This window comes from Orcinus orca, chromosome 2 (assembly GCF_937001465.1).
Source record: "Orcinus orca chromosome 2, mOrcOrc1.1, whole genome shotgun sequence".
In the NCBI taxonomy this organism is placed as follows: domain Eukaryota; kingdom Metazoa; phylum Chordata; class Mammalia; order Artiodactyla; family Delphinidae; genus Orcinus; species Orcinus orca.
In genome coordinates, this window is record NC_064560.1 from 12,560,906 (window position 1) to 12,845,312 (window position 284,407).

Below are 284,407 nucleotides of genomic sequence, written 5' to 3' on the forward strand. Positions count from 1 at the left end.
GATTTTTCATCATTAGTATATAGGAATGCCAGAGATTTCTGTGCATTAATTTTGTATCCTGCCACTTTACCAAATTCATTGATTAGCTCTAGTAGTTTTCTGGTAGCATCTTTAGGGTTCTCTATGTATAGGATCATGTCATCTGCAAACAGGGACAGCTTTACTTCTTCTTTTCCGATTTGGATTCCTTTTATTTCCTTTTCTTCTCTGATTGCTGTGGCTAAAACTTCCAAAACTATGTTGAATAAGAGTGGTGAGAGTGGGCAACCTTGTCTTGTTCCTGATCTTAGTGGAAATGCTTTCAGTTTTTCACCATTGAGGATGATGTTTGCTGTGGGCTTGTCATATATGGCCTTTATTATGTTGAGGAAAGTTCCCTCTATGCCTACTTTCTGCAGGGTTTTTATCATAAATGGGTGTTGAATTTTGTCAAAAGCTTTCTCTGCATCTATTGAGATGATCGTATGGTTTTTCTCCTTCAGTTTGTTAATATGGTTTATCACATTGATAGATTTGCGTATATTGAAGAATCCTTGCATTCCTGGAATAAACCCCACTTGATCATGGTGTATGATCCTTTTAATGTGCTGTTGGATTCTGTTTGCTAGTATTTTGTTGAGGATTTTTGCATCTATGTTCATCAGTGATATTGGCCTGTAGTTTTCTTTCTTTGTGACATCCTTGTCTGGTTTTGGTATCAAGGTGATGGTGGCCTCGTAGAAGGAGTTTGGGAGTGTTCCTCCCTCTGCTATATTTTGGAAGAGTTTGAGAAGGATAGGTGTTAGCTCTTCTCTAAATGTTTGATAGAATTCGCCTGTGAAGCCATCTGGTCCTGGGCTTTTCTTTGTTGGAAGATTTTTAATCACAGTTTCAATTTCAGTGCTTGTGATTGGTCTGTTCATATTTTCTATTTCTTCCTGATTCAGTCTTGGCAGGTTGTGCATTTCTAAGAATTTGTCCATTTCTTCCAGATTGTCCATTTTATTGGCATAGAGTTGCTTGTAGTAATCTCTCATGATCTCTTTTATTTCTGCAGTGTCAGTTGTTACCTCTCCTTTTTCATTTCTAATTCTATTGATTTGAGTCTTCTCCCTTTTTTTCTTGATCAGTCTGGCTAGTGGTTTATCTATTTTGTTTATCTTCTCAAAGAACCAGCTTTTAGTTTTATTGATCTTTGCTATTGTTTCCTTCATTTCTTTTTCATTTATTTCTGATCTGATTTTTATGATTTCTTTCCTTCTGCTAGCTTTGGGGTTTTTTTGTTCTTCTTTCTCTAATTGCTTGAGGTGCAAGGTTAGGTTGTTTATTCGAGATGTTTCCTGCTTCTTAAGGTGGGCTTGTATTGCTATAAACTTCCCCCTTAGAACTGCTTTTGCTGCATCCCACAGGTTTTGGGTCGTTGTGTCTCCATTGTCATTTGTTTCTAGGTATTTTTTGATTTCCTCTTTGATTTCTTCAGTGATCACTTCATTATTAAGTAGTGTATTGTTTAGCCTCCATGTGTTTGTATTTTTTACAGATCTTTTCCTGTAATTGATATCTAGTCTCATGGCGTTGTGGTCAGAAAAGATACTTGATACAATTTCAATTTTCTTAAATTTGCCAAGGCTTGATTTGTGACCCAAGATATGATCTATCCTGGAGAATGTTCCATGAGCACTTGAGAAAAATGTGTATTCTGTTGTTTTTGGATGGAATGTCCTATAAATATCAATTAACTCCATCTCGTTTAATGTATCATTTAAAGCTTGTGTTTCCTTATTTATTTTCATTTTGGATGATCTGTCCATTGGTGAAAGTGGGGTGTTAAAGTCCCCTACTATGAATGTGTTACTGTCGATTTCCCCTTTTATGGTTGTCAGTATTTGCCTTATGTATTGAGGTGCACCTATGTTGGGTGCATAAATATTTACAATTGTTATATCTTCCTCTTGGATCGATCCCTTGATCATTATGTAGTGTCCTTCTTTGTCTCTTCTAATAGCCTTTGTTTTAAAGTCTATTTTGTCTGATATGAGAATTGCTACTCCAGCTTTCTTTTGGTTTCCATTTGCATGAAATACCTTTTTCCATCCCCTTACTTTCAGTCTGTATGTGTCTCTAGTTCTGAAGTGGGTCTCTTGTAGACAGCAAATATATGGGTCTTGTTTTTGTATCCATTCAGCCAATCTGTGTCTTTTGGTGGGAGCATTTAGTCCATTTACATTTAAGGTAATTATCGATATGTGTGTTCCTATTCCCATTTTCTTAATTGTTTTGGGTTCATTATTGTAGGTCCTTTCCTTCTTTTGTGTTTCTTGCCTAGAGAAGTTCCTTTAGCAGTTGTTGTAGAGCTGGTTTGGTGGTGCTGAACTCTCTCAGCTTTTGCTTGTCTGTAAAGGTTTTAATTTCTCCATCATATCTGAATGAGATCCTTGCTGGGTAGAGTAATCTTGGTTGCAGGTTTTTCTCCTTCAACACTTTCAATATGTCCTGCCAGTCCCTTCTGGCTTGCAGAGTTTCTGCTGAAAGATCAGCTGTTAACCTTATGGGGATTCCCTTGTGTGTTATTTGTTGTTTTTCCCTTGCTGCTTTTAATATGTTTTCTTTGTATTTAATTTTTGACAGTTTGATTAATATGTGTCTTGGCGTATTTCTCCTTGGATTTATCCTGTATGGGACTCTCTGTGCTTCCTGGACTTGATTAACTATTTCCTTTCCCATATTAGGGAAGTTTTCAACTATAATCTCTTCAAATATTTTCTCAGTCCCTTTCTTTTTCTCTTCTTCTTCTGGAACCCCTATAATTCGAATGTTGGTGCGTTTAATGTTGTCCCAGAGGTCTCTGAGACTGTCCTCAGTTCTTTTCATTCTTTTTTCTTTATTCTGCTCTGCAGTAGTTATTTCCACTATTTTATCTTCCAGGTCACTTATCCGTTCTTCTGCCTCAGTTATTCTGCTATTGATCCCATCTAGAGTACTTTTAATTTCATTTATTGTGCTGTTCATCGTTGCTTGTTTCATCTTTAGTTCTTCTAGGTCCTTGTTAACTGATTCTTGCAATTTGTCCATTCTATTGTCCATTCTATCTCCAAGATTTCGGATCAACCTTACTATCATTATTCTGAATTCTTTTTCAGGTAGACTGCCTATTTCCTCTTCATTTGTTAGGTCTGGTGGGTTTTTATCTTGCTCCTTCATCTGCTGTGTGTTTTTCTGTCTTTTCATTTTGCTTATCTTACTGTGTTTGGGGTCTCCTTTTTTGCAGGCTGAAGGTTCGTAGTTCCTGTTGTTTTTTGTGTCTGTCCCCAGTGGCTAAGGTTGGTTCAGTGGGTTGTGTAGGCTTCCTGGTGGAGAGTGCTAGTGCCTGTGTTCTGGTGGATGAGGCTGGATCTTGTCTTTCTGGTGGGCAGGTCCACGTCTGGTGGTGTGTTTTGGGGTGTCTGTAGACTTATTATGATTTTGGGCAGCCTCTCTGCTAATGGGTGGGGTTGTGTTCCTGTCTTGCTAGTTGTTTGGCATAGGATGTCCAGCACTGTAGCTTGCTGGTCGTTGAGTGAAGCTGGGTGCTGGCGTTGAGATGGAGATCTCTCGGAGATTTTTGCTGTTTGATATTATGTGCAGCTGGGGGGCCTCTTGTGGACCAGTGTCCTGAAGTTGGCTCTCCCACCTCAGAGGTACAGCACTGACTCCTGGCTGCAGCACCAAGAGCCTTTCATCCACAGGGCTCCTTAATTTGGGATGATTCGTTGTCTATTCAGGTATTCCACAGATGCAGGGTATATCAAGTTGATTGTGGAGCTTTAATCCGCTGCTTCTGAGGCTGCTGGGAGAGATTTCCCTTTCTCTTCTTTGTTCTCACAGTTCCCAGGGGCTCAGCTTTGGATTTGGCCCCGCCTGTGCGTGTAGGTCGCCGGAGGGCGTCTGTTCTTTGCTCAGACAGGACGGGGTTAAAGGAGCCGCTGATTCGGAGGCTCTGGCTCACCCAGGCCGGGGGGTAGGGAGGGTCACGGAGTGCGGGGCGGGCCTGCAGCGGCAGAGGCCGGCGTGACGTTGCAGCCTGAGGCGCGCCGTGCGTTCTCCCGGGGTAGCCGTCCCTGGATCCCGGGACCCTGGCAGTGGTGGGCTGCACAGGCTCCCCGGAAGGGCGTGTGGCTAGTGACCTGTGTTCGCACACAGGCCTCCTGGCGGCGGCAGCAGCGGCCTTAGCGTCTCATGCCCGTCTCTGGGCTCCGCACTTTTAGCCGCGGCTCGCGCCCGTCCCTGGAGCTCTCTCAAGCAGCGTTCTTAATACCCTCTCCTCGTGCACCAGGAAACAAAGAGGGACGCAAAAGTCTCTTGCCTCTTCGGCAGGTCCAGACCCCTCCCCGGACTCTCTCCCGGCCAGCCGCGGCGCACCAACGCCCTGCAGGCTGTGTTCACGCCGCCAACCTCAGTCCTCTCCCGGTGCTCCGACAAAAGCCGGAGCCTCAGCTCCCAGTCCCGCCCGCCCCAGCGGGCGAGCAGACAAGCCTCTCGGCTGGTGAGTGCCGGTCGGCCCGATCCTCTGCGCTGGAATCTGTCCGCTTTGCCCTCCGCACCCCTGTTGCTGTGCTCTCCTCCGCGGCTCCCAAGCTCCCCCACTCCGCCTCCCGAAGTCTCCACCCGCGAAGGGGCTTCCTAGTGTGTGGACACTTTTCCTCCTTCACAGCTCTCTCCCGCTGGTGCAGGACCCGTCCCTATCCTTTTGCCTCTGTTTAGTTTTTTCTTTTGCCCTAACCATGTACGTGGGGGGTTCCTTGCCTTTGGGAGGTCTGAGGTCTTCTGCCAGCGTTCAGTAGGTGCTCCGTAGGAGTTGTTCCACGCGTAGATGTACTTCTGGTGTATCTGTGGAGAGGAAGGTGATCTCCGCGTGTTACTCTTCCGCCATCTTCCCGGAAGTCCCACTTTGTTGTATTTTTTAGATTGCACATATAAGTGATACCATACAGTATTTGTCTTTCTCTGTCCGACTTATTTCACTTAGCATAATGCCCTCCACGTCCATCCATGTTGCTGCAAATGGCAACATTTCATTTTTTTTATGACTGAGTAGTATTCTATTGTGTGTATCTATCTTATCTATCTATCTATCTATCTATATATATCTCACATCTTTTTTTATCCATTCATGTGTTCTGTTGATGGACACTTAGGTTGCTTCCATACCTTGGCTACTGTAAATAATGCTGCTACAACACTGGGGTGCATGTATCTTTTCCAAATAGTGTTTTTGTTTTTTTCAGAAGTGGAATTGCTGAGTCATATCATAGTTCTAGTCTTAGGTTTTTGAGAAACCTCCATACTGTTTTCCACAGTAGTTGCACCAATTTACATTCCCACTAACAGTGTGCGAGGGTTCCCTTTTCTCCACCTCCTCACCAACACGTGTTATTTCTGTTCTTTTTGATGATAGCCATTCTGACAGGTGACAAACAACCAGATCTTGTCGGGCAAATTACTTCTTTCTTTTTTTTTTAAAAAAAATATTTATTTATTTATTTGGTTGCATCAGGTCTTAGTTGTGGCTTGCCAGCTCCTTAGTTGCGGCACATGGCCTCCTTAGTTGCAGCTTGCCAGCTCCTTAGTTATGGCATGCGAACTCTTAGTTGCAGCACGCATGTGGGGTCTAGATCCCGGACAAGGGATTGAACCCAGGCCCCCAGCATTGGGAACGCAGAGTCTTAACCACTGTGCCACCAGGGAAGTCCCTCTTTTTTTTAAGTTTAATAATACATTTTTTTCTTGCAAATTATTTATTTATTTATTTATTTATGGCTGTGTTCGGTCTTCATTGATGCGCACGGGCTTTCTCTAGTTGCGGCGAGCAGGGGCTACTCTTTGTTGCTGAATGCAGGCTTCTCATCGCGGTGGTTTCTCCTGTTGCGGAGCATGGGCTCTAGGCGCGTGGGCTTCAGTAGTTGTGGCACACGAGCTCAGTAGTTGTGGCTCACGGGCTCTAGAGTGCAGGCTCAGTAGTTGTGGCGCACGGACTTAGTTGCTCTGCAGCACGTGGGATCTTCCTGGACCAGGGCTCGAACCTGTGTCCTTTGCATTGGCTGGCGGATTCTTAACTGCTCTGCCACCAGGGAAGTCCCACAAATTATTTCTTGAACTGCAGTAAACTCGATACTGCAGATAGAAGTAGTTTAGCTCTTGAATCAACCAATCTCTGTCCTTTCTATATTTTTCTGACACAGTCTCCCTGGCTCTCGCTTTAAACATATGTCCATGCTGGCATTTTTGGTGGTTCCTATAACATTATGACAAGAACTTTGCATCAAAAAGATAAGTGCTGGCGTCAGCTACTTAACAGATCTTCCTGGGCCTTCACTTTAGGAAGAGTCAGAAGAGTGTTTATACCCAGCCTGACCAGAAAAGAGTCTTTCCCCCTTCATGAGCTTTCTTTTATTAGTGAGATGGGCAACTGCCAAGGAAAAGGTTGGCTCCAGGATATTCAGCCCCTGCCCACCTGCCCTTGGTCTCTCCCTGTGCTGGGGGCACAGCTGCCACCACCTGGCCCCAATGGCAGCCTCTTCATGTGGGAATTGCTGTTCTTTCTCAGGAAATGTCACCTTTCCTCTTAATTTCCCTATTGTCACTAAGAGACCAGGGACCTCAAATCAAATCAATTTGAAAAAGGTAGCAATTAGCACGCATCAAATAAGACCAAGGAGTAATTACTCCCTGCATGAACGGGTTAAAAAACAGTCACACTGGTCACATATTTATGTCCTGCCATTTGTCAGGGACTTTCAAGCCTCTACTAATGTTACTTTAAAAATGTCTAAATGGAGATACTATTCCCAGCCTACCCCGAACTTGAGCCTGTAGCTGAGAAAAGGTCTCCCCAGTCTCCCAGAACAAGCAGACAGTTATTAATGGAGATGCTCTCCCAGCTCATGTACGTACTAACATCTGTTAAAATTGCATTTGTACAGGGTTGCGTGAATGATTGATATAAGAACATACCACTTTGGCTAAACACAGCTCTTACGATTTCATGACGCTGTTTCCCAGAGTTCCAGATTATAACAACCTGACCTTGAAAGTTACAAGTGAAAGCAATCTGCTCTCATCCTGAGCTGAATGTACAGAAGAGGTTTTCCATTGGAACAATCTTCCATTTAAAGAGGGTGGGGTCTCTGACAGTGGAGGGGGTCAGACTCTCTGGCTGGGACTCCTTCGGGGCCTCCTGAGGCAGCTGTAGCCTGGAAAAGTGTGGCTTTTCAGAGACAGGGTGTTATACTCAGAGAAATTTTCTCTCCTAATCTGGGGTTCATAGCTTTACTGCCTGGGTAGGGCAACTGCAGAAAAGCAGACACTGACCGTCCTGCTTGTGAGTCTCCCCAAAGGGCATTCTTAATGCTCTTGAACTTCCATTCATTGGTCTTGAACTTACAGACACTTGAACTTACATTCAAATATAAACCAGCAGCTCAAAGTATCAGAGCTGGGTCAAGCCTCAGCTGTTGCTGAATCCACATCTTTCCTGCCTTTATTTTTTCTGGTCCCGTCTCTGCATCCCTGTTTACTCCATAGTCTGTTTTACTCTGTTTTTGTGTTATGGAATCTTACTAGGACTTCTAGACAAATTGAACATTGTTGTAGAGTGAGGTGTCCCTTGGCTTAACAACTTTCTTTCTCCTCTGTCTACCTTCTTAGAAGAATAATTTGGAGAGTGAGGGAGCAGAGAAGGTTTCTAGGGTTTTGTTGTATTATTAGAATAGAATCATTATTTTGTAACCTTCTTGCTCCTAACGAAAGGCATCCTCCCCTGTGGATAAAGAGGTTGCTGTGTCTGTGGGATTTGGTAAAAGGAAGGGCCCGCTAGGGGGCGCTGAGAGCCTCAGAATAGTTCACCTCTGTGCAAAGAGAAGGCGGGCTGCCGGCCCTGGTGCTGGGAGGCTTCTAACTCCAGAGGCTCTGGAACTGTTCTGGGAAGGCCTTCATCTGTCTATTAATGGATTTGACAGAGAAGAGGGCTGCCAGCTTCCAGGTGGGAGGGTGTGGAGGGGGGTCAGGGAGAAGGGAAGGGAGGAGGGGTGGGAAGGATGCTTTTTGTAGGACTGGGGAGCTCCAGAGACATTGGGATATGGTGTTTTTGTGGACCATATGGTGTGGCGGGGGAACAGGGAAAGAACCAGCTTTGGGCTGAATTAGGGGACCAGGATGTTCCAGGTACAGGAGGTCTCAGACATCCTGGGGGCCTGGCTGTCTGGGTTTCCCCAGGGTCCTTCCAAGCTCCTGTGTCAACCTGCAACCTCCATCATTTTTCTGTTGCTTTAGAGTCACAACCTGCCTTGCTCACGTCCTCCTTCTGGAAAATAACAATGACCCGTTTTGACTTCCGTACCTGCCCAACGGAGGTGAAGATGGAGAAGGTCACTCTTTTTATAGCTTCCAGCCCTTGAGAATCACACGTAGTTATGATGGACAATTTTGAGCCACAAGCTGAAGAAAAAAGAAGGAAATTTTTTCTATTTGAAAATGTTTGAGACTCATAATAATTGCTCTTACTCTGTGGTGGGAATAGTTGTTAGCATTTAAGAAGGATAATGCCATTTAATCCTCGCAGCAACCAGATGAAGGAGTATTATAGTCATTCCTATTTACAAAGGTAAAGTGACTCACTCAGAGTCACACTACCAGCAGGCAGTGGAGCCAAAATTATGACCCCAGACAGTCTGACTTTGGAGCCTACCCTTAAGTAACTTATTGAAAATCAAAGTCAGTTCAGTGATGGAACTGGAATTTGAATTTAGAACCTTCATCTTCAAATCCTGTTGTACTGTATCCATCACCATTCCTCAAATGTCTTGGCTTCAGAACCCCTTTACACTCTAATTACTGAAGATTTTAAAGAGTAATTGTTTCTGTAGGTTATATTAATCACCATTTACTGTACTAGAAATTACAACAGAAATTCAATTATTTATTGGTTCATTAAAAAATAACAGTAATAAACCCATTCATGTGTATAAATAACACATTTTTACCAAAAATAACTAGTTTCCAAAGTAATTTAAAAATTAGAAATAATTTTAAATAATAATAAAAAATTTGTAACTGTGAGGTGATGGATGTTAACTAAACTTATCGTGGTGACCATTTTGATATATATAGATATCTCAGGTCATTATGTTGTACACCTAAAACTAATATAAAGTTCCATGCCAGTTATATTTATATTAAAAAAATCGTGAGAAGAAAATTTCAATTTTCTACTCAATGTAAACGTAATATTATTTGATATAGAAAACTTAATACAGAAAAGCACAGAGAAAAGAAAAAACCAAAAATCCCTTGAAATCCCACCATCTAAAAGAGAACCACTCTGAATATTTTTTGTATGTTGTTCTAGCCTCCTGGAAAGACTATGAATTCCAGACATTGTGTCTTCCGGACACTAAAATAGTAAACTTAAATCACAACAGTTAAAGAATTTATACAAAATCAGAGTAGGATATCTCAAGGCTGAGCTAAGACCTAGAGGGGAAAGTGAGTGACTTTTGACCTCATATTTCTATATATACAGGTTGGAATCATAGCCCCACCATTGACTATCCAAGTGACCCTGGAATTGGGCAGGTTACCTAAATTTCCAGCCTCAGGTTTCATTTCTACAGGGGAGATAATAATAGTACCTTCAAAGAATTATAGTGATGATTAAATGAGGAATGTATACAAATGCCTAGAATAGTATCTGGAATGTAAGTATTCAAAATGTTAGTATTATCACCATGTTAAATGATTCCTGGCACCCTATATATTCCCTATTAAATCATATGCTCATTTTGGCTTTAATATTTGTTGTATGTTGGTATGTTTAATCTTAAATAATAAGGCAATTCTGGAGACAGAGATAATACGCATCCTGGTATAATATGTAATTCCAGAAGATCATGATGTCTATTCTAAGTATTATCATTTGCAGTTTTCTTTCCGTACCAGAGTCTCTGATAAAGACATAGATGTTGTGGATCCCCAGGTTAGGCAGAAAAAGATGTGTTTCTCCTGTAAGTAATCTGTTATATAGAGGTGAGGTTAGAATACATGATCTCTGTGTGAGGAAGGGGTGGGTACTTATTACTCCATGTCCATTAAATGGACAAGTTAATGGTGCACAGTCTAGCTTTACGAGCAGCCTCCTTCACAGTCTGGAGGCTGGAAATCCTCTAAGGGTAGGCAACAAGAGGCAGAGGCCAGGAGGACACCACTGTGGAGAAGCAGTCTTCTCTTTGTAATGGACAATGCTGGGGGAGTGGACCACTTTTCATAAACAATTGTACGCCTTGACGGGCTGGTGAAGATTCCCACTTGTAACCTGCCAGCAAGATGAGGAAAAAGCAAAAATGTTTCCCAAGGATAAATTAATCTACCTAGTAGGTCAAGTAACCATGTATTTTTGGCACCAGTGTACAGATGAATGTAATGGATCTAATAATTTTGAAAGAATTCCCAAATTATATTCCATTGTTAGCAAGCCAGTTTCTCCCCCTTACTGCACCGTGGTAGAGTCTATCATTGCCCCCAGAACTTTTCTCCTCTCTCTGTTCACTCCTTTTGCCCTGTGGCTTTGCAGTTTCTCCCACCAAAGGGGCAGAGTGTATTTCCCAAACCTATGACCTTGTGTTTAGCCACATGACTTGCCTTGGGCAAAAGAATAAGGTGCAAGTAAAAGGGTGCAAGTTCTGTACCTAGGTCTTAAGAAGACTTGGGTGTTTTCACTTGCTCTCTTGTGATTCGACCATTTCCATGAGAACATGGCTCAGGCAGGCCCTCTGGTCTGAGAAGGAGAGTGAGAGACACATAGATCAGCCAACATCCAGCATGCCCACAAACATGTGAGCTAAATAAATGCTCACAAGTTAGATGCCCCTAAGATACACAGTTGTTTGTTACGTAGCAATAGCTAACTGATACACTCACCCATCATGAGGCTGGAGTAAGGAAGCAGGCAGGTATGATAGTAAGAGAAAAGCCTGTTCCCTCCATTGGTTAAATGTGGGGAGTCAGGGAAGTAAGATGGGGAGGTCAATGTCAAGCTTCTTATTTTCTCCTTGTTCTTGAGTATCAGGGTTTGGAAAGGCAAGGAACATCCTGTGGGTTTTGGAAAACCTGAGAACATCAGGACTCAGTGGCCAATTTTCCTGGGTATAGCATGAGGGAGTCTGTCATACAGGACACCAGGGAGCCATCATCCAGCTTTGGCAGAGGGAGGTGTCTGGGCCAGTGGCCATGGCACGTGGTGCTCCTGGCTCTCCCAGTCTTCGTAAGTGTTTGACAGGAATCTGGAACTTAACTGCGTGCCCCAGCAAGGGGCTGAAGAGGTCAGTGGGCTGATGGAAGACAGGTTAGAACAGAGAAACCAGAGAACATGTGGAATTTGTGACCAGAGTCAAATAGCTGGGACCGTGGTGCTAGTATTCCCTCCCTCCTTAAAATAAAGCTAGATGCCAGCAGCTCCCCCTCCCCCGGTGGTCCCCTCAGAGGGTCCAGTGGCTCTGCAGACCTGTGACCACTCAGATGCCATCTTGGGGAGAAATGGGGTGGGAGGCAATGCAGGGGAGAAATTTGCCACCTTGAGCCTGAAAGATTCCAAAAGATGATCCTAAAGATGCTGGATCACCCTCAAAGGAATATCAAACCACAGTGGCAAAGCTTAAGTTTTCTCCTTGCTACTCTGGGTATTGTGGAGAGTGCTCTTAAGAACTTTAAGTCAGGAAATTCCCTGTCATCCAGTGGTTAGGGTCCGTGCTTTCACTGCTGAGGGCTCAAGTTCGATCCCTGGTCAGGGAACTGAGATTCCACAAGGCGTGAGGGCGGCCAAAAAAAAAAAAAAAAAGTTTAAGCCATACGTCAACTATATTTCAGTTTAAAAACGAAAAGAAAAAAAAAAAGTTTAAACCAATTCCTGAGCGTAGTTTATTCTTCCTTAGAACTCCCTTCTTTGTAATACTGTTTTCTCCAAATGGTAACGCATGGAGGGTTTTAGTTTGCAAAGCAAGCCTAAAATGCCATAACCCATCCAAGACTTCAGCATGCAAACATTTGCTCACCGCTACCAGTTAAAACGTCTTCCTTCAGCTGTTGGCTGTCAGCAACTCTTTGCAGGCTGGTTTAAGTTGGACAGGACCGATTGTAATGGAGGGCTGAGTGGTATCACCCATATGCTGTGTAACCAAAATTGCATTTTCACGGCAGAGAGAACAGGAAAGGGATTCCAAGTGGATTTCGAATCAGTTCCTGATTCTCAAGCCAATGTCCTATATCCGGTTTCCCCTCCCTCGTTTTACATTTCAACAAAAGGCAGCAGTGCCTTATGATCCCAGAGTTTATTTGGCCAGTGTCATCTGAGAATGCGGCCGGGTGATTTGTGGTGGGAGAGATGTGTTAACTGGGCCCAAAGTGCTATCCAATATCCCAGACGTAAACCGCTTCCTGCGGGGTTGAAAAAGGGGCTGAGGCTTTTGGAAAGTTTACCTTTCATTTTCTGAGGCTTTCCAATTTCTTGGTCGCAGCTGGATGAGCTCTCAGGGCAGAGGAGATAGCCTGGGAAAGAAAAGGGGTGGCCAGTCCAGCTGGGGGCAGTGGGAGTGGGAGCCTTCCCGGGATAGTGTGCCCCTGCCTGGCTCCCAGCTCTGGGGTAGGTCACGGGGCCCAGGTCTCAGCCCAAGACGGGGGAGGAATTCCTGGGCTGATTGGATTCTCCAGGAAGAGCCTTGCACAACAAAAGGACCTTTCAGCTCCTATATATTTTATCTCCCCAGCCAAGCACCCTTTCACGAGTGTTTATTAAGGACGCCCTTGTGTGGCAGACACCAAGCCACACAAGACACTCAGGAGCTGTTTGCATTATTTCCTTGGAATTTGTTTTCCAGGCAAAACCAGACGTTGGAGACAAGAGCAGTGATCCCTGCTTCCTTCCCCAGTGCTTCTTGACTTATTATCAGCTCTTGTTCGAAAATGCTTAGTTTTGGGTTTACGTGTGATGGATAGAGTTCTTGGGACTTGCTCCAAATCAAGTTGAGAGGGGAAGGGCTTTGTGAGAAATGCAGCTTCTGCTTTGGAGGCTCCCCCTAGGCAGCTGGGAAGGTGCTCTCATTGGCAGGCAGGACTCTCCCCGACTGGGAGGGGTGGGGCTGCAAGGGATTCTCCGGAGGCAGCACTGGGTGAATTGCAGGGAGGAGGTCCTGCACAGCCATTGCGCGCCTGCAGATTTTTCTCCCTGAACTGCAGCCTCCCCATCTGTTCTAGCCTCTAATTACAAGCGCAAGGAATAGCTAATTTGCAGTGGCATCATAAAAAGGGGAAATATAAGTGATTTAAGAGCTGCTGTATGCTATGTTGTTCATGTTTTACACACTCCAGGCAGAGAGAAATTGTGCTCTCCCTGGCTTAAGAGAGTTCCCTCACACCAGCCAGTTTCTGATTTGGCTGTACTGTGGGAGAATTTCTATGAAGGTACCAAGGAAGAGGAGCTGGGCCCCAGGACACGTCCCATGATATTCTGCTCAGTAGAGGAGGCCAGCCACTGTGGTTACTGCTCAAGGCCAGTCGTCTGCCATGATTTCCGGATTATTTGAACTCCTTGGGGAAATATATTATGTAGACATAGTGCCGTGAGTCTAACTAGGATCACTGTAAATTATTTTCTTTCAACTGTGCCAGTGATGAAATAAGGAGGGTTTCTCATAAATCATCTTAGTAAGGAGATGTAGAAAGTTACGTGCGCACACAAAGCCGTAGATTCGATCCCCTTTTCTTTCCTCGTCTTCCCCCTACCCCTCGTCCTCCTGTATCTTCTGTCTCTAGCACTAGAAGACCTTGGAAATCACCTGGAGTGGTATCCACGTGGGAGAAAGGAAAGAACAAATGGTTTGGAGTCAAGGGCTGTTGTGCTCCTGGCACCCAGTGGTTATGGAAAACAGGGCGGGCGACAAACTCGCTGAGCCCCGCTTCTCTTAGGTGGATGGGGATGAGCAGCATCTGCCCTGCCCCCCAGGTCTCTGTAAGCATCCCGTGAATCCCAAGGTGACAGGGCTTGGTAAACCAGAAAGCACTTGCAGGCGCGTGTGCCAGCCCTTTGATCACATCGGTGAGGCAGTCAGTCCCCTGCAGTGCTCAGACGAGAGCCTCACTCTTGCACTTGGTCCCAGGTCTCACCACCTCACTCAGGATGTAGCAGACACCCTCACGGCACCCAGAATGGTGCTGACTCCTGGGGGAGGGGGCTTCGTGTGTAGGGGAACAGGCTCTGGTCGAGGCCACCAAAAAGAAGACGCTGTTTATGATTACAGCGTTACTGAGACCTGTATTCAAAATCAACATTGCCAGGAACTTATTAAAAACTTAGGGCAAATCACTTTGCTTCCCTGGTCCTCAGTTATTCTCTGCTGTCAAATGAGAAGTTTGAACAAGGTGGTCTGTAGGAATTCTTCAAACTTTAAAACTCTATTGTTGTAATCTTATTGAACTTAATTAGGGCAACAGTCTTTGATTTAGTAACTGTAGATCTGAAACACACATTTGCTCTGGGACCCTTTGATTACTCTAAGCATATTATGGATGTCATTTCCATCTTTAATGGTGGTTTATGTGCAATGAGGAAGATAATACGTAAAAATTCTTTCTGAAAAAGTAAAAACACTGAAATATCAATGGATAATTCATAAAGATGTGCTCTAAGAGTATTTGGGAGGTGCTAGGAAAAAATTATTTTGACAGCTGTTAAAGGGGTAAGGAAGACTTTATTCAGGACTATTGCAATAGAGGAGAAAGATTGGGCTTAACTCCCAATACAGTAAAGACTGCTGGGGAGTTACAGTTACGTAGCAGATTGAGTGGGTCAATGGTTCACTTGAGAGGACATGAATCAAGGGTGGGGGGTTTTTGCTAAACTTACTTAGGACTTTTGCTACAACTAGACTAGGCTCAAGTTTGGACAAGGAAAGAATCTTTGTCAGTGGGAAGAAATAATCTAATTTCTAGGACAGCATTATCTTTTTTTAGGTGAATTTTTCATATAATTATCGAATAATAAGTTCTCCATAATTGTTTTACAAATAAATTAAATGATGGAGGAGGGGACGAGGGTTTAGTGGAAGGATAGGTTCCTCTTTGGTTAATGAGACACAATCCTCAGATCACCACTTTGATGAGCACTCATATTTGCAGGTGGCTTGGAATCTTGGATTACATGACTTGGGGTGAAACTACATCTGAATCAACCCCCTAGACCAGGCCAAACCCTACACTTCTATGAAAAGTAGCTGCCATTACATAATGTTTACTATGTAAAGACAACTGCCAGAATATTTATTGTTTTGCTCACGATTCCACCGTTTTGTAGGGGAAAAAAGTTTGAATAACCCTGTGAAATGTTGACTGGTGTTCAGAAAGTGCTAAGTGAATATCACAGTGTAGACACATATCACACTGTCTACACTGCATGCTTCTAAACCCTGCTCTCTTCATCACTGCTCCATCCCCGTGTATACTTAGGATCCTTGGTTTGGGGAGTTCAGTGATAACTGCCTATGAAACAGTTCAAAAAGGGGAACATGTTTTCTTGGACTTTAATCCACTCTTTTATTTTATTTTATTATTATTATTTTTTTTTGTGGTACGCGGGCCTCTCACTATTGTGGCCTCTCCCATTGCGGAGCATAGGCTCCGGACGCGCAGGTTCAGTGGCCATGACTCACGGGCCCAACTGCTCTGCGGCATGTGGGATCCTCCCAGACCGGGGCACGAACCTGCGTCCCCTGCACCGGCAGGCGGACTCTCAACCACTGCATCATCAGGGAAGCCCCACTACTTTAATTCAAGATTTGAAAATGCAGACAATTTCGTGAGAAAGATTTTGAGCTTAGGGGTCAGTAAAGCAGATATCTGTTATTTCCTGTGCCCTCCATCCAGGCCTCTGGCTCCAGGGGCTTGGGTCGGGCTGGTTTGGGATTCAGTAAGGATGAGAAGGCAGGCACACTGGCTCTGCCTTCCAGGAATTTCTGTTTAATATGGGAACACTGCTCTGAGAGGCACTGAATCATGGGGCTCACAAGTGGGTGAAAGAGCATTTAGAACAGAAGAAAGGTTGGCACAAATGGAAAGAAGTCAGAACACAAATCACCAATGGTCAAAGTCTAAGAAACATTATGAAAAATGTCCATTTCCCTTCGGCATTCTCAGGGTTGCAAAGCCTTCTGGAAGCAAAACAGAAAAATGGCAGAACAAAAGAAACAGCATCTTTCTGAAAAGGAAAAAATGTTGCCCAACACCTGCAAATATAGAGGATGAAGAAAAGAAGACCAGAGAGCCTTTTACTTCTTATTTATATGTGTGAGTAAAAGTAGGTCTCCCACCTTTTCCTTGTTTTCCTCGAAAGAAGGCAGTTTCCAAATTGTATTCACAGATTGACTTTGCTGCAGAGATGAGCTTCATTTTATTCCATCGAAAAATAATTCTTTTCAGTTATAACCCTATTTGAAAACAACATATTTTTAGCCATTGAACAGAGCTTTTGGAGCCGTGATCAAGTGGTTCTGTGGAGCGGTCTGCCAGTTTTGACAATTGTATTTTCTTGTATTCAGGCTCAGAGTGAAAGGGCCTCCTTAAGCTGTAAATGATGGGAGAAAAATAAGCTGATTGCTCTGATCCACAATCAGAGTAACTCCAAGAGAGGGTTCTCTGCTTAATGTGGACATGATTAATTCAGCTAATGTGGATTTTTTAAATGGCTAAAAATAAACTGTGTCCCAGTTGCTTCCACCTAAACCATCCTCAGTTCCTGTTCCTCTCCGTGGACGTGGATGGTAAAGTGGGGACTTCTAGAATTCTGACCTAGCATTTCTATAACACCTCAGTGAATTGGAGGAGATTTTTGGATAATTAGCATGCAAATGTGCATTTCCATGCAGGATTGGAGACAAGCTCTCACTCTCCTACTGAGGGACTGATTTTGTTAGAGGGCCCGAGAAGGTGTGTTTTTCATTAAGACATGCGTGACTATCAACGCAAGGGGTAAATTCCATCTCGGCTGTAATTGGGAGGGAACCTTATGAGAAATGAGCTCTTGCCCCACAGCAAGTCAAAATATCTGTGCTCTGTATTGGTCTAACATAGACTGGCTGGAAGATGTGGGCTTCTCAAGGAATGTTCGTCTGGGGCAATTCCTGCTTTTCATGTGTTTAAAATATTGTTGTAAAGGAATTTTAAAAAACCTTCAGTGATTATCTGCAAAATAACTGTACTAGGGGACTTTATTAAATCATACAATCTTACTTCATTTATTATTTCTAAATATGGTTCCCATGGGAGCGAGGGAATCAGGCCTTTGTTCTGTCTTCTTTTCGTACCTGGAAGGAGGTTCACTGGAGACAGGTCTGTCTAGGTTTTCTCTGGCAACATTCTCTTCTGTAAACAGTTCTGCTTGGAGCTTCTAAAATGTATATCTTTAAGACCAGATTTCCAAGCTGTTTGGTTTTTGTTTGTGGGAAGATATATTTCCTGTCGGGGGGATATTCTGTGGCTGGGATGACACATCCTGTCGTACCTGAATAAGACTGGATAGGGAGGATTTAGCCTCTTAGGCATCAAGGTAGAAGCTAGAAGCTTCTGGGCCCTCTTTTAGCAAGAAAGTGGCTGCCTGAAATTGAGCTCCCTGCCTTTGGAGCAAGGGAAAGCTGCATTGGCTCCAGGTCGGGGGAGAGGCTTTGTCCTTGAGTGGGTATCCTTGGTGAGGGTGGGGGGGAAGAGGATGAAAATGTACCACTTCTTAGCATCCAGGATGACAGGTACATCATTTTTTAAAAAGCCTATAAGGGGACAACCTGCTAAGAGTGATTAGTTACCTCTGGTTGTGGGACTGTGGCTGACAGTTGCTTCTTTATATATTTGTCCACATTTTAAAAGTTCTCTACAATGAGAAGCTATTACTCTCAGAATCCTAAAACAGTAATTATTTTTAAAGCTCCCCATCCTGGAGGAGGTCAGGAGGTATGATGGAGCTGGTAATTGCAGGAAGGCACCAAGGCAGGAGTGCAGCCCCGTTTGGGCTGGACCCTGCCATTGACTCCCCACACACTGACACTGCAGCATCCAGGGATGGGGCTGTCTGCTCCCCACCAAGCAAATCTCCCATCCTCTGCAAGGTGGTCAGAAGGCTACCTCTGCTCCCCAGCCTCACCTCACAGGGCTGCGGGGCCCTTCTTTTCTGAGAGCTGCCCTTGACTGGGGTACCAGCTTCTAGCACATTGATTTATAGAGCTATTTGGTGTCAGGTAATTGCCCATCAATATCCTATTTATCACCCAGCTTGTCACAGGTTGTGGCTGCTATTCCATAAAGCCAAGGCCTTTGAGAAGGGGCCAGTGACTCAAAGCACAGGAAGAGGACTTAGGAAATGTAACGCTTTCAAGTTCTTTTCTCCCCACTTTGCTTCTTCCTGCTCAGCGCTCCCTTGAACAGGGGGAGGGACAGTGGCTGCATCCAGGGCAGGGAGCTGCAGATCCTAGCGGGACTTCTGGATGCCACACTGCCGGCTGCTGGGAGGATCTCTCTTGTCCCCGCCCTGCTCCCCAATATCCTTCCTAAATAAGTGTGTTCTGTGTTGGGGGAGTAGGAACAAAATCTGCATAGACTGGAAAGAAAGATATCAAAGCACAAATACTCTGGTTGATTAAAAAAAATACTTTCTTCTTTGCAATAGTTTCCATACTGTCTAGAATGAGCGCATATCACTTAAAAAATTTATTTATTGATTTTTGGCTGTGTTGGGTCTTCCTTGCTGTGCGCGGGCTTTCTCTAGTTGCGGTGAGCAGGGTCTACTCTTCGTTGTGGTGTGCGGGCTTCTCATTGTGGTGGCTTCTCTTGTTGTAGAGCATGGGCTCTAGGTGAGTGGGCTTCAGTAGTTGTGGCGCGCAGGCTCAGTAGTTGTGGCTAGTCGGCTCTAGGGTGCAGGCTCAGTGGTTGTGGTACACGGGCTTAGTTGCCCCGCGGCATGTGGGATCTTCCTGGACCAGGCCTCAAACCCATGTACCCTGCATTGACAGGCAGATTCTTAACCACTGTGCCACCAGGGAAGCCCCGAGCGCATATCTCTTAAAAACAAAATGATACATTTTGTATGTATTCACCGATACTTGAAATTCCACAATTAAAGAGTCATTCATTTAGCTTCAAGTTTTTTATGCTTTTAAAATGCAGATTCTCTAGAAGACGTCTTTTACAGCCTGGCTGAGGAGTTCATTCTTCTAGAAAGAAGGCTTTGGAATTGATGGGCAAGCTCTGTTGAGGGGTGAGGGGTGGGGGGCTAGGAGAAAAGAGTGGAAGGAAACCAGCTTTGCCCACCACAGGGTTTGCCAGGGGTGCACCTGGGAATCTTAAGTACAAATGTGAGGACGCGCCCCCTTTTGCAGGGCTGAATTCCTGGGAAGCCCGGCTGTTGTCTGGAGCCCTAGAGATCAGGAAACACTGGACTTCCTGGCCAACCCCCCTTGCCCTCGAGCTTCAAGGGTTCTGTCAAGGTTCTCACCCTCTCCTGTCCTTACTCTGCAGGGGGGGAAAAAAGGAAGCCAGAGTCTCCAGGTGTTTGACAACAGAGAGTCCCAGCTCCTGACCCTGATTAAAAGTGATTTTTCTTTTAAGAAAAAAGACACCTTTTGTCATACTCTTGAGGCTGTCAGAAGCCATCTGAGCAGGCTTTGCTAGTCTCATTTTTAGATGCAAAAGCAAGAGGGCATACCTGTCCTCACCCCAACTCACCCTTACAAGCCTCCTTGAGGAGAGGAAGGAGGATTTCCGGTTGGTCTGGGAGGTGGTTTGATGGACTGTTCTCGTTATATCCAGGGCAGCCCTCACTGAATGAAAGGAGGCTGTGAATTGTTTCTGTCCACACATTCCCCTTTATGTTGTTTATGTCTGAAAATCTGGGTCCCAGGGCATGGCACAAATGAGCCGAGGAGGGTTAACGTTTATCAGGTGCTTCCTCTGTGCCAGGCACTCTTTTAACTGCTTTACATTTATTCATCCATTTAATTCTCTCTGCAACCCAGTGAGAAGGGAGGCATTGTCATTGCCATTTTCCAGGCAAAGAAACTGGGGGCCAGGAAGTCACTTGCCTGAGACCACTCAGTCAGTGGGTAGCAGGGCCAGGATAGAAACCTGGGTGTTCACTGATGGCCTTCAGTTATGACCACGACATACAATGTCTCCCACCATGGTGTCTGCAGGTGGTCATTTCAAATTTTGCTTACATCTGTGTGTAGAAGTCTTAAAAAATAATTATAATGGAATACCTTTCCAGGCACTATGCTAATTATAATGTGCTAACAATTTACATCTGTAATTAGGAGACTGGGGAGTGAGGGATTCTGTTGCTTGAGAAGGTAAGGTACAAATATGACTCCCTGTGGAAACTATATTCCCAAATTGCAAGAATAAAAATAGCATACCAATGAATACTGGTGCCCAATGGAAGCCCGTCATCTAAATATTTTCAACGTCTAAGGATTTTAGTGATTAAATATCCCAGTGGCATGAATCTATAAAGACAAGAAAGTGGGCAAACCCACTTAAGTCAGCCCAATTCAGCGCAAGGGAGGAAAAAGTGTTTTTCACTACCTTCCTAGGTTTTCTGGCTGGGACCCTATAAATTGGACTGACAAAATTCAGATTAACAAAGGAAAGACATACACATTTATTTATTTACTTATTTATTTTGTTTTTTATTTATTTATTTATTTTTGTGTTTCTTGGAATACTTTATTCTGACACCTCCAGTTACTGTGACAACTATGTAAATCTTAATTGATAATTACATTGAAATACTTGCTAATATTTTAATTCTAATACAATGAAATTATATTTTAGTACAAAAATAAGTATGGACAAATTTTTAAAATTTAAAACAAAAGCAGACTACTGATGCAGAATTGAGTGGAGATGGCAAAACTAATACTATGATCAGACTAGAAAAGAAGAGACTGGAAGAAAAATATTTTAAACTTTACTGTGAATGACAATTGCAATTTACCACAGAATAAAACAGAGAAGATTTCTGTTTTGTTAAAAAAAAAAAACACAAACATTAGAGACATTTATAGCAAATACGATGAATTTGATAAGAAGTTCCTTCTCAACAGTCAAAAAATAATCGACTAGGAGATTGGTTCCAGATGGCAGAGTAGAAGGACGTGCTCTCACTCCGTCTTGTGACAGCACTGGAATCACAACTAACTGCTGAACGATCATCAAAAGAAAGACACTGGAACACACCAAAAAAGCGTCCCCACATCCAAAGACAAAGGAGAAGCCACAATGAGATGGTAGGAGGGGTGCAATCACAATAAAATCAAATACCATAACTGCTGGGTGGGTGACTCACAAACTGGAGAACACTTATACCACAGAAGTCCACCCACTGGAGTGAAGGTTCTGAGCCCCACATCAGGCTTCCCAACCTGGGGGTCCAGCAACAGGAGGAGAAATTCCTAGAGAATCAGACTTTGAAGTCTAGCAGGATTTGATTGCAGGACTTCGACAGGACCGGGGGAAACAGAGACTCCACTCTTGGAGGGCGCACACAAAGTAGTGTGCGTATCGGTACCCAGGGGAAGGAGCAGTGACCCATAGGAGACTGAACCAGACCTACCTGCTAGTGTTGGAGGGTCTCCTGCAGAGGTGGAGGGTGGCTGTGTCTCACCATGACACTGGCAGCAGAAGTTCTGCGAAGTACTCCTTGGCGTGAGTCTTCCCAGAGTCCATCATTAGCCCCACCAAAGAGCATGGGTAGGCTCCAGTGTTGGGTCACCTCAGGCCAAACAACCAACAGGGAGGGAACCCAGCCCCACCCATCAGCAGACAAGCAGATTAAAGTTTTACTGAACTCTGCCCACCAGAGCAACAATCAGCTTTACCCATCACCAGTCCCTCCCATCAGGAAACTTGCACAAGCCTCTTAGATAGCCTCATCCACCAGAAGGCAGACAGCAGAAGCAAGAACTACAATCCTGCAGACTGTGGAACAAAAAACCACATTCACAGAAATATAGACAAGATGAAAAGGCAGAGGGCTATGTACCAGAAAAAGGAACAAGATAAAACCCCAGAAAAACAAGTAAATGAAGTGGAGATAGGCAGCCTTCCAGAAAAAGAACTCAGAATAATGATAGTGAAGATGATCCAGGCCCTCGGAAAAAGAATGGAGGCAAAGATCGAGAAGATGCAAGAAATGTTTAACAAAGACCTAGAAGAATTAAAGAACAAACAAACAGATGAACAATACAGTAACAGAAATGAAAACTACACTAGAAGGAATCAGTAGCAGAATAACTGAGGCAGAAGAATGGATAAGTGACCCGGAAGACAGAATGGTGGAATTCACTGCTGTGGAACAGAATAAAGAAAAAAGAATGAAAATAAATGAAGACAGCCTAAGAGACCTCTGGGACAACATTAAACACAACAACATTCACATTATAGGGGCCTCAGAAGGAGAAGAGAGACAAAAAGGAGCTGAGAAAATATTTGAAGAGATTATAGTCAAAAACTTCCCTAACATGGGAGAGGAAATAGCCACCCAAGTCCAGGAAGTGCAGAGAGTCCCATACAGTATGAAGCCAAGGAGAAACATGCCAAGACACATAGTAATCAAAATGGCAAAAATTAAAGACAAAGAAAAATTATTGAAAGCAGCAAGGGAAAAACGACAAATAACATACAAGGGAATTCCCATAGGGTAACAGCTGATTTCTCAGCAGAACCTCTACAAGCCAGAAGGGAGTGGCATGGTATATTTAAAGTGATGAAAGGGAAGAACCTACAACCAAGATTATTCTACCTGTCAAGGATCTCATTCAGATTCGACGGAGAAATCAAAAGCTTTACAGACAAGCAAAAGCTAAGAGAATTCAGCTCCACCAAACCAGCTCTACAACAATGCTAAGGGAACTACTCTAAGTGGTAAACACAAGAGAAGAAAAAGACCTACAAAAGCAAACCCGTAACAATTAAGAAAATGGTCATAGGAACATACATATCTATAATTACCTTAAACGTGAATGGATTGAATGCGCCAACCAAAAGACACAGGCTCGCTGAATGGATACACAAACAAGACCCGTATATATGCTGTCTACAAGAGACCCACTTCAGACCTAGGGACACATACAGACTGAAAGTGAGGGAATGGAAAAAGATATTCCATGCAAATGGAAATCAAAAGAAAGCTGGAGTAGCAATACTCATATCAGATAAAATAGACTTGAAAATAAAGAATGTTACAAGAGACAAGGAAGGACTACATAATGATCAAGGGATCAACCTAAGAAGAAGATATAACAATTATAAATATATATGCACCCAGCATAGGAGCACATAAGGCAACAGCTAACAGCTACAAAAGAGGAAATTGACAGTAACACAGTAATAGTGGGGGACTTTAACACCTCACACCAATGGACAGATCATCCAAATAATAAGAAAAGAGAAGCTTTAAATGACACAATAGTCCAGGTAGATTTAATTGGTATTTATAGGACATTCAATCCCAAAACAGCAGATTACACTTTCTTCTCAAGTGCGCATGGAACATTCTCCAGGATAGATCACGTTTTGGGTCACAAATCAAGCCTTAGTAAATTTAAGAAAATTGAAATCATATCAAGCATCTTTTCTGACCACAATGCTATGAGATTAGAAATCAGTTACAGGGAAAATAACGTAAAAAACACAAACACATGGAGGCTAAACAATACGTTACTATATAACTAAGAGATCACTGAAGAAATCAAAGAGGAAATCAAAAAATACCTAGAGACAAATGACAATGAAAACACGATGATCCAAAACCTATGGGATGCAGCAAAAGCAGTTCTAAGAGGGAAGTTTATAGCTATACAAGGCTACCTCAAGAAACAAGAAAAATCTCAAATAAACAATCTAACCTTACACCTAAAGGAACTTGAGAAGGAAGAACAAACAAAACCAAAGTTAGTCGAAGGAAAGAAATCATAAAGATCAGAGCAGAAATAAATAAAATAGAAACAAAGAAAACAATAGCAAAGATCAATAAAACTAAAAGCTGGTTCTTTGAGAAGATAAATGAAATTGATAAACCATTAGCCAGACTCATCAAGAAAATGAAGGAGAGGACTCAAATCAATAAAATTAGAAATGAAAAAGGAGAAGTTACAACAGACACCGCAGAAATACAAAGCATCCTAAGAGACTACTACAAGCAACTGTATTCCAATAAAATGGACAACCTGGAAGAAATGGACAAATTCTTAGAAAGGTATAACCTTCCATACTGAACCAGGAAGAAATAGAAAATATGAACAGACCAATCACAAATAATGAAACTGAAACTGCGATTAAAAATCTTCCAACAAACAAAAGTCCAGGACCAGATGGCTTCACAGGTGAATTCTATGAAACGTTTAGAGAAGAGCTACACCCATCCGTCTCAAACTCTTCCAAAAAATTGCAGAAGAAGGAATACTCCCAAACTCATTCTATGAGGCCACCATCACCCTGATACCAAAACCAGACAAAGATACTACAAAAAAAGAAAATTACACACCAATTTCACTGATGAATATAGATGCAAAAATCCTCAACTAAATCTAGCAAACGGAATCCAAAAACACATTAAAAACATCGTGCACCATGATCAAGTGGGATTTATCCCAGGGATGCAAGGATTTTTCAATATATGGAAATTAATCAATGTGATACACCATATTAACAAATTGAAGAATAAAAACCATATGATGATGTCAATAGATGCAGAAAAAGCTTTTGACAAAATTCAACACCCATTTATGATAAAAACTCTCCAGAAATTGGGCATAGGGGGAACCTACCTCAACATGATAAAGGCCATATATGACAAACCCACAGCAAACATCATTCTCAGTGGTGAAAACTGAAAGCATTTCCTCTAAGATCAGGAGCAAGACAAGGATGTAAACTCTCACCACTGTTATTCAACATAGTTTTGGAAGTCCTAGCCATGGCAATCAGAGAAGAAAAAGAAATAAAAGGAACCCAAATCGGAAAAGAAGAAGTAAAACTGTCAGTGTTTGCAGATGACATGATACTATACATAGAGAATCCTAAAAATGCCACCAGAAAACTACTAGAGCTAATCAATGAATTTGGTAAAGTTGCAGGATACAAAATTAATGCACAGAAATCTCTTGCATTCCTATACACTAATGATGAAAAATCTGAAAGCGAAATTAAGGAAACACTCCCATTCACCATTGCAACAAAAAGAATAAAATACCTAGGAATAAACCTACCTAGGGAGACAAAAGACCTGTATGCAGAAAATTATAAGACACTGATGAAAGAAGTTAAAGATGATACCAACAGATGGAGAGATATACCATGTTCTTGGATTGGAAGAATCAATATTGTGAAAATGACTCTACTACCCAAAGCAATCTACAGATTCAATGCAATACCTATGAAATTACCAAAGGCATTTTTTACAGAACTAGAACAAATCATCTTAAAATTTGTATGGAGACACAAAAGACTCCGAATAGCGAAAGTGGTCTTAAGGGAAAAAAATGGAGCTGGAGGAATCAGACTCCCTGACTTCAGACTATACTACAAAGCTACAATAATCAAGACAATATGGTACTGGCAGAAAAACAGAAACATAGATCAGTGGAACAGGATAGAAAGCCCAGAGGTAAACCCACGCCCCTATGGTCGACTAATCTATGGCAAACCCACGCACCCATGGTCGACTAATCTATGATGAAGGAGGCAAAGATATACAATGGAGAAAAGACAGTCTCTTCAATAAGTGGTGCTGGGAAAACTGGACAGCTACATATAAAAGAATGAAATTAGAACACTCCCTAACACCATACACAAAAATAAATTCAAAAAGGATTAGAGACCTAAATGTAAGACTGGACGTTATAAAACTCTTAGAGGAAAACATAGGCAGAACACTCTTTGACATAAATCACAGCAGGATCTTTTTTGATCCACCTCCTAGAGTAATGGAAATAAAAACAAACAAACAAAAAGGGACCTAATGAAACTTAAAAGCTTTTGCACAGCAAAGGAAACTACAAACAAGACGAAAAGACAACCCTCAGAATGGGAGAAAATATTTGCAATTGAATCAACGGACAAAGGATTAATCTCCAAAATATATAAACAGCTCATGCAGCTCAATATTAAAAAAACAACCCAATCCAAAAATGGGCAGAAGACCTAAATAGACATTTTTCCAAAGAAGACATACAGATGGCCAAGAAGCACATGAAAAGCTGCTCAACATTATTAGAGAAATTATTATTAGAGAAATGCAAATCAAAACTACAATGAGGTATCACCTCACACCAATTAGAATGGGCATCATCAGAAAATCTACAAACAACAAATGCTGGAGAGGTTATGGAGAAAAGTGAACCGTCTTGCACTGTTGGTGGGAATGTAAATTGATACAGCCACTATGGAGAACAGTACGGAGGTTCCTTAAAAAACTAAAAATAGAATTACCATATGACCCAGCAATCCCACTACTGGGCATGTACCCAGAGAAAACCATAATTCAAGAAGACACATGCACCCCAATGTTCATTGCAGCACTATTTACAGTAGCCAGAACGTGGAAGCAACCTAAATGCCCATCGACAGATGAATGGATAAAGAAGTGGTACATACATGCAATGGAATATTACTCAGCCATAAAGAGGAATGAAACTGGGTCATTTGTAGAGACGTGGATGGATCTAGAGACTGTCATACAGAGTGAAGTAAGTCAGAAAGCAAAAAACAAATATCGTATATTAACACATGTATGTGGAACCTAGAAAAATGGTACAGATGAACCAGTTTTCAGGGCAGAAATAGAGACGCAGATGTAGAGAACAAACGTATGGACACCAAGGGGAGAAAGTGGTGGGGAAGGTGGTGGTGTGATGAATTGGGAGATTGGGATTGACGTATATACACTAGTATGTATAAAATGGATAACTAATAAGAACCTGCTGTATAAAAATATAAATAAAATAAAATTCAAAAATTCAAAGAAATAATCGACTAAATAAGTCACCTGATATTGGAATTAAACATCGATCAATAACAATTTTAAAGATTTTTAACAGAATCTGAGCTTGTAATTTTGGCCAGCTATGAAATGACTTAGATTCTTACACACACATATACAGGACCATTTTTTGATAGATAATAAAATGAATTATTATTTTACTTATGAATGTTTTAAAAAAAGTATGAGGAAACTACTGTGATATTTTACCAAAAGTGGGAGATTTTCAATTAAGCCAGCAAACAATCGTCCATAGTCTACAAGACCTTTCTAACAACATGAAAGAGCAGTTAATACAAAATTGAAAAATTGTAAGGAATTTTTTTCAGCTTTTAACGCCTTGGGAAATCTAAGAGACACTCCCCAATTAATATTTGGGTTCCTGTTTTCTCAAATTTGAGATAAATGTTGTCAACCCCTGGCCTAAAGTATGGAACTTGTGGCATAGTTAGTTTTTAATCTTTCCTACACGTTTATTTAATATAAGATTTACATGACACAGGAGCCTTCGTAAGGAAATGAATATCCCACCAAGGCTGGTAAAACCTGAGGGTCTAGGTTTGATGAAGAGTGGCAAGTTGTGGGAAAAAACGTGATGGGGCAAAAGGATATGTGTTAATTGTAGTAAATTGAGGAAAAGTTAGCAAGGCCTGTTTGTTCAGATGCCCCTCAGAGCCCCTTGGTCTTCGGAGATAAGGACGTTCCTTTCCTCCTGGTATAAGGAGGTTGCCTCTCACATGGGGGTCTCTCAACCCGGTTCAGGGAGACCTGCCTGCACCTGCCGTTTCTCAAATTCCTTCAAAAAATATTCAGTTTTCCAAGTTGCCATATTTTGGAGTAGTGTGTTCTCAGCCCTGCCATCAGCAAACAATGAAGGTGAAATAAGAAAACTTTGTAAAGCTGAAGGCATTCGCAACCAAGACGTTCAATACAACATGGGTCTCAAATTTCCTAGACAGTTTATTTCATGTATTTTTTAATTGGCTTTTTATAGACATGAACACACATTAAAACAAAAGTTTGGTTCCAATTTTTTTTTTCTTTAATTTTGAAGAACAGTTATTTGCAAATCTCTGCTTGGATTAAGGTCTTAATAACCACACTTAACCATGAATGTGAAAATGTGAGCTGAAGGAACACTTTGGAGTACTCACCAAAGATTGACTCTGACCTTCTCTGTGGAAGTTTCTGGTTCATAGTTGAACTCTGTGTGCTTTTGCATCCTTCCTACACGGTGTCTTTGACAATGATGCCAACTGTACATGAAAAATGATAACAGGACATGTCCTTGGAGGAGCCACTTTTCAAGACCTCTGACTCCAAGGGCTCTGAAGTTCAGCCAGTGGCAGGCTGAAGCGAGATTTGGCTTCTCTCCTGGAGTGACTTACATGAAGGCTCTGGACTAGGTTCCCAGACAGACGCCATCCCCCTGCCCAGCCCAGGCCTTCGGGACTGTGCCAGTAACTCAATGGTGAGCCTGAAACTAAGCCTAAAAGGAAGCAGATGGTCTGTATTAAGAGATTTTCCATGACCTTCCTCATTTCATTTCCTTTCTGTGGGATTTCATATTTGTGAGCATATCCTCTGAATGTGACGGTGTAGCAGTGTTAGACTCAGCAATCCTGAGTCTCAGGGCACTCATTTCATGAAGAACATGCATCAGAAGGGAGCATTTGAGTTATCCTGTAAATGTTTTTAACTCACCAATAACGTTTATGCAACAATCATGGATCCTGGGCATGGAGATGGTTTTCCTGTTGTGAAATTTTGTGCCATTCCTTAAAGTAATAATATTATTACTTCTGAGTGGGGGACTAAAGTCCATTTCTAGCAATTCTTATCTTCCTTTTTATTTATTTTTTTATTCTCCTATTAGCTAGGGAAAATAAAAACTGCACAAGGAAAATCTCCCCATCTCATGCAGCAGTTCATTTTTTCCCTTTCATCCTAATTCTCAAAGAAGTAAATAATTGCATACAAAGGATACAAGCCAAGCTTTCTATTCTGTGAGTCTAAGGGACCAGCATATTTATCTTTCTTTCTGTTTTATCTTTCTTTCTGTCTGTACCTCTTTGATTTGTATTAATAAAAAGATATTAAAATTTTTTTTCTAGAAAGCCAAATAAATGAAATCACACAACTAGACAATTCTGTATGCAGGATAATGACTATCAATGATTTGGCAGATACATGACTTGATAATAGAGATACAAATACATTCATCTGTGTTTTCAAAGTTTTTCTAAAAGTAAAGACCATGGCAAGAAAAGAAAGGCACTAACTCAGACTTTTCAAAGAAAGGAACCTATAAATAAACTAATTGGGCTATCACTTGATTTGTATGTCAGATATGTAAGTACTGAGAGAACAATGTTTGTTTCAGCTGTTCTCATCAGTATGATTAATGACTACTTTAAAGGGCTTGATTCCATTTGTGTGCCAGCTGTTCTTGTGTAAAACAAACTGGGACTTTTCTCAAGATAATCAGAGTGGGACTGTCTGCAGGGTTTGAGAGCTGATACCTGCGAGTTAGAAAAGGAAATGGATGGCTCTTAGCTGATCCTGATGAGAGCAGACCCAGACTCCTGTGACTGAAATATATTCCTAAACGGATGCTTGTTACTGGGGGCTTGTAAATCAAGGGCCTGCCCCACGTGCAGGTTCTGCTTGGTGGAAAGGTCTGGGCCAATCGGGAGCCTTATTGCGTGGTTAGCAAGTTAAAAAGGACCTAAGTAGTCTTAACCATATGAACTGATAGTACCTTCAAAGGTAAATATACAAGATGAGTCTTTCAAAATCACAGACAAGCTGGATCAAGCAGCAATAAGAAATCATCAAACCATGGAAGTAATACTATGTCCTTTCCCAATGAAGCGACCACACACAGGTCACATCCTGGGTGTAGGCAAGGTGTTGGTGATGGGGGCATGACTTCACAATTAGAAAATTGTGTATGCAGGATCATGATTCAGCAGATAAATGACTTGATAGTACAGATATAAATGGATTCATCTGGGTTTTTCAAAGTTCTTCTCAAAGTAAAGACTATGGAATCAAAAGAAAAGAGAAGCAAAATGGGGAATGATTTCAACTATGAGCTTCAAAGACATTGAGCATTTCTGTGTTTTCACTTCCCATAGAGCAAGTTCAAAAGTAGCTGTGCCATCATTGTACCCTCTACACTGAAAGGCAAAAGGAAGTCAGAGATGGGAATGATTTTCTTTACCATACAACTACTTTCAAAAGGATCCACATGAAAATGAGAATCCCATTGTAGTCTTTAAGGTCAGTTCATTTATGGCACAAAGACAGTCAACAAATATTGTTCAGGCTTTCCCTGTGCTGGTCACTCTGCCGGTAAGGTGGATGCCAGACCTGAAATAGCTTTCCGTCTCACTGGGAGAGATCAGAGCATAATTGCCAACAGTTGTCAGATGCTTACTATTTTAGCACTGTACTGAGCGTGTACAACCACTATCTTATTTGTTCCTCAGAGCAGCCTTATGAGGTCATTATTATAGCTAAATGCCCATTTTAGAGACAAGGACACCAAGCTGTTTGCTCAACATCTCACCGTTAAGAATAGCAGAAGCAGGATTCTCACACCCAAGTCTCTCTGACCCCAAGGACCATGCATGGTCTGCACTACTACATGGTGTCCATGTTCATGAGGAAAGGGGCAGTGCCAGGCAGTAAGCACGTGGGAAAATGTTGAGATGAGTGTCCAAGGCAGTGTCATGGAAGGTCACCAGAAGAGCAAAACGCATACTGAGGAAGCTCAGGGAAGGTGAGGCTTAACCTGAATTTGGATTTGAACTTGTAGACCAAATATTAGTAGGATGATATTGAGGATAACTACCATACTTTATCACTAAAGGTCCTTTGGTGCTGCCAGAGAACGAAAATTGGTCTCATGAATCACTGAGTTGATCTACTGTCACCTTTCTTATATAATTATAGTTAATTATATATATATATATTTTTAACATTTTATAAATTTTGTATCAAAATATATCAATCATCTCTATTTAGATGAGAAATTCCATAAAGCCTCATATACTGTAAGAATTGATGAAGCTATTGGGAGATAATTCTCCATGGATCTCCCTCTTTTCTGCATGTTTTATAAACAAAGGCTTCCTGACTGCCCTTTGCTCTAGACTATCTCTTCAAGGATGTTAGTGAACAGCCCAGGAAGATATAGTGAAAAGGGCAGATGCTTCCTGCCTGTGTATTGTAAAAGCTAGGTTCTCTGAGCTCAGTGTTCCTCTCCTGGAGCACAACCCACCATGCTTGCAGGCATCCATCTGGGTCTGTCCACATTGCCCCCATGAGACTTGGGAGCAAGGGGACCTGACACAATACGCTGTCTCATGCTGCTTGCTGTGCAGTGAGGAGTAAAGTCCTTTGTCTCTGACCCAGGTATCTTGTGTCTTATGCCAGCAACCATGAAACAGTGGCAGTTAGCTTGCAACTGGGGTGAAATCTCAGACCCTTCACGCTTCAGAAGATAGGAAAATTTTCTTTTTTAGAGAGGTCAAATTTGTCCTCATCCTTACTGAAAAATAATGCATCTCCTTTGGCATCCATTGGATTAATATCAAGTAGATTGATCTTAGAACCCAGAGAAACCAAGGAAGACAGAATGCTCTTGTGAGAGTCTCCCTTCGACGCTTAGTCAGGGTGCCCAGGGACTAGGCTCAGCACAGCCTCTCCATGGCCATACCCTCAGAGTGATCCTCATCTAAAACAAGGATTGGCAAACTGGCCCGTGAGCCAAATCTGGCCCACACCTGTTTTATTAAAGTTTATTGTCTAGCAGCATCTACTGCTGCTTCTGTGCTGCAATAGCGGAGTTGAGTGGTCACAGTAGAGACTGTATGGCTTGCAAAGCCTAAACTATTTACTATCTGACTCTATTTTTAGAGTATTTAAAAAAAATATTTTTTTTATTTATTTATCTATTTATTTGGCTGCGCCAGGTCTTAGTTGCGGCATGTGGGCTCTCAGTTGTGGCATGCAGGATCTAGTTCCCTGACCAGGGATCGAACCCGGGCCCCTTGCATTAGGAGCGTGGAGTCTGGCCCACCAAGGAAGCCCCTACTATCTGACTCTTTAAGGAAAATATTTGCTAACCTCTGATCTAAAAGAAGAGACAGATACTTGAAGAATAAAGAATTCCCTCAAAACATGCTAGAGGCCAAGGTATGAACAGAACATTATCTGAGAAAAGAAAAGAAAGCTATAAACACACACATGTACTCACATATAGGCATGTACAACCCCGCCCCTCCATGTACACCCGCACCTGTCATTTACATGCATGGTCTTACTTCATCCTTGCAGCACCTTTATTAGGCATATAGATTAGGAGCATCACCTCTACAGAAAAACTAGGTTTAAATTTAAAGATTTGCCAATTACTAGCTGAGTGACTTTGGGGTAAGTTACTTAACTTCTCTGTGCCTCACTTGCTAAACATGGGTAATATCACCTATACATCATAGGGTTACTGGAAGGATTAAACGAAGGTGTAGAATATAGCCTCTGACACATAGTAAACAACATGTAACTATTTGTTATCATTTATCTCCATTTTCCAGGTGAGTAAATTGAGGGACAGAGAGGTTGAGTAATTTTCTCAAAATCACATAAGTAGAAAAAGGTAGATGCAGAACTTAATCTCAGCTCTGACTCACAAATCTGGGCTTTTTGCCACTATCATTGTATTGCTTGTCAATAATAAAGGCTTATTAAATTTATAAGGAAAATCACCATAATAAAATTTCTTTACCTTTTCCAACAATGCTTCCTATTTTTCAAATTGTGATTTGTGGCTTATTGGCATATCCTACAGGTCTTTTGTACTGTGTGAGTTCCACAAGGGTCTTACTTGAATTCACTATATTAATATATTCATGCCTGACACTCGGTAGTTGTCCTTTGAAGTCAAGTCTACTTTTATTATTAAAATAATGATGTTTCTGGCTTTAAAAGCATATGCCTAGGCAAAGGTTTTGCTAGTGATCTATATAATAATAAGGTAATTTTAAATTAAGAATAGTACTTTTAAATACTAAACTCTAGATAAGTGATTTGATACTATTGTATTGCTCTAAAAATATACCCAAACTGGTGATATGTTCTATATATTTTTCATATTGTCAGTTTATCTTACCCTTATTTTTCAACTGAGCTAAAAAATAAACAAACAAAAACAAAAAAACAAAACACCAGTAATTGGTTTATAGCCTTTCTGGGAATGGTTCTAAGGGAAAATGTACTCTCTCCTGAAACCCCCTATCTCTTATCTCCAGATTATTGCCTTAGGTGGAGGGATAGTATGGGGAAATCTTGCTGAGAAATGTGACTATTTAAAGAACTTCATGTCAATAAAAAGGAAAAGTCAATATCCATTTGATTTGACATAGTATTTTGAGCTTCTATTTTCCATGACTGACAATGCTGATTCTTTGAGAAGGAAATAATACATGTGCAATCTGATGTGTACTTGCTAAAAGTGGAGGGCAATTATTACCTAGAACCTAAGCGAGAGAGACACTATACAAAAAATCATCTCTAAGATGAAAAAAAAAAGTCTCTTTGGTCTGCACCAGACTAAAAAATGTGGTGTCTACCTGAACAACATCTTAGTGGCTCTGCATGGAACTTTTCCCTCATTCCATTTTGATGTTTTGGCCATTGGCCTGTGAAAACTATTTCCAGAACTTGCCAGGAGGTTGTTTCTCAAAGATGTTATTTTCTGTATTGCATTTGTCGTCTGTATGAAGCTCCCAAAGAAGAATTCCCCTGGTCTTTGTTCCTCTTGGGAAGCCGTTTTGTGCTTTTATCTAGTGGACCCTATTACCAATCATGTAACTGATAGCATTCCCCTCTGCACTGGCTGCTAGAAAGTTTTGAGTCAGATTTTCACTTACCTCTAACAAATACGCAGGATTTTCATGGAGTGCGTTTTGAATTCTAAGCTTGTTCCTGGCCTTGTCAAACTTTCTTTCCTAAACTTATGCCTGTTTTTCATTTATTTTTATCTTTTACATCTTATATATCTTTTTAATCCACTTTGAATGCTTTCTGGATCGAGAGAGACTTGGAAATGCTTAGACGGATATGTATCCTATAATCTGTGCTCTCTTCATGAAACTGGGTAATAAATATAATTACCACACCATTTGATGTAAGGAACTTTATATTGAAATAATTACACATTCTTTGAAATTACACATTGGTTCATACAGAATAATCTTCACCTTAATTTCTAAAATCAAACTCACTTTTGAAAACCTTCTAGCAAAATGATTAGATGGGTCAACTTTAGACTTAAAGCCTGGCTAAGAAAATGTATACTTCATAAGATTCATTTCCTCTTGCCATTTGAAATGGGTGCTTGCTCCCCATTTTGTGCTCAATACTGAAAACACAATTCCTCAGCAAAGATTTACTTTATACTTAGATTTCAGAATTTTCCAGAAAAGAACTTTTAAGTCATGTAAATTTGAAGTCACATTTTTGTGACCCAGCATTCAAATGTGCAAAGAGCAAATCAGAATTGTTTTTAAATGAAGGTATGTTTCCAAGTCAATATAGACAAGTGCAGTGTATGGAAATAGTTTGTAGAAATATTTTTAGTTCAGTGAAGTATACTAAACAGTGTTCTTAATGATAAATTTGGGAAAATATGAACAAAAAATTTTAGAAAGGAATTTGTGATACTAAAATAGATCTACAAATATTCAAAATATCAATAATCTTACTTTATGGGAGTGAGACAAGGCGACTGAAGACACAACAAACCATGGACTTGATTTAACCAAGTCTTCCTGGAGCATCCGGAACATGAAGAATGACAGTCATAGGGCACTGTGCTGGGAACAGTAGCTGGGTGCTTTTACACATGATTCCCAAAGGGCAGAGATGCTCCTTAGGAAACAGCGGGGTGGATTAATTTCGAGAATAATAAGCTTTACACAAGTGTAATCTGATCTCATCAGACTGAATGCTTGCCAAAAGCCTGAACTCAGAAGCACGACCAAGTCCAATCCTAGTGACCTCGTTTCTACACAAGGAGAGCATTTCTAATATTTTTATTTAAAGAAATACTGATAAAATCTACCAGTGAACTTCATAGAAAGGGTATATAATGGATTTCTTGTTTCAACACCTTTTGTGTTCATTTGGAAGTTTAGAGAAATCTGTAAAGATCTGCCTCTCGGCTTCTTAACTTTATCAGTGCCCCTGGATGGAACATGAGGTCAACTATGTAAGTTTCCGGGGGAGGGAGAGCCCCAATCACCCCCTTTCGGGATTCATTCATCAGCTTGACTTCATTCCAGGCTCTGCCGTACTCCCCGCGAACCAGAGAGCAGCCGATGCCAATTCTGTCAGCCAGAGCCTGTGGGGAGAAAACGCGAGATCAAACAGGAGGGAGGAGGGGGAGGGGCGGAGAAAAAGCCTTGGTTGAAAGACCCACCTTGGTCGAAGGTGAAATATACACTCTTGCAGAACAACAACAACAAAGTGCTCAGAAAGGAGGCTGGAAAAAAGGTGGAGTGTTGAGATAGGAGTTGGTAAAATGTGATAAGTTCCCCTGTTGCTCAAGATTCTGTGGACTCAAAATCTCTGTGTAGGTCCTGCTGGGAAGGGACATTTTTCAGGCAGTTGCGCTGCATTGTATCAGCACAAGATTGATAACGTAATTGGAGAAAAGCTGTTCCACAGGCTTTCAGCTCTAGTGCATCTATCAATCTTTCCATGCTCCTGGGCTGCTCCTTGGGTGTGATATGCAGTGGGATTGAATGGCAGGACTGGAATGGCAGGGACCTGTTTCTAGCCCATTTGTTCTGTGTGGTGTAGACAGGTGTTTTGGAGCCGGGGGGGCAGAACTGTGAGCGGTTGGTCCTTCTTGGGCTGCCTGATGCCCTGTCCTCAGGGGTTGCGTATGTTCCTCGGAAGCTGTCTCTTCAATTTGTCCACTTTTTAAATAATCTGGAAACTTCCTAGCCACATCATAGTGGATAAGAGAGCTGGCTTGTGGGATCTCAGTTCCCCGACCAGGGATTGAACCCAGGGCTCCAGCAGTGAGCACGCCAAGACCTAACCACTGGACCACCAGGGAGTTCCCAGAGTCTGAGTTCTTAACCTCAGCTGAGTTGAATCTGGAAGTATCTATTTTCTTTGTGAAGTGGGAAACAAGGTCATCTGCATATAGGAAGAGGTGAAGATGAAAAGGCTTAGGAAAGAAGGCAGATGTGGGGCACAGCTGCTGAGGAAAACAGGAAAAGCCTGTGGCCAGGAGCTGGAAAAGATGGCCAGGCAGCATGTACATCCACCACCTTGGATCCTGAATTGGCTGTGGCACATCCCACTGTCGCGTTCTGCAGCCCAAGTGTCATTGTGGGAAGGGCAGGCAGTCGGATTGGTCCAGTGTGGGCAGGCAAGGCGGAGGGGCAGAAGGATTGGGTCACGAAGACGAAGGAAATCAGTGAGCAGGTTACACGGTCTGTGGACGATTTATCTAGGCTTCCATGGAGGAAAGGAGCCGGACGAAAACGGGGAGATGAAGAGTATATGTAGGGGGAGTGAACGCTTTTGGGAGGAATAGAAGGATAACACGTTTTACCAGTGGGTGTTGGTGTTCAGGATTCAGTGGTAGGCAAGACCTGGGTGATTAACTCAGGTGAGGTGTGAGGGTAATGAATTCAGTCTGCTGTAACGTTATGAACTGAAATGTTTCCCCTTGAGATTCCTGTTTTCTTTCTGAAGGTGGGTCCCTTAAGAGGCAGTCATAAGGGTGAAGCCCCCACGATGGGAATTGTGCCCTTATAAGAGGAGGAAGGGCCCTCCCCCCACTCTGAAATATAAGGATACGGTACGAAAGCGGCAACTGCCGACCAAGAAGTGGGCTCTCAGCAGACACTGAATCTCCTGACACCTTGATCTTGGACTTCTCAGCCTCCAGAACAGTGAGAAATAACTGTTTATTGTTTAAGCCACCCCATCTGTGGTACTTGGTTATAGTGGCCTGAGAAGACTAATGCAGTTCCTACAAGACACACAAGGGCAGCTAGCTGCAGGGTAAACAGACAGACAGACCTGGAATCAGGAGCGGCTTGTGGGAGAGAGGAAATCATCTAGAAACCTGAGACATGTAAGTTGTATTTAAGGTGATGTAGGAGGATGACCTCACCAAACGAAGTATGTAAAGGGAGAAAAGAGAAGAGCCTGGGACAGAACCTTGAGTTCTGGGTCAGGACCCCAACATTTAAGACAAGGGTGGAGGAAAAGAGGTCTCCAAAGGAGACTGAGATGAAATGGCAAGAGAGGACAAAGTTACTAAAGAAAGTGGTGTTAAAGAAAGAGAAGGATCAGTGACAAATTCTTTGATGTATCAAGCAAGACAGAAAACAGATCACTGTGATCCTTCTTGGGAGGGAACAAGGGCCAGACTGCAGGGAGTTGAGGATGAAACTGAGGTCAAGGAGTGACTAGGAGTTGAAATGACTCAGAATTTTGGCCGGGAATGAGAATTATCTTCAGATAGAAGCAGTATGGTAGGTTTTGGCTCAGATAGGCATGGGTTCAAATTCCAGCTGTATCTCTGGTTGTCCTTGGGTAAATTCCTTCTCTAAGTATCAATTTTCTTATCTTTAAAACAAAGGTAGTAATTTCAACGTTTGGCATATCTGAGACTCTTCACAATTATATTTATTAAGTGCCTGGCACATAAGTTCAAAATGATGATGGTCATGGTGATAGGCGCTTATAGGAGTAGTTGTAGATATAATGAGAAAAGATTTATGTTTTCTCTTTAAATGTTTTGGACTTAAGTTTAGATTTTAAAGGTAAAACAGCTAGTAGAGAGAAAGAGATTTAAGATGGGAGAGAGGAATTGATAGAGCAAGAAATCCAAGGAAATAGGAAAGACTGGCATTTGGATTATAAACAGAATTGGCTTGGAACTGGAGGTAAGATGCAATGAGGTTTATAGGTATTCAGGAGAGGGTAGGACGTTTATACATTTAAGTCTACAGCTCTGAAACAATTTTCTCAGCTCCTATTATACTCCAGACACTGGACACAATGGAGGAAAAAAGAAGATCACCCCCTCCCTTAAACCTAATCCTGCCCCAGTGTCCACATCTTGTGAATGATGCCATCATTTCCAGTTACCCTGCCCAAATCCTGGAAATCATTTTCTTCTTCTCATGCAGTCTCTCACACCACCGCTAGGCAGTCAACAGCTCCTTTCAGTTTTATCTCCTACATCTCCTGCCAAACTCACCTCTCGTTCACAGCCTCCACCATGGCTTTAGTATCAGGCACCTGTACTTCTTGCTCCAGTGACCTTCCAGTTGGTCTTCCCATCTCCAGTCTTTCCCCCGTTCTAGTTCATTCCACATTCTGTTGCCTGAGTGGTCTTTCAAAATCACTTTCCCCTTAACTTTCAGTGGTTACTCACAGATTTTAAGATCAAGTACAAACTCACATGGTGCTTTACTGTCTGGTGCTTTAGCCTTATCCACCCCTCCCCGCTTTTCTGGATCCAGGCCAACTACTCTACATCCCTCAAATGGACCACTGACTCTCATACATGTTATTTTAAATAAAATATTTGTATTGTTTAGAACACCCTTGTCTTCCTTCTTTACCTGCTGAAATCCTATGTAGCCTCTAATTCTGAGGCCACATATCACTTCCTCCCTTGAAACTTTCCCTGACGTCACCTGAGAACCCGCAAGTCTGGCTTAGGTCCCCCTTGAATGCAGAGACTGTCACTTTATTTATTTATTAAAAATTATTTATTATTTTTGGCTGCCTTGGGTCTTCATAGTGGTGCGTGGGCTTCTCACTGCGGTGGCTTCTCTTGTTGCTGAGCAGGGGCTCTGGGTGCGTGGGCTTCAGTAGCTGTGGTGCGTGGGCTTCAATAGTTGTGGCACTTGGGCTCAGTAGTTGTGGCTCGTGGGCTCTAGAGCGCAGGCTCGGTAGTTGTGGCACACAGGCTTAGTTGCTCTGGGGCATGTGGGATCTTCCCGGACCAGGGCTCGAACTCGTGTCCCCTGCAGATTCTTAACCACTACACCACCAGGGAAGTCCCGAGACTGTCACTTTAGTATCTGTATATTCCCAGACCTTGGAAGAGGCCCTGGCCTAGAGTAGGTGTATGATAAATGTTGAATGAATATGTTTCCAATAGTCTGGTGAATATACGTGTGTGTATGTATATATACACATACATATACATGCCAAATATAAGTACATCTAAATGATAGGATTAATATCATCCAGTTAATTGTTAGCAACTGGCTTACTCCACAATGATACAGACAAAACATTTTTACCTAGTGGGAAATGAGCAAAACATCTTAAATACCTTGAAAAGCAAAGCTCGATGATAGAAGATTCCTTTTTTGATCAGTCCAATTGGTACAACATTGGATTTAAGTTGAAACTTTAGTTCACTTATATGAAGTTCCCAGCTGAAATCATGTAGTTTTTCTTTTGGAATTTTACCACCCATTTTTTCTGCCACGTACCTGTGTCAATTACAGTGAGATTTAATCAGTCAAGTTTAATATCTCACTTTGGATGCTTTGAGTATAAATATCTGTGTAATTATACTTGTAAAAGATACTTCCCATCTGATTTTTGTTTGCTTTACTTTAAAAAATGTATTTACTATAAGTTAACATTATGCTTACTATATTTAAACTATCTTACGTAAACTGAAATTCTAACATTTCATTCAGCAGGAAGAAGGAAATGAATGCTAATTTTCCCAATATGTATAGCAAGATACAAATCAATATCACACTACATTTGTATCAACACAGTTTTTAAATGTTATCTTAATCTTGGAAAGTATTTTCAAATGTTTGAATCTGAAATCCAAGGCATTGTCTCGACATGTGGTTCTTCTTTTAAGGAATTTAAACTCAGAGACAAAGACAAACATATAGGACCATTGTGAACCCTGAGGTTCACAAATCTTTTCAAGTTTTATCATCCTTTTCTTTTAAATTTTATCATCTTTTTTAAATTTAGAGAAAGACATGGCATTTATGTAACACTGAGGTTAGAGGAGACAAGAAGAGGCAAAAAGGGAAAAATTACTAACAGTTAGGCGAGGAGGTGAGGTGCAGGGGTGTACTTTGCCTGTGAGTTTCTCCTAAGATTAGGCTCTCACTGAAGATGTCAGTAAGCACACCTGCAAAAAATCCTCTGTCAGCTGAGGCTGCTACATCATGGACTAAAGGCAGGATTGCCCATTGTAAAGAAAGAATTTCCTCTTGCTGTACATGGAACCAAGTGAAGAAGAACAATGGTGAAAACCAAGAGAAAGGATTAGGCAGAAAACTGACCCTCAGTGCCAGCCAGATGTCCTGTAACAGCCTCTAGGAGCCAAAGGCATGGGGACACAACTCTGTATTGCTCTCTTGGTGTGGGTTCAGGTTAAGGAAACAATTATTTGGGAATGATGAAAACTGTTTCTGATAGGAACAAAGCATGAGGAAATTTGACAAGTGTTGAAATGAGCTAAGTCAGAGTTCTGCTTGAGTCATCATTTCTCAAGGACACCAAGGAAAACTTCGGTAGCCAAAAACGCTCTCTTCCAGAGTCGCCTGACAAGAAGTCAGTGATCTGGCGGCTGTGTTTCTTGCAGTTGTCACATCCAGGTTTGGTGCCTGCAATTCACTTCTATTTGGAGAAGGTACAAGCTCCCACGGAGATTGCAGCTGTTGCACAAGCCAGGAGCTCACGACTGGCTGGTGTCAGTCATGAAGGCAAGCCTCCATTTCTAGAGGTTTCCTGTCAGTCATAAAGTCAGGTTCTCAGCCTTCTCTTAGAGGAATCAGATTAAATGCTCTCGTTTAGGAGGCGACCTCACTTAGCTTATACAACATGCCGAACCATCTCTTAGAATACCCACAATCCCACTTTGGAGCAACATGAAACACAAAATATCAGACATATAGCATAAAAATAAGGGATGGCTATTTGTATTAGAAAACAACTTGTGAGTTTACAAATAATTCAAAATAGGATTCCTTCATTCACAACTTCTTTAGGATCACCCTGAAAGATGCTTTTCCTGGTTTAGCTGGAGAAAATGACCTAGGCATTTTTCTTTAAGTAATTTCCAGCTCCTAGCTCTGATTCTTGGCAGAAATATGATCTAAAATAGAAATGGAGGATTTATATCCAATTCATTGTGTTTCTGCATCAGAGTCAGAGGCAGGGTGCTATACAAGTTTGGTTTTATTATGGTGTAGTTGTTTGAAAATTGGCTAAAAAGTGCAAATCAGTAACATCAAAAACATTTTTCAGAAATTGAAAATGTGTATGTATATATAGACACTTACTTTGCAAGAACCTCAACCTGTTCCTTTATACTGGTGATGGGAAGTATGGATCTGGTCACTTCATACACATAAACACAGAAGTCAGGATCAGAGGGAGGGAGCCATTCTTTATCAGGACTTCCTTCTCCAGTCAGTTTTGGTGCTACTGCAACCTCTTCCTCCTCCTTCACTTTTTCTTCTTCTTTTTTTACTCTGCCTTTCCTTAGAGAGTAAACAATAGCAATCAATATCACAGAGTGAATAAGCACTAACTGTGCTCTGAGTTGATCTGAAGAGCATTGCAGAAATATAGTAGTTTATATATACCTCAACAACAATACCATACAGAGTTTTCAAATTTTCCACGACAAAGACAGAGCTTTATAGTCTCTATATTTTGCCGGAGAAATTATTTTTCAAGAGATTACTACACGACTGATATATATTATGAAAATCATTGCTTTTCTGTACCATTGCTTATCAAGATATTTGGTACATTGTAGGTATGTAATAAATATTTATGGAATTGGGAAAAAATAGGTTGCCTCCTCAGAGAGTCTATGCCAGTCTTACATCATCTCTTGCTTCAGTTGAGACCTTCTGCAAGAAGAGTTTGGATCCCACTTTTAAGAACAATTATCCAAAACATGGAAAAAGACAAAAACAAAATAAGGATGGTATGGAATTTTCATGTCATGCAGGGGCAAAGATTCATGCAAAGTTTATCTAGGGAAACGTATTTAGTTCTGTACTTAGGGAAAATAGAATGTACTTAGTAAACAGTAAAGATACTGTTTAATTAAAAGATACTCTTAATGAAAAGTTCCAGACTTAGAGAAGTTACTAGTTAACATACAGATTTTTGTTTAGTAGAGATGCAAATTATTTCTCTTCAATGGAAAAGATACTCCCAAAGGTTAAAATCTTTTTCTAACATTCCTTAATTAAATTGGATAGAAATGCATATATTCTCAAATGATCTTTGAACCAGTATTAATATCTTACTAATTCTCTCATGAGTGGAACAAAACAGTGACAGGGGTTCTCATTCCAGGTAACAGGGAGTAAGCACACTTCACCCTGTGTCTCCTACTGAATACAGTCATAAAACCTGGACAGGGTGCATGCAATAGCTATTTGAAAACTCTGAAAAATAATTCACAGCAGGAAGATCAGAGAAGACTGACATTTGAATGACCACGGAACTGACGGTGAGCTTATATTTTAATTTTCCTCCACTATTCTCCAAGCTGAACTAAACATAGTCCCAAGTCTGGAAGTGGGCATCAGCACAGAGAGAGTCCAGGGAGAAGCCCGATTGAGAAACAGGAAAGAGAGACAGTGGAGGAAAACCCTTTTTTTGATTTTTTTTTCTTATTTTTATCCATTATCTTGTACCCCATCTTCTAAGGAAGCTTGTGACGGTGGTGGCAGCGGTGACATTAAGGTCCCTAAGAGTCTAAAACTGCCTTATACTTGCTCAGTCCTCCTGCTGTCTGGCTGTGGACATGGATGCAGTCATGGCAAGAGCGTAGCAGCACAGGGTAAATAAAGGGTTTTTTGGCTTGAGGACCAAAAGGGAAGCTCCAAGGAACCAAAAAAGACAAGGGAGATCATGGAGAGGGAGGAGCTCAGGAAAGCAACCCTATAAAATTGTTTATATATTCCTAGGCTTACTTCCAAGCTGTGTGTGCATAGTTCTGATCCTAAACGGCACATACGTAGATTTTGAAGATGGAACTATGGTATAAACTACCGCCCAAGTCCCATACTGGACACTATTTGGTACACGTGCAGGGCTGATCCAAATAGCACCACAAAGCCTTTGAAAATGGGACTAATGGTGGAATGACAACCCACAAAACACTGGTTGAAATTTGAAGACTGAAAGCATCTGGGCCAATTGATTGCTAAAACACACACACAAAAGAAACATTCTTCTTAGCATAAGTGTAAGACCCATAAATAAGAACTGAAGGACTCATAACATAATATCACAATCTATATAATTACTCAACATATGAAGAACCAGGAAAATCTCACCTCGTAAGGGAAAAGACAATCAAAACACATCAGTGCTGAGATGACTCAGCTGTAAACTGTTCCAACAAGTAGGTCAAACACTCTTGAAATGACCAGGGAGTTAGAAAGTCTTAGAAAGAAATAGAAGATAAAAAAATAGAATTTGCAGCTGAAAAATACAATAACCAAAACTTAAAAAACACAATTCCCTGAATAGGTTTAATAGCAGAATGGAGATAACAGAAGAAACAGTCTATGAACTTGAAGATAAATCAATAAAAATGATCCAATCTGGACAACAAAAGATTGAAAAAGCAACTGACAGAGTCTCAGGGACTTGTGGCGCAATAAATAAGAGCTAATATTGGTGTCATCGTAGACTCAGAAGAAGAGGAGAAAGAATGAAGCACAGAAAAAAAAATTGAATAAATTAAGGCTGAAATGGTTTCCTCAATTTGGTTAAAGACATAAATCTACATAGTCTAGAATTTCAGGGACTTCCCTGGTGGCACAGTGGTTAAGAATCTGCCTGCAGGTTCGTTTCCCGGCCCATGCACCAAAAAAAATAAAAAGAATCTGCCTGCTAATGCAGGAGACACAGATTCGAGCCCTGGTCTGGGAAGATCCCACATGCCGCGGAGCAACTAAGCCCGTACACCACAACTACTGAGCCTGTGCTCTAGAGCCCTTGAGCCACAACTACTGAGCCCGTGTGCCACAACTACTGAAGCCTGCATGCCTAGAGCCCATGCTTCGCAACAACAGAAGCCACCGCAAGGAGAAGCCCACGCACTGCAACAAAGACTAGCCCCTGCTCACTGCAACTAGAGAAAGCCAACGTGCAGCAATGAAGACCCAACACAGCCAAAAATAAATAAATAAATATTTATTAAAAAAAAGAAAAAGAATTTCAGTGAATGTCAATAAGGTACACCCAAAGAAATCCACTCCAGACACGTTGAAATCAAATTATTGAAAACTAAAGACAAAGCAGATGACGTGATTGCCTATGTAGAAAATCCCAAGGAATCTACTGAAAAAACTCCCAGAACTAAGAATTGAGTTCATCAAGAGCTGAAGATATAAGAACAACATACAAAATCAATTATGTTTCTATATAGTTACAATGAACAGGTGGAACCAAAATTAAAAACCAAAAAAAAATTTGGAGCACTTACAATTATGCCAAGAAAATTAAATCCTTAGGTATAAACTTCTAAAAAACATGTGTAGGATTTGTGTGCTGAATATTAAAAAGTGCTGTCAAAAGCAATCAAAGAAGGCATAAATACATGATGAGACATCCTGTGTCCATAGATTTAAAGATGCAACATATTAAAGATGTAATTCTCCCCAAATGATCTCTAGGTTTAATGTAATTCCTGTCAAAATCCAAGCAAAGTTTTTTTGTAGAATAGAATATCTTATTCTAAGATTTATATGGAAAGGCACAGGTGCTAGAATAGCTAAATCAAACTTGACAAGGAAGGATAAAGTGGGAAGAATCACTTTGCTTGATATCAGATCTTACTGTGTAGCTACAGTAATCCAGATGGAATGATACTGGTGGAGGGACATACACACAGATTAATGTAACAGAAGACCCAGACCCACACAAATATGCTCAATTATTTTTAACAAAGGTGCAAAAGCAATTCAATGGGAGAAGTATAGACTTTTCAACAAATGGTGCTGAGCGGTTAGACATGAATGATCCTTGTGGTGGTAGAACTATTGATTATCTTAACATGAACCTACCCATGTGAGAAAATTATATAGAAGTTAATATACACACAGACACACACACGTAGGAGTAAAACTGGGGGAACCTGAATAAAATCATTGGATTGTATTCGTCATTATCCTGGTTGTGATATTGTACTATAGTTTTGAAAATGTTATCATTGGGGGAAACTGGGTTAGGGGTATATGGGCTCACTCTATGTTATTTCTTACAATAGCATGTGAATTTACAATTATATCATAATATTTTCAATTAAAAAATCCATTGACCATGCTTCTGTCATCTATTATTGGACTCTATTCTGTTCATTCATGTCCCGGTCTATCCCTTCATCAATACCAAACTATTTTGGTTACTGTAGCTTTACAGTAAGTCATAAAATCAGGTAGAATGATTCAATTTTATTCTTTTTCAAAATGATTTTTCACTATTATAATTTATTTACCTTTCCATAAAAGTTTTAGAATTAGCATATCTCTATCTACCAAAAATGCTGCTGGAATTTTGATAGAATTGTATCAAATCTAGATCGACTCAGGGAAAACTGACATTTTCACTATGTTGAGTTTTCCAACACATGAACATGGTATATCCCTTCACATATTTAGTGATTCTTTGATTTCCTTTGTGTTTTACAGTTCTCAGTATATAAGTTCTATACATGTTTTGTTTCATTTTCTCTTTCACTTTAATTTCATATTTCATTTTTCAGCCCTATTAAAATGGTATTAAAAGGTTTTGGTTTTCAATTTTTCATTGCTGGTATATAAAAATATAATTGATTTTTCTGTGTTGAACTTATATCCTGACATGTTGCTAAACTCACCTATTAGTTCTAAGAGTTTTGTTTGTTTTTAAGTGGATTCCTTAAGGATTTTCTATTTAGACAATCATGTTGTCTGCAAATAGGAACAGTTTTTCTCTCCTCACTTGTCTTGTTCATGATCTTTGCAGGAAAGCATCCAGTCTTTCACCATTAAGTATGGTAATTTTTGTGGATGCCTTTTATCAGGTTGAGGAAGTTCCCTTATATTCTTCCTATTTTGCTGACAGTTTTATTTTTTATCATGAATAGATGTTGAATTTTGTCAACTGATTTTCTGCATCAATTAATATGATTATGTGCTTTTTCTTCTTTATACTGTTAATATGGATTACATTGATTGATTTTCAAATATTGAACCAGCCTTGCATTCCTGGGATAAACTCCTCTGAGATGAATTATTTATTCTCTTTATATATTGCTTTGATGTGCTAATATTTCAGAAAGGTTTTTTTTCATCTATGTTCATGATGGATTTTTTTTTTTTCATGATGGATTTTGAGCTGTAATTTTCTTATAATGTCCTTTTCTGGTATTGACATTAGGATAATGCTGGTATCATAACATGAGTTGGGAAACATTCTCTTTTCTGTTTTCTTGAAAAGATTGTTTAGAGTTGGTGTTAATTCTAGAAATATTTGGCAGAATTCACTAATGAAATCATCTGGGTCAGGAGATTTCTCTTTTGGAAGGGTTTTATGAAATCAACTTCTTTAATAGTTAAATGATGATTTTGGCATCTGTTCCATCTTTGGTGAGTTTTGATAGTTTGCAGTTTTTGATGAATTGGTCCATTTCATTTAAGGTGCTGAATTAAAGTTCTCATAGTACTGTTGACACAGTTATTGACATTTTTAAAGAACCAGCTTTTGATTTCATTGACTTTCTCTGCTGTTTTTCTGTTTTAAATTTCATTGATTTCTGTTTTTATGATTTTCTCCCTTCTAATTTTATTAAGTTTATTTTTCTAGATTCTTGAGGTTAGATTATTGATTTATGACCTCTCTATCTAATACATTTTAGTAAAATAAATCTCCCTCTCAGCATTGCTTTGGCTGCATCCCACAAATTTTGAGAGTTGTATTTTCATTTTCATTCAGTTCTTTGTATATTTTAAGTCCTTTGAGGCTTCCTTTTGTCCCAGAGATTATTTAGAAGTGTATTATTCAATTTCCATATGCTTAAAGATTTTCTTCTTGTCTTTCTGTCATTAATTTCTAGTTTGATTCTATTATGGTCAGAGAATATAATCTGTATGATTTCAATTATTTTAAATTTGCTGAGCCTTGTTTTATGACCCAGGGTATTGTAAATGTTCCAAGTGCAGCTGAAAAAATGTGTATTCTGTTGCTGGTGATGGAATGTTCCATAATATGTCAATTAAATCCTATTTATTTCTGGTGTTGTTCAACTCGTTTATATCCTTGCTGATTTTAGGTCAAGTAGTTCTATCAGTTGCTCAGAGGGGCATGTCGAAGTCCCCAGCTATAATTTTGGATTTTTCTATTTCTCCTTTCTGCTCTATCAGTTTTTGCCTCATGTATTTTGAGGCTCTGTTGTTTGGTGCATATACATTGGATCATTATATCTTCTTCATGGATTGATTCATTTTATCATATGTAATGTCCCTCTTTGTCTCTAGAATTTTTCTTTGCTCTGAAGTCTACCTTAATACATATTTAAAAAACCATTCCTGTTTTTTAAAAAATTAATGTTTACATGGTATCTTCTTCCATCCTTTCATTTTCAACCCACCTATATCAATACATTTGAGTTTCTTTAAACAGCATATAGTTGAATCATAACTTTTTAATCCACTCTGCCAATCTCTGCCTTTTGATTGGCTCTTTTCCTTTTTCTTTTCTTGCCTTCCTGTGGGTTACTTGAACATTTTTTATTTATCCATCTTGATTTATTTACATTGTTTTTGAGTATAGTTCTTTGTATTGGTTTGTAGTGGTTACTGTAGGTATTATAATATACATATATTGCTTATCACAGTCTGCTGATATCCATGTTTTACCACTTTGAGGGAAATATGGAAACCTCACACCCATGGAGGTCTCTTTACTCTCTCCAGTTTTAAGTACCATCGTCTTGAGTATCAGATGTTTTTATAATTTTTGTTTCAATCATCAAATATGATGTATAAAGCTCATGAGGAAATAGTCTATTGTATATACCCATATTTCAGCTCTTCCTTCTTTCTTCCTGATCCTTCCAGATTCTTTCATTATTTTCTTTTCGTTGGAAGAACTTCCTTTAGCTAGCCAATCTGTAAGGGTAGACCAGCTAGCAGTAAATTGTTTTCCCTCATCTGGGAATGTCTTTATTTCTCCCTCTTTATTGCTGAAGGATAGATTCATCAGATAGAGAACACATGGTTGATTCTTTTAGCACTTGAAAAATGGTGTGCCATTTCCTTCTGGTCTGAGAGAAATCTACTATCATTCAAATTGGTATTTCCCTATAGGTAATTGGAATTTACACCTTTATGAAGTCTGGATCCCATGACTCAGGTGGGCTTTCTTGGGTGGAGCAATCTCTTATGAGAAGCATCCTATGCTATGCTAGCAGAGACAGAGGGAGGACTAGGAAGCCTGTGTGTGACTTCTTTCAGCCTTTTCTTATGTGTATCTTTTGCCTGCTGATCTTGCATTGTATCTTTTGCTATAATAAATCTTAGCTGCGATTATATATTTGAAAGCCCCAAAATGGGACTAGGCTGGTGTAGGCAGGTAAATCTCCTAAATTATGTATTTACAAGTATGGAGCATTCTGTTCCACTAGCAGTAAATTAGGGGTGGGAATTATCTTTAAGTATTATTTGAAGCATGGTGTGGGAGGAGGATCAACTAAAGTCCATTTGAGTTTTCCCTTTAATTTAGAGAAAAAAATACAAAAATAATCCAATCAGCTGCTATTGGAGAATTACACAAAACTCTATAATCATAACAAATACTAAAAAAAAAAGTTTTATATTTTCTAATCCAATATTCTATTTACTACAGCCAAGGAAAGAGTCTAATCATGCATTAAATGCACTAACGATATATTGTGATAAAATCTCCAAGCAAAAATGACTACTTTCCAGCTATATCATCTTAACCCTTTTCCTTTTTTGTAAGATAAATAAACTGAACACCTTACAGTGCAGAGTCAGATGTTAGTAAATTAGGAACTAATCCTGGGAAGGTCAATTAGAATGGCAAGAAAGCATAAATAGGTTTACCTGTTTTCTAAAATTACAGGGTAGCTTTGTAAGATTGGAGATCTCGACCCTGTGATTACTCAGAGCCACCTATGAAACAAAGCAGGTGTAGTTCTCCCTGAGCATGCTGCCTGAAGTGAGAAGAATCATTTGGTGTGAGAGGATGACGTCCAGTACCCTGGGCTAAGCGCATCAGAGAGGGAAACTGAGTGATTAAAAAGAGATAATTTATGGGAACCCCTGAATTGTAATTTCCTGCTGCTATAAATAGAAGTATTTCACTTGGACTTCTTTCCCATGAAGGCTGCCAAGTGGTGTAAATAAGGGCTTCCGTACTTAAATGAATTTCATTTCTAGATAAACCTGGAAACAAGAGCTTGGAAATTACAAAATTAACTCCTGTAAAATTAATCTCCAGAAAGAACATCAATTTATGATTAAAGATACAAGAAATTCTAGCTTTCTTGCAGAAACTTTAGCAAAACTACCTCAGAGAACAGAGATTTACTGTGAGAACCCAAAACAATAAGGATATTTTCTATGTTCACAGGTGGATGCGTAGGTAGATAGGCAAGTAGAGAGAGATAATTGGCTCAAAATTGTGTATTGACATTATCAAAGTTTAACGACTTGCTCCTTCTTGATCCCATCAACTATTTTTTAAAATAAATTTATTTATTTATTTATGGCTGCATTGGTTGTTTGTTGCTGTGCACGGGCTTTCTCAAGTTGTGGTGAGCGGGGGCTACTCTTCGTTGCAGTGCACGGGCTTCTCATTGTGGTGGCTTCTCTTTGTTGTGGAGCGTGGGCTCTAGACCCGTGGGCTTCAGTAGTTGTGGCTCACAGGCTCTGGAGTGCAGGCTCAGTAGTTGTGGCGCATGGGCTTAGTTGCTTCACGGCATGTGGGATCTTCCCGGACCAGGGCTCAAACCCATGTCTCCTGCATTGGCAGGCAGATTCTTAACCACTGCACCACCAGGGAAGTGCCAACTATTTGAATATATCAATTATAGGGCAGAGCTGGTGGGAGAGATGTAAGTCATGAATCCGGCCCACTTGTGGTTTCAATTTAGGTGAGAAGATTTTGGTATGTGAAAAATAATCACAATACCATGTAGCATTCAATAAATTCCACAAGGAATAAAAATTAGAAACTCAAGCAGTTCAACACTGAACAAAATCTATTCCAGTTAGGTATCCTGTTCTACCCAATCTATTCCAAAAGGATGAGAAGGGAGTATTGTACAAAGTGGAGATATGATTTATTCTGGTCTTAGGAAGGTACATCATGTGTGTGTGTGTGTGTGTGTGTGTGTGTGTGTGTGTGTCTGTAGTTTATTTTGTTTGTTCCACTAGGATGTAAGTTCTATTAGGGCAGAGGTATTTGTTCAGTGCTATACTTCCAATACTAGAATAATTCCTGGCATCTAAGTGCTCAGTAAATATTTGTTGAATGAATGAATAAATTCAAGAAAAGAAGGTCAGAAGGTATTTAAATGTTACCAAGAGACAATATGTGTTTTTGGAAGACTTTTGAAGTCAAGATTTAAGGGAAGGGGAAAAAAAAAAGGTAAGGTATGGGTAAAAAGAGGGTTTGAGAGAAATTCTTTTATTTTTTAAATTTTAGTTAAATTTTTAAATTGAGGTATAATTAACATGTAACATTATATTGGTTTCAGGTGTACAACACAATGATTCGATATTTCTATACATTGTGAAAGGACCGCCAGAGTAAGTCTAGTTACCATCCGTCACCATACAAAGTGAACTTTTAGGATTCACTCTCTTGGCAACATTTAAATATGCTCTATATTATTGACTGTAGTCACCATGCTGTACATTACATTCCCATGACTTTATTTTATAACTGGAAGTTTGACCTCTTGACCCCCTTCACCCATTTCGCTGACTCAACCCCCCTTCCCTCTGGCAACCACCATTCTATTCTCTTTATCTATGATTTTGTTTTGTTTGTTCATTTGTGTTTTTTTTAGATTCCACATATAAGTGAAATTGTACAATATTTGTCTTTCTCTGTCTGATACTTTGCTTAGCATAATTCCTTCAAGGTCCATCCATGTTGTCTCAGATGGCAAGATTTCATTCTTTTTTATGGCTGGTGGTATTCTATCGTATACATATACCACTTCTTCTTTATCCAGTCATCCATTGATGGACACTTAGGTTGTTTCCATATCTTGGCTGTGTTAAATAATGCTGCAATGAATGTGGGGTGTAGAAAATTTTCAAATTAGTGCTTTCATTTTCATCAGATAAATACCCAGGGGGGCAATTGCTGGATCATTTTAAGTTTTAATTTTTTGAGGAACCTCCATACTGTTTTCCATAAAGCCTGCACCAATTTACATTCCCATCGACAGTGCACAAGGGTTCTCTTTTCTCCACATGCTGGCCGAAACTTGCTATCTCTTGTCTTCCTGATAGCCAGTCTACCAGGTGTGAGGTGATATCTCATTGTGGTATTGATTTGCATTTCCCTGATGATTAGTGATGTTGAGCATCTTTTTTTGTGCCTGTTAGCCATCTGCATGTCTTTTTTTGAAAAAATGTCTATTCAGATCCTCTGCCCTTTAAAAATCAGATTGCTTTGTTTTGCTACTGAGTTTTATGAATTCTTATATTTTGGATATTAACCTTTTATTGGATATATGATTTGCAAATATTTTCTCCCATTCAGTAGGTTGTCTTTTCATTTTGTTGGTGGTTTCCTTTGCTGTGCAGAAGCTTTTTAGTTTGATGTAGTCCCAGTTATTTATTTTTTGCTTTTGTTGTCTTTGCTTTTGGAGTCAGATCCAAAAATCGATTGCCAAGACTGAAGTAAGCAGCTTATCATCTAAGTTTTCTTCTAGGAGTTTTATGGCTTCAGGTCTCACATTTTGAGTGAATTTTTGTTTATGGTATAAGATAGTGGTCTAGTTTCATTCTTACGCATGTGGCTGTCCAGTTTTCTGAGGAAAATCATTTTAAAAACAAAAATGTTTTAGGAAGTCATTGTGATGGGATCAAGATGACCTAAGTAGCAGAAATGTTGAAGTATATGTTGTAAAGATCTAAAAGTCTCCAAAGATGAACAGACTGGAAGGATATGTATTTCATATCCTCCTATTTGGGGACAGAAAAACACACTTTTCAGTGTGTGTAATAAACTCATGTGCAATCAACTTAAATATTTATGAAAACTAGTCTCAATAAAAAATATGGTATAGATAGAACTTGTAATTCCTTTCACAAATGGGTATAGTAAGTGTTTATTGTAAGGAGAATGGTCTTTACAAGGAAAAGCTTTAGAGAGCATTACACATGTTGGTTTCTGTGAAGCCTAGGGAAGTATCAAGAAGGTGTCTGGGTAAGCAAAATATAAATTAATCACCTCTCCTTTGAGTGCTATGCCATAAAAGAAAGTGCAATTAAAACCTTCGAAAACAGAAATAAGATGGTGGCTGGTCACCTAATGAGAGCCTGTTGCTCAATGATTTTAATTTACATGGTATATGGTAATAATATTCATCAGGAAAAAGAAGTCCGCACTTTCACCTTCCTTGTCTGGTACCTCACACACAGTTGACTGACTTGTCTCCCATCTCTCCTCTCCCTTTCAGAAATTCAGCTGCTTTGTGGTTCTAGATGTCTCATTATTCTTTGTCAGTATTGCTCAGTATCTTTTTGGTCAACATTAAACATTCTCCGTGACATTTTCAGATGAGTAGAATTAAAATATTTTACTCTATGTCCAGGGGTCTTTAACAGTCACAAGACAAGAAAGGTTGACCAAAAGATAAACAACAGGACAACGAGATTATGACCAATCTATCCCCCAGTGGACCAAGGGCTGAGAAGAGGAAAGAGCCTGGACACACTGATCACTTAAATAAGCCAGGTGGATTCTTCCCCAGGAAGCTGAGGAGTTCAGGAGACCACAGGGAGACACCTGCCTCGGAGCCAGCCTTGTCCTGTCAAGCATGTGAAGATAAGATGGTCTCCCCCACAAATACACACAAGAGACGCAGATTGTACTTGATTATTGTTGGGCTTTAGAACTGAAAGACTGCCTTGGAATTGGGCCCAGATTTGGTCCCATGGCAAGTCAAAGTCACATATAAGCTACAGTTATGGGTGAGGCGGCAACCAAAAGAAAGTCAAGGAAGGTAACAAAGCAATTGTAAACAGACACTGTGCAGGTGGAGAGAGAAAAAGAGAGAGGGAGAGAGACAAGAAGACTAACGGTTTACCTACTTTACTCCCAGCTCCTGTCGTGCGCTGGATTCTGGGGATTCTTCTGCATCCCTGCAAGGCTGGAGTGGGTTTGGGCTCCCTGCAACTGTTTCATCCAATAGTACTAACATTTGTTGAATGTTTACTCTGGGCCAGGCCCTGCTCTAAGCCCTTTTCATTCATTAACTTATTTAATCTTCTCAAGACACTGTGAGGAACAGACTACAGGTTTTTTGTTTTTTTGTGGTACGAGGGCCTCTCACTGTTGTGGCCTCTCCCGTTGCGGAGCACAGGCTCCGGACGCGCAGGCTCAGCGGCCATGGCTCACGGGCCCAGCCGCTCCGCGGCATGTGGGATCTTCCCGGACCGGGGCACGAACCCGTGTCCCCTACATCGGCAGGCGGACTCTCAACCACTGCGCCACCAGGGAAGCCCCAAACTACAGTTTTGTTTTGTTTTGCATTTTACGGATAAGTGAACTCAGCCAAAGAGAAGGTAACCTGTTTGCTCGAGAGACACAGTTTATAAGTGTGGATCTTGTTGAAAATAACCTTTTCCTGCAAAAAGTTGAGATTTCTGTTCTCTTGAATAAACACAAATGCCTTATGTATGCCAGCCAAGCGCCGTGCTAAGTGCTGGCGATGAAAAGAGAAATTATTCGAGTCCGAGCATGTTCTTGTCCTCAAGGCACTCTCAGTCCAGGGGAGGAGGAACAAGAGAAGCCAAGTGAGGAGGGGAAGGGAAGGGAAGAGGTGAGGAGGGGCAGGAGGGCAGAGAGGATGAGGGATGATCAGAAGCAGAGATCAGAACAGTGAGCAACAGAGACTGACAGGAGAAAATAAAGTCAGAAATAGAACATACACAGCTCCGAGGTCTGTGGAGGAGGGCAGACCACTCCTTAGGAGACCTTAGGAGACAGTCTCAGTTTAGAAGGTAGATGCTCAATTATATACATGTGTGCCAAATAGCCTCCAGCACCCCAGTGTTTTTCAAGGGCTTAAGTCAACAATAATTGACAGGTCATGGAGCGGGGCAGGAGGTCTGAGTGGTTTTTTGAAGAATCCAGGAAAACGCTGACAAGAGAAAGAATATGTTTAAAAATATGTAAACATGTAGACAGTGTTTTAAAATATGCCAGGCCTAAAAAGCGTGGAACCACATTATAATGGTTCCAGCCAAATTCAGAATGTGGTCCCGTTTCCCTTTCCTCTTCTCATTGCTTCCTGAAGGGTCAGGGGTTTCCATGGGCAAGACGGGGAGGGGATGTGGAAGCAAGAGGCAGGGACGAGGGAGGGTTACGGTGCAGCCAGTGCTGCTCATCAGCTGCCGAGGCAGCCACGGGGTGGGGGTGGGGGGCAGAAAAGTTCATTTTAAGTTGATTCCTACACATGGTTGGACTTTTAAAGGGCTGACTGGAGACTGCTGTTTCCGTTGTCTCTGCATTAAAGTGACTGTAGGACTTTACAGTGAGCAAAGTACCCTGAGTTCTCACCCAGAGGCAGGAGAAGAAATTCCCTCTGGGTAAGTTTTAAAGAGACAACAAGGGACACAAATAAAAGTAATTTTAATTATACTTCATGAGTCCTGTTTAGTGCTACATCTGATTCCATAAGAAGAGCTTCCTAGTTAAAAGCCACCCCTCCCTTTCACCAACTCTGTGGGTAATTAAAACTTGACAGGATTACAGTTAGGAGAAGAATACAGTAAGGAGGTTTCTACCTGGATCCTTTCTCTTTAGTGGCGCTTTTGCTAAGAGCAGTATTGCGTCCCGAAGTAGGTTCTGATTTCTCTTCGGTGGGAGATCCAAATCCAGCACTAAAATGATAACTGTTTTCTCTTGTCATTTGAAAAACACCGCAACCAATTTCAATCATACAGAAAATAGCAATGCACTACATTTGCAAGGCATTTTATAATTTATAAGGCATTTTCACTTCCATTATATGTTTTGATCCCAGTCACCGAGAAGAAGCAGGGCACCAGGCATTATTCCATCTACAAATAAGGACACTAAGCCTGATCATGGACACTGAGTCGGGGGCTCAAGATCTCACTCTGGGTTCACAGAAGACAGAATGTCAAACCAGGTTTCCTGGCTTTCATCCTGAAATTGTGTGACTGTGAGAAGACTAAAATTTAAGTTGCCAAAACCTAAAATCTGAATTTCTTCTTTACTCTCAAATTAAGGGAGAGAATTATTTGAGTGTAGACAAAACATCATTTTCTTACTTGGTCTTTTCTTTACTTGCTCTTCTTAAAGAAGATGAAGAAGAAATACTTCGTCCATAACCAACGTCTGATGACTTATCTTCCATAGATGGAGTTGGAGAACTAAAATTTTACATATTTGAAATTATGTACAAATTAAAATAATTTGTCAATATTGACTTTGTCCTACTTTTAACAGTGATACATTATTTTAAAAGCAAAAAGGAGAGTTTAAAATAAGATAAAATGAATACTATAAACCTTTTCATGAGCTAGAACTAGTTTTATAAAATGTGTCACATAAAATGTATTATATAGATATATAGGAATACAAGACCATTTTAATGGCTGTTGAAGCTTTCATTTTAGCTCTACTATTTTCTCCTTATTTTATTAAAAATATTGGGCAAAAAAAAAAAAAATATTGGGCAGCAGTGGTATTCCTGGATTTAGTTCTGGAGATTTGTAAACATAATTCATCTTGGTTTGCTCCTATCTGTTTATACTTCCTTCAGTTACTTCATGTTGCCAGAAGGGTAAGAAGCCCTGATTGCAGAAATACCCATGGAATTGACTGGTAACATGGAGTCAAAGGAAAAACCACAGTGGTGACTATTCTGTGTTCTTTACTATGTCAGGCTATGAGTTTATGGACCAGTGTTTACTTTCATGGTGCTGCTAGATACAGGAAGTAAGAAAAGATACCATACTGGGAACCTTTATGTATTCACATGATGATGGACAAACAAAAAAAATTATTTGCTTCCCTTCATTCCTCCTCCCCGCAAAGACTCACGCATCACATTTACTGTTAACTAAGAGTATAGCACGTCGGTCACTTGGTTCTTGTAAGCAGAGATCCTTCAAAGGCAAAAGTTTGGTGCCAGGATTTATCTGTAGATAATTTAAGAATTGAAAAGTAATATCTGCATGCATTATATATTTTTTTAATGAATACTGATAGAATAGGTTCTTAACTGTTTGAGGTATCTAATTTCACACACACACACATACACTTAAAAATAGGAAACTGAAGCTTGTGGATATCTTTGGGCAAGATACACCCTCCAATTCCCCCTCCCCCCACCCCAGTCTCTGTAACTTGATACTCAACTGTTTCATACCATAATTATCAGCTTGGCCCTGGAAGTATTTGAGTTTGAAAATCTATCCATATACATAAGGAAGAGCTTATCATCTGTAAGAGTAACTAATTACTAAACAGATCACTAAAAATGTTGTGAGGATAACTAACAACAAGCTAGACAAAGCCCTATACTAGCAATTTTGTCAGCCTGGTGAAGAGGGTTAGACCAGATCACCCTGTGAGCTCTTTTTCCAATCAAGTAATAGATCCTTCTCTCATCCAAGATACTTTTCATGGTTCTTTTAAAGTAAGACAGAGCGTGTCATTCTTCTGCCCAGAACCCTGACGTGTTTTCCCACTTCATTCAGAATAAAGGCCCAAATCCTTCCAGTGGTCTACAAGACTTCCATGAGCTGCTTGCTCTTACCTGCTCTGATTTGGTCTGTTATTCCACCCCTAGTTGACTCAGTTCTAGCTACACCGACTTTGCTGTTCCTTGAGTGTGCCAACCACTCACGGTTTCTGCACTAGCTCTTTCCTCCATCTAGAAAGCTCCTTCCCCACTATCCCCAAGGCTAAGAAGTCCTTCACCTCCTTCAAATTTTTTGTTCAGATATTACCCTTTTAGTGGGGCTACCTGACCACATCAACTCCAGTGTCCTAAGCCCCTTTATCCTCCTCCCCACCCACTGCAGCGCTTATCATTTCTATCACGTGATAGAATGTATTGGTGAGATTTATTGTTTATTGTCTGTTTCCTCTCACTGGTACCATGGGAGTAGAGATCTTTGTCTCTTTTGTTCACTGACACATTTAAAGCCTGAAATATTAGAAACTTAATATTTAGAGTAAATCAGCGAGTTCTCCTTCATAAGGACATTGTCTCATTACTTTTTTTTTAAAAAAAAACTCATGAACAAATATATTTTGTCACAGTTTTATCTGTTCCATGGCAACAGATAAGTGCTCTGGTAAGTGCTCTTTGGTGGTTTTTCTGCTCTTTTCCTCATTTTTCTTAAAGCATCTTTATGCTAATAATGTGGCACCTGTTCTTTTAAAATTACTCATCATTGAACGAGAGCAGTAATTTCTCGGTGGTTTGTGTGTATCTGTTATGGAGGGTATGGTGGTGGCAGTGGCTGGCAGAAGCAGAAGGAAGAGAAAAAGTTTTAGGCTAGCAGTTTTGGTTATTCAACATGTCTCTAATTCTGTTACCACGATACAGTGTTTCCTGCAAATACAGCTTAGCTGTGATTCTTTTATGGCCCTGTCTCCTCTGCTTCTTTGAACCAAATTTGTCCAAGCGGGTTTCTGCTACCAGCCCTGCTCACCCCGGTTCCTGAGGTCCTGCCCACCCACCCCCTTGCAAACCAAGCATATAGCTTTTGTATGTCTGAGTTCTCCATCCCCTCGGGAAGCATAGACTTTTGATGGTGCTTTCTGAGATCTGCTACCACTCTTGTCCCTCTCTGTGCTTTTTTTCCCCTTTTCATTCTTCCTCCTGTGTAACTTCTGCCTGATCCCAGGGACTTTTAAATATTTTTGAAGTCTGCAGATCATACCAATTTCCTACTTCTGCCTAAAATGGGATTTGTAGGTTTTTAAAAAATTTCCCTATTCTCCTTATTGCTTTTGGTTTCCAGAAGTAGAACATGCTGACTTAGACAGTAATGTCAAAAAGCCCTCAAGACTCTAACGTTTAGCTTCCCATTTCTCTTAACATTAACACGGAATTACACTGTATTGTTTTAAAATCGTAATCACAAACGCAGCTAAGTAAAATAATATTCTTCTACATTACATTTTAAAATTCAGTATTACAATTTGGTTAATTTCAATTAGATTATAATTAATAGAATAAAAACTTATACTTCTATTATTGACATTATCATTATCATTAACACTGAGCCCTAGAAGTAATATAAAAGCCGATTGCTTTATATCTTCTCTGAAACTTGAGACTAGCAGCAGCAAGCTAATATAAGTTCAGGTCATCAGATTCTAGTTAAAACTGTACACAAATGCAAAATCTTATAGCCAGACAAAGTTTAAGGATGAAGTTCTGATTCCCAAGTTTCTGCCTATAAAAATATAAATTATGTTAGGCAGTTATAAAATTGCAACGTAATGGCATCACGATGCAAGAAGAACTGATCACACATACTAAAATACAAATTAGTGCTGCCACTTACCCGACCATAATCATAGACTCCATCAGTAATTATGTTACTTGATGACAAATAGCCAGTCTGGCTGTATTTCAGAGACAGGTGGTGGTTGAGCAATTTGTTATGAGCTGCCTCACTGAATTTATTTTTTCGACTTACTGATAGATTAATTTCTTCAAGGATATCTAAAGCCCTGTCAATAAAAGCAAAAAAGACATTATTTGCCTTATATAAGCAATCCAACAGTAAGTTCCCATTCATACACCTCACTAAGATCCTGAATGAAGGATTGAGATGGAAAGGTTAAAACCATTCCACCCTTTTAGGTAAACTAATCCTGCCAGAATTGTGAAGACAAATCAGCCCTTTTTGAGAACATACATGCCATGTGGAAACTCATAATCAAACAGTTGAAAAGGACACTTTAGGAAGAAAAAGTTCTTCATTCAAAGCAAAATTAGTATCGGACTCCAATTTTTTCAGCTAACCAGGTGACATATACGAAGAACAAAAATGGCTCAAACAGGGTAAATCTGTGGAACCTTGAAACCCTCTTGGCTGAGTTGCTAAAGGCAGCTGACTCACAGGCTGTTGGTAAGGGAACCGACGTGGTGAGGTTGGTTAAAGGCGTCATTGTGGCGGAGCGGTTTGTGGGGGAGAAAACAAAGGTGGCACTCATGGCTTGCCCGTTTTAATTTAGCCTTGAAAGCTGAGCGACAAATAAGATTGTGTTTAGCAAAGCAGAGGAAGGTGAAAGAAGCGTTTATCAGAATGAAAAAGTGGAAAAGGAAACATTGAAGATGATTTTGTGGAGGTGGCGGGGGAGATCTCTCCCGCTTCTGCAGGCGGTCCCTTCAGAGGGACTGTGACCCGCAGAGCTTCTGAACGCCCTGCGGCCTGAGAGTGGGCGTGGAGACTCTGCTCGACCTTCCTCGGGCCTGAAGACTGTGTGTCCTTCATCTGAGCCAGACCCTCCAGACCGCTCCACTCACCCAAGCCTGCACAACTCAGCGGCCGTGGGCTCATCACTGGCACAGACCATTATGGCCCAGCTGGCGTGCCGTCGTACCTCATCGTTCTTGGAATGCAGGAGCTCTACCAGTGGCTCCAGCCCACCTGAATTTCTCAACTAGAAATGGAAGCCAAAATTTTACACATTAAGAGCACAGAACATAAACATTCATGCTTTAAAAAAAAATCTAATTTTTTGATTGTTGAAAGGGTTTTGACTATGTAAAAACATTTTAGGATGTGTCCATGTTTAGATTTATTAAATTCAGGGGAAAGAATCAATTGCAAAAACCTTACAGACAGGAGCGCGGTGTTCTGTTCAAAGTTAAGAAGAGGCTGCAGTAAGTTACTGAGGGAGGTCATTGTGAGTTTACATGGGGTGGGTGCAGGGCAAAGAGCCTGTCCTCTTCCCTCTACAAGCGGGATGTCCCATGTTCATTCACTCTGCTGTTCACCACTGCGTGTCCATCTGGCCTGTGGGGGACAGAATCACGGGCCCCTAGAGATGCCCTTGTCCCTGGGAGGGATTTGGTAGATGTGGTTAAGGATCTGGGGATGGGGAGATGGTCCTGGATTATCAGGTTGGCCCAACTTAATTACAGGGGTCCTTACAAGAGGGAGATAAGAGTGTGAGAAGCAGAGAAAGGAGACTTGTAGAAACAGAGATTGCAGTAATCTGCTTTGAAGACAGAGGAAGGGGCCACAGCCAAGGAATGCAGGTGGACGGTAAAAGCCCGGAAACAGATTTCCCCCTCAAGTCTCCAGAAGGATCACAGCTCTGTTGATATCCTGACTTTAACCCGTAAGACCCATTTTCAGACTTCTGACCTCCCAAACCATGAGATAATAGATTTTTATTGCTTTAAGCCACTAAGTTGTGGTTATTTGTTTCAACAGCAATAGGAAACGGACACAGTCTCCAAAGCTAGGCAGGAGTAACCAATGCAGGCTAGTGCCACCTGTGTCACTGGACACTGCCATGACGTCAGCAGTGTGGACGAAGCAATGCTGAAGCAGTTCACCAGAAGGAGATCCATTTTGTTATCACTCATATTGCTTCAAGGAGTGAAAAAGAGAAGAAAAAGAACAAGAAGAGAATCGGGGAGAACTACATTAATTACACTCTTAAAAGAAGTCACACATGTATAAAATTGTTCCAATCAGGGAAAAAAAAAAGAAGATTCAACAGAGCTCTTGTCTCACTGTTTGAAATGTAATACAGTATTATCTGAGCCCGGAGGACTAAAAAGAATATTCTACAGGTCTCTCTGTGTAGTATCTGAAGACAGGAGCCCTTGTGAGATACGATCCACTTCCAATCATGTTCTTCTCAAACACAGGGACTCTAACAGGGATTACACATTAGCACACGTAACCTGGGCAAGCTTTGAAAAGTTTACTTGAAGCATCTGATGCTTAGCAAGCCAAATTTCTGAACATCTTTATATCTGAGTATAAGATAGCAATCTGACTCCACGTGTTCTTTCGGCAAATATCTAATTCATTTATTAATTTCACCACTCATTCCTTCATTCATGCATTCACTCATTCATTCAACAACTGTTTATTAAGCATATACTGTGTGCCAGGTATAGATCAATGACATGGATGCAGGGAAGGAAAACCTCAGTTCCCTTCCCTAAAGCCTCAGGGAGCTTATGGTCTTTCATACAAAAACTAGTGCAAAACAGAGTTCAAGGGAAGCATGCATAGGGGGTGGTGTGAGCACAGAGCAGGACGTTGGAGTCCACGTTTGAAGACTAAAGAAAGCCGTCATGGAGGACAGGATGGCTGAGCTGGGTGTTGAAGGAGAAACAGGCACTTATCAGGTGAACAAAGGTGAGACTAGCTTTCCAAGCAGAGAAATCAAGGAGGTGTAAATAAGAGAATTTTAGAATTCAAATCGTATGGTATTTCTGGAGTGTAGAGTTACACCTGGGAAGCAAGTTCAGGCTTAGGCAGGTAGGGGTGGATCATTGCGAGCCCTTGCATAGCACACTAAGCAGCTTAGCTGTTCCCATGGGGCAGTGGCACACCCCTGGGGACTTGCAATGATGTGATGAGGGTCATAAATTTGAAAGATCAGTCTGGAGGCAGTTTGGGGAATAGGAGGTGGCAGGGGTAGGGAGGGCCGTAGAGTCAGTTGCAATATTCCAGGAAACGGATGGACTGCTCAGTGAGCCGCATGGAGGAATGACCAACTAACACAGTGGTGTTTATCACTGTGTTGCCGCTGCCTACTGCAGCGCCTGGCACATGGTAGCTGGTAAAAAAAATATTTGGTGAGTATCTTACTACCTTAATGGATGAATACAAATGAACTGAGTCAACGGGAACAAAGAAGGGGATAGAAAAAATATCTAAGAGACAGAAGAGATTTGTTAGTTGTCTGAGCAGACAGCACAGTGTGAGGACGGGGGCTCTGGACTCAGAAAGGTGTGTTCGCAGTCCCTGATTTCCCGACCCATCAACTCTGCTTTCAGCACATTATTTCTTTAAGCCTCATTTTCCTCCTCTATAAAATAGGGATTGCAAATGTACCTATTTCTTTTCTTTTTGTAAAATTGAAGTATAGTTGGTTTACATGCTACATAGATTACATATAGTTGGTTTATTATATTAGTTTCAGGTGTACAACATAGTGATTCAATATTTTTATAGATTATACTCCCTTTAAAGTTATTACAAAACAATGGCTATATTTCCCTGTGCTGTGCAGTATGTCCTTGTTGCTTGTTTGTTTTATGCCTAGTAGTTTATACCTCTTACTCCCCTGCCCCTGTCTTGCCCCTCCCTTCTTCCCTCTCCCTGGTAACCACTGGTTTGTTCTCTATATCTGTGAGTCTGTTTGCTTTGTTATATTCATTCGTTTGTTTTATTTTTAAAATTCCACATGTAAATGATAACAGAGTATTCGTCTTTCTGTGTCTGACTTATTTCACTAAGCATAATAACCTCTAGGTTCAACCACATTGTTGCAAATGGCAGAATTTCATTCTGTTTCTGGCTGAGTAATATTCCATTGTGTATAAACACCACATCTTCTTTATCCATTCATCCATCAATGGGCATTTAGGTTGCTTCCATGTCTTGGCTGTTGTGACTAATACTGCTATGTACATTGAGATGCATGTATCTTTTCAAAGTAGTGACAAACATACCTATTTCAAGTGAGGCTTAAATGCATGTTAAGTGCTTAGCACACTGGCTGTGCATAATAAGTGCTCCATATTGTTATTTTTACTGGGGCGAGAGGAACAGAGTCCTAGGCTGTTTGAATGAGTGCCACACGACACGCAAACAGGAAAAAAGCAAGAGAAAAAGGTACGTTTGTAGGTTTATATCAAGTCTTTATGAAATGGGCCAAATGCACTTTTATATGATGGACTTGTAAAAACTACAATTCCATGTTTTAAATTTTTGAAATACAAGAGAAACGGAAGAGTGTGAGTAACCCATATTTATAATTTCAAGCATCATAGTAAAAGGCACACCTGAGTGTCCCCCACTCAGCTTAAGAAATGGTGCATTTCAATGACCTTGAACCCCCGTGTGCTCCTCTTCAAACACATCCACCCCCTTGATCCCCCAAGAGGCAACCAATTTCTTAAATTTGGGGTCAATAATTCTCTCACTTTTCTTTATAGTTTTATATGTATGTGCTAAACAACATGTTGCTTTGCTTTGCATATTTTTGAACATTATATAAATAGAATTCACACATCTGTTTTCTTCTGAACTTGACTTTGCTCAGCATTATGCTGGTTGAGATTCTTCTCTGTTGATGTCTGTAGCTACAGTTCATCCATTTTCACTGATGCAAGATTCTGTTTTATGAATATACCACAAATTTATGTATCCATTCTCTTAACAACCGGACAGTTGGTTTGTTTCCAGCTGTTGAGATGTTATAAACAATGCTTCCTGGTGCACAGAGACAAGAGAGTGTCTTAGGTATATACCTAGTTTTATACCTAGAATTGTCACATTATAGGGTACGCTCACCTTCTTTGCTGGGTGATGCTAATTTGTTTTCCAATGTGTTGCACCAGTTTTGAGGGACTTAAATGATGGGTAGGTTCAAATACTTGAAAATGTTTCAAATTACTGCACCAGTAGGTACGGACCAGAAGAAAGAGAAAAGGAAAGTGATGCAAATGCTCACCTCTGTCCGGGCCTCGACATCACACGCAGTTGCAGCAACGGTGAGAGCGGCTTTGCTCTGCACAACAGTGTTGGCAGAGTGCAGCGGGCTGAGCAGGGCGTGCATGACGTCATGGCTCTGGATGCTCAGACGCAGAGACTCCTGCATGGCCATGTTCGTCAGCACCGTGGCGGCGTTGGCTATGGCTCCATCTCGTTTGCTGGACAGGGCGTTGATTAATGCATCGATACCATCACCTTCGGCAGCAGCGCTGGGTCAGTGAAGGAGAAATGAATGCCGTTCACCCCTGTTCAGTAAATGATGTTTGGAGCATACAACTAAGCTTATAAAACAAACGAGTGCCTAAAGACAATTTCAGAAAGAAATTAATTTATCTGGGCGATGAACCCGGAATTGAGGCTCTGGGGATTTAAATGGAGTCTGGGGGGTTATGAATGAATATAAATAATCCTTTTCCTATGTCTGCAGCTTTGGGTTATAGGAAAATGCATGACTGCTTCTTAGAAACCCTACTACAGCTATTCATCTTTTAACTCAGTGATACTTACAAGATCAGGAAATTCTATTCAAAGAAAGTCTATTAAAATATTCCTAACCAGTAAGAAAACAAAGGTTTAAATGGGAGGAATGAGTGAGCATGGGAATTAAAAATTTTTCAGCTCATCTTCCCTCTTTTTAAGTGAGGCTGTTAACTGTAGGCAGACGTTAACACGTTTGAAGGCAGCAAATCATTTTGGGGGTGGATGTTGCTTTTACAAATTAAATATCAAGATAAAAGTCATGATATTGACAAGAATAATTTTAGTAATGTAGGCATATTCAGTTGTTAAATTTCCTATTTCTAGTATAAAAACGTTTTCCCACAATTAGAAATCCTAAACCTCCTTTTAAAAACACTGTACTTTCTATAGTCCTTGCTTTGTAATCACTCAAAAAGCTCATAAAATAGTAAAAATTTTAAAAAAAGATCATTTTAAAGAGTGGAAGTTGATTTAATTATGTTCTTTAATGTTTGGAATTGCTTCAAATAAGAGATGTTTCAAGCAGTAAGATATATAGAGCATCCTGGTTTTAAAGGAAAACCCCAAATTATGTTAAAAATCCATCTAAATCATCATAGAAATAGAGTTAATCAAGACAATAAAAATACATTTGAGTCTTCAATAATACGAACATCTTTTTCTAGTTTATATTTGCCACTTTTAAAAAAATTTAGGATCACAGTAGTAACCAACACTGAAAAAAAGAAGTGAGGCTATGTAGTTTAGCCCATCACTCTGTATTCTGATGAGTTCAGTTTGGTTCTGTCACTTGAATTTGCTGGTTGTGAAGGAGAACTGACAGTGTCAAGAACAGAAGGTATCACAATTATTCATCAGAGAGCAGAATACACACACAACCTCAATAAGGAGACTGCTAGCTTTAGGTGAAAGGAAGCTGTGAATCAGGCACAAACCAGCTCTGAAGGAGACTGAACAGCAGCCACTGGGCAGGAACGGAATGACTAGAGGCAACATCTCTGGAGAACGAAGGGCTCCTTGGTGTTGACCTTGAACGCACCTCCTACCCCCGGTTTATATAAATCCATGCAGAAAACACACCCTACTGATTGATACCAAGTTAAAGTCAGCACTCAGTTCCGTGTTTCCCCTCCTGCAGTTCCTGGTGTCTGTTTAACCCTCTGTGGCATCTCCTAGTCTTTCTCTGGGATGGTGTCCCTTAAAACTAAAATTTGGTTAGATGACATATGACCAAAATTTGGGAGGAAGCCCAAGAAAAATATTGAGAGGAAGGAAGGCCCTGCATCTCACTCTGGCAGCCTGAGGAACAGCATTTAATTTCCTTTCCTAGAGGATAAAATAAACACTCTTAAGATAATCTCACATTTACGTCTCTCTCCTATTATTAACTGACACGGTGGTCATTTGATTTTATGAATAAGGGAAAATTTGAAGGCTCTAATATATTAGTTCACCAGGAACTTCTCATACTCAACACTGAATTAAAAAAAAATGCCAGGAAGAATTTTTAATTATGCATATATTCTAATTAATTAACATAAGCTTAAACCTTCTCAAAAAAAAATGTTTCCTTTGAATTATTTTTCATGCACTTGATGCAATCAGTTCCTTAAATCAAATACTCTATGTTTTTTTAATCATTATAAACACACCTTGGCTAAAATGCACGATTCCTTTGTCACTTAGTGGTTTTTATCTTTGACAATGTTCATTTTTTAACACATCTTGGAGAGTAAAGAAAAAGCACACAATGGAGGTATTTCAACGGCATCCATGATAGAAGCCAGAAATGCTTTAGGTAAATGCATACTAGTAAATTCTGAAAGGCTTTATCTTTTGTGTGTATCAGGGAGTTTAGGGAAAATTTAAGTAAGTATGCAGGATCATACTCCATAGTTTTAGTTTCTCTAGTTTATGTAAAAATGAACAAACAAACCTGGGTCATGGAGACACAGGGATTTTCATCAAGTGTGTCTCTGCTCTCAGCCTTTCTGCTTGGATTTTGCTTCTCCCTTTCTCCTGTACGAAGGCATGTCTGGCCCTGGTTCATTTATACTCTACCTTCTGCTTTTTCTTTGCTTTTTATGGAAGCAGTAAAGGGAAGTACATAAAAACCTAGCTGTTTAAAAAAACCAAAGATTCTAGTACACAGTGGAATATAGGTTTTACTAAATTGAACATAACTGCCAGCACCGAAAGACAAATCATACAGGCACAGCTGGGAGAGCAACGTATATTGTATGTGCATATCTGCCCATAATTTGCTACATGCAGCTCTAAGTGCAAAAAGCATAATTGAGATTAACTTATGATATGAAAAATCAAGCTATTAGTCTTACTTAAAAAAAAAAACTAATTTCAGTCATAGAAATAGAGTGCAGAATTTGTACTTTTTTAAAAAAAAAAGAATTGCATTAATTTTGTGCTTTCAAACCCAAGACATTCTGTCTTATTTTTCCCCAAGTCTAACATATACACAAGCTGAAGCCTATCCTATTTTTTTTTCCCTATCCTATTTTTAAGACACATTTTAGTCTCCTAGATGGTAGAGCATTATCCAAATGAATAGGAGGACAGAAGTCAAACTGCTTTGTTACAAAATCCAGAATTACAGGGCCATATATCATCACAGCAATCTGAAACTATTTTCTGATATTTACTATCATTAGTCTGCATCCGGCTGGAGTTGAATCAATTAGGAGTTTAATCAATTAAGAGTTTAAAATGTAAATTGAAACAGAAATTAACCAAACTACAAACCAAATATGGGAATGTATAAAAACATCTGTTTATGTCATTTGACATATGTAAATAGAAGTGAAGTTCGAATGTCATGTGTATCCAATCTGTTACCAAGTCCTGACTATTTCTCTCTTCCATATTTCTCAGAACGCTTCCTTTTCTCCATCTCCATCTCTCCCACTGAATCCAGTTCAACATCCTGTATCTTGTGGATTGATATAAGTACTCTCCTAACAGGTTTCCCCTCATCCCCTCCAATCCTTTCTCCATCTTACAGCTTAAGTGATTTCTTAGAAATAATTTTATTTCTCGCCTACTTAAAACTTCCACGGTTTGCCATTGTTCAGGATAAAGCCCCAAATTTCTCATGTGGCCTCTGAGGCCAAGCATGAGCTGACCCCACCTCCCTCGCCAGCCCGTGCACCCCGCCACCTCTTCCTGTTGTCGTGTCCTAGGCCTTTCTGGCAACCTGCCATACGCCAGGCTCCGTCTCACCTCGGCGTGTGCCCACACTCTGGTCTCACTCCCAGCCGTCCCTTCCCCCGGATAATTCCCATTCATCTTGCCAAGTTTGGCACAAATGTCTCTTCCTCAAGGAAGCATTTCTTGACCCCCAAAACTAGGTTAGGTCTCTTTTTCACATGTCCTCAGAGCATTCGTTTGCTAAACGTATACATTTCCTTTTGTTTTAAAAAATGAGGTTTGGGCACAAGTGTTCACAGAGAAGAGTCACAATCTCGAAATATTATTTTACGGCGCCTGTTACGGAAAGGAATTCAGCACATAGTTTTTCATATTAAGTCCCCAAGCCCCACAGTTACAGCATGGGCACTAAGAGCACTAAGGAAAAGCTCAATTGCACAAATAGCGACTATTATGCTTCCCGGAAAGTACAGTGCTATTTTATGTCTGTGTGCCTTTGCACTCGTGCTCCCTTTGCCCCCAGATCCCTCCCGAACCTCTGCCTGAGGACCCCTCAAGGCCAGCTCACTCACCGCTTCCTGGGTGAGGTTACCCACGTCCATCACTGCCCCTCCTTATTAATCACCTCCTCCTCTGCCATGTCTACGCCTGGTGCCTACTTCTTAGGCAGCATGTGAGTCTTTTTATATCCCCAGTGCCGAGAAGATCGATATATTTTAATTGACTTGAATCAACTCAAGGGGAGTGATGAACACCTCTGCTGGCGTCCAGAAGCGGAGAGGGAAAAGTACTTAGCTCAGTGTGAAGTTTGCAAGAAGGGGTGGGATCCAACAATATGGGGATCTCCGCTTGTATCACTTATAGCTGTTCTTAAAAGCAGTTTATTTCCTCCTCACGCCTAGGCTTCTCGGATTATATAGTGAAGTCATTTTCTTTTTAACTATTTTATTTATTTATTTATTTGGCTGCATTGGGTCTTCATTGCTGTGCGCGGGATTTCTCTAGTTGCAGCGAACAGGGGCTACTCTTCATTGCGGTGCGTGGGTTTCTCATTGTGGTGGCTTCTCTTGTTGCGGAGCACGGACTCTAGGTGCGCGGGCTTCAGTAGTTGTGGTGCACGGGCTCAGTTGCTCCGTGGCATGTGGGATCTTCCCAGACCAGGGCTGGAACCCGTGTCTCCTGCATTGGCAGGCGGATTCTTAACCACTGCACCACCAAGGAAGTCCCCCCATGAAGTCATTTTTATATGAAGTTTAATAGATGAAATCTTGCACTTTAGACAATGTTTTTGGGATCCGTCCCTCTCATGTATCAAGGGATGTGGATATTCTTTCTCTGCAAACACAGTTTGTTTGGGTTGTGTCATCAGAGGACATGATTTGGTACCTCTCAGATTTTGATCCTTGCTGCTGTTTGGAGACTCACATTTAACTCATCTGCAAAGGCTGGTTACATGAATCAAGGGTGACCTTGGGCCGCATAGAAAATCTGTTTAACAGAGCCCATATACAGGGGGATATGTGGAACCCGCTGGAACAGATGGTAATATTGGCAATCAGAACCTTGTTTGTTAACAGTGATTACAACCATTCCCACCAGCACGGCTTTTCATATGTCTCCGTGAGGTTTGTCACACCAAGGAAGACATATTGGTGGCAGACACGCTGCAAGTGGTGAAGAGAGGTGCATATGCAGCAGTGACTCAGTGTTGGCGAGTTTAATTGCAGGCTCCCGGCGAGTCTATACAGGTGCGAGGGGGGTGGGGTGCTGGCCGTTATGATAAGCAGATCTCCTGGTTATCACAGCCGGATCTGGAATGCTGTGAACAGGATTCCTGACTCTCATCCCAGCCAGTTTTTCAAAGGTAATGACCCGAGAAGTCGAGGGTGTTAAATTGATCAGTTTCTGAGTCCCAAAGAACCATCACCCCGCAGCAGCCCCACAGTTGAAGAAGACTAATATATGTGCCCCCCAACTCTGGCTGAACCCCAGGATTGACAAAAGTATCCAAGAGTATTGTCTCCTTTGAAAAAAGTATTATTTAAAGATGCTTATCCATAGTAAGGGAGAGAATCACAATTAGCTGCAGGCAAAAAGCTTAAAATGAAGAGTGTAAAGTAACACTATTATTAAAGTGAAACCCAGACATAGAAACAGATGTGGGAAGTTTTGCATCCTATAGCAAAATAAGAAAAAAATGCAAAAAAAATATTTAAAAGTATGTGAAACCAAATTGTTTCCATCATATCGATGTGTCCTAGCAGGTATGATTTGGGAACTTCCAGAACATGCTTTTATGCTACAGTTGCTGTGACATCATGATTTTTCAAGAGAAAACTGCTAATTGCAAAGAGATGAGCACACGCCAACCCAGCACCTCCACAGAGAGCATGCGGGCTTTTGTTACCAATTACGAGGCAGTCAGTCAAGGTGCAGGGAAATCAAATGTAATTTTCTTACAAGTGACGTGGAATCCTTACTGACCTATCTGTTCAGTCACGATACTTCACTTGCATACATGCCACCTTCTGTTTCAAAACGCTGGAATGCCTGCCAATAATTAACTAGCTGCCATCAGGAAAGAACAACTGTCGTCATTTTACATGGCTGACTTGTCTCCTGATAAAATAGGAATAATGGTCAAGGTGTTAGAACATTCATAATAAATGGCTTCTGCAGTTACCAAATGTTTCTGTTTAGCCTGGAAAGCAGTCTATTTACATAACTGGATATGACAAGGGCCACAATCCCAAAGTAATTAGAGATATCACGTTGTTGATTTTCTTAACTAAAAAAAATAAGGACGCTGAAATCTCTAGTGTGATGGCACATAAACCCCCCTGGCCCTTGCCAGGACTACCCTCATCTCATCAGCTCTAATGTCAGAGAGACAGTCATTGACGAGCTGTGTCATTCCTGTGACCTCTTTCACAACGCTGGTGTCATGCCTGCCCCTCTCTATGACTTCGTGCTGTTTTATTTCATCTATACTGTTATCACTTCTGAAATTACCTTAAAATTACTCGTGTGTTGTCTGTCCCCCTGTCCAAACTGTAGACTTCATGAAAGCAGTTTCATGGAACCATTGTCATGATCCCTACAGCCTAGAGCAGTACCTGGCACATAAAGAACACCCAAGTAACTGTGAAATAGTTACAAAAGAAACCAAAATTCACAGGTAATAACTTCCTTAGCCTCTGGGATAAAATTACAAAAGTGGTAAAGAGTGACCCCATCTAGTTCCTAGTGAAAGGTATGTTCCAGGCTCCCTGTGATCCTGGGTCAAGGGTAATCGCTTAGACACACAAAATATAATAGATAATCCAGATTCACTTTTTTTAGAGTTAAGAAAGATAATATTTAGTGAGAGTAAGACTTGCTCAAGAAGCAAGTCAGTCAACAGACACAGAATTAAAACCATGATGATCTGACTATCTTTTTTACAATTATCAGTCTCTTAAGCTTTAAAAAGTACTGTATTTTCTAGGAAAAAAAAGAACCAGAATCTATTTGGTTCACTTCATCATTCCTCAGGGAATGAGAAATAAGGGAGACCATTTTGATGTATAGCATAGTGGGAAATTCTTACTAACCATTGGATACATTTTTTCCTCTTTCACATTCTCTTATAAAGAGAATATAAGGAAGAGGAGGAAGAGAAGGGAAAACAGGGAGAGGAACCTGGAAGAAAGGAGGAAGGAGGAAGGAAGGAAAGGAGGGGATTGAAATTCAATTCTCCAAAGGTGCCTGCAGTCTGGAAGAATCCAAAAAGACCAGGAAGGCAAAGGGAAACATTTGGTTGGAAGATTTGGAGAAGCTCAAAGTCGCAGAGATAGTGAGCAAGAGGCAGAGAGAGAGAAAAGTCACGAGCTCCCTCTGGATGTACATAGCTGACTGCCTCGGTGTGAAGTGTCCATCCCACCTCTGTGAACTTGAGCAAAGACGGTACCTATATTTCCTCATCTGCAGAATGGATGTGATGATAATATTCCCTACCTCACAGGACTGCTTCAAGGATTTAGTGATACATTCCGTTTGGAGTACTTAGCCCAACGCCTGGCCACACAGGCCAGGTATCATCACCATCATCATCACTATCATCATCATTACCTTCACCATCACTATCAACATCATCACCGTCATCCACGCATACTCAGTGAGCCACAGGGGCAGAGATTTTCCTATATCCTCTCTCCATTTCTTGGATCATGGGAAAATAGGATCCTATATCCAAATTTGCATGTGTGTATGAAATTTTCATTTTTAGACAACTTTTCAGCTAGACGGTCAAATCTCCAACTCCTGCAGGGCTAGAGCAGAAGCAGTTTCCTCAAGCATCCCACCCAAGTCTCTTTGTTTAGGCAACAAATGAGTAATAAAGGCCATTTTCAGAGGGAAGAAAAATCAAGGAAAAGGATTAATATTGAAAAGTCAAAGACGAGTAAAAATGGAATTTATGTAGGTTTTAAGCACTGCTTCAAATTTTAAGAGAAAAATCACACAATATAAAGGTATCCAAACTGTTTGATAATTTCCTCTTAAAATCAGTAACAGTGGAAATTAAACCTGAAGGATGTAGCAGCAAATTTAAAATAAGTTTATGCAAATGTTAGTCTCTGCTCTCTAGGTAATAAAAGCAGCATAGATAAGTTTCTAAATGAACATTTCATGGGATTCACCTAGCCTCACAAAACTTGTAGCCGACAAAATTCATACTGTTTGTGAAGGTCGACTAGGCATCAACTGACACAAAATGGGGGTATGGAATCAACTTGTTTTTATTGCAAAATCCAGCTTTTCATTCTATATATTCCTTCAAATCAGAGGCATCCATCAACACACAGCAGAGAAAGAATCTAGGCACTTAAGCGGGGTAGAAATGGAAAGTATCCACTCAGTAAACCTGGATGGAAATAAGGCAAGAATAATACTTAAATTGACCATGAAGATGCTTCCCATCTATTTTATCTATTAACTCAGAAGGCTTTTAAAATAATGAAGAACACTTTAAATAAAGTTCTTTGAGGTATCATACTGAATACAAAAGTTTGAAACATCCTTACTGCAAAACTGAACTTTCTAAAAGGAAACTAACTCAAGTTTTCTTGCAGGATTCTCATTCTAATTCAAAGGAGGTAGCATCTGACAACAAAGTGATATGTCAGAATTTTAAAACAAAATAATCTTTTCTGTTATATAAAGTCAAGAGCAAAAATTCAACTCTAGAGTAAGTACCTAACAACAAGATTAATTTATGTCGGTTAAGTGTATTATATTTATCCTATATGGTTATATAGCACAGCCGATATTCAGTCATCAGGACAATTAATGTGTCAAAATATTCTGAAATGACTTCACCTTAAAAAGAGACGAAGACAAGCATCTATTAACACACAGTTAGCAGTAGAATACTATCTCTTTAAAAGCACCACAATGGAATGCTTTCCAGATCACAATCTTTCAGTAATGTTTTAAAATATTATTTTAGACACATTGAAGAGTATTTCAAATTAAATTAGTATGCCTTTTCACTAAAATACAGAACAAACCTTCTATTACCTTTTTTGCCCCTCCCCCAACTTCTTCCTAAACTGCCACTAGGGGTCAGTATGAAGACACAGTTCCTCCACTGTTAGAAGGAATATGGAACTCTGAAAACATTTTCCCTGTGAAAAACCCTAACAAAGACAATAACCGCAGAACTTTAGCATTATCAAGTCCAACCCATACACCACGTCTGTAACATGAGTTTTCATTTTTCCCGAGACTGCATTTTAATGTTGTAAATCACAGTGGATTATTTCTATGGTCAATGTTTCTTTGATAAAAATAAAGTACTGTGAGCGACAAGATCACTTATTCTAAGTGAATCTGTGCATATTGGCCAAGAAGTATGATCTAGAATGGATGTTAAAGTTTATTCTCAAATGGTGATGGTACACATCTCTAGCCATCTCTAGAGATGTATCCCATCTCTTCCTGTAGAGGAATGGAGATGCGGAAGTGAATCTTGTGATGTTTTGCCAGCTTTGAGAGGTGGTTTTTTCCCTCCTTCAAAATGACCATCATCATTCACTGCACTACAGCCTCAAGTACACAGGAAAATATAGGCAATTTTAAGGAACAGCACTAGTCTATACTTAAGTCTACAGAATAAAAGGAATTAAAATATTTGTAAAAATAAATATACATGTGTACTAACTTCCACTAACTCTATTTAATGGGGTGGGAATTTAAAAAAGCTTTGAAAAGTGCTTTGTATGCACACTAGAGAGATTTAACATTCCAAGAAGTCACTCAAGGTCAGGCCCTTTCCTAACAATACTGAATGGATAGGGAGTTGGGTCACTGTGAATAAATGAAGTGCTGTCTTTTCTTGAAGTTCTGTATGTGGAATATCTTTCAAAATTTTTCTCTACACATTACATGGCTTTCTTAGGCATAGTACCCCATGAATAATTCTACTAGGTATTAAAATTATTCAGTAAATGCTTTATTTCTATGTTAGTGAAGAGAAATATTAATACTGATAATACAAAATGACACGTCATCCATGTAGAATGAGGATGCTGAAAAGTTCCCAAAGCACTCAGAATGCACATCCATATAATTTAGGGGCATTCTGTCTCTTTCTGGAGTCCCCTTGGGGCATAATCCTTACTCATCTCTCTCATTTCCTTTATTGTGGTCCTGACTGTAGGTTACATGATGGCAGGATGGTCCCCAGGGAAGAGTTCTTTGTCTCTGGTATTGTGGAAGCAAGTGGTGGCCCAGCAATCAATCAAAAAAAATTTTTTTTAAGTAACCACTATATGTGCTGCCATTTAAAACTTCCTTGAGTCACTGCTGTTGTGGGAAGTCAAGAAGGGGTATTAAAAACAAAAAGTAAGGGCTTCCCTGGTGGCGCAGTGGTTGGGAGTCCGCCTGCCGATGCAGGGGACACGGGTTCGTGCCCCGGTCCGGGAGGATCCCACATGCCGCGGAGCAGCTGGGCCTGTGAGCCATGGCCGCTGAGCCTGCGCGTCCAGAGCCTGTGCTCTGCAGCGGGAGAGGCCGCAATAGTGAGAGGCCCGAGTACCGCAAAAAAAAAAAAAAAAAAAAAGTAAAAAAATAAGAAAGAGGAGATAACAAGGTCTCTCAGATTTAAGGAAATCGCCCAGTTCTTTATGGAGAGAACATGAAGTAAGTATGAAGAATCAGAGTTAGTTAGTATGATCCATGTGTAGACAACAGAGACCTGATTACTTTCTATATCAAAATCACAGTTTTGACTTACTTCTCTATAGGTATTAAAATAATTGTATTGTAAATAATTATTTATTGAATGAAAGATTTAAAAAATTTTATATAGTGCTTTACAATTTCCCAAAGTTTCACACATGTGACTTCATATAAACCCATGATAACCCTTTTTTCTCCACCCCTATATTGCCCACGCTCACAAGTGGTAACCACTAGTTTGTTCTTTTTATCTATGAGTCTGCTTTTTTTTCTTAATATTTTTTGTATTTTTAAAAAATTTTTAATTTTATTTATTTTTTTATACAGCAGGTTCTTATTAGTCATCAATTTTATACACATCAGTGGATACATGTCAATCCCAGTCGCCCAGTTCAGCACACCACCATCCCCACCCCCCTGCGGCTTTCCCCCCTTGGTGTCCATACGTTTGTTCTCTACATCTGTGTCTCACCTTCTGCCGTGCAAACCGATTCATCTGTACCATTTTTCTAGGTTCCACATACGTGCATTAATATACGATATTTGTTTTTCTCTTTCTGATTTACTTCCCTCTGTATGACAGTCTCTAGATTCATCCACGTCTCAATGAATGACTCAATTTCGTTCCTTTTTATGGCTAATATTCCATTGTATATATGTACCACATCTTCTTTATCCATTTGTCTGTCGATGGGCATTGAGGTTGCTTCCATGACCTGGCTATTGTAAATAGTGATGCAATGAACATTGGGGTGCATGTGTCTTTCTGAATTATGGTTTTCTCTGGGTATATGCCCAGTAGTGGGATTGCTGGATCATATGGTAATTCTGTTTTTAGTTTTTTAAGGAACCTCCATACTGTTCTCCATAGTGGCTGTATCAATTTACATTCCCACCAACAGTGCAAGAGGGTTCCCTTTTCTCCATACCCTCTCCAGCATTTGTTGTTTGTAGATTTTCTGATGATGCCCATTCTAACTGGTGTGAGGTGATACCTCATTGTAGTTTTGATTTGCATTCCTCTAATAATTAGTGATGTGAGCAGCTTTTCATGTGCCTCTTGGCCATCTGTATGTCTTCTTTGGAGAAATGTCTATTTAGGTCTTCTGCCCATTTTTGGATTGGGTTGTTTGTTTCTTTAATATTGAGCTGCATGAGCTGTTTATATATTTTGGAGATTAATCCTTTCTCCATTGATTCGTTTGCAAATATTTTCTCCCATTCTGAGGGTTGTCTTTTCGTCTTGTTTATGGTTTCCTTTGCTGTGCAAAAGCTTTGAAGTTTCATTAGGTCCCATTTGTTTATTTTTGTTTTTATTTCCATTACTCTAGGAGGTTTATCAAAAAAGATCTTGCTGTGATTTATGTCAAAGGGTGTTCTTGCTATGTTTTCCTCTAAGAGTTTTATAGTATCCAGTCTTACATTTAGGTCTCGAATCCATTTTGAGTTTATTTTTGTATATGGTGTTAGGGAGTGTTCTAATTTCATTCTTTTACATGTAGCTGTCCAGTTTTGCCAGCACCACATATTGAAGAGACTGTCTTTTCTCCATTGTATATCCTTGCCTCCTTTGTCATAGATTAGTTGACCATAGGTGCGTGGGTTTATCTCTGGGCTTTCTATCTTGTTTCATTGATCTGTGTTTCTGTTTTTATGCCAGTACCATATTGTCTTGATTACTGTAGCTTTGTAGTATAGTTTGAAGTCAGGGAGTCTGATTCCTCCGGCTCTGTTTTTTTCCCTCAAGACTGCTTTTGCTATTCAGGGTCTTTTTTGTCTCCATAAAATTTTAAGATTATTTGTTCTAGTTCCGTAAAAAATGCCATTAGTAATGTGATAGGGATTGTGTTGAATCTGTAGATTGCTTTGGGTAGTATAGTCATTTTCACAATATTGATTCTTCCAATCCAAGAACATGGTATATCTCTCCATCTGTTGGTATCATCTTTAACTTCTTTCATCAGTGTCTTATGGTCTTCTGCATACAGGTCTTTTGTCTCCTTAGGTAGGTTTATTCCTAGGTATTTTATTCTTTTTGTTGCAATGGTAAATGGGAGTGTTTCCTTAATTTCGCTTTCAGATTTTTCATCATTAGTATATAGAAATGCAAGAGATTTCTGTGCATTAATTTCATATCCTGCAACTTTACCAAGTTCATTGATTAGCTCTAGTAGTTTTCTGGTGGCATTTTTAGGATTCTCTATGTATAGTATCATGTCATCTGCAAACAGTGACAGTTTTACTTCTTCTTTTCCAATTTGTATTCCTTTTATTTCTTTTTCTTCTCCGATTGCCATGGCTAGGACTTCCAAAACTATGTTGAATAATAGTGGTGAGAGTGGACATCCTTGTCTTGTTCCTGATCGTAGAGGAAATGCTTTCATTTATTCACTATTGAGAATAATGTTTGAGGTGGGTTTGTCATATATGGCCTTTATCATGTTGAGGTAGGTTCCCCCATGCCCACTTTCTGGAGAGTTTTTATCATAAATGGGTGTTGAATTTTGTCAAAAGCTTTTTCTGCATTTATTGACATGATCATATGGTTTTTATTCTTCAATTTGTTAATATGGTGTATCACATTGATTGATTTGCGTAAATTGAAGAATCCTTGCATCCCTGGGATAAATCCCACTTGATCATGGTGTATGATCCTTTTAATGTGTCGTTGGATTCTGTTTGCTAGTATTTTGTTGAGGATTTTTGCATCTATATTCATCAGTGATATTTGTCTGTAATTTTCTTTTTTTGTTGTATCTTTGTCTGGTTTTGGTATCAGGGTGATGGTGGCCTCATAGAATGAGTTTGGGAGTGTTCCTTCCTCTGCAATTTTTTCGAAGACTTTGAGAAGGATGGGTGTTCATTCTTCTTTAAAAGTTTGATAGAATTCACCTGTGAAACCATCTGGTCCTGGACTTTTGTTTGTTGGAAGATTTTTTCTTTTTTTTTCTTTTTTTTTTTTTTTTGCGGTATGCGGGCCTCTCACTGTTGTGGCCTCTCCCGTTGCAGAGCACAGGCTCTGGACACGCAGGCTCAGCAGCCATGGCTCACGGGCCCCCAGCCGCTCCACGGCATGTGGGATCTTCCTGGACTGGGGCACGAACCAGTGACCCCTGCATTGGCAGGCGGACTCTCAACCACTGCGCCACCAGGGAAGCCCTGTTGGAAGATTTTTAATCACAGTTTCAATTTCATTACTTGTGATTGGTCTGTTCATATTTTCTATTTCTTCCTGGTTCAGTCTTGGAAGGTTATACCTTTCTAAGCATTTGTCCATTTCTTCCAGGTTGTCCATTTTAATGGAATACAGTTGCTTGTAGTAGTCTCTTAGGATGCTTTGTATTTCTGCGGTGTCTGTTGTAACTTCTCCTTTTTCTTTTCTAATTTTATTGATTTAAGTCCTCTCCCTCTTTTTCTTGATGAGTCTGGCTAATGGTTTATCAATTTTATTTATCTTCTCAAAGAACCAGCTTTTAGTTTTATTGACCTTTGTTACTGTTTTCTTTGTTTCTATTTCATTTATTTCTGCTCTGATCTTTATGATTTCTTTCCTTCTGCTAACTTTGGGTTTTTTTGTTCTTCTTTCTCTAGGTCCTTCAGGTGTAAGGTTAGATTGTTTATTTGAGATTTTTCTTGTTTCTTGAGGTAGCCTTGTACAGCTATAAACTTCCCTCTTAGAACTGCTTTTGCTGCATCCCATAGGTTTTGGATCGTTGTGTTTTCATTGTCATTTGTCTCTAGGTATTTTTTGATTTCCTCTTTGATTTCTTCAGTGATCTCTTGGTTATTTAGTAACGTATTGTTTAGCCTCCATGTGTTTGTGTTTTTTATGTTTTTTTCCCTGTAATTCATTTCTAATCTCATAGCGTTGTGGTCAGAAAAGATGCTTGATATGATTTCAATTTTCTTAAATTTATTGAGGCTTGATTTGTGACCCAAGATGTGATCTATCCTGGAGAATGTTCTGTGCACACTTGAGAAGAAAGTGTAATCTGCTGTTTTTGGATGGAATGTCCTATAAATATCAATTAAATCTATCTGGTCTATTGTGTCATTTAAAGCTTCTGTTTCCTTATTTTTTTCATTTTGGATGATCTGTCTGTTGGTGTAAGTGAGGTGTTGAAGTCTCCCACTATTATTGTGTTACTGTCGATTTCCTCTTTTATAGCTGTTAGCAGTTGCCTTATGTATTGAGGTGCTCCTGTGTTGGGTGCATATATATTTATAATTGCTGTATCTTCTTCTTGGATTGATCCCTTAATCATTATGTAGTGTCCTTCCTTGTCTCTTGTAACATTCTTTATTTTCAAGTCTATTTTATCTGATATGAGTATTGCTACTCCAGCTTTCTTTTGATTTCCCTTTGCATGGAATATCTTTTTCCATCCTCTCACTTTCAGTCTGTATGTGTCTCTAGGTCTGAAGTGGGTCTCTTGTAGACAGCATATATATGGGACTTGTTTTTGTATCCATTCAGCAAGCCTGTGTCTTTTGGTTGGAGTATTTAATCCATTCACGTTTAAGGTAATTATAGATATGTATGTTCCTATGACCATATTCTTAATCGTTTTGGGTTTGTTTTTGTAGGTCCTTTTCTTCTCTTGTGTTTCCCACTTAGAGAAGTTCCTTTAGCATTTGTTGTAGAGCTGGTTTGGTGGTGCTGAATTCTCTTAGCTTTTGCTTGTCTGTAAAGGTTTTGATTTCTCCATGGAATCTGAATGAGATTGTTGAAGGTAGAGTAATCTTGGTTGTAGGTTCTTCCCTTTCATCACTTTAAGTATATCATGCCACTCCCTTCTGGCTTGTAGAGTTTCTGCTGAGAAATCAGCTGTTAACCTGATGGGAGTTCCCTTGTATGTTATTTGTCATTTTTCCCTTGCTGCTTTCAATAATTTTTCTGTCTTTAATTTTTGCCAATTTGTTTACTATGTGTCTTGGTGTGTTTCTCCTTGGGTTTATCCTGTATGGGACTTGCTGTGCTTCCTGGACTTGGGTGGCTGTTTCCTTTCCCATGTTAGGGAAATTTTTGACTGTAATCTCTTCAAATATTTTCTTAGGTCCTTTCTCTCTCGCTTCTCCTTCTGGGAACCCTACAATGCAAATGTTGTTGCATTTAATGTCGTCCCAGAGGTCTCTTAGGCTGTATTCATTTCTTTTCATTCTTTTTTCTTTATTCTGTTCCACAGCAGTGAATTCCACCATTCTGTCTTCCGGGTCACTTATCAGTTCTTCTGCCTCAGTTATTCTGCTATTGATTCCTTCTAGTGTAGTTTTCATTTCAGTTATTATATTGTTCATCTCTGTTTGTTTGTCCTTTAATTCTTCTAGGTCTTTGTTAAACATTTCTTGCATCTTCTCGATCTTTGCCTCCATTCTTTTTCCGAGGTCCTGGATCATGTTCACTATCATTATTCTGAATTCTTTTTCTGGAAGGTTGCCTATCTCCACTTCATTTAGTTGTTTTTCTGGGGTTTTATCTTTTTCCTTCATCTGGTACACAGCTCTGTGCCTTTTCATCTTGTCTATCTTTCTGTGAATGTGGTTTTTGTTCCACAGGCTGCAGGATTGTAGTTCTTCGTGCCTCTGCTGTCTGCCTTCTGGTGGATGAGGCTACCTAAGAGGCTTGTGTAAGTTTCCTGATGGGAGGGACTGGTGGTGGGTAGAGCTGACTGTTGCTCTGGTGGGAAGAGCTCAGTAAAACTATAATCCACCTGTCTCCTGATGGGTGGGGCTGGGTTCCCTCCCTGTTGGTTGTTTGGCCTGAGGCGACCCAACACTGGAGCCTATGTGGACACTTTGGTGGGGCTAATGACAGACTCTGGGAGGGCTCAGGGCAAGGAGTACTTACCAGAACTTCTGCTGTCAGTGTCCTTGTCTCCACAGTGAGCCACAGGCACCCCCTGCCTCTGCAGGAGTCCCTCCAACACTAGCAGGTAGGTCTGGTTCAGTCTCCTTTGGGGTCACTGCTCCTTCCCCTGGGTCCCGATACGCATACTACTTTGTGTGTGCCCTCCAAGAGTGGAGTCTCTGTTTTCCCAGGTCCTATCGAAGTCCTGCAGTCAAATCCTACTAGGCTTCAAACTCTGATTCTCTAGTAATTCTCTTCCCGTTGCTGGACCCCCAGGTTGGGAAGCCTGATGTGGGGCTCAGAACCTTCACTCCAGTGGGTGGACTTTTGTTGTATAAGTGTTCTCCAGTTTGTGAGTTAACCATCCAGCAATTATGGGAGTTGATTTTACTGTGATTGTGCCCCTCCTACCATCTCATTGTGGCTTCTCCTTTGTCTTTGGATGTGGGGTATCTTTTGTGGTGAGTTCCAGTGTCTTCCTGTTGATGATTGTCCAGCAGCTAGTTGTGATTCTGGTGTTCTCACAAGAGGGGGTGAGAGCATGTCCTTCTACTCCGCCATCTTGGTTCCTCCCTCAATCTGCTTAACTCTGCTTCTTTTCTGTTTTATTCACTAGCCTGTTGTATTTTTTAGATTCCACATATGAGTGAGATCACACAGTATTTGTCTTTCTCTCTCTGACTTATTTCACTTAGCATAATGCCCTCCAAGTCCATCCATGTTGCTGCAAATGGCAAAATTTCATTCTTTTTTATGGCTGAGTGGTATTCCATTATATATATATATATACCACTTCTTTTTTTCTTTATTAATTTTTATTGGTGTATAGTTGCTTTACAATGTTGTGTTAGTTTCTGCTGTTCAGCAAAGTGAATCAGTTATACATATACATGTATCCACTCTTTTTTGGATTTCCTTCCCATTTAGGTCACCACAAAGCATTGAGTAGAGTTCTCTGTGCTATACAGTAGGTTCTCATTAGTTATCTATTTTATATATAGTAGTGTATACATATCAATTGTAGTTATTACTTTTTATAATTTAATTTTATTCACTGTGTTTTATTTCTTAAAATAATTGTATGTTTTGAAAAATATCTAGTCAACAATTGTATTATTTTCTAATCTTTTCATTGTTTACCAATAGCCAACATTTAGTTAGTGTTCACATTGGGAAATGAAAAGCATTGAACTCTTTTCATTCTTGGAATAACTTAAAAACTCTAATTCTGATCAGATCCAACAGATGGCAGTGATGTTATAAATTAATAGTGTAAAATATTCTTATAATATGTAGACTCTGCCCCTCAGAAAATGTGAACCAAGAATAAATTCTCTCAGTACTTGCATAAATAATATAAAACTTTGATATGACTACTTGGATAAAAGAGTACAAAGTAAATATAACATGAAATTTAGCTGAAATAGTACTTCTTTCAAAAGCGAACAACTTTCTCCTTTCCAAAAAGTATTATAAATTGAGAATTGTCAGAAAGATTAATAGTGAACCAAAAAAGATAATGGTGTCCAAATTAACTAAGTGGATTACATTTTTATTTAAAATTCATTATTGCTTCTTGGTTTCCTTTTTTATCTCTTTCTATGGGGGTTGTTTTAACCTCACTTTTTACTTATTCACTTAAAAATGATATTACTTGCTTTCCCCCTGTCACTTTAAATAAGTGAATCTGGCTATTCTTGTCCTCTTTTCCTATACCCTCAAATAGTTATTTTTATTCTTATTCATTGCCTTTTGTCCACTTTGAGTGACCTTTTTCTGCAGATGATAAAGAATGAAAAGTATGGCTAGAAGACTCTTAGAGCTAAGTAGCTCTCCACTTTTTGATCCAAATTATGTGAAAACAAACAAACACCACAATACAGATGATCACTTTCTGTTTCAAGTTATGGGCATTGTCAGATAGACCTTCTGTTTTTCACTGTCCTTTTCCTTTTGGTTGTATTTCCCCCCGAAAGCCTGCTATGGGATGGGCACAATTCTAGATGCTTGGTGTGTGTCAGTGAATTAAACAGACAAAGGTGTTGGGTGCTGGTCAGAGAACATAATGAGTGAGCTGTATGGTATGTAAGAAAATGATAAGAGTTATGAGAAAAGGGCAGTAGGAAAGGAGGATGGAGTATGTGTGTGGGTGGTACAGTTGTAACCACTGTGGTCACCACATTTGGGCAGACCTGAGGGGGTGAGGGACTGAGCGGTGGGCATCCTGGAGTAGAAGAACATTCCACGCAGAGAGGATGGTCATACAAAAGGCCTAAAGCAAAACACTTCTGGGAGGTGACTGTACTCTCAGAATATATCTATTTTATGCTTCATCATTTTACTCTCTGACATTGGCTTGTTTGTAAGTAAAGGGATTTGTATTTGTTAAATTATTTTTTTAACTACAATTTTACTTATCCATAACTCAATACCTGGAGACTTCACATATCCAGAACACACATGAGAACTATCAGAAAAAAAAGAAAGGAAGAAAGAAATGGCCTGTGAAGACCAAAACACCCCTTAGAGCAGTGGCCTCAGGTCCTCCCTTACTGCTTTTATGTAAACTTTGATAAAGCTTGGTTACCTGGTATCCAAGCTTTTCACTGACTGAAAGGAAGGGATCTGAAGAGAACCTCGGCAGGGTTGTGCCTGCCAATCAAATCTACAGACAGCAGTGAATATTAACACTGCCAGCCTGCCAGTAGGAGTCAATAAAATGCACCAACCCCAAAGGCACCCCACCTAGAGGCTATACTCAGAGAGGAGGCAAGCACCCACCTTCCCTAAGGGGCCCTGACGACACCACTGTGGAGCGTAGGAGAGCCACTGACTCAAAATGATAACCATACCCCACCCCCCCAAAGTTTTGATTCAAACTCATTACAAATTTTTAAAAGCTTTGTTGATTATAGAAGTAAATTTTCAAGTGTCTAGAAGACTTTATCTAGGAAGCCTCATTCACAGAAAATAACAATTAGGCAAGATCTTTTGGTACCAATTAAAGAGATACTTATAATTCAAGTTGAAAATCTTCCACCAAGGGGTATGGATGACCTGGTTATTTATTTATCATTGCTACCAAATTTCTCATCATTCTCCTATTTTATTACATTTGGGTGTGTTTTCTCTTGCAAGAGCACAAATCTGAATCCAGGTATTTTAGATTGTAAATTATTTTATGTATATTATAAAATTCTGTTTTTAGATTATAAAAATACTTTGACTTAAAAAAGCATTTGCCAGTTTTGCAAAGAGAGTCACAGCAAAGTATATTCCTCTTTCCTCTGGTTGATTATTTACTTTACTTCAGAAAATTCTGATTTACCCACAACTTTCTAAGCAAAACTCAGTTACATAAAGGAAATTATACCAGCATTATATGTTGTCATAACATGCCAGTTACTACTCAGTTCATGAAATGAGTCTCCAGCTCCAGAAGGTACCCTGAGTGTAAGAATTAGAAATCCATTTTAGGCACTTGAGATAGAAGTATAGGGGAAGGGGTTACATTTTAACAAACAAAATTAGAATTCTCAGGGCTTAACTGCATTAAAAAAAAAAAAAAAAAAGGCTAGCAATTATCAGGTATCCAAACAGCTACCAAATGCACCTGGAAGACAATAGCTCTGGGTTTTTGCCTTCTTCTCTTACTACTTAGGTGTGGTGGAAAAGCAACTTTCTAACTATTTCTAACCCTCAGCTCCAGCCCCCCAGCAGCAGAGGCAGGGGCTCAGCCTTGCTCCTATAGCTAGCACTTTGCTAGGAAAGCTGATGAAATGGACTGCTTCTAAAAATCGATGCTGGAAACACTCACCAATGCCGAGTTTAAGATAATCTTTTAAAAATGATCTGAGTAGGAAACATTTTTTTACTACAAATAACCAGTCATCTTTGTTGTCTGTTCTGCTGTGGTTGGCTTCAGTAAGTACCACCCTAGAAGGATCGACAATGGGGCTTGTTTGTGTTCATTCCTTTTGATTGACTATAAAATCTTTTTCAACCCCGGTTTTCAGCATTTGGCACAAACAGGTCAAATCTGACTCCATTTCCTCCTCAAAACCATTAATTTTCAGTATCTTTTAGCTCAAAAAAGTCCAAAGTAAAAGCTATACAGACCTCAAAAAAAATCCATAAAACACTTTTATTCATGTCCCATTTCCCTCACCAAACGTAAGTTGGAAAAAAGAAATCACAATGTATGGTACATAATAGGTTAAAGAAATAACAGCAATTAAAATTTATAAAAAATTAAATTACAAAAATAAGGTTGATTGTCATAGAGGAAAAGTCAGGCAACATTTAGCCCTAATTGGCCTCCCTGTGTTGACAAAATGGAACTATACTGGCAGAAGACAAAAATCTCATAAATAGGTAATTGAGAGAGAAGATCTGAAGGCAGCTTCTTTTAGAACTACTTGCCATCCTAATTTTCTATGATTTTATATAAAACGACGTAAGCCAGGCAAACTCACATCAGATCAAGAGGGCTGTGTACACTGGAGACCTTTTAGTGTGTGTTAGGTAATATATAAATCTAAAGGCACTGGAGATAGAAGTGTTGTGTGTCATAAGATTTTTGCACTGGCATGACTACACTGTAAAAATCACTGAATATGTTGTTTTCAAATTGCTACTTACTATGACCCAATATTCTAGAAATGTGTGTGCTTTCATACAGATGATGATGGCCCTGAATTTAGGCAATTATCATGTCAAAGATTGTAGCTATTAAAGGAACGTAATTTTGTTTTGATGCTTATGCATTTCAGCTACGTTTTTATTGGACATTGTTAGATTTTTAGTCATTCCATTAAGGTCTTATAAAATATTTGTGTGGGAGTATGGAAAAAGAAAGAAAGGGTAAGAGACAGATGAACTATATGATGGGGATGGAGGAGGATTTATTTCAAGTAAGAAATGGGTAATTTTAGGCACAATGCCACAAAACAATAATAAATGAGTGTTAAAAACTAACGTACTGAGATGGTTAATTTTATGTGTCACCTTGACTGGGCTAAGGGATGCCCAGTCAATAATGGTGAAACATTATTTACGAGTGTGTCTGTGAGGGTGTTTCTGGAAGAGGTCAGCATTTGAATCCGCAGACTGAATAAAGATCCCTCTTATCAACGTGGGTGGGCATCATCCAATCCACTGAGGAACTGTACAGAACAGAGGAGGAAGGGTAAATTTGCTCTCTGCTTGAGACGGGACAGCCATCTTCTCCTTTCCTTGGACATCAGTGCCCCTGGTTCTCACACTGGGACTGACCTTTACAACCTTGTTCTCCACGTCACAGACAGCAGATCGTGGGACTTCTCAGCCTTCATAAGCTCATGAGCCAATCCCTATAATAAATCTCATATATATATATATATCTCCTATTGGTTGTGTTTCTCTAGAGAACCCTGACTAATACTCATACCATATTTAGGGAAGGTAAATAAATTTTTTTTTACTCTTCTTTATTTATTTAGATTTACTTTTTATTGAGGTTACATTGGCCTGTAACATTATGTAAGTTCATATGTACATTATATTTCTACTTCTGTATACACTATGGTGTGCTCACCACCAAAAATTTAGTTTCCATCCGTTACCGTACAGTTGATCCCCTTTACCCATTTCCCACTCCCACGCCCCACCACCCCGCCCCTTCCCCTCTGGTAATCACTACTGTGTTCTTTGTATCGATACATTTGTTTTTGTTTGATTGGGCTTGTTCATTTATTTTGTTGGTTTGTTTTTTATATTCCACATAAGAGTGAAATCATAGAATATTTGTCTTTCTCCATCTGACTTACTTCACTCAGTATATCTTCAGGGCCCATCCATGTTATCGCAAATGGCAATAATCATTTTATTTATGAAAGTTGCCTTCTAAAAATTCTTACTGTTTTATAAGGCAACTGTATCTTCTGTAGAGGAAATAGTAAGGCTTTGGGGTCTAACAGATCTGGCTTTAATTTCTAGCTCATCTAGTTGAATGAATATGTGTACCCAGGAAAATTAGGGAAACTTGCAGAGCTTCAGTTTCCTCATTAGTAGATGGAGTATCTAGACAATTAAAATTTTAAATGAATATAAATTACATTTCACAGTGTTTGGAATACGGAGGACATTCCTTTTCAACCCTTCTCCATAAGTATATACCCATATATGTTGTTTTCAATGGACTTTTAAAATGTTTCTCGATTTATCTAATGTTTATGTCCTTTTAAAATTGGTTCTTTAAAATTTTTTTCTTGATTTACCAATATTTGTAGACTGTCTTTAATATTTCCAACATTAGCCAGTTTTCTCTGTTCTGGAACCTTCTACAAGATTTAGCCTGTTACCTGCATCAAATGGCCTGCACATTTTCCCAGCAAGCCCAGAAACCCTCAAGATTTTGTAATGTCTTTGGAAAACAGGCTTATCTGCTGACTCTTATTTTCATAAGGGTTCCTAAGGAATAAATAACTCAACATAGAAGCATCTGAAAGAATATGTAAACTGCCTTGAAAGCCAGGAGATTACGATGAGCACATCTTGGACTGTTAAATATCCCATAAACAGGTCCCTGTTGAATGAGTCTTTTTGTACTTACTTTGCATTAGCGGGATTACAAGTGGTCAGATTCGCCAGGGCAAGGGCCGAAGCTTCCCTTACCTCTTCATTGTCACTTTTTAGTAACTGAATTAACTGTGGGATCCCTACAGAAAAAGAAAGGTAAAATGTGACTTTACAGACATCGATGTGAACTAGAATATGGCAACCTAAAAATGTTCAAAGTGGCCTTTTCCAGTTTGCTTACCCTGATTATTGAAAAATTCTTTGCTGCCCGAATTCTCACACATTGCCGAAATAGCTTGGGAAGCGGCAATTTTAGTTCCATCGTTTTCAGAACCCAAAAGGGTTACAAGGCATTTTTCAACTTCTTGTTCGTGAAAAAGTTTTCTATTTTCAGCTTTCATAAACCAAAAGGGAGAAAAAAAAATCAGAATTTTGCTGCAAAAACTGTGCAAGTGTAAAGACTTCCGCATCCAAAATATGATAGGAATTCAAACTATTCGTTAGCTTTAGTCACAGTCTAAAATATATACCTATTTATCCTTTAGAACACAGTGATTATGCAAAATGAATTATGGGCATTGCATTTTTTTCATTTTCCCTCATATGATATCAGTACTATGGCAGAGAAAATTCTGTAATAAGAAAGAGGCAAGCTTCAGACTTAGCAAGAACTTATTTAACATCAGTCATATGCCTGTCATGGTGCTGTGTTCACATGCGCTGTCTTCTCACTGAATACAAAAACCTGTTTATTTTAAATACAAAGCCCTATATTTGAAGAATGCCTAAGACGCACAAACTTGTGAGCTGGATGCTCAAGAGCAGAGCAGAGAGGAGGAGAAAGTCAAAATGAGTAATAAAGTATTGATATGATCCCGAGTCTTAAGGAATTTATGATCATCTTTTATCTTGTTACAATACATGCTGACATAGCAAAAACTATAATAATTACTTAATTGCTAAGTTGCCATAAACATAAAATAACATAAACATAGCACAGTTCCGTTTGAAAACAAAGTTATGACTCTTAAGTACATACCATGATATTAACCCCACTATAAAACACTAAATTAAAACCAAAAACAAAGTATTTTTAATGTTCTTTTTGTTCCCGATGTTCCTCTATTTAGTTTGATTTTTTAATAAATGACAATCTCATCACTATACAAAAGCAAATACTGCATTGAATTAAATTAGAACATTAAACAATTTTTGTTTTGTGTTCTACAGTTAATTCTAAATAAATTACTATTTATTAAAAGCATGTACTAGAAAAAATATATATTAAACCGAACTCAGTTTTAATGCTATAACAGAACCAGAGACAAGTTGGAAAAGAAACAGCTTACAAATAATTCCTTGCTAATTTATTTACAGTTCCTAAGAAAATTTTGTCATAGGTTTGGTTCTCATTAATTAACCTTTATAAAGTCAATGTAAATGATTAAAATGGAAGAATGTGTGATATGTGCTCTTAGGATGTTGATATACAAGAGAAGAATATCTTGTTAGAATAAAGATCTCTGCAAAAAATGCTGATACTACCTTAGATTACATCAACATGTGGAAATAATTCACTACTTGTACATATTTTAATTAACTTTTTTCCCAGAGATATCTTCAGAAATTATAGCAACTAGGTTTCCACTTTTATTGATTTTTGTCTTCTTTCAACAATGATTTTTAAAAATTACCTTTTTCACAGAAGCAGTATCATGGTCAGATGTCACCACCTTTGCAAATACTGTTTTGGCCTTTGTTCCTCTGATACACAGATGTATGCCGGAGCAATCTGGCCATCACTGGCACAAGCTAAGTCACTAACACTTCTGTTCATTCGTCTTAAAGCAATCATGAACCATGTCCTATAATTCTATCATTTTAATCCCTGCTCCTTTCATTTAAAACTGGAATTCAGTCAGGCCATAACTGTTTCATTAACAAGCTGCGATTAATACTTAAATCTCAAGTATATGGCCCCTAAAATGTTTTAAAATATATGTAGTCCTTATTAGTTTTCCCTGAATAAACAAGATCTCAAACTTTTCCAGAATCTCTGACTTAAAATCCTCAGGTTTATAATTAAGACTTCCAAGATGGGCTTCCCTGGTGGCGCAGTGGTTGAGAGTGCGCCTGCCGGTGCAGGGGACACGGGTTCGTGCCCCGGTCTGGGAAGATCTCACATGCCGCGGAGCTGCTGGGCCCGTGAGCCATGGCCGCCGAGCCTGCGCGTCCGGAGCCTGTGCTCCGTAACGGGAGAGGCCACAACAGTGAGAGGCCCGCGTACCGCAAAAAAAAAAAAAAAGACTTCCGAGATGATGCTCAATCAACTTCACTAAACAGAACACTCTGAGTGGATTCTATCAAGAAAATCGACCAAAAGAATTAATTTGAAAAGACTAACTTTGGAGTATGTGATGGTTACAATAAACAGTGTATACACAATTATTGGAACAATTTTTAAAAACTAATTTAAATACTGTGGGCAATTAGTTTCTCAACCCTGCTGGGAGTGTTCTCAAAATCCAGCTGTGTTCACCAAACCTCAAAAGTGCTGACTGCAGCGTGGCTATAATGGATTTAAAAGATGAATTAACATACTAACCAAGTACCTTCATTGAATTGCTACACTGAGAAGTATTTACGTGTTAATTACACAGAAAGTAAAGATGGCAAGGTAATTATGCTACTAATAGAATAATATCCTTTAAAAATAACATTTGTTCAGTATCACTAAATTTAAAAGCATGAGGTTTTGTATCTGAAAATAAATCTGTATGTAATGATGCTTTTCTTTACCCATTCTCAGAAGTTGCTAGTGGGCCACCTGTGCTCCTGCTGAGATGTTAATGCAGTTCATAAACCTCATGGCAAAATGGTAGTTAACACCTTCCTCCTCCTGGTGCCAGGTCAAAGGCATACTAATTTAGGGGTGCATATTAAAACTTTACTCAGCAAACAAAACTTAAAGAGTGTATATTATGTGGTTTTGTTTCAACTGTGTTTTTGACATGCAATGACAATGCTAACCCTAACCCTAGCCTACAAAAAACTTTTATGATGATGGAAAGTAAAAAGAGAATGTTATAAATGAATATGGAACAGTATAAGGAGCAACATTTGTAAAAACCTACTTATGAATGGAGTTAAGAAAATATAAACTGGACTACATCAAAGTTTAAAATGTCTCTGCATCAAAAGACACAATCAATAGAGTTAAAAAGGCAACCCACAGAATGGGAGAAAATATTTGCAAGTCATATATCGGATAAAGAGTTAATATCTAGAAAATATAAAAACTCCTACAATTCAATAACAAAAAAATTTTAAACCCAGTTTAAAAATGGGCAAAGGATTTGAATAGGCATTTCTCCAAAGAAGATTTTTTAAATGGCCATTTAGCACATGAAAAAGATGCTCAACATCACTAACCATGAAGGAAATGCAAATCAAAACACAAAGAGATACCACTTCACACCCATTAGGATGGCTACTATTAAAAAAAAGAAAAAAAGACAGAATATACCAAGTGTTGGCAAGAATGTGGAGAAATTGGAACCCTTGTGCCCTGTTGATGGGAATGTAAAATGGTGTAGCTGCTATGGAAAACAGTATGGCAGTTCCTCAAATTAGTAAACGTAGAATTACCGTATGATTCAGCAATTCCAATTCTGGATATATACCCTAAAGAATTGGAAGCGGGGGCCCAAAGAGATATTTGTACATCTGTGTTCATAGCAGCATTATTCACTGTACCCAAAAGGTGGAAGCAATCCAGGTGTCTATTAGCAGATGAAAGGATCAACAAATGTGATATAATCATACAATGGCATATTTTTCAGAGTTGAAAAGGAAGGACATCCTGACACATGCTACAACATGAATGAACCTTGAGGACATTATGCTGAGTGAAATAAGCCAATCACAAAAGGGCAAATATTGTATGATTCCACTTATATAAGTACTTGTAGTCAAACTCACAGAGACAGAAAGAATGGTTTCCAAGGACTGCAGGGAGGGAGAAGGGGGGAGTTATTTATTCATGGGTACAGAAGGTTAGGCTTGTGAGACGAAGAGGCCTGCAGCTGGATGGTGGTGATGGTAGCACAACATGAATGTATTTAATACCACTGAACTGTACGCTTAGAAATGGTGAAGTCGGTGAATTTTATATTATGTGTATTTTACAATTTTTCAAAAAAGAACAGACCTCATCTCCTTTCCTTCAGTCAAAACCTGCCCTTCTTCTTGAGTTCCCCATTTCTGTGAGTGGCACCATTCTACGTCCAGCTGTCCAAGCCAGAAGGCCTTGTCCTTGGCATTACCTTCTTCTTCCCCCAACCCACAGAGTCATTCAACAAACCCATATGGACCCTCAAGCACCGTGCTGCTGGGTCTCCTTGCAGACGCCTCTGAGTCCATCACGACCACCTCGGCTCTGCTTCAGGACCCCCCTCCTCTCACCTCGATCACTGCAGCAGTCCCCTTCCCGGTCTTCCTGCATCTGGTCCTGTGCATGTCTAATCTCTTCTCCACTTTGCAGCAAGAGTGCTCTTTCTCTAAAAAGTGAAAATCTGTAGGGTTCCCTCCCCTCTCTAAGTCACTTGAGGGGTGCTTTGTTGCCCTGAAAATAAAGTCCAAAGCCCTTAAACTTGGCTCGTGATGCCCGTTAGCATGTGGCGCCTCATTACTTCTCCGGCCTGGACTCTCAGTTTTCTGCTGCACTCTATTGACTGGCCATTCTGAAAACTTTCAGCTCTGGAACTCACCACGCTCTGTCCCTCTCTGGCCACTACACACTGTCCCTTCTCCTCAGAGCACTGCTGAGCACCCCCGACCCACCAGGACCTTCTTTGCCCAGCCAGTTTCCCTCATCTCCTCTAGGTCTGAGCCTGTAAATCACCTGTTCCAGGAAGGCTTGTCTGACCCGAGTCTGCGTTAGGTGGACCCTCCTGGGGGATCCTGTTCCCCCATCATCAGGCACGTTTAACACGGCATCGCGACTGCCTGCTTACTTGCCTGCCCTGGGTTTGTTGATACAAACTGGGGGCTTAATAAACATTAATAAATGAATTCATAAACAGTCCAGATAGTCTGTAGCTCACTCACAGACACATCCTTAGGTCACTGCAGTGCCAATAGCGTAATTAGTAGTAGAACTAGAGTGCAAGAGCTCTCCATCCCGTGCTCTTTTCACTACTGTATCGAGTGATGGGTAATAAACTCACGAAACTTGTATCACAAGAGGGGCCGAAACCCAAAGAGAAGTTGAGATACGTAAAAATTTTAGGTTTGACATTGCTCATGTCTTTCCATTGCCCTCTCATCTGGTCTCAAATAACTAAGAAGGCCTGGGATAGATGGAGAACAGAACTGACCAGGTAATGACAACGCCTAAGTTCCTTTTGGGAGAATTCTGAATTAAGCAATTTTGTCAAAATTAATTTTACAGGCTGTCTTTAGATTTGGCCTGTATGATGTAACTCACGAGGCCCCTCTCTATTGACTTAGTACTGGGAGGTGAAATTTGGCACACTGCATTAAAACTTTGAAGAAATCCAGTATGGGTTGAAAAGGAAATGTTTCCCATAATATAGACATATATACAGATGTGAGTATATATGTTTAGAATATAAATCACTTAAACTAGTCAAAGCTGTCATCATTTATAAGAGGGGTGATGTGGAAGGGGGAAAATAAAATCACATCTTTTATTAAATAAAATACTCCAAATATACATATATTGAAATTATAATTTTATCTTCAGTGCTCACGATGTAATTAATCTCCCATATTTTACAGATTTATGTCAACATAGCTTGCCAGTGAAATGAAAATTGTATTTTATGTATAGTATGAGCATATTATTTTTCACAGCTATATAACATGGAACAGCTAGACTCCAGCTGCAACTCGAAATTACTGTATAGATATCATTCCAAATGTGGATTTATTGAAATGATGTTTTCGGGATTACAGAGAGTGCATACATTCTGTAAAATTTCAAAATCAGGAGAAATAAAAGCTTAAAACTTAATTTAGGAATGAATTGTTTAAAAATACGTTATAATTAAATCATATTGAGTTTATTAAATACTGGACAAAGCAATCTCTACTTTTACTTACTAGCATTGAGATGAATTTTGATCTTGAATAGTAAGTATAGCACTATCCTCAAATGACCATCTAAAAGCAGACAAATGCTGTAGCATTTGTTAGTACTAATTGAAATCAAGACTACAGGAGGAAATAGGTATGCTTAGTTTATACAAAATGAGACATACGATCATAAGCGGCTTTAGTAATTGCTCTTGCTGCATTCTTTTGAATATCAGGAATTGTAGAGTTTTCTGCAAATGATAGGAGCTTCTTAAGATCCCCTGTCTGCTGAATCATCACCATGGTATCCATATCTTCAAGGCAATTGGCCAACACGGAAAGCGCTTCTATATGAAGGTCACTCAATTCCTAATAATAAAAGCAAACACAACTTTAGAAAATTGTAATAAAAGCAATCCACACTTTCCAAATTTTATTACAAGAGGGACTCAGATCAGTCAGAACATAATGTAATTAATTTTGTTGTGACAGAGGCCCAAGGAAACAGTTCTGTTTATTAATGTGACATCTCTCTCCCTGACCATTAGTCCCATCTCTTCTCATTTCCCCTATTCCAAAATGTTTTACAGATAAAAAATAGTTGCTGGAAACTTCCAGTAATGGTATCCAAGTGATGTTGCTCAAACAGCCTTCCACCGACAAGTTTAAAATCTAAAGAAAATATTTTTTGAAAAAGCAGACAGAAGCTGAAAGTATATTCCTTAAAATCTCCAGTTGGTGGAGGGAGGTATTGTGAGTGTGTGGCTTTCTTGCCTGAGGAATCTCCAGAATCCCCATAGCAGTGGAAAACTGAAGCCTTTTCTGAACAGTTAGAAATTTAAGGTAGAAATCACAGTAAAGATGCTCCACTGCCGTGGTATTCTACACAGCAGTGGTTCTGATCAAGAAACTCACTTCACAGCAAAAGAAATGCAGCAGTGGGCAGATGGTCACAGAAATCACTGGCCTTCCCATGTTCCCTACCATCCTGAAGCAGCTGGCTTGATAGAATGGCCTATGCAAGACACAGTGACAGCGCTAGCTAAGTGGCTAGCTAAACTTGCAGGGCTATATGTTCTCTGGAACAGCATCCTATATGTTGCTGTTACTCCCAGGAACCAAGGAATGGATATGGGAGTGGCACCACTCACTATTACCCATGGCAATTCAGTAGCAAACATTTTGTTTCCTGTACCTGTAACCTTATGCTCTGCTGATCTAGAAATCTTAGATCCAAAGGGAGGGATACTTCTACCAGGAGACACAACAATGAGTCCACAGAACTAAAAGCTAAGACTGCCACCTGGCCTCTTTGGGAGCCTCATGGTTCTGAATCAACAGGCAAAGAAGAGAGTTACTGTGCTGATTGGGGTGATAGAGCCCACCTATCCAAGGGAAATTGGACTGCTACTCCACAACAGAGGTGAGGAAGACTATGCCTGGAATACAGGGGGTCCCTTATGGCATTTCTTAGTAATACCATACCCTGTGATTAAGGTTGATGGAGAACTATAATGACCCAATCTGGGTACCACTACTAATGGTCCAGGCTCTTCAGGAATGAAGGTTTGGGTCACCACATCAAGTAAAGAATCAAGATGGGGCTTCCCTGGTGGCGCAGTGGTTGAGAGTCCGCCTGCCGATGCAGGGGACACAGGTTTGTGCCCCGGTCTGGGAAGATCCCACATGCCGGGCTCCTGCGCGTCCGGAGCCTGTGCTCCGCAACGGGAGAGGCCACAACAGTGAGAGGCCTGCGTACCGCAAAAAAAAAAAAAAAAGAATCAAGATGAGCTGAGGTGCTTGCTGAGGGCAAGCGGAATATGGAATGGGTATCGGAAGAAGGTAGTTATAAATACCAACTACAACCATGTGATCAGTTACAGAAAAGAGGACTATAATTGTCATGAGTATTGCTTCCTTATTTTGTTATGAATGTGCGTGTGTGTGTGTGTGTGTGTGTGTATGAAATATCCTTTTCTTCTCTCTCTTATCCCCTCAGGCAACATGAGATGTACTGCCTTTACAATATGGTATTTAAGTACGGTTAATTTTACATCTTATTATGGGATGTCAAGGAGAAGAGGAAACATCATCCAAGGACTTTGCATCCTCCTATGGGGAAGGGGACAGTGTGTGTTTTGTTGTACACAGGACAGCTGGACCATGTTAAGTGGAAGTATGATCTTGTTTTTGTCTTTATTTGGAGATTAATGATTTAGGAGCTGTGAATGGATGCCACATTGACTAGCAATGGTTAATATTTATGTTTTAACTTGACTAGCCCACAGTATCCAGATATTTAGTTAAACATTATTCTAGATGTTTCTGTGAAGGCATTTTTTAGGTGAAATTAATATTTAAATCAGTAGACTGAGTAAAGCAGGTTACCCTCCATCATGTGTGGTAAATGACTCTTCTTGCATTACCCTAGAGAAGACTGGGGCAGACAAAGGTTAAAAGACTAATTCCAGGTGTTTCAAGAAAACATAAGATCACAAACAAAACTTTAAAAATCTTAAATCAGAAGATTTTAAAAAATTAAATTATTTTAGAATGCCCTCTACCAATTTTCTGATTTAATTGTGCTGGTAAACTATGTAGCAATAAGCAAATTAGTCCGTTCTACTTAGCATCATGCTTAAATATAATAAAATTTCATTTAAAAATATTCTATAATTTGTATTTTATAACAACACTTAGGAGAGATACATCTCCTCATAGAGAGTTGAATGAATGTTACAGGTACCTTAGTTTCTAGGATCTTAATAAGATGGTCCACTCCTTGACTGTCTCTTAGCATTGCCCGGCACTCCTTATCATTTGTAATAACACCTAAGGTTTTGAGAGCCAACAACTGAATAATTGGATATTCTGACTTCAAGAGATCTAATATAGGAGGGATTGCATTTAGTTCTTGAAGTGTCGCTCGGCACTGAAAATCCTGCCAGGAAGTATAAATGTTCAAATAAGTGGTTTTTAAAGCAAAATACAGTCTTAAGAATGGAGAGATTCTATTTTCTAACAAAGAACATTATAAGTTATAATGTTCCCATCTTTTATTCTGGATTTGCTTCCAAAATAACTCACAAACAAATATAAGCAAACCCTGGATTGACACCAAAATATTCATTTTAACTATACAGACCTTGTCAATAATAGGAAATAAGCATGATCTATGACTTCTCAGCAGCTACTGTTTTTTTATTATACAGAAAATTCCTCTTACTACAGACAGCATCACAATAAAATCTATGCATAATGAAATTCTTTTCACACGCTATACCCTGTTTCAAATAGTAGTCGATAAAATGAAATGACGGTACCAATTCCTTATTATTGTCATTCAGATGGATGGTTTATAAAATGCTAATCTGCATGCAGTGCTGTTGGCAGGACCTGTGCATGCAAATTTACATCAGGTTTAGTTCTGACACATAACCTTAATTTAAGACATTTACAAGAGCAAGGGGTCATTAGAGTCCAGACAAGTCGCTCTGCATGGTGTGCCTGTAATCCTGGGTGAGTGGTGGAGGGAGGGTCGTTGGGGTGAGCGACAGAGAAAACAAAGCAAAAAAGTCATGAAAAGCCCCCAAACTCTGACTACTAAATCATGACATTTTAAATCAAAACAGGGTAAACTTAAAATAGAATTAAAGACAGAAAAGACCCCACTTCCAGCTTATCTTCCCTCTATCCTTCAACTGGCCTCTCATAGTCAGCTTCCTTCAGACATAAAAACTGTAGGTTGCTGCTTGCTATGGGTTGAATTGTACCCCCCCCAAAATATCTTGAAGTCCTACTCCTCAGTACCTCAAAATGTGACCTTATTTGGAAATGGGATCGTTGCAGATGTAATTAGTTAAGCTAAGGTCATGGGGGAGTAGGGTGGGTAATTATTGGTGTCCGTATAAGATTGGTGTCTTTATAACAGGAGGCGAGAGAGCTGACAGAGGGAGAGATTGCAGTGATGAGGCTGCAAACCAGGGACCACCAAGGATTCACAGCCACCACCAGAAGCTGGGAAGAGGTAAGGGAGGATTCTACCCAGAGTCCCAGACGGAGCATGGCCCTGATGACACCTTGATGTCAGAAGTCCAGCCTCCAGAACCGTGAGGGAATAGGTTCCTGTTGTTTTAGCCAGTTTGTTGTACTTTGTTACAGCAGCCTTAGGAAATGAATACACTGTTATTAGCTAGTCCTTCTGTTATGAAGAATAGTGGAGGTAAGTCTTTTCATTTCCACTTGATAAAAAATATAGAGAAATAGACTTAATGAGGAGTCTTGGCATGAAACACACAGACACGTTTTCAGGATTATTTAGGCCTATAGGATGAAGTAAAGTCACCAGAGAAGGGGTATGGCTGCACTTGCTCTTCAGGAAGAGGAAAGGTAACACCAGTGGGTGCCCAGCTACGTGGCAAGGACATGCCAGGGCCAGGGTTGCATGCTTTGGGTGCCTTTTGGCATGAGTGCCTTTGTCCTCTTTTTCTATATATCTTGTCTAGATACTTTGCTTCTCAATGAAACCTCCTTCACCTTTGCTTCCATATCTCTTCTTTCACATTCTCTTGACGGCTATTTAAAATGGTGTCTTGTACTTCCAGGTGACCTAAAGCTTATCAAACGTGTGTGGGAACTGTTCAGGAACCTGAACAGGAAAAGAAGCAGAGAAGGCTGTCCAAAGTGGCAGCAAGCTGACCTGCTGGGGGTGTGAGGGTGTGTGTGCTGGGTTGGGGATTGGAGGGGAGGGGCCAGAGGACAGGACAGGTTGTGGGCGGAGGGTGGGTAGGGTGTTTCTTCCATTATGAAGGAAAGCATCACAGTGAGGTAGCATCTTGCAACTGTGAATGATGAGTTCCGTTCAGCAAAACTCAACTTTTCACCAACAAATAAGCTGAATCCAAAATCTTGGTACATTGTGTAAGGCGGATGATACCAACCAATTGGATCACCAAGATTAGATCAACAGTTAACTGCCTAGGTCAAAACTAGTTCAACACTAATATTAGATTTCCTGTTTTGGAAGAAATAGTACTTACCTAGTATAATCCTGCCTTAATTTGCAAGCCCATTCTATTCTTTTAAAATGCCCTTTTATGGGGGACAATTACTTACAAAACGTGAAAACTGAAAGGTATCGACTCTAAACTTCCATTATTTTTCCTCTGAATGATAACTACTAAATAGTACTGAGAAGGAGTGATTTTAATTAAAACTGGACCTTTTTTTAAAGCTTTGTCCTTTTTTTAATGGGAAAATAAATTCTAGAACCAGCTTTTGTCAAAACTCATTGTTAGAAATTAATCTCACCTGGACCAAGTTGTAAATGCACTCGATAGAATTCTTCTTCACGTCCGGGTCTGGGCTGCTTAGCAGTCTGATGAGAGGCTCTAATCCACCTTGTTCAAATATTTGCACTTTGCTGGTATACTCTGCAGACATGTTTGCTAGGCAAAGACTAGCAAACTCATGGATAACTACTTCCTCTGTGTATCAAAAACAAATAACACAAGTATGTAAAGGCTTATTCAACCATTATGTTAAACCATGCTGTGAAAACCAAAGCTCCACAGATCTTACCTTGGTTGGAGCCCATCTTAGTTTGAGAGAGTTTAATGACAATACAGAATTGGTGTTTCATAAACTATTTTCAATCGGTACTTTAATCAGATGCGAAAAATAAATCATTCCCCATTTTTGAAATATTGATAGATGGAGGATGTAGAGTTACCTTCTGCGGCCAGCTGAGCAATCACAGAATTCATGACATCTAACTCCCTTAACAATTTTTTGACATCATCTATAAAAGAAGAAACAGAATATTAATGTTTATTAATTATAATAATAATGGCAATGTCTGTGGAATAGTTCCTTATGAGATAGGTTCTATTATTACCTAATTTTACAGATAAGGAAATTGAGGTTCACAATCACACAGCAAGTAAGAGGTGGGGACGGGTTTCACACCCAGGTCTGTCTGACCCCAGACAGACTATAGCCCATGTTGCTTGATTGCTCAGCTGTACGACCTTCCAAAACACTAGAAAAGATAACCATAAATGCACGAAAGTGCCTAGAACACCATCAGTAAAGTTGAGTTACTGTGCCCTACACTTGCTTATGATATAACAGTAATTCTTTTTGTTTTGTTGGGAGGATATTTTTAAATTTAGATTTTAATAAAACTAGTATAAAATGCAAATAAGAATTATCCTCAGCCTTTTCCCATAAATACATCTTGTATATGTTCCATTTGCTTATCAGAAATGCCAAAGATGCTTAAAGATAAGTATATTAATTTTTTAAAGTTCACTTTTGTATTATTTACAGGAGCCTAATTAAAGCTAGACAATTATGCCCCTGCTTCTTTCTTGCCATCCTTAACTCCCTTTTTCTGAGAAATAAGGCATAGCTGCTACTTCAGTTTTGCAATTTCTCTTCTTGGTCGATTATCTCTTCTGTAAGCCAAAATTAGTGTTACCAGAAGTTTGGAAAAATTCACTTTGCAGCAGCTGAAGCAGATGGTCTCGGGAATTAACCGCTGGATACGTTTGCCTTTTCTTGGACACCTTTTCCTGTGTGATTCAGGGATGTGGCTGTTCCTCAACCTGTCAAAACTTCTTTCTCTCTGTTCTGTTCAAAATGGCTCAAAGAGGGCTAGCAAACTTACAGCTAGCTATATATGCACATGGATAGGCTTTCAGCACAAAAGAATAATTGAGTTTTGGGGAAGTGTAGGACTTCATATTTTACAGTCGAAACTCCTCTGAAAAACGCATTACCTCCACAGGTCTAGAAATAATAGCCATGGCATAATAGTCAGATCCTTCCAAGTGTCCTGGTAAACTAGGCAGAGGTGCCCCCTCTGGAAAAGCATGCTGTCATTCTCTTCTCACTCTTATGAGTCCAGTCTGTGTTGTTTGCAATGATTTTTTGGAAGGTTGTACCAAAGTTCCCTATTTTTACATGCTAGAAGAAAAGCATTTCTGGGCTTTTAGATCTCCAAGTACATTCTCCACTTAGTATACAAGATAATCTTCCATCTACTTCAGAGTTTCTGCTACAACGCTGACCATGAGGTCAGGAAGATTCTGGCCCTGTGTACTCTCTGCTCCTTGTGTTTCCCTGCAGGAAGCATCTGCTCCCACAGGGAGAGGGCCCCTTGCTGCATCTGTATGTGCCACCACCCCCTTGCTGTGCCCAAACAAGTTAAAAGTTTTCATCAGAGGATTCTCTGGGCCACGAAATTCCTTTCTACATATGAATTTAGCCCAGGTCTGTTCAACAACAGATCTAGGAGGTTTATCCACTACACCACTTTCTTAAGGCTCAATGGATCATTCAGATTCAATGGCAGCTCTTGTAAATTGGTGGCATAGCTGATTAACTTGTTATTAAACTTTCTGACACCAGATTGTTCAAATAGTCCTTCTGTTCTTGAGGTTAAATCAGCAGAAATAATGGGTAAGCTGCTACTTCTGTCACTTTAAATATAATATTGATCTCTGTCCCCTTCTTTCTCAGCAGAGAACACTCTCAGATATGGCAACTTGGACTTGTGGTTGGGCCACATGAACACGTTCTAGGCAAGCAGTGGGACACCTACAATTCTAGCTTGGTTCAGAACTGCCAGCACCTTCCTTCCCGGAGTACCTTCATGCCATCTGGGTTTTTTTTTTTTTTTTCAGTCATCAATTTTATACACATCAGTGTATACATGTCAATCCAAATCGCCCAATTCATCACACCACCATCCCCACCAAGCCGCCGCTTCCCCCCTTGGTGACCATACGTTTGTTCTCTACATCTGTGTCTCAGCTTCTGCCCTGCAAACCGGTTCATCTGTACCATTTTTCTAGGTTCCACATATATGCATTAATATGTGATAATTGTTTTTCTCTTTCTGACTTAACTTCAATCTGTATGACAGTATCTAGATCCATCCACGTCTCAACAAATGACCCAATTTCAATCCTTTTTATGGCTGAGTAATATTCCATTGTATATATGTACCACATCTTCTTTATCCATTAATCTGTCAATGGGCATTTAGGTTGCTTCCATGACCTGGCTATTGTAAATAGTGCTGCAATGAACATTGGGGTGCATGTGTCTTTTTGGATTATGGTTTTCTCTGGGTATATGACAGGTAGTGGGATTGCTGGATCATATGGTAATTCAATTTTTAGTTTTTTAAGGAACCTCCATACTGTTCTCCATAGTGGCTGTATCAATTCACATTCCCACCAACAGTGCAAGAGGGTTCCCTTTTCTCCACACCCTCTCCAGCATTTGTTGTTTGTAGATTTTCTGATAATTCCCATTCTAACTGGTGTGAGGTGATACCTCATTGTAGTTTTGATTTGCATTTCTCTAATAATTAGTGATGTTGAGCAGCTTTTCATGTGCTTCTTGGCCATCTGTAGGTCTTCTTTGGAGAAATGTCTATTTGGGTATTCTGCCCATTTTTGGATTGGGTTGTTTGTTTTTTTAATATTGAGCTGCATGAGCTGTTAATATATTTTTGAGATTAATCCTTTGTCCATTGATTTGTTTGCAAATATTTTCTCCCATTCTGAGGGTTTTCTTTTCGTCTTGTTTATGGTTCCCTTTGCTGTGCAAAAGCTTTGAAGTTTCATTAGGTCCCATTTGTTTATTTTTGTTTTTATTTCCATGACTCTAGGAGGTGGATCAAAAAAGATATTGCTGGGCTTCCCTGGTGGCACAGTGGTTGAGAGTCCACCTGCCGATGCAGGGGACACGGGTTCGTGCCCCGGTCCGGGAAGATCCCACATGCCGCAGAGCAGCTGGGCCCGTGAGCCATGGTCGCTGAGCCTGCGCGTCCAGAGGCTGTGCTCTGCAATGGGAGAGGCCACAACAGTGAGAGGCCCGCGTACCACACACACAAAAAAAAGATCTTGCTGTGATTTATGTCAAAGAGTGTTCTTCCTGTTTTCCTCTAAGAATTTTATAGTGTCTGGTCTTACATTTAGGTCTCCAATCCATTTTGAGTTTATTTTTGTGTATGGTGTTAGGGAGTGTTCTAATTTCATTCTTTTACATGTAGCTGTCCAGTTTTGCCAGCGCCACTTATTGAAGAGACTGTCTTTTCTCCATTGTATATCCTTGCCTCCTTTGTCATAGATTAGTTGACCATGGGTGCATGGGTTTATCTCTGGGCTTTCTATCTTGTTCCATTGATCTATATTTCTGTTTTTGTGCCAGTACCATATTGACTTGATCACTGTAGCTTTGTAGTATAGTCTGAAGTCAGGGAGTCTGGTTCCTCCAGCTCCGTTCTTTTGCCTCAAGACTTGTTTGGCTCTTCGGGGTCTTTGGTGTCCCATACAAATTTTAAGATTTTTTTGTCTGTAATTTTTTTTTTTTTGGTAGTATCTTTGTCTGGTTTTGGTATCAGGGTGGTGGTGGCCTCATAGAATGAGTTTGGGAGTGTTCCTTCCTCTGCAATTTTTTGGAAGAGTTTGAGAAGGGTGGGTGCTAGCTCTTCTCTAAATGTTTGATAGAATTCACCTGTGAAGCCAGCTGGTCCTGGACTTTTGTTTGTTGGAAGATTTTTGATCACAGTTTCAATTTCATTACTTGTGATTGGTCTGTTCATATTTTCTGTTTCTTCCTGGTTCAGTCTTGGAAGGTTATACATTTTAAGAATTTGTCCATTTCTTCCAGGTTGTCCATTTTATTGGCATAGAGTTGCCTGTAGTAGTCTCTTAGGATGCTTTGTATTTCTGCAGTGTCTGTTGTAACTTCTCATTTTTCATTTCTAATTTTATTGATTTGAGTCCTCTCCCTCTTTTTCTTGATGAGTCTGGCTAATGGTTTATCAATTTCATTTATCTTCTCAAAGAACCAGCTTTTAGTTTTATTGATCTTTGCTACTGTTTTCTTTGTTTCTATTTTATTTATTTCTGCTCTGATCTTTATGATTCCTTTCTTTCTGCTAACATTGGGTTTTGTTTGTTCTTCTTTCTCTAGTTCCTTTAGGTGTAAGTTTAGATTGTTTATTTGAGATTTTTCTTGTTTCTTGAGGTTGGCTTGTATTGCTATAAACTTCCCTCTTAGAACTGCTTTTGCTGCATCCCATAGGTTTTGGATCGTCATGTTTTCATTGTCATTTGTCTGTAGGTATTTTTTGATTTCCTCTTTGATTTCTTCAGTGATCTCTTGGTTATTTAGTAACGTATTGTTTAGCCTCCATGTGTTTGTGTTTTTTATGTTTTTTTCCCTGTAATTCATTTTCATAACGTTGTGGTCAGAAAAGATGCTTGATATGATTTCAATTTTCTTAAATTAACTGAGGCTTGATATGTGACCCAAGATGTGATCTATCCTGGAGAATGTTCTGTGCACACTTGAGAAGAAAGTGTAATCTGCTGTTTTTGGATGGAATGTCCTATAAATATCAATTAAATCTATCTGGTCTATTGTGTCATTTAAGGCTTCTGTTTCCTTATTAATTTTCTGTCTGGATGACCTGTCCATTGGTGTGAGTTGTTAAAGTCCCCCACTATTACTGTGTTACTGTCGATTTCCTCTTTTATAGCTGTTAGCAGTTGCCTTATGTATTGAGGTGCTCCTATGTTGGGTGCATATATATTTATAATTGCTATATCTTCTTCTTGGATTGATCCCTTAATCATTATGTAGTGTCCTTCCTTGTCTCTTGTAACATTCTTTATTTTAGAGTCTATTTTATCTGATATGAGTATTGCTACTCCAGCTTTCTTTTGATTTCCATTTGCATGGAATATCTTTTTCCTTCCCCTCACTTTCAGTCCGTATGTGTCTCTAGGTCTTAAGTGGGTCTCTTGTAGACAGCATATATATGGGTCTTGTTTTTGTATCCATTCAGCAACCTGTGTCTTTTGGTTGGAGCATTTAATCCATTCACGTTTAAGGTAATTATCGATATGTATGTTCCTATGACCATTTTCTTAATCGTTCTGGGTTTGTTTTTGTAGGTCCTTTTCTTCTCTTGTGTTTCCCACTTAGAGAAGTTCCTTTAGCAATTGTTGTAGAGATGGTTTGGTGGTGCTGAATTCTCTTAGCTTTTGCTTGTCTGTAAGGCTTTTGATTTCACCGTCGAATCTGAATGAGATCCTTGCCGGGTAGAGTAATCTTGATTGTAGGTTCTTCCCTCTCATCACTTTAAGTATATCATGCCACTCCCTTCTGGCTTGTAGAGTTTCTGCTGAGAAATCAGCTGTTAACCTGATGGGAGTTCCCTTGTATGTTATTTGTCATTTTTCTCTTGCTGCTTTCAATAATTTTTCTTTGTCTTTAATTTTTGCCAATTTGATTCATGTCTCGGCATGTTTCTCCTTGGGTTCATCCTGTATGGGACTCGCTGAGCTTCCTGGACTTGGGTGGCTATTTCCTTTCCCATGTTAGGGAAGTTTTCGACTATAATCTCTTCCAATATTTTCTCGGGTCCTTTCTCTCTCTGTTCTCCTTCTGGGACCCCTACAATGCGAATGTTGTTGCATCCTTTCTCTCTCTGTTCTCCTTCTGGGACCCCTACAATGCGAATATTGTTGCGTTTAATGTTGTCCCAGAGGTCTTTTAGGCTGTCTTCATCTCTTTTCATTCTTTTTTCTTTATTGTGTTCCACATCAGTGAATTCCACCATTCTGTCTTCCGGGTCACTTATCTGTTCTTCCGCCTCAGTTATTCTGCTATTGATTCCTTCTAGTGTAGTTTTCATTTCAGTTATTGTATTGTTCATCTCTGTTTGTTTGTTCTTTAATTCCTCTAGGTCTGTGTTAAACATTTCTTGCATCTTCTCGATCTTTGCCTCCATTCTTTTTCTGAGGTCCTAGATCATGTTCACTATCATTATTCTGAATTCTTTTTCTGGAAGGTTGCCTATCTCCACTTCATTTAGTTGTTTTTCTGGGGTTTTATCTTGTTCCTTCATCTGGTACATAGCCCTCTGCCTTTTCATCTTGTCTATCTTTCTGTGAATGTGGTTTTTGTTCCACAGCTTCAGGATTGTAGTTCCCATGCCATCTGTTTTAAGTGCATTCCTTTTTTTAAAAAGTTATTTTATTGAAGTGTAGTTGACTTACAATGTTATGTTCGTTTCTGCTGCACAGCAAAGTGATTCAGTTACACAAATATATACGTATTTTTTTCCATTATGGTTTATTACAAGATATTGAATACAGTTCCCTGTGCTATACAGTTGGACCTTGTTGTTTAGCCATTCTATACATAATAGTCTGCATCTGCTAATCCCAAACTCTCAATCCATCCCTCTCCCACCCCCATCCCCCTTGGCAACCACAAGACTGTTCTCTATGTCTGGGAGTGTGTTTCTGTTTCATAGATAGGTTCATTTGTGTCATATTTTAGATTCCTCATGTAAGTGGAGTCATATGATATTTGTCTTTCTCTTTCTGAATTACTTCCCTTAGTATGATAATCTCTAAGACTCCACACAAAAAACTACTAGAATTAAGCGATAAGTGAATTCAGCAAGGTAGCAGGATACAAGATTAACATACAGTAATTGTTGCATTTCTTTACACGAACAATGAAATATTAGAAAGGGAATGTAAAAAAAAAAATCCATTTTAAAATCGCATCCAAAAAATAAAGTACTTAGGAATAAACTTGACCAAGGAGGTGAAAGACTTATATGCTGAGAACTATAAAACACTAATAAAAGAAACTGAAGATGATTCAACGAAATGGAGACACTTCCCTGGTCGCTCAGTGGTTAAGAATCCTGCCAATGCAGGGGACACGGGTTCGATCCCTGCTCCGGGAAGATCCCACATGCCGTGGAGCAGCTAAGCCCGTGTGCCACAACTATTGAGCCTGCATGCCACAACTACTGATGCCCATGCTCCTAGAGCCCATGCTTCACAACAAGAGAAGCCACTGCAACGAGAAAAGCCTGCGCACAACGAAGAGTAGCCCCTGCTTGCCGCAACTAGAGAGAAAGCCTGCGTGCAGCAAGGATGACCCCCCAAAATAAATAAATAAATTTTAAAAAAAGAAATGGGGCTTCCCTGGTGGCGCAGTGGTTGAGGGTCCGCCTGCCGATGCAGGGGACGCGGGTTCGTGTCCTGGTCCAGGAAGATCCCACATGCTGCGGAGTGGCAGGGGCTGTGAGCCATGGCTGCTGGGCCTGCACGTCCGGAGCCTGTGCTCCGCAATGGGAGAGGCCACAACAGTGAGAGGCCCGTGTACCACAAAAAAAAAAAAAAAAAAAAAAAAAGAAAGATATCCCATGCTCTTGGATTAATTCTTATTTACAGTTTTTTTGTTGCATAATATTGACCACCTAATTTACTCTTGATCTTGTATACTCTTTTACATCAACCTTTTCCTAAGATGGCAAGCTCTTCAGATTGCCTTAATCAGGCGTTTAAGCCACAGAACGGTACTGATCCGTGGCCTGTTAGGAACTGGGCTGCACAGCAGGAGGTGAGAGGAGGGTGAGCGAAGCTTCATCTGTATTTACAGCCGCTCCCCATCGTTCACATTACCGCCTGAGCTCTGCCTCCTGACAGCATTATGGTGAGTTGTATAATTATTTCATTATATATTACAATGTAATAATAATAGAAATAAAGTACACAATAAATGTAATGCACTTGAATCATCCCAAAACCATCCCCTGACCTCCCCGCCAGCCCCCCAACCTGGTCTGTGGAAAAACTGTCTTCCACGAAACCGGTCCCTGGGGCCAAAAAGGTTGGGGACTGCTGCCTTAAGTAATGTAATGTCTGGGCTTCCAAGGCTACTTCTCCTCACGAGGATCCTAATGAACTCTCTCTTTAGCTGAACCCTCTTCATTAAATGAGTCTCTGTTCTATGGCCTCATTGAACTAATACAAACTGGAAGGTGAAAGAAGACAGCAGCTTCTGTTTTTGTTTTTTTTTTGTGGTACACGGGCCTCTCACTGTTGAGAGGGCCCAGCCGCTCCGCGGCATGTGGGATCTTCCCGGACCGGGGCACGAACCCGCGTGCCCTGCATCGGCAGGCGGACTCTCAACCACTGCGCCACCAGGGAAGCCCCAGCAGCTCCTGTTTGATAAAAAGGTTTAACAAAGTAATTTAAATTCCTATCTTGAATGACCCAAGCATGGCACAAACACATAGCTCAATCACTCTAGAAAAAAAAAAATTTATTTGCAACTGCAAAAGGGAAAAGATGGTTCTCATAGCAATCCTTTAGCACCTGGAATGTTGGAACATTCTGTTGGTTCATCCACTATGAGCATAGTGGTGGAAAACCGTATGAAAATACAAATTTCTGAAGAAGCATCAGTTATTTTAAGACTGTCCAAAGATGATGATTTAACCATGCAGGTTCAGAGGTGCATTTATTTACATACTGGTCTGGAAACATGACTTTGCATTTAGGTCAAAAGACTTGTTGCTTATTTTTTATTCCAAGTTTCCTTGGACATGTATGAAAAGTGAAGCACTAGCTATTGTATTGGCTCTCTTACCAAAAAAGGAGCTCTGCAAGCAGTTGAGGATGCCATGTGTTTTATCCATGTCATCAGATAGTTCAAATAGAAAATCAGGTAAGTTAATCCCAATAATGGTTTGATTTTTTTCACCCACTTCACAGAATCAAAAGAAGGTCCTTACAAGTTCATGCAGTATACTTGAGACCCAGGCACTCAGTGGAGACCTTGAAGACAGCAAAGGTCTTTCCATGGTTAAGCTTTGCAGTTGCAGACTGCACTGGTTCTAGAGCTGGTTACAGCCCAACCAGCCAGCTTACAGACTGTGGTTTGATGGGTCTAAGGGAACCATCTCATTTAGCACCCAAATGTAACAGTATTCTTTATATTTGGGGGCCACAGACTCCTTTAGAAACTCATGAAATTCAACTTAAAAACCTACTTAGAAAAATTTGCAAACAAATTGTAGGGTTTCACAGATGATAAACTTGTATATATTAGAAGATGAAAATACAAAATAAAATGAATAACAGAAATTAACATAAAAAGGGAAAAAATCACAGAGACCTAGATATTAAATTGAAAATACAAATGTAAACAGGAAATTATAACTCTCCTTTCTAAATCATTTAGAAGGAGGATCTGACTTAGCATGGACACTAATGTTAAGGATCGTAAAAGATTTTAGTGAACAGAAGGTCTACTGAACTATGAGTCAGAGAGTAAAGTTGTAATTTAGCTCTCATCTCAGTTCTGCTACTAGCCACCTGCATGACTTTGGGCAAGGAACCCAATCCTTCGAGGGATCTTTCTTATGTTTAAGGAGTTGGGGCTTCCCTGGTGGCGCAGTGGTTGAGAGTCCGCCTGCCGATGCAGGGGACACGGGTTCGTGCCCCGGTCCGGGAAGATCCCACATGCCGCGGAGCGGCTGGGCCCGTGAGCCATGGCCGCTGAGCCTGCGCGTCCGGAGCCTGTGCTCCGCAATGGGAGAGACCACAACAGTGAGAGGCCCGCGTACCGCAAAAAAAAAAAAAAAAAAAAAGGAGTTTGACTTCCCTGGTGGTGCAGTAGTTAAGAATCCACCTGCCCACGCTGGAGACACGGGTTCGAGCCCTGGTCTGGGAAGATCCCACATGCCGCAGAGCAACCAAGCCCGTGCGCCACCACTACTGAGCCTGCGAGCCACAACTACTGAGCCCACATGCCACAAGTACTGAAGCCCGTGCGCCTAGAGCCCGTGCTCTGCAACAAGAGAAGCCACCGCAATGAGAAGCACGCGCACCGCAACAAAGAATAGCCCACGCTCGCCACAACTAGAGAAAGCTTGCGTGCAGCAACGAAGACCCAACACAGCCAAAAATAAATTAATTAATTAAAATAAATAAAATAAGGAGTTGCACATGGGGTGTTACAAAGCACCTTTGGTTTTCAAACTCTGTGGTATGCATGCAGAATAAAACGGAACAAATTTAAATATTTTCCCTGTTTTGGTTATAAATAATTCTATATGGCACATTCAATATGGCAGAATTAGTCTACAGACAACCCGAGACAGATTTATGAAGGCCCCACAATACGAATGATTACTACTTTATTTTAACTTTTCTGTGCCTCAGTCACCTCATATGTAAAGGAAATAATAGCACCAACCTCATTAAGCGATTTAATATATAAATACTATGTACGACAGTGCCTGGCACATTGTAAGTACTTTGTAAGTGTTGACCAATGTTACTGTAATCTACATTGGTGGAATATCCACTGCCCACTGACTGTCCTCATCCTGCCGTCCTTCCCGGAAATACTCCCAGAGCCCCCGCCTTGTAGCACAGCCACTGCTAGGGCCCCTGGAGTTTCCACCAGAAACCTTTCCACTAACTGCAAAGTGCCCCTGCCAACCCCATAACACTGCAGGTACTGTTCACGTGGTCTCCGCAGCTGAGGCTGTGATGCCACAGATGCCAGAGAAGGCTCTCCTTCCCCTCCCTTCCCCCTTCCTCCACTCATAACTGTCTCTGAAGACACCAAGGCCACAGTCCCTGCTGGACACCATGGAATGAAGGGCCCCCATTGCATCACAGAGGGTCCAGGGTATGTGAGCTGGGACAGTGCAGGAAGCTGAAGGAGGAATCTGTGCTTGTGTGTTTGCTGAGACCATGGTAAAAAGGAGAAGGTAGGATGATTTTAGCCACATGCCATGATAGAGACATGTTTATTCCTATGAGCCCAAGTTTCATGACAGAATTCAGTCTCCACCAAGAAAGTCATTTTTTATTATAAATAACAAGGCTTTTGTTGTCCAACTCGAAAATCTACCACCGTAACATGAAAATGACTTACAAACGGAAAACACGTCCTGTTCACTAGTCAGGGACTGCCTGTATTGCATGGTTTTAGTCAAACTGATATTCTAATAGAAGTGACAGCATATTTTAAGTAATACTGTTATTCCACCATATTAAATATGTGAAGATAGTAAAGTAAGTAATAGGTCTGATTTAAGGAGTAAATACATATCTAAATTTATGTTTGGCAAAATATAGCTTGCAGCTTCAAAAAATAAGTGTATCAAAACTTTTTACTCTGGGCTTGTTACAATGAAATACACATGAAGTGTAACTTACACAGGCAGACATTCAAATTACATTATCCTAACTCAAGAAGAAAACTATTTTAATTTTAAGAGACAATGATTGTTCTAACTTGTAAGACTGGAATATACTACATCACCAACTCTGAGAGTTTTTCCATGGATATATGTGCACATATTTTTGTATTTAAAAATATCACTTAAAATATGAAATCATACATTTGTTGCACATTACACTTACTTAACTTTCTTGTTGACATTAAAGTCAGCTTAAATAAAATTAAAACGAGTCCTTTAAGGTTAAATTTAAAAGTATAATGCATCATGTGAGATTATTTGATTAGTTTTAAAAGCAGATACTTACTATTAGAAGCCAGAATTCCAAATATCATAGTAGCGTTTCTTCTCACAATTTTGTCTTCGTGGTTGAGCAGCTTAGTTAACGGTTCCACAGCTCCAAGTTCAAGGAGGGTTGCTTTATTTTCTTCACCTGACATCACAGGTAAAATAAAATCAGACATGGATAGCAATCTCATCAAAGTTCTTCTTTGTGTCATTCCAATATCTTATTTGTCTTTCACATTCCTCTGCTTCCACACGTATTTCTCTCAGAATAAACCTTAGAGCTCAGGTATCCTAGACTTGCTACTCTCCCTTCCCTGGATGTTTACAAAGCTGGCTTCCTCATTTGGTTCTTAGCTCACACTGAACCTCCCGAGGGGTCTCTTCTGATCACCCTACCTAATGTCATCACTACATCCCAGTCTTTCTGATATCTCTTTATGCTGCTTTATTTCCTTCATACCACTCAACGATCTCCGTGCATTGTTCGCTTACACCCCTGTTACTTAACTTTCCATGAAGACAGATACCCTTTCTGTTCTATTCTCTTATAACGTCGTGCCTAACACAGTGCCAGGCATGTAATGGCAACTCAATAATACTTACTTGCATAATTAATTATAAAAATTAACACACAGAGTCCCCTCTTCAAATTCAAGTGTGGTCGAGTTTAGGGTGCTCATTTTTCACCCAGTGGGTTTGCCTGCAGCCAGCGTGGAGGCACACACACAAAGCAGAGCCACCGGGGTTACTGGGATTCCTTAGCTGTGGCAAGAAGCCCCAGAACCAGAAGGTCAGTGAAGGCCAGCATCTGGCCTAACTGTAAAAGCAGTTTATCCCTACCCCAATAAGTGGGATATCATTCTGCAAAGTCTGGAATAATATTTAGGTCCTGATTAACTTTAGCTTTTCAATTTCACCAGCTATGAAAATGCAAATTTCATTTTCAAAATTAATTTGAGTAAAATAAAGTCTTTTAAACATTTTTGCCTCAGTTTTCTTTTAAAATTAAAATATTTTATACTTGAAGTTATAGGTTCATTCTGATAACTCAGTTCTCTGAACACAGACTTGTACCTTCCTATAGCCTGTGGAACTGCCCTGTATCTAAATGATTAAATCTGTCACTTGATAAGAATATGCTGAAATATGCATTATTGACTATTACAAACGTCTTTCTCAAACCTTCCATAACGTTTGCATTTTATTGGGGTTCTAAAAGTGAATTTCTTAGATGAAAATATTTTGTCAAATAAATTTTTTTTTTTTTCCTGCGCCACGCAGCATGTGGGATCTTAGTTCCCTGATCAGGGATGGAACCCTCGCCCCCTACAGTGGAAGAACGGAGTCTTAACCACTGGACCGCCAGGGAAGTCCCAAATTTTAATTTAAGGATAAATTTTAGGATACTTAAATAAATGGTGGCTTCATAGAATCAATAGAGAAATATTCCATCTTTTTCAATTTTCTAAAAGAGTTTGTGTACAATTGGTATTATTTCTTCCATAAGTGTATGGCAGAGTTCAGCAGTGAAAACATCTGGACCTAAAGTATTCTTTGTGAGATTTTTAAATTACAAATTTCCATTTTTGTAATAGATAAGGGGCTATTCAGGCTATCTATTTTTCTTTAATGAGCTTTGAGAGTTTGTGTCTTAAAATGAATTTGCCCAATTCATCTAAGTTGTAGAATTTATTGGCATTAAATTGTTCATAACATTTAGATTATCCTTTTAATATCTATAGGAGCTATAGTGATGCTCTTATTCCTCATATCAATAATTTGTCTTCTCTTTTTACTTATCAATCTGGCTAGACATTTTCATTTCACTGCTTTTGTCCACTGTTTTTCTATTTTCTGTTTCATTGATTTTTGCTCAGGTATATATTATATCCTTATTACTGATGCCTGGGTTTAATTAGCTCTTGTTTTTCTATTTTCTTAAAGTGGAAGCTCAGGTCATTGACTTGAGAGATGTTCTTGTTTTCTAACAGGCACTTGGTGCAATAAATTTCTCTCTAAATACTCTTTTAGTAGCATCCTACAAGTTTTTATATGCTGTGTTTTCATTTTTAATTTGGATTTTCCTTCTGATTTCTACTTTCACTCACAGGTTATTTACTAATTATTATTTTTTTTAAAAAATTATTTATTTTTGGCTGTGTTGGGTCTTCGTTGCTGCACGCGGGCTTTCTCTAGTTGCAGTGAGCGGGGTTTACTTTTCATTGCAGTGCACAGGCTTCTCATTGCGGTGGCTTCTCTCGTTGTGGAGCACGGGCTCTAGGCGTGCGGGCTTTAGTAGTTGTGGCATGCGGGCTCAGTAGTTGTGGCTCACGGGCTCTAGAGCACAGGCTCAGTAGTTGTGGCGCACAGGCTTAGTTGCTCCACAGCATGTGGGATCTTCCCGGACCAGGGATCGAACTCATGTACCCTGCATTGGCAGGCGGATTCTCAACCACTGCGCCACCACGGAAGCCCCTACTCGCAGGTTATTTAGAAGTGTGTTATTTGCTTTCTGACTATTTAGTGATTGTCCAGAGTTCTTTGTGTTATTGATTTTTAATTTAATTCTAATGTGGAATAGCATATATTTTGTATGACTGGAATTCTTTTAAATTTATTAAAGCTTGTTTTATGGCCCAGAATATAATCCATTTTGATAAATGTCCTGTATGCACTTGAAAAGTGCTGCTGTTCTTGGAGTTTTCTATAAATATAAATTAGGTTAAATTAATTTATATTGCTGTTCAAATCTTCTATATCCTTACAGATTTACCGTCTACTGGTTCTTTCATTTATTGAGAGAAGAGTATCAAAATCCTCAGCTATAATTGTAGATGTCTATTTCTCCTTGCATTTCTAGCTTCATGTAATCTGAAAGTCTGATATTAAGTACATTAATTGTTTAGGATTTTTCATAGCATCTTGATTAATTGACCCCTTTATTATTATTATAAGATAGCCATGTTTATCTCTGGTACCACTCCTTTTTTTGTCTATTTTTGTGATATTAATATGGCTATTTCAGCTTTCTTTTGATTAGTGCTAGCATAGGATATCCTTTTTCATCCTTTTACTTTCAAGTTATTTGTGTCATTATATTCTAAGTGCATTTCTTGAAGGCATCATGCAGTTTGGTCTTGCTTTTTTTCTAATAAAACACTCTCTCCCTGTTAATTGATGTATCCAGACCATTTACATTTAATTTGATTATTGATGTGGTTAGGTTTAAATATACCATCTTGTTACTTATTTCTTATGTGTTTCATTGTTGTTTTTCTTTTCTTCATTTCTGCCTTCTTTGTATGAATTGAATTTTTTATGATTCCATTTTGTTCCTTTGTTGGCTTATTTGATATCATTGCTTTGTTATTTTTGTGGTTGCATTAGGGTCTGTAGTGTATGTCTTAGCACAGTCTTTTTTCAAGTGGTAGTATACTACTTCACATATAGTACACTTACAATAGTATACTTCCATTTTTCACCTTTCTACCTTGGTTCTGTTGTCATATATCTTACTTTTACATGTTTCAGACTACACAATATATGATTATTAGTTTTGTTTAAAATAACCAATTTGCTTTTTAAGTGATTTAAATAATAAGCAAAAAAACCCTTATATGTTACCATTTATAGTGTTCTATATTTATTCTTTTGTGTAGATCCATATTTCCATCTGGTGCCATTTTCTTTCTGCCTGAAGGACCTACTTAATATAATTAGTAGTGCGGGTCTGCTTGCAATGAACTATTTCAGTTTTTGAATGTTTGAAAAAGACTTTATTTCACTTATGTTTTTGAAAGATATTTTTGAAGGGTGTAGAAATCTAGGTTGAAAGTTTTGGGGTTTTTTCCAGTACTTTTTTTTTTTTAACTTTTACTGTAATATAGTTGATTTACAATGTTGTGTTAGTTTCAGGTACACAGAAAAGTGATTCAGTTTAAAGATATTGCTCCACTGACTTCTTGCTTGCATCATTTGTGATAATAAATCTGTTGTCATCCTTATTTTTGTCACCCTGAACGTAACATTTTTTTCCTCTGGATGCTTTTAAGATTTTATCAGTCTTTTCAAGAAATTTGATTATAATGTGCCTTGTAGTTCTCTTCATATTCATTGTGCTTCAGTTTCGTTAAGCTTCTTGGATCTGGGGGCTTCGAGTTTTCATCAAATTGGGGGAAATTTTAACCATTATTTTCTGAAATACTTATTCTGTTCCTCACTCCTTTATTCAGAGACTCAAGTTACACATACATTGGGTCAGTTTTGATTTACAAATTGAATTATATCCTCATTATGCATTGTATTTTCCTGCTTTTTGTCCACCTGGTAATTTTTTACTGGGTGCCAGACATAGTGAATTTTACCTAGTTGGGCAATGGATATTGTTGTTACCTTGAAGTTTGTTCTGGGACACAGTTATCTGGAGAAAGTTTGATCCTTTCAGGTTTGCTTTTAAAATATTTATTTGATAGTACTAGAACAGGGCTCAATCTAGGCCTAATTGTTTCTAACTACTGAGGCAAGACCCTTCTGTGTACTTGCACAATTCTCCATGAATCTTGAGGTTTTGCAGTCTGGCCGATGCGAACAGGCACTACTTCTGACCCTGTGTGAGCACTAGGCACTGTTACCTCTGATCCTGTTGGGTGCTTTGTCTGACTTCAAGTAGTCCCCACACATACACATGTGGATCAAGCTGAACACTTGAGTGGGAGCCTTTACAGACCTCCTGAGTTCTCTCTCTGTGCAACTCTTTCCTCTCTGTTACTCTGTCCTGAAAACTTGCTGCCTTCATCTTCCTGGATTTTCAGGTCTATCGTCTCAACTCAGAGAGTCCACCAGGCTCTGCACAGGTTACCCCTTCCTGGGCTGTGGCCTGGAAACTCTCTGAAATCAATAGGCTGGGGCAATCAGAGGGCTAATTTCCTTTGTTTCCTGTTTCTCAATGGCCTGATATTCAGTGTGTTGCCAACTCTTATTTCATATATTTTTCTGTTTTCTTACTTGTTCTGGTAAGGAGGTTAAATCTGGCCCCTTACTTCATCTTGGCAAGAAGGCAAAGTCCCATCATTTAACTTAAGAAAATATTTCAGAAAATACTGCTAGTACTGAACATGAGACTTACAATATAAAAAGAGATGACATGTGATGACTCTGTGCTATAGATGCATGATCCAATATCTCCCTGAAATTTGACCCAGTATTCTACACAATCTACTCATGAACCATACCTTCCAGAACCACTCTGGTTTTTATCAGAATTCCCAACGATGACTAGAGTGAGGTGATGGTGATGACTAGCCAGGTGAGTATTTTACCATTTGCTAATTGAATGATTTGTTGTTCTCTCATGTAAGTCCCCCAAACAATGTTTTTTTTTTTTAACATCTTTATTGGGGTATAATTGCTTTACAATGGTGTGTTAGTTTCTGCTTTATAACAAAGTGAATCAGTTATACATATACATATGTTCCCATATCTCTTCCCTCTTGCATCTCCCTCCCTCCCACCCTCCCTATCCCACCCCTCCAGGCGGTCCAAACAATGTTTTAAAGTACCATTTCTTTAAAATCAAATTGCTCCCATTTTAGTTTAAAAAGGTTTTGTTAAAAATACCAAGCTACACTAAACTCTTCAAATATTTCCAATTTCAATGTTACACAGTATAATAAAAGTCTGATTTTATCACCACTTGGAATGAACTAAAATGTAACTATCTCTTATGTTTGTAAATCCTCTATGAACAAGTCTTTCAACAGAATCTAATTTGTAACATTTACAACATTTTAGTAAACTTTATATTTTACAACAGTTTTAGTTTTACAGAAAAATTTCAAAGATAACACAGATACTTCCCATGTGTCCCACACCCAGTTTCCCATTATTTTACATTTTACATTAGTAGGGACATTTGATGCAGTTAATGAACCAATAATGATATGTTATTACTAATGAAATTCTACAGTTTATTCAGATTTCCTGTTAGTTTTTCTTTTTCTGTTCCAGCATCCTATCCAGGATCCCCCATGACATTTAGTCACTGTGTGTCCTTAGCTCCTGTTGGCTGTGAGAGTTTCTCAGACTTTCCTTGTTTTTGATAGCTATGACAGTTTTGAGAGTACTGGTTAGGTAATTGGAGGATGTCCCTGAATTGGAATTTGTTTTATTTTTTTTTAAATCATATTTAGACTGGGGCTATAGGTTTTGGGGAAAATAACATAGAAATGCCATTTTCATTATGTCATGTCAAGGGCATTTATTATCAAATGACTTATCTCTGTTGATGTTGATTTCGATCACCTGGCAGAGGAAGTGTTTGTCAGGTTTCTCTGCTACAAACTTACTCTTTTCCCCCTGTGTCCATCTTGCACTCTTTGGAAAAATGTCACTATGCACAGCCCCTAAAGAATAGAAGTTGCATCCCACCTCCTCAAGGGCAGAGTATCTGCATAAATTGGGATCCTTCTGCATTGGAGATTTGTCTTTTCTCTCCCATTTATTTACTTATTCAATCATTTATTTGTCTGTATAGACTTATGGATATTTATTTTCTTCTTTAATATAAATTATCGGGCTATAAATCCAATACTTTGTTTATTTTGTTGCTCAAATTATTCCAGCCTTGATCCTTAGGAGCTCTTTCAGCTCCTGTGACATTTACAGTTTTTTAAACTGCAATAAAGCCTTCAGAATGACTCTTCTACCCATTGACTAAATTGCTCCTTAAGACTGGGTTAGGCACATAGGGAGATATATTACTTTCAGGTGATGCATTAAATGATATACTGATTGAAAGAATTCATCAGACAGGAAGTAAGTTAAAGACTGGGGAGAAAAGTGCCCATTATGTAGCAAGTATTTTTAAGAAACTAATGAAATAGAAAGATAAACTGAAAAAAATCCAAACCTTTTAAAGCAAATCTATAAATGGCTTCACATGCTTTAGCCAAAATTTCTTCTTCTGGAGAATTAAGCATTAACACCACGGTTGCTGCTTTTTTGCTTTCAATTGTTAAGGGATCAAACTAGAATTCAAAGAGAAAAATATCAGAGCCACATACAAGCTTTAAAAGCACATAAAACATGAGTGGTGTGTTGAAACTTAAAGAGAGCATAGTCTTACAAAAAGGATGTGGTCATTGCCCACAAAGTGCACTGTAAAATTTTTATTTAAAAACTATCACAGTTGTCAACATTGGCGGCTTTGGAATTCCTGGAGTATGGAGGGAAGAGCAAAGTATTTTGGAATCCGGCAGGTGTAGTCTCTCATTTTAGCCATGGGGAACCAAACTAGTTACTTAAGCTGTTAGAATTTCAGTTTCCTTCTCTGAATAACGGGTATAATAATACCTATTGCAAAGGATTAAGGAGCGGATTAGAGATCATGTATGTAAATCACTTAGCACATTGTCCGGCACATAATAGATGCTCATTAAATAACATATATTAGTATAGTTCTTAGCCAATACACAAGAATCCTTGAGAACCTGTATGTATTAGATGCCCTGACAGTCTCAGTGATCAGTACTTGCTTTCTAACCACTACACCCTCTCTTGAAAAGCAGGAATTACATATGTGAAATAACTAAAAAGCAAAAGATAACAGCATATCACAAAATGTAAAACTGGATAAAATCTGGAACAGGGGAAAAGGTAATATAGTATAAAGAAAAAGTATAGGACTCTAAGAAGTCCTGTACCTTGCTGTGAGATCCTGAGAATTCATGTGGAGCTGAAATGAACAATAACAAATGCATGACCCCCGTGGGTTTTGTTTGGTCAAGGAGAAAACAAATTATTACACTATTTTTCTTCCATTTCCAGAGACCATGGAGGAGGAGGTTCTGCTTATGTTAAAGGAAAAAAAAATTGAATTTCAAAGCTTTACCTGGTTCTTTGTGTTGGCCCTTTCTAAATGGACATCTTAATGTGTTTTGAGACATAGCAAAAATTGATGTTCAGTTTTGGGTAGAGGATGGAGAGATAGATTATTCTGAATAAGGAGATATAACTGTGTGAGGTTAAAAGAGTAAAGATAGAGAAGATGGCAGTAAGCAATGACCCGAAAGGATGTGGCTGGGATAAAAATACCTCTTGGAGGGAAAATGGCTGTTGGATTTTAGGACAGCATTATCTAACATCCAAATTGAAGCTGTTGTTTGTGCATGTCTAGCTCTGTACTAGAAGCTGAAAGAGTTATCAAAGTCTCAAGCCTCTTAGACTCTTTGGGAGACAATTCATCAGTAAAAGTCTGCCATATGCACCAGGCTTGCTGCACTTACGGGTTCCAGTGACATGAACCAGTGAGAAAAAACGGCCTCTAGAAGAGCCTAGAGCAATGGCTAGGATGCTGTCTGCAACGCTGACCAGGAGAGCATAAGGGCCTGGAAATTCAGAGAAATTTTAAGGAAGAACTATTAAAAGTACCCGGTGATTGAGGCTTGAGAAACATCTTAGATAGGCATTAAAGGGTAGCCCCAGAATGCCAGAGCACTTGGAGTCATCACTAGCTCACTAACTGCATCTTTTTTAATCTGAAAAATTAGGGAGTTGGATTATATCTCTCAGATCTCTTCTAGATGTAAAATTCTAGGATACTATGAAGTACAAAAACATATGGCAGAGACAATAAATGTTGTGATGCGGAAGGGGGAATTAATTTGAACTGGGATAAATGGAGAAAGGTCCGCGGTGGTGGTAGAATTTTAGATGTGATTTGAAGAATGGATACAATGGGGTAGGCTGAGATAAGGAGGAAGGATATTCAAATGGGAAAAATGACACCAGGAAGGTTTAAAATGGGAATGAATGCTGCATTTATGGTGGATAAAATAGGAGTTTGACTGAATAGAAAATATGTAATAGGAAGCAGAATATTACTGAAAAATAAGGAAAGATGAGGCCTCAGCAAGTGACCTAGACCTTCCCTTCACCAGCCCTCTATTGAGGATAATCAACAGAGTTCAGAGGAAAGGATTGTGACTCTAGAAATTTATACCTTGCTAAGTTATCATTCATACGTGAAAAAGACATGTTCAGGCATTCACAAACTCAACAAGTATATCAACTGTACACGTAAACAAATTACTTGGCAAATACTTAAGCCAAGATTGGGGAGGACAAAATATAAACACAGTAGTGGTGGATCAATAAATTGATAAATTGATATTTAAACTGGATGATAATGATGGTCTGAATCACAGTGTAATTCTTAAGAAGGGATTTCTGAAGTAATGACGACATAATAAGGAAAAAAGTTAATAATGATTTGGAATTAAAATTCTAGATTTTTTCAACAAAACTCAGGTAAAATTTCATTGATCTTATCATTACCTGAATTACATTATTTGTTAATTGACTGTTTCCGCCACTAGAATGTAAGTTGCCTTGAGGCCTGATCTATATGCCCAGGATGTAAAGGAATACTTGGCATATAGTATGTACTCAATATTTGTCCAGTAAATGAATGACTTTCTTCAGACAAAAGATTGTTATTTCTCTATCTCCACTACCTAGAACAATACCCAATATATGGAAATCCTCAATAAATGTCTATAAAGAAATATATTAAAGTGCCTCTGGAAACTTCTTTTTTTATATTTGTGGCCTTGAAGTGCCTTAACTGTTGTACTGTCTGTTGATGCCAGAAAAGAAGATTCCAAATCTGAGGTTCACGGAGCCATCAGTGGGCTCCAGGGACAGCTTGTCTCGCTGAAATTATGTGCAGAAATTTTGGTGTGCATTCTACAGGGAGAGAGTCCACAGTCACCATCCTACCCTTGTAAGGCCCCCAACCCACCACCAAACCCTTGAGAATCAAAGCCTTAGATCACCTTTTCCACTTAAGTCAGTTTCCCTAGCATCCTGGCTGGTTACCTTTCCTTCCATTTTAGAACTTCCACTTCAGAGACGTCTGATATTTCAGTATTTTTAAAGCTGATTTTACTAGCACGTGAATGAAAAAACTATGTTGAAGCATAGATTTCTCGTGATCTCCACAGAATGGCTACAATTCTCAAAGGAGCAGGGTAGGTGGAAATACATTTAAATATCTTTTAATGCTCCTTCAGTGGTTCAGAAAACACTTCAGTATTTTGCCATATCTTCTGGTCATCCTTAAGAAAAAGGTGATGGGGGTACAAGAAGCTTAAGAGGAACTTTGAGACCGTGAGAGTTACCACTGTAAGGGCTGTCAAAGGAGGAGAAATACCAGTGTTTGGCAGACAGTGGAGAAACTTGGCATGACATGTGTTTCTCCTACAGAGCCTGCGGCATTATAGTAATTTTTTATTAAAAAGGGCGCCGAGAATAAAATGATAGCTATAACAGAATGCCACATGACTAAATATATAATCCTGTGCTGTAATTACAGATTCCATCTGCTTTCCCATGAAGAACTCATAGTCAGTCACCAACAAGCTGGTTGTGAAATTATAATTTCGTGCTCTGTACTGAATAAACGATGAACTAAAATTATTTACAAAGAGAATGAAAGAAAGGGGAAGCGTTTTGGCTAAGCTTTGAGTTTTAAACCCAGTCAATTAGAGAAGCCATAGACTTGTAGAGATGCTTTTCTACCTCTGTTAAGGAAATAAGACTATTAGGATAAGGCTGCCCAACAGAACTGCGATGAAATGTTCCGACCCTGCATTGTCCAGTGCGGCAGGCACAGGCCCCATGTGGCTCCTGAGCACTCGAAGTGTAACTGATGAGACTGAGGAACGGAATTTTTCCCTTTATTTTTTATTGTTGATTTTAATTAATACAATTTTAGTTATTTTAAATGTAAATAACCACATGTGGCCAGTGGCTACTGTATACATAGACAGCACCAGTCTAAAGGAACATACAATTATAAAGCTGAATTCAGTGAAAAGAGATGAATCATGAGTTGAGTGATTTTTATGCTGCCGTTAAGTGCAAATAAAAGGCTTTTTTGATTTCTGCTGGAATGTGTTTACCAAGTCAGTGGTCTCCGATCACGAGAAGCCAATTGCACAGGAAAAGGGAGACAGATAAACAGAAGGAAGTAGACTGTACCACTCGAGCATGGACTTTTAGTACAGACTCTCTAGACAGCACTTAAAATCTGCAAAAGGGTAAAGGTTAAAATGAAAACCGCTAAAATGGCCTTTCATTTGCTTTACAACCTGAATCAAAATAGCAAATCTTTAGAGCAAGGTGAGCAAGCCGATATTTATTCATACAGTTTTGTATATGTACGTTATTTATACATACATCTGTGATGAGGGAGAAAGATAGGAAAACAAAGTCCCTAAGAGGCTTCATTCCTAGAAAAAAAGTCTATGGCAGTTTTGGCAGTCTATGACAGAGTTAAAGGTTGAGTTCTGAGGCTGATGAAAAGGGTCCAGAAAAACAAGACCCTGGGGACATCCCACTCTTCCAGGGAACTGGGTTTGGTTGCCCAGGTGAGGGAGCAGTTTCCACTATTGCTCGTTCCTCTGATTCAACACCCACCATGCTGGTTCCCTGTATGCACCTAGCAGGAAGGCGTTGACCCATTAACATAAATGTTCAGTTGACTTGATACTTAACCACTAAGATTCCAAGGCCAAATCATAGTCTCTTGTGAGTTTAAATACTGTGGATTTACCCACTAAAGTTCAACTGCCTCTGAAACATAAGAGAACAAAATTTCCGTGCTCTTAAACTCGAAGACCTGACCATGAATTGTGATGGCTGTGCTCTAGGCCTCTGGGAACTTCAGTGGCCGGATGGGCTTTCACAGCCGATACCCCTGCCTCCTTCGACAGTTCACGCAAACTTCAACAGTTTTGTACAATGATGGACAGCACCCTCAACTACATCATTAATAATTACATTTACTAAGTTCTTATCTAATGCCTGGCACTGTTCTAAGCATCTTTTACATCTCTAACCTTGCCCCACTGCTGTGAGTGGGTATGCAGTGGACATGATTACATCCTCATTGGGGAATACCAAGGTTAGGAGATTTGCCCCAGATCACAGATGGTGGATGATGAGGTGAGGATTCAGACTCTGACAGTATAACCCTGGAGCCCATACTCAGTTACCGAATATCATGCCTTATACCAAACATTGCCTACTAACGTTGTTTCTGTTAATAATTCTTTCGTGCAATCAGTCCACAGAAAAAGTCTGCCTTTTGTTAAAGCATCACAAACAGCCTTTCAGCCAGACTTGGAATTGATTTGGGAAAGCATAATATAGTTGTGTTGGTTATTCAAGCCATAGCTTCCCCCCATTTAGGCATCTTCTTAGCTAGTGTTCTCCTTTATGAGAAGAAACGGAGAATAATAAACCATAAATGCACACATTAGTGTATGCTTTGACAATGAGAATACTAACAAAAGCAAAGGGAGCATTTTGTTTTAACCTTATCACCAAACACTCTTTTTTTTCTGTCCCCGTTACCCATTTTACCAGTAGATGAAAGACTAATAAAAATAAAAATCTTTGGAAACAATGTTTTAGGAGATATATAAGAAGCAAATTGCCATGACTTGACACAGAAAACTTTATTTTCTCAAGCACTTATATATCCCTCTTTTAAATCTGGTTTTTATTTCTAATTTGTACAACAAACCTTTCACAGACTTTGAAGAGGTATACCTCGGAACAAATTCCAAGTTCAGATAGTTTAAACTGTGCTATAGTGTTTTGAAGTATTAGAATTTATAAGACAGAACAGCAGTTAGATACTTTAATACTACTCTATCAGCTTTATTAACATAAAATCAGAGCAGGGGAAGGATGGAAGGATCCTCGGGATTGTCAGAGAGCAACGGTCACTGTTACACATGCCTTTGGCTGCCCTCAAGACTGCTGTGACCCAAGGAAGCAAAAGCTAGATTTTTGTTAACTTGAGGATTGGAATTGTTTCTCAGTCCTTGATTGTGCTCCTCAAGGACTGGAGTACAGAGGACAACACCAGCAAGACATTATAAAATTATGGAGAGTGTATTAGACAAATATATCTATTGTTTAATAGTTCCTTAATTCTAATTTTAATCAGAAAGTGTTTGTCGTCAAGTACTGTGTTCATGACTCCACTTTCTGGTAGTAATAGGATGTCAATAATGCTATCTTGCAGCAAAAAGAAGGGTAATACAAATAAGATGCAGTGAAAAATTAAGAGAATTTAGAACATTTTAGGGGTATGTCCAAAGGAGAGCAGCCAGACTGATGATCTATATCAGGAGACCACAGTGACCTTCTCTGCAAAGCTTTCCTAGACCTGGGCAGACAGGTCTTCTGTAGCCTCTGTTTCCAGCTGCATTGAAGGATCATACAGAAGTTATATAGGGATATGTGTGTGTGTGTGTGTGTGTGTGTGTGTGTGTGTGTGTGTGTGTAGCAGAATCTAAAGAATTCGAAAGGCAACAGATCTTATTTATTGAGTGTTTTCTATGTGCCAGGCACTGTGAACTTCATATACTCTCATTGTAATCGATAGAACAACCAAAATGACTTGGACATGACAATTCTCATTTAAGAGATTAAAAAAAAAGGCTGAAATAACTTGGCCAAATTTGGCAACTTCACCAAAATAACAGTTTATGAGAGGCAGAGCTGGGACAGAGGTCACATTTGTAACCACAATGTTCCAGTGTTGTTAGGAAAATTCCTGCACTAACTTCAGATTCTTTCAAACAGTAAAATCCTGCGAGTCTTTTGACTATACACAATTTTTTCCCATTCACATTTTATTTGAAGACAACCACACCAAATGTCTGTTTCAAAATAAGTTTTTAAATTGAAAATTGAGGACATTTTCTATTTTTAACATAATCAGTAGTTCATAAACTTTAAAGAGAGACAATAAAACCCTGCTTTAATTTTTTATCATAGCTTTTTTTTTTGTAATTAGAATAGGTTCTGTATCTCCACTTTCCGTAGAACAACTACAGTTCAAGAATAGTAGTTTTTTATAAACTGATTAACTCAGTATCCCAGTAAGCATAGCAGAAACCAAAAATTGGTGAGTTTCCATTTTTTTCAGATGGGTTCTTTTTCTTTTTCTACATCTTTATTGGAGTATAATTGCTTTACAATGTTGTGTTAGTTTCTGCTGTACAAAAAGGTGAATCAGCATATGTATATATATATCCCCATATCCCCTCCCTCTTGCATCACCCTCCCATCCTCCCTATCCCACCCCTCTAGGTGGTCACAAAGCACTGAGCTGATCTCCCTGTGCTATGCGGCTGCTTCCCACTAGCTATCTGTTTTACATCTGGTAGTGTATATATGTCAGCGCTACTCTCTCACTTCATCCCAGCTTCCCCTTACCCCACCCCGTGTCCTCAAGTCCATTCTCTACGTCTGCGTCTTTATTCCTGCCCTGCCCCCAGGTTCATCAGTGCCATTTTTTTAGATTCCATATATATGCGTTAGCATATGGTATTTGTTATTCTCTTTCTGACTTACCTCACTCTGTATGACAGACTCTAGGTCCATCCACCTCACTACAAATAACTCAATTTCTTTCCTCTTTATATCATAGCTTTTTAATTCAAATATTGTGATCATATTCCCATGCTATCAAATATTCAGTGACATCATTTTATCAAAATGGAATAATTTATTTAACTAAGTTTTTATTATAAAACATTTTTGTTACTTCTATAATCACTACCGCTATGGAAATAATTTTTTGTATGATCCATGCTTATTTACCATGATCACTTTAAATTATTTTACAACTTCTAGGATCACCTTGTCCCAAATGACCAACCTATTGGACATTGTTGAACCCTGCTTTTAAAAGGGAGAGACAAGGTTTTGTGTTGTGGGGAATGCATTATTCAAGCACTGGAAAGAGAAAAAGGTGATGAACACAGATTTTTCTCTCCATAGAATTGGAAAATACAGGACTTCTAATGTCCAAATAGTCATCTTAAGACAACCTCACGTACATACCTAATAGCTATAGCATAACTTCCAGTCATTTTTTAAAATTCATTTGGATAATTAACATTAATGAGAGACTGGCAAATGTAAATTTAAAGTATTTGAAAGAACAAACCAAAACTATTTGTTCATTAACTAGGCTTATAAACATGCCATCCACATACTGGAAAAGCTAATAATTACTCTCTAATTGTGCTAATCAAGTAATGACAATGTTGTAAATGTTTGTTTACATAATGTTAGATTTCTCTGACTAATCTTATCATTAGTCAGACTTTGGACTTCTGCCACCGTGCACTCATGTATATACTGGTACATGCCAAACTGTTTCAACAGTTTATTTTTAAAACTGGTTGTTAACATGCTGCTAGTATTCAAATCAGAAACTTACCACATCCTTGGGAGGGGGCTCTGATTCCTTCTTTATCTTTTTACCCATTCTGGAAAAAGATGCCACAAATGGTTAAAATGTCATTTGTACATTGTATATGTACAAATCTCTCACTTACCTGCATTCCTAGGAGGAGATGTACTTCGTCCTCTAAATTTTACCTAAAAAGAAACTAGGCAATATATGTAGAAATTATTGCACATATACAAATATGTGCAATACATATACAAATATGTTACCTACATCCCAGACTTCACAATTTTAAAGGAACTTATTGATAAGATTGTTGGGCATTTGTCCTGGCTTCCAGTTTGGAAAGAAGGAGAATGCATTAATGACATAAATGACATAAATTTTACTTACATAACAGGTAATGGTTTACCATGCTTATAGCTCACTTGTGTAGGGCTTGGGAGACTAAATCTAAATTACTTTTGAGATCTGCAGGAATGTTCTGCCACAAAAGGAGGGATTTCTGTCTGCTTTCTTGCACTGATCTATCCCAAGCACCTAGAACAGGGTCTGGTACATACTGGGCATTTGACATTTATAAAAATCATTAACTCTGTTGTTCCTGGGGGTAATTATTTTCTGAATGATATCCAAGATCTACCAAGTGAACATTTGTGTCATTTTCCCATATAAAAAAATGTTTTCTCTAATGTATTCCATATAAAAAATGTTTTCTCTAATGTATTCCATAGCTCAATAAAAAAGTAATTGAGAATCTCAAAAGATGTATTCTAGGGAAACTGGGGTTACTAACTCCACCTAGGTACAGAGAACTTTCCAAGATGGTGACTGTTAAAATAACCCTAGGGCTGTCCTGGTGGCGCAGTGGTTGAGAGTCCGCCTGCCGATGCAGGGGACACGGGTTTGTGCCCCGGTCCGGGAAGATCCCACATGCCACGGAGCAGCTAGGCCCGTGAGCCATGGCCGCTGAGCCTGCGCATCCGGAGCCTATGCTCCGCAAAGGGAAAGGCCACAACGGTGAAAGGCCCGCGTACCGCAAAAAATAAATAAATAACCCTAGAAATCTTTCATGTTTTCTCCAATGAGAGTTTGTGGGGTTATGTTTGGTATTAGGGCAATCTCAGATGGTATATTCTAGTCTCAAGGTAATTACAATAGTCTCAAGAAAATTTTGGGAAGTAGGAAATCTTTGGAGAGAATCTACAATGTCAGGGTTAGTTCAGATGGCTTGCCAAGGGACAACAGCAACTCCAAGAATTGATCACATAAGTTAAAAAGCCACATGTTCATAGAAACTCATAGTGACTTCTGAAAGACATCTATTCCAGGTCCCTAACTTGAAGTCACATAAATTTCAAGATCCTTGAGGGCCTGGGCAAGCTTATGCTATGCACTACCTCATGCTATACCTAATATGTTAAAACATTAAAATACACCCACATCCCCTGTTAAATATAATTTTCATCATAAAAAAGATTTGAAATTTTGCATTTGAAATGACTCATCAGTTTGTACACCTGGAAATTCTTGCAAAATAAGAAAATTGTTTTCAAATGTAATTTTAATATTAATAAAACACTTAATATTTTTGAATTTTCTTTTCATATTTTAGACCAAATGCTTTTTTTCAGACCCCAAATATCTTTCTTTCACAGATACTTGAAAAGCACACAGATCCCAGACTTTGTGCCTATAATGTTTCAGGCAGACACACAGACTATTCTGGACAGATGAAAATCTGACCTGTGATTTCTCTAGGAAAAAGAGATTTCACAGCTCTTTATAACCAATTCCAAGATATAGCAGCCTTTGCTTTACAAAAGAATTCCTTATGAATAACATTCAAGAAGCAAGTAAATTACACTCATAGAAAGTTACTTGAAGTCATCTGATTTTCACTCAGGAACTTATTTTTCCCATTTCAGGATAGTGGTTTTGAGTAATTGCACACTGAAAAATACAGAGGCTGGAATAGCCTAAACATACAGGATTACAGAGAACTGGCCCTTGGCAATATGGTGAAGTAGGAAGCATTTTGGGTTTTTTTGGGTTTTTTGCCATACGCGGGCCTCTCACTGTTGTGGCCTCTCCCGTTGTGGAGCACAGGCTCCGGACGCGCAGGCTCAGCAGCCATGGCTCACGGGCCCAGCCGCTCCGTGGCATGCGGGATCTTCCTGGACCGGTGCACGAACCCGTGTCCTCTGCATCGGCAGGCGGACTCTCAACCACTGCGCCACCAGGGAAGCCCCTGTTTTTTTTTGTTTTTGTTTTTACCATATTGGATATAACAGTTAACAGGGGAGAAAATACACAGCAGACATAGTCCAGGGGCAGTGTACCCCAGAGATGACCCTAAGGTTTTTTTTTAATTTGTAATCAACGTGATACAACTAAATTACCTTATTTTATTCTTTAAAGACTCATTTCCCTTTAAAGCTACAGAGACGTCAAATTAAGAAAATAAATCTCTGACTTTTTGAAGCAAACTAAACCTGTTTTCCTTGACTATTTTACCACCTGCCCATTGATGTTTTTGTTGTGCTAAAATATACATCACATAAAATTTACCATTTTAACTATTTTTAAGTGTATAATTCTGTGTCTACTGTTCACTTATAAAGGTAGAACATTTCATTACAGAGAATTTGGAAAACAAGGAAGGGAATATGGAATTTTTAAAAAATCACTCAGAAATAAGTTCAGGGAGATCAGCACTATTTGGATATAGCTCATTTTTTGTGTATTTTCTATAGTGATTTTACCGTCTTACCTGGATTTCTATCTGCTATTCTCAACTTCCCTTCCTGGGACCATTTTCTTACTAAATTCTTAAACTAATGGACAAGTTCATGAAATCTCATTCTCCATTTATTGCTTCAATCATCATTAGTGGATCAGCATGTCATTTAAAATAATATTTTAAAATCCACCATCTAGCCAGTCCCCTGTTGTTGAGCATTTGTTTCCAATTTTCTGGAATTATGGACAAGGCTGCAAATGAACACTCTTATACAATAAAATTTTCATCCACATCTGCAACTGTTTCTTTAGGAGAAATCCCTAGTAGTAAAATAACTACTAGGTGAAAAGGTATGAACTTCACGGCATTGGACATGAAAACAAATATGCTTTGAATATGCATCTTCTTGGTTATTGGAAAGGAGTCACATTTTTTCACGAATTTATTGATCTTCTTCGTGAACTTTCAGCCTATGCGATCTTAAACATTTTCTAACGAGATTTATTTTGAGAAGGGCTAGAACAATTGGGGGCCCTCAGAGTCAAGTAACGGAATCTTAGACCCTCAGATCCTCACTCTGGGCCTCAGTTTTGTCACCTCTTTGTTAAATAGGAGGCGGCCGGCACACTTATGAAATCCACGGGGACCACAGTCTAACACTGCGGGCGTAAGGCAGGGAGCCAGAGGTCCTTACGAGGTGTTCCCTCAGTTGCCCCAGATGCCCCCCACACGCGGGGCACTGTCTCCTTCCCCAAAGGCTGCTGGGGCCTCTACCCTGGGCCTCTCTTCAAACCGCAGGGGTAGCGGTGCAGCCGCCCTCCCGCCTTTACCTGCAGGGAGATCCCGCCGGGCAGCGGCTTCTCAGACCTGGCCAACTGCACCGGCTGCAGCCAGCTCGCGTCTCTAGTCCACTGTTGTGCCTGGTTGCTAGGCGACAGCGTGCCGCGCCTGCGCAATGCGCGCCCGCGTGCGCCGTGTCAGTGGAAGCGCGCGCTCGGCTTCCCGAGGCGCTCCATTCCCCTTCGCGAGTAGAGGTAGGTACCCGAGGAACCGTGTGCGACCTCTGTACGTAAGTCCCGGGCTTCGGGGCAGGATAAACACTGGGAATCCTCTCCTTCCAGTTGTTGAGGGCCAGCCCTAGAGACAAGTGTAAATCGGGAGGCTGGGCCGCCTCAGCAGCTGGCCAGGGGACTGGCTATGGATTCACATACTCTGAGGTGCGGATGCGTTCTCCCAGCGACAGGCCTCGGCCAGAGTCTCTGTGAGGTGACTTCCAAATCGCCACCTTCTGCCCGGACTCCGCCGAGCTGCCGACCTGCATTGCTAACTTTCCATGCACGAGGGTGTCCAGTCTGTCCCCACAGAACGTATCATGTCCCTTCAGAACCTCCTCCTCTTACACCTGTTTCCTCTTTCTGCCATTTCTCCCAATAGCCTAGAACTTCCGTTTCCCTTCCCCCTCCTCTCCCAACGCCAATCAGCACTTAAAGCAATCCGCCCTCCACTTTTTGTCCCCTGTCTATTCCCTCTCTTAAATCTTTACTGTCACCCCAGTCTAGGTCATCATTTTTTGCCTTCTAAGTGATGGTTTCGGTTTCTCTTTCCAGTGCTTTCTTGGTACCACAGATCAACCTTCCGGAAATTACTGCCCTAGTCATGTCACTCCCCTACTCAGACTTGAGCGGCTTCCTAAAGTAAAGTCTAAGCTCGTTAGCCTGTTCTTCAAAGCCATCTGCCCCCCACCCAGTTCTATCTGTGCAGCCCGCCCCTGTCCCAAACACAAGCCCCAGCCAAACTTACTGTTCCGCCAAATTTTCCCATGCTTTTCTCCTTTAGATTTTTGCTCACTCTGTTCCTTCATCATTTCATCTATTCAACAAATATTTATTGAGTATCCACCATTTGCCAGGTCATGGGCAACTTGCACAACTTCTGGAATATTCTTTCATTTCTGCATAATGAAGCCCAGCTCCAATGCCATCTTCATAAAATACTCTTTGATTGATCTTAGCAAAAAAATCTCTCCCTCTCCTGAATTCCCCTCAGGCTTTTTGAACTCCATCTGCTACCTGTCTCCGTTGGCCTCCCAGTCCTAAGAGTGTTAGATGCTTCTTACAATTGCTTCTTTCCTATCTCTTTATGTCCTCTTCTTACCTTTTCAATTACCTGATAAACAGCTTTATACATATTTAACAGTTCTTTATATTAGATTTTGTATGGTCAAATAACATGTGATTTCCATCTCCTGATTGGACCTTGAATAATACACTCCTGTTATCTTCAGCCTCTCTCTCTCTTCCCTTCAGTATATGAATACTGTGAAGTCTCTCATTTGCCTCATACAAAAAACAAAAAGCCTCCTTTGAACCTGTAGCTCCTTCTAGCTATCATTCTGTTTTTCTCTTTCTCTTCTTGACCATGAATTTCCCCCAAAGTAGGTTGCATTTGATACTTCCACATTTTTAACCTACATTCACTCTTCAAGCCATAGTGATCTGGTTTGGTCCTACCACTAAAACTACCCAAATCCATTGTCTGTTACTTAGACTTCATCTTTTTTGACATCGCTGCTGCAAATAACACTCTTGATGATACCTCATACTTGAAACACCTTCCTGGGTTTCCTTGATCCTCCTAGTTTCATAAGCATTATTTAAGGTCCTTTCTGTACAGCCTGAAATGTTGATATTTCCCAAGGATCTGTCCCTGGTTCTCTTGTTATATTATAGCTTTTTCGGGGTGATCTTACTTATTTTTGTGACTTCAAATGCCATATATATAGCTCCCCACCAGACTCCAATACTGTGCTATAGGCTCATATAGCCTTCTTTTTTTAAAATTGAAGTATAGTTGATTTACAATGTTGTGTTTCAGGTGTACAGCGAAGAGATTCCCATATATATATATATATATATATATATATATACACACATATATACATATATATACATATGTATTGTTTTTCATATTCTTTTCCCTTATAGGTTATTACAAAATATTGAGTATAATTCCCTGTGCTATACAGTAGGTCCTTGTTGGTTACCTATATTTTATATCATGTATCCTTCTTTTTATGGAAAGCTCCACTTGGATGTCCACAGGTGTTTACCACCTAAACTCATTATTTTCCCAATATAAACATTTTTCTATTTATCAAGGGGTACCACCACCCACCTAGATACCCAAGCATGAAGTCTGACAGTCATTCTAGACTTATTCTCCCTCGTATGCAGTTATTTGGATTCCCTTAAAAGTCTCTTGAATTTATTCTCACTTTTCCATTCCCATAGCCTGGGTACAGAGTGTCACCATCCTTTGCTTGATTTCATCAAACAAGCCTTCTGACACGTCTCCCATCCTCTAACTTTCTCCTGGCTTCAGTCCATCTTCTCCAGGATGACCCAGGTAATCTTTGTAATTTGTCTCTCTCCTCGCTGGTCCCCAGTCACTCCACCACATACATGATGAGATGCAATAAGATTCCTAAATTTGCATTCAAGACCTTGTTCTGGCTGACTCCTCCCTACTGCAATAGCTTCTCTAATCACTCAAAAAAAAAAAATAGCAAACTGCTCATAATTCTTCAAGGACACCATGACATTTTATGCCCTTAACTCTCCTAATCAACCTGAAACCTATCTGTCTTTCAAAACTTATTTTAGTCATGATTTCCTCCAGAAAGTCTTAATTCTCCAAACATAATAAACATTTCTCATTTTGTACCTTACACCTGCTCTATTTCTGCTATTTTCACATGATATTGTAATTCGTTTGTTAATGTGTGTGTCTCCCCACCTTGGCTGTTTCTGAATATTCTTCAAATAACTCATTTATTGAGTACTTATTATGAGCCAGACAATTATGAAGTGGTTAAAATGCAGCATTAAACCCCCACCATAACCCTGTAAGGTACAAATGAAGTAATTGGCATAGGTCACTCTATCAATAAATGGCAGAGCCAGGAGTTGAGCTGAGGTCAGCTTGACTGTCAGTCATGTTCTGAACCAACACGTCATACCAGCCCATCCTGAAAATTCGGTGTTATAACAAATTGTAAAGGGTTTTCATGAAATAATTAAAACTGCTGTTTTGATTCTGTTTTTCCCCACAGACTTAGTCTTTACTGCACATGTCTATTTTTTTTGAGGTCCTATTTATACAGTTGGATGAGTTTTGACAAATGTTTACAGTTGTGTGACCACTACCACAATTAAGATATAGAACATTTCCATCATCTCAATTTCCTTCATGCCCGTTTGAAGTCAAATCTCTCTCTCCATCCCACTTCCATGGGAACAACTGATCCGTTTTCTCTCCCTTTAATTTTGCATGTTTATGAACATCTTATATATGGAACCACACAGTACACTACCTTTTTGGTCTAACTTCTTTAACTTTGCAAATACTTTTGAGATCTGTCCGTGGTGTTGCATGTATCAATAGTTTGTTTCTCTCTATTGCTGAGTAGCGTTGCACTCCATGGATGTACAACATCCATTCACTGGTTGATGGACATTTGGGTTCTTTGCAGTTTTGGACTGTTATAAATAAATCTGCTCTAAACAGTTATACACAGGTTTTTGTGTGAACATATGTTTCTCCTTCTTTGGGAAAATACCCAAGAGTGTAATTTCTGGATCTTATGCCATGTGTGTGTTTGATGTTATGAGAACTTGCCAAACTGTTTTCCAAAGGAACTATACTATATTTGCATTCCCATCAGCAATGAGTCAGACATCCAGTTGCTTTATATGCCCTACAACACTTGATATTGTCAGGGCTTTTAATTTTAGTCTTCCTATTGGGTATGTAGTGCTATCTCCTTCTGGTTTTAATTTGCATTTCCTTCATGACTAATCATGATGAGCTGATTCTCTGTACTTGTTAACCATTTCTGCATTTTCTTTTGTGAAGCATCTGTTCAAATATTTTTCCTACTTTTAATTGGGCTGTTTGTCTTATTACTGAGTTGCAAGAATTTGCTATACATTCTGGATCAGGTCATTTATCATATATATAATTTGGAAATATTTTTGGACCTGGTTCATTATAGTGGAAAATGAAATTTAGAGACCATAATCTAAACACTAGCGTTGCTCATTGCTACTAGGTTGGTCATTCCTTCTAGGCCTTCTCAGAAGCCTGGTGAAGCTCTGAATTCAGCACACATTATAAACCAGATATCTACAGATCCAGACCATGGTTATAACAGATAAGAGATCATTGTGGGGCAGGCATAGGCACTCTCTGGTTCTCTAGCCACGGCTTCTACTGGGATCTTAAAGCTGTCATTTTCTGTCTCAGAACTACTAAATATAATTAGAAGTAGTTCACCCTCCCCACATCCCTTGTAACCCTTCTGTCCACCACACTGTGCTATGGCAGTAATCACTTACTCTGTCAGAACTCTTCAATAGGTACTTCTTTTTAGGAGACCACAAGTGACTCCCAATAAGCCATCCTCTCAAAGTAAGCAAATATTCAGTTTTCAAATTCAATCAGGTCAAATAGCCAGTCCCAGATTTACATCTTTGAACTTCTAAGATCAATAATCACTTCTAGTTTCAATTACTGTGTCATTTGAAGTCCCATTGCAGACAACAAAATCTGTTCTAGTTAGCAGGGAATTAGAGATTTATAGCATTGTTGCAAAGGCTGGAGAAACAGGTTCTAGGCTGATATTTCAGAGATGACTTTCAAAACAATACTGCAGAGCATAATTCACAATAACTATGAAGTGAAAACAACTTGTGTCCACTGACAGATGAATGGATAAAGAAAATGTGTATCTATGTACAATGGAAGATTATTCAGCCATAAAAAGAAGGGACTCCTGCCATTTATGCCAACATGGATGGACTTTGAGGGCATTATGCTCAGTGAAATAAGTCAGACAGAGAAAGACAAATGCAATATAATTTCACTTTATATGTGGAACCTAAAAGCATCGAACTCATAGAAACAGAATAGAATGATGTTGCCAGGGGCTGAGGGGTCTGGGAAAATGGGAAGATGTTGATCAAAAGGTATAAGCTTTCAATTTTAAGATTAATAAATTCCAGGGATGTAAAGTATAGCCTGGTGATTATAGTTAACAATACTGTATTGTATACTTGAAAGTTGCTATAAGAATGGAGCTTTAATAGTCTCATCGTAACAACAACAACAACAAAATGTTAACTATATGAGGTGAAGGATATATCAACTAACCTTATTGTGGTAATCATTTTATAATACCTACATGTATCAAATCATCATAGTGTACACTTTAAACTTATACAATGTTGTATGTCAATTATATCTCAATAAAGCTTGCGAAAAATACTGCAGAAGTGGCCAAACAAGAAAGCCAAGGAATCAGGAAGTTTAAGTCACTTTCATGCAGAATAAGGAGGATTTTCTCCAATTAGCATTTACCTTCTTCATTAATTCTTTTCTGCCTCAGCCAGTTTTTTGGTTGTTGCTGTCATGGAAAAGTTATCAAGTGAAGCAATAGTGCCTAACGAATCAGGCCAGCTCCACTCCACACAACTTAGACCTTGAAGAGAGAAAGATTTAAACTTCTTAAAGCATCTGCAAGCTCAAAATAAAAAATGAAATTCTTTTATGAAAATAGTTATACCTTTATGAAATTAAGCTCAATTTCATAGCTAAAGCCAAGTCACACACGCACAATTGCAGAATCGTTCAGTTTAACAGCCTCTGTGAAAATTGTCTGTGTTTGGGACCAGCAAGGCAAAGGCAACGAAAAGATGTGATTTTTGAAGAGCACCATAAGTAGATGCATTTATGGCATGTGAGGTGCCATAAAAATAGCACTAATCTAGAAGATAATTAAATCAAATGATTGATGAATCCACAGACATTATGAAGTGTGACGAGTTAATAGATCTAGTTACATAACCTGAAGAGTAATGCTTCAAAAAAGACATTATTTATTCTGCAAAGAGGCACCAAAACAAAGACCTTAAGGTAAAATATTTAAAGTGCTAATGAATATTTTGAAACAAATAAGATGTATTAGGAATACTGCTTAAATGTATGTATTGATGGTTTAATCGTAGGTTAAAGGGTTTACATCTATAGTTTGTTCCCAAAATCCTATCAGTGAAAGAACTCAATGTTTTGATTACAGAGAAATGTTGGTGTAAAGATTTTCCATGGATCCATATTCTACATTCAATGATAGTCTCAAAATGGTGAATCCAAGCCACTGCAGTCATAGCTGTTTACAGCTTTATGCAAAAATTAAGATTAAAAAAACACTCTGCCAGTTCATACCAAAGAGGATGACCAATGAAAAATTTTCTCAAGAGTTTCTGAGCTAAAAGAATTAAAATTTTGGCTGTAAGTGTGGGTATAGATAATTCTTACTTTGAAAATTGGAAGGTTGGTTTGTTGGCTGAAAAAATGTATGAACTGGGACTTCCCTGGTGGCGCAGTGGTTAAGAATCCGCCTGCCAATGCAGGGAACACGGGTTCGAGCCCTGGTCTGGGAAGATCCCACGTGCTGCGGAGCAACTAAGCCCTTGTGCCACAACTACTGAGCCTGCGCTCTAGAGCCCGCAAGCCACAACTACTGAGCCCGAGTGCCACAACTACTGAGCCCGAGTGCCACAACTACTGAAGCTCACGCACTTAGAGCCCGTGCTCCGCAACAAGAGAAGCCCCCACTCACCGCAACTAGAGAAAGCCCGCGTGCAGCAGTGAAGACCCAACACAGCCAAAAATAAAATTAATTAATTAAAAAAATGTATGAACTAATATTTTGAGTGTGTTAATGAACATGAGCCAACATTGGAAAGATCACAGGAAATATAATAATGTATACTGCCTTGAGAATTAGGACTTGGGCTTTCACTTCCAGGGTAGGTTTGATCCCTGGTCGGAGAACTAAGCTGCATGGCCAAAACAAAACAACAACAACAACAAAAATCAGTGTCTTTAGGTATTATCACTGTCATGCTCCACCCACAAGTACTGTGGTTTTGTAAACTAATTAAACCTCACAACACCATCAACTCTCCCATGTTAACGACTTGAGAGTCTTAGCATAACAAACTTCATTTGATTCAATAGATATGTTCCAGAAAATATGTTTTTGAAAAGAATTTTTGCAACCTAATTATACTTTAAGAACATTGAGAGTTCACTATTTAGAGAAATCTGAGGATGAATCATTTTATGTAAAAAAAGAAAAGAGCCCTTCAGTAAAAGAAAGCAATTATATATTATTTATCTACTTTATAAATCTAAATTCGCTTAAAGTGGAGGGGGTACCTCTGTATAATATTAGGTAATTTATCGTAATATGTTCCTTTTAATGTATCCTTTGAATTCATTTCCATTCAAATTGACTTAGTCAGGTGGTTGATTGTTGTAAATCAATTGAACTTGGTTAAAGATAAACAATAAAAATGTAAGACTTCTGTTTGTAACATTGAATTCAGTGTTAGCGGTGTAAGGAAACGCATAAACAGTATGGTAACCCTTCACCTTTTCTAGAGCTTAAACAGATAGTTTGCCAACATGTACTGTAAATAGTTGCTATTTTCCTCCACTGTAGACTGCCACAAGGCAGTTTCTTCCACCACATTGTGTTATTTAAAAGTTATCTGCTTTTTTGGCTGCTGTTCAAGGGAGTTCTTTGCCTGTAAATCCTCTTTATCTCATGCTAGGGTTGAAGTGAAATCTTGGCACAATTTCAGTGCATTTGTCTTGTTGTACCAGGGGAGAAAAAAATGAAGGGCCCCAGAGACTGACACTGTTCTGCAAATGGTCATGAAACAGTGGGGAGCCCTGCTGGCCATTCAAAAGGGTAATACGACTAAGCTCCCACTGCTAAAAATAAGATCCACTCACACTAAAGGCAGCCACACCATAAAAAAGATCATTGAAAAGCCTGAAAGATAGAATTACAAAGTAAACATTACTCATCATGTACTTGACTCCAGGCCTTTAAAATCAGCTTAACTTAGTGGACTGGTTCCATATGTAGTAGTCATTTAGTTCTTAGTCTAGGTTTTACATTCTTGGACTCTGAACTCAAGTTTCTATAATTTGCACTGTGGAGATAATCTTCCTGTTTGTTACAGGTTAGAGGTTTAAGAGAAAAAATAGGATGCATCCCACTTACAGAAAGTCTGAGACAACTTATCCACTTGAGATAACATCTCATTTTGTGAAGGATGCTCCAGAATGACTTCCCCACCACTGACCAGCCCTCTACACAGAATGTGTAACCTATGCTTATGGATACACAGCAGGAACTGCTGTCAGAGTAATGCCTGCACATGAAGACATTCCCCGAGTTGGCTTCTGGCATTTAGCTTGTTTTTAAAAAGAAATTGAACAATTGTGTCTGTTTAAGGAAGGATCCCTTGAACTGAGAATAAGTGGGTTGATCTAAAATACAACCCAGATCAGACTTACAAGAATAAACTATATTGAATATAATGTGGTCTGGGGACTTCCCAAGAAAACAAGTGCATTAGTAGGAGAGGGTTCTCTGAGCTCTCCTCTTGGCCTGTTATGGTGAGTTGTAAGGTAATACAATAGCACGTGGTACTATTGAGGCCAGGCTGCTGGGTCTGATCCCTCCTTGGTTCTCTTAACCAAATTGGGCCAGAGATTTTAGCTGGATCATGACTGATACATGATTACTGCTAGAAAAGGAGGTCTGAGCTCATGCTTTTCCAATGACAGTTGGTGACTATAACCTTGACCCAAGGAGGGTTCTTGAGCCTGAATTTGGAAGGCCCTCCTTATTTGCAGGGGTGGGCCACCCTACATGGATCTGGTTCCAAAGCAGCATCATTTCAGGTATAGTAAGTTTAATTTCCACAAACTATTGGAGTTTTGTGTTTAATTTTGGGCAGAATCATCAGACTTTCATTTCAAAGTTGTTATATTTTCCATCACTTATTTTAAGAAATGCCAAGTAAAACAAGTTTAAAAAATAAATGGAGCAAAAAATCTACAAACAATAAATGCTGGAGAGGGTGTGGAGAAAAGGGAACCCTCTTGCACTGTTGGTGGGAACGTAAATTGATACAGCCACTATGGAGAACAGTATGGAGGTTCCTTAAAAAACTAAAAATAGAACTACCATACGACCCAGCAATCCCACTACTGGGCATATACCCTGAGAAAACCATAATTCAAAAAGAGTCATGGGGGGCTTCCCTGGTGGCACAGTGGTTGAGAGTCCACCTGCCGTTGCAGGGGACACAGGTTCGTGCCCTGGTCTGGGAAGATCCCACATGCCGCGGAGCGGCTGGGCCCGTGAGCCATGGCCGCTGAGCCTGCGCGTCCGGATCGTGTGCTCCGCAACGGGAGAGGCCACACAGTGAGAGGCCCGCGTGCCGCAAAAAAAAAAAAAAAAAAAAAAGTCGTATACCACAGTGTTGATTGCAACTGTATTTACAATAGCCAGAATATGGAAACAACGTAAGTGTCCATCGACAGATGAATGGATAAAGAAGACGTGGCACATATATACAGTGAAACATTACTCAGCCACAAAAAGAAATGAAATTGAGTTATTTGTATTTAGGTGGATGGACCTAGAGTCAGTCATACAGAGTGAAGTAAGTCAAAGAGAAAAACAAATACTGTATGTTAACACATTTATATGGAATCTAAAAAAAAAAAAAAAGAGGTTCTGGAGAACATAGGGGCAGGACAGGAATAAAGACGCAGACAGAGAATGGACTTGAGGACATGGGGAGAGGGAAGGCTATGCTGGGACGAAGTGAGAGACTGGCATGGGCATATATACACTACCAAATGTAAAATAGATAGCTAGTGGGAAGCAGCCGCATAGCATAGGGAGATCAGCTCAGTGCTTTGTGACCACCTAGAGGGGTGGGATAGAGAGGGTGGGAGGGAGATGCAAGAGGGAGAGGTTATGGGGATATATGTATTCATATAGCTGATTCACTTTGTGATACAGCAGAAACTAACACAGCATTGTAAAGCAATTATATTCCAATAACAATGTTAAAAATAATTATAATTCTCTGAACAGTTATTTCAGGTTGTAGGGCTTATTTTAAATATGACCCCTTTGTAAGAATCAAAAAATTAAAGAGAGATAAAATATTCTGAAATGTTTATTTAATGGAAGACAGACCAAGTTCACACAAAAACTAAATAACAAAACAAACTCTTAAATACAAATAATTTTCTCCATCATCTTAATCTAATTTAATTTTTCATATTAAATTAGACTTAATATATTCAAATAAAGTCCAAAAAGAAAACAATGCCAAAACAGAGAGATTTTGTTTTTCCTCTGTTCAAAATAAGATGAGTTCTTCACTTCAAATTTAGTCTCTATCTCTTATAAACACATTCCTACCTCTACAGAAAATGTAGTTCTATGTATATTCCACTTACTAAGCAGTTTATTTTCATTGCAGTCACAGGATACTTTTGGAGAAGGTAAGCATAAATCAATGTTACTCTACTGTTCTTACTATTTAGCATTAAATTCTAACAGTAATTAAACACTAGTGACTTTTTTCTTTGAACCTATTAATGTTCACCGTACACATTATATTTCACGTGAACCTTGCAGTTTTGGATTATGTTCATCACATTTTTGAGCATCTTAATGAACATAATCCAAGTCAAAAACTATCATTCTAAGCTTGGCAACACTAATTACAGCACCTGAAAACTAATTCAAATAGAAAGTTAGTATGCTATATATTTATTCAAAAGAATTTTTTTAAAGAATATTATAGTTTTGGTGATTAGAAATATTTGCAATTTCTATTGTCTAACTACAGAATTTTTTCAGTTGATTCATCAGAGTGGACAGTAGCAGCTCAGACGGGAAGTTCTATTATCCACTAGTTCTGAGTACTGCAGTTTATGATTTGAAAGTTATAAGATGGTTCTCCAGTTGGCTTCAATCAACATAAAACTCATATTAAGGGCCAAAGTTAAGGAAATGATGCATATCTGCTAAAATAATCAGCTGCCATATATTTCTTCGGCCTTAAAAACACTAGATGACAATCTTGCCCTGTGACTCAAGTAAAGCTTCTAGTGTTTGGGGAAAGTATGTAACTGATGCAAATATTTAGGTATATATTTAATTATGAATGTGGATTTGCTAGTATTATGACTATTGAGAAAACTATTTGATGGCCAAAGCTACTTTATAGAGCACTGTTGTACATTAGTAGACAGAGCAATTAGGAATTTAAAAAAAAAAAAAGAAAAGAAAAAGAAGAAAAAAGAAATAAAAGGTATCCAAATCAGAAAGGAAAAACTGAAACTGTCTCTGTTTGCAGATGATGTGATATTATATGTAGAAAACGCTAAAGATTCCACTAAAAAAACTGTTAGAACAAATAAATTCAGTAAAGTTGCAGGATACAAAATCAATATACAAAAATCAGTTGTGTTTCTATACACTGACAATGAACAATTAGAAAGAGAAATTAAGAAAAATTCCATTTACTATAGCATCAAAAAGAATTAAATACTTAGGAATAAATTTAACCAAGGAGGTGAAAGCTCTGTACACTGAAAACTATAAACCACAAATGAAAAAAATTGAAGAAGACACAAATAAATAGAAAGACATTTCATGAATTGGAAAAATTAGTATTGTTAAAGTGTCCACACTGCTCAAAGCGATCTACAGATTCAGTGCAAACCCAATCAAAATTCCAATGGTTGGGCTTCCCTGGTGGCACAGTGGTTGAGAGTCCGCCTGCCGATGCAGGGGACACGGGTTCATGCCCTGGTCCGGGAAGATCTCACATGCCGCGGAGCGGCTGGGCCCGTGAGCCATGGCCGCTGAGCCTGCGCATCCAGAGCCTGTGCTCTGCAACGGGAGAGGCCACAACAGTGAGAGGCCCGCCTACCACAAAAAAAAAAAAAAAAAAAAAAATTCCAATGGTGTTTTCTACATAAATAGAAAAAAATAATTCTGAAATTCTTATGGAACCACAAAAGGCCCCAAATAGCCAAAGCAACCTTGAGAAAAAAGAACAAAGCTAAAGGTATCACACTTCCTGATTTCAAGCTATATTACAAAGTTAGAGTAATCAAACCAGTTTGGTATTGGCATAAAAACAGAGAAATAGATCAATGAAAGAATGGAGAGTCCAAAAATAAACATATGCATATATGGTCAATTAATTTCTGACAAAGGTGGCAAAATATACAATGAGGAAAGAATAGTCTCTTCAATAAATGGTGTTAGGAAAACTGGATATACCATACACCATACACAAAAATTGAGTCAAAATGGACTAAAGACTTGAATGTATGACCTGAAACTCCCAGAAGAAAACCTAGGTGATAAGCTCCTTGACGTTGGTCTTGGCAATGATTCTTTGGATTTGACAACAAAAGCAAAGGCAACAAAAGCACAAATAAATAAGTGAGACTATATCAAACCAGAAAGCTTCTGTACAACAAAGGAAACCATCAACAAATGAAAAGACAACCTGTGGAATGGGAGAAAATATTTTTAAACCACATATCCATTAAGGGGTTAATATTCAAAATATTTAAGGAGTTCATACAACTCAATAGCAAAAAAAAAACCCTCAATTTAAAAATGAGCAAAATACCTGAATAGACATTTTTCCAAAGAAGACATACAAATGGTTAGTATGTACATGAAGAGGTGCTCAAAATCATTAAAAATCAGGGAAATGAAAATCTAAACCACAATGAGATATCACCTCACACCTGTTTGGATGTCTGTTTTCAATAAAGTAAGAGCTAACAAATGCTGGTGAGGATGTGGAGAAATGGGAGCCTTTGGACACTTGATGGGAATGTAAACCGGTACAGCTACTGTGGAAAACAGTATGGAGGTTCCTCAAGAAATTTAAAATAGAACTAACGTATAATCTAGCTATCCCACTCCTGGGTATATATGCAAAGGAAATGAAATCATTATCTTAAATAGCTATCTGCACTCCCATGTTCATTGCAGCATTATTCACAATAGCCAATATATGGAAACAACCTAAGCGTCCATCGATGGATAAATGGGTAAAGAAGATTTGGTATCTATACAATGGAAAATTATTCAACCTTAAAAAATGAAGGAGGGAATTCCCTGGCCGTCCAGTGGTTAGGAGTCAGCACTTTCACTGCTGGGGCCCAGGTTCAATCCCTGGTCGGGGAACTAAGATTCCCACAAGCCCCGTGGCATGGCCAAAAAAAAAAAAAAAAAGAAGGAAATCCTTCCATTTACCACATCATGAATGAATCTGGAGGGCATTATGCTAAGTGAAATAAGCTACACAGAAAAAGACGAACACTGTATGGTCACTTATATGTGGAATAATTTTTGAAAAGTCAAACTCATAGACAGTAAAAAAGTGGTTGCCAGGGGCTGGGAGGTGGGGGAAATAGGGATAGGTTGATAAAAAGGTACAGACTTTCAGCTATAAGATGAATAAGTCTGAGGATCTAATGTATAACATGGCAACTATAGTTGATAACACTGTATTGTACAATTGAAATCTGCTAAGAGAGTAGAACTTGAGCATTCTCACCAAAAGAAAAAAAAAAAGGTAAATATGAGAAGTGATGGATATGTTAGTTAACTCAGTGGGAATCCTTTTGTAATATATACATATATCAAATCATCACATTGTACACTTTTAATGTTATGTTACAATTTTATTTGTCAATTATACCTCATAAAAGCTGAAAGAGAGAATATTCATTCTAGCATTTGCAATTGCTAGGGAATGAAATTCATTTACTGATGGAATAATATGCAGTTGTTAAAAAAAGAGAATGAAATATATGTATTGTTTGGAAATAATCTCAAAAAGATATTAAGTAAAAAAGCAGGGTGCATTCCAGTGTGAATATTATGCTACCATTTGTGGAGAAAAGACTCTAGAAGACACACAAGCAGGGGATAACAGTTTTCGAATCTGGGGGGAGAACTGGCTGGCTAGAAAACAAGGGTGGGGAGACTTATTCTTCATGGTATAGCATTTGATACCTTTTGTGTAACATGATTATATTACCCATTTAATGATAATTTTTAAGTGGAAAATTAAAGCAAAAAGAAAGAAAAGAATAACAGGTAATGTGTCTGGGTAGCCCACATCCAGGATGACCTGTTAGGCTTGACAGAACCTTGGGTGTATCCAGAGTTCATGGTCCCTATCTATAGGAACAATCTGAGGTGACAGGATGCACAGCCAGCCCATTCCACTACTGTTGAGACTGCCAATGCCAGTGTTCTCCTGCTCTAACCAGTGGAGAAGAATCTAGCTGCTTAGAAACTTAGGCATTTCAGAAACAAATCTATCCCCCCTCTCAAGTGACAGTGGACACTTACCCTCTTACCATCAGAAATGGTAAGAAACTCTAATGCTGAATGAACGCCCTACCTTATCAAAGACCATTCTTGTTTTTCCCCGCTGTGTCTCAGGAGATGGGAAACTTATTGGTGTTTTACCCATACTCCATCTGTGGAACTAGCAGTAGAATGTTAGATTTTTTTGTTCTTTTTTTTGTTTGTTTTTTGGCCACACCTTGAGGCTTGTGGGATCTTAGTTCCCTGACCAGGGATTGAACCTGGGCCATGGCAGTGAAAGTGCCAAGTCCTAACCACTGGACTGCCAGGGAATTCCCTAGAATGTTAGTTCTTAATTAAACTAATAGTTTCAGAAGCAAAATTTTGAGATTGCTAAGAAGAATCTATTTAAAAACTATTTGATTACTTAAATTTCTACCTCACTCCTCTGTTGAGATTTTGGCCCATCATATATTTCATGAACTAACTATAAGGCCCCCTTTTTCAGGAATATGTACTAAAGAATACAGCAATTGGGATATTTATATTAGTGATTTATTTTAGTAAGTTATTATATTTTAAAACTATTGTTGTTTCACAGATTTTTCTACTTCAATTCATCTGAATGATATGAACAGGTTTAGAAATAGGTGTACCGTATTTACAAGAAGAGTTCATTAGTGGCCACAAAATCTTAGTCTTTTATATAAACTCCATCAATAACTCGTAGTTCTCAGTCTCAGTGATTAGATATAAAAAGGATCAGAGAAAAGCAATAGGACAGGACACCGCCAGGTCCAGGAGAGAAGGGAGAAGGTGCAGGCAGGCTCCAAGGAGCTGAATTTCTAGAATTGGTTACATTTTAGCCAGATAGACAGTGGGGTGGATATCATTTCAGAGAGAGGAAATAATATGAACAAAATATCTTTTGCCGACTGCAAGAAAGTTATCATGACATGAGCTGACAGCCCATGAGAAGGGACAGGAGACGATGCTGGGATATAGGAAGGGACTTTATGCCCAAGGGGTTTATGCAAAGCATTTTGAGTTTTATCCTGTACATTTTGGAAAACCACTTTATAAAAAAAGACAACTACGGAGGTTCATAAAATTAAAATAGATCAGTTTGCACCCAGGAAATTCTACACCCAGACGGATCATCATATCACCAGTATGATGGGAATACTTTCTCATTCCACCGGGGTGTCGCTTGCGACCCTCAGGAGGGAGGGATCATTAAGAGAAACCAAGGTTGTCTCAGACAGTGACCTACCAGGTGATCAGGAACGGAAACCGCCCCTTCCTAACATTGCCATGCCTCGCTTCCCAGATTAAACCACACTAAACTGGGATGGAGGTAAATGCAGCCTGTGTAAAAATTTAAAATAAAAATGTCATCACTGAATGTTCCTGTAAGCATCCTTGAGCAGCACAGTACCACTACACTGCTGGTCGGGATTTTACTGCTTACGATCCCTTTGCATCACCTGTTTGGGGGGAAGGTTGGTAATCCTGCTAGATAAGGAGTGTCATCTCCAGCCGCTTTTGCGGGGCTTACAGAAATCTGCCAACCTAGACCTTGCTTGGGTGTGGATGGGTTTTCCTCTGCCCAGCTGTGGCCTGGCTCTGAAAGAATGGAAAAGGGGCTCTGGCTCCTGGATTCTGGGAGAAACAGTTTGGCCTCTCTTCCCAGTGAGATTGCAGCTGGCTTCTGCTGACTCTATCAGGAATTAGTGTTCTGAGACCACAGACTGCCTATTCCTCCTATGACTCAGGCCATGTATCTTACACAGTAATACCTCTTATTGTGCTAAAAACTTTTTGCCTTCTACCTGGGTCTGTTTTCATTAAAACGTGCTCTCAGTTTAGCAGGAAGTATCTCTTTGTGAGTCAAACCAGAAAGATTACCTTTCTCGATTTGTCTTACTTTGATTTCCAAATTCCTCCCTTGATGGTGGGGTGGAGAGTTAAGAGGAGGATCACGGGTTGGATTCTCCAGGAAGCAGTTGTGGTAATGAAGTCAGAAGTGTAAATGTTTTATTGTGAAGTAGAAGTTACAAAGGAAAGGGGGAGGGAGCGGGATGGGGCAGGGGGAGCTGTCAGACCACAGGGCAGACAGGACAGAGTCTCTGCCACCGGAAGACAGAACTCTGGAGCAAAGATTTCCCTTCCGAGGAGTTCTGCATTTGGAGGAAATGACTAGGCCCTGATATATTGCCATGCTTATCACCAACTAGGGGCCATCCTGAGGACGGTGTGATGTTGTTGGCTGGAAAGCTGAGGCAGATCCTGCAGAGCCATCACCTTCATGACAAGTACCTGGCATGGTCTCCTAGAAACACAGTGAGTTTTGTGTGCATGAGAAATCTTTTTGCTTTTAGCCCCTGAGATTTGATGATCTTGAATATGTGGGTTTAAGGTTTTCCTCAATTTTGGAAAAATTTTGGCCATTATTTCTTGAAATATTTTTCTGCCTCCCCTTCCCTTCTGGCTTCTCCTGACTGATGGAAAGTACTTGGATTGGTGCCTAGTAATTGGTCCTTCTACTCACTACTTAGTAGATGCATCATAGCACTTATGAGTCCTGGAGAAGCTTTATTCCTTCCTCTGTGCTACATTTTTGCCATGTGCTTCCACCATTGTGTGTATAAAACTGTATTAGTCTCCTTGAGCTTCCATAACAAAGTACCACAAACTGGGTGGCTTAAAACAAGACAGATTTATTCTTTCACAGTTCTGGAAGCTAAAAGTCCAAAATCAAGATGTAGGCAGAGACATGCTCTTCCTGAATGCTCTGTAGGACAGTCCTTTCTTTGTCTATTCCTAGCTTCTGGTGGTTGCTGGCAATCCTTAGCACTCCTTGGCTTGCAGATGAATCACTCCAGTCTCCGCCTCTGTCTTCATGTGGCCTTCTTCCCTTGTGTCTCTGCCTTTCTGTCTTCACATGGTGCTTTCCTCTCTGTGTCTGTGTCCAAATGTCCTCCTTTTTATAAGGATAAGCAGTCTTTGGATTAGGGCTTACTCTATTCAGTATGACCTCATCTTAATTTGATTACCTCTGCAAAGACCCTTTATCCAAATTCTTAAATTCACATTCACAGATATCAGAGGTTAGGACTTCTGCATATTTTAGGAGATACAATTCAATCCACAATAACCTGTATTTTCCTTATTTGCTTATATGTAAACTCCCCTTAGTTGACTATCAGCTTCTTGAGAGCAGTAACTTTATCTTTACACTCTTGGTATCTAGCATATCATCAAATTATATTTAGCTCAATGTATGTAGACACATTTCAGTAAATGTGTATAGAAGTGTGGACTTAAAAATAAAAAAGCACAACATGAGAGTTGTGAGTTAAGTTTTATCTGGGGCAAAATGAGGACTATAGACCGGGAGACAGCATTTCAGTTAGCTCTGAGAAACTGCTCCACAGAGGTAGGGGGGAGGGTCAGTATATATGTGAATTTGGTGAAGGGAGAGTACATGAAATCAAGCACATATTTTTTGCAGAAGGTTTCTGCTAGTCTTGTGAAGGTTACTGTTAGTCATGAGGAACAGATGTCACCATGAAGGATTTTAGTACTTTTCTAGATAAGAGGAGATACAAGAATTGGGCTCATAAAATAAGCTCCTGAAACTATCTAACTATCTGAAGACCTGTTCTGCTCATTTTTCCCAGAGCACAGAGTGCCTCATTTCTGCTCTCCACAATGAACTCCTTTCAGCGAGTGTTGAAAGTCAGCAGCTGCAGCAGGACATGGTTTAATCCTTGTAGAGGTAGATGACAAATGCCAATGTCAAGTGCCAATTTGTAGTTGACAGAAGGCAACTGAACTGAATTAGAACAATGCTTGCATTGCTAAAGATCAATCTGGGAAAAAATGTAGGCGAAATAATAAAATACTAAATAAATATTTCACTTTTTAGCTATGAATCCAAGTCTTTATATAGTATATCACTTAGGATACAAATTTTGGTTGTAGGCAACAGAAAAATCCAACTCATAGTGTCTTAAAATAAAAAGGAAATTTATTGGGTCACGTATCTAAAAAGTACAGAGGTAGGTAATTTTTCATGTGATTCGTTGGTTCAATGATACAAACAAGAGAAAGTGTAGAGGTTTTCTTCTTTCAGCCATGACAGAATACCTGGTACTGAACTAGCCATAAACAACTAGAAAATTGGACAAAATATCTGAAACAACAGTGTTTAGAAATTGGAAACCAGTCAGGACTGTAACACTTGAAAAAATGAAACAAAGTGAAACTGATGATCACCATTGGTTTCTGCCCAGAGGTACTTTCCATATTGTAGTACAGTAAGGGGGCAGCAGGCAGATGACAGTGGTCTCACTGAGCTAAAGAGACAGGGATTGGAGTTTGGGAATGCCAAGGTGAATAGAATTTACAAGGCAAAATATTGGGGAAGAGGGAACTGTGCAGAGTTAGAGCTCCAAAAATGTACAAATCTGCATAAGGGTCTGTTGAGGTTTCGGCTGAGTACTAAGCTGCACATGTGTAGTGCAGAACTCCATAAGGCTTTGCAAATGAGCTATAAACTAGAAAATTCCCAGAGCTCACATTGGGCTGAGAGATGTTTTATTTTCTAATTAGTTACAATGGAGAAACCATATTTAAAAGCTGGAGTATTCAGCAGAGACCATAGAAAGGTTGCAACTTAGTAATAGTGCTAAAATAGCCTAGAGTAAAGGCCACTGTCTGCCGACCCTAACAAAGCTTATAACTAAACATCAAAAGGATCAAACTGATCTGCAAATAATTTGCCTACCAGCCATAGCAAAATTCAACACTTTTTAAAGAAAATTTTTTAAAAAATTCAGACACTCAACAAAATAATTTTCACAACATCCAGCATCCAATAAAAAAATAGGGCTTCCCTGGTGGCACAGTGGTTGAGAGTCCGCCTGCCGATCCAGGGGACACGGGTTCGTGCCCCGGTCTGGGAAGATCCCACATGCCGCGGAGTGGCTGGGCCCGTGAGCCATGGCCACTGAGCCTGCGCGTCCGGAGCCTTGCTCCTTAACGGGAGAGGCCACAGCAGTGAGAGGCCCGCGTACCGCAAAAGAAAAAAAAAAAAATTACCAGCTGTGCAAAAAAGCAGAATATGTGACATATTCAGCAGGAAAAAATTAGTTAATAAAAACAGAACCAGAATGATGATGATAATGTTAGTAGAAATTGACTGTAAAATTGCTATTAAAAATATGCCAAGGAATGAAAGGAATACATAACATAATGAGGAGAGAAATGAAACTATATAAATGTAACTTCTAGTGCTGAAAAATACAAAATCTGAAATAAAAATTTACCAGGTGGACTTAACAGCTGATTGGATTCTGCCGAAGAAAAGATCAGTGAACTTGAAGAAGGCATAGCAAATAGAAACTCTAATATGAAACGTAAAGAGAAAAGTAGCTGGAAAAATAAGTAAAGATCCTTTATTATCTATGAGACACGTTTACATATGTGTAATTGGAGTCCTTGAAGAACGGGGAAAGCAGAAAAATGGCAAACCATTTTTGTGAATCTGAGATCAAGTATAAATCCAAGGATCTAAGAATAGTAACAAATCCTAATCAAGATAAAAACAAAGAAAAATGCCTCAAGACTTAGCATAATTAAATTGCCTATGATTAAGAGCAAATTCTAAAAGCAGACAGGAAAAAATAAAAGGCACATTATATACAGAGGAACAAATATAAAAAAGAGAAAGACTTTTTGTCTGAAATTATGCAAGCCAGAAGACAGTATTAATGTAGCCATGTCAGTTTTCTTTTGTTATGGTTTATATTTATCTTTTTCTGTCCATTAACATTCAACATTTCAGTGTCTTTCTATTTAATATGCATCTCTTTTAACATGCATGTAGTTGGCTTTTGTCATTTTATCCTGTCTGGCAGGCTTTTTCTTTTTTTTTTTATTGAAGTATAGTTGATTTACAATATTGTATTAGTTTCAGGTGTACAGCATAGTGATTCGGTATTTTTGCAGGTTATATTCCATTATAGGTTATTACAGATAATGGGTGTAATTCCCTGTGCTATACAGTAAATCCTCGTTGTTTATGTATAGTAGTTTGTACCTGTTAATCCCATACTCTTAATTTGTCCCTCCCCCTTCCCTCTCCCCTTTGGTAACCACAAGTTTGTTTTTCATGTCTGTGAATCTGTTTCTGTTTTGTATATACATTCATTTGTATTATTTTTCAGATTCTATATATAAGTGATATCATATAGTATTTGCCTTTCTTTGTTTGACTTATTTCACTAAGGCTTTGTCTTTTAATTGGAGTATTTAGGCCACTTACATTAAATTTAATTTCTGATATAGTTGGATTTAAGTCTGCCATCTTGCTCTTTGCTGTTTATTTGTCCCATATATTCTTTTTTTCTCCCATTTTTTTCTTAATTCTTTTGACTTTTTTTTAGTATTCCACTGTATCTTCTCTACTGGCTTTTCATTAGAGCTATATCTCTTTGAATTGCTTGTTATTTGTTTGTTTTTTGAGGGTACCAGGGGTTGTTGTAGAGTTTGCAATATTCATCTTTACTTATAACATTCTACCATCAAATAATATTGCATCACTGCACAATATAATAACCTTACAACAATATACACTAATTACCCGTCTCCCTTGCTTTGTGCTATTATCATGCGTTTTACTTCTATATATGTTATAAACCCATAAAGTATTATTATTTTTGCCTTAAGCAGTCAATTGTCTTTTTATGATATTTTAAAATGAGAAATAAGTATTTTATATTTACCCACATATTTACCTTTTCCAGCACTCTTTATTCAGTTGCATAGATTTAAGTTTCCATCTAGTATCACTTGCCGTCAGTAAAACAGTTTTTAGCATTTCTTAAAGTGCGTTTCTATAAGCAAAAAAATTTCCTAAGCTTTTTATTGTCTGAGAAAGTCTTTATTTCACCCTTTTGTTTTTGCTTCCATAATTCTAAAGTGCATTCCTAAAGTCACTTTTTTATTGTTGTTAGAATTAGCCAATAGCTATATCTTTTACTTAATCAGCAGAATCTCAGAAACATTTTGTTTTTTCCTTTCCCTCTACTCCTTCCTGCCTCACTCCTACTGTTTCATATATTGAATTCTTCTAAAATATTATTTGTAATTTTTATTGATTTTGCTTTACTTTTTTTTTTAAAAAAATCAACACATTTAAGTGTATTTTTCTCCTTTTTCTTTTTCCTAGTATTTTTTTTCTGTATCTCCCTTCATTACCCAATTTTTCCTAATACATTTTAGGAAACTAAAATAGTGTTAAATTTTAGTTTTTGTTTGTTTTCTCTTCCAGTTTTATTGAGATGTAATTGACATACAGCACTATATAAGTTTAAGGTGTACGGTGTAATGATTTGATTTACATATATCATGAAATGATTACCATAATAAGTTTAGCAAACATCCATCATCTCATTTAGCTACAGAATTAAAGAAATAGAAAAAAAATTATTTTCCTTGTGATGAGAATTCTTAGGACTTACTCTTTTAACAATTTTTATATATAGTATACAACAGTGTTAATTATATTTATGATGTTGTACATTACAACCCTAATACTTATTTATCTTTTAACTGGAAGTTTGTACATTTTGACCACCTTCATACAATTTCCTCTCCCCCCCACTCCAAGCCTCTGGTAACCACAAATCTGATCCGTTTTTCTATGACCTTCTTTATTTGTTTGTTTTTGAGGTGTAATTGACCTACAACACTGTGTTAGTTCCTGTTACACAGCATAGTGATTGGATACTTCTATATGTTTTTAAATGATCACCACAATAAGTCTAGTTACCACCCCTCACTGTACAAAAATATTACATAATTATTGACCATATTGCCCAGACTGTACATTTCATACCAATAACTGGAAGTTTGTATCTCTGAATCTCGCTCACCTATTTCTCTCATTCTGCCACCCCCCCACCCCGACTCCTCTCTGGCAACTGCCTGTTTGTTCTCTGTATCTATAACTCTGTTTCTGTTTTGTTATGTTTGTTCATTTGTTTTGGTTTTTAGATTCCACATATAAGTGAAATCATAGAGTATTTGTCTGTCTCTAGCACATTTAGCTTTAATAAGTTGTTTCACTGATTTCTTTTCTTTTTTCTTTTCTTGCATTCCAGCTTTGTCATGTGCTAACCTTGGCTAGTAGGCTGGACTACATTTCCTAGAATTCCCTTTCTTGTATGTTTCTGGTTAGGATGCTCACATGTTGTTACCCATCTGCTGCTGTATCTTACAGGCACAAAGCAATTGCAGCTAAGCCTGCAATTGTTCTCCCTTCCCCTGGATCACCCTTCCACTTCTCTGACCCCTGAGTCAGGTTTGCATGTTTAGCTCTATGACACAATGGCACCAATGACACCAATGTCAGGAGTAGCAAGAATGAGCACAGGTTTCAGTCTGTCCTTATGGAGTTCCAGTTTGCGTTTGTGGGTTCCATTCTGCTCACAATCTTTCCACGTGACTGCCTGCCCTGTGGACTTCAAGCTCCAGCATCAAATGCAGAGACAATACCTTCATAGAGACCACTTAACTAGCTCCCACAATTGAGCAAGTGGTAACCCTGTAACAAATCTCTTTGTACATAGGGATGTAGATATCTCCACTACTGGTCCTGTTTCTCTCCCTCCCTAACGGATACACTGGAATACATCTATCGATTCATAAATGGCCTTTTATAGCAGTTCTTCTTGAATTTCCAGCTGTGATTTTAAAATTTTGGACCTATCTGCTTTCCATACTTTAGAAGAACCTTATAGTTTTTGGTCTTCAACTGCTATTCTTATCTTCTAGAATAGTTACAGATTTACTAGTTTATTATATTTATTTTATCTTATTTCTAGGGTTTGGGAGGCATAGAATAAGCCTTTGGTGTGAGCTCGGTCTGTTGTCATGACCAGATCCTTTAGTTAGTTGTTTTTTCCTAAATAAAGTATCTGAAACCACTTTTTTAAAGATTTAGAAAAATATCATCATTATAGCTAAGCCTCCTTAGTTTGGTCAGTATGAATTTGTGAAAAGTTTAAATATAGAAAATTTGAAAGGAAAGGGTGAGGGCATAACTTTCTGCATCTGAAAATTACTGGTAGGTAGGTTGATATTATATCAGAAGTAAAGAACTTTCACACATTCTCAAAAAGAGACATGAATTTCACCCTATTTAGGGGAAAGGGGGAAAATATTCTGCTTAAATGACAAACATCTTCCTTCCAAAAAAAATTTCATCACCTACTTCTTTTTTAATAAATTTATGTATTTTTGGCTGCGTTGGGTCCTCATTGCTGTGCATGGGCTTTCTCTCGTGGGCTCTAGGCACGAGGACTCCAGTAGTTGTGGCACGCGGACTCAGTAGTTGTGGCGCATGGGCTTAGTTGCTCCGCGGCATGTGGGATCTTCCCAGACCAGGGATCGAACCCGTGTCCCCTGCCTTGGCAGGTGGATTCTTAACCACTACTGTGCCACCAGGGAAGCCCCTCATCATCTACTTTATCTTAATTTTTTCATGTCACACTAACACAAATTTGGTTTTAGAGAGAAAAAAAACTCAAAAAACTATTGCATATGAAATTCTGAACTTTCAAATTAACAAAATATCTTGAACTATATTAACAAAGGATTGCCACATAACAGACTTCCTAGAGGAATCTAAATTAGCAAATCAACTGTTAGAAAAATGAATTCTAGCACAACTTAATTCTTAAATGAATTAAGTTGAATAATCTTTTTGCTCTGCTAATTGTCACTCAATTTTTTTAAAAATTTATTTATTTATTTACTTTTGGCTGAATTGGGTCTTCGTTGCTGTGCATGGGCTTTCTCAAGCTCTGGTGAGCTGGGGCTACTCTTCATTGCAGTGCGCGGGCTTCTCATTGCAGTGGCTTCTCTTGTTGCAGAGCGCGGGCTCTAGGCACCCGGGCTTCAGTAGTTGTGGCACACGGACTCAGTAGTTGTGGCTCGTGGGCTCTAGAGCACAGGCTCAGTAGTTGTGGTGCATGGGCTTAGTTGCTCCATGGCATGCGGAATCTTTCCAGACCAGGGCTCGAACCCATGTCCCCTGCATTGGCAGGCAGATTCTTAACCACTGTGCCACCAGGGAAGTCCTGTTGCTCAATTTTTGAATTAATTTTTATATTCTTTTTACAGTATGACTAACAATCCAAGGATAAGGTATATAAAGCACTTTGTAAACTATAAATAACCAGAAGGAGGTAAGCCAAAATTGTTGTAACCTTTGGTTTAACTAAGCCTTAGTATAGCGGTCATTGTTTGGGGGTATATCTGGTAATATTAATTCTTCCTTGTCTATACCATGAAGTTTTAGCAGCTGAAGACAAAATAAAGTGTGCTTATGGCATTTGTAGACTAAAATCTCCCTAAGCCCTAATTTGCTTATTCTTGGCCTTTGGTCTCTTATATACAGTTAAGAAAAGAATGCAGCCTGTCTGTCCTGAGCACCAACCTGCCAGATCTAAGATGCGGACAGTGATGAATTAACTTTACTCAGAGAGAGGGCTGGCCTTGTTCCTGCACCCAGGGGTTAACTTTATACCCTTGGAATGTCCCAAGTGATAGGAATGTGTTGTTATTCATGGTGACCCCTCAAAGCACACCTAACAGTTTTTGCTGGTAAATGACTCATGGTGGACATTCTGATAGGTTATGCTAAGAGATGCCTCATTGGCGGGTTCTTCCTACACCAGAAGTCTTAAAGTGAGGACTGGCCACACCAGAGAGATCAATCATGTGATTAGAGGGTTGGGACTTTGAGCCATGTGATGCTAGTCTGACCTCTAAGAAGGAGAGAGGGCTGGAGATTGAGTTTAACAGAGTAGGCCATGACTCAATCAACATGCCTACTTAATGCCTCAGTAAAATCTCTGGACACCAACATGTGGACATGGAAGCTTGAGTCTGGAGCCCTCTCAGTCCCAAATTCTGCCCCATGCATCTCTTCCTTTCGCTGGTTCTGACTTTTACTCTTTGCTGTAATAAAATCATAATTGTACATACAGTACTTTCCTGAGTTCTGTGAGTCATTCTACCAAATTATCAAGCCTGAGAGTGTCTGTGGGGACCCCTGTATTTGTAGGCAGCTAGTCGGAAGTGAGGGTAGCTCTGGGAGCCCCCAAACTTCCGGCTGGTGTCAGAAGTCTTGGGCAGAGTTGGCAGTCTGGAGGACTGTGCCCTCCACCTTGAGCTGAAGTGGATGGACTTAAGATTTGAAGGAGCTAGGGCTTCCCTGGTGGCACAGTGGTTAAGAATTCCCCTGCCAATGCAGGGCACACGGGTTCGAGCCCTGGTCCGGAAAGATCCCACATGCCACGGAGCAACTAAGCCCGTGCACCACAACTACTGAGCCTGCGCTCTAGAGCCCGAGAGCCACAACTACTGAGCCCTTGTGCTACAACTACTGAAGCCCGGGTGCCTAGAGCCTGTGCTCTGCAACAAGAGAAGCCGCCATAATGAGAAGCCCGTGCACCGCAACGAAGAGTAGCCCCTGCTCGTGGCAGCTGGAGAAAGCCCGTGTGCAGCAATGAAGACCAAACACAGCTAAAAATAAATTAAATTAATTAATTAAAAAAAATATTTGAAGGAGCTAGAATGAAAAGGATTTAGTGATTGACTGGAAGTTGGAGTACTGACCTGGGACGTGTGGTGGATGACTCCCAGGTGTCAGACTTGAGCAACTAAGTGCCATTCACTGAGTCAGAGAACACTGCAAGAGAACAGGTTTGTCAGGGAAACATCCCAGGCTCAATTGGACTTACTGAATTTGCTGTACCTATAAACCATGTGTTTGGAAGTGTCTACTATGAAGCTTTATTTGTGTGCCTGAAGCTCAGAGGAAAGGTTTGTGCCGTGGATGTATATTGATAGATCTAGGAGTTGTTGGTATGAATATATAGAAGGTATGCAAATTCAGGAGAATGATAAGCTTATCTAGGGAAGAATGTACACAAAGAAAAGTTCTAGTACAGCTTTAGCTATGTACTCTGCTCAGATTAACCATTTAGAGCTTTATCAGGGAGTAAAATGTAGGTTGGGACAGAAGGTAGGTGGAAGAGGCAGAGAAAGTAAAACTTCATGGTTTCTTTTACACGTGGTTGCCATCTTTCTCTTCTTTTTCTCCTTCCTCCTCAGGCTGCGTTGTAATGGAAATGGGTGGGTTTTAGGCATTGTCCGCGGTTATCTGGCGATCAGGCTCTTGCTGCTGTTAAAAACTGCCTTCAGGGAGCTAGATCTCCACTCTTTTTGCTAAATACAAGCAATAACTATGTAGCTATCACTGACTGTTTTGGTGAGGTGAGAGATGTGTTAATTAACTGATGGAGGGGATTCTTTCACAATGTAGACATCTATCAAATCTCCCCGATGGACACTTTAAATATCTTAAAATTTTATATGTCAATTAAACCTCAACAAAGCTGAAAATATTTTTAAAAAGTAAATTTAGAACTCCCGTTACTTTGTCTTGTGGTTTTCTTTTCTGGGAAGTGAGATCTGTTTTGCACGTAATTATTAAGATTATACTAACTTATTTTATTCTTGAATGTTCTAATGCCCTTATTCATCTGGGCAAAAAGTTTCTCAGAGGTACTCAATCAAACAATAACCTTCCCAGAAGTCTTGTGGGAAATTGGACAGGGTTCATTCCCGGGCAGATCTAGTGTTGCCACCCCATTTCCTGGCCAGGCCCCAAGACCTCATGATGATATGGATTTCCATCACGTTCAGATACAGAAAGGGTTAAGTCATATTCTATGAGATAGAACAAATGATATAACATGGAATCCTCAGCCTCCTTTCCTTGACACCAATATTATAAAATGATTTCACTTTCTCCAGAATAGGTTATGACAAAATAGTCACTAAGCTATGGAAAGACTGGGTTTTCGCCAATACCATTTTCTATCTTTAACCGCTTAAATAGCTCTGTGGTCGACCGGCTCTCATTGTGATCTTCATTTGTCAGGTGCTTGAAAATAGCCTAGACACTTTTTTCCCCCAGAGAAAGTCACCCTACTGGGAAGGATGTGCCAGAAAGGAAGAGAGAGACATCACGCTCAACGTGGGAGCAAGGTGTTCTATTTCCTGGGAGAGCCATTTTGATCTGTGCTGTTGATGAGACTGCTCTCTGCTTGGGAAGGGCCTTGAAGGCATGCAGCTCTCCCGTCCCAGGCAGAGGGTCCTAAAGGAGAGGGCAGAGATGTGTGATTTAATCTCTAGCTTGGCTGCGTTTGCTTCCCTGCACTCATACTTATCCTCATTCTGACCCTTTGTGCCCCAGCCCCCAACCTGGCTCTAGAAAGATTTTACGTCTATAAATCTCAGACATAGCCTTCCAAAAAATATTTTTTCAGAAGAATACATAAAATGCTTGGATGCTTGCTCTGGCCTCTCATGCTCCTGTTACCAAGTATTTCCAGAGCATATGTTGTATACCCAGCTCTTCTTATGCCAAGAGAGAATTTTGCCTCTGATCAAAAATGTTTATGGTCGTCACAAAATTCTGTGCAAGTTGGTATAACTGAGAATAATTTTTTCATCATTACCCTACTCTCATATGTAATGACGATGTGAAGCAAGAAAGCAGATTAAAAAGCTATTTGAGTCTAAATCACCTTATATTTGAAACGAAATGAGAGCCTGGACAAATATAGGTAGAGCCAATTTTTTTTATGTAGTCAGGGATGTGCTGCTTTCCCAAGCCTGCTTTCCTGGCATGATCCCATGAGGATTTCTTCACATTTGTGAGGGCCCATAATCCAGATTCATGGCCACTAAGTCATGGCCCTGAGCACCCAAGGATTGGCTTTCAGTGTGCATCAGCAATATCCTCTTCCTGGTTATATAAGTAGATCCGCTTGAGGGAGGGAGGGCGAGGAAAGCAATGTCTTCATATTTGTGATATTAAAAGAAAATCTGGACTTCCCTGGTGGTGCAGTGGTTAAGAATCCGCCTGCCAATTCAGGGGACACGGGTTCAAGCCCTGGTCCAGGAAGATCCCACATGCCGCAGAGCAACTAAGCCCGTGTGCCACAACTACTAAGCCTGCGTGCTGCAGCTACTGAAGCCGGCAAGCCTAGAGCCCATGCTCCGCAACAAGAGAAGCCACCGCAGTGAGAAGCCCGCGCCCCACAAGGAAGAGTAGCCCCTGCTCGCCGCAACCAGACAAAGCCCACGGGCAGCAACGAGGACCCAACGCAGACAAAAATTTAATTAGTTAATTAATTAATTAATTTTTAAAAATCTAAGGGGATTTTGAGGGACCTTCTGTGGTTCTCTTAATTTTCATCTCATGACCTGGATTATAGTTAAACAGCTATGTTCTTCATGAAAACTCATCCAGATGCATTTAGGATTTGTGCATTTTTCTGTACTTTTTTATACTTCAATAAGAAGTTTACATTTAAAAAATCCATTAATCTGGGCTTCCCTGGTGGCGCGGTGGTTGGGAGTCCGCCTGCCGATGCAGGGGACATGGGTTCGTGCCCCGGTCCGGGAAGATCCCACATGCCGCGGAGCGGCTGGGCCCATGAGCCGTGGCCGCTGGGCCTGCGCGTCCGGAGCCTGTGCTCCGCGGCGGGAGAGGCTGCAGCAGTGAGAGGCCCGCATACCGCAAAAAAAAAAAAAAAAAAAAATCTATTAATCTAATTTGTCTTCCAAAAGTCTGAGAAGCAAATGATATCGATCCTTGGCAAATCTACCTAGAGCTGGGTTGTCTAATATGGTATCCACCAGCCCCATGTGGCTCTGGAGCACTTAAAATGTGGCTGGTCCAAGTTGAGGTGTGCTGGTAAGTACACTACACACTGGATTTCAAAGACATAGTATGAGAAAAGCAAAATATATTATTAATAATTGTATATTGATTATATGTTACATATATTAGGCTAAATAGAATATATTACTAAAACTAATCTCACCTGTTTCTTTTTGCCTTGTTATATGGCTACTAGGAAGTTAGACGTTACCTATGTGGCTCTCACTATATTCTCTTGGACAACGTGGCTCTAGAATCTCTTAACTCTCCCGCTGGGCTGGGTATGAGGTCAGTTATTGTAGATCCTGGCTTCACCCACTCACATTTAGTTTTTCCAATTCCCACTGAAATATCACAGAATATTTTATGTTCTAGGGAAAAAAGAATAATTATTTGCTTTGATTTGTAAACTTGGTTAAATATGTACACATTATACTTAGCCTTTTAAAAAAATTAACACTCAACTAAATTGTGAATTATTAACAGTGAATAGTGTGAAATGTTTTAATGTTAGAAATAGTAAAAGTAAAAGTAACATGTCTAAAATGGACAAATGTGCAAAGTCAGTATTCAGGGAATCATTCGTCCAGACCACTTATAGCTAAGGGAAATAATACATCCTTTCTTGGGTTTATAGTCTTCTCCTTTGTCTACTATTTCTGCTTTCTCTTGGATATTTTTTCAGGATTGATATTCAAGCTGTGAAAACATTCTTCCATCAGCGGAATCTGGCACAATAGCAGGCTCTTCAGATAGCAGGGTTGGCATTTTTAAAATTCACTCTGGATTTGTTAAGTGGTTTGCAGCTGAGAATCTAGATGAGCTGACTTTCTACTGTATGAATTTTAAAAATGCTCAGAGACAAGCCTCTCCTGAAGAGTTAAGATATTTTGTGGGCCATGTAATCAGCACATTATCAAAATATATGCTCTTTTGATTATTATAGTAATCTAAAAATTGCTAATTATATAATAGCATGCTAACTGAAACATAATTGCAGACAATATATTATTTGATGTGTATTCCCGTTATTGGCAAACTCTGAAACTAGTTAATTATTATTCCTAGGAAGATTGAAATTTGTCCCAAAAGTGTTAGATGCAGTCAAGGCTAGAAACAGTCAAGCCTAGAAGCACTTAAGCAGGCTTAGGAAAATGACAGTTTTCCTCCATGGCAGTCACTGGGGAAACATCTACCAATGAAGGTTTGAGAAAATTGGGTACGGTAAGCAAGAGTGAGGGAAGACTCTCAGTAAATGCATTCTTCTGTTTGCAGAGGTTCTAATCCTCACTCTTAAACTGATTATCCCCACTGGAAAGAGCTCACAGTTAGAACATTTGTCCTTTTTATATGTAACACTAACCATTTTTACATTTCATAGCCATTGGAAAAATCAAAGACCCAGCATTGGTAGGACAGACTTATTCTTTGAAAGCAGCAGGACTATCAAACTAATTTCACTTGGCATTGCACTTGACTCAAGGACTTCTCTACCTGTGTTATTGTAAACAAGGTGTTCAGAACAAAAAGAGTGGGGAAAATAAGAGAAGGAGGAAAAAGAAAGAAAGAGTCTGTCAAGTAGAGGAGAGAGGAAAGAGAATGGAATGGTGTGTCTTCTGGAAGTCATGAAAATCATTGAGTTGAGTTTATCGAATATTTTATCTAAATGGTATCCAAATTCTTTGGAAATTTCTCTGATTGGAAAAAGCAAGTAGAATGATAAAATAGCTGTAGTTAAGTACTGATAATTAGTCTTTAGAGCCTCTTAGGTTGGGAATTTAACATATATTTTGCTTATAGCAACCCAGAAGCCATCTCTTCCAGGCATTTGTCGGCTGCCTCCCCAGCATACATTTCTTTCTATCATTGTCCTAACAAAACCCTGACTTTCCCAGTAGTGAGGTTTAGATGTGACTGACGCCACCCCCAGCTCCAGGGTGAGCCCTGATTGGCTTTAGTAATTCAGGATATGCTGTTTTCCAGGCCACAAGGCTCTGTTCAGGAGTAGACATGTGACCCAGTCAGTGCAGTGAGATATAAGATGTTTAGGGGCTCTCTGTGAAAGAATTATGGGAACTTCCTATAAGGTGCTCGCCCTCTCCCCTGATAGACGTGATGAAACTAGCAGTCCCAGCTGCAGCTGGCAGAAGTCTTGAGACCTTTATGGGAACCACCTTGGAAATGAAGTTGACTCTATGACACACAGAGAGGAGACATAGCTGGATCATCTTTGTTAAAATCAATGTTTTTGAGATACAATTAACATAAGATCCAATGTACCCAATACATATATTGTTCCTTTTTAACTTTTTATTTTGAAATAATTTTAGACTTACAGAAAAGCTGCAGAAGTACTCAGAGTTCCCACAGACCTCTACCCAGATCCCTGATGTCATCACTGCTCAAGGGGTTATAATATCCGTCTTTAACTTGTCACTGTCCACCTTCAAATAATATTATACAGCTTTACATAGACTGTGATTTCACTTAATCCCTTCCTATCCTTTGTGCTATTATCATCATACACTATTTCTCCACGTGGTAAAAACCACAAATACATTGGCATTAATTTTGTTTTGCATAGCCAATTATTTTTTTTCTTATTTTTATTTTTTAATTAATTTTTATTGGAGTATAGTTGCTTTACAGTGTTGTGTTAGTTTCTACTGTATAGCAAAATGAATCAGCTATACATATACATATATCCCCTCTTTTTTTGGATTTTCTTCCCATTTAGGTCACCACAGTAGAGTTCCCTGTGCTATACAGTATGTTCTCATTAGTTGTCTATTTAATTATTTTTTAAATAAGGGAAAAAAGTCATTAATATTTGCTCATATATTTACTCTTTCCGGTGTTCTTCATTCCTTTATGTAGATCTGAATCTGTATTAGGGATCATCTTTCAATGGCCTGAAGAATGAACTTTCTTTAATGTTTTTTGTTGTGCAGCTTTCCTGACCATTAATTTTCTGTTTCTCTGTTTGCCTGAACATTTATTTATTTTTTGTCTGTCTTTTTGAAGGATATTTTTCCTAGATATAAAACTTTAGGGTCTTTTTCCCCCTTTCATCACTTTAGAAATGTTCTTCCTCTCTCTTCCAGCTTACATTGTTTCTGATGTCAGTGATTATTCTTTTTTCCTCCTGTGTGTAATGTCTTCCCTCCCCTTCTCCTTCTTCTGCCTTTAATATTGTTTTTCACTGTCTCTCAACAAGTTGATTATAATTTTTTTATTTGACTTGAAAATTGGGGGCCTCTTATTTCTTCAGGCATCTTCACATGACTTCTGTTTTGTCCTTTCCCCTCTTCCTCCACACTCCAATTACAGGAATCTGCACCACCTGATATTCATTGCCCCACAGGATGCCAAGGCTCTGTTCATTTTTATTTTTTCTTTTCCATTATAGTTTATGATGAGATATTGAATATAGTTCCCTACTCTGTTCATTTTTTTTATCCTTTTTTTTTCCTCTTCTTGCTTCAGTTTGGGTGGTTTCTTTTGCAGTGTTTTTGAGTTTACTGATCTTTTTCTCCCTGCATGTCTAATCTGCTGCTAATCCTATCCAATAAAATTTTATTTTAAATATTGTATTTTCCACCTCTGGGAAGTTCCATTTCGTTCTTCTTTTTTTTAATATATTTATGTTTGGCTGCACTGGGTCCTCGTTGCTGCACATGGGCTTTCTCTAGTTGCGGAGAGTGGGGTCTACTCTTCGTGGCAGTGCGCAGGCTTCTCATCGTGGAGGCTTCTCTTGTGGCGGAGCACGGGCTCTAGATTGCAGGCTCAGTGCTTCATTCCTGCCTCTCTCCCCAGTTATGTCAGTTCCGATTAAGTTGTGTTGTTGGAACCTAAATCATACGTGGGACCCTAGCTAGAAGAGGGTCTAGTTTTTCACTTTCCAGTCTGTGAGATCAGGGAGGCACACCCGGAGGAGATTGGTGTGGATGTTGAGCAAACCAATACATTTTTTTTTTTTTTTTTTTTTTTTTGCGGTACGCGGGCCTCTCCCAGTGCGGAGCACAGCTCCGGACGTGCAGGCTCAGCGGCCATGGCTCACGGGCCCAGCCGCTCCGCGGCATGTGGGATCTTCCCGGACCGGGACACGAACCCGTGTCCCCCGCATCAGCAGGCGGACTCTCAACCACTGCGCCACCAGGGAAGCCCACCAATACATATTTAACACATAAAATATTTAAGACCATCAGAAAAAGACACAGTGAAATTCATTTAACAATCCATAAGTAAACCAGCTTACCGAATGTTCAGGTTTGTCATCCTTGCTTCAGATTATTTTTAAAGACATGACATTTAACCAGAATTGTTTAACAACATATTTGTACTCCTTTGCAGATTTTATTCCCTTCCCCAGGGGTAATCAGTCTTTTGAATTTTCATTTATTTTATTGGTATGTTCCAGGAAGATATATCAAGAAAATACAACATACAAGTGTGACTAATATCTCCAATGCCTCATTTTCCATTATTTCTTATCAAAAAAGATTTTTACATGTGTGTAACTCTCGCAGTGGACACCTTCTTTTGGTCTCCTGGTGCATAGCCCTAGCTCTATTCTGAGAAAAGGAAATTTGGGGAAAAGACCTTTTTATTTTTCCAGCTGTGTCATTTCTCTCAGGTACCTGTGGTTCATTGCCCACAGACCATGAGGGGTTTGCTGCCTCTGCCCATCATTGACTGAGGTGAACAGGGAAGTGCTTCCACCTACTGTCCCATCTCTCACCTCCCTGGACCTGCTCTGAAGTGAATACATACAGGAATCCATGCAGTTTGAAGCAGTTCTTGACTAAGAGGTTTGAACACCTATAGAGTTGGGATATACGGGGACTGGTGTCTGGGAAGGTACATTCACTGAGTCCATAGGTTCCTAGAATATCTAAAATCAAACAGTTCTCACCACTCAAGAGAATCCATTTCTCCTGAACCTGCCCGACCTGTAAAATTTTTCTATTTTTCCATTAACATCCTTTTGACTTTATTTCTTGCAAATGAATGCCCTGACTTTTTAGGCATAGAGAGCATTCACAGCTTCCCTGCCCAGAGTTACTTCACAATGGAGAACCTCAAATCCAATTACTTCAATTCTGAGAGAAAGAGGAAGATGGACCAATGATAGGGGAAGGAAAATCTCAGTGTGAAAACATGTCAAAAAACACATCAACAACCTAGACAAGAGGATGATCTACTTTAAACTCAAGATTTTTCCAGTATGTGAATCGTGGGACCTCCCCACTGCCCTTTTTTTGAACTTCTTTTCCTATATAAGTCTATAAAACATACTGTGTCAAGTGACAACCCCCAGCAGTAGATTATAGCATATTTCTGTCAATAGGGAACTGTTATAATATGGTTGTGCTCTATGAAACTGGAGATATGCTTCTAATTACCTCATTTTTCTTTTACTTTCTTTTATTCGGTGCCACACTTATCTCTCCAGATCTGGTTTCTCTGTGGAAGGAACTGATAATTGTGCTCCACAGTGATTTTCTCTATGTTTCTCTCTACCTTTATCTTTGTAAGAGACAATGGTTTGTCTACAAAAGTGTGTTGCCCCACTATTAAATTTTAGAAACCAAGACCTCTTAGAGACATCTAATATGTATCACTTATTTTCAGAGCTGCTTTATCCCTGAGGGCAAAAAAAAAGAGAGAGAGATAGCTGACCTAGGCCCCTGAATAGCTGGGGAAACCCTAAATGATTTTTCTTTTCTTAATTTAAAAGATGGCAAAATGATTTTTCTTTTTTTAATTTAAAAGAAGGTGATTTATCTGTGATGAATGGTCAAAAAATAAATGATCAGAGGCCATGTACAATCAACTTGCCCAAGAGTCTGGGTAAAGCACTGGACAAGCACAGAAACTGAGCGGATTGAATCCTGGCTCTTTAACTGAATTTATGTCTAACTTTGGGCATAACATTTTCCTTCTCTGATCCTGTTTCCTTACCTGTAAAAGGGAATAATAATGTCTAACTCATAGATTTTTAAGGGGCATGTGAGGTAAGTTTTAGATGCACCTGGTACATGGTATTCATTTTTTCTGTTACTTTTTCTATTCATGTTTCCCAAAACATAAATTATTTTGAAGAATAACCTTATACTAATGCTTACAATGATTAAATTTTAGCCTTTGGGGAAATCAAGTCGATGAAAAATTTGCAATAGGAATATTTGACATGGAATTTTTAACTAGTTTTACCATTAGTATTGAAATAGAAAAAAATTTATGTTGACCAGATAGATACTTACAAAATATTCAAAACCAGAAGAAACCTACAAAGTATTATTTTAAATGTTTTATTACAAATTTTTGCTGCTTATAACATGGGAAATAACATGAAAAGAACAAATTTTCTCATTCATAAACATTTGCCCAGGGATGTTGGTATTTAAGCAGTAATAGATAACTTTATCAGAAGTTTTGTGGAACATCTTTTCCCATTGACTTCAATTATAATTTCAAGGAAAAAAATTAGTAGCATCTCTTAAATTTTGTTTCAGGCACATTCTATTTCAAGTTCATGTCATCTTCTGTTTAAGGCTGACTGGGCCCAAATAACCATCAATACTTAGGAGTCACTAAATAAACTATGGTACATCCACACAACAAATGCCTACAGTTGAAAAGGACCCCTATGTGCTAATATGGGAAAGCTCGCCCTAGCATTAAATGAAAAAGCGAAATGTAAAACAGTGTATGGTGTACATATATGTGTAAGGGGTGGGGAGTAAGGATATAAATCTATATCTGCTGTATGTGCATTAAGTAATATGGGCAGGATACAGGAGAAGCTCCCTTGCTTCTATTATGGAGGGAAAAGGGAGGATAGGCACAAAAATAGGAGTGAATTTTGTAATGTATATATGTTAATAACATTTTGATTTTTAAAAATGTGATGGAGTACCTACGAGAATCTAGTTTTTTTAAGGCCATGAAAATGACAGAAAAAATACTATTTAGTGGAAAAGCAGGTTATAGAGTAGTACATACAACATGATGCCATTTTTGAAAAATTGCAAGTTTCTGTGTTCATATACGTAGAGATATGGAGTGGAATTTTCACCAAAATTGTAATGCATGGTAAAATTTCAGGTCATTTTGGATTTCATATTTATACTTTTCTGAATAATTTAATATCCGTGTTCTAAAAACAGTTAAACTATTAATAAAGGCTGACAAAAATCAAAGAAGCATAGGCAAAAAGAAAACAAAAAGCATAGGAGGAAGAAAAGAGGATGGAAGAGGAGATGAGGAAAAAGCGTGGCTATGAAAATACACGTCTTCAACTCCTTCAAGTCTTTGCCCACATTTCCCCTTGTCTGATCTCACAAGTCTATTAACAGTGCGATCTGTACCCCTCCGCCTACCTAGCTGATCCCCTTTATTCAGCATTTCTGTTCTATTTTTCCATAGCACTTGTCACCTTGCAACACAGTATTTTTAACCTATTTGTTTAAGTACATTTAAAAAAGCCTGGCATATAGGAGGTGCTCAATAAATGTTTGTTGAATGAGTAAATGAGGTCTCTACTGAAGGTTGGTGCTCTACTTAACTGGATGATAGAACTTCCTTCATTGACTGTTATCCCTGTTGCAGAAGCCTGAGAACTTTTCTCACTTTGAATTTGCAATTCTGTATACAAAAATATAGTTTGTTAAGTCTTTGGGGAATGGTTCAAGAATAAGAAAATTTGTAAATACATTCTGTACATTATCATAAGTCACTAAGGAAGTGGTGGTTGAGCTTTCAAACAAGAAAATTGTCACCTGTTCCCTTCTTTTTCATTCTGTTCCTTGGTTCCTATCATATTTCTCTTATTTTCTTATTTGAGATGGATCTTGTTCTTGTTGTGATTGTGACCTCAGCAACATGAGGTCATAGGGAGAGGGGTATGGGATCTGAATGGGCTTGGGGCTGGAAATTGACCCCTTTAGAGAGATCCAGAGGATTGCAGCAAAATCCAGCTTGATCCAAGCAGTGTGATATCCAAAAGGATACAAGAACAAGAATGGTTGGGTAGAAGGAGTCAAAAAAGCGAGACATTTTTGAGAGAAGAACTTAGGAAATGTTCTGAGTCACCATTTTTTAAGACATTTTTGCAGAATATAAATTCCCATAGTTATTAATAGGTTTTATGTAAACAAAAAGGGTTCTGTATTCGAATCAGTTTAAGAAACACTGAGTTAGGCGGTGTTTCTTTAATGCAAGATTTCCCAGAGGCTTTAAGATGCTGCTTTAAAGTGTGAATCTCCAAGAGGGACTTCCATTTGCAGCATTTCCCTTTTTTTTTTTTTGCTCCTGGAATCCATTTCTCTGCAGATCATCTTGCAGGACAACTCTTTCATCAAGCACATTTGATAGAGGGGACTGGTTAGAACTGGTTCCAGGTTTTCTGCCAAGCAGTTTGGAGTTTATGTCAGGGCTCCAAAGCCACAGGGTCAAAGTGAGCCCTATCTTCCATGGAATGGCAGCAGATCAGAGTGAACAGTCGGGCTTGAAAATCAGGTAGATGTGGTTTGGAAGGCTCCCACAGCCACTTTCTAGATGGGCAATTTGGGGTAATACACTCATCTTCTGCAATCTTGCATTTCTTTATCTATGAAATGGGACTAATAATGCCCCCCTCTAGGGTAGTGGTGAAGACTTAAATGAGATTATATATGAAGCATTTAGTATAATGTTTAACAGGGAGAAATTTCAATAAAAGAATATAGTTGTATTTAGTATTGGGAAGGGTCTAGGTTTTTTTCTTAGTGTTGATGTTCTTTAGGCTGGTCCAGCTCTTCATTGGGGTAGGAGTGTTTTGCAACTCAATGGGCACCCCCATTTCCAAATTTCTCTCTTGACCTGCAGGGTCTGCAATGGCAGAAATGATTTCAGACTCCACAAGACAATGGGCTCAGGCTGTTGCTTTCCTCTAGATCTGGTTGGAGAAGCTCAGGACTGGGTCCTGGTGAGCTTGTGAGTACTGCAGGAGACTGTGGCTCACAATACCTTATTTCCTTTTCCTTTATCCTGCCTTGGCATGACATGTGAAACCTCAACACGGAGGCTGACCTTTAGTTAATGTAGCAAACTATATTAGAATAGAGAGTTGAGCAGGTGATTATTTCTTACACGTTGCCATTTTTTTTTCCCGTCACAATGTTGAAGATTCATTTTATATTAGCTAAGACTTTTTATAAATCCATAGAGAAAATGCCAAGCTGTAAACATGAATAGTCCTGTGATGCTGCTGCATCCTTTTGGACCCAGTGCATTAGACTGCCTGACACATAAAGGACTATTTATTAGCAGGAATTCAATATTACCTACAATAATCATTATCACAAACAATAGCTTTCTTGGCCAGGTCTAGATGACTCTGCATGGGTAGTGACAGTATAACAAAGCATCTGATTTACATGTTTAATTCAATCTAATTTTTTCCTAAACTGCCTTGTTCATTTTTAATGTGTGCTTTATCCAAAAATACTCATTTGCATTTGCTTTTTCTGCTCATAATCGGATTGTTTGGAGCTAATAGGATCCATGCATATGGCTCTCTCTGATTTGCTGTAATAGGGGACTGCTGGAGGTACACACTGGGTCCATCCAAACATTTTGTCCAGATTTGAAAGGGGCAGGTGAACACATGACTTCCTCTTACATTTGCTTATGAAAATTGATATGAGTGCTTTTTAAAGAAAATCCACAAGCATTTACTCTTTTCTACAAAAACATCTTTATTTCTAGCTTTCAATTGATTTTTTTTCAGTCTTTTTACCATTTAAATCAATTAAAATTTCGAATAAGAAAGAACAAGGAATTTGATTAAAATCAAATTACTTTGCTGAAAAGAAAATCCGACTTGGATCTGAACTCTCCTAAATTGTTCACTCAGTCAACAAATATTTATTGAGCACTGGCTGTTGTAAGACATTATGTAAGATGCAGTGAGTGAGATAAATTAGTCACCATCCCTTTCCTCAGCAGGCCTATAGTTCCATGGATGAAACAAGACTTAGACACAAATGTTTGTAATAACACCTACAAAGGAGTCATAAGGATGAAAGAAAAGGAAAGGAAATAAAATGCAATCCATCATAATTCAGACAAGAGATTAATTCTTCCTGAGGGAGGATTTGTACATGCTGAGGTGTATCCTTTCCAACATTTTCTGACTCTTTCCATCAATTTTTGATGATGCCCTTGCTCTATGCAATGGTTGGGTTAAAAATTAGAACGAGACATCTCACAGGCCCACGTGCTTCTTGAGGTACACAATATATACAAGAACTTAAAAAAAATACTAATCAAGGCGCTGATTTTGAATGTAAAAGTTTAATTTCTTGTTGCACATATTAACTTAGAAATACCTCTCTTCAATATCTACAAAAGTTTGAACTAAGCTTTGAAACACTAGGGAATTAATTCTCTTAATGTTGATGAAGGGCAGAAGAGAGATGATCAAGGCCTGACCTACACAGAGTAGAAGCCACAGGAGTAGTAGATAACAATGCAGGCTGAAAATGTTTGCAAACAGATGCCCTGGAACACAGCGCTGCCATGAAGGAAACTCGGAACACATGAGTCACTTCCTCACCAAGGAGTGCGAAGGCCAACATTAGCCTGCTGATGAAGAACAAAATTTAAAATAAGCTTACTAACTTGGGGAAGTGGTCAGAATTCTTTTTTAAGTTCACTGAAGATAAATGCAGGGTGGTTACCTTCAGGAGCGGGAAATGAACTATGCAAAAAGAAGAGGAAAAGTGACTGGTTACAGGCAAGGATGTCTAAACAGGAGCCAGCAATGGAAATAGATAAGGGGGAGTCAGTCATAACAGCAGCTTTTTGTTAGGATGCAAAAACAAGAGCCTGGAAGGACAGCGAGGTCATCCTCCCTTTATGCTTGGGTTTCGCCAAACTTTTCCTAGAGCACTGGGTCCCTTCCTGAGTTCTGTAGTTAGGACACCAAGAACATGGGGAACATTCTATCCCTAAATTCAGCCAGGATTAGAAAATAAGACCTATGCAAAAAAGTAAGGGTCTGAGATTGTTCAGAAGGGAAAGCCAAGAGGTAACTAGATTGGCGTCTTTAATTGGCAAGCTTGTATATATGTATAATTCAGCTGTTTCACTAGGGAGGAAACATTTTTTAGCTGCAATATGAATATTTGGGGTTAAATATTCAGAGAACTGTTTCAAATGGGGCCCAAACCCTAGTTTAGACACATTTTTCTCTAAGGTGGACGTCCTCCTTGCTTGCGGGGGGCGGTCAGGGACCTACTGGGGTGGGGGGGGGTGAGGCAGTCCTTCTCTTCCTGGTTTGAATTAGCTTAACATTGGTTGACATTAGCAGCTAATCTTTTCTCTTTCTTATGATTTTTAAGGCATCCTTCCTCCCCCAGACCTACCTCCTGTTGGTGTTGACAATAATGCTCTGTACTTCCCAGCCCTGATCCAGGCCCTGCCCCTCGCCTGCCTCTTCCCCTCTCTGCCATTGGAGAGACTCCCAACTCCTCTGCTCTCTCTGACCTGCCTTCATGCATCTGGACTGAACCGAAGCCTGCTTCCCACCCCAGGGATGCTTCTTCCCATTGCCCTCACATTTCCGCCGCCCCCCCACCACGTACTTAGGACCAGGAGGCAGGGCTGCCGTCCTCCTGGCCCCTTGCTGCTACGTCCATCCCATGCTAGTGTTTCCTCTTGCAAAAAAAAAATCTCATTTTTATGACCTTCATAGTTTTCATCTCTACCTCTCCTTCTTGTCATTGTCTTCTATCAGATTCCTGGCCGCTCCCTTCCCTGTTATTTTTCAAAGTCTTAGCATGTGGCCTGTAAGCCCTGCCACCACCCTCAGATGCTTCAATGCATACGTGACATTTGACGAAATGGCCTCATTCCTCAAGTTCTCCTCTCCGACACTTTACTGCAGGTTATCCACTCCAGTGCACGTACACTGATTGGGTCTTGCCACCCTGCAACTCCTCAACCTTCAGGATCTCTGATGCAAACGCTCTGTGCACATCACTTCTTCCCTCCTGCTCAGCTCCTCCCACTGGGACCATTCTTCAGCCTCGGTAGGACTTCCGCTTCCTTGCTCCAGCCTCAGCCTCACAGGGCGGTGACCTTCTCCTGTCTTGACTTACCTCCTCCTTCAGCAGAGCTATGGTTCAGGATTTTAGAGCGCTTCCGCCAATGCTCCCCACTCCCTTGCCCTTGTCGGTTTTTGTTTCCCTTGTCTGGCAAAATCTCATCCTTGATGAAGCCAACAATCTGCGTCCAGCCCCCAGCAGCTGAACCTTACCAGGAAAGTCACACGAGAGCACGTTGGTTTTACTGTCAACGCATATAAGCTCATCTCAGGTGAACCCACTCACTGCATTTCTCTGATTAACTCACTCTCCTCCTTTCCACAAAAACTACCGCCCAGCTTCTCCCCGCTCTTGCGACCAGCTGCCCTCACACCACAGACACAGGCAAACATACACACTCTCCCCTCCCTCACTCTGCAGAAAAACAGCTACAACACAAGGAAGACTGAAGCTGTGACAGGAGGAGTCTGTCATTGTCTGGATACCAGACGTTCCTCACTCTCCCTTCCCCACCCACCTCCTCAGAATCTTACACTCTCCAGTAACGGCTCCCTCAAGGAGACTCTCTCTCCAAGGTGAATCTTTTTGTCACACTGAAGGGCCTCCCACGTACTCAGCCTCTGATGCCCACTCAGCCGTTTCTCCAGCTGTCTCATCACAGCCAAAGCACTTGAGTTTTCTATCTTCACTGTCTCCCCTTTTATGTCCCACGTGTTCCCCAACTCCTCCTTCTGGCGTCCACTCAGTTCTCCATTAAAACCAGTCTTGCTACGGTCAGCATGACCTTCGTGTCCCTAGATTCAATGGACATTCACAGTCCTCAACTCACTCCATCGCACAGCCGTGTCTAACATGGCTGATCCTGGTCTCATTGTTTGAAACATGCTCGTTCCTGGGCTTGGGTGACATAGAGCTCTCTTCTTCTCCTTACCTCTCTGGCTGCCACCTGTCCTTCACACACTCATCCTCCTATCCTTGGCCATTAACTATTCAACACACAGTGCCAGGCCCTCTCTCTCTCTCTTTTCACTGTGTTCTCTTCCTAACGTACTGATCAATCCCAAACATTTGCGGATGACTTACAAATGCCTATATCTAGACCAGACGTTTCATCAGAACTTCAGACCCACCTGCCAACTTGTCATCGCCATGTAGATGTCTCAAAGGTACATCTACAGTTCTAGAATTAAATTCATGACCTTACCATCCACCAATCCATGGTCCTCTTCTACTTCCCTTATCTCAGCAAAAGGCACTCCCGTCTTTCCTGTTGTATAAGCCCGATATCTAGGAATCACCCTTAACCTCCCTTTCTTCCTAACTCACATATTTATTCTAACATCTGGTCCTGTTGGTTGTATCTCCTAAACATCTCAAATCCATTCTCAACCTTAACCCAAGCCACCACCACTTGTCTATGTGACTTCAGTAGCCTCTTCCTGCAACTACCTAGATCACTACACTCATCTCCCAGGGACCACACTTTCCCCCTCTCCTCCACTCAGAAGCTGGAGTGATCTTTTGGAAACATAATTCTGGGAATGCCGTTCTTCTGCTTAAAACCCTTCCACAGCTTCCATTGCTCTAAGAATAAAGATGAAACTTGAAACTAATGTATTCAATAAGATTGGATAATCAATTATGCTTGATTTTTTTTTTTTTTAAAAAGATAAAACTCTTTGTTTTGCTTCTTCAGATGATGCCATGGTGAGCTTTCAGGACATGCTTCTTCATGCCACAGGGCCTTCGCTCATGCAGTTCCCTGTGTTTGGAATTGTTACTTCCTTAGTTAAGACTTCCCTTATGGCTCTAAGTCAGGTCTCCCTACTATCAAATATCCTCGAGTATGGTTCCAGTTTTACAATTATTGGTATGATTGTGTGACTAATGTCTTTCTCCCCTACCAGAGGGGAGCTCTGTGAACACAGGGACCAGGTTGGCCTGGCTCACCACTGTCATGTCCAGTGTCAAGAACAAGGTAGACCATCAATAAACATTTGTTAAAGGAACAAATGAATGCATAGATGCATGACCAGTATTATTATTATTTTTTTAAATTTATTTATTTTTGGCTGCGTTGGGTCTTCATTGCTGCACGGGTTTTCTCTAGTTGTGGCGAGCGGGGGCTACTCTTCATTGTGGTGTGCGGGCTTCTCATTTCGGTGGCTTCTCGTTGCAGAGCATGGACTCTAGGTGCAGTAGTTGTGCCACTAGGGCTCTGTAGTTGTGGCTCTCAGGCTCTAGAGCGCCACAGTTGGCGCACGGGCTTAGTTGCTCCGTAGCATGTGGGATCTTCCCAGACCAGGTCTCGAACCTGTGTCCCCTGTATTGGCAGATGGATTTTTAACCACTGTGACACCAGGGAAGTCCCATGACCAGTATTATTCTTTGTGTGAATCCATATGAATATAAACTTACTGTCTAATTCATAACTTAATTCTTGGGAAAAGGATAATTTTCTTTAAAATCAGCTCTTAGAATATAGAAGTCACATCCTTTGTTACCCACATGTTCCTCTTAGATTAAAAAAATCTAAATATTCTGTTTGTCTAACAGTTTTATTTCAGATTTCCCTAATGGTATATAATATTATTCCACTTACCATGGAATTTGAAATAAAGGAAATATATTGGGTTTCAGTTTGAAACTTTTGGGTTCTCTTCTTTTTTCATTCACTGATTTGCATCTAAGCTTCTCCTTTTCCCTACTTAGCAGACTTTGCTTCCTACCAGGGCCTTCCGGGATGGAAAAGGCTGCACTGGGGGTTGGAGCTGCACCACGGTGGTGACGGGCAGTCACAGTGGTTCATTGTCCCGGGCGGTGCCTGTTACTCTCGGAGCGCAGGACTCCTCAGCCCCAGTTCTGGTACATGTTGTCCTCGCTGCTGTTCCTCTGAGGAGTTGCTTCTCATTCTAAACTTGGCTTGGCAGTCTGAGTTATTCCTGTCTTTTTTTTTTTTAATTGAATTATAGTTGGTTTACAATGTTTCAGGTGTACATCAAAGTGATTCAGTTACACATGTACCTATATATCTATTCTTTTTCAGATTCTTTTCCATTATCGGTTTTTACAAGATATTGAATATAGTTCCCTGTGCTCTACAGTAGGTCCTTGTTGGTTATCTATTTTATATATAGTAGTGTGTATATGTCACTCCCAAATCCTTAATTTATTCCCCCCTGCTTCCCCTTTGGTAACCATAAGTTTTTTTGGTAACCATTGTTTTTTTGTGGTATGCGGGCCTCTCACTGCTGTGGCCTCTCCCATTGCGGAGCGCAGGCTCAGCAGCCATGGCTCACTGGCCCAGCCGCTCCACGGCATGTGGGATCTTTCTGGACCGGGGCACGAATCCGTGTCCCCTGCATCGGCAGGCGGAATCCCAACCACTGCATCACCAGGGAAGCCCCATAAGGTTGTTTTTTGTGTCTGTGAGTCTGTTTCTGTTTTGTAAATAAGTTCATTTGTATCTTCTTTTTAGATGCTACATATAGGTGATATCATATGATATGAGTCTTCCTCTGTCTGACTTCCTTCACTCCGTGCAGCTTCCTTCCCATGCTCCTCTTCCCCCCACCACTTCAGCACTCCTGTCCCTCAGGCCACCACCTTGCATCTCCTCTTTGCACTTTATCCCCTCTCCTTGAGGACTCTCTACTCTGAAATATGTAATGCCAACTCAGACCTCTTTCCTGATTTGTGGATGCATGTACTCAACACCTACTTGCAGATTTAACCAGTCACCACTGTTTTCATTGAACATAAAGGTGTGACAGGCAAAATAGGATGGATGACAATTCCATAGGAAGCACCTATTCCCAGGGGCAGAGAGCCTTGCAGTGGCCTCCACTTCCCATCACACATAGGATCTACTTGACTATCACCAAGCTGAGGTTATGCTTCCCCTGCAGTGGGCACGGGTTGCAATAATTATCCTCCTGTGTGACAACATCTTTTGGAAATAGAAAGTGACATTCTTGTCACACCACCAGTATAGCCCAAGATACTAGTATGCATGATATGCTCATCTGTGTATTCTCTCTTCTGGGGTTTAGAAAGATACAGGAGAAGTCTTATAACTCCAGAAAAAATTTCCTCACTAATCATATCCATGGAGAAACTGTCATCTGAAAAATAATGGTAGAAATGTTCAGGCTCTAGCACACAAGTACATTTGATCTTTAATGTTGTTTTATAAATTTACCCTTAAAATTGGGCACTATTTACAATTAAATGATTGACTGCAACATGATTATTAATTATAAAACATCCTTTGCTTTACAAAAGAAACATGATCCCTGGAAGTCCTTGGTTTGGTATTTAATCTAATTAGTGAATTTAATGCATGTCTCTGAGATTGCTCATTTTACACTTCTGCTAAAGGAATGTGGCTAGCTTGTCAGAAAGACTTACCTACAAATTGGCTAATTAATTACTTCAATCCTTACGCAATGAGATTCACATGGAAATAGAAAAGGGCATTCTAAGGACAAAAGAAGTCCTCATGGCCATCATACTTCTTGTCACCAGCTCTAAAGAAATGTCTATTTGTGGGCATCTAATCAGTAAAAGAACTGCTTGACTATAAAGCAGATTGGCTTCAGGAAAACACATATATATGGAGATTTTTATTACTTCTTATCTAATTAGAGAGTGAAAAATATACAGTAGCAAAAACCAACTTTTCAACATTTAATATAAAACTAATGTTCACGGATATGAACAGTGTCTGCATGTAACAATTGAAAAAAACAGAACCAAATTAAAAACAACATCTATGCAAGGTTATTTATACGTTTGCCAGACAAAAGAGTGGAAGCCTGAGGAATTTAAATCTTAACAGGCTACAGTGATTCAAAAAAGGCCTTCAGGCTGACCTAATGTAGCATTTTACTGAATACAGGGTCTCACCTCTTGTTTTGAACCATATCTAACTAAGCCTGCAATGATAGTTCATAGACCGACCGGGTTGTGCCAGTGTTCCTAGAATCTGGAGAATGATACCACCACATTGCATGTTACAGAGCCACATCACCTCCATCCAAATTCCCTTCAGTTCATAGTCAAGTAGCTAAAACTTCCACATTAACATAAATCGAGAGTTATTACTGATACGCCTACCAACCACTGGAGTGCCTTTGAGGGGCCCATGCCTTAGATCTCTGTAATAATACATGTTTAATGAAAGATGCCTCTTTATCAGAGGGTATCATGCAAACTCCATAGTTTACATCTGTACAAGAGCATTCATGCTCTGAATCATACTTCTGAGCCCATCTCATGTCCCACCTCTCCTCCCAGGACCCCCCATTTGAATGAATGTCAGAATGGATTTGATAACAGATTCAGCAATTTGTTGAAAAGCTGATATCATATGAGAGATAATGATAGAATCTGGCTATTACCTGAGGTTACGATCTTGTCGATCTTGTTGCTTTAGACTCGAACTGTTGCATGTCCTGTGCTGATTATCAGGTAGAGGCATACTTCTGCTGCATTCCTAAGGATCAAAGTGCTTTTCCCAAGTTCATCCAAGTTGGTAGAAGAATTAAATACAGAAAAACGTGTTGGGTGAACAGATCAAAGTGAATATGATTCTGGCCTCTTGTCTGTTGCTGCCAGAGCCCTCACAGATTGGAAGAACTCAAGTCAGCTTACATTGTTTAACTAAATATATTTGGCTAGGATTCCAAGTCACCTTCTTGTGAGACCAAAACGGGAAAAAAATCAGGCCAGAATGCACCCTTCCACGATCAGATTTTTAAAATAGGAACTTTGCAGTATGGATGCCAGTTAGGGAATGTTGGTTTTGGGGTTAGCAGCAAAGCAGGTATAATTCTCCCCAGCTCTGGGCCTTTTGTTTGTTTTTTTCACATCAAGACAGTGGGGAAAAAAATGACATTTAGCTTTTATGAGTTTAAGCAGTTCAATCTATAAGATGTTGGAATGGTTATAAAATGTAATACTAATGACAAAAATAATCCTTCAAGATAAGATAAACCTTGCAGAAACATAGCATGATGCTGCTAATTATGTCCATCCAAAATGCCAGATTGTATCAACTAAAACTAGGAATTGAAGAAATTAAATCCTGCTAAATTTTTTATTAGACCCCCCCAAAGGAAGTCAATAATTCTTTCCATTAAAATATGATGGAATTATTGACATTAAAATGAGAGAAGGACTTCTCTGGTGGTCCAGTGATTAAGACTGTGCGCTTTCACTGCAGGGGGCATGGGTTTCATCCCTGGTCGGGGAACTAAGATCCCACATGCCACATGGCGAGGCCAAAAAAAAGAGGATGGGGGGGAGAGAGGGAGAGAGAGAGAGAGAGAGAGGGACAGAAAGGGAGAGGGAGAGAGAAGTCCAGGTGTTTTTAATTTACAGGAAAATGCTAGCAGAAAAATAAGCAGTGTATGGTGAGCACTGTGGGTGCCACCTAGACCCCCTCTTCAGGAGGGGGACTGTCATTCCCTGCAGCTGCTGGGAGTGCTGCCCACTGAAGGCTCAGGCTGGGTCTCTCCCAGGAAGTGCCCTCCCCTGGAGGAACTCCCTTGCCCTTAGGACATGACCACATGACCTCTCTCCAGGGGCAGCCCATACCCATGACTGGCCAATGCAGGAGTATAAATCCCTACCCACCTGCCAACCCTCCCTCTCCCCTCCCCCACACCTCAATTTGGAATGTTCTAGAAGGGCCACCCTCATCTCAGAGCTCCAAGTAGATGAGACTGAGGCCTCTGATGCAACTGCACCGAAGTTCAGCTTCTCCCTCAGCCCAGTCCTCTATTCCTCACACTGCTCCTGAGTGCACTTTCTAGCAAACTTCCTGCAGGCAAATCTCCTCCTGTTTCTTGGGGAACCTGACCAGTGACAATTTGTGACTTCCAAATCACTCTAGGGAATAAAGGGCAAAGTACAGCTAAAGTAAAATTTAAAATGAAACCAAAAATAATTTTTATAAAGAGTATTTTTGTAACTGAAAGCATGAAATGAGCTAACAAGATAAATGTGTATGTTAAAATCTCCTCTATTAGAAGACAAAGACTCCCCTAATGGATCAAAAAAACAAAATCTAACTTGTCCTATTTTGTCAGTGTTATTTATTTCATAGATATCAGCTGAGGTCATCTTGACCTTTTAAAATTAAAATAAAATTGGCTCGAGCCTTTAGTTTTGTGTCCCTGGGGAAGCACAGTGCCCTCCTCTGATACTTCTTCGAATTCCTGGGCACTTACACTCTCGCCGTCACTTCTGTTCACCTCTGGACACTTGATGTCATTCATGACTCACCATGGTTGTTTTCCTCTCTCCACGCCCCGCCACCCCGGCTCAAGCCCTTTCCTTGATTCTCCCACAAACCTCTCACACAAAGCAGAGGTGTGCAGTCTATTCCATTTAGCTGAGGTTGGGGAGATTGTTTTAAACCACAGTGATTCAAACAACTTAAAACTGGATTTGATATTCATATACTTAAAGTTCTTTGATGACTGGAAGCAGCTTCTCATGGTTGTCTCCTAAATATAGACAATTCCTCTTCTAAACAGAGCTCTAGAATCAAGTAATAAAATATTTTTCATCCTAGTTTCTTAATAGAAAAAATTCGAAAACTACTGAAAAGTCCAACAATAGGTGAAGAGTTACTTAAATTAAGGGCACTCCATATGGTGAGAAACTGGAGACATTTTAATATTTCTTTGTCAAATAATATTTAATGGCTTGGTAAAATGTTCTTGGTATTAGAAGTAAAAATAGTTTAAAAACATAATTGTGTATAGACAATTGTGTATAGTTTGTGACCCAAAATATATATAATTTAATGTATATTAATATATATTAAATGTATATTAATAAAATTAATTAATATATACATTTAATGTACATTAATAAAAAAGATTGGAAGGAAATATACTAAATGGTTAACTGTAGTTTCTAGGTAGTGAGATTAATGATCATCTATTTCATTTTTTATAATTCTCTGAATTTTTTAATTTTAAAAAATGAATACATGCTTCTTTTAGAATTAGGCCTAATAAACCATGCTATTTTGAAATCCTTACTGGGGATTTACTGTGGGGATTAGAAATACCTTAATTAATTAATTAATACCTTAATTAATTGAATACCTTAATTAATAAATTAATTATTTGGGGGTTGGAAAATAATCATTTATATTAATTATCCTCAAACCTGTTAATTTTTTTATAAGGATGGGAAATCAGGGCCTTCTGTAAAGGATGGCAGTATTTCCCATTGTTTTGCTGAGTATTTGTTGAGAGAGAGAAGGAAGAAGGTGGGGGGTTGACTGACACCTAGAAAGTAATAAAAATTAACAGATTGATTCTATACTCTGAAATTCCTAGATGGTAGGATTTTGTATTAAATACAATTAATTTGCATTTGTAATACAATTGTATTAAATACTATTTTGTATTAAATACAAAGAGTATTTCTATTATCACAGGTGCAGTTGTCTAGTTTTTTTTTTTTATGAATTCTCTATCAACTAGTTGTAAATCATAGAAATAATGTGTTCTCTTTTAAACTGAAAAACCATGAATGTTGTTTTTCTAAGAGAACATGAAATCTAAATTACAGAAACAGGTATATTTACAGTGCTGCCATGGTCTCCTCTATGGAATGGTAATAGTAGTAACTAGGTCACTGATAATTATCATTATAAGACCAAGAAAGTACAGTGTTCTCCCTTGAGGGTCTGGATAGGACTTTCCCTCCACATCACACATTTCCCCTCCCTCCCTGCTGCCGTTCCTCAAACCCCCTCCCCCATAACCCCCATTGAAGTGGCTTCCCTGTAACATAACCGTGCACTGTGTGCTCAGATGAACCAGCCTACCGTCCAGGGAACGTGAAGGCGCTCATGGATTGCATCCACTGAGAAAGGCACTGGCTTCCAGTTAATAAGCCAGTGCTCCGCTAAGGAAACAAAAGATGAATAATGGGCTAAAGCAGCTCTTATTACGACGTCTTTCATAAAGTCTGAGGAAACGGAAAGAGGAAAAGCATTTTTCCTAATTGGCTTCAAATTTTCCTTTCACCCACTAATCAAAATCTGTTAGGAAGGAGACGCGGATTTCTTGTTCTGGCATTTTCCTCATCTCAGGCCAGCAACACCCTCTTTGTCAAGGCAGAGCTTGACTGGTTGGATCCAAAGTCACCATGTTTCCTAAAGTGGGGCTTGGAGAAGCACCAAAGATCTTAAAATGCAGACCCCAGGCCTTCCCCCAGAAATTCTGACTCAGCAACTCCAAAGCAAGCCCGGGAATCCTCATATTTTACAAGCTTGCCACTGATTCCCATACACATGAAAAGCTAAGAACCATATAGCAATGCTATGTGACCGTTTTAACAAACTCTTGGCAATTTTGAAGTGTGAAACTGGTAACTTCCTAAGGCCTGTGGTTCCCAGGACCTCTGTTTTTACAGATAAAAACCTACAGAATGTTTTTATCCCTTTGACAAAACATCTTGCTCTATGAACTGTAAGTCCTTAGGAAACTGGTGAGAAGGGTGGAAATCTCAAGAAATCATCTACTCTCTCTCCTTCCAGCCAGAATGAATAGAAATTTAGTGCCATCATGGAGATTATGCTTTTTGTCCTGTTAGTTCAGAATGTATGTTTTAAAATAGCTTTTGCTGTGACTGTATACATCAATATCAGAATTATCCATAATTACTACACATGTACATGTGTGTATATGTGTGTGAGCTCTTCAGCCCCCAAACCACTAGTAAGACCTAGAATACACTTTTTTAAATGCTATTTGTTATGATTATAAACATAATACAGTTACACAAAATTCAAGTATTACAAAAATATTCAAGGTAGAAAATGAAAATCTACCATAATCCCCAAAGCAATCTTTCTATATATGTACATATGTGTATGTACATATATGTATATGTGTATATCCAACTTTTTCTGTATATGGAACATTCTTAATATAAATGGAATTCTATAAAATATAGTGTCATACAGTTAGGCAATACATGTTGGACTTGTTTCCATGGTAATACCTCCTTCTACCTCCTTTAATAGCTGGATAGCATTGCACTAAATGGCTATATGATGGTTTATTTAATTATCTTGTGAGTAGTCAGTTTGGTCTACCTTTTTATTACAAACAATACTACAAGGAGCACTCTTGATCTTACCGAGTCTTCAGATTTCTGCCCATTTGTCTCTTTTTCAAGATATCTTCCCTGATCCCTAAATTAGGTTTGCTTTCCTAATACATGCTTTCACAGCACCACGGATCTCTCCACTGTTGCCTGATCCAACTCGAATTTTACAGGTACTTGTGTGATTATTTGATTAGAATCCGAGGCCTCTTCCAGATTGCGAGTATTGTGTGTGCAGGGGTCTACCTGGTTTTGCTCCTTGTGCATTCACAGCACTCAGCGTAGTGCCTGGGAAGTTGTAGGCTCGTGATAAGTATTTTTCAAACGAGCTAATAAACCTCCTTGTGCATTTCAAAAGTGGTTTCTGTAGGATAAGTTCCTACAGAAAACTTTTTGGAAAGCCTGAACCAAAAGGTATGAGTACTGCTTTATTTTTAATAGATTTGAGTTTATATTCCTAAAAGTATTATTCATCATAGAAAAGCTTCACTTTGCTTTTCCAGATGAGGAATATAGTTTATAAATGTAGTAGTGTATATTAATATATGATTTAAAACTTAGTATTCCTATGTTGAGGTTATGCACTAGAAATTTTTACCTATGGGGTGTATAATCAAGGAGTACTAGGATCACCACATTATAGGAAAGAGATCCTTTTTTTATCTTAATCACTTTTTTTTTTTCTGGCCCCACGGTGTGGCAGGCAGGATCTTAGTTCCCCGACCAGGGATCGAACCTGCACCCCCTGCAGTGGAAGCGCAGAGTCCTGACCACTGGACCGCCAGGGAAGTCCCGGAAAGGGATCTTTGAGGAAGGCAAGACTAGGTCCCGGAAGTAGGCGTTCAAAGCCCTCCACTATCTCACTCAACCTTCCCTCTCAGCCCTGTCTCCCAGTTTTGGGCCCATGCAATTTGTATTTTAGCTCGGTCATATGTTCTTTTTTCCCCACCCAGCCTTATCTTTCCCCTCCATTCTACTTTTGTTCCTACCTGGAATGCATTTCTCTCTAGTCTCCCTGTCTCTTCACTGTCAGATCAAATGTGCCTTCCATCATAAAGCTTTCAGGATGCCCAAATTGGAATTAATTCCTTTGAGATGTGTGCTCTGAAGTCCTTTCTTCCTAGTACTATTATAGTACTTACTCTGTAGGGACTTGTAGTTATTAGTTAGCTTCCCAAAATTAGATTGTAAAGTCCTTTGGGGTGAGTAGACATTATGACAGATAGATGATATGTGATAGATAAATAGACAGACTTTTTATGAATGAACCATTTATTTATTTATCAAATACATATTTATAGGGTGCTTTCTAATGTGCCAGGCACGGTTCTGGCTCAGGGGATCACTCTCTTTTTTTGTTGTTGTTGTTTTTGTTGTTGTTGTTGTTTTTGTTGTTTATTTGTTTTTTTGCGGTACACGGGCCTCTCACTGTTGTGGCCTCTCCCGTTGCGGAGCACAGGCTCCGGACACGCAGGCTCAGCGGCCATGGCTCACGGGCCCAGCCACTCCGCGGCATGTGGGATTCTCCCGGACCGGGGCACGAACCTGTGTCCCCTGCATCGGCAGGTGGACTCTCAACCACTGCGCCACCAGGGAAGCCCAGGGGATCACTCTCTTTAAAGAACTTGAGCCTAAAGCAGAGAGAATGGAGTGACAATAAATAACGTCTAATGACATACTGCATTAGATATCCTGATAATTTGAAATTGGGTTTCTGACTAAATTTGTTTCATTACACTCCGATACTTTCTTAATGAGTCTTTAAATGTGTTCATTAACTTATAACATTATCATTTTTACATTATAAATTCAGGTTTTAAGAAGTTTACTGACAGTTCAGTCAGTAAAATTATATCTGCCAGTAACAGTGGTAACTTCCCAGGCTGTAGAAAGAAGTTTTGGGACTTCCCTGGTGGTCCAGGTCCAGTGGTTAAGACTCAGCGCTTCCACTGCAGGGGGTGTGGGTTTGATCCCTGGTCAGGCAACTAAGATCCCACATGCCTCTTGGTGTGGCCAAAAGAAAAGTTTTGTTTGCAGCCACTTTACTAGGCTTTGCTGAGAGCTACAGTTAAGTTGGAGGTGAGCATGATTCCTCATTCGTTGTTCCTTTTAAAATATCAGTGCAGTAACTCTCTACTAAAACAATAGAAAACACAGCCTCTGCAAATAAAATAGAGCCAATTGGATAAGCCTTGGCTTGCTTTTTCACTACCCGTCACTACCGCCTATTACAATTGGGTCCGTCTTTGGCTTCATCCCTAAACTTGATCAGAAAACTTACTCCTATAAAATTTCTCCTAGCTTTGGCCAAGTTTCTGGGAATTCAGACCAGTTTAGCAACAAAAAGGTTTTGTAGTTTCTTACAGCTGCTGGCATCTTCTGTGTCTTCCCACTTTTACAGCTAATAATCAGGCTGTTTATCCTATTTAGGCTATTTCTGCCGATTAGTCAAATATATATTATCTTTCTAGTAATATCCCATTCTCTCTGACTCTCTTGCCTCTCCTCACACAAACTAGAGAGAACAAACTAACTAACCACACCTTGTTGAATAGAGAAGGCAGAACTTTTTTGGTTAAACCTTTTCAAACCTGAAGGTTTCTGTACAACTAACTTCCCTGTATTTTCAACTATTTGTGCTTTCCCATTTGAAAGAGAAAAGTTTCACTTTCCTTCTCTGTTAGTCATCCCCTCCTTTAGCCATTTTTTCACAAAGTCACTTCCTCTATTAATTCCCTAATAATGTGCAATTTTTAAACTACTTGTGGTGCACACTTTCTTAATAGCATATGGTCATCATTCAAATCGTTAAATAATTTTTAGGTACATAAAAATATATTTAGAACTGCTCCTGGCTTTCAGATTTTCAAACAGAAATTTATCTCACTATCCTCCTAAAACAAAACAAAAATAAAAACGTATATTGCTTGTTTTCTGCCTTCTTGCCGTCCCATTAAACATTATTAAATGTTAGATGCAGCCCTGGTTTCTAAATGATCCCTCAAGGAAACTATGCTCTTATCCATTCATCTTTCATTCATTAATTCAAAAAACATTGACATTGGCTTTGTAGCGGGCACTGAGCTGGGATACACGATGCAAAGCAGTGGTGGGATGAATTAAATAGAGCATGGTTACAGCAGAATCTTAGATCCGTAAGCTACCTTTCTGCCACACCCAACCAATCATTTGTTCTAGCCTATTCTTCACAAGATCACTGAGACTCGTAACAGGTATTGGGAAAACCAATGTTGTTACTAACGTGTTTGAGATACAACGTATATGTAGTTGATCTATTAATTTCTTAAATGTTTGCTTAAAACAATTTACAAAGAGAAAACTTGCCCCCTAAAACTTTGTTTTAATTTTTCTTATTTGAAAGTGTGTTTCCTTACCTCATGTGGACTTACAAAATTCATTTGTTGGCTTGTATTCAATTAATAAGGATTGACTTTGAAAGTTTTTATAAAATAGGAAAAGATGGCTGAACCAGCAAAATTTCTTAGATGTGTAAAGTTGTACAAGAAGCCTGGAACCGTTAATATCAGCAAAAATATCAACAAAAAGTGATTTTCATAGCAAGAAAGAGAGTGACCTAGTGCCATACAACAGTAGATGAAATAATCTCTTTAATTTTTACCAATTATCTACAACCCTCATTTATACAGTTGGAGACTCTACTTTGAGCCCCTCTGTCAGGAGCAGTGACCCAATAAAGACCCTCAGGAAAAGTAACCCCCTAAGAAAATCAGCATGTACTTGAGAAATAGGAAGCTGGTAGATATTAAGCCCTAGACAAGTGGCAATTGCGTGAAGAGCAACAAATGGTGGTGGCCAAATATTTTATTCCTGTTTCTTTGATAATAGCCAACCCTCACGTTAAAGGATGTTCAGCCATGATATTTGTGGTTAAATGGCTGCTATATTCTCTCCAGTTACGAAGGAATTTACATTATGTGTGAGGGGGAACTTCCTGACAGCAAACTAGTTGAACGTTCAGATGGGGAGTATGCCAGTATATTTTAGGTACTGCCCTAAATGAGTCTTCAGATGTGTTCCCATTGTACTACGTTCCCATTGTACAACGTTCCCATTGTACAAACATTCTTTTCTTACTATTCTTACAAATTTATCAAATTGTATTTTTGAAGAAAGACTTGTTTAACTTACTGGACTGTAACCTTTGTCCCGCTTATGTTTTGCGTCCCCAATACCTAGCAAAGTGCCTGGTATTCATTAGGTATTTGATAAATGTTGATTGAATTAAATTTTTAAAGGTGTTATTATTTGCTAATTTCCATAAAACCTTTCCATTTGATAGATTGAGATCCTGTGGGAAAGAAAGGTTTCATTTTTTGTTAAAGCAATAAAATATTGACTAAGGAAAAAGACCAAAATTACATAAAGACACATCAAATTTCTATAGAAAGGTGTTTTACTTTTCTTTTGAATTACATTGTGTAGTTAAAGATCATAAGGTATTTTTAAAACTATAGAAGTTAAAATAGTCATGCTAATCATTAGTAATACTTACAATAGTAAATCTTATTTGGCCTGTGGAGAGGGTTTATCCTAGTTCATTTCAATATATATTTAGAAAGGCCTAACTATTTTTTAAATATTATAACACATTTTAATAAACGAAGGCATTTAAACTTTCTTCTCTCTCCATCCAAGCATGGATAGCATAGTGTCTATAATGTGTGGAGAACTTAGCATAAAAAGTCTTGATTCATATCTGAAACTAGACATGCTCTGATATCTTCTCTTCCTTCATTCTGTTAAGCCGGAATCACAGATGATTTAAGGCAAGCCACACGAGAACCAGGGTCCTCTGTGCTTTTTTCAGAACGCTTCCACGTGGTCTAATTTGGACAGTGCCTCATCCTGGGTCTGAATGGCGGTGTGGAAGGCTGTGACTCTGTGCCACATGGATTGAACCCTTCCTTTCCTCTCTCATTCTAGGCTTAAAGAACCACGGTTCTGTAGACTAGTCTCTGCCAGGCATTGATACAAAAGAAACAGTAATATCAGCACACATGTATTATTTTATCCCAGAATATGCACCATGGTTGTGACAGCAGATCGAGCCTGCTGTCTAATGGATACCTGAGTATTCTAATCCCCTCCTGTCATTCCGGCCTCCCTCACCTGTTTCTTGTCTCTGCTGGCCGAGTGGCTAGGGTTCGTTCCTGATGTAGCCTTCAGATTATCTTGTTTCGTTTCTCTTAGGAAATTCATACATTTTACAGAAAAGAAACCAGACTCATATTGTAATAAATCCACCTTTATTAAATATCAAATCTTAGAGAGTTAATCTAGCATGTGAGTGTGTTATCTTGTGCTCTAAACAGAGTACACGCTCAAGCCTTTCCTTTCTTCCATGTGCTTAACAATGTGTCAACCTCACTGTCTGGAAACTTTCATTCTGCTTCACAAGGGCAATCTATATACTGCCCATTTTGTCCCTTTGTCTTTTTCTACAATAAATTCTTCCAGTGGAGCCAAAGAAAGAAAACAAACAAACAAACAACTATCACCTTTCCAATATATCATTTGAACCAAAGTTCAGGACAAATTAAGAGAAATATTCAGTTAATTTTGTGGCACACATACAAACATTGGCTCAACTTCCTTTTTATTTTATTTTATTTATTTATTTTTGGCTGCATTTGGTCTTCGTTGCTGCGCACGGGCTTTCTCTAGTTGTGGTGAGCAGGGGCTACTCTTTGTTGCGGTGCGTTGGCTTCTCATTGCGGTGGCTTCTTTTGCTGTGGAACACGGGCTCTAGGCGTGCGGGCTTCAGTAGTTGCAGCACGTGGGCTTAGTTGCTCCGCCGCATGTGGGATCTTCCTGGACCAGGGCCTGAACCTGTGTTCCCTGCATTGGCAGGCAGATTCTTACCCAATGCACCACCAGGGAAGTCCTCAACTTCCTTTAAAAAATACTTTATTTCTTGGCCTGAACTATCTATTTGCTTTGGGTATAGACAAAGTAAGTGGTGTGTGTGTATATAAAAAGTAATAAACAGAATATATTAATAAAACGCTTCAAAATATACTGTGCAATATGTTTTGGTTTTTCATTTAAAGAATCAACAAAGCTTCTGTTTTCATAGAAGACACGAGAACCATCAGAATGTATTTATTCTGTTTCTAGCGTGTCATTTTTCCAGACAGCGAACACAAAAATAAGGGCTCTTTCAGCCTAGACTATCACAATTCATCTGCATCCTAAAGGCAAGGGGCCTTTTCCAAACAATCATTACATTGTCCCTTCAGCAATAATACACTGTAACACTTTTCAATTGTTTCCACAGAGTCAAGGGGATTCATCCAACAGTGATAGCCGCGGGCAAAGCAGGCAGCTACACCAGTGTAAACATATCCTTTATAGCTTCTCATGGGGAAATGCAAAAATAGATAACATAGGCACAATATGACAAATTATCACAGGCTATTCTGACCATGCTTGAGATGTAGGTGGCACTTTCTGGGAAAATTAGAATCAAATAAAATATGTCCTTTCCCTCAAGAGCCTAACATCTATGCCGCTAAAGCATGTATTTATCTAGCCTCACTCTAAACTGCCCGTTTATAGTTTGTATTCAACACATCCAGGAACGCCAAGAGTCCTCCATCCCTGAGGAGAGACAGAGTAGCCTGTTCTGAAACCCTCTGTGGCTTCATAGCTGTTCAGTCACTACTTTGCTTCACACAGCTTTCTAATTCTTCTCATCCTGTCTCCTACCCCTTCATCAAGAGGATGGAAATGGGATCTGACCTCTTTTCTCCTTCAGTGGTGCACCTGATTAGACCAATGTGGGAAAAGAGATGCTCTGAAGAAGAAAAAAAGAAATCATACACAGACTTTGTGTCCATCTACAGTCATGGCCATGGACTCAACCCAGTCTCACCTGGCTGACAAAGGAAATTACCTCTCAAGTCTTCATTAGGGCACAGAATCCATGTAAATCAATTGCTGAGATCATTGTCTTTCTGTAACCCAATCATATTCAGGCCTCAGGCCCTTATCCCCATCTACCCCTCTCCCCCCCAAAAAAAACAAGAAAAAGAATCACAGGTTGAGTTTGGGCACCTCGTTCTTTACCTGCCAGGTTCTAACCTGTGGTTGCACCTGCCCTGCTCCCATTCACCCACAGAGCTTGGCCAGCACAATTTGACCCCATGATGAGGGCAGGGCTAAGTCAGTTGTGGCAAAGGGAGGAACAATTGTGTGCATTTTTGCTGTTTTTTTTCTTTCCCCAGTTATTTCATCATTTTTTCAGATTGTCAGCAATATACGCTCACTTTAGAAAATCCAAAAAGTATAGACAATTATAAAGGAACAAAGTGGGAACTCCCTGGCGGTCCAGTGGTTAAGACTTTGCTTTCCAATGCGGTGGGTGTGGGTTTGATCCCTGGTTGGGGAGCTGTGATCCTGCTGGCCTCAGGGCAAAAAGACCAAAATATTAAAAAACAAAACAAAACAGGGGCAATGTAACAAATTCAATAAAGACTTTTTAAAAAATAATAATAAAATAAAGGAACAAAGTAATACTACCACCTGGAGATAACCCTACTGTTAGATTTCCCTACTAGAATGGTTTTTCCTGGTTCAAAAGTTTATCAACAATGGGAATGGCCAGTAAATCTTCACAAAGTTATGCTGTTATTTCTCTGCTTTCACCTCAACAACTCTGGAATTTAGTGGTATTTCTTACACTTCATTGTAGCTGCCTATTTACTTGCTTGTTCATGCCTTGTCCTTAAGGGAGTGTATCACATAGTAGTTGGTCAATAAACACTTTTAAAATTGAGGTAACATTGGTTTATAACATTATGTAAGTTTCATGTGTAAAACATTATATTTCTACTTCTGTATACCCTACAGTATGTGCACCACCCCAAATTTAGTTTCCATTCGTCACTATATAGTCAATCCCCTTTACCCATTTTGCCCTCCCACACATACTTCTCTGGTAACCACTACTCTGTTCTCTGAATCTGCATGTTTTTTTCTGTTGGGTTTGGTTTGTTCATTTATTTTGGTTTTCGTTTGTTTGCTTCTTGTATTCCACATATGAGTGAAATCACATGGTATTTGTGACTTATTTCACTTACCATAATACTCTCAAGGTCCATCCATGTTGTCACAAATGGCAAGATTTCATCTTTTTATGCCTGAGTAGTATTCTGTTGTGTGTCATATATACTTCACATCTTCTTTACCCATTCATCTATTGATTGGTTGTTTCCATATCTTGGCAATTGTAAACAATGCTGTGATGAATATAGGGGTGCATATATCTTTTCTAATTAGTGTTTTCATATTCTTTGGATAAATACCCAGAAGTGGAATTGCTGGATCATATGGTAGTTATGTTCTTAAATTTCTGAGGAACCTCCATACTGTTTTCCATAGTGGCTGTACCAATTTACATTCCCACCAACAGTGTATGAGGGTTCCCTTTTCTCCACATGCTTGCCAGTGCTTGCTGTTTCTTGCCTGCTTGATAATAGCCATTCTGACAGGTGTGAGGTGATATCTCATTGTGGTTTCCATTTGCATTTCCCTAATAATTAGTGATGTTGAATACCTTTTCATGTGCCTGTTGGCTGTCCATATGTCTTCTTCAGATAAATGTCTATTTTAGCTCCTCTGCACATTTTAAAATCAGGTTGTTTGTTTTTTGTTGTTGAATTGTATGAGTTCTTTATATATTTTGGATATTAACCCCTTATCAGATACATGAGTTGCAAATATCTTCTCCCATTCTGTAGGTTGTTTTTTCATTTTGTTGATGGTTTCCTTTGCTGTGCAGAAGCTTTTTAGTTTGACATAGTCCTATTTGCTTATTTTTGCTTTTGTTTCCCTTGCCTGAGGAGACCTATCCAGAAAGATATTGCTAAGACCTTGCCAAAAATGTACTGCCTATGTTTTCTTCTAGGAGTTTTATGGTTTCAGGTCTTACATTCAAGTCTTTAATCCATTTTGAGTTGATTTTCTTGTATGGTGTGAAATGGGGTTGTTTCATTTTTGTGCATCTGACTGTGCAGTTTTCTCACATTTATTTATTGAAGACACTGTCCTTTCACCATTGTATGTTCTTTGCTCCTTTGTCGTAAATTAATCGTCCATGTATGTGTAGGACAATAAACATTTCTTAACTGATGTAAAATAAATCAGTGTATAATTATCCAGCAGTGAACTTCTAGGCAAAATTGGAGGCCCAGAATTTAAAGTTTAGTCTTGGTTCACAGTCGTAGCCAAGAATAAGTCAAGTTTTATCTGCTAAGGAATATATATTTTTCTTTCAGTGTAAAACATCTATGTCTTACTTTAATTAGCTTGATGGAATTTTCTATCTTTGATGATTCTGACAGAAAATAGGAAGCCAGAGAATTATCAGTATTTAGCAGTTTCTAATTAGAGTACTTCCCATTGTTAACACAAATATCTTATTTTCAAATGTTGTTCATAACTCCGGAAAAAAGTCTAAAGACAGCATAAGATATGACTGAGAAATCCAGATCTGAAGATAGAGGATGTGGATTTAAAATGTGGTTCTGGGGCTTCCCTGGTGGCGCAGTGGTTGAGGGTCCACCTGCCGATGCAGGGGACACGGGTTCGTGTCCCGGTCCGGGAGGATCCCACATGCTGTGGAGCGGCTGGGCCTGTGGGCCATGGCCACTGGACCTGCGCGTCCGGAGCCTGTGCTCTGCAATGGGAGAGGCCACAGCAGTGAGAGGCCGTGTACCACAAAAAAAAAAAAAAAAAAATGTGGTTCTGAAATCTGCTTCCTTCAACTTTAATCAGATTACTAAACGGTCCAAAATTAAGAAACCACTTGTAGTTTCTTCATTGGTGCAATGTAGATAATGCCCACTTCACTGAATTGTTTTTAGGATTAAGTGAATTAACAGGCAAAAGTACCTGGCAGAATACCTGAATACGTGGTAGGCGCTCCAAAAAAATGTTCGTTGAATCCAAGGGAATATGCTCTCTTACCTTATTTTTCTTTCAAATTTATGTTAATTCAGTTGAAAATTTAGATGACACAGACAAATATATTTTACAAATTGCAAAAATTAACAATTAAAGAATAGAAACTCAATGGTCCCTATTAACTTTTAAATTATTCACTGTTTTTAAAACTTCCATAAAATAAATTCCAAACACAATAGATATAACAGTGAATTCTTTCAGGTATTTTATGAAGAAACAGTTCAACGTAAACATGCATTTGCAGAAACTACACAGAAAAAGACTTTCCCACTTATTTTATGACGACAGCATGATCCTAACTCAAATCTGAAAATGGCATTAAATAAAATTTCCCTCATGCACAGAGGCAAATGTTATAGATAAAACATTAGCAAATTAAATCCAGTGGCATATACAAGGAATAATGCATCTTGTTTAAGCCTCTTGTTTTTAGGCGGCACTTTTCTTCCATTAAATAATTTTATTTATTTAATTTACATACTTATTGGTGCTCCGTGTGAGGAAAAATAATTTTAGATTTTTAGCTATAATTAGTAGCTCAGGTAATTATTATCCTCTTCATTTTATAAATGGGACATTTTATAAATGGAACAGTATTCAGACTCAGTCATTGGAGTTGTGTCTACTTGAGACAACCATGCGTATCATGCAGTATAATCTGGGTCAAAACATTTTTCCCCTTTTCCTGTTAGTATAGAATTTTACAGAGAATTTGTGTGAGAGACAGATGATTATCTTCTAACCCAAATAGCTGCTTGAGTCACACACTCTTGCTGCAGCAAATCAGACACAAAATTCTCATCCTGAGATCTGAGACGGTGTAAAAGTTTAAAACAGAGGTGAGCAGTCACATCAGGTGTCTCCTGGGGGAAGGACAGCTGACTGACCACCCAAGGGACACCAGCTCCAATTCCCCATAGTCCAGGACACAGCCCACCAGCTTACTCATTCTGGTCCCTGTGCAGCTTGGCTCGACTCGGGGCTGACTCACCCTGCCAACAGCGCAAGAGATGAAGTTAGTAGACCAGCAGGCGAGCTGGTTCATTTGTAATGAAAGATACAGCGTGTGGGTAAAACGACACTGGTGTTCCCCCCTTCCCCGCCCAGTCCACCCTGGTTGAGCTTTGTGGAACACCAGTTTATGAGAACTTTGTTTGGTAAGCCCAGAATCAGAACAAGAGGAATTAGCTGTACAATTCGCATGTTCAGTGGCAACGAGTGTTTGGCTTTTGTCCGATTCACTTAATTCCTTTGTTGCCTTCCAATGTCTCAGGTAAAAGGAAGTCCTTTTAGGCGTTGTTATTGATACCCATCTGGCTTGGGCACCATGACTGAATGTTTCAGTCAGGATTTTAGTGCCTGGAGTGGTCAGACCAGTTAACAGTACTTCTCAGAAGGGTTCACCTTGTTGGCCAGATTCCTTGAATTTAAAAAAAAAAAAAAGTGTTTAATTAAAATAGAGGGAAAAAAGTAAATTGATCCAAATAATGCAGCCTGATTGCCATGGTCCTTAAACAGACACAATCTTAACCTGCCAGGAGCCAGGTAGGGTGAAGGGCTTTGAATCACCCACTTTGAGACCCTTGCCCACAACTGTGGCTGGAGAGACAGGGCCTAATGAAGGAGGTGGGGGAGGGGAGAGAAAAGGCCAGTGGCACAGACATGGCCTGGGGTGGCCTTGTGAACACTGTGAGCTGAGGTCACCTGTCTCCCTTACTTGGTAAGGACGTCAAACATTGCCAATTGTTCAGTTTCACTTAGTTCATTTTAGTTTACATCCCTCACTTGGTGCTTCTACCTTCTAACAAAATTGTCAGTGGAAACACTTTAAAGGACCATTTTAAAATAATATGTGAAAGCTCTTAAAATGTCCAAAGACTTCAAGTTAGCAAATTGTATAGGAAGAGCATCACAGATCTAATGGAAACTCTGCCCCAAGAGAAAAAGCAGGAGCCATGAATCCCAGTTTAAAACACATTGGAAATTAGCAACACCAATCAATACCATGATCAGTTTCTCCTGACAAGTTTGGCTACTTTTTAAATACCACTTTCATAAGACCAGAATTAAAATGAAGAGAGTTTTGTTTGATTTGTTGCTTAGTCTTTAAATTAAGGCTTCTTTACTGACTTGATAAAAACATACTTCAAAGTATTACATTCCAGTTATTCTGATTGCCTTTCTATGAAATTTTATTGCAGAAATGTCATCTAACCCAAGGACAAGTCAGATATGAAATCTCTATTGTTTATCACCAACACCCACAGACTAAAAGAAGAACACAACCACTTTAACCTAGTGAAGAAGGGTTTCTTTTTCATTAGTTCCCAGCTATTTTTAGCGAACATTAGTCACAGTAGGAAGAATGGGATACAATAACTCACATGAGAGTATTAATGACTATATCAGCTTACCCTATTGACACACCCAGAGTATTAGTATTTTAACTAGGGACTACACCTCAGCATAAAAGAATACATTTCAGTTAGTAGTGGAATTTCAGGCACCAGGGACAGAATGAGAGCCGCGATGAATCAGATCACGCCACGTAGCAATGCAGCCTGATGGGGCTGAGTACAAGCGTTCAGTTCAGCTCACATCCAACTTGAGTCCTGCCTCTGAATCCTTCTAGCTCTGTGACCCTGGGCAAGTAAATTACTTAACCTATTTCAGGTTCCATTTTCTTACCAGTAAAATGTGGATAATAGTTATACCTTCTTCATAGGATTGTCATGGAAATTAAATGAAATAATGCATAGAAAGTGCTTATGCAGGGCCCAGCATATAGAAAGTCACATGAAATGGAAGCTGTTGGTTACCTATCTATCCTATAATCACAAAGGTCTGGTTCTACAACAAGCTTCCTAATTCCACATTCTCTGCCACACACTTACACTTAATATTTCACAAATGTTCTAAGTATACAAATCTAACACCCTTGTATTTATGGGAGAAGTAGACTGTTACTTAAAACTTTTGAAGAGCTAGTTAACCCTATTTACCAGCCTATATATTTATAGGCTCTAGTTTCTATTTATCTAAATGTACTTATGGAGAGAGCTAGAAACATCTGATGTTGAACCCTCAGACTCTCTCCTTCTTTGGCAAAATACAATGCTTAATGATAATAGGAACTTGTGACTCAAAGGCTAAGACAAAGGAGAAAATGGAGAACTGAGGACATCAGAAAAAAATGCCAGGGAAGCATCTTTAAAGACAAAAGGGATGGATGGGTTCATTAACTCGAAGGAGGGATTCTTTCACAATGTATGTGCATATAAAATCGTCAGTTGTACACTTTAAATATCTTACGGTCTTACTGATGAAAGAAATCAAAGATGACACAAACAGATGGAGAGATATACCATGTTCTTGGATTGAAGGAATCAATATTGTGAAAATGACTATACTACCCAAAGCAATCTACAGATTCAATGCAATCCCTATCAAATTACCAGTGGCATTTTTTACAGAACTAGAATAAAAAATCTTAAAATTTGTCTGGAGAAACAAAAGACCCCAAATAGCCAAAGCGATCTTGAGGGAAAAAAACGGAGCAGGAGGAATCAGACTCCCTGACTTCAGACTACACTACAAAGCTACAGTAATCAAGACAGTATGGTACTGGCACAAAAACAGAAATATAGATCAATGGAACAGGATAGAAAGCCCAGAGATAAACCCACGCACCTATGGTCAACTAATCTATGACAAAAGAGGCAAGGATATACAATGGAGAAAAAACAGTCTCTTCAATAAGTGGTGCTGGCAAAACTGGATAGCTACATGTAAAAGAATGAAATTAGAACACTCCTTAACACCATACACAAAAATAAACTCAAAATGGATTCGAGACCTAAATGTAAGACCAGACACTATAAAACTCTTAGAGGAAAACATAGGAAGAACACTCTTTGACATAAATCACAGCAAGATCTTTTTTGATCCACCTCCTACAGTCATGGAAATAAAAACAAAAATAAATAAATGGGACCTAGTGAAAATTAAAAGCTTTTGCAAAGCAAAGGAAACTACAAACAAGACGAAAAGACAACCATCAGAATGGGAGAAAATATTTGCAAATGAATCAACGGACAAAGGATTAATCACCAAAATATATAACCAGCTCATGCAGCTCAATATTTTAAAAACAAACAACCCAATCCAAAAATGGGCAGAAGACCTAAATAGACATTTCTCCAAAGAAGACACACAGACAGCCAAGAGGCACATGAGAAGCTGCTCAACATCACTAATTATTAGAGAAATGCCAATCAAAACTACAATGAGGTATCACCTCACACCAGTTAGAATGGGCATCATCAGAAAATCTACAAACAACAAATGCTGGAGAGGGTGTGGAGAAAAGTGAACCGTCTTGCACTGTTGGTGGGAATGTAAATTGATACAGCCACTATGGAGAACAGTATGGAGGTTCCTTAAAAAACTAAAAATAGAATTACCATCTGACCCAGCAATCCCAGTACTGGGCATACACCCAGAGAAAACCATAATTCAAGAAGACACATGCACCCCAATGTTCATTGCAGCACTATTTACAGTAGCCAGAACATGGAAGCAACCTAAATGCCCATTGACAGATGAATGGATAAAGAAGAAGTGGTACATATATACAATGGAATATTACTCAGCCGTAAAAAGGAACGAAATTGGGTCATTTGTAGAGACATGGATGGATCTAAAGACTGTCATACAGTGTGAAGTAAGTCAGGAAGAGAGAAACAAATATCGTATATTAATGCATATATGTGGAACCTAGAAAAATGGTACAGATGAACCGGTTTGCAGGGCAGAAATAGAGACACAGACGTAGAGAACAAACGTATGGACACCAAGTGGGGAAAGTGGCCAGGGGTGGTGGTGGTGTGATGAATTGGGAGATTGGGATTGACATATATACACTAAAATGTATAAAATAGATAACTAATAAGAACCTGCTGTATAAACAATAAATAAAATTCAAAAATTCAAAAAATACATAAATATCTTATGGTCTTATTTGTCAGTCATACCTCAATAAAGCTGAAAACAAATAAATAAGACTACATCTTCCATCAAAAGAAAAGAGACAAAAGAAGGAAAATAAGTAAATAATTAAAGCATAGCTGAATTTATTTTTTGTTTAAATTAAATTTCTATTGGCATTGTCCCAATTTTATAAGTAACAGAATAACTGCAGAAAGAGGAGAGCCCTTTATAGGTTAAAAGGTGTTGGGAGGAGAAGCAAAAGAGGTGGTGCTAACTGGCCTTGAATGAATTTGCAAAATGACTTTAAATCTCCATGAGTCCTGGGCTAGCCTCTGTAGTGTTGCAAATGTAGTATGTATCTGATCTGCTTTTGTGGTAAATCTGATGACCGAAATTATAAGCTTATAATCAGGAAGAAGCTGCAAGGAACTTAGGAAAAAGGAAAATTCACTTCACCAGGACTCGTGACTGTGATCGCTGTCGGGGAAGAAGTTTTCCTGTAGCCCTCCAGGTTCTTCTGACTGGTCTTAGAATTAAATTGACCTGAGACAGATTAACAGGAGAAAATCAAACAAAAATATAATGATATGTATATGTGGGAGAGGCCCAGGAAACCTGAATAACTCACCAAAATGGCTGAATCCCTCACCTTAAATACCATCTTCAGCTAAACACAAAAGAGGCTGTTGGGGCAGTGGTTTGGAACTTCAAAGGGGAGGAGGGCAATTCACATGGAGGTGGAAAAGCAAATGTTGGTAAACAAATGTTTGCTGGGCCTGCAGAGACACTGGGACACACAGGGGAATTTCTAACAAACAAACTTTGCTAGGTTCCTCCCTGTCTTCACACCTAGTTCATGCTATAGTTGTCTATGGTAACAGTTCCCTTCTGGGAACAGGTCCTTTATCTGCATTATTTTAAGTAGTTAGGGGGAAGGTCAGAGTTTCTTCCTGAGTCTTTTGGGCCTTTATTGTTTTCAGCTCAAAATAACCTGCATGCCAGAGAGACATTTTAGGTGGCAAATTTTGCTCCCCTACATCACCATCTGTTTAAACATCTTACACTTTGTAGCACACAACTAACCAATTTCCTTTCCACCAAGTTTATCTAAGTACTTTCTGTATATCCAAATCAACCAGGAATTTCAACCTCTATTTTCAAGTGTTAGACTAAAATTGTCTTCTAAACTGGAGGGAGGTTAGGCTATGGTGAAAAGCATTAAAAATGTCATCATTCAGCTAAAAAAGATGAATCAGGTGGTAACCTCTCTAAACATAAAATTCAATGACGGGATCTATTTGTCCTCAGACCTAATGAGATTTAACTCTCAGGTGGTAAAACGTGAGACATATTATTAGATAATAATTATTAGAATTAAATGAAGTGAAAGGCTTCAGGCTATTCCTCATTTTGATCTATTGATTAAAACAATATTAAGCATCTATAAAGTACTACAGTGTGGTCCCTATTGTGTTTAAAATAAAGGTTATGACCTTTTCAGTTAGAGGCAAATGTGTGTACTTTGAAATACTCCTTCTGACCCTTATAAAACTATCACCTTCCATCTCACGAACATCAAACATTTTCTGATTTTAATTCATCATTTTAAATTTGAAATTGATGCACTAAATCTAAATGAATCGTATTAATGGGAACCCTAGGGAACCTCACCTAGTGTCAGTGTCTGGAATTCAGAGGTTCATTGGACAAAAAGGAAGAGATTTCTGGAAAGATCCCCTGCAGCTCCCTTCCTTGTGAAGCATTTGATGACAGACACTGTCATATCTATTAATCAGATCTTCTGTACACTGTGCGGTGTCTCAGCTGTACCGTGGAAATCAAGTCCCTTGGTTTTTCCCACACTTGAACCAGAGTAAGAAAGGAGCCATACCTCTCTGAGACCAGCATGGTGGGAGCCTGGGGAGGGAAACTCAGCATCTGGAATTCTGGGTCAAATGGTCCTGCTCAGCAGATATTCCCTCGCCAGCATGAGGCTTAGGGATGATAGGGTATTGTCTTTTGAAAGACAGTGAGATTTCCCTATAATGCCTCTGCCTCTTAGCTTCTGGAGCTGCTGCCCTGCCTTGAATGTCTAACTCAGAGTAGATTCTGATGGAAGGAATTTGGAGCCAGATGAGAGAGGAAGACAGTGGTAGATCTGTCTGAGGTCTCTGGAGTATTTCCACATTTGAAGGCCTATTCATTGGCTCAGTTCTTGTTGGGCTTGTTTAGATGTTAATGGTAGGTTCCTCACAGTGTGGATTCCACAAGATAGGTTCCCCTTCTATTTGCCCACTTCCTTCAAAAATCAATGAGTTTTTAAAGCACCTATTTTTGGGAGTATAATAGTTGATTTATTTCTCCCAACAGAAGAGATTTGGGGCAGAAGAAGTGTGATTATAACAAATAAATATTTGGTTTTTGTCCCTGGGTCCTGACACAGAGTTTCTAAAACCCTTGGAATTTCCTAATAGGAGCATCTTTTGTTATCCGTAATGAGCCTCTTTCAACCACACCTGAGTTTACCTTAATAAAGTAACTCTTGGTGGGACCCTAAATAGCTTCAGGATGGGGGCTGGTTGCCAGAGAAACCAACCCTGTGATTAGAGGATTGGAACTTTCAGTCACAACCCCCAGGCGTCTTGGGAGGGAAGAGGGGCTGGAGATTGAGTTCAATGACCATTGACCAATGATTTAATCAACCATGCCTACTCAATGGAACCTCCATAAAAAACCCTAAATAATGGAGAGCTTCTAGGCTGGTGGACACATTGAGATGCTGGAAGGGTGATGCACTCAGAGAAAGCATGGAAGCTCCCCTCCCCTCCCCCATACCTTGCCTTAGGCATCATTTCCATTTGGCTGCTCATAAGTTGTATCCTTTATAATAAACCACTAAATGTAGGTAAAGTGCTTTCCTGACTTCTGTGAGTCATTCTAGAAAATTGTCAAACCTGAGGAGGGGAAGGTCATGGGATTTATGGCAGATTGGTCAGCATTAAGGATGACAACCTGGACTTGCAACTGGTATCTGAAGTTGGGGCAGGCTTGTGGGACTGAGCCCCGAGCCTGTGGGTCTTTCTAACTCTGGGTAGTTTGTATCAGAATTGAATTGAACTGTAGTACACCCAGTTTGTGTGCAGAAAGATGGAGAATTAACTGGTGTGGGGAAACCCCACGTATTTGGTGTCAGAGTGTTGTGAGTAAAAATGGCACAGAAGAAGGAACCATAAGCACTCCTCTTCCCTAACTGTCCCATTTCTCACAAAATACAACCATGGGGGAAATAGAGCACAACCATGAGCCAGACATGAGCAGAGAAAAAGGTAAACTCTTGAACCATCTGACAACAGAGGGTTAGGGTAACTAATTAGAAGTAGAGGCTTATGGAAAAAACTCTTTATAATAATACATACTTTAGAGCGAAGCACAAACTAATATAACACCTCCATACGTGTTTGCAGGTTTTCTCAATCTATGTCACTGTTATCTAACAATGCTTATTAACAAAACCCTTTTCTTATTTGTTTGGAGTTTTCTTCTTATTTAACTACTGGCTATGTAGTTTCTTTGTTATTCAGTTGATGGATGCCTGTTACCATTTAGATTTCAATTCAATCCTTTAAGAATGTGTTTTTAATTTCTCCCAGAAAAGGCCACATTTGGTAACATCTTGTCTCCCGGCTCCCTGGAAAGACACCCTGTGTGGCTGCCTTCCCTCTGAATGGGCAGTGCTTTGTATTGGAGGCCTGACTCAAGCTCACTGGTCCTCAAACTTGCACATTAGAATCACCTGGGAAGCTTTTAAAAATCCAGGTTTCCAGGCAGCACCCCTGACTAATTAAATCAGAATCTCTCCTGTATGAGATCCAGGCAGAGTCTTTTTAAAAGCTCTTCAGGTGATTCGGGAGTGTGGCTGAGGTTATAAACTACTGCTTTAGACAGAGGTCTTACCTGAATACTACAACCTGGCCTCTATGAAAGTCTCTGGATATACCATGATTCAAAGGAGATAACTTTTCCTCACTCATCCTCCTAAAGAAATCCTAAATAAATAAAACAAAGCAAAAGCAGCTATTAAGGTAGAGTTCATGTTCTTTCTTTCTGCTCATTCCCTCCATCTTTCTCTTAAGAGCCATCTCTCCAACCTTAGAATGAAAGGCCAAAGTAGGTAAAAATATCAATGAATGCTCCCTACTGTCTCATTTTATGACCTTTACTATTATTTCCTCTTTTTCTTTAATTTATTTTTTCTCTTTATTTGCTTTGTGATTCTTCTGCCTACATAGACACAATATTGAATTTATTTTGTGATTTGGAGCAGTTTAGGAACAGAGTTGGAAGTGCATGTTAACTCTTTAAGCAAAAATAAAAATTAGTCATTTTAGCCTAATATAGCTGTCCTGGGAATTTAACATTTTGTGTGTGTGTGTGTGTGTGTGTGTGTGGTTTATATCCTTTTTTCTGTCAATGTGGTATATCACATTCATTTAAAAAAATTTTATTGGAGTATAGTTGATTTATAATGTTGTGTTAGTTTCAGGTGTACGGCAAAGTGATTAAGTTATACATATACATATATTCATTCTTTTTCAGATTCTTTTCCCATATAGGTTATTACAGGTTATTGACTAGAGCTCCCTGTGCTAGACAGTAGGTCCTTGTTGGATACCTATTTTATATATGGTAGTGTGTGTGTGTTAGTCCCAAGCTCCTAATTAATCCCTCATTATTTCCTGATGTTGGCTCTTCGTATTTAGCGCCCAAGGATGTTTTAAAGTCCTTGGCAACTTGTTCTATGAGAATTAGTTAATACTATGTCTCTGTGGTTCTTTATTCAACTTCATTCAGACTGAGTCATCAATTCTATGTATTATCCAAAATCTGAATTAACACTTTTGTTTTCTCTTCATCTGAGGCAGTGTAGAATTTAAAGTTCTCATGAACAATGATGACCCCTTATTCACTTATGTATCCCAGTGTCAGTAGAGCACCTGACCCAGAGTCGTGGCCCATAAATGAATCAGTTAGCTAAACAATGAATAAACAAATGGACAAATGCTGGGATGCAGACAGCTAAGCACTTACTGAAGTCAAATCAGAGAGAAGTTCACAGGTAAGGCAGAAGTTGTGTACCTACAACCAGTGCACGGTTATCAGGGAAGAAATCAAAATCCGTTCAGGCAAAATGTCCATAGTCTCTAGTCAGTTGTCAATGAAGGTGAATATGAAGACATATAAATAAACATAGCTGAATAACCATAACAGGCTGAGAGTAATAAAAAGTCAAAATGAGTGACGTGCATAAATTGACTTAGGTAACTTCATAGAATCTGGAGATAACTGTGGCTTAAAGTCACTGAGAAGAGCTCCGTGGACTCAAGATAAACCTTTAAACACGGGCAGGATTTGTGTAGTCAAGGCAGGGAAATGGCAGAGGCAAAAGATTGGAGTTGCGAATGAATGGGGGGCATGAAGAAGCACCCAGGAGATGAGCCAAGTTGGATCAGAAGTTTCCTGGTGGGGAAAACAGAGAGTGTGTGTGTGTGTGTGTGTGTGTGTGTGCGCGCGCATGTGTGTGCGCATGTGTGTGTGCCTGTGATTAATGTATGCTGATATTTGAGTTTCATAATAATTTATCTGGTAGAAAGTATGAAGGTGAAGAACCAGAAACAGGAATCAGTTTATTACTGTGGTAACCTAGGTGCTGAGCATCTGGAAACAAGTGTAGGTAATAAGAACTAGAAAGAATAGGTATTAAGATGAAGAGTCCATGAGACTTCAACACTGGTGTTCCATGAAACAAAGGAGAGGGAAGAGACAAAGATGATTCTAAAGTTTAGAAAATCTAAGTGGTACTCACCAAATTAATAAGAAGATGAAGAGAAAATACAGATCTCTCAACATTTTAAGATAGCATATAAAATCTTCTCGTTAGGATTACAAAGGCAATCTTAGGTAAACAAACCGGAAGTAAAGGCCTGTTCATTTCAGTGATCCGCTCTCCAGAGGGTGTATAAATTACAATGGTAAATTTAAGCGGACATTTGATATAATTTATTTTCTGAAGCACAGATGTACATTATTTTCAATACAATTAACTTCTAACTGAAAATATCTATCCTGGTGTCTGACAAGCTTTCTAATTTTATCAGAGAAAAAAGGTTTTCAGTAGGGCAGTCATGTATATAACACATTCTGAAGATTTATATCATCCTTGAATTTATAGGCCAGAGTACATCTTTAAGTGATCCAAATAAAACACAAGCAGAAGGTGAACGAATAGTAATACATTTCTGTATCAAGTGCACATTCTGAATACATTTCATTTGTTTTAACTCTCAGTGAAATTGATGGAAACATCAGTATTCTTCAGTGGGACAGTCTAAAAGAAGATAGCCTTTTAAACACTCCTAGCAATAATGTTTCCAATTACATATCACAGCAATCAAGAATAGCAGCTATGGGCTTCCCTGGTGGCGCAGTGGTTGAGAGTCTGCCTGCTGATGCAGGGGACGCGGGTTCGTGCCCCGGTCTGGGAAGATCCCACATGCCGCGGAGCGGCTGGGCCCGTGAGCCATGGCCGCTGAGCCTGTGCGTCCGGAGCCTGTGCTCCGCAACGGGAGAGGCCACAACAGTGAGAGGCCCATGTACCGAAAAAAAAAAAAGAATAGCAGCTACTTGTATCGTTCAGTAATTTTGATAAGCAGTGCCAACATCCTCTGAATAAAAAAGAGTGAACTGAAGTCGTTAGATCAGATTCTTATATTTTCCCTTATCTGGGCCTTTACTTTTGTGCCATCTCACTGGAATCCTTCTCTACGTGGTTAATGATCCATATTCTACCCACACTCAAGGGTCTGCTCAAATATCATTTCCCCTTTTCTGAAATTCTACGGCATTTGCTGTCTTTACATCTTGTCTTAGTCTGTTCAGGCTGCTAAAACAACAACCACAGACTGGGCGGGCTTATAAACAACAGTAATTTATTTCTCACAGTTCTGGAGGCTAGAAGTTGGAGATCAGGGTGCCAGCATGATGAGGGTCTTCTTTCGGCTTGCAGAATTATTGTATCCTCTCGTGGCAGAAGGAGGAAAGGGAACTCTCTTGGGCCTCTTTCATAAGGGCACTAATGCCATTGTAGGGACCTAATTACATCCCAAAGCCTCTGCTTCCTCATAGCATCACCTTGGGGGTTAGGTTTCAATATATGAATGTTGGGGGGCCATATTCATCCCTTAGCACACCTCATTTAGACTTGTCGTGTTCCATGCTTATTATTTATCTTTTCACTAGTGACTGTGGAAGAATCTCCCTGCAGGATGGAGGAACAAATTAAATTACACCTCCTCCAGGAAGTACCTCACAGATCCAGAAGGTGGAACATTCTGCAGTTCATCTGACCTTGTCTCTTTAACGAGACTACCATGAAAAAAGAGACTGTGACACATGAAATAATATCTATGATATGTAACAATCAGATGTCTTTCATGGTTTCGGGTTCAAACCTGGTTTGGACAAACTAGATATAAAGGACCTTTTTTTAGCACAATTGGAGAAACTATAATACAAACACGATGGTAGATAAGAAGAAAAGTTAGGGACATGAAAAGTTGTAGATCGTTAACTGAAAAAAAGCAACTAACAAGTCAACACAAACAGTAGGACCCCCTAGAAAAAAGATGTGGAAGGCTATACACTGAGCATTTAATAGTGATAATCAGTGGGCAATGGAATGGGATCTTTTATGATCTTATTTCTGGCTTCTCTGCATTTTCTAACTTTCTACAATGTACATAATCTGCATTTTTTTGCAGTAAAAGTTTATCGTTTTAAGACTGAACTCTCCCTGTATCCCAGCTAACCTGTCCCTGCCTCCTATCTGCTTCCGCTCCCACGTTACATGTCAATTGTACCCAGATCCACCCAGGAGCCCCACCAGAGACCTGGCTTTCCCTCACCCGCCACAGATGTTACCTCCTCAACATTCTCCAGTCTGTCTACTTCCCTCCTTCTCTTCTCGCACTGATCTGGATCCAGGCCTGATTATCTCTTACTGGGGGTTAAGCAGTAGTTTCCCAGCCAACCTCCTTGTCTCTGGTCAGCTCCTCTTTTCCAGCAGCCACCACAGTGAGCTCTCCAAAATGCCAGACGGGCAGTATTATTCTCTTGCTTAAAATCTCTCAGTCATTCTGTATCCTCCACAGGATATGATCCAGGCTCTTAGTATGGGATGGAGGTCTCTTCAGGACTGGCCCTTGGGGATGCGTGTCCTTCTTCATCCCTTGCCTCACGCTGTCCTAAGCTCCAGCACTACCACCTTGCACACATTGTGCCCTTACACACCTCACTCCTTTTCCTCGAGCTTTTCCTCTCTCTTCAATGTCCCTCCCCTCTCCCCCTTACCTACACAAGCCGAATTCCTATAATCCTCCAGCAAACCTTCCTTGGTAGTCCCTACACTCAGGCTGGGTGTCCCTCTCTCTGCATTCAGGGACTGTGCGTGCTCTACTGCTGTATTGACCACTTAGCTCAATGTACAGAAACCATCGGTCTTTGCATCCGCATCTCCCACTAAACTAGAGGCTTTTCCCAAGGAGGCATTGTGAAGTTTCTTGTTCACAGTCGGGTAGGTCAAGATGCCCCCGTCGTCAAAAGCTGAATGGTGCGCCCCTTCAGCAGTGGGATTCCCAAAGCTTGTCCAAGAAGCAGCACCAGGACTGCAGACAGGAAGTCTGTCCCCAGAAAGCGTAACGCCCACCCAGGGATGACGATGGTGGATTATCTCTGTGCTTGGCTGGATTGTGAAGCTACTGGAAAGCCACCAGCCTCCTGGGTTCCAGATGCCAGCCTGAGCCAACCCTGGGATGCTCTTTCCACCTGGCTTCCTGCCTTCTAGACCCTGGTTTCATTCTGGCACAGATACACACACATGCTCTATGGCCTTCCAAAAGTATTTTCTGTAGAACTTGACCCACTTTATTCAAACTTCCTATGCTCTAGTTTAGTACCTGAGACGGCTCCTGGGCAGTAGACCCTGATGACCAGTTGCTCCCTTGTAATTCCCAAGCCTAAGACTCTAAGCCTTGTTTTTCCAACTATGTCATAAGCTCCCCAAGAACAGGGCCAGTGCCTGTGTACGTCCTGGTGTTTAATGCTTAGCTCAGTGTTTTACATGTAGCAAATTCAGCCCATCTTTGGGAGTTCACTTATTTCCTGATTATTATCTTTCAAACCACTCATAATTCCGTGCTCTATTTGCTAACACTATTTTGACATTTCAAGAACAGCCTGTATCCTAATCATGGGTTAGTATCTTTAACCATATCCTCATCTTCAGGTGATTTTAAAGTCTGCTTCCAGTCCTTTTCATCTACACACTCCCCATTAATTCATTTCTCCTCTGACTTGCCTCTTAAAAATTAATTTTAGTGCATTTTTATTTTATTTTTAAAAATTTTATTGAAGTATAGTTGATTTACAGTGTTGTGTTAATTTCTGCAGTATATCAAATTGACTCAGTTATACATATATATATTATTTTTCATATTCTTTTCCATTATGGTTTATCACAGGATATTGAATATAGTTCCCTGGGCTATTCAGTAGGACCTTGCTGTTTATCCATTTTCTATATACTAGTTTGCATCTGCTAACCCCAAACTCCCACTCCGCCACCCCCTCCCCCATGGCAACCACAAGTCTGTTCTCTATGTTTGTGAGTCTGTTTCTGTTCTGTAGATATGTTCATGTGTGTTGCATTTTAGATTTCACATATAAGTGATATCATATGCTATTTCTCTGTCTGGCTTACTTCACTTAGTATGATAATCTCTAGGTCCATCTGTGTGGCTGCAAATGGCATTATTTCATTCTTTTTAATGGCTAATATTCCATTGTGTATGTATGTATGTGTCACATCTTCTTTATCCATTCATCTGTTGATGGACATTTAGGTTGTTTCCATGTCTTGGCTATTGTAAATAGTGCTGCTATGAACACAGGGATACATGTATCTTTTTGAATTACAGTTTTGTCCATATATATGCCCAGGAGTGGGATTGCTGGATCACATGGCAACTCTATTTTTAGTTTTTTTGAGGAACCTCCATACTGTTTTCCACAGTGGCTACACCAATTTACATTCCTACCAACAGTGTAGGAGGGTTCCCTTTTCTCCACACCCTCTCCAGAATTTATTTTTTGTAGACTTTTTAATGATGGCCATTCTGATCAGTATGTGGTATATTTTTAGCACATTTTAAAGCACTTTTTGCCAAAACCACACTGGGATCAGCTATATTCTGGAAATATGTGTGTTTCTTTTTCAATTGCCTTCAACTGGATTATTAAATTCTCTTTTTTCTTCCAAGTTCTGTAGATGTTGTTCTATTACCTCCTGTGTTCAGTGCTGGAGAGGAGAAGTCTTAGGCTAAGCTGGCTTTAGTTCTTTGGGAAATAATATCCTCCTAAGCCTTCCTTCTCCCACTCCATGGAATGATGCACAGTCAGCTGTCAGCCACACGGCCAATGTGGGGCCTGGATTCCCCTGGCTAGAGTCCTCTGAGGCCCATTAGACCGTTAACTGCTGAGAAGAGACACTGTGAGGGCCTGGAGGACAAGGTAGGGACTAAGCCTGGGTTCTGGGACCCAGTGTCCTCAGGGTTCAGAATAGGAGGGCAAGAGAAAGCAGACAGAATCAGAGCAGGATCAGGGAAGCCTTCTGGTCCATTTCAGGAGCCTGAGATGTGATGTGAGTGGATTACTCAGCCTAGATTCAAGGACTGGGGATAGAAAGATAGGACCCTTTCTAGATTTAAACATTTAACTACAATATGTACTTCGTTTTTGCACTGTCTTTGCAACATGCATGTATATCTTCTTTCTGTTACCTTCCTCTACCTGCCCATAATCACCCATCTCGAGCCTTTGTTCTTAGATTTATATGTTAAATGTTATTAGGTTTATAAAAAGATTTTTTTCTCTGTTCACTTTTCATTATTATTTCTGATCTATTTTCTCTGCTTACTTTTTTCATAACAATTGGCAGCTCTCCATACCTGCCTCTTTATTCAGACTTTTTCTTCAGGGCTTCCCTGGTGGCGCAGTGGTTGAGAGTCCGCCTGCCGATGCAGGGGACACAGGTTTGTGCCCTGGTCCGGGAAGATCCCACATGCCGCAGAGTGGCTGGGCCCGTGAGCCATGGCCGCTGAGCCTGCTTGTCCAGAGCCTGTGCTCCGCAACGGGAGAGGCCACAACAGTGAGAGGCCCGCGTACCGCAAAAAAAAAAAAAAAATTTTTTTTCTTCAGAAGAAAACATAGGAGAATATCTTTGTGACTTTGAGTTAGGCAAAGGTTTCTTAGATGGGGTATAAAAAGCACAGACTATGAAAGAAAAATATGATAAATTGAACTCCATCAAAATAATGTTTGTTTCTTGGAAAATACCATTAAAAAATGGAAAGACAAGCCACAGATTAAAAAATATATATTTATAAATGATATATCTGAGGGACTTCCCTGGTGGTCCAGTGGTTAAGACTTTGCCTTCCAATGCAGGGGATGCAGTTTGGATCCCTGGTCAGGGAGCTAAGATCCCACATGCCTCACAGCCAAAAAACCAAAACATAAAACAGAAGCAATATTGTAACAAATTCAATAAAGACTTTAAAAATGGTCCACATCAAAAAATATCTTTAAAAAAATTAAAATAAAAGATATATTTGACAAAGGACTTGTATCTGGAATATAAAAAGAACTCTTAAAACTCAACAATAAGAAGATACACAATCTGATTGAAAAATGGGCACAGAAGTTTGACTAGACATTGACAAAAGAAGAATATTTTAATGGCCAACAGGCAGATGGAATGATGTTTAGCATCATTAGGCAGTAGGGGAATACAAATTAAATCCTTAATGTGATGCCACTATGTATGCATTAGAATGGCTAAATTTAAATGACTGCTAATACCAAGTGTCAGTGAGAATGTTGTAGAGCTGGAAACCTTATGCTTTATTGGTGAGGATTTAAAATGGTACAGCCCCTTTGAAAACAGTTTGACAGTTTCTTTAAAAGTTAAGCAGGGACTTCCCTGGTGGTACAGTGATTAAGAATCCACCTGCCAATGCAGGGGACACAGGTTCGAGCCCTGGTCTGGGAAGATCCCACATGCCACGGAGCAATTAAGCCCATGTGCCACAACTACTGAGCCTGCGCTCTAGAGCCCATGAGCCACAACTGCTGAGCCCGTGTGCCACAACTACTGAAGCTCACGCGCCTAGAGCCCGTGCTCCACAACAGGAGAAGTCACCACAATGAGAAGCCTGCGCACCACAACCGAGTAGCCCCCGCTCGCAGCAACTAGAGAAAAGCCCGCGTGCAGCAACGAAGACCCAACACAGCCAAAAATAAATAAATTTTAAAAAAAATTAAAAAAGAAAAGTTAAGCATACATTTGCCATATGCATGCACCAACTTACCAATGTATTTACCAACATTTTCATTCCTAGGTGCATAGCTAAGAAAAATGAAAACGTATGTTCCTACAAAACTTTTATGCAAAAGCTCATAGTAATGTTATTCATAATAACCCCCAAAATGGAAACCACCCAAATGTTTATCTATGGATAAACACAATGTGGTATATCCATACAAGGGATCCAGCTATTAAAAGAAATGAACTACTGAAATACACAACACAAATGAATCTTAAAAACATCATACTAAGTGAAAGGAGTCAGACACAAAAGAGTATATACTATATGATGCCATTCATAAACATTTCTGTAAAAGGCAAAACTAGAATGACAGAAATCTGATCAGTGGTTCCCTGGGACTAGGGGCTGAGGTGGGAATGGGAATTGAGTGCAAAGGGGTACAAGGAAGGTCTTGGGGTGGTAAAAGTGTTCTAAAACCTGACTGTGGTTGCACAACTGTGTACATTTAACAAAAGCCATCAAACTGCCTGCCTATAACGTGCAATTTTATTGTGTATAAATTATACCTCGATGCTGTAAAAAGAAATATTTCCTTTGCATTCTAAATCATTTCCTTGAGCTAGTCATCAACACATGAGTCAATTTTCTACAGTGTTAGGTAGAATAATACTTTTTATTCCTTTCAATTAAAGTTTTATTTTAGTTTGTGTGTATGTGTGTGTTTATTCCAAATATACTTTTTTATTGAGAACTAAGGAAATATTAACTACATTTTTCTTCTGTTCCATGAGCAAATCTATTTCATGGGGACAGGGTAGGTTTTTCTCAAAGCAATAATACATTATAAATTTGCTGGTAAATTTGTTCACAATTCTATTTGCCTTCTATGTTCTTGTTTTAGAGGGTAAATTTGTTGGTCTTTGATGAGTATGTTGGGAAGCTGTTTCCCAAGCCTGAAAGTCTGGATGGGAAGGCTCAGGGTGGATGGAGAAGAGGGTCTGTGGGACTTGGGATCTCAGAGCAGAAAGCAGGAGAGGGCTGGGGCTTTGCACTCCACCCCTGCCTGTGGAGAGCAGGACTCAGATTGCGGCCAAAGCACAGGCAAGCAGGGCAGTTAGTTATGTCCAAGCCCGGATCATCAGGCATACAGCGCAGACTGGAGGCCGGCTGAGGAGAGCTGGGGCCACAGGGAAAGGCCAGTCAGGGGGCCAGGTGGGCGGAGCTGCCTCTCTTCTTCCCCTGAGGGCAGAGAATTGGAGAAATACCTACAGAATCTGGAATGGTTCCAGTTCTTCTGATTCTCACAGTAGCTCCTGGAAATTCTCTCCTTTATGGATGGATGGATGGGAGGCTGGGAAAAGAGGCTCGGAACTTTCGTGCCTCTCCACCCTCCTCCAAGGTTTCCAAGTACCCCTGTCGTGGCTCTTGAAATCCCTAAGTAGCACTGGTTCCTATAAGAGCTCTCAAGATGCGAATGGGCCTAAGGAGCTTTGTTTTTCAAAGGAAATGTAAACGCTTCCTTAGGTCTCTAAAGAAAACATGCCTTTGGTTCTCTTAAGGTGGGCTATGTATTCTTAACAGACAATGAAACAACTTCTTTTCCGAGTTGCACCTTAGGAGTAACTGCTATTAGAAAAGTCTTGTAAACATCTAATTCTTCTCTTCTAAATCCCATCCTCCTCCTCCTCCTGCCCCTCCCTCCTTTCTCATTTCTTACACAAAACAGTTGCACATTTGTGCCCCACTACAGGCCTATCCAATGAGATGTTCCCTCTGCAGAACGGGGACTGTGTTAAAGAGCAGCTTTGTGTTTCCCGTGGTCTCTAGGACTGCCTTGCCCTCAGTGACTGTTCAGGACTATTGTTCAATTACATTTAATTGGGCTGGAATAACCATTTGGGAAGAGGCAGTGGGGTGCTGGGGATGCGGAAGCCTCTCAATAGACCTTCACATGTAGGTGGAAAGGGAGAGAGATGAATGTGTTAGAGGATAATTCCAGAAAGTAGGAGGGAACAAAGGACTTGAAGAACAAATAGGCTCCGAGAGAGTCTTATGAAAGCAGCAGCATTGGCGGGCGACTACAGAAAGGAAGAGACGCTTATTATCCGAACACTCAAAAAGGCTGGCATATTGTCCTGGCCCAGTGCCAGGCGCACATGATGATCTGGCGAGGATTATCAGAGCTTTTCTGTTAAAGCAGGGATCACATGTGTGCTGAGAATGTGTTCTTTCTCTGGGCTTGAGGTGACAGACGGCCACATCACACACCATCCTTTTTCCATTCCGGTTCCAGCCAAGCAGTAAACCCAGTCATCACCCAGTCTGTCTCAGCCATGTGGTTCAGCCAGCTGAACCAAATATTTTCAGAATGTGGAATGTAAACAAGGTTCCCACTGTTAGCAATTCTGTGTCATTTACTTGTGGTTATTTTATTTTACTTTAAGTCACATTTAAATTCAAAAGATTGCCAGCCTGCATGATGCATGTAAACAAATCAGAAATATAGATTAGAATTGCAGCTGATTAGTTAGCTGTGAAAGTGTCTGTGGAAATGGAAGAAGAGGGGAGAAAATCTATTATGCTCCTGGGATATTGCTTCTCCACAGGAAATTCAGTTGTGAAAAGGGCTTTAAAAGCAATGACTTTAGTCATCTGGGTTTTCTACACACTGATTACAGTAAATGCTAATAGAATACCTAGGCCACCAGTGCTCACGTGACACAGCTTCACAAAGGAAAACAGGGAGCGATTCTGAGATGGAAAACAAAGTCCTGGGAACCTGCCTTAGCAGACAGTGATCACCAAGTGTGTGTCTTTCATGCTATTGAAGTTGTTTTTCAAGAAAACACAATTTCCCAGGTCTGTTATTTCCCGTTTGAAAATATGTGTCTACGGTGTATGCTGCTAAGTGATAAAGGTGGGGTGAACCTTCTGCTACTCACGGAGAATCCAAATCGAGACTTGCCTTCATTTATAAATTTCCTCTGAAACATACTCTGTCTTCCAAATCAATAGGGAGCTAAAGGAGGCATAACAATTTCATTATTTACCCATAGGCCTATAGGATTGATGTTTTCCTGGCACAATGCCATGAATTATACATTTTCTAAAATGTTGTTGACCCTTTATAGTTACATTGCCCACGTTTTTGATATTATTTGGGAGTTGGTAAGCTAACGTGAAATTTTGCTTAAAAAGACATTTCTCTGAATTTTTCATGGTACCTTCTGAACTGTGGTTAAGTAGCAATCCTGGGGTCACAGATAAGTCAGGCAGCAGCAGATGTACCCCTGCGAGCTCACCGTATTCCATCTTCCCTGGCTTCTTCCTCCTTTACCCCAAAGTAATTGGTTTCCAGCTCACCCAATTAGTCTCATCACACTTTCTCAAGTGACACCAGCTGTATCAAGACTCAGAAGAATATTCCTCGGGATAAAGCCCCATGGAATAACGTTGTATGCCTTGCAAGATTAGGCACCTGGAGGACTGGAGGAACAATCACCTTGAACCACAGATTATTTGGGTCATTTGGCAAAAGGAAAAGCAGCTTCGTCTAGCGGGTGAGATTTGAAAAAGTTTTCATCTGAGAAGGAGAAATAGCTCAAGAACGGGAGCTTGGCGTGCTGGGAGATGTGGGCAGGGGGTAATCGTACTTTGAGTTAATGGCTCTGCAGGTAGATTTTGTTCTCACACCTGAGCATCTGACAAAGACATGTGAAAGTTCATTGTTGTCAGGTAGAGCCCAGAAACCAAACGGAACCTTCCTCCCATGGGAAAGATGGAAGGTTAATCTTCCCGTACACTTCTGGTTCCTTTAAGAAACATAAATTTCAACTCAATCTGTCGTTCGTTTGTTCTGAAAACAAATCATTTATGGTCGATTATGGAATAATGATTGTCAATCTCTTGGGAATACGTTGCTACACTTTTCTGTGTTCTCTGTGTCTGGAATCTCCTACTTTTCCATTGCATGCGCCCCTTCTCATTCCTTTTAGTACGCACATGGACAATGTGGAAGCCAGACTTTAATTAGGCATCTGATTAAAAGCCACATCTTGAGCATTTTTGTGAGAACTGTTTTCAGGGGGAATAATTCTTATTGAGAGAAGAGTCTTTCTTGATCTAACTTGAATTTCCTTGATCTAAATTTAAACCATGCTTGCCCATTTTATTATGAGGAGAAACATTTATTCCTCCCACTCAAAATTCCAATTTGGCTCATGAAGGAAGGGGCATCTACCTACACCCCTAAAGGGGCATTGGCGGGGGGCATTGAAGAGCTTGACATCCATCAGGCCACATTGCACTCATATGAAGGGTCGCTATGTTCTGTCTGGCCCAAATTCTCCCTTTCTGGATAGACAAGGGGGACCATTGCTGTCCTCTGCTTCCTATCCCCCAAGGGTCCCAAAGTGCACTAAAACCCACCCCATGCCCCTCTCCCCAAGGTACTCTAGGGCCTGGAAATCTTCAAGGAAAGGAGTTAGGATCCTTACTTTAGCCCTAGATTGTAATCACATTCTCTAACACACTTTTCCTGCATTGGTGGGTCGGGAAGTACAGGGGAGGAGAGTCTTTGATCTGATCTTTCTTTTTCTTTCCTGTTGTTTTTTTTTTTTTTTGGCTGTACCGCGTGGCTTGTGGGATCTTAGTTCCCCAACCAGGGATCGAACCTGGGCCCTCAGCAGTGAAAGTATGGAGTCCTAACCATTGGACCACCAAGGAATTCCTTGATCTGATCATTTTTTAAAAGTATGCCTATTGGTCCCCATAAGATAGGTCTTAATTGAGTGCATCTGCCAGAGGCTGGAGGCGATATTGGTCTTAGGCCCTGCTGTGGTCTGAATGTTTGTGTCCCTGCCAAAAATTCATGTGTTGAATTCCTAATGCCCAATGTGATGATATTAGGAGGTGGGGTCCTTGGAAGGTCAGGAGGGTGGAGTCCTCATCAACAACATTAGTGCTCTTATAAAAAAAGAGACACCAGAGAGCTCCCTAACCCTTTCCACCATGTGAGGACACAACAAGAAATTTGCAACCTGGAAAAGGGCCCTCACTCAGCCTTACTGGCACCCTGATCTAGGACCTCCAGCCTCCAGAACTGTGAGAAATAAATTTCGGTTGTTTATGAGTCACCTACTATGCGGCATTTTTGTTTCGGCATCCTGGATGGACTAAGACAGGCCCCAACACCTAATACCCAAATATCTCCATAGAGATTATTGTGCTTATAATTATGCTACATGCAAAATAAGACACTTGGAGTGATCCAAAAAGGAACATGCCCTGATCTCCATCCTCAAGAAGTTTTCTGATTTATCTCTGTTGGTTGATTGATTCCAGGGACCTTTCTATTTCCTGTAGGCCTTGTTTTATAAGATGGTAATAATTTTATAGCTTCCTTTCTGGACATTTCTAGTTTCTAAACTGTGATTCTGAGAGTACACAGAGTATGCTACTAAGGTCCCGTCAAAATGAAATACTACTTTCTGATCTTGCAGAGTCAAAGCTTTGCATATGTGTTAAGCTGTAAAACTAAGCATCCTTGTCTAAACAATGGGCACCACTTTGGCTGTTGATGGAGCATCTGCGAGTGTATCGTGCCCTCTGCCAGGCTCACACTTCTAGTGTCATCCAGCTGGGAGCAGCTCTCCCTGATTCAAACACACATGCAGCACGCATTTTAGCACTTAGCCATCCTCTCTTGCTGTTTAGTTCAAAAACAGCACACAGGTCAGGGAGCCAGGTTACCTAAGAATTTAGACTAAATGTCATTGGCCAGTTCAAACCTTAGTGCTGTACATATGTTTGGTTATTACAGTATCTTCAGATTTTGTCTTTCAAGTTTTGGTAACAATGGCTCATGTTGATAGCACATTGCTGTTCCAGCTTCCTGAAGCCTGTTTTTTAAATTTGATTTGTTACTTCTATTGGTTTATCACTGGGTAGGGTTCTCTCAGGCTGAACTAAGAGTGTTTAAGATGGTTGTAGGAGAATTACTTTTCTTTCTCAAAGGCAATTGGCAGTTGCAAAAAAATCCATCAAAGGACTCATAAGTAAAATATGTTATTTTTTATTTGAAAGGGAACACATACTATTCATATACTGTTTAAATTAAGAAGAGAATAAAACATTCTATTCAATAAAAACAGCAAATGATAGAAATGAATACACTGGTTCTATATTGTGGACTAATTAAAAGACCCAGAGAGAAAAGAAGAATAGAAATAGAAAAAGAAAAATAGTCTATGGCCATTAAAAAAAAAAAAAGAAGAGAAAAGGAGGGAAGACCAAATAGAAACAGAGATACAGAAAAAAATACAAACGTATGGAAAAGCAAGAGAGAGAGAATCTTGTAAAAAGTAACAGCAAACAGTGGCTTTTTAATATGTTGCCATTAAACAATGAAACGTTTTTATAACTAGAGCATAAATGAAGAAGTGATCCTGGAGACCATATTCAGAGCCAGATACCTGAGGTAGAACCTGAGGGCCAGTGTTTTCCCAGCTCTACTTTTAAGAAAGAAATATTAGATGACCCAGCAATTCCACTCCTGGGTATATATCTGAAAAAAACACTAATTCGAAAAGAAATATGCACCCCAACATTCATAGCAGCGTTATTTACAATTGCCAGGATATGGAAGCAACCTAAGTGTCCATCAGCAGGTGAATGGATAAAGAAAATATACAGATGTGGTATACATCTGTATATATGTATACATATACAATGAAATACTACTCAGCCATAAAAAAGAATGAAATTTTGCTATTTGCAGCAAAATGGATGGACTTGGAGGGCATTACGATAAGTGAATAAGTCAGAGAAAGACAAATACTGTATGGTATCATTTATATGTGGAATATAAAAAACACAGCAAACTGGTGAATATAACAAAAAAGAAGCAGACTTACAGATATAGAGAACAAACTGGTGGTTACCAGTGGGGAAAGTGAAATTTTGAGGGGTAATATAGGGGTAGGGGATTAAGAGGTACAAACTATTAGGTATAAAATAAGCTACAAGGATATATTGTATATCATGGGGAATATAGCAAATATTTTATAATAACTATAAATGGAGTATAACCTTTCAAAATTGTGAATTACTGTATTGTACACCTGTAACGTATATAACATCACTTCAGGCGGGGCACCAAGTAGGAGTTTGAAAGGGAAAAGAGTAAGTCGCAAGGCATAAGAGCACTGCTGTCAGCTAGTTTCCACACACCGTATAATCAGTCTTTCCCATAAACCTGAGGAGAGACCATTGGAAAATGGTGGGAAACCTGTAGTGAAAGCACAGCAGTGATTCTATCTGAGCTGGAGTCCTCCCCCATCCCAGGAAAACCCTGTTACTGCCCAAATATTCCCTCACTTCCCTGAAACACAGGATACACGTGTAATCATTTTAAGTGAACATTTTGTAAGAGTGGGGCTACATTCAAGCCCAACAAAACAACATATGCCTCTGCACTTCGTGTGGGACAAAAAAGATGAGGAGTATCAAAAGCAGAGAGGAAATCTTTGGAAAGGGATGGGAAGTTTTTTTTTTTTTTTTTTTCGGTACGCGGGCCTCTCACTGTTGTGGCCTCTCCCATTGTGGAGCACAGGCTCCGGACGCGCAGGCTCAGCGGCCATGGCTCGGGGGCCCAGCCGCTCTGCGGCATGTGGGATCTTCCCGGACCGGGACACGAACCCACGTCCCCTGCATCGGCAGGCGGACTCTCAACCACTGCGCCACCAGGGAAGCCCAGGGAAGAGATTTGTTTTTTAAGGCAACCTTCGATTTTTTTTAAATCTAGCTAATTTTAACTTTAAAATTAACTAACTAGTCTGTTAACTGACATGGTTTTTCCTGGGGTGTAACTTGAAGCCTGTGGCATTCCCAATGTGCCATGTGGATGACACCCTACACGGGGGCTGCCACAAAGTGCGTTTTGGTTTTCAAGAGGCTGCAGTTTTAACTAGCCATGTTCTAAGGCATCACAAGGGTGTGTGTTCTGGTCCAGTTGCGTTTTAGGGTGTTGCAAGAAGATCTGGCATTTATCCAACTCAACGGAAATGCTGAATGAAGCAGTTGTGGTTTTCATTTCTAGGATCACCTCTTTGCAACGACCATGCCCTCTTTTCAAAATAAAAATAACAACTTGGGAACTATATTAAAATCTTTAGATGTCCTTTTTAAAATCTTTAGATTCTTGAAGTCTCTTCTGATTTCTCAAAATTTGAAGTTAATGACCCTATCCTAACTTTAGTCAATATCCCAAGTATCTATCATTTAAAAGAGGTACTTTCATCCATAAGCTAACCTCACTTTCTGCCCTATTATCAGAAAGAATGTAAATTCATGTTTCTGGTGCAATCGACCTTTATTTTTAAAGACTGAGGCTAGAAAGTCCTTCCCCTAATAATGTTAACTGTATCAGTGGTCCCCAACCTTTTAGGCACCAGGGACCGTTTTCATGGAAGATGATTTTTCCCTGGACCAGCGGGCGGGGGCAAGGGGGATGGTTTGGGGATGATTCAAGCACATTATGTTTATTGTGCACTTTATTTCTATTATTATTACATTGTAATATATAATGAAATAATTATACAACTCACCATAATGCAGAATCAGTGGGAACCCTGAGGTTGTTTTCACTTGCCACTCACGGATAGGGTTTTGATACGAGTCTGCATGCAATTGATTTATTATGGTCTCTGTGCAGTCAAACCTCTCTGCTAATTATAATCTGTATTTGCAGCTGCTCCCCAGCACTAGCATCACGGCCTCAGCTCCACCTCAGATCATCAGGCATTAGATTCTCATAAGGAGCGGGCAACCTAGATCCGTCACATGCACAGTTCACAGTGGGGTTCTTCCCCCTTGAGAATCTAATGCTACCGCTGACCTGACAGGAGGCGGAGCTCAGGCGTAATGCGAGCGATGGGGAGCGGCTATAAATACAGATGAAGCTTTGCTTGCTCACCCACTGCTCACCTCCTGCTGTGTGGCCCATTTCCTAACAGGCAATGGACTGCTACCAGTCCATGGTCCAGGGTTGGGGACCCCCGATCTATATCTTTCCATTCCCTATTAAGAGAAAGGAAACAATTTTCCTTTTTCTTTCTTTCTTTTTTTGTTGTTGTTGCATCCATCCCGAATTCATTATAATTCAAGAAGGAATCATCTGACTTACCCTTTTTTTAAAAATTGAACTATAGTTGATTTATGATGCTGTGTCTATCTGACTTACTTTTTGAACTACCTATGAAGAAAAGGGCTCTGTAAGTAAAAAATGAGCATGATTACAAGGCCAATAACTGGCCCCCCTAAGATAAGAGCTTTCAGCAACTTTATGAGAATACATTTGCTTACAATTAATATAACAAATACAAACACATCGCTGATGGGAATTTAAAATGATACAGGCACTTTGGAAAACAGTTTGTCAGTTTCTTAAGTTAAATATACACTTACCATATGATCCAGCAATTTCACTCCTAGGTATCTGCCCAAGAGAAATGGAAACATATGTCCAAGACTTCCACACAATGTTCATAGCAGCATTATGCATGATAAGCAAAAAGCTGGAAACACTTCAAAAGCCCATCAGCTGATGAATGGATAAGCACATTGTGGTACAGCCATACAGTGCACCAATAAAAAGAAGAGAACTGTGGATACAGTCAACAACATAAATGGACCTCAAAAACGTGATGCTAGTGAAAGAAACCAGACACATAAGACTACGTATTGTATAATTCCATTGATGTGAAATTTATAGAAGGGGTAAAACTATAGAGACAGAACACAGATCGGTGGTTACCTTGGGGCTGAGATGGGAGTGGGGATCATCTGCAAACAGACGTGAGAAGCCAATGGGATGATGGCACTGTTCTAACACTGGATTGTGGTGATGGTTGCACAACTGTATAAATTTACTATAACCTGTCTAGTTGCCACTTAAAATGGGTGAGTTTTATACCATGTAAATTATGCCTCAGTATAGTTGTTTTATAAAAGAGCATATATAGTAGCAGAAAAAATAAAATCTGTGACTATCTATTTACCTTTACAAAAAGAAACCCAGGAAGGATAAACCAGAAAACCACCAAGTTGGTTACATATAAGGGGATATGGAAATAGGGGTTGAGGAGGGAGTGGCATTTATATGAATATACCTTTCTGTACAGTTTTTCTTTTGGAAATATAACCTTCTACATATTCAGAAATTAAATTAATAAGGATGGGATGGGGAAAATAAAATAGAGAGCAAACTGAAACAAATCAGACCAGTTAGATTTCAAATGAGTTGTATAGCTACACAGAAGGAAAACAGAAAAAGAAAGAACTAATCTGAGCAAGGTCTGAACACAGTATTGGACTGTATGCCCTCAGTTTGTGGCAGAGTAATGGGGCACGGAGGAAATTACAAATAAATCCTGAACTCTTTTCAGTAGGTTTGGTTTGTGTAGAGGCAATAATGAAGCAATTCTGAAATCATTTTAGATGTTTTATGCAAGTGAACAAATAAGTAAATGTATTGTATTGGGGATTCAAGGTTCTCACTGAAAAAAAAACCAAAAACCTCATGCCAGTATGGAATAGAAAAAAGCAAGGATAAACCCTGTGGGGCTGGATGGATTGAAATTATTGCTATGAATGCATGATTTCTAAATTATGTACATGTATTTATGCATACACGTATATGTCTATGTATATTTGCATTGTGTCTATATATGTATGTGTACACATGTGTATACATATGTACATGTATTTATGCATATGCTATCCATTGATTTTCTAGCTCGCTCAATTGAGGGAACAGTTAAATTTTATGTGCATATTTATACACATATGTGTGTATACATATATACATGTGTGTGCATGTGTATGTATGTATATGTATAAATATCCATTGAGTTTCTAGTTCACTCAACTGAAAGGTGCAAGAAGGAAAGACTTCCAGGAGCAATGAGCATATGCCACCCCAAGATCTTGGTTTCTAACATCTTTCCTTAGGAACCAAGACTCTTCATAGAAATGGCTGAATTCAAGGCTGGGGTAGGCAGGTACAAGAAAAGCCTGGAAAATCTTTTTATGCCAGATATTAAGGAAGTGCTCACCACGATGCGGAGAGGGGTATCACATATCACAGGAGCCAGCTTGTAGGGGCTCCACTGGCCATAACAGGTGCAATTTGAGCATGCAAATAATTATATACAGAAGTGAATTATAAATCATTGAAAAAATAGGTATAATGAGTGCATACCTATAATAAATATAGAAATAACTGAGACAAATAGGGAGGGTTCCTGCTTAAAATGGAATACCAAGTGCCACATGGTAAATTGAGAGGGAGTGCTAGAATTGGAAAATAACCATTTTGCAACCATGATAGTAAGGATCAGTTCAGCAGAAATCATCAGTGGATGCTGAATCCAGAAGGAAATTTTGATGAGGAGCAAAATATTTGCATGGACATAAAGTGTATCCCTCAGTATCCCTTGGTATCCATGAGGGTTTTGTTCCAGGACCCCTGTGGATACCAAAATCTACAAATGTTCAAGTCTCTTATATAAAAGGGTGTAGTATTTGCATATAACTTAGACACATCCTCCCACATACTTTAAATCATCTCTAGGTTATTTATAATACCCAATGCAATATAATGCTCTGTAAATAATTGGCAGTACACTGCACATTCAAGTTTTGACTTTTGGAAATCTCTGGAAATTTTTTCCGAATACAGTAAGTCCCCTACATACCCCTACATATGAACCTTCAAGCTGCGAACTTTCAAAGATGCAAATGTGCTTTCACACATCCAGTCACGTGAAGTTAGTTCACGTGTCTGGCGTACATTGTCATGTGCATGCATCCTCTACAAGTTGTTGTGCAGCTTGCCCTCCATCTCCTGTTGCTGACGATCCTTCAGCTCTACCACGTCCCACCTCCTCTCCCTCCTCCAGTCAGTAACTCTTCTTGCCTGTTCACTCGATGCCAGCCCCTGTGTGCCAGCTGTTGTGCTGTACTACTGTCCTTTTCAAGGTACTGTACTGTAAGATTAAACATGTTTTCTTTATTTTTTGTGTTTGTTTGTTTTTTATGTATTATTTGTGTGGAACATATTATAAACCTATTACAGTACAGTACTATATAGCCAATGGTGTTAGTTGGGTACCTAGGCTAACTTTGTTGGACTTAATGAACAAATTGGACTTACGAACGCGCTCTCCCAATGGCAATCACTGGTATGTAGGGGACTTACTGTATTTTCGGTCTGAGGTTGATTAAGGATGTGGAACCCATGAATATGGAAGGCCAACTGTGTATGAGAGACAGAATGATGAAGCAAACGGATGAAATGTTAATAGCAGGTGAATCTGGGTAAACAGTATTCTTGCTAATACCCTTGCTCATACAACCTTTCCATGCTTGAAATAGTTTCCAAATAAAAAGTTTAAAAATTGAAGGAAAAAAACCCTGAAAGTAGCCTTCCACCTCAAACTCCTCTTCCCAGGAGTAGGTCAATGTTAACAATTTTGCATGTATATTTCTAGATCCATTTCTATGTATTTTTTATTGTGGTAAAATATACATAGCATAAAATTTACTGTGTTAACCATTTTTAAGTGTATATAGTTCAGTGCATTAAGTGCAAAAAAGTGGAATGCTTCTGGATTTATGTGTCATCCTTGTGCAGGGACCATGCCAATCTTCTCTGTGTGGTTCCAATTTTAGTCCACGTGCTGCCGAAGCAAGCGCTCTAGGCATTTTATTTTTTTTATTTTTTTATTTTTTTGCGGTACGCGGGCCCCTCACTGTTGTGGCCTCTCCCGTTGCGGAGCACAGGCTCCGGATGCGCAGGCTCAGCGGCCATGGCTCACGGGCCCAGCCGCTCCGCGGCATGTGGGATCTTCCCGGACCGGGGCACGAACTTGTGTCCCCTGCATCGGCAGGCGGACTCTCAACCACTGCGCCACCAGCGAAGCCTCTAGGCATTTTTAAACGCGCATGTTCCAACATTATAAATGTAATCATACTGTACAAAGGAAGAAAAAGAAAAAAATGAAGGTGAAAGGTAAACATTCCTGGTAAAACAAAAAATTTGTGACTAGCAGAACTGCAGGAATGTTAAAGGAACTCTTCAGGCAGAAGGAAAATGATAACAGTTGGAAATTTTAATCCACATAAAGGAATAAATAACGCCAGAAATGGTAAATATGTGGGTAAATACAAAAACGTTCTTTCACCTACTTAATCTCTTTAAAAGATATTTGACTATTTAAAGCAAACATAATAAAGTGTGTGGGGTTTATAATATATGTAGAAGCAAAATGTGTGACAACAAATACAGAGGACAAGAGGAGGAAAATAGAAGTATCCTTTTGTAAGGTTCTTACATGTCACATGAAATGATAAAATATTATTTAAAGGTAGACTATGATTACTTATGATCAGTCGAATAACCCTAGAGCAACCACTAAAAAAATGTTTAAAGGAGGTATAGCTAGTCAGCCAATAGTGGTGATAAAATGGAATCATGAAAAGATTAGATTACTACAAATGAATAGAAATGAAGGGAAAAGAGAACAAAGAATAGATTGGGACCCATTGAAAACAAGTGCCCAAATGGTAAATTTAAACCCAGTCACATCAATAATTACATTGAATGTAAACTGTCTAAACACTCCATTATTACATAGATCAAATCATTATGTTGTACACCTAAAACTAATACAATATTATATATCAAGTGTAATGCAATTCTTTTAAAAAAGCGCTCCATTAAAAGACAGAGATTGTCAGATTGGATAAGGAAAAGCAGTACTCAACTATATGCTGTCTGTAAGAGACTGACTTTAAATATAAAGACGTGAGCAGGTTAAAAACAAAAGGGTAATTTTTAAGTTATCTAAAAAGTTTATTAAAAAAGAGTAAAAAGATAAATATATGCCACACAAGCTCTATGCAAAAGAAAGGGAATTGACTATATTAGTATTAGACAAAACAGATTTTAGATCAAGGGATCATAATAATAAGGGGATTAATTCATCAAGAAGACAACAATGCTGACAGGGCTTCAAAGTACATGAAGCAAACTGATAGAAGTAGAAGAAGAAACAGACAAAATTATTACTGTAGATTTCAATGCTCCTCTCTCGATAATTATTAAAATATGTGGGCCAAAATATCAGTAAAGATACAAACAACTTGAATAACATATCAACCAAATTAAATTAATGGGCATTTATAAAACATTCCATCTAACAACAGCAGAATAAACATTATTTTCCAGTGTACATGGAACATTTACTAAGATAGACCATATTAGGGGCCATGAAACAAGAGTCCAATAAATTTTAAAGGATTGAAATCATTTGTGCCATATTCTTTGACCACAATGAAATTAATCAGAAATCAGTAATACAGCCGCATAGCACAGGGAGATCAGCTCAGTGCTTTGTGACCACCTAGAGGAGTGGAATAGGGAGGGTGGGAGGGAGACGCAAGAGGGAGGAGATATGGCGATATATGTATATGTATAGCTGAGTCACTTTGTTATACAGCAGAAACTAATACACCATTGTAAAGCAATTATACTCCAATAAAGATGTTAAAAAAAAAAGAAATCAATAATAGAAAGATATCTGGAAACACTCCTGTTTGGAAATTAAACAACATATTTCTAAATAACACATAGGTCAAAAAAAAATCACACGTGAAAATTAGAAAATATGTTGAACTGAATGAAAACAAAAGCAGCATGTATTAAAACTGTGGTATGCATCTAAAGCAGTGCTATAAGGGAAATTTGTTACTTTCAGTGCTTACATTGGAAAGAAGAAAACTTCAAAATCAAAAATCTAAGCTTCCACCTTAAGAAACTAGAAAAAGAAGAGCAACTTAACCCAAAGTGAAAGGAAAGGAAAGAAATAACCAGAAATCAATAAAATAATAAATGGACAAACAATAGGGAAAACCAATGAAAGCGAAAGCTGATCTTTTGAAAATAAAATTGGTCAATCTCTAGCCAAGCTGAATAATAAAAGTATATAGAGGACAATTACCAATATCAGGAATGAACAATTCTACATACACTAAAATGATAATAAGGGAATATTATGAATAACTTTAAGCCAATAAACTCATCAAGTTAGATAAAACAGAAAAAATTCCTAGAAAATCAGAACTAAAGCTCACTCAAGAAGAAATAATTTAAATACCCCAATTTATATTAAAAAAATTGAAGTAGAATTGAAGAAAACCCTTAAGTCCAGATGGCTTTACTGGTAAATTCTACCAAATATTTAATGGAGGAATAAAACCAATCCTACACAAAAAATTAGAGTGGAGAAGACTTTGCTATTTATTCTATGGAGCTAGCATTACACTAATACCAACACTAAAAAAGGAAATTAAAAGGATAGAAAACTACAGGCCAATACTCCTTATGAACACAGACACAAAATCATTAACAACATTTTAGTCAATCAAATCCAGCTGTATACAAAAAAGGAACGCATCATGACCAAGTGGGGTTTATCTCAGGAATGTGAGATTCATTCAACATGCAAAGTTTAATAAATGTAATCCACCACATTAACAGACTAAAGAAGCTGTATGATCAGCTCAATTGATGCAGAATAATATTTCACATTTTTAACACCCAATCATGATTAAAAAGTCAAACAAACTCTCAGCAAGCTAGAAATAGAAGGAAATTTTCTCAATCTGATAGAGGAAGTCCACCAAAAACCTATAGCTAACACCATACTTAAAAATTTTAAACTGAATTATTTTCCCCTAAGTTTGGGAAGAAGGCAAGAATTCCTCTTTTGCCATTTCTATTCAACAGGAGTTCCTAGTCAATGTTATAAAGCAAGAAACCAAAATAAAAGCCACACTATTTTGAAAAGAAGAAATGAAGATGTCATTATCCACTGGCTATGTGGTTGCACATGTAGAAAATTCTAAGGAATCTACCAAAAAGCAACTATAACTTGGAACTAAGTCGATCAGAATTTGTAAAGAATTCACAAAACAATAATAGGACAACCTGATTTTTGAAATGGGCAAAAGATGTGAACAGACACTTCACCGAAAAAGATATACTAGTGGCAAATAAGCACATGGGGGAAAAAATGCTCAACATCATCAATCATGAGGGAAATGCAAATAAAACCACAATGGGCTACCACTCTATACCCTCCATAATGACTAGAATTTTTTTGGTTTTATTTGGGCAATACCAAATGTGGACAAAGATGTGAAGAACTAAGACCCTCATACACAGCTGATAGGAATGCAAAATGGTACAGCCACTTTGGAGAACCCTTTGTCAATTTCTCATGAAGTTAAATATACATTTACCATATGACCTGCAATCCACTTCTACATATTCACCAAGCAAAATGAAAATCGACATCCGTGTGAAGACACAAATATTCATAACAGCTTTCTCCATAATAGTCCCAAACTGGAAACACCACACGTCATCAACAGATGAATAGAAGAACAAATTACAGATCACTCCCTGGCAATGTGAAGGGACAGACTTCTGAGATGTGCAACAACATGCCACACTGAAATTCGGTTTTGTTTGTTCTTTCACTCCCTTAGCTGCCTCTCCACCACACACACACACACACACACACACACACACACACACACACACACACACACACACACACACACACACACCCTCTGTCACTATGTACCCCTTGAGATCAGGAACTGTCCTCTTTTCCTTTGTATTCCCAGTGCCTAGCAGAGAGCCTGACCTATAGTAAATGCCCGGGAGTTATGTATTGAATGAAAGAATATTATTGCTTTTCAGTGTTCATGATGTTCTTATTGATGCCAAGTCAGCTTGCAGCTTCCATATTCTGGGGCGTTGGGCTCTTTTCTCGTGTACTCTGGTGAAGCACACCGTCCACTTTGACTTCCAGATGACTGGTCGGCCGAGTTGACAGTGGCAGTAATGGAAGCTTCTGCACTCCTGCTCCAGTCTTTCCTCTTGATCCTCAAGGGGTTTGAGCTAAGGTTTCTTCCATCCCTCCTTTGGGCTCAGGCACAGTGCCAGCCTCAGCCCCAGTGTTTGAATCATATGCTCCTTTGGCCAAGTTTTAAGAGCCAACTTGCAATTTGGCCGTTGCAATATGTTCTGACTCCTTCGCATGTGGTTTGAGCTCATTGATATTCATGAGCTTGCAAACAGGAGACCCATCTCACTGGGAGGCTGGGCAGTGGACAAAGGGCCCTTTCCTGGTCTCCCTGTGATGTTGGCCAGGCTGCTGTGCCCACTGAAAATAGCCCAGATGCTTCTAGAGGGATTCCTTAAGTCCCTGTCCAGATGGAACAGATCTTTCATCCCTGAGCTTTGGGTATCTTGGCCTCCAGAGATGAGTACCCAGAAGCCCACGTCGCTCTGGAAGACACTGACTGTGTTTTCACTTCTTGGGGACCCTGATGTGTATTTGATTCAGTTAAAAATGTGTAACCAGGTCCAGCATCCCACAGCAGCTAAGAAGGAACGCCAGAGCAGAGAGTAATGTCCACAGTGGCAGAGGTTGCTGCAGTTTCATGGGCCAGCAGCCGAAGAAATTGCTTTTTCTTGAAATAGGTTACTATTTCTTTTTTTTCTTGTTAGGTCATAGACTCATAATACTCATAACACAAGCATGCTTTTGCTTCCCTTAATTCAATTAAGCCATTTTCCAGAATAAGCTCTCTAGCTCCTCAACTGCATGTATACGTGTGTACATGTGTATGTAAACAAATTAGGGGCCTAACCTAGACGGGCCACACTTTCAGGGAGTGCCAGCACATGAGGGCCTCCTGCCAGCTGTAGTAAAATAACAGTACTGGAATGTTTGTATTCAGATACATAGGACACACTATGTGCCAGGCACTGTGTTAAATACTTTTCAAGGTTTATCTCCTTGAATCCTTATGAGGACTATGGGAGGTAGGCCAGTCTTAGCCCCAATTCACAGATGAGGGAACTGAGGCTTATCAAGGTGAAGTAATTTGCACAAAGCCGCACCTCCAGAAGTGATGGACCTGATTATCAACCTCAGCAGTCTGGCTTCAGAACCATGCTTTTTACCACCACATGTTGAGTGATGGGTCAGCCCTTGGAATAACACCATCAGATAAAGAGGGTGGACAGCAGCCAACTCTAATTTTATATTGTTGGCTGTGGACGAGCCACCTTCTGCTCAAAGGGAAGAGCCCAAGTGTCTGGACTCTGACTTACAGCGCTGGTTAATTTTTGGCAGAAGGGACTGTTTGGTGTCTCTCCAACATCCTCTAACCTAGATGCACAGGAACTTGACCATGGTTCCTTGAGGTGGGAAGGCGGGTAGTGATTTTCTAGGAGCCGGTGAAGAACTGTAACTCTGTTGGGAAGAGAGCCCTCCTGACTTCTGAGAAAGCAATGGGAGGATCCATTCCTTCGCTCATTCATCAAATATTTTTAAGCACCTCTTTTAGGGGGGAGAGAAAGGCAGCAACAGACCCTGCCTTCATAGAGCTTACAGTCTGGCAGAGAAGATGGCAGTTAAATGAGCAATTACAATGAGGTGCCTGAGAGCAATGCTACAGGAAGTGCTGGGAGCAATGGGTGCATGGGTCCTGGAGGACACTGTCTCCCATTGAGAAGTAACATCAAGGTCAAGTTCGGGAGACTGGAGAGGCTCAAAGGCAAACACCAGGATCAACCCAACGATGAGGAGAGGTAGATGAAGAACACAGGGGGCTGAGGAGAGCCCCGTCTGTCCTCATCCCAGGACATTTTAAGTGACCATCAAAAAATGTCATGAGCAAAAAAAAAAATTAAAAAGTCATGAGCTCTCAGGGGCACCAGAACCAAAGGCCAAGGGAGTTTCAGGGTTCTGGCGTTTCTGCTAGTAGGCATGCAGAGCCACAACGTTTCTTATTCTCATTGCTAACATCAACCACGCCGCTAACCGACTTTGATCTATAGAAGCTTGATTACATTAAGCACTTGCTAAAAGAAGTTTCCTTTCTTTCCCTAAATACCATATTTTTTTTCACATATTGGATCTGCCACCCTCCCAGGGAGAGTGATTCATTTTCCAAAGTTGATTTTTCTAAGAAGTAAATTCTCATCCACTTTGAAAGCCTACCACAAAGTGACGTGGCAAAACCCGGGGAACAATTGCAATAATTAAAGACAGTGTTTCAAGTTTTCCCCAACTTTTCATCAAGTGCTCCCACAACAGAGGGGAGTCAGACCCTGCCCCCTGGAAGTTTGGAACATCCTTACAGCTCTCAGGAAGGTCTTCGAATTTTTGTGGGGTTTTTTGCCGTACGCGGGCCTCTCACTGTTGTGGCCTCTCCCGTTGCAGAGCACAGGCTCCGGACGCTCAGGCCCAGCGGCCATGGCTCACGGGCCCAGCCGCTCCGCGGCATGTGGGATCTTACCAGACCGGGGCACGAACCCGTGTCCCCTGCGTCGGCAGGCGGACTCTCAACCACTGCGCCACCAGGGAAGCCCTTTTGTTTTATTTTAAAATGTTATACCAACATTAGTGAATTTTGTGTTAACTCTGTAACATCAGAGATTATTTTAATATGAAAACAGTATATTGCAGATGAAATCCTGCCATTTGTGACAACATGGATGGACCTTAAAGGTATTATGCTAAGTGAAATAAGTCAGATAAAGAAGGACAAATACCATGTGATTTTGCTCATATGCGGAATATAAAAATAAATAAATGAACAAATCCAAACTAACATAGATACAGAGGGCAAAGTAGTAGTGGTTACCACAGGGGGAGGGGCAGAGGTGGAGTAGGAAATGGGTAAAAGGGGTCAACTGTATAGTGATGAATAGAAACTAAACTTTGGGTGGTGAGCACGCTGTAGTGTATACAGAAGTAGAAATGTAATGTTGGACACATGAAGCTTATATAATGTAATAAATCAATGTTACCTCAATAAAAGAAAAGAAAAGAAAAACTGTATTTGTCACCGAATCTTTGAATAGTTGATGCTCCAGGAAAATGAGCCAGCTGCATGCTCCAGAGCAAGAAAATCCTTTTCACTCTTTTTCATTACACAGTGCTTTTTGTTAAAACCATAAAAACCACCAGTAAGTACAAAAAATTTAGAGTGAAATTTGAAAATATTCTACAACACTTAACAATGGTTTCCTCCCCACTTTGGGCTGGTGATCCTAAATCTAACCCAGAAGGCTGCGATTCATCCTAGATCTCTTTGAATCTCTTTGAATACAAAGATTTTGTTTTTAATCTATAAAATGGGGACAAAAACATTTGCCACATAGGGATGTTATAAGGACTAAATTGAATTAGCGCATGTAAAGTATTAGGCAATAATGGATACCCCATAGAAATCTGTTTCTTTCTCATAGATGCATCTCAGTGCAATCTAGACAAACTGCAAAGAAAAAAAATCAGTCTTGGGCTTGCCTGGTGGCTCAGTGGTTGAGAGTCCGCCTGCCGACGCAGGGGACACGGGTTCGTGCCCTGGTCCGGGAAGATCCCACATGCCTCAGAATGGCTGGGCCCGTGAGCCATGGCCACTGAGCCTGCGCGTCCGGAGCCTGTGCTCCGCAAAGGGAGAGGCCACAACAGTGAGAGGCCCGCGTACCGCAAAAAAAAAAAAAAATCAGTCTTGCTAAATCAAGATAGAATTCTTCACCGAATTATCTGAAAGTCAAAATACTTAACATTTAAAACAGATGATTAAGATTTTGGAAATTTCATTTCTGCTTTCAACTCCCCCGCTACTTTAGAAATTCATTAATTCCTTCTGTGCTGTGGTCTTACCATCCAAAAGTTGCAGTAGTAATACTGACTCCTTATGGAAATAAATGGATGAAAGAAAGACACTTAGACATACATCAGTGACTGCTCTGTGTACCATCCTTGACCATAGTCTTCTAAGTGCATTTCAGAAGTTTGATGAGCACCATCCTGATAGAATGAGAATTTCTCTTCTCCCAGGAACAGACAAGAAATACGAGGGAAAAGGGACAGGCCGACCTGCCGCAGGTGATGTAGTAACCACTGAGCTGGCCATTATAAGAACATTAATGGCCCTGACTTCCACACGTCACAGAAACCAGCACATCTATAAAGGCTGGTGTTAGACTGACAATTTGGAACAGATGATCAAAGACTCCCTGAGTGTCTTTTTCTAAAATTACTGCACAAGAAGACTGAAAAAAGGGGAGGAAAAAAACGTCATTGGACCTCCAATCTCTAACTTATGTTTTCTAAGTCACAATAGGAAATTCTGTATCATCAAATGACATTTAAAAGAAGAATCAATGATCATGTATGATTAAAATAAATATATATATATATTCTATTTTTTAAAAGCACTATGAGACCTAAAATGAGCTGTGTAATGCAATAAATGAATTCAGTAGGAATCTGAATGAGATAAACCTTCCTATTACATTTTTTGCACAGTAAATTGCAATGTATTATTATTTTCTTATAAGCAACAAAAAAATTTTAATATTTAGGTATAAGTCACTGAGAATTATTTTTATAGCACATTTACTATATAAATAAAGCACATTTATTATATAAGTAAATTATATATAATAAACATTATAAATTATTATTTATAATAAATATAAATTATGTATGATAAATATTATATATAATAAATATAATTTATTTATATAGTAAATGTGCTAACTTTAACTATCTTAATTAAATAAAGGACTGTTGCAAAAGATTTGATAGACAGTATTCAAAAAAAACCTGAGGCAAATTCTCCTTCTTACCTTGGTAAAGAGAGGGATATATTGCATAAATGACTATGATACCCTGAAGAATTATTACATTTCTTTGATAAATATGATAGATGGAAATGGTCTTGGAAACAATAAGCTAGATATATAGGGTGACATTTTATTGTGCACATAGAATCCTCATTAGTTATGTGTTAGATGTATTTAGATCATACAACTATTGTTGGCATTTTCCTTAATCTATTTTGTTCATTTACTGCCTTCATAGTAACCACAGTACCCTGCAAGCAGAGTCGCACAAATTTAATCTTTTCCTGTTTGGTTGCATTTTCATATTTACAAGGCTCTTTGGAAAAAAGGAAGACCAGAGGAAAAAGATGCCAAATTGTCACATGAAATTAAATCTATGTCGTAAAAATGAAATGGTGCACTCAGCGCATGGCTGTGCTCTTTGCAGAATTAGATCTACCATTGTTTCTGGTCTTTCATGCTGCTAAGAACTACTTCTCGCTGTCTGGAATATTCCTTTCTGAAATGATCTGTGCCATACTTCATTTAAATTGCAAGATAGGATTATCTTCTGCATTTCACTAGCATTTCTAGAACTACTATGTATATAGATACATCAGCCTAAAGACAGAACACTAGCTCATAGGAGTAGTAAGAGACACAAATAGAAAAAGCACTGTTTCTGTATAGCCATCTGAGACTGACGCTAATTATCGAGGATAATCTTTTGTCTTGATCTGAGCTGTTAACACTTGAAAATCTATTTCCTGAAATTGGCTTCTTGTTATGAATATCAAGGCATGTGAATCTCAAATAAACATGGAGGAGGCAGACTCATTTTAATTTCCTAAGAGTTACAATCAGATGTTTTCATATATGTGTATGTTTATATCATGTTTACTATTGACATAAGATAATGGAATGGCAATAACAATGTGAATTTGTTGAATGCCCCCTATGTGCCAGGCATTGTGCTCAGTATTTTTCATGATTTATTTCCTTTAATCCACCAAATTCTATGAAGTAAAGACTCTTATCCCCATTTCACAGATGAGAAAACGGAGGTTTCGTGCCATTAAACAACTTGCCCAAGGCTGTACAGTCAGTAATGGTGAAACAAGGATTTGAAATGAGACATTTTGACTCCAGCTCTCATGGTCTTAAACTATTATTCTACCTCAAAAAATTTTAAGGTAACTTGAAAGATACACACCACATATTAAAAGAACATGAATTTGGAGCACATGGGAAAGAGGTTAGAGAAGAGGAATGTCAGTGGAGCCAGGAATTAGGCCAGTACGTGAAATGTACAGGATTTGCTTAGCTTGAACCACAGATGTATTTACGCTTTCTAGCAGTCTTTGCAGAGACCAAACACAATGATGGAGCCTATATCATCAAACCAAACCATATGATTAAGAGAAGCACAACTATTCTTTATAGTCTGACAATAAAGACAGCCTCTTAAGGATCCTCGTAAACAGAACACCACGTAATGTAATGAAGTCCATTTTCAACAGAGTCCTTACAGTAAATGTGATGGTGCATTTCACAGGGCTCTTTCTTACTGCTCTGCCAACACAGGCAAATAGCACAATTCATTTAAAGCGATTCTCCAGAAAGCCAGCACCACACGGCCTGGATATGCAAGGGCCATCGGCAAGACCGGGGACACTCATGAAGCCAAACAATTTGCTTTTCAAATCGAAATCGAAACCAAAACACAAATAATAAATATACTGCCAAGTTTTCCCTCACTAACGGTAACAGCTTTTTGTCTGTAGTTGTGATATATGTACAATATTTTTCAAGAAGTACAAGTAGGGCTTCCCTGGTGGCGTAGTGGTTGAGAGTCCGCCTGCCGATGCAGGGGACGCGGGTTCGTGCCCCGGTCCGGGAAGATCCCATGTGCTGCGAAGCAGCTGGGCCCGTGAGCCATGGCCGCTGAGCCTGCGCATCCGGAGCCTGTGCTCCACAACAGGAGAGGCCGCAACAGTGAGAGGCCCGCGTACCGCAAAAAAAAAAAAAAAAAAAAAAGAAGTACAAGTAACGAAGCATAGAATTGATATCTTAAGCAAGAGGGAGTTAAAATAGCATGTGGTTACCTTTACAGGTATCCATGACTTAGAAACACGTAATTTTTACATCTGCTGCTACACATTCCCCTCTTCTCTTGTCTGTCTCTTCCATGCTACCATGACAGGAAACACTGTGGAAAACCATATGGAGCTTCTAAGAAAACCTGAAGGTACAGAAGTAGACAAAAAAGAAGTTATAAAATTCAGTTGAAAAAACCTGCTTATGAGGTTGTATCAAAAGGTCAGATTTCAAGACAAAGCTGGTCTTTTTAATAATCTTTGTTGGACCTCCCTGGTGGCGCAGTGGTTAAGAATCCACCTGCCATATGTATATGTATAGCTGATTCACTTTGTTATAAAGCAGAAACTAGCACACCATTGTAAAGCAATTATACTCCAATAAAGACATTTAAAAAAAAAAAAGAATCCTCCTGCCAATGCAGGGGGCATGGGTTCAAGCCCTGGTCCAGGAAGATCCCACATGCCCAGAGCAACTAAGCCCGTGTACTACAACTACTGAGCCTGCACTCTAGAGCCCATGAGCCACAACTACTGAGCCTGTGTGCCACAACTACTGAAGCCTGCGAGCCACAACTACTGAAACCCGCACACTCTAGGGCCCGCTTGCTGCAACTACTGAGCCCGCGTGCCGCAACTACTGAAGCCCACGCCTCCATAACAAGAGAAGCCACTGCCATGAGAAGCCCGCACACCGCAACAAAGAGTAGCCCCTGCTCGCCACAACTAGAGAAAGCCCGTGCGCAGCAACGAAGACCCCATGCAGCCAAAAATAAATAAATAAATAAATTTATTAAAAAATGATAATAATCTTTGTCCCCAAATTATCTTGCCCCACACTATCTGAATTGCTTCATTTCACCTTGTTAGACTGCAAATAAATACCCAGGAGAAATAGTTTGGGGCTAGCAAGCATCCTCTTTTTAAAACTACAGTTTCTTCTGGCTGAGTTAATGATCTTTAAGTCATTCCTATCTAAGTATGAATTAGTTTAATCAATGACTATTCTTCTATCACTTAGCAAAGGAGATTTTCCTGGGGAAATACAAATACACAAGGTATTTCGAAGCCTCCAAAAGGGAAGAAGGCAGGTGCCCAATTATTTCAGAATTTTCCCAAGGCAGACCTTTCTTTCACCCAAGGAAAAGAGAAAAAGATATTTTCCTCTACCGTCCTCCTCTTTCTCTTCTAAGCAGCAAACATAAAAATAATCTGAGAAAGGGTAGCATAAAGGACACATTTATAGTGATAGAACAGTTCTGTGGTGATGGTTACATGAATATGTACATGTGATAAAATAGCATAAAATTAATGCACATACACAAGTGCATGCAAAACTGGTGAAATCTGAATAAGGTGGGTGGGTTGTACCAATGTCAATTCTCTGGTTGTGACACTGTAGTTTTGCGAGATGGTACCCTTGGGGAAAGAAGCTGGGTGACGAATATACGAGATCTCTCTGTATTATTTCTTACAATTGGGTGTGAATCTGCAATTATCTCAAAATAAAAGTTTTTTTTTTTTTTTTTTGCGGTACGCGGGCCTCTCACTGTTGTGGCCTCTCCCATTGTAGAGCACAGGCTCCGGACGCGCAGGCTCAGTGGCCATGGCTCACGGGCCCAGCCGCTCCGCGGCATGTGGGATCCTCCCAGACCGGGGCACGAACCCGCGTCCCCTGCATCGGCAAGCGGACTCCCAACTACTGCGCCACCAGGGAAGCCCAAAATAAAAGATTTTAAGAGAAAAAAGTTTAAATCTTAGAAATAGACTTTTTTTTCTTTTTCTTTTACTTTGTATCTATATGAGTTGATGGCTGCTCACTAAACTTACTGTGGTAATCATTTCACGATGTATGTAGGTCAAATCATTATGCTGTCCACCCTAAACTTACTTATACAGCTGCATGTCAGTTATATCTCAATAGAACTGGAAGAAAAAAAAATCTTACAAATGGATCTTTCTAAATTCCTGGTGTGACTGTTGACCAAACTCACCCTGTGATTTCACATTTACTTGCCTTCGTTTATCTAATTTGCGCTGAACTCTCATGTATGCTTTTTGATTTCCTTTTCCTCTACCTGAAAAAAAAAACATCTTACCCTTTATGATCCAGCTTCGAAGACTCCTCTACAAATTTTTCTCTGACTCTGCTCACCTAACAGAATTGAACAAGTCTTATCCTGTGTTTCTATAGCATCTCAAATAGAGTAATAAAGGCTAGTACATGTTTAGCCCTTACTATACCCCAGGCACTTTAATCTTTACAACAACTCAGAGAGCAAGACGCTAGTACTCTCCCCATTTTACAGATGAAGGAATTGAGGTACTGAAGGTAAAATAACTTGCCCAGCGTCACACGGAGAGCAAGTGGCAGAGTCAGCTTACACAGCTGAGCAGTCAGCCTCCAGACGCCCCAGGGTAACTGGTGTATGTCCTGCCTCTTCTATGAATCACTGGTTATCACACAGCACATGGTGTTGAGTCGTTTGTATTCTCACCTCTCTCCCTTCCTCCAAAGGAAGAGTCGCCCACACTCGCTTCCTCCCCTTCTTCATCTCCCACTCGCTGTTCTACCCATTAGGATCTGGCTTCTGTCCCCACCACTCCCTTGAAACTAGAGTTGGCCCTCTGTATCCACAGATTCCATCGTATCCACAGGATGTGACCAACCGAGGATGAAAAATATTTGAACAAAAAACGCAGAAAGTTCCAAAAAGCAAAACTTAAATTTGCCACTCACTTGGCAACTATCTGCACAGCATTTACATTGTACTCGGTATTCTAAATAATCTAGAGATGATTTAAAGTATATGGGAGGATGTGCGTAGGTTATATACAAATACAGCGCCATTTTCTGTAAGAGACTTGAGCGTCTGCAGACTTTGGTATCCTGGGGTGGGGGAGCGGGGAGGAGGTGGTGGTCCTGCAGCCAACCCTCCTGGGGGTACAGAGGGACAACTGTACACTCACAGTGGTCACCAATGACCTGAAGGTTCTCAACACTTTTCTGTTTTTCCCTGACTTCTCAGTTGTGTCAGAAACTTCCGACCCCTCTCCCCCTCTGGAAACAATCTCTTCCCTTGGTTTCCCCGGCCCCTCCCCGTTTTCTGTTTCTCTTTCCCTATTGGCTGCTTCCCCATCTCCTTAGTTTCCTTAGCTGCTTGCTCCTAAACTTCTATGCTGCCCTCCCCTGCCCCAGGTCAACTCCTATCCTACAGCCTTTTCCTAGGGAGCCTCCTCCACTCCCAATTCGTTCTTTGCAGCCCAGATATTTCTTTTGACCTCAACATCCACATAACCAGGTGTTCCTACCCCACCCTGGTTTCCTAGGTAAACCTTTATCACAGCACCTCTCTTTTATTAATTTTTTCTTAGCATCTTGCATAGAGCAGGTGTCCAATAAATATGTTTTTTAATAAGAGAACTTAGGTAAAACAGGTTGGAGGGTGTTTTGGTAAATCAGGCCAAAATGATGTTGCTATAAAGTATAAAACTCCACTGGAGAAGAAACTGGATTTAAAGACAGAACAGGCTGGGCTTGGGGGCTGATAAAATGCAGAGCTGGGAGCGAGAGTCAAATGTAACTTCCAGGTATCTGAGTGTAATGTGTGCAAAGAGAGAAGGTTGGCCCTCTTCTTTGATCAGCTTTCCAGATAATTACCAATATTTCATTTTATTTTGTTTTGTGCTGTGTAAGATAGACACAAGGGAGGAAGATCTTCTTCCCAAGCATTGGTTAACTGCACCAGTTCCACCAGCCTATAAGCACCATGAGAACAGAGACCCTGTCTATTTTGTCCTCAGTGCCTTGCCCAGGGACTAGTATATCCTAGGCATGCAACAAATATGTATTATTTTTCTATTGAGCATCTTCTATGTACCAGGAACTATATTACATGCTTTGCATATATTTTCTTCTTTAATACTCACTACAATTCTGACACCAAGTTCTGATGTGTGGGGTTCTCACCGCACACCAAGCAATTCTTAGACACCAACTGAGTGCCCCACAATTCAACTCAGTTCCAACACTATCTGCTTGGAGACAGTGTCAGATCCAGTGGCTTAAGGGGTCCTACAAGACTGCCCCTCACTTCAGAGGCCAATCTCAAGCCCAAGTTATCACCTGTGCTTCTGACAGCTATAGATCCAGGGTTCCCACAGCCTACTCTTTGGTCTGATTAATTTGTTAGAGTGGCTTACAGAACTCAGAGAAACATTTTACTCACTAGATTACCAGTTTGTTATAAAAGGATATGACTCAGGAAGAGCATGGTGGTAGAGATGCTTAGGGCAAGGTATGGGGAAAGGGCACAGAGCTTCCAAGGCCTCTGGGTGCACGACTCTCCCTGACGCCCCGTGTTCACCAATCTGGAAGCTCTCCAAACCCCATCAATTTGGGTTTTTATAGAGGCTTCATTAAATCATTGGCCACCAGCAATTGATTTGACTTCCAGCCCCTCTTCCCTCCTCAGAGGTCATGGGGGGGAGGGGGAGACACAACTGAACGGTCAGACTTTCCAGTCACCAGTCACTTCTGGCAACCAACCCCCATCCTCAGGTGCAGTCCCAAAGTCACCTCATTAACATTACAAAAGACACCTTTGTTGCTCCCATCCCAGGAAATTCCAAGGGTTTTAGGAGCTCTGTGCCAGGAACCGGACAAAAACCAAACGTATATTTTTCATTATATATCACAGTATCACACTCACACACACACAAAAAAAACACATTTTAGGAGTGAGGATGGTTTGGAAAGGTTAAGTGGCTTGTTCAAGTTTATACTGCAAGTAAAGTAGCTAAGGCAGGAGTTAAACCTAAATGGGTGTGTCAATCAACTATACCTCAATATTTTAAAAATAATAAATTTTTTAAATATGGGGGAAAAAACCTAAATGGGTTTGGTACCAAAGGCTAACCTTAAAGATGATACTATACATCCTTCCTATATGTAGTTTAATTTTCCAGGGAGATAAATTTATGTAATAGTGAAGAAACTTTGTATTCTATTACAAGTTAATCACTAAAATTATGTTGCCTATAAGTTTAAATTATACATAATGGCCCATCTCTGGGAACCCTGCCTCCCAGGTAATGAGCTTTAATCTAAAATACCTTTGTTTACCCCACAGGAAACATCCTGACCAGGCCCACCTGTGAATAACTGCAGGATGGAAGAAAGTAACACATCCCCTCCAGAGTCTGCCCGGAGCCAGGACCTTACCCTCTCCCTTTTGGTATAAAAGAAGCTTGAATTCTAACTCGGGAAGATGGTTCTATAGGACATTCGTTTGCCATCTTCTCGGTCTGCTGGCTTTCCAGATAAAATGGCTATTCCTCGCCCCAACACCTCATTTCCTGATTGATTAACCTGTCGTGTGGCAAGCAGTATGAACTTAGACTTGGTAACGAATTTTGGTGAAGCCAGCCAGGAGCCTTGCTGCTGCGGCCAGTCTGCCCTGATTGGGTTCCAGTAAGGCCCTAGCAGCTACTGGGACCTCTTGTCCTGAGGATCTTCCCTTCAAAATTACCCGAAGCGGCACCGGCTGCCCCAGCACTTGGCAATTGGAGCAAGGAATGGACATCTGGGAGCTGACAGGTTCCATACAGTAGGGTAAGTCGCTCCAGGGTGTACAGCCAGAAACTTTATTTCTTCTCCGTTTGGGGCTTTCATTCTCCAGAATAGACCGATTTGTTTTGTATTTGAGTGGGGTACCCTGTTGGAGAGAGAAAGTGATGGCCGGACTTTCACCCAATTTGTGAAGCAGTTTGTTTATTCGGATGCCAGCATTTCTGTGTGCCCTTTGTGCTTTGTTTGTCCTGTATTTAACAATGCTTGGCCACAGTAGCTGTTAGGATCTCCACAAGGGGTTTAGGCAGGGTTATCTTGAGACCCAGTGGACCATGTACTGTCCCCCTTGCTGTGTTAATTACATCGTTTGTGGTCTCCTGTGTTGTTGGCCTGGATCCAATAGCTCTCCAAAGAGTCACGTTGCATGGGGGTTGAGTTTGTGGTTCTTGTGCTGTGTAAAACCCTCAGACCAAACTTGAGGGTTTATTTAGGATTTTCTGTTTTGTTTTAGTACCATTTCTCCATTTACAGACTGATGTCAAGTGGAGGAAAGGAACAGTAACAAAAAAACCTGTCTGTTCCTGTCTGAAAGTGGGACATTCTCAGGGACAGGAGAAAGGTTCCACTTTGTTCCTAGAATCACCAAAAGCCCCATCCCAGAATTCAGCCCAGTTGGTTGATGCCAAGGCAAGAGGCATCCTTTTAATGGTTGGAGATTATCAATTGCTATTTATGGTTTTATGGTGGCCTTTGGGTGGCTCAATAGCTATTCTGTGAAGGATGATGAAATCCTCTATGTGCAGGCATTTGTGCTATTACATCAGGGTGGGAAAAAGTCAGACAGTTGTCACCTTATGGTAAAAGGAACCCAAGGGAAAATCTGTCATACAGGAAGGAAAAAGAAGGGAGTGAGGATGAGGCTATGTTGCTCCAACCTCCGGCCAAGCCGGCTGTCCCTGCTGCCCCAGCTGTTATGGCAATATATCCACCCCTTCCCCACCTCCCATTCCCAGCCAGCCCCAATTCCCAACACTGGGGCTCAGGGAATGGTTGAACTGGCTCCCCTTCCTTATAAGGATCAACTAGAAAATCCTATGTTAGTTCCTGGGGCACAGGGGCCTGGTCTGGTATCCCTGTCTAAGACCTGACAGGGCACCCAGTTTCGGCCAGGAACCATTCCCGAGGCAGGGCAATTTCCCTTATGCTGTATCCCAGAGGGAGCCTACATGCAAACAGCCAGCTGTCTGGGTTTCTATGGGTGGATAGTCCTCTCCCCACCTCAGTCTTGTTTAATTGGAAAGATCGAAACCCCCCTTATAGGGAGGATCTTCTCTGAACGATAGAATTGCTCACGTCTTTTTTTTCTTTTTTAATTAAAAAAATTTTTTTTTAATTAATTTTTATTGGAATAGTTGCTTTACAATGTTGTGTTAGTTCCTCCTGTACAGCAAAGTGAATCAGCTATACATATGTATCCTCTCTTTTTTGGATTTCCTTCCCATTTAGGTCACCACAGAGCATTGAATAGAGTTCCCTGTGCTATACAGTAGGTTCTCATTAGTTATCTATTTTATACATAGTGTCAATAGCATATATATGTCAATCCCAATCTCCCAAGTCATCCCCCCACCAACTCACTTCTATTTTTGCTACCCACCAGCCTTCATGGACAGACATACACATTCTTCTCAATGTGATGCTTTCAGGAGATGAAAGGAGAATGGTCGTTGATAAAGCCAGGGAATAAGCATACCAGCTCCACCTAACTGACCCAAATGGTGCACCTGAAGCCCCCTTGGCAGTACCCATAGCTGAACTAAGTTGGGACCCAGTGAGGGAGGAATGTCCTTATTAGAGCACTACCAGAAGTGCATCTTGGTAGGGCTTTGAAAAGGGGAACCAAAGCAAAAGAGTTTGAACGAAATTCAGGAAATTCAGCAAAAACCAAATGAAGACATCTCTGAATTTTTGGAAAGAATTTATCAGGCCTACAGATGTTATACTGATGCAGATCCCAAGGCCCCTGAAAATACTAGAATGGTAAATTCAGAGCGCCTCAAACATCCGGAGAAAGTTGCAAAATTGAGATGGTGCATTTGGAATGAACCCTTCTCAGTTGGTAGATGTTGCCGTTAAAGCGCTCAACAACAGGGAACAAGGGCAGAAGAAAGAAGATGCAAAGGGGAGCACCATTTTTCTGGCATTGGATTCCCAGAAGGCAAGTAACCCAAAAAGAGGTGAGGCCCCCACTGGGGAAGGAGCAAAGCACCCACTGTAAAGAGGAGGAACGTTGGAAAAGAGATTGCCCTAGGCTAAGTAGGAAGGCAAACAGTAAAAGACAGGAGCATCTCGTATGGTAGAAGGAGAGGGGCACATTCATCTTCTGATGAATGGAGAGGTCCAGGGGCTTTGGATGAGCTGATTGACTTTCTGATAGACTTCAGGCGCAGTATACTCTGTGGTAAACACCAAGGTGGCGCAGGAAGCATCTCAATCCATCCCAATCACAGGAGTCTCTGGAGTAGAAGATCGTTCATTCTTACAACGTCTAGAATGCCAACTAGGAGACCTCACCCTGAAACATAGTTTCTTATATATGCCAGAGTGTCCAGTCCCTCTTTTGAGCCAAGATCTTCTTTGTAGAAAAGGACAAAGAGAGGCCCAAAGAGTAGGGTTTCACTCCTGATCATACCTCACCTGCCTGGAAACGTAGAGCGCAAGGAATTGTTTTGATCCCTGAGGCAGTCTTAGGTACTGTGCTATGCGAAGTCATAACAGTACCCATTACCGGAGAGATGCCACCGTACAATGGATTCAAAAGTACACAATGGGGCCTAACCTACCAAAAGACCATCCAGCGAGGCACTCAGAATTGCATGATTTGTGCTAAAAATAACCCAAAGACTGCTGTCAGACCTCCCAGATGGGGGCTCAACACAGAGGAACCAGCCCCACTGAGGACTGACAAATAGACTTTACTCAAAGGCCTCGAGCTGCAGGAAATCTCAGATACCTGCTAGTGTTTGTGGACACTCTTTCAGGATAGATAGTAGCATATCACACCCAGGTAGAAAAGCCTCCGAAGTGGCTAAAGCCCTCCTTAAGGAAATTAGCCCTTGGTTTGAGTTAAAGCTTTGCAAATCACCCAGTTTTGATGTGTTTTATTGAAAGAGTCATGTCTAAAACTGAGCCCATGAGAAAAAAATTTTTTTTCTCCTAAAAGAGTGAAATTGTAGAGACTACTAGGTCGTTTCCTTTTTAAATGATCTCCCCTCCTTTAAAAAAGAAGGGAAAAAAAAAAAAAAAACTGTTGTTTAATGTCCCAGAAAGTTTTTTGAAACAAGCAGTTTGTCCCTTTTTTCTAAGCACAAGGCCAAAAAATAGGAATTATTTGGCTTTCTCTTCTGAGGCAGATCTGTGTAAGCCTAGCCTGAGAAAATCCTCCTTGCCCATTAACTAAGGGAGCTGTCACAAAGGAATTCTGGGAATCATGATATGCATTTATACACAAACCGTCTGAAAGGGAAACAAAGCTTGACCTGGTTTTCTTCAGAACGAGACCACACTTCTTTTTTTCTGCTCCCTTTAAAGATGGGGGGGCGGGGAAACAGCTTCAAGCCAACATTGCTATCTTCTCCTAAATGCTGTTAACTTGAGTCACCAAAAGGAAGATGGTTAGCTATCTGGTGTAATCTGATTTTATAGGTATTTTGACTCTTGATTGAGTAAAAACATGTTGCTTATCAAAAGAACACATTTACTAATAATAGATCATCTTTGCTGAGGGTGTCTAAGGCTCCTGGCCCCCTACCAAGCACTGTATGTGCCAGTTTATTTAATCTTCAGAACCCTGAAAGGAAGTGCTATGGTGAGCCCCATTTTACAGATGCCTAAACAGAGGCTTAGGGAAGTTGAATAAGGTGGTTGGGACTAGAGCCATCACTCTTGACCACTGCGCTCTAAACTTACAACTCAGTTATGGAGCCAGAACAAGAACCTGCAAATATATATTTTTTAATTTTTATTGAGGTATAGTTGATGTACAATATTATGTAAGTTACAAGTGTACAATATAGTGATTCACAATTTTTAAAGGTTATACTCCATTTATAGTTATTGTAAAATATTGGCTATATTCCCCACGTTGTACAATATATCCTTGTAGCTTATTTTATACCTAATAGTTTGTTCCTCTACTCCCCAACCCCTATATTGCCCCTCCCCCTCCCCACTGGTAACCACTAGTTTGTTCTCTATATCCATGAGTCTACTTTTTTGTTATATTCACTAGTTTGTTGTATTTTTTTAGATTCCACATATAAGTGATACCATACAGTATTTGTCTTTCTCTGTCTGACTTATTTGAATAAGCATAATGCCCTCCAAGTCCATCCATGTTGTTGTAAATGGCAAAGAAGAACCTACAAATATTTAATAACACCAGTCAGCATACGCTGTCTGCCAAATAAATGGGATGAACCACTATCTACATGGAGCCCAGAAAAGGGATGCTTTCACTGCAGCAGAGACCTGAGACTAGGAGGCAGAACTAAAAGGAGGACTGGCTTCTGGTTGAGTGGATATACTGATGCTTCCACCAATAGCCTCCACTGAGGAACAGTAGTAAAAACCTCTTCAGCAGGCTAAGAAGGAAGTTATTTTTTACAAACACTTTATGTTGTTCTCTATGTGTGAAACCAGCTTTATGAACAGGCATTCGATCCTAGGAGATGTGTATAGAGAAGCCATCAGTTTGCCGTTGGAAATCTCTTTAATTCTCCCCCTTCTCACCCACTAGAGGAGTAGGTTCTTGGATTTCAAGGCCCTTCTACTGCGGCCATGAGTTTTCTGGGCTGTCAGTTTCTAGTGAAGGAAATCCTAGAATAAATGTGGCCGATTATATGCCCTTATCTTGAACAGAAAGAGGAAAAGGTCTTTTTTCTTCTCCCATTTAAAATTGTCATATCTTCTCTGCAGTTTTTGGCAGACCTTTCAGGAAATAAGTTAGACTGACAATTTGGAGATCTCAGTAACTTTCTGGGCTACTTTATTTATTTTTAAAATTTATTTATTTATTTATTTATGGCTGCCGTGGGTCTTTGTTGCTGCATGCTGGCTTTTTCTAGTTGCGGCGAGCGGGGGCTACTCTTTGTTGTGGTGTGCGGGCCTCTCATTGCAGTGGCTTCTCTTGTTGAGGAGCACGGGCTCTAGGTGCATGGGCTTCAGTAGTTGTGGCACGTGGGCTCAGTAGTTGTGGTGCACGGGCTTAGTTGCTCCGCGGCATGTGGGATCTTCCCGGACAAGGGCTCGAACCCATGTCCCCTGCATTGGCAGGTGGATTCTTAATGACTGTGCCACAAGGGAAGTCCTCTGGGCTACTTTAAAACATCCACTGTATTATGAATACAGTCTAAAATCATTGAAACATTGATTCTTTGTATTTCAGTAAATACAACAGCTGCCTCGAATCAGAATGAGGAACCATAATCAACTGAGGGGAAAAAAGGAGGAATTTTTATGGGAGCTAAAATGTCTTATGTGACAGAAATATTTTAATAACTGCCAAGCACCTTACCCCATGCAAATATTGACTTCAAAGAAGTCACAACATTAAAGTTTGTTATTACTTCCTCCTTGCATCCTACACAGAATATAGGACTTCAGTACAGTTGGATAAAAAAAGTGTTGACCACTTAACACAGCAACTGCAGTAGCCTGGGCTGCAAATATGCCCTTCCTTCAGGGGTGCACATGTAGCCTATCTTCAGAGGACAGATTTGAAACAAAGGAAAAGGAAGTGGTGAAGGCAACTTCATCTTCAGATGTAGCAACAAACAGTGTGCAACCAAATGGGGATTTAAGGGGGTCTTGTATTTTACACAATATGTCGCCCTTTGCTTTTTTTGGGTTCATTTCATGCAAATACAGTAAGATGTCAGAGCTACAGACAATTTACATGTGAGAACTCTCTGCTACCTAAATCGAAGCCTATGCAAATTGTACACTTCTCCTTAATCTCACCATTGATCAGACTCTTTGCCAGCCACTAAACTGTGACAAAACATCTCCTTTATTGAAATAACACGTTAGCATTTCATAAATGAGTCCCAAATATTTGTGAGCTATTTTCAGACATAGTATTTATGAAACTATTAAAAACTCATTACTCTTGCCATCTTTTTTATGAGCTGAGTATTAAGCACAGGTTATTTATATCATGGTCCTAGAGACACTAGTAATTTTGGTCTGGGAGATATTTGCATTTAAGATATATCATGCAACTGGCATAAGTTTATTTATTTAGCATTATGTTTATACACTTATCTGTTGGTAGCAAGTCTAGCTTGTTCTTTTAAAGGGCTGTGTAAAGGGAATATATCATGTCTTTATTTGATGAATGTAGTTGAAGTGTCTTATGCTTTGAAGTGAGAACAGAGCAGTGTCTGGAGAAATCTGAGTTGGACGTTTACTCTCTCCATTAAACCGGACCAGGAAGGAAATAGGACCAACCCCAGGACAAAAATTATCCTGAGGTCTTTCCCTTCTGTAAAAAGAGTCTCAGACTTCCCGTTCTGTGTGGAATAGATGGAAAACATGTTAGAACTGACATACACATGTCAGAGAGAGAAAAAGAAACATCTTGGAGCATCAAAAGGCCCCCGGGTGTGAGAGCATCAGCATCTGGTCCAAAGTGTTACACACACTTTGTTTTCTCCCAGTTAACTTCAAAGGACACACATGTGTGTGTGTGTGTGTTTGTGTGTGTGTGTGTGTGTGTGATGCCAGCCTGAATGATGCTAGCTTCCTTGTCCATGTGTCGACTGTCTCATTTTTCAGAAGCTCTTGCCTGAGACCAGTTTTGGGCAGTGGCCTGAGTATGTGAAGCGGTTATACTGATGGGTGTACAACCATCTTAAAAACAGTCCAGGGCGAGTTAGACAGTGTCCAGCAGAATTGGTAGGAGCCCCTGGTCTTGGAAGCCAGAGTCCCTGTTCCTGGTGCTCTAGTTGTTTTTCTTGATTCCTGATCCTGAAAACCAGACCCCTCTGTCCTGGATCATTGCCTGCAGCCATTGCCTTGGACTTCTGTAGGCTTGTTTCTCCACGCTATAATTTTGATTTGCTAGGTCCAAACTGGCAATAACAGAGTGAATCCTACATACTAAAACTTAATCACACAAATGACCCTAGACCTCTTTCTTCGCTGACCTGTCACATCCAATTTATCACCCTGTCCTCTCAATTCTACCTCCTAAGCCCACGTGGAATCTGCCCTGGGGGCTCCAGGCTCACCGTCCTCTCACCTTAGGGTCTAATGACCTCTTACCTGGATAACTGCACAGGGTCTTCTCTAGCCTTCTCTGCATGCTCCCCCTCCAGCCCCTCCTCTCCAGAATGCTGAGGCGGGGATGCCCCAAAACAAAACAGCGATCATACCTACGCCCCTGGATAGGATAGAGAGCCCTTCCTTGGTTCTCCATGGCAGCTCCTCATGGCATCGAGAAGGATGTTAATGCAGCTGGGTGTGCCCTTCAGCATCTTTCCAGTATCCCCGCCCTCCCTGCCCTGTCATGCCTTGACCACACCCATGTGAAACCCTTTATGCCCCAGGCCCCTGTGCATACAGACTCTGAGCTCGCTCTTTTCCTTCGGGCACTTGCTCTTTTGTACGTAGCATTCGCTGGGCCCTGGGACCCTGCTTCTCCCCTGCTTCTCGTCCTGCAACTACCAGAGCATGCGTCACACTGTAGACTCATGGAGACAAGGCAGAACAGGGGGGATGTGCGTAGCTGGTATAACTGTCAGAAATTCTGAAGAGAACACATGGCACCATCCAAACCTAATCTGAAAGAGATGCTGTTATTGTTTAAAGCAAGTAAAAGAATAAAAATAAGGTTTTCAAAGAACTGGAACTTTTGAGTTCTAGCCTCTCAAGAATAGTTTTTCTGTTCAAATGAATGACTACTGGACTATCTCTCTGGCTCTTTCTCTCTCCTGAAGGTGCCTCTCTCAGCCCTAATGACTGCAGGATAACAGTGTGGAACAATATTTTTTCACCCTGTCCTCAGTCAACCTGGGTTTTGTGTGTACGGCAAGGCCACAGTCACAGCTTTTATATGGCCAACATGAATTCAGAATGGACAGACCTTTCCCCCCAGACATACAAGCAATTGATAGCCACACAATCAATCAGATTAAAGGACACAAGAAGAAAAAAAAAAGTGTGACATTAGATGGCATTTTGAGGAAATATCTAGTTGACAAGTCAGATAGATACCCTGGCATTTTCACCTCTCACCCTCTGAAGGGTTTAGTTTCAGTTCCTCCTCTGCCCTCATCCCTGTCTCTCAGTTTAGACTGAAACAATGAAGAGATGGAAAGATCAAACAAATAGATCTTTGTGAAACACCAGAAAGAAACAAAGAGGAACAGTGGGGTCTTGAGGTGGGAGGAGGGGGCAGAGACTGTGTCTGCTTGCCTTCCTGGCTCAGGGGGTAGAAGGAGAAGAGATGTAGCCATTGACAGGAGTTAGAGGAGGGCTGCCCACCTCCCCCCATCAAACCCTAATCCCAGCCCATGATGATGGGCTGCTCTTTAAATACAAGAGTATTCAATTTAGAAAATCGTCTGCTGATATTGCAGAGTGCCTCTGGGGCCAGACTGCCTAGTATGGATCTTGGCATCTCCACCTACCGGTTAAGAGGTCCTGGACAAGTTTCTTAACCTTTCTGAGCCTCAGTCTCCTCATCTTTAAAATGGACATGAAATTGCACCAACCTCCCAGGATTGCTCTGAGGATAAAGATGAGTTAAGATAAAATAGAAAGCATTCAGAAGATTTTCTCAAGAAATGGTAGCTATTATTATGGTAAGCAAGATACGTAATTATTTTGGGCCTTGGTTTTTCAATCTGTAAACTTGCATTTGTTTTTACCGACTGATCACTTTAAAAATTGCGGTATGAAAAAGCTGGGAAAATATGAACTAACACGTCAACTTGGGAGACGTATTGAGAAAGACTTCATAGTCACGAAAGTGTTTAACAAACAAGAAAAAAATAACCCTGTCCACACTTAATCTCACTTCTTTCAAACACTTCTCCCTACAGATAGCGTTCATTCTAGCTGCTCAACACATCAGCAGGCAGAGAAGACAACCATCTGCCTTGAGGAGATAAAAATGGAGTTTCTTCATCAACCCTCCCAGTTCCTGTGAAATCCAGATGAGAGGCTGAGTTTGTGGTCTTGTTGGCCAATCATCTGAAAATTTAGAAGCTAACAGCTAGCTAGAATTTTAGTACAGACAGTCCCCAACTTGATGATGGTTTGACTTTGCGATTTTTTTGGCTTTACAATGGTGCAAAAGCAATCCAAGTTCAGTAGAAGCCATACTTCAAATTTTGAATTATGACTTTTTGCTGGGCGAGTGATATGCGGTCCAATCCTCTCTCATGATGCTGGGCAGGGGCCATGCCTCCCAGTCAGCCACAGGATCACGAGGGTGGACAACCGATACACTTACAACCCTTCTGGACCCAGACAACCATTCTGTTTTTCACTTTCAGTACAGTATTCAATAAATCACATGAGATAGTTAACACTTTATTATAAAATAGGCTTTATGTTAGATGATTTTGCCCAACTGTTGGGTAACATAAGTGTTCTGAGCATGTTTAAGGCAGGCTAGTTTAAGCCATGATGCCCTGGACATTAGGTGTATTAAGTGCATTTTCAACTTTCATGAGGGGTTTATTGGGACGTTTCTCCGTGGTAAGTTGAGGAAGATCTGTACATTTTATGTGCCAGATAATGCATTAGCTACATTACATGTCTACCCACAGGAACCTTATGAGTAGAACTATGGTTATCCCATTTGACAGAGGAAGTACTAAGGTGTAGAAAGGTTGAGTAAATGGTCAGGTCTGTCTGACTTCAGATGCTGTTGGCTCAACCACCGTATTATGCTCCCTCTTTTGCTCCCAAGTATACTGGATAATGTTATTTTTTTACTGTTTAAGTGTGTTGGGTGGGGGAAATTTCTCCCTCTACCCTTCTTGAGTTTTTGTGGCTGGACTAATAATAAAATTGACACAAGACAGATTAACAGGAGAAAAAGAAACAAATTTTCATTTATACACACAGAGGTCTCAGGGAAATAGGACCTAGGAAGTGGTCAAAGCAGACAGCTTTTATACTTTTTAGACAACAAAACAATAAACTTGTGAGAAATTGACAAGACAAAGAAATTCAGTTTTTGAGTGCCCAATAAGTGAAGAATTTAAACAGAGTTTGGGCTTGGGGTCGTAAATTAAAGAAGTAACCGGATTTGTTTATATAGGTTTCTTGGCCTGTATTCCCTATCTCTAGCGTTAAGGGTGTCCTTCCACCTCCAGATGCAGGGAAGTCACCTTTTTTATGGGAGATTTATTTCCTGCTTTCAGGGAGACAGAAAGGAGGATCACAATGTCCCTCTTGCATTGGTCATTTTTTAAGTAACTTTAATTCAAAATAATCTGCCATTGTGGCATATTTTTGGGTAGCCTGCCCTGAGCTCCTGAGCAACATTTGATATTACTAATTTTGAAGTATTTTTCAGTTGCCAAATCCATATTCTAAAAATCATTTACGGATTTACTAAATGTGCTTTCCTGGGAAGGCCTGTCCTTCTGAGATGACATCTTTTCCACATTTGCGGATTAAATGCCCTTTTGAAAAATGGTCTCAGGCTGTGCTATAGTCTTGAATGTTTCTGTCCCTCCAAAATTCGTATTTTAAAATCCTAACCCCTAACATAATGCTATTAGGAAATGGGGCCTTTGGGAGGTGATTAGTTCATGAGGGTGGAGCCCTCATGAATGGGATTAGTGCCCTTATAAAAGAGGCCCCACCTCCTAATACCCTCTCATTAGGGGTTAAGTTTCAACATAGGAATTTTGAGAGAAAGCATTCAGTTCATAACATGGTATTAGTAGAATGTAAATTTTCCTTCTTTTTAAAGAGAAAAAAACAAAAAACCTCTTATGGATCTTGCCAATTATTTCTTTTAATGGATAGACTAGAAAACTAAGAATATTACAGCATCCTTTGCAGAATCTTCACTAGTTATTTAGACTGAAGACCTCATGTCTCTATCATCGCTCTCTTTTCTGGAATCACAAGAACTTGCTCATACATCTTGTTAAAATGAATGGTCATAATTTGACTTGAACAAATCAAGTGAAAAAAGATCTTTTTAAGGCAATTAGGGAAATTAATTATGGACTGACTCATATGATACCAAGGAATCATTGTTACTTTATAAGGTATGATAATGACATTGCTGTTATTTTTTAAAGTCCATATTTTTTAGAGACAGATACTGACATATATAGGGGTAAAATGACACATCTGGTGGGTTCCTTCAAAATACTTCAGCAAACTGAAAAAGTGAAAGAAAAAAGGGAGAGATGAAGCAAACACGTCGGTCTTAATAATTGTTTAATCTGGGTGATAAAGAAACATTTGTAATTATTTTAAATTTTTCATAGTAAAGATAAATATAATCATATGTAATTATTCAAATCATGTTGTCAAGTACCAATATGTTTTTTCCATTATTAACTATGTGGACTTGAATGATTTCCTCTTCTATGAAAATGAGGTGAGAATATCCAATTTGTAGGTTGTTTTGGGGATTAAATGAGATGCCTGGCCCAAAAGAAGTATTCAATCAATGTTAGTGCCCTACCCTCCACTTTTCTCCCCCCTCTCCCATGCTGTATACAAATTCAGAATCATAAAATGATATTTAGGTAGTAGCTATTCACTTTTACCAAAGGAGGTACTATGGACTCTTAAAAACAACAAACTTCTCTAGTGTAGCTATATGATTCAATTTATAACTATAAAACATAAAGACAACTTTGCAGAAACATAATTTGTGTAAAATTAAGATATTGTTGGAATAAGAAATAATTGTCATTTGACATGGTGGTTATAAAAGTGTTGCTCCAAAATTAAATTTTTTAGAAATTCTGAATATTTTCAAAGTTCTAGTTTATTAAAATTTTTGTAATAATTATATTTTATTAGTTTATGCAGCTAAAGTGTAGCTTATTATGTGGCTGGAAAAATCCTTCACCCTGTATCACAGTTAAGTTGCTTAAATTTCTTCTTAATACAATTTTATGAAGCTCCTTTGAAGTTGTAAGTGATGCTGAAAACTTAGCAACTTTTCTGTAGCAAAAAAAAAAAATAGGTTTCTCTATTGCTATAAATAATTATTAGTAATTTCCATAGGTATATTCACTCTTTTTATTGGTGTAATATATTAAGGTTCTTAATGAAATAATAAAGAATAATGTCTAAATTAGAGAAAAAAGATCTTTGAAAGGTTTGACGAATCAAAGCTGCAAGGGACGCATTAAGAAGAAAACTGGGGCTTCCCTGGTGGCACAGTGGTTGAGAGTCCGCCTGCTGATGCAGGGGACACGGGTTCGTGCCCCAGTCCTGGAACATCCCACATGCCATGGAGCGGCTGGGCCCATGAGCCATGGCCTCTGAGCCTGCTTGTCTGGAGCCTGTGCTCCGCAATGGGAGAGGCCACGACAGTGAGAGGCCCGCATACCGCAAAAAAAAAAAAAAAGAAGAAGAAAACTGATCCAGAAGATATATTTTTCCCTAGCTTATTTCTCAGATCATCCTATTATTGATTATTGAGTGTAAACACAGTGCTATAAAAGGTACTCAATTTTTTTTTTTTTTAATTCACAAAAGACCAAATGCGTTTACTATGCTTTTGCCACATGGATATTTTAAAATTTTCAATTAAGACCTAACATTCACCATCTTCACTAGCACACTCGTGTGTCCAGACCCTTTTAAAGGGCATTGGAACAATTTCATAAGTTAAATCCTGTCAAAAATAACCTATCAGGCAGATGACAAAAGGAACCCTTGCTTTGAAGCTTGAAAAAAAAAAAATTCCCTTTCACTTTGAAAAATCATCTGTCTTTAGGATCTGTTTCATGTTTCTTCAAACGTTTCATGTCAACCTTTCCCCAGAGCAAAATCTGAGATGAAGTTGAGTAATTTATTGTCATGCTTTAAACATGTTATATTTATTCTTCCCTTTGATACCTTTTTTTCTCTGAGGTCCTTGGAAACACTGAACAATGAATTGACTCTTCCTGTGGATGCTGGGAAAGGGGACGCAATTAGCCAAAAGTAAGGAATAAGAGGTAGGAGACCAAGAATGGGGAAAGTGGAAGGTAAAGTTTCTGGGCCTAAAAATAAAAGGTCAACCCAGAAGTAAATATTACGGATATCAACAGGGGTAGGGTCCTTGCATCTGGTGTAACTTAAAGAAATCAAACCAAGTCCAGTAGTCTGTTTCAAACTGGAGAAGAGAGGGAAAGGCCTATTTATTGGCTGTCACAAACTGTGGTCAGTAGGTTCTTTCCATGTTTGTCTTTTGTCATCCTCATGACAACGCTGTGAAATACTGCCCCTTTCTCAATATGCAGATCAGAGACTGAGACTCAAAGAAATTATAAAATAGCTCTTACATGCCTTTTGTACCACAGCAGAGCTCCGTCTGCTCATTCTAAAGGCTGTGATGCTCCCCTGTCAGAAATCATCTTGCTGGAACATCAAAGTCCTGTGCTGTCTGTGGCCTGTTATATTACTCAACTGTGGTCCCAAATCAATCAACAGCATATGAAAGAACAGATGTAGGAAAATCCTGGAAATTGAAGTCTTTTAAGACATAAGTTAAAGAAAATCAATGAGGAAATGCATCCAAATGGGACAGAGAAAAAAAATCAGTATATTTGGTGAGTTGGTTTAAATGACCCATTTATTATCCATATTCATGGTTCTTTATCTTTGCTTGGATCATAGGACCCTTTGAGATTCTGATGACAGCTATGAAGCTGCATATTCACACAAATGTTCATAGGGCTTAAGGACCACCACTCGAGTTTATTTGGGTTAATAACCCACACTCTATATTATTCAGAGTGTAAAATGCATTTAAATGTGATAATGTTTATGCATGTAAATTAAGGACTTTTCAGATAATTTTATGTACTCTGCAAAACAAATTGCCTGAAACTTGACTATTGGTGATCGTACAACTTTTGAGTGGACCATTGGTGATTTGCATAATTTTGGACCCATCAATGTCAAGTGTTAACTTGGGCCTTGGACCGTAAATCCATCCATCTTAAAGAAACCACATTAGTAGGGAGCCATATAGGAAAGCTGTTGTTGGCATGTAAAAACAGTATCGCGGTTACTGCAAACAGTATCATGGCCCTCAAAGCTCTGGCGAAATATACCCCAGGGTGAATGCAAATTCCGTTGTTAATTTCGCTTTCACCTGTTAGATGAAGTGACATCTTTTTTTTATATAAGTTTATTTATTTTATTACTTATTCTATTTTATTTTATTTTACTTATTTATTATTTTCGGTACGCAGCCCTCTCACTGTTGTGGCCTCTCCCGTTGCGGAGCACAGGCTCCAGACGCACAGGCTCAGCGGCCATGGCTCACGGGCCCAGCCGTTCTGAGGCATGTGGGATCTTCCCGGACTGGGGCACGAACCCGTGTCCCCTGCATCAGCAGGCAGACTCTCAACCACTGAGCCACCAGGGAAGCCCACTTACTTTATTTTTTTTTGGCTGCATTGGGTCTTCATTGCTGTGCGCGGGCTTTCTCTAGTTGTGGCGAGCGGGGGCTACTCCTCGTTGCGGTGCATGGGCTTCTCATTGCGGTGGCTTCTCTCGTTGCGGAGAATGGGCTCTAGGCACACGGGCTCAGTAGTTGTGGCTCATGGGCTCAGTAGTTGTGGCTTGCAAGCTCTAGAGCACAGGCTCAGTAGTTGTAGCACAAGGGCTTAGTTACTCCACGGCATGTGGGATCTTCCTGGACCAGGGATCAAACCCGTGTCCCCTGCCTTGGCAGGCGGATTCTTAACCACTGTGCCTCCAGGGAAGCCCCATGAAGTGACATCTTAATTATTTCATGTAAGTTAGTACATGACAGGGCAGGCCTGGGCCAAGGGTCCAAAACCCGACAACCCCCAAGCATTGAATGCACTGATTGGCCCTCTCCCAAGGGAGAAGGAAGTTGTGAATGGAATAGGGACTTCACCACCCACCACTGCCTCTCTTCCCCAAAAAGTGAGAAGCAGCTAAAAGAGCACAGGAGAAAAGTGAGCCAGCACATTGAGACAATAAGACAGCCTCCACAAAAAAAGATGGTGGTGAATAAGGTGGGGCACAGTAATCAGCTCTACAGACATTGTACATATTCCTAGGTTGCAAAAAATTGGTTTGCAAAAGACAGCACTTTAGGAAAGTGAAACTGGCAAGTTAAATTAGTCTACTTTCGTTCACTGTTCTTACTTAGCTTTCCACATTTTTATGCAAAGCGTCTATTACTTAATAGTACCACCAGCAAGGCGTTTTCTAGCGTTGGCTCTGCCACCAATTTGCTTTGAACACTCAAGAACTTCTCTTACACATGAAGGGAACTAACAGGGCTCTCCAGTTTTTCTAGTGTTCTGAGAGTCTGTAATGCACTGCAGATACATATGGAAAATTTTCCAGTGGTACAACAAAAACAGGAAAGAGGAAACTGCTGGACCAATTCATATGAGGGTTATTCTCCACCCCTCCCTGCCTGAAGTAAGGGGACAACTAGAAGTTGGTCTGCGGGGCTGCTGGGGTCGGGTGCGGGGGGATTTGGATGTTTGAGTGGATAATTTTTTTTTCTTTTCTAAACTAAAAATTAAAGCCTTGAGACAAATTCTCAAAGTAGGCAGTTTATTCCTGGCACCATGCTACTCTCTGCCTTTCTGTCCCAACTTTGGGGCCTCCTGGCTATATATTTTCTCCAGTCCTTCCCACTCACCCCCCATGAAAGCATGGCTGGGACTTTGCAGACTCAGCAAGCCCAGCCCTCTGAACTGCTTCATGTCTCAAAATTCTTCCATAACCCCAGCAAACTTGGTACCCTTTATTTTTTAGATACTTTAAGAAAAGCAACCTTCTTGAGCCAATTTGCACTGATATGAATGACTAAGAGTCTTTTAACATTCAAAGGCATTTGCATTTTTTAACAATATCCTGGAGAGAGAGAGAGAAAGAGAAAGAGAGAGGAGAGGAAGCCAGCTTTTCAACAGGTAGGATGTTGGGGAAAGTAAAATGAGATTTTAAAAGAGAAAAAAAAAAGGCTTTTAGTTTGAGAGCGATCTGAGCATGTGAGTGCACCAGATCTACTGAAGGAGATTCTTATACCTGCTTTACATGGTCCCTTTTCCTCCTCCTTTTCTGAAACTGGAGAGGCTCTAAATGCTCCTTCCTGACCCCCTCCCTGCTGCTTGACAGCTTTTATGGGAGTAGCTGAGGCTCCAGCATGGAGATAAAGAATAAACATTTGCAATTGTCTGTTATTTATAAGTCAGGAACTGTTTATATTTATAAGCGTTCTAAAATTCCACTTCTAAAATTGTGACTAATAACTCCTTTCTCAAATATCATGTTAATGTTTAAAAAGCAACTCAAGAAATGGAAATCATCCCTCTTTGAACCGTACCGTTTTGCTCCTAACTCTGCTTCTGATCTTCTGAAAAACTCAAATGTGGAAGAAGAAAAAAAACACAGAAATTAAAAGAGATTCCTGGTGTCTGATTAGTTAAGAATTAACAAGTGCACAATTTGGGAAACCACCCATATTGCAATCTTTCTGTGTCCCTTTGAGATTTATAAAAGTGATTTGGAGGTAATGAAAACAGGATCTGCAATTTTCTAGAAATTGCCCAATATTGAAAAAAATATATGTATACACACACACACACAGAAAGTATATGTGTGTGAATATATATATGCATGTATATATGTATACATATGTATATATTTGTGTGTATATACATATATAGACACACATACAAATATATTTGGATTTTACTCTAAATCTGTATATTTTATCCTCCAGCTCACCCCACTCATTTTAATTGATAACATCATTTTGTAATCCTTTGCATTAGAATAATAACATTTTAAAGCTATTGGTTTTAAAATAGGAGATCAAAAACAGCAAATATGCTTAACACTGGGCTGAAACTGAAAGTTGCAGCTTTCATCCTTATCACACAGTTCTATTAACACCAAAACTTTTAAGCTGTTAGGTAAATAACTGTCAACAGAAATAAAATATGCGATTGCCTTTGCTCATGACGTGGACATGATTTGAGATCTGATTCAATCTGTGCTCTAGCAAAGGTTATTTCTATCATAGACCATAGGAGCAATAACCAGAATACCAAACATATATATTGTGTTTCCAGATATTTGGAATTGTACTAATCTGAACTGTTAAAGGGTCCTTTTGCACTGGATCAGCAAAAGGTCAACTTGCTAAAGTTGCTAGACGGGAAAGCTGTTTAGGTGGCAGAGCCTTCATCAAAAACTTAAGAAAAGACAGTATAGTTTTTTCTTGATTTTTTTTTTTTTTTTTTGGTAGGATCTCATCCTCAATGATAGAAGCTACATTAAGGAGATTTAGGAAATTGTAACTAGTGAGACAAAAATGTACGAAAGGGCAAAGGAAAATAGAAAAGGTCCCAAGGCTTTCTTTTGTCTATGATAAGCTGTTTTTTTCTAGTGATGTAACCTTCCCCTTGGCTTTGGGCTAGATCACCGTTTAACAAACATACAGTCTCCTCTTCAGCAGAGCCATGTGCTCTGAAATCCACACTGTTAGCACTAGGAAGGCACATGTTTTCTCTGCACAGTCCAGACACATGTTGGATCCAGGGCATCAGAATTGGGTAGGAAAAAGAGTCTGGAGTCAGAGATGACTGAATTCAGATCCCACATTTGCCATTCATAAGCTGTGTGACCAAGGGCACTTTCCTGAGCCTCTGTTTTCTCATCTGTATAATGGGGATAAGAGAACCTATCTCATAGGTTGTTGGTGTGTTAATGTGCGTGTTGCACCTAGCATATAGCGGTATGGTGGCTGTGGTTCTTCTTAGAATGGCCGTGATACAATGACACAAGAGCTCTAATGTACCCTAATCTACCTTTTATAATCTGTGAGGATTTCATGGCTTTTGTGCATAGGACTGTTTTTCTGGATGAAATGTCACATGATGGAATAACTGCAGTGCCCTTTATAGGCTCTTCAAACAAGCAGCGCTGGGAATAGGAATGGGGCAACGTAATACTAGGTTTGAACTTTCACCTGATAAGTTACTTTTTTTTTTTTTTTTTTTTATTTTTCAGTACGCGGGCCTCTCACTGTTGTGGCCTCTCCCGTGGCAGAGCACAGGCTCCGGACGCGCAGGCTCAGCGGCCATGGCTCACGGGCCCAGCCGCTCTGCAGCATGTGGGATCTTTCCGGACCGGGGCACGAACCCGTGTCCCCTGCATTGGCAGGCGGACTCTCAACCGCTGCGCCACCAGGAAAGCCCGAGTTACTTTTAAATGTTACCAAAATGGTGTGTCAAAGGGTATGGAATTTGTTCCCTCTTGATTGTCTCCCATTAGAAGTCCTGGGTTTAAGCCCAATTCCACCAACTATTAGCAGGGTGATGCAGAACAAGTTCCTTTACATTTTGAAATTTCAGTTTCCTCATATGGAAAAATACCATACTCATATTTCAGGGCTGTTATGAGCATTAAAATAAAATAGTGTAGATAAAAGAGCTGTGTAAGCTGTACAGTTCTAAACAAACATGATTACATTTGTAACAAAAATTAGTCATTCAGCAATGATATTCAAACCTTGTTTTAAAATTACTCCCTAATTACGGAGTTTAATATAAGCCAGATCTTTCTCAAAGTTCATCAAAGATAATTGATGTAAAGAAATATCTCACCTCATTTTAAGGGGCTATGGAATATGCATTGTATTAGGAAGGCTCTTCTTATTTACCATGCTGTGTGAAAGAAGTCTTTTTCATATTTGAATTTTAAAAATAATTAGTACAAACCCAATAATGAACTCATTGAGTATGACTGCTAGTCAAAATGATTGCCTTTTTAAAAATGCTTTTTCCTTTATTTCAAAAAGCATACATACACACACATACACACACGTATTTTTGGAAGAAACTTTAGAAGATACAAATAAGCAAAAAATTTTTTAAATCACTTGGAATCTCACTACTCAGAGGTCACCATTATTAATATTTTAGGTTACAGGATTTCATGTCTTTTTTATATATAAATATATATGTAGAGAGAGATATAGATACGGCTATAGAGTTTATTAAAATGTTGTCTGAAATCGTTTATCTCATAATATGACTTTTTTGTTCAATAATTCAACCCAAATATTTCCATGCCATTGCAATACCTTTTTAATGGCTTTCTGATATTTCATTGAGGACACAGCCCACATTTATTCAGCCTAGCCTGTGCTGTGAAATGTTTTGTTTATTTTCATTTCTTTCTGTGTTGAACAGCAATGTCATGAACATTCTTGCAGCTACATTTGCAGCTACATTTTTCTCGGATAGTCCTGGTTATTTCTTTAGAATAAATTGCTAGAAAAAGAATCACTGATTCAAAGAGTGTGTAAAATATTGCAGCTTCTGGTACATATTGCTACATTCCCCTTCTGAGGTGATATGCCAGATTGATGCTTTCATTAGTATTTTATTAGAGTGCCTATTTCCTTCTATTCTCTTTTTTGTTTTACTATTATTGTACATTTTTATAACATATTCATTGAAGAATGCTTAGAAAGCATAAGCAAACAGAAAAAATTAAAATTTTCATAATCTCAGTACATGATTTAATATTGTTAGCATTTTGCTGTATATGTTTTCAGTCTTTATAAGTATTTACATTTCATTGTGTATATTGTGGCTTTTTGACTTCTTTGATGTATTTATTTTTCTTGTGAATTTGTAAAAGCCCTTTTACAAAACACAAGTTACAATTTTTTTCCTTTTTTTTTATCCTTTAAGTTTTGTTTGTGGTATATTTTGATGTACATTAAGTTTTTTAAGAGTATATGTGTATGACTTGCATAATTCTTTTAAAAAATTTTTGTATTTTTTTAAAGATTTATTTATTATTTATTTATTTTATTTGTTTTTGGCTGCATTGGGTCTTAGTGGCAGCATGCGGGATCTTCTTTGAGGCATGTGGGATCTTTTGTTGTGGTGTGCAGACTCCAGGGTGCATGGGCTCTGTAGTTGTGGCACACAGGCTCCAGAGCGTGTGGGCTCTGTCGTTTTGGCACACAGGCTCTCTAGTTCAGGCACATTAGCTCAGTAGCTGTGGTGTGTGGGCTTAGTTGCCCCGTGGCATGTGGGATCCTAGTTCCCCAACCAGGGATTGAACCCACATCCCTTGCATTGTAAGGCAGATTCTTTACCACTGGACCACCAGGGAAGTCCCTGATGTATACTAAGTTTTTATTCTCATTACCCAAATCTATCCTTTAACCTTTTGTGTTATGCTTGAATAGGCCTTCTACATAAATTTTCTTTTTTTTTTTTAAGTTAGCTTCTTAATCCATCTGGAATCAATTTGGCATCTAGTGTGAGGCTGAGAATCATTTTTTTCTTAAATAGCTACCCAATTGCTGTAACACTTTTTTTGTTTTGTTTTGTTTTTTGTTCTTTTGCTGTAACACTTTGATTTTTCTTTTAAATCATCTTTTTTGTGATCAATGGGAAAGTCTTCATTTTCTTTGGACTTTTATGCCATCTTACTCTGTTTAATTGAACTTTCTGGCTAGTACTGTGCCAGTACCACTGGTTAAATTATTATTATTTTTTAATTGCTCTGAACATGAACAATTTCCTCATTTATTTATTTATTTACGGCTGCGTTGGGTCTTAGTTGCTGCACGTGGGCTTTCTCTAGTTGTGGCGAGCGGGGGCTACTCTTCGCTGCGGTGTGGGGGCTTCTCATTGCGGTGGCTTCTCTTGTTGCAGTGCACGGGCTCTAGGCACGCGGGCTTCAATAGTTGCAGCATGCGGGCTCAGTAGTTGTGTCTCGTGGGCTCTAGAGCGCAGGCTCAGTAGTTGTGACGCACGGGCTTAGTTGCTCCGCGGCATGTGGGATCTTCCCGGACCAGGGAGCGAACCCGTGTCCCCTGCGTTGGCAGGCAGATTCCCAACCACTGCACCACCAGGGAAGCCCCAGGTTAAATTATTTCAGCTTCATCATAAAAGCGCGTATAGGAGCACAGCAAATTCTGCCTTGTTATTTCCCCTTGGGAATTTTTCTTGGCTTTGCTAGAATGCTTGCATTACCAAAATAATGATTGCCTTTAAAAAATATTTTGACAGCATGTTTAGAGCCTTATGATGTCATGCTAAAAGAGAAAGTATTTTTTCTAATTAGAAATAAGTGTGTAATTGCTCTGTCCTCTTGTTGTGTCCTGTGCACCACGCTGAGGGGCACCTAAGTCTTTATTTTAGCAGTTTCTTCATGCCTGTGTCTCCCCCAGGATGACCCTCATGTGGGAAAGAGATTTTTGTTTTGTTTCTTGTCATGAGTTCCCCATCACCTGGCACTTCTCACACTGTAAGCGATCAAAAAATTTTTAAGCTTGCTGAATAAATAAATATCTAATTATAATACATCACTTTAAAATATTTCATTATTCTCTAAGAGAGCTAACTTTGTATCATAAGCTCCGCTCCTGTTTCCTTCCTTCTAAAGAATAGATGTAAACACACACACACACACACACACACACACATACATGCGCGCACACACTCCAAGGATTATACACAAACAGAATCGAGAGCATCAGTGAGCGAGGCATGAGTCACTCCAACGTCCCAAATGGAAAAATAAAATGGCAGAGGGAAAGAGAATTTCCAAAGTACATGGGAAACAAATTATACGTGGAAAACAGCAAATTTTTCTCTTTTCTCTGATAATTTACTTTGCTTATTTTCATGAAGATAGAAAACAAAGCAAGGAAAACCTGATCCCTTTGTTGTAACTCAACTGCTGAGGACACTTCAATTGCATCAGCTCCCTCCAGCCAGCGTTCTGCCAACCCGAGACACACACGTGTTGATTCATGTTGGTACACACAGGGCTGGCACTTATCGGCGCACAGATTTCTTACTGTTCTTCAGTGGTTCTTATGGTTTCTTTATTGGTAACCCAAATTTTTGAAAATTATTTTTAAAGAAATGATTTGACCCATTTTCCACCAAAATTTCTAAGCATTTCTTCTCTATGCTACCCCTCTGTTCATCAGGTGGAATTCCAAATAAAAGGACCATAGAATAATCTAGCATTTCATTTTCTTCAATAACTAATCATTGTACATCTGTGATTAATATGTATTAGAGAATTATGCAATTTAAAGGCAGGAGCCTGTCCACGGTTTGAAATGCATTAAAATAAGTGATGGGTAATATCAAACAAAAATTACCTACAAAGTACAAAAGGGTTTTTGCAGCTCAGAAAGTTTTTAAAAGCTTTGGTATTTAGATTTTTATGTTTGAATTACAATATTATACGTAAACCCAGCACTTACATAGTGTTTACCATATGCCAAGAATTGTTCTAAGTGCTTTTCTCATCCTCAAGACAAATGCTAAAAATGAATCCTGAGATGCATGCACTGTTATTATCCCCATGTTACAGATGAGAAAATTGGAGTACAGAGAGGTTAAATAAATGACCTTCCCAAGAGCACACAGCCAGTAAGCATAGAGCTGGGGTTCAAACCTAGGTAGCCAGGTCCGGCTTAACCATTACACTATTTACCAATTCTGGCTTTAAAATACGAAAACATTCAGAGACCATGAAAGCAGTGAATTTTATTTGAAATTACTGCATTGTTGGCCAGAAGGTGATGACGAAACATGACTGATAAATTTGGAGATGAGAGTATCTGAAAATCAGAACTAAACCTTTTTCTATTTTAAACCAATGTTTTACTGAGAATGAAAGTGATAGGTTGGGGACTTGGAAATAATCAAGAAAGTAAAAATAGTTACATATTGAAACATGAATTCTTGAGATAAAATATTTGGAATGATAAAGACAGAAATGTTGCAGGGCATCATCAATGAACTCTGTTCCTCAGCTTATTCAAAGAAATGTGATGAGAGATGAATGGCAGCATGCAAGAACAGCTGTCGATGTGTGTAATACACACGAGAAAATATCCCAGGCCACATGCAATAAAGCTCAGATTTTAAATGCATCTTGATGTGGCTGCCCTACAAGGCTTGACCTCATCGACAGCAAATCAGACTTGATTTGAATTACAACAGATGGCCAGCCTAATGAAGGCAATGCCAACAAGAGGGAACATTTTAAGAATTAAGTGTGGAGAAGAGACAAGAATGTTAAATGAACATTGTCAATCAATGGGTCTAATGATCACGAGGATGTGTGAAAATATTTTAAGACTTAAAAATACTTTCAACATACAACAACATTCACCCATCTGCAAAGAAATTATCAAGTTTTTAAGGGAATTATACGTGGAATATAGATATAAAAATGCTGAATACTTTAGAAAAAGCATATTGGACACTATTATGTTTTATTAGCTTGACTGAGAAGTTTCTGGAGATTATTAAAAAACTGGGAATTGTGTCATAGACTTTTTCACACAGGTGTGCATTGAATCCAGTGGTTGGCTGATAATTCCTTCCAGATTTGGATTTATCTGTTGCTTCCAAATTTTTATTATGTGCTAACGTTACAGAAATTCTTTCTAAAGAACTTGAAAATGAAGCCAAAGATATTTTTCTTTGTCTTCTAAACCTAAAGCAATATTTTGTTATCATCTGAGAGAAATGATGGATATTTTAAAATCATTTGGAACAGAACCAGTGAATAACACCGAAATCATCCTGAAGAGTTTCAAACTTAAACCCTTCCTTTCAAAGGAAAAGAAAAATTCTAAGAAAAATAGATAATGGCTATTTGTATCAAACATTTTCTTTACTTCATAGGAAGAGTGGAATAAAATTATTGGTCATAACTATAACTGGGTACTATCATATGGAATTTAAATATTTTTAGAGAGCAATTATAGCGACATGAAATAAATTCTAGGTTCACTATTTAAATGGAGTGAGCCATGAAATACAGCAATAACCAAACATGTATAACAATTTTACAAGCATGAGGCAAATGTGATCCTAGAACTTCAGTTTGAATGCAGCTACCAAAAGCTCAATTTCACCTACCATGATATCAACCTCAGTGACCCTGGCTGTTTATTTAACATAATTTTTCTTGTACCAGTTTTGTGCCTGCTCAGAGCTATTATTTATCGCTTTGATTTGGCCAATCACTAAAACAGGTGCAGGCCATTTTATATGCTTTTCTTCCTAAAAACCTATTTTAAAGAGTCACAATACAGTCGAGGGAATGAAAGCAGTTCTGTAAGGCTAGAAGTAGATTTGGGCAGGAGCAAGGAAGTCAGTGGCGAGACCTAAGATTGGGAAAGTCCATGGCTGTAGGCAGAAAGCTTTTGAGAGCTGTCTGCAGGAGTTGGCACTTTCTCCCGAGAGTACTTTAGGATAGTGATATGGTTGGATAGGCATTTTAGAAAAAGGTCTCTGACAGCTGTCTAAAAAATGTATTGGGGGAAAATAAAAAGAGGCAAATGAGGAGACCAGAAATAGACGAAGAAAGATATGAGGGAATGGGATATAGTCAAGAGAAGGGCAACTCCTAACATTTGGAGATACAAGCTGGAGAGGAAATAACTCCTGAGTTTTTAAGTGTATCATTGTAGGGAAAAGTACAAAAGTGATCGTTTTGGTGTATCCCCAAATTCTAGTTAGATGAATGGCATCCAGTCCAGTGGTTTCAAAAAGCAGCACCATTTTTATTGTTTATTTGGGATTAAATAACGCAAAAAGGAGACAGTAGCCAACCATTGGTCAGAAAGATGATGTATGAACTTTTAGACCCCATATACACAAATGGCTCAAAAGTATGTTTCCAGCCAGACCTCTCATCTGAGCTCCAGCCCATCTACCCCACTGCCTACTTGGATATCTTCTCAGGAATCTCAAAAGCATTTCAAAATTGACGTGTCTAAATCCAAACTTAGGATCATTCTCTCCAAATCTGATCTTCTTTCATTGTTCTCTCTCTCTCAATGATTCTTTTCATTCACCAAGAAAGAAGCCTAGCAGTCTAAACTGAAAAAGCTACATACTATTTGATTCCTTCTATATCACATTCTGGAAATGGCAAAACTATGAAAACAGTAAAAAGATCACTGGTTGGCAGGGGTTGGGATGGGAGAGAGGATGAACAGGTAGAGAACAGAGGATGTGTAGGGCAGTGGAAATACTCTGTATGATACTATAATGATGGATACATGTCAATACATATTTGTCCAAACCCACAGAATGTACAACACCAAGAATGAACCCTCATGTAAACTGTGGACTCTGGGTGGTTATGTTGTGTCAATGTAGGCTCATCAATTGTGAAAAATGTGCTACACTGGTTAGGGGAGTGTTGATAATGGAGAAGGCTATGCATGTGGGGGTAGAGGGCATAAAGAATTTTGCTGTAAACCTAAAAGGGCTCTTTAAAAAATAGACCCTAAAACAAATTTTAAAAAATAACAATTAACTGTAATGCTCTTTAGACTTTACAGGTATGCAAATAAATAATTTTCAAATTACAAAATAAAAAAGAAACCTAACAGTCACCTTTGATAGGTCCCTAGAAACCTGCCGTTTGCAATAGCTCATCAGTCAGCAACACCTGTTATCTTACTTCCTAACTCTCCCTTGCATCCATCCATTCTCCCTGCTCCCAGGGGATGCACTGCACAAATCTAGGGACAGCCACTCTCGTAAACAACAGAGTGAATAGCAGAGCTGCCTGGGGTTGGGCAAAGGTATGGCCCTGTCACCGTCACCAGCCTAGCATACACTGTTATGGTCTCTTGCCTGATTGCTGCAACACCTTCCCTGTTCTGTTCTGGCCCCACTGAATCTGTTCTTCGTGCTTCAGACAAATTCCCAAACCCACATCTAGTTATGCATCTTTCCTGCTTAAAACCCTCATGTGGTCTCCCATTGCTCTTAGAATCAAGACTCGAGTCCTTAACAGGGTCTCCCAGGCTCTGCGCAGCCCTGCCCCTCCCCACTCAGCCCCAGCTCACATCATTTCCCCGAGCTGTTTCTGATCCACCCCCACTGTCTTCTTTCAGTCCCGGGAACTGCCATGCTCCCTCCTCTCACTGGGATCTGCACGTGTGGCCCTCTGTCTATAAAATAAAGCTCTCTGCCTGGTTTATCCCTACCCATCTGTATCAGTTAGATGTTACGGCTAATAAATATTTCAAAACTCAGTCTCTTAAAACCACGATCACTTGATCGTGGCTGGAGATCGGTGGGTCAGCTGGATGGTTCAGCTGCTCTGGGCCAGGCTGGGCTGATCTCAGCTGACTCGCTCGTAGGTCTGTGCTTGCTTAACAGGTCAGCTGGGGCCTAGCTGTTCTTGGATGGCCTTGCTCACATGTCTGGCAGTTAGCTTGTTGTTAGTGAAGGGGTCAGGGGCGACTGGGCCATGTGTCTCTTAACATCCAGCAGCCTAGCTCAGCTTATGCATATAGCGGTGTCGGAATTTTCAGAGGGAGAACCATGAACCCTCTTAAGGACTAAGTTCAGAGCTGACTCACCATCACTTCTTCTGCTAAGGGATGTCACAGAGTCAGCCCAGATAAAGACGGTCATTGAATAGATTCCCCCGATGGCAGGAGTCGCAAGTCACCTTGCAAAAGGACGGAAATAATTGGGAAACTTCTGTAATTATCTACCACATTATCTTTTAGATTTTGCCTCTGGATAAGCTTCCTTGGAGGAAGCCCAGATTAAATCACACTATTACGGACTTGCTCCAGGAACCACTCCTTCACTGCACTTGTCACAGTTGGAATTCCACATGTATTTGTGTGATTTTTTTTTTTTTGCTTAAAGTCTGTTTCTTCCCCTCCCCACCCACCCTGCTTCTTCCCAGACTTAGAGGCCAACAAAAAGCTAATGTCCATTCGTGCTTGCCTTGGTATCCCCAGCATCTGGCACACAGTAGGTACTCAATAAATATTTGCTCAATGAATTATTTTACTTTACATTGTGTTAGTTTTAGAACAGATTCCCTGTCTCTGAATAAAATGCTTTAAAAAAAAAAGTGACCTTTTGCTTATATGGGGGAGGTAGCCAGAGGATATTGAGTCCTGTCCACAGCAGACCCCCCAAGTGATAAAGTGAGAATTATCGCCTCTTTGGGACATGTGGTCAAGAAAGAACTGCATGGAGAGCCACTGGGTGCTGGACAGTAGCTTCAGAACTTAATATATAGAGACTCTTAGGGTCTTCTCGTTAATTGAGGCAACACATATGCACGTACACACACACACATACACGCACCTGCGTGCCCAGGAAAAGCAGCAGGTTATTGGGAAAAGAAAATGACTTCCATTGTAAATTTATTGAGTTTAAGGTGTCCAGAGAACATCCGTGAATCTAACACTTGGGAGAGAGCTCAAGATTGAGACGGCTGGGGAGCTTACAGTGTAGACACTGGTGGGTAGCTGCAGCCATCGAAGCAGATGAGCTTGGGCAGGGAAAGAAGAGAAGCCTCAGCGTGGAACCCAAAGGACAATAATATTTAAGAGGCAAGAGGAACAAGCAAGGAGCAGTGAGGGATGCTCAGAGAAATGAAAGCGGAATTGAGAAACAGCCAGTCTCAGAAGTTAAAGGAGGAAAGGGCCTCAAGAAGAAGGAAGCAGCCACTAGCTCTGAATGCAGCTGAGAGGTCAAGAAGATAAGATGCAAGAAAGACTGGTTTCCAAACGACAAACGCTTTAAGGTTATGAATTCTTTTCCCTCAAGGAATTATTTCCACTGATGTGTATATTCTAAAAGTCTTAAATACTGTGTAAGTTGCAAGAAGACAATTTACAAGCACAGCAATTCACATATTGTCCATTTTGTGGATGGACTTCTACTTTGGTTGATTAGGTAAGCCCTGTTCAAATTCCTGTTCCCTTCCCCCTGTGCTGTTTGGCCTCTCATTTATATGCATAGGTGAAGTTATTTTGATAATGTTCACTGCCACTTGCATCAGCAAAAAATGCCAGTATAGCTTAAGTATAATTTATTCCTATATTCCACTTAACTTCAGTTAAATATCATTGTGGCAAAGTACCTCTAAGAATAGCTTTTTAAAAAAAAAAAAGAAAGACTGTCTAATAAAGCAAATAGGACATGTTCGATCTCTACCAGCAAGTGAGAAGGCTATTGCTGGAACAAATTCATTCAGTTGTTAAATAAATGTTGGCTGTTGAGCTATCAACTGAAAAATGTATAGAATTCTCCTCTAAGTTCTGTCTTTTCAGAGAATTACAGTACAATTAAATTATAAAATCAATGCAAAGAGAGGAAATATTAAGCAAGAAATACTGAATGTTCCAAGTATTGAGGAAGCCCATGTCTTCCTTTGTAGATAGTTTTCTAATGTTGAACTAATCAGAAGCACGATTGTTCAGCAATTTTTTTTTTAAAAAAGGCTTTTTAGAAGTTATCTTATCAAAAGTCTTTCAGATCCATTATTTTATTACATTTTTAAATAGAATTGAGCTGTAACAAAATGGGATACGTAGTGCAAGAGAAATAGTCTGACTTCTACCTACAACCAGGTAGCTACACAAAAATTTTTCCAATGATTTTCAATAATTGAGGCTCTAACTAAACACTTTGATATTTCTACCCTTATAGATACCTGGGTTTTGGTTTTGCCATAGATTTATTCCTCAAAAAAGAAGCTGTAATTTTACTCCTGAAATAAAACAGTGATCTTGTTCCCCAGAGCATGTATTCTATAAATAAAGAAACTGAGCCTTCAAGAGATCAAATGATTTGCCTAAGATGGCAAAGCATAGAGGCAAAACTAAGGCTAGCCCCCAAGACTCCTCCCTCCTGGTTTCCCCACCCTAGTATATAAGTATTTATAGTAATATGTAAATAAATTTTTAAAATCAAATGTTATTTTAATCTAGTAGGATAACATTATCTAAGAACAATAACCTTTTTAAACAAAGAAACCTTTTAAAATGTTGCTATCTTGTTCTTGAGGTTGTTGTGTTATTTAACAAGGTTTGTCAGTGAAAGATTACATAGTATTTGCATTTCAAGGAGTTCATTAGAAAACATTTCAATATTTACACTCAACCAGAGGCTCTGATAACATCATTTAACAATGAAAATGTTAATGAGAACTTGGTGCTACACTGTGGTAAATAATACTTCATATCAATGTAATGTTAATCTAAAGAGAATGGATAGATTGTGAAAATAGCCACAAATTCTTCCCTCCCTGCCTGCATTCCCTTGTGAAGTGACTTTACAGATTCTCCTATTGCGGAGATGGAGTCTATTTCTCCACTCCTTGACTCTGGGCTTGGCCATGTGACTTGCTTTGGCCAATGTAACATCAGCAAATGAGACTCAAGTGGAGATTGAAGCACTTGCACATTAGAGCCTGCTCTCTTTTATCTCCTGGGGATTCCACTACCATGTGGAAAAGCCTGGGATTTCTACTGGTTAATAAGAGACTAAGTGATGTGGTCCCAGCTAAGAGGTGAGCCATCCCAGCTGAGCCTCCAAGACTAACGAGCTCCCAGTGTACCTGGATGCTGACCATAGATCCATGAGTGAGTCCAGCCAAGACCAGTAGAACTGAGCTCATTCCAAATTGCTGATCCACAGACTTGTGAGCTAACTGAAGCCACTGAGTTGTGGGGTGGTTTTTTACCCAGCAAGACCTAACTCATCCAGGGAGAGAGAACAAAAACCATCAGAGATATATTAATGTTTGGTAAACAAAGCTAAGTTAGAAAGAAAAGAATATTATCCTTTTTATCTAAGAAAAGAAACTAAAGCACAATGAAGTCCCACAACTTTCTCAAAGGTCACATTTTTAATATAATAAAGATTATGGACAAAAACAATCAAAATAGGTAACGTACCAGCTGTGTTCTAATTACTATTCTGTAATTGTTCCAAATACTGTTGTTCTATCAGATTAAAAGCGATTTGGATTTTGGTATGCTGATCACTATTATAACTAAAAATTCTAGATCATCTAGGCTGTAGCCAGTTGGGTTGCAAAGTAATCAAAGAGAATGTTCCCCTAGTTGTGGGAGGCTATATTACGAGATTTAGAGTGACTAAACTTTAGTTTTCATTGTTCCAGAATTAGAATGGGAATATGGAGGGTTTTCCTTACTGATACTTTGAGTGTTCTAGAATCTCTATATATTCCATGTATCTTTTTATGGGGCTGTGTTCAGGAAAGACTGTCTTCCTCCCATGGTTCTCCCTGACTCTTCCCACACACTACTACTACACTCACAGGGCTTCTGACACCAAGTGTAGGGATTTTCCCAAATACAAAAAGGTTTAAACAAATATTTTTTAAAGTTTAGACTTTAAAAAAATCTCATTGGCAGGTACAAGGCTGTACCCTATACTTTTTTTTTAAATTAATTAATTTATTTATTTTTATTTTTTTGGCTACATTGGGTCTTCGTTGCTGCACACGGGCTTTCTCTAGTTGCGGTGAGCGGGAGCCGTTCTTTGTTGTGGTGTGCAGGCTTCTCATTGTGGTGGCTTCTCTTGCTGCAGAGCACGGGCTCTAGGCGAGTGGGCTTCAGCAGCTGTGGCACGCGAGCTCAGTAGTTGTGGCTCATGGGCTTAGTTGCTCCGCGGCATGTGGGATCTTCCCGGACCAGGGCTCGAAACTGTGTCCCCTGCATTGGCAGGCAGATTCTTAACCACTGCACCACCAGGGAAGCCCACCCTGTACTTTTTATGTTGGAAATAATACGTACAAATGAGAATAACTAAAGACTATTTAAATGCATTTTCCCATACGTCTGGTACAGATTTTCTTAAAATATAACTCTTTGATTAAGTTTATTGATTATGTAAATTTAATCTACATTTTAACTTATTTTCTAATCTATTTACTTCTAAGGTGTTTTGTCAAATTTCCTTTTATATTAAAGCAGTTCTTACTTTTTTGTTTTTGAGAAATAAAATGCTGCAGGTACAGCAACCCTTTCTTATCCCATTTATCTCTGTTCCTCTCTGGGGGTAACAACTATCTGTACTACAATGGTGAACTTCCCACCCTGTTTTTATATTTTCATTACATATATATGTCTTCATGAGTAATATATAGGATTGTTTTATGTATTTTTAATACATACACTGTAGGGAAGAAAAAAAAAAACACCTTTATCTCTATCCTCCTAGGTTCTGTGGCTGGGTCCCTGGAAATTAAACTAACAAAGACAGATCAACAAGAGAAAAACATAGTTTATTAACACACATGGTAGAAACTCAGTGATGAGTAATTCAAAGTGGCATTAGAACTTGGGGCTTATATAGCATCTTGACAAAGAATAATACATTTGTAGAGAAGTGACAAGACAAAGGAAAAGGTGGTTAGACTTTTAGGGGTGGCAAACTGTGGGAAGGTAAATGTATGGGGAAACTGAGGGAAGACAAGGGCGGTTGAGTGAGATTTGTCAGGCAAAATCCTCTCCAGGCTGATAGATCGAGTCTCTAGTCATCCCTGGACATGAAGAGCGATCAGGTGATGATGAGTTGTTCTCCTCTTATGTACAGCACGGTGACTACAGTTAACAGTTCTGTAGTGTATATCCGAAATTTGCTAAGAGAGTAAATCTTAAAATTTCTCATCCAAGAAAAAAAATTATATCTATGTGGAATGATGGATATTAATTAAAGTTGTGGTGGTCATTTCACTATATATACATATATCAAATCATTATGTTGTACACACCTTACACTAATACAATGTTATATGTCAATTGTATCTCAATAAAATGGAAATTTTTAAAGATAATAAACCACCAACAAAAAGTTCTCCTCTTCCTGGTACTGGAGAGAGTCCATTTCCTTTACAAATGGAAATGTATGTCCTGCTTTTAGCCAGACAGGGGGAGGGCAGAGAGTCTGCTGTCTCTTAATTTATTTAAATATGTATCTTTCTGCGATATTTTTAAAATTCAAAATAAAGTAGCCAAGCTGTATCCCTTTATTTTTTCCCCAGCTTTATTGAGATGTATTAGATGTGTAATGTATCCATTTAAACACGTAACATCAAGTTCATTCATTTTAGCTGCTGTGAAGTCTTCAATTCAGTCATCCATTCTCCCACTGATAAAATTTAGGTTGCTTCTAAGTTTTTGCCATGACAGTAATTCTTTAGTGTACACCTTTGTATGCACTTTTGTAGGAATATGTAAAGGCATTTCCCAGAGAAGTGGGATTGCTGAGGAACAGGCAATTCACATCATCAGCTTCCCTAGATATTGTCAGATTGTGCTGAGAAGTTGCACGAATTTACATTCCACCAATTTACATTTACTGGAATGCAGTGGCTAAGATTTCTGATTTCCTCACATCTTGACTAATTCTTTGCGTAATTAGATTTTTTAAAATCGATGCCAATCTGATGGAAGAGATATGGAACAGTTTAGTTCAGGTTCGATTTCTAGATTACTCAGTAATCTGTTGTCACATGGCATCTAACGTTGCAGCTGAGAGATAGATACCAGTTTAACTGTCATCCTTTTTAGGTGACTTATTTCTCTATCTTTAATATTTTTCTTTGTCTTTGACATTAGGCAGTTTACTATAACATGATTAGGTGTTGATGTTTTAGTTCATTCGGGTCTAGACTAGGTGTCCTTACATTAGAGCCTTTATAACTTATCATGATTGAAAAATTCTCAATCATTATCTTTTAAAACACTGTCTCCTGACTTCTGTTTCCAGCAATTTGGTAAAATTTGGTGTAACCATCCAGGTACAGAACCCTTTTTAAGTTATGGATAAAAATAGGAAAGCATATGTTTCAAAAAGATGTTTCTCTGCTGTCGAGAACGTAAGGGAAAACAATCAGGCTGTAAAGCACTTGAAAGCATGATTTCAAATCACTCAACCCAGCGTTTAACCTGAGGGCATCTGGAGATCCCTGATGGCCCAGAATCTGAAGGCCAAGCAGAGTAAAGGGCAGACTAGAGGAGGCCCACAAAAGCCAGAACATTCCGCTAAAGATGATTTTGTAAATGGATGAACTAGGAAAGATATACCTTGAAAAAAAGTATTTGCCTGTGTCGGCCTTGACTCTGGGTAGAGTAATAAGAGGATTGACAAGTCTGTAGCACTTTAGCCACAGTGTGTACTCACGCAGCTTGGGGAGCCAGAGCCATACTATTTGTATGGCAAAACAAGGTCCAAGCTGGCATCGTCTCTAAAGGAACATACGTTAAGCATAGGTCCCTAGGAATGCCAAAATATTAAGTTCCAAACACACAGTCCTATTAACACCTTGAGTTTAGCCCAGTGAAATCCATTTCAGACTTCCGACCTCCAGAACCAGAAGATAATAAATTTTGTTGTTTTAAGCCACGCATTTGTTACATTCCCCCGCCCACATTCCCAATCCAAGCTCTCTTGGAGAGACCCCTGTCTTGAGGGAGAAGCAGCCCCCTGACATGTCAGAGTGTTCTGTCAGATTTACTGTGATTTGTTACAGCCTCAGGAGGAAACTAAAAGTCTGGCAAAAAGCCTTAAGTTTTCCCGTGGATTTAGTCGGTTTGCAGAAAGTAGCCTGCCCAGCACTTACCAAGATGAATGGCAAACTTTTCTGGCCCTTCACCAGGAAAGTGGCCGAGTTCTTTCTATTGTTCTCTTCATGGGTGGGGCTGACTTTTGAGCTCAGGTTTATGCACACGACTCAGTTCTAGCTTTCAAACCCGTGCAGAACCTAGGTCATGACTCCTAGGATTTGAAAACTTTAGCAGATGGCCCCTCAGGCCTTTTTCCCATCAGCCTTAGGAAACAGGGCAAACATGGCATCATTTTCACCTAGTTATATCATTTCATTCTTTATTTCTGGCTTCTTTTTTTTCTTTTTTTTTTTTTTTTTTGCGGTACGCGGGCCTCTCACAGTTGTGGCCTCTCCCGTTGCTCCGGACGCGCAGGCTCAGCGGCCATGGCTCACGGGCCCAGCCGCTCTGTGGCATGTGGGATCTTCCCGGACCGGGGCACGAACCCGTGTCCCCTGCATGGGCAGGCGGACTCTCAACCACTGCGCCACCAGGGAAGCCCTCTGGCTTCTTAAGTTATCTTTTTTATTTCTGCTGAGCTACTTACTAAAAACATTTTTGTTATATTTTGTTATTTCATTTCCAAATAATATTAGGTTCAAAAGGACATTCAAAATAAAATTACAGACTATTTGGAAAAGAGCAAAAATGAGGAAACATTAAACCTGTGAGATGCAGGCAGAGTGGTAATTAGAAAATATTTACGTACTTTTTTTGTTTTTTGGCCGCACTGTGAGACGTGTGGGATTTTAATTCCCCAACCAGAGATTGAAACATGCCCTTGGCAGTGAGAGCACGGAGTCCTAACCACTGGACCACCAGGGAATTTCTGAAAAAAATTTATGGATGTAAAGGCATATATTAGAAAAGACAAAAGATTAGAAATTAATAAACAAAACATCTAATCATTCAAGAATCTAGAAAAAGAATAAAATAATCCACAGAAAGTAATTAAGAAATTTAAAAACTAAAATTAAAGCTATAAAATTATTTTAATCAATAAAACTTTTTTTTTGAAAGGAAGAATAAAATACTTGGAATTCTGTCAAATAAGATCAAGAAAAAAACAAAAAAAAAATACAACTTGAAATTGTACATAACTCCAGGTATAAAAGATATTAATAATTTACAGGAGATTACTATGTAGACATTTATATCAATAAAATATAAAACCTAAGTGGATAATTTTCTAGAAACATGTATCTTATCAAAATTGAGTCCAGAAAACTGAACAGGTATTTACCCTCCAAACCCAGACATAGACACTCTGACAAGAGGGTTTTATGAGTGTTTTCTGCTATACCAGATGAACAGATGGATCATATTTTATTTAAATGTGATAGGAAAAACATGTAAAGTTTCAAACTTATCTGTTACCAAAACTATGTAAGATTTGTTAATAAGAATATCATTATAAACCAATCTCACTTATGAACATAGGTATACTAAAATGTTAGTAACCAAACCAGCAGATTGTTACATGTGTAATATAATACATCACTGGAAGAAAAAAAAAAAGATTCCATTGACAAACGGGAGGGAAATAAGCAAAATTCTTAGAAGTAAACCTAACAAGAAATGCAAAGTCCTATACGAAGGAAATATAAAATTTTACTAAAGGTAATTTTTTAAAAATCTTAAAAAGAGAGAGAGAGGTGTTCTTTGGTGAGAAGTCTCAATGTTGTGAACTTGTAATGTTTCAGTTTAGTCTACACATTTAATGCAATCAATAAGACAAGTTTATTCTCAAGTTCATAAGAAAGAGAAAATGCTTAAGTACAGATAACGGATTACTGGAATTGCAGAGTCAAAAAATATTCCCATTTAAGTGAAAATTTTAATCCTAGTATGTATACCCATTTACATCTATCTATAGAGAATAGTCTACTAAATACATGGTGTTGGACATCGCCTCTTACCATGAACACAAACTCCAGAGGAATTAAAGAGCTGTAGCTATTTCTTTAAAAAGATGGAACCATGCAAAGAAAATATAAATATTTTTATAATCTTGGAGAAGAGAAATGGACAAATTTGATTATCTAAAAATGTAATAGATCTTCAAAATAAATGACCCCTTAAAGTTGAAAACTAGCAGTAGACTGAGATAAAATATTTGGAACACATGCAATATATAAAGGATTAATATCCAGAATAAAGCACCACTACAAATCAATAAAAAATCAGAAAGACTCTGAACAGACAATGCACAAATTAATAAATACAGTCAGTGTAACGCGTGCTGTGCTGTGCCCTAGTCCTGAAGGATTTATTCCCCCAGCTGCTGAGAGGGTTGCTGGCTGACTGCCCTCAGCTGTCAGCCTCTCTGGAAATGACCCTCAGTGGAAAATAGTTGCCTCATCCAAGGGTATGTGCCTTCCCAGGGCAGCCTTCATCCAAGGACTGGGCAGCACAGGGGTGTAAGGGCCTGGCACCACGTGCTACTCAGGACAACTCCGAAGGGCCATCCTGACTTCAGAGTTCACCAAGAGGTCAGCTGAGGCCTTACTTGTGCAGCCCAACTTTTCCCTCTGCCTGTTCCTGCCTCCCTCCCTTCCCCCATGGATGGTAATCAAAAGAGCACTCCCTAATAACTTCCTGCACCCTAATCTGCGTCTCGGCATTGTCCTCCTAGAACTTGACCTGCAACAGTCAGTGAACATGGAAAGATGTCTTACCCCAGTTCTAATTCGAGAAATGAAAAAAAATTTTTTTAAATCAAAGATCCTATTTTGCTCATTAGGTTGGAAACATTTTCAAAAACTGATAGTATCAGGGTCAGTGAGGGTGTGGGAGAAGAACATTTCATACACTATCAGAAAGTAAACGGGTACATTATCTTTGTAAAGCAATTTGCCATAACCTGTCGATTCCACCTATAGGTACCTATCTTAGAGAAATTCTAGTACCTTTGTATAAAAAGACATATATAAAGATGTTTCATCGAAACATTTTTAATAGTGAAAAACTGCAAACAACGGTACGTGTGCTGGTTTATAATCTCAGCTTTCCTTCCTTTGGGGAATCACCTCTTCGCACCTCACTTAGTGCAGGTGGAGCTGTCATTTACAATAGGCCTGTGATGGTTAATTTTATGTGTCAGCTTGACTGGGCTAAGGGATGCCCAGATAGCTGGTAAAACATTACTTCTGGGAGTGTCTGTGAGGGTGCTTCTGGAAGAGATTTGCACTTGAATCAGTAGACTGAGCAAAGAAGTTCCCCCTCACCAGTGTGGGTGGGCATCATCCAGTCCATTGAGGGCCTGAATAGAACAAAAAGGTAGAGGGAGGACAGATTTGCTCTGTGCTTGAGCTAGGACAGTCACCTTCTCCTGCCCTCAGACATGAGTGCTTCTGGTTCTTGGGCCTTTGGATCCACACTGGGACTTACCCCACTGGTCCCCTTGTTCTTAGGCCTTTGGGTGTAGATTGGAGCTGCACCACCAGCTTTCCTAGACCAATTATGAGACTTCTCAGCCTCCATAATCACATAAGCCACTCTCATAATAAACCTCTTTCTGTAGATCTATATCTATACCTATACCTATGTCTATATCTATCTCTATATTTGTATCTATCCTCTTGGTTCTGTTTCTCTGGAGAACTCTGATTAATACAAGCCCCTTCCTCTATCTAGGCACAATGGCAAGCACAGAACTGAGTCCTGATCAACCACAGCATCTCATTCACCTGTACCAGTGACAGATCCAGAGGGGTACCCTGATTCCACCATGGCCAATCTGAGACCTGGTCTGGAACTGATGGATAGACACTGGTACAGAGGAGTTAAGCCAGGGGCTGTCAGGGACCATCTTCTCTGGCCCATGAAGAAGCCTGTTGGTGAAATGAAACCAACACACACACACACACACACGCGCACACACACACACACACACACACACACACACACACACACACACACACACACACACACGGGCTGATCAAGAGATGGAAGCACTGATCTTTGAAGCAATCATTCAGTCTCCACATCCAGCTATGCCTAAATCTTCTACTTCAGAAAATCAGCAGTTCCCCTAATTTTGCTAAAACTGGTTTAAAGTGTTTGTAAATCTTGCAGCCAAAAGAGTATTAACATAATTTGTTGAGCATTCATGACCATAATTAGGGGACACGTTAAATAAGTGACAGTACCTATGTACCAGGAGTCAGCAAACACTTTTTCAGTAAAGAGCCAGGGAGTAATCGTTTTATTTTAGGCTTTGCAGCTCATACAGTCTGTGTTCACCTCTGCTGCTATGGCGAGAAGCAGCCACAGACAAGATGTAAATGTTGACAGTGGCAGTGTTCCCATAAAACTTTATTCATAAAACCAGGCGGCAGGACTTCCCTGCTGGTCCAGTGGTTAAGACTCCATGCTTCCAGTGCAGAGGGCCCAGGTTTGATCCCTGGTCAGGGAACTAGATCCGGCATGCCACAACTAAGAGCCTGCATGCTGCAACTAAAAGATCTTGCATGCCGAAACTAAAAGATCCCACACGCCACAACTAAGACCCAGCAAAGCCAAAAAAAAAAAAAAAAAAAAAAAAAACCAACCAGGTGGCCGCTGGATCTGGTCCTCAGGAAACAGTGTGCCGTCTTACTGTACCATGGAACCATGAAGTATTTTAAAAGTCATGTTCTTCTATAGATACTCATGTAGTAGGATAATATTTTGTGTCATAAACCCATAGCTTTTCATTCTCAGTAATTCCTTTTAACCTTTCTGCATTGGAGCCTTTGTACTTGTAGATGTTCTGCCTGAAATACTCTTTCTGCAGGTACCTGCCTGGCCAGCTCCCTTCCTCTTTCAAGGTCATGATTCAATATCTCCTCAGGGAGGTTTTCCCTGGCAGTGCTATCTAAAATTGCAAGCACTCTCTTTCTTCCTCCCTTGCTTTGTTTCTCCTTAGTTATTTTTCCCATATACATATTCTATATTTTTCAACCCTGAATGTTCTATGAGGACAGGTCTTTTACTCTGTGTTATTCTCTATTCCAATGCTTAAAACAGGATCTGGCACATAGTAGATGCTCAATAAATATTTGTTAAATGAATGAATAAAAATGACACCATTTGGCTTCCCTGGTGGCACAGTGGTTGAGAGTCCGCCTGCCGATTCAGGGGGCACGGGTTCGTGCCTCGGTCCGGGAAGATCCCACATGCCGCGGAGCAGCTGGGCCCGTGAGCCATGGCCGCTGAGCCTGCGCGTCCGGAGCCTGTGCTCCGCAGCGGGAGAGGCCGCAAAGGTGAGAGGCCCGCGTACCGCCAAAAAAAAAAAAGATACCATTTATTGACCACTTACTCTGTGCCAGGCTCTGTGGAAAGTGCTTTATTCATTACATTAATCCTCACAACAACCGTCTGCAGTAGGTGCCACTAAATCTCTGATCTGTATCTGGGCAGGGAAAATGCTGGCACCTATTTCCACAGAGAAAGGCCAAAGAGCAGAAAATACAAAGTGAAAATTCTTGGCTTTTCCTTCCAGAATAGGTCCTTGAAACTCAGAGAAGGTAATCATCTTGAAAGCCAGGGCATTTTCTTCAAGGTCATTTTAAAAAATAAGAAATGTGAGGTTTTCGTGTAACCAAAAGCCAAGTATCCAAAGGCTTTGAGCATAAAGGTTATCCTTAAATGATAGCTGGGGATGAACATATGCCTTTTAGAGAGAGATGGGTAAAAACACTTCTGGTGTAGCCTGGAGATTTTCTCAGAGTAGAAGAGCAGCAGAAGCCGTCCCTGGTAAGGGGTAGGAGTCCCAGATCAGAGAAGGTCCAGGCCTTGATGACTGGGTGTGTCCCAGGAGGCTGAGAGCCTCACAGAGAACAGCCAGGGAAGGACCAGGGCATGGAGCAGTGCTGACTGATTGAGGCTCCAGGGGGAAGGGCCAGTAGCCCAGAGCCCCGGGGATTCTCTTAGGGAGCCTGGATGGCTGAGGGGGGAAGGGTAGGTGTGAAGGGAACTGGAGTTGGGCTGGGAAGTTTCCTGACCACAGGGGCCTAAGTAGAAGAGACTGTGCTGTGAGAGGGGTCATCTCGGTGGACCCCAGGAGAAGGGGATGCCCACAGTGCATCAGTGGTCCCCAGGCCACAGCGCATAAGCCCCCTGTCCCCATCCCAAGTCACTCCTAGGAAAAGGGGAATTGACTTTCACTGACGATTTACATACTGGAGACGGAGAATAACTCAGAGTTGACCGAGTTTATCCAGAAGGGACTCGACCAAGTTCTCTGCGGCTCAGCTAAGAACTGAGCTAAAAGCTAAATGAAGTACACAATGGATTAAGAAAAAAGACAATTTTGTATACATGAGATTTGTGATAATGAGATCAGTCCCTGTTACTAAACTATGGAAAGATCTCCAAGGCATAGTGTTAAGAAGAAAGGAAGCAAGTCATAAAACAATATGTAAGGTGTATTCCCCTTTGCAGTAGTCTTCCCCACTTTTATCCTCAGTTTTGCTTCTTGCCATTTTAGTTACTCATGGTCAACCTGGGTCCAAAAATATTAGATGGAAAATTCCAGAAATAAACAATTCATATGTTTTAGATTGTGTGCCATTCTGAGTATTGTGATGAAATCTTGTGCCATCCCACTCTGTCCAGCCCAGGCCTTGAATCATCTCTTTGTTCAGCATATCCGGCCAGCTAATCACTTGGTAGCCATCCTGGTTATCAGATTGACTGTTGCATATGGCAGTTCTTGTGTTCAAGTGACCCCTGTTTCACTTACTCATGGCCCACAGAGCAAAAGAGGATGCTGGCGATTCAGATTATGCCAAAGAGAAGCTGCAAAGTGCTTCCTGTGAGAAGGTGAAAGTTCTCAACTTAATAAGGAAAGAAAAAAATCATATGCTGAGGTTGCTACGGTCTACAGTAAGCACAAATCTATCTGTGAAATTGTGAAGAAGAAAAAAGAAACTCACGCTAGTTTTGCTGTTAACACCTCAAACTGCAAAGTTAAGGACACAGTGGGTGATAAGGGCTTAGTTAAGGTGGAAAAGGCGTTAAATTTGTACAATAGTATTTCTCGAGAGAGAGAGAGACCACCGTCGCATAACTTTTATTACAGTAGATGGTTGTAATTTTTCTACTTTTTTAAATGTATTTATTTACCTATTTATTTATTTTGACCTCCTGTTACTTCACATCCTCACCAGCATTTGGGTCTGTCAGTGTTCCTAATTTTGGCCATTCTAATAGTGCAGTGGTATTTTATTGTTGTTTTAATTTGTATTTTCCTGATGACATATGCTATGAAGCATCTTTTTATATGCTTAATTGCCATCTGTATATATTCTTTGGTGAGCTGTCTGTTAAGGTCTTTGGCCCATTTTTAAACTAGGTGTCTACTTTCTTATTGTTGAGTTTTAAGTGTTCTTTACGTATTTTGGATAACAGTCTTTAATCACATGTGCCACTTGCAAATATTTTCTCTCTTCAAATGCTTTTTCCCCCAGTTTTGTTGAGATATAATTGTCATACAGCATTGTATAAATCTAAGATGTACAGCATAATATCAGTAATGTGACTTATGCTCGTCATGAAATGATGATCACAGTAGGTTTAGTGAACATCCATCATCTCATAGAGACACAACATTAAAGAAATAGAAAACAATTTTTTTCCTTGTGATGAGAACTCTTAGGATTTACTCTCTTAATGTTCGTATATAACATGCAGCAGTGTTAATTATATTTATCATGTTACATTACATCTCCAATACATATTTATCTTACAACTGGAAGTTTGTACGTTTTGATCACTTTCATCCAATTCTCCCTCCCCCGACCCCCTACCCCCCCACCCCCCCACCCCTGGTAACCAAAAATCTGATCTGTTTTTTCTATGAGTTTGTTTGGGTTTTTAAAAATTTATTTATTTTATTTATGTACTTTGGGCTGTGTTGGGTCTTCGTTGCTGCTCGCGGGCTTTCTCTAGTTGTGGTGAGCGGGGGCTACTCTTCGTCGCGGTGTGCAGGCTTCTCATTGCGGTGGCTTCTCTTGTTGTGGAGCACGGGCTCTAGGCACGTGGGCTTCAGTAGTTGTGGCACGCGGGTTCAGTAGTTGTGGCGTGCAGGCTCAGTAATTGTGGCTCGCGGGCTCTCGAGAGCAGACTCAGTAGTTGTGACGCACGGGCTTAGCCGCTCTGCGGCATGTGGGATCTTCCTGGACCAGGGCTCAAACCCGTGTCCCCTGCATTGGCAGGTGGATTCTTAACCACTGTGCCACCAGGGAAGTCCCTGTCTGTTTGTTTCTGAAGTATAATTGACTTACAAAATTATGTTAGTTCCTGGTACACAACTTAGTGATTCGATATTTCTATACATTTCAAAATAATCACCACAATAAGTCTAGATTTGATCTGTCACTGTACAAAGATATTACATAGTTACTGACTATATTCCCTACACTGTACATTTCATATCTGTGACTCATTTATTTTGCAACTGAAATTTCTATTTTATTATTAGTTATTGTTGTTAATCCCTTACTGTGCCTAATGTATAAATTAAACTTTATCATAGGTATGTATGTGTAGGAAAAATCATAGTATGTACAGGGCTCAGTACTCTCCACGGTTTCGGGCATCCACTGAGGATCTTGGAACACATCCTCCAGCATAAGGGCACATTACTATATACAAATGGGAGCAGAGGGAAGTGGGAGGGGGAAGGGAGTAGGAGAGGGAGGGAGAAGGAGAAAGGAGAGGGGGATGTGGTGGACGAGTGGGAGGGAGACTTTCTCTTTTTAGTTCATGACCTTCTATACAGCTTGAACTCTTTAGAGGAATGCACTTAACTACTTTTTATGTAAATACAACAATGAAATAAAGTGATGCAATGATTATGCTGCATTTTTTTTTCTCTTTTACTCAAGAACCATCATTTCAGGACCACCCTCTCTGGCTCTGACCACCCAGTTTCCCTCCTTCCTCTACCTGATCCAGTGATCTTCCTCCATGTATCCCTACGGTCTCACTATAGCATGTATATAGCATTGGAAACAATTGGCTCATAGATTTATCTTCTCCACTAAACTATGTGCTCCTCAAAGCAAGGATGCATCTTAGTCATGTTTGTGCCCAGAATCTTCTAGGACCTCAACACATATGTGATGAATAAGGAAAAAAATTATCATAAACCTATTTCTGACTTCAGATTTGTCCCTGAGTTCTATTTTATCAGGTTTTAAAATATTACTATTATGATCTACTTAAAATTTGAATATGAAAGCTAAAACATAAAAAGCCTAAATTAATAAAGGGAAAGCAGCATTCTTTGTTGAAAGTTAGTTTTCTGCCAGCTCTCTAAGGAAGAGCCATGTCATATTTAAGATGAAAGCACGAATAAAGGCCATGAATATAATGAATGATCAACAATCTCCGATCTTTAAAATTCAGGCCTAGAATTTTATGTAGTAATGATTTCATCTACAGCCTCCTTTTAGTACATTTAAATATTAGCTGGCACAAAAATATTTAGGGGAATTAAAAGGTACTCTTCTGAGTCTAAGCAACCCAGGAAGTCCATCCCCACCTCTTTAAACTTTAGGAGACATGACTAAGGCATGGCTGGGGTGACAGAATGGACACCAGATTATGATGGCTGAAATTGACCAGCACTTTACAGGCTAGGCACCCAAACCTAAAACAGTGAGAAAACTCAGGCATAGAATTCTGAAATCTTTGTACAGGTAACAGGGAAGGTTCAATGGTTTTGCATATTTCTGTATAACTTTCAGGGGTACAGTTGGGGTGCGAAAATGGAGGCTTCCCAGGTTTGGGAGTAGTGGTGTGAGGACATTGATGTGCCTAAGGGATGCCTTTACAGCACACCTCCTGACTGACAGCTGCTTCTGCTTACGCAGGAAGCAGGAACAGCTAAGTTCAGGAACTGAGAGCAGCGAGGAGGAAGTGGAAACAGCCTGGGTAGGTCTGGGAATCTCTCAGGAACCTCTTGTTCCTCTTTCCCACTTCAGTTCTTCCCCTCCCTGGCTTGCAGGACTAGACCTGCCCGGGGTTAACCAGCTCAGACCCTGGCTGCTACCAGGATAGGAAGGCTTTTGTCCTTTGTTAACTCTCAAGGCTGTTGTTTTCTATCTTCCATTTGGTTCTCAAGCACAGTGGGAACCATCCCATCTCTGACTATTGGACACAGCAGCATGAAGATGGCTGTGATCATTTTCTTTATGCTGATTTCAGGTTACATTTCTTTGGATGTGTTTCAAATATACACATCAACTCTCTCTCTTAGGTTTAAGAGAGAGTGTAGTAGCATCAGTATAGTGTAGCATCAGTATAGCAGATACTAGTGTAGCATCAGTATAGCAGATACTAGATGTGAGAATTAAAAATACTTCCGTGAAAGCAGACTTTAGGGGAGATTTCCCTTTTTGTGAAGAGCAGCAGGCACTTAAACCAGGGTGCCCTTTGGTTGCAGGAATGTTAAAAAGGGCAAATGAGGCAGTGGCTGAGATCTCCCACTGTGTGCCCCGTTAAGCTGAGGCCAAGTCGGCACTTCCTCCACACCCATCCACGTTAAAACATGACTGGCCCTCCTAGATGAATTTGCCCACTTTTCCCTTATCTTTATTGTGAAGATGTTAGTCCAATTCCCCGTCATCTCTTACCTGGATTCCTGTAATATTTACCTTGTTTGCCTCTCCATTTTGACATTTACGTTCCTTCAATCTATTGGGTCCACAGGGATCATTTTTTTTTTTTTTGCGGTACACGGGCCTCTCACTGTTGCGGAGCACAGGCTCCCGTTGCGGAGCACAGGCTCCGGACGCGCAGGCTCAGCGGCCATGGCTCACGGGCCTAGCCACTCCGTGGCATGTGGGATCTTCCCGGACTGGGGCACGAACCTGTGTCCCCTGCATTGGCAGGCGGACTCTCAACCACTGCACCACCAGGGAAGCCCCACAGGGATCTTTTTATAAACAAATCCTCAGCTTCCCAAGGGCTCCCGTTGCACTGAGAATAAAATTCAAATCCTTGCCAGGGTCTCAGTGCTGAGCCCTGCCTGCCTTGCCAACCTAGGCCTCCTGGGGTTCTAGAACGGGAGTTCTCATGCCTGATGACCCCCTCTGTCCAGGCTGCTCTCCCCCCACTGTTTACATGGCTGACTGTTTCTCATCTTTCAGGCTTATGTATCTTTTCCTTGGAGAGGATCTCCTTGACACTGTGCCTATTTTCTATCAAGGTGCCGGGTTTATTACCTTCAGAACCCTCATCACAATCCGTAATTATAGGATTGTCCGTTTACTTGCTTCTACTCTATCCTCTCGATCTGTAAACTCTATGAGGGAAGAGGTCATACGCAGTACCTACTATGGTACCTGGCACATAGTAGGTGCAATCAATAAATAGTAGTTGCATGAACACGTTTTTTCTTAAGCGTCAATGAAAAAATAAATGTGGAAAATACCAACCGCCTTAACAACAGTCAGACTTAACTCATGCCACAGCCATAAGGGATTGGGGCAAATTCACAGGCACCCTGCAGGGTTTCCTATCTTCCTAGTAGGGTCAGGGTTCCCGTGTTTTCTGCATCTGGACACCGTGGACTTTTCCCTTAGCTGGGACCAAAATCTCAGGCGAAAATCTTCTGATTCTTCTGGTCTTTTCATTCAACCTTGACTTCTGAAGGTCACACCAATTTGTATGGACATTGTTGATCAACAAAGAATGGAACCTCCCTTCTTCCCAGAACTAAGTGCCCGGTATTCTTATTTTTGGAGGCTCCACCCACTCATTGTATCAAGCATACTGAGATGAGTTCATATCCCACATTTAATACAATTCTCTTGCTGTAAAATATATTAGAAAAGGTGTTTAGAATTTTGCTCTTAGAATTTTTGGCTATGACTGACATTTAATTTTTGATTGGCTATTATATTTTTAGGCAATCATTATGCATACTTGTAACACGAAACCTAACTCACAAACAGCTTCTGTCATATTTTTTTTCCAAATGTTTATTTATTTTTTAAATTTATTTTTATTTATTTTAGTTTTTGGCTGTGTTGGGTCTTCGTTTCTGTGCGAGGGCTTTCTCTAGTTGAAGCAAGCGGGGGCCACTCTTCATCGCGGTGCGCGGGCCTCTCACTGTCGCAGCCTCTCTTGTTGCGGAGCACAGGCTCCAGACGCGCAGGCTCAGTAGTTGTGGCTCACGGGCCCAGTTGCCCCGCGGCATGTGGGATCTTCTCAGGCCAGGGCTCGAACCCCTGTTCCCTGTATTGGCAGGCAGATTCTCAACCACTGCGCCACCAGGGAAGCCCTGTCATGATATTTTTTATATAAAATCTAAAAAACTTGTTAGTATTATGTTACGTGTTGTGCACAGTTAATAAAATGTTTATTAGAATATTAATTTTGCAGTTTTCTTTTGGAGTCTGTATTTTTTTTCCTGATTTCAAACTTTTTATAAAAAATAAAAAAATAAAAATTCATAGGCCCTATGCATTGGGGATATGATGTCTAATAGATAAAAACAACACTATTCTATTTTCCTTGTATGTGTAGCCTTCCTTTCTCTTAAGGACTTTTTGTGAACCCAGGGAAGCTTCCCTCCCCTCTACATGTAGAAAAATGGCCTGTTCCA

The 284,407-nt window shown here is 39.8% G+C and overlaps 1 protein-coding gene, 1 long non-coding RNA gene and 2 other non-coding genes across 4 annotated transcripts; 1 reads left to right on the forward strand and 3 right to left on the reverse strand.

Annotated features, from left to right (window-relative positions):
• Positions 1-35,126: 35,126 nt before the first annotated feature.
• On the reverse strand, positions 35,127-129,819 carry ARMC3 (armadillo repeat containing 3). The gene is made up of 19 exons (XM_004280949.3): positions 129,751-129,819; positions 126,208-126,256; positions 117,808-117,925; positions 110,920-111,045; positions 99,252-99,320; positions 98,831-99,006; positions 96,267-96,461; positions 93,706-93,889; positions 87,663-87,815; positions 87,456-87,561; positions 64,109-64,358; positions 59,925-60,061; positions 58,957-59,125; positions 56,474-56,571; positions 55,699-55,800; positions 55,189-55,284; positions 41,458-41,658; positions 39,468-39,630; positions 35,127-35,489 (listed from the first exon to the last, which is right to left on the reverse strand). Exons 2-19 carry the CDS (start codon positions 126,253-126,255, stop codon positions 35,280-35,282), a joined length of 2,601 nt encoding a protein of 866 aa, XP_004280997.1. The 5' UTR covers position 126,256; positions 129,751-129,819; the 3' UTR covers positions 35,127-35,279.
• A 2,354-nt stretch (positions 129,820-132,173) lies between these two features.
• LOC125963390 (uncharacterized) lies at positions 132,174-238,198 on the forward strand. The gene is made up of 3 exons (XR_007475279.1): positions 132,174-132,325; positions 146,456-146,561; positions 237,697-238,198. It is a non-coding gene; the product is annotated as an uncharacterized LOC125963390 (long non-coding RNA).
• On the reverse strand, positions 144,479-144,550 carry TRNAE-UUC (transfer RNA glutamic acid (anticodon UUC)). The gene has a single exon. It is a non-coding gene; the product is annotated as a tRNA-Glu (tRNA).
• On the reverse strand, positions 221,356-221,461 carry LOC117197046 (U6 spliceosomal RNA). Its single transcript, XR_004477514.1, has one exon. It is a non-coding gene; the product is annotated as a U6 spliceosomal RNA (small nuclear RNA).
• Positions 238,199-284,407: the final 46,209 nt, after the last annotated feature.

What these genes read in the sequence shown, in the direction of transcription:
- ARMC3 (XM_004280949.3), bottom strand. Translation starts at nt 126,255, where the DNA reads ATGGGTAAAAAGATAAAGAAGGAATCAGAGCCCCCTCCCAAGGATGTG. An exon ending in TGCTCAGCTGGCCGCAGAAG is followed by an intron (nt 99,007 to 99,251) that starts GTAACTCTACAT and finishes TTTGATACACAG; the next exon opens with AGGAAGTAGTTATCCATGAG. An exon ending in AGAATTTTTCAATAATCAGG is followed by an intron (nt 87,562 to 87,662) that starts GTAAGCAAACTG and finishes CTTTTTCTGTAG; the next exon opens with GGATCCCACAGTTAATTCAG.